The sequence below is a fragment of the Brienomyrus brachyistius genome, chromosome 20 (assembly GCF_023856365.1).
Source record: "Brienomyrus brachyistius isolate T26 chromosome 20, BBRACH_0.4, whole genome shotgun sequence".
Lineage (NCBI taxonomy): Eukaryota > Metazoa > Chordata > Actinopteri > Osteoglossiformes > Mormyridae > Brienomyrus > Brienomyrus brachyistius.
Genome location: NC_064552.1, coordinates 15,863,807 through 16,090,018, shown reverse-complemented (window position 1 = coordinate 16,090,018; position 226,212 = coordinate 15,863,807). Strand labels below are relative to the sequence as shown.

The following is a 226,212-nucleotide window of genomic DNA, read 5'->3' as shown; positions in this document are numbered from 1 at the left end:
ATCACCCCCCCCTCCCCTCCAGATTTTCTGTACTTACATATTTTGACACTGGGTGTCTTAAGCCAAGTGCTATGTAAGGAAAGCTGAGTGATACCAAATAGCTCTGCTAAAAATAATGACATGCCCCCCCTTACGTTTAATAACCGGCTGACTTTAGCAGCAATGACTGTGACCAAATGCTTCTTGTAGCTATTGAGTATAGTCTCCCATAAGGAATTTTTGCTTTTTTCCATGCAGAACTATTTCAGGTCAATGACATTTATGGGTTTATAAGGTTGAGTTGCTCAGGTCAGTAGAATTCAGGTTACGATTCACTGGAGCATTGTAAAGCTGTTCTTGTTCAAGTATTCTGAAATAGGTTTGGCATGTCTGATTACTGATTTGCTGCGGAACATAGCTGTACAGAGTAGAATTCATAGTTCCCAAATCCTAACACTATTGCCACAGCCCTTCTCCATTGATTTGAGTTTTCCATTGTGCAATGCAGGCCTTGATTTTCATGGAACATAATGAAGTCCATGTCAGAAAAAAAGTACTTCTTACTCACTCATTTTGATTTTAGGAAGCACTAATAGTAGAATCTTGAAACCCTCTCAGCTGTGGCAAGAAAGACCTGCAGATCCCTGGACATCGTTGCAGGATTCCTGTTGGTGATTTTACACTTTGTTTCAGGAATGGTCATGCACCTTCTTTGGGGACTGAAGGTTGGCCATCCATCCCTCCATCCGTCCATCCATCCATCCATCCATCCATCCATCCATCCATCCACCCATCCATCCACTTTTTGGATTTTCTTAGTATACAAAAGCAAGCAGAGTTATGAAAATATTCTAATTTGTTTAGATATTTCTAAATGAGACCAATACAAGGGATTACAATAGTCAAGGCCAATACAGATGGAAACATGTATTAGTGTTTCAGCTTCAGTAACATTGAGGAAGGGTGAGAAGGTGAGCAATGCTAAGGAGAAGGAAAATACAGAACCAGAGAGCTATTATGGAGCTGAAAGGTAGGAAACTGATCAAAGATAACACCTAAATTATGGACCACTGTTGAGGGCACTGGACCCTATTCACATGAACTTCAAGTCCGGCAGAAATGAATAAATTTGAACCAACTAGAAGAATTCTCTCATCTCCAAATACTGAATGACTTTGAAAACCAAAAAAATGAAAGTGTGCAACTGATAAAATGAGACTGAAACATCATCATTATCATCATCCAAGTCAATTCAAACAGGAGGAAATGCAAAGTTTTTACAGCAAGGAAAGGAATAGTCATACAGTATGACCTGAAGGCTTTTTATGCCTAACTGACAGGTACATCCTCAGCTCCTCTCTGTGCAATGGCTCTGTCATCAACCCCAGCAAATTTCCAAGCATGCTCTGCAGCTGCTAGCTATGTCTGCTCTAGGGGCTGAGAGTCATACAAGATGCAAACCTAACAGATACAAACCTGATTACTTAAGGGGCTCAAGGATTCACTCTGTTCTACTTCCAGCCATTAAGGACCCTGTTTATATTGGAAAGGTGATGCAAAGGTGATGCAAAGGAGATATAGCTTCTCGGGGGAATGACACTAGATTACAGTACTGTGCAAAAGTCTTAGGCAGGCAAAGAAAATGATGTTTAGATTATCCTCGTGTTGGTGTAAAACTATGATATTATGCCTGTCAAAGTGTGTCAGCTTAGCCATTTCAGAACCTCTTCTAAAATCATCCTAATATTTGCAGCAACCGTCCAGTGCAACCATGTATTTTTTTGACTTGGCCACTAGCACACCTCATTCAGCTAGTTAGTCTGTCACTGACTTTTTAAACCAATATATTTCATTATTTAATTGAGCTGTTGGTGAAATTTAACAAAATCGTGGAATGGCTGAGGTGCCCCTGAGGAGAAGTTTGGGAACTGAAGCGGTGTTCATCTAGTCATCCAACTATTATATCAGTAACTTTTCAGAAAACAGAAGAAATTATTGCTAGATTTTATTGTGTTTCTCTTAATTTGCACACGTTCTAATGTTAAATTGTGTTTTTTGTTCTAAGCCAAAGTACACTTGCTACCCAGATAAATAGCGTTAAACATTTCTTTGGACTGCATAAGACTTTTGCACAGTACTGTATATTTAGTCTTATTTACATTATTTAGCAGATGCTTTTGGCCAAAGCGATGTGCATACACACATAGAGGGGGCAGAACTGACACCCTAGCCTTCCCACTGCAGTACCATACACACACAACGGGGGCACGACTGACACCCCAGCCTTCCCACTGCAGTACCATACACACACAACGGGGGCAGGACTGACACCCCAGCCTTCCCACTGCAGTACCATACACACACAGCGGGGGCAGGACTGACACCCCAGCCTTCCCACTGCAGTACCATACACACACAACGGGGGCACGACTGACACCCCAGCCTTCCCACTGCAGTACCATACACACAGAGGGGGCACGACTGACACCCCAGCTTTCTCACTGCAGTACTATACACACACAGTGGGGGCAGGACTGACACCCCAGCCTTCCCACTGCAGTACCACACACACACAGCGGGGGCAGAACTGACTCCCCAGCCTTCCCACAGTGGGTCCTGAAGCTAAAGCAGCCGAGAACCACTGCTGTAAGAGGTGATTCTGGTAGCTACAGTGAGATGTGAAAAAGGAGCACATTGAAAGTGACTTTATGAGGCAGCTGAATGTCATATACGGTAATATTGTTTACAGATGTGAAATAATATATGATAATACTCATTAGTTTTACTATTGGGGTCTTATACTTTACATATATCTGTACAGCTGTCAGAGATCTTCAGTCCATGGTGTTCAGCCGCTGTGCCTCTGTCAGGGCTGTAGGAAACACGATATGTAAATCTGCGTGTGAACCCTAAGAAATCAGGAACAGATCCAGGCCCCTGCAAATAAACACAAAGAAACTCCAGATGTGGCTACGGTTAATTTCCTGTGGGTTTTTCCAGGAGAAATGTTGATTATTTCAATTGTAACATAAGTTCTTCCTTGTCTAAATTACATGTCCTTTAATTTGTTACCAGGGAAAATTCGTCCAAAATTGAGATGTCAGTGTCATGACAGGTTTCATTGTTTTTTTGCTCAAGTGATCAGAGCTGTATAAACAAAGGCCATGAACAAAAACATTCATAATATTGCTAGATCAGCTTTGTTTCACCTGAAGAATATGGAATATCTGAGCCAAGGGTATGAGATGCCATCCTCCCATGGTGTGGAATGACGGGCTCTGCCTTTGTAAGATTACTGTAAGGCTCTGTTTTCTGGGTGTAATTCTGGGTCCTTAAAGAGACTTCCGTTGGTACAGAGTAGTTCAGTCAGAGTAGCTACAAGGACCAAGAAATTTGATGATATTAGACCATCTCTGTCTTCGTTACATTTGCTTTCTGTTATATTTCATATTGATTTTAGGATACTATTACTAACCCTATACAGCCCTGAATAGCTTTTCCCCAGATTACAGTCATTTGCTTCCCCAACAAGGGGCCGGTTATCTCTTAGTAATCTGTTAGAGTGGGAAAAGCTGCACTGGCCGGCAGATGATTCTGCTACAGAGCTCCTCAGCTGTGGAACGTCTCCAGATAGTGTGCAGTTTAATCATTATTGTTTAAGTCCAGGATAAAGATATACTTGTTCAGGTCAGTGTACAGGGACACTGGTTCTAGGCAATCACTGCCCCCAGCTAGGATTACCGGCTGAGGCACAGCACTGGCTATTTAAATGTTAAAATGTTATTTTTACTGGTATAAATCAAGTTATTGCAACTTAGCCTTATACTATTAAAAGACAATTTGGCTTGCCATAGGCAATTGTAATACTGTATATGACTAATAAAACTGTTACACATATCTGCAACACTATTTTAGTAGACAAAATTCTACTGGAGATTATCATTATTACGAGTAGAAATTTAATTGTAGGTGTCTAGAATTCATACACTTACTGTTAAAAACTTTTTGCTAGCAAAAACTTTCTAATACTATTAGTACTAGTATAAAGTAGGATATCCATTAAGTCTCAAAGAAAGAGTAATGTTGTTTCAGTCTAAATATTTCTTGGAAGAAAATAAAGCATAAGTAGTTGAGAATATTCAGAAAAATATCACGCGGTATTCCCTTAGGATAAGAGGTTACAGGAAATAGAAGGAAGTTGGGGTACGTGTTGCTATAGATATAGTTAGGTCACGTGGAAGATTGTTGCATAGCAACAGTGTAGCCCAGGAACTGGACGCTGTTTGTAAGTCTTAGTGACAACTAATATAAAAAAATATTTTCCCAAAAATAACAGATTACGACATGCATTACGGAGCTGACATGTGCCTGCCTCGAAAGAAAAAAGTGATTCAGTCTTTTCGGTGAGCATTTCACGGGTTTTTTTTTTTTAAATAAAAATACTTTGTTGTAGAGAAGAAAGTAAAAACTTAGGAAAGTAATATGTCACTAGCCGTGTAGCCACGAGAAGTGATTAAGCTGCAAAGAGGGCATTTCCTCTCATTTCGTCAAATATAACTTAGTTTTGTCAGACAAAGAAAAACACCTGTCGAATCGCTGATTTTTTCATAATTTTTGTCCTGAAATTCACCATCTCTCTCCATCTATTTCAGTTCCAACACACACAGAATATTTGATGAAAAGGTACCAGATAGGCTGGACGCGAATAAGATTTATAACCATCATACGTACCAAAGAAGAACCTCGGAAGAAATAAATCAGCTGAAGACACACAATATCCCTCATCCGCGGAACGCGAAATACATACGAAGCAACGTGAGGTTCCTTAACGAGCCAATGGCGTACATAGACGTTCAGGTAACGTTCGCATTAAATTAACAGTAAATTGTAAATGCATATTAATATAAAATGTATAATTTTATTATATTATGAATACCATCCTTTAAATCTGAAATATATAGAATGCATTGCATTATTTCCTGGACATTTGTGACCCTCCAGCACAAAACCGTACGGAAGTCGCATGGCCGTATTTTTAGATATTTTTTGAGGATTTCTTGTGTTCTTTCATTTGATACCATAATCCTAATTTCTAATTTTAACCCAAGTGTACAGTTTTGTGCTGGAGGGTCACATTTTATTATGCGATGCCTATATGGGTATATTTTATAATGTGAATGCATCATTCATATTAAAAATGCTGGATTTTTTTTTATTATTGAAAGACTTTTTTAAACGACTGTAAACTGCAGTCAGCCCTGCAAGCAGTCTTCCAAATCTGAAGGTGGGTACACCTATTATTGGTCTGGTCGCTCTGATGGTTACTGTGGTGGGTCAGCTCCTCCTGATGGTGCTCGATGTCACTTTCAACAAGTGTATTATGAGACTCGGGCTTAGTGTATTCTCCAACTGTGGTGAGTGATGAGAGAGACTGGTGTCATGCCTCTGGACATGAGTGACTTCAGTGTGACCAATGGCATTGACAGGGCTGGCTATGAGGATCGTGTCGGTCCCCACGGGTCTGGCAACTATGGTGAAAGTGGCTCCATCTGCCTTCACTTTAAAAAAGGTCAGGGGTTATGGGTCAGTGGACCCTGTTCCCAGCGTCCTGAGCTGAATTGTTGGACTTGATACCCCAGTACTGGTGGTGCAGTGAAGGAGATCGATCACATCCATGTGGGCTGATGCTAGATGCTCCTATACACTGCATGGACTACAGAAGTGCCAAATTTGTGAATTCTTCAATTCGCTCACCCACCCGACGCCACACGCGCTGTCTGCCGTCTGCCCTGAACAGTGAAAACCGGGACTCATCCGTGTTGCAGCAGCTGTCTGGGTGGCTGGTCTCAGACGATCATGAACATGCTGGATGTGGAGGTCCTGGGCTGGTGTGGTTACACGTGGTCAGTGGTTGTGCGGCCGGTTGGATATACTGCCAAATTCTCTGAAATGCCTTTGAAGACGGCTTATGGTAGAGAAATAAACATTCATTTCACAGGCAACAGCTCTGGTAGACATTCCTGCAGTCAGCATGCCAATTGCACGCTCCCTGAATTGTTGCGACATTGTGCTGTGTGATCAAGCTGCACATTTCAGAGTGGCCTTTTATTGTGGGCAGTCTATGGCACACCTGTGCAATATTCATGCTGTCTAATCAGCACCTTGATACAGTATGCCACACCTGTGAAGTGGGATGGATTATCTCGGCAAAGGAGAAATGCTCACTAACACAGATTTAGACAGATTTGTGAAGAATATTTGAGAGTAATGGGTCTTTGTTTCAGATCTTTGAGTTCAGCTCATGCAAAATGGGAGCAAAACCGAAAATGTTGCGTTTATATTTTTGTTCAGTGTATATGTAAATGCATGTGCATGTGTCTGCAGACTTGTTTCGAATTGAAAATCTCACTCCAGCCAGCGGACTAAAATTGGCAACCCTGACTTCTAGAACCTACCTGACATGTTACCTTGTTCCCTTTTCTGTTTATAGTATTAAATATGTGAATCATGATTAGGGGTCCAAACAGCGTAGTTGCTGGTTCTCTATTGTTTTGTCCTGACTATTATGTTTAAATCTATACAGCAGTAGAATTATATATCATTTACACCTTTGAGCTTAGCAGTTTAATGGGTGGGCCAAGGAAGCCGAGCTGAATGTGAAATCCACGGCACCGTACAGCAGAAACAGCACTCAGAGAAGTGACTTCCAAGCCTGCCCTGGAACCCTTGCAGCCTGCACCAGATATGGAATGAATCCCAATAAGTATCCGGCGTCTGGCATTGGTAAGGAATAATCTACTATTGCCAAATATGAGATGCTGAATAGATTTTCTAACAAACCTTGGCGTTCATATCCGGCTATAGAGTTCTTACCTTTTCTTCCATTATTGGTAAATCCTAATCTGGAAATGTCAGATTTAAAATATTCCATACATAATCAGTTCATTTAGGTTTTGAAACAATCCATAAGATCTCTGGTACAATTTTCAGAAGTATTTTAATACATAAATATGATGTTTGCCCATATTCAGTGTCATGGATCCGGGTGAGTTTTGAGCAGGGACGAGGCATCATGCAGGCGGAACAGAAAATGTGGATGATCCACTTGCAGCTCGTTGGGCAAACAGGGTTTATTAACTGAACTAGAAAAAAAACCACACGGGGTCAAAAGTAAATGGGAAAAACAAAGACTAATTAGCAAGGGGCAGGTAAGCAGGCAGGTAACAAAGTACACAGCATAAGATATAAAACAAACATCAATGACACCAGCCAGAACAGAACAGGTTCAGGAACTTAAACACAAAACTAAACCGGGTAACGACACATCAGGAGTGAGAGACAATTAACCAATCCGGAAAGGGGCAGAGGAACGAGCAATCAGGTAAACACAGAAGGCCAGGTACAAGAACAGGCAACAGCTGAAACTAATAATTAAACTCAGGGAACTCAAAATTCAGTACCTTCAAACTCGTCTGAAGTTTGCAACTGCTCACACAGACAAGCCGAATGCCTTCTGGAGAAAAGTTTTATATTCAAATGAAACAAGGATTGAGCTATTTGGCCACAATGACAAGAGGTATGTGTGGAGGAGTGAAGGTGAGGCTTTCAAACCGAATAACACTTTACAAACACCAAACATGGTGGCGGCAGCATCATGTTCTGGGGCTGTTTTGCTGCCAATGGTACTGGTGCATTACACAAAGTGGATGGAATAATGAAGAAGGAGGACTACCTCCAACTTCTTCAACTTCACCTCAAATCAAAAACTAGGCGGTTGAAACTTTTAGGTGTTCCAACAGGACAATGATCCCAAACACACATCATCCATGGATGGATAAAACAGACCAACATTAAGTTTCTGGTCTTTCCAAAGCCCCGACCTCAACCCTACTGAAAATTTGTGGACTATGCTTAAAAGCCGGGTAGCAGCAAACCCAAGAAAGATTGCTGCAGTGAAAGACTGACTGTCACTGCAAAGTGTCGCAGAGCTCCTCAGTTTTGTGGATCTCGCTTCATACTACCAGAGGTTTGTCGAATTCACCATCACTAACCAAGCCACTACACAGATTAGTTGAAAAGGGGTGACTCTTCGAGTGGTCCGGAGCCTACGCCACCACCTTCAACTTACTACAGTCACCATTCTTGGAGGCCCTTGTGCTGGCATATCCTGATCAGGCGCTCCCCTTCATCCTCAGCACCGACACCAGCAACAAAGGGTTTGGCGCAGTGCTGTTGCACCTGGGGCCTCTAGGAAGAAAGGGTTGTGGTGTATGTCAGCTGGACACTCTGCCGCTCTGAACAGAATTACTGATTGCGTGACCTGCCGTGAGCTACTCGCAGTTGTACAAGCTTTTTTGTTGCTTCTGCTTGTATCGCTGTGGACATCTCATCCGGCTGTGCACTGACCGACCCTGTGTCCCTCATTTAGTTGCTAAGCTTCTGCACCCCTAAGGAACAGCTGGCATGCTGGCTGTTGGAGCTCCAGATGTACTAATTCAAGATCCAGCACCAGCGGGGCAAGTTACCTGGCAATGCTGATGTCCACTCTTTTCACCTTTGTGAGACCAATAACTACCGTTATTCCTGCCACACTGAGGAGTGTAACCACAGCATAACAGGAGATGGACACTATGGAGGAGTAAAGATGCAGGGGTAGCTTTGGAGCCGCTTGTTTTGGTCCAGCTGCTGTCAGGACACCCTGCTGTTTGTCCAGTGCTGCGCCATGTGCACCAGCCAGAAGAGACCAAGCTGCCTGCCCAGAGTGCCGCAGCAGATGTATCAGGTGGGGGTGCCCATGAAGAGGGTCAGGGTGGACATGATGGTCCCTCTTCCCTGTGGCAGTGCTGGGAAATGGTACGGCCTTGTGGCCATGGATTACTTTATTAAATGGCCGGATTCATATGTAGTTCTCAACCAGAACGTCGGGACCACAATTGAAAAGCTTGTCAAAGAGTTCTTCTGCTGTTTCAGTGTGCCAGAGGAACTACATAACGACCTTTTTGGCAAGGTCTTCAAGTGGCTGGGCATTGTGAAGGCCAGCACCACCTCACTTTACCTGCAATATAATAGGCTGGGGGAGCAGTTTAATCGCACACTCATCATGCAGCTCACCATCCTGGTCGCCCACCACCAGCACATCTGGGACTGCCACCTGCCCCTGGTCCTGAAGGCATAGTGGACAGCAGTGCAGCAGAGCACATGGTGCATGCTGGCTGTGCTGATGTCCAGGCAGGAGCTGCACATGCTGGTGGACTTGGTGTTTGGGCCACCCCCAAGAACCATTGGTGATGCAGGAGCCAGGTATGGAGCACCTGTAGTGCCTCCGGGAATATGTGAGAGGTGTGCACTATGTACCCCGACACCACCAAGGTGCAGCGACTACCCAGCAGAAGCATGCCTACAATGCATGCAGCCATTGGCAGGACTTTAACATCAGCAACCTGCTTTGAGTGTACTGTTCCATTCATAAGATGGGGTGGTCACCCTAAGAGGACAGTCATTAGAGGTGGAGTGGTGGAGATCCTCAAGTGCTTTTCCGATGTTATTTATTGTCTGCGGCTGCCCGAGCAACGAAAGACTGTGGTTCTGCCCAGGAATCGCCTGGCGCTGGGAAAAGAATGCTCCAGGAATGTTCCCGGTAGGCCGGGAACATTGGAGACTGTGGTAACACCGTCCTCTGCAGCACTTGTGATGGACTTGGAGGTGACTGGGGATGGCTGATACCTCAGGTGGGGGAAATGTGAAGTTTCAAGAGACTGATTATTGCACCGATCACGGATATTATTGTGTTAATTAGTGTGTGCAGTCGTATATTTTGTGTTGTAAACAATATTATTTTACCATTTTACCATTTTAAAGCATTTGACCATGCCCCTGTCAAATCCAGAGCAGTCACCTTCTCTCGCTCAACACATTTACATTTACAGTACTTGGCAGACGCCCTTAGCCAGGGCGACTTACATAAGTGCTTTGAGACTCTGCAATGAATTTTTCCGATACTAGCTCAATAAGGCTATAAATACCATCTGTCTGAATACTCTGTTGAGAAAGTGCAGATTTTTATTTTTTTAATACACACACACACACACACACACACACACACACAAGGAAAAGAGCTGAGTAAGAATACAGAAATCAGAAATACTACTTCAGGTATTTCTGAAAAAGGAATGTTTTCAGTTGTCGCTTGAAGAGGAATCAGCTTTTCGGACATCAAGGGGGAGTACATTCCACCAACTCACCCTGCATGGTTTACGAATGAGCTACAAAAAATTAAGGCTGGTGGGCGTGCCCTTGAGCGACGTTACAATGCTACTGGTCTCACTGTTCACAAGCTAGCCTATAGGGAACATCGTAAGGCAAATCAAATCAAATCAAATAAGGCATACTCAAAGTCCCTCAGAGAGGCACAGTCTCAGTTTTATTCAAATGTCATTAAAAACAGCCAGGGAAATTCTAAGCAGCTATTCTCCACTATAAATCAACTTCTCCAACCAGAAACTTCTATACCTATTGAAAATGCAGAAGAGCACTGTAATGATTGTATAACCTTCTTCAAAGCAAAAATCAACTCAATTTGCTCTGCCTTCCCAGGACCCCCAGATCTATCTGGTCTGTCCATCTATCCACGGTGTAAGATTGCCCAGCCTCTTGACTGCTTCCTAGAAGTCTCTCAACAACAGGTTGAAGAAATTATTAGGACGATGAAACCCTCCACCTGTGCTCTGGATCCCTTTCCTACTGCCTTAGTGAAAGCGAATATATCTGCCATCACTCCTTTGATCACCACAGTCATTAACCAGTCCTTCCAGGCTGGCTATATTCCATCTGCTGTAAAAACCAATATAATCCGACCACTTCTCAAAAAACCCACTCTTGATCCAGAAGTTTTTGCCAATTATAGGCCTATCTCCAACCTTCCATTCCTCTCTAAAGTACCGGAGAATGTAGCTGCTATCTATATTCAGGATCACCTCAAAAACAACAACCTATTTGAAAATTTCTGTCTGCTTTTCACTCTGCCCATAGCACAGAAACAGAGTTGATTAGAGTCACAAATGACTTGCTGATGGCAGCTGATTCTGGCTCACCTTCTCTGCTCGTCTGTCTTGATTTGTTTGCTGCGTTCAACACTATTGACCATGATATACTCCTCAATCGGTTACATCACACCATTGACCTAACTGGCACTGCCTGGTCTTGGTTTCAGTCTTATCTTACAAACAGAACAGAGTACATTTCCCTTGGAAAAGCAAGGTCCCGGACACACACTGTGACCTGTGGAGTCCCCCAGGGGTCAGTTCTCGGCCCCATCCTTTTCACTTTATACAGGTACATGCTCCCTCTTGGCCAAATCATTAGTCGCTATGGAATTTCATTTCACGGTTATACTGATGACACACAGCCTTACATAACAACTGATAAATACTCCTGCATCATCATAATCACCTTCACCATCAATACCATCAATACTCAGCATCTGTCTTGAGGAGATCAGATTGTGGGTGAAACAAATTTTTCTCCAGTTAAACTGCTCTAAAACTGAAACGATCATGATGGTTACTCTTTATCAGTTAAAGTCGGCCTCCAAACCCAGCATTACAGTCTCCGGTCACGACATTACCCTCGCCTCATCAGCCATCAACCTTGGTGTAAGATTTGATCTTCAGCTCACGCTTGAAGCATGTCTGCAAGACTTCATTTTTCCACCTCAGAAATATTGCAAAACTCCGTCTTACTCTCACCTTGCCAGATGCTGAAAAACTGGTTTACGCCTTTATCTCCTCCAGACTCGACTACTGCAATGCACTTTTCATTGGAATGCCCAACAAAAAGACTCCAATATATACAAAACAATGCAGCAAGGATTTTGATGAGAGTTCGAAAATATGAACATATTACACGCATTCTTCAGTCACTTCACTGGCTTCCCATTTTTGCAAGGATCGAATACAAGGTTTCCCTTATCACTCATCAATGCATCTATGGAAATGTCTCCCTTTATCTAAAAGAACTACTTACTCCTCTAACCTTAACACGGTCTCTACGATCTACAAATACAAATCATCTCCTACTTCCCAGGACCAAACTCAGCACCATGGGTGGTCGGGCCTTCTGTGCTGCCAACCCTCACCTATGGAACACCCTCCCAGACCATTCGAGGGCACCACCGACTATTGAAAATTTCAAAAAAGGACATTTCTTTCAACAGAACTTATGGATTTTAATTAATTTTGCAGCCTGCAGGTTTCTTATTTATTAATCTACTTGCTTGTTTTCATAGGTGTTTATTCGCTTTTTTAGGATGACTTACTTTTGTGGCACTTTGAGATTTATTTGAAACGTAAAGTGCGTTACAAATAAAATCTGTTATTATTATTATTATTATTATTACCATTGTTAGTGCCCACCCCGAGTGTGAGTGTCATGTGATAGCTCTATTCCCTGTGTGCTCTGCTGCTAGTTATCTCTGGCACTGTGGTGGTAATAAACATGGGACTTGTGTTCCGTTTCATAAAGAACTGCACTGATCTGGTTATATCTTATATTATATATATCTGGTTATATATCTGGCTGAATGCAGTCCCTCCATAAACCGGCAGACCTAACTGTTAGCAGCAAATTATGCTAACGGCTAGCACCAACAGATCACTATTGTAGCTACAAATGCAGGGCTCTCAAGTCTCACGCATTGATTGTGAGACACGTGCATTTCAACCAGTTCACATGTTCACATGCCACACCTTGTGTTCCTCATGCTGAGAAGTAAGGGATAACGCCCACCAAGATGTTATATAGAATTATTGGACGATGTGCAGGCATGTGAACGGAGTTTTCCGTGCACTTCATAACTGTCCCAAGTTATGCAGCATTAATAGCCACCTACCAGCCTATCATGAAATAGCATTTGTTGTTTCTGGGTAAAATAATTAAAATAAGTTACATGTGATCCCACTGCGAGCACGTTATTACATGGATACGCAGACAAGGCGGAGAAGATAAGAGCGATATCCAATGACAGCTGTAGGCAGGGCTCTCAGGTCTCACGCACTGACGCCCCTCGTGTAATCTCACTCCAAAGTTTTGATGAAACTTGAGATATTGCCATATTTGAGAAATATTGCCATATTTTTTATATATTTTGACAATGTACATTTTAGATTGCTGTGTGAAATAGAAATGTGCAAAAAAACTGTTCTGAGTAATTTTATCTGCACATTTTAATACAGCATTTTAAGAAATGGCTTTAGCTGACCTTATTTTAACCTGACCACAACCAATTTTCTATATTCAAAGAGACTAAATAAATGTTATAAAATGATAGCATTATGAATGTTCATCATGTGTCATCTATGTGTCCACTTTTACATTTTAAACTTTTCAGTAAATGGTAATGCAATGAACTGGAGTGGATTACATTTTAGAAATCTTTTGTTTTGATTGAATTTGTGCAATAAAATTTTGGTTTTCTTAACATGAAAAGCACCATTGGTTTACTCAAAGACCAAGTTGGCAGATGTTCCTTATGTCCAGCTGACAAACGTCGGGGTCACCAGTGTGGAAACTGGAATAAAAAATCGGGCAATTTCTCACTAGCAGTGACGCACGTCACTCTCATTTATTAACTCGTGACAATTGCACACATATAGCAAAGAACGGAATAATCTTACAGTACCAGAACAATCCCATCACGTGAAGATGAGCACTAATTCCAAATAGGTCAATCACAACCTGTGTTAAGGTATACTGTAGATAGCCAATTACAGATTAGATATCAAGCATTCATGAACAGCATAGACTTGGTAGTATGGTGAATTATGCTCAGTAAACCGAACCTTAAACTGTCATGCAAAGTCGCTACACTGTGTTTTATGCTTCATAAGTACAGCATATCTGTTTATGTTCTTATTATGAATTTAAACCAAAAATACCTTGGCACTGTGTTAGTGTTTTCATCTGTTTTATTGGTTTTACACAGTTCCAACAGTTAGTCCTACAAGTACCCAGAAACCACTGCTGGAGAAGATATGTTTCATTCATCAGTTTGATTCAAGGAAACCACAGGACCAAGCATATGAAGGAAAGGTAAAGATCTTCATTAGTAAGGCCCATGACCTCTAACATTTATGGCTAAACTGTGTCTGACTCGGCTGCTAGCATTGTGCCAGTAGCATGTCATGAGATTCATATACTGTAAAGCCTTTTTTTCATTTCCTATCATTAATGTGGGGAAAGGCTACTCTGATTGCATCATACATCTTCCTGATGGGTTTGGCTCAGCTTTACAAAGGAATATGAAGTGTTATGGCACTGTTTCTGAGATCTGTGTACATCTGTGAATGCAATGCATCTTCATTATTTTATTCAAACGCAGTGTAACATTGCCAAATAATGACAAGTTAAAATTACAGCTCTGTTTATAAAAGGAGATTTGAGTATAGCTCTTTCAGATTTAGATTTCTTTAATAAGACATTGCAGACTTCAGTTAATCATGCACTGACTTGGACACACCATCAGTGTTGCTTCCCGGACTTATTGGGTATTTCGGATCGTACAACAGACCCCCTCTCCCAGGCGACCCCACTGAGGTTGATCAAGCCTCGGGCTGTGTCAAAGTGGCTTTTTGTGGTCCCCACACTTCATGCCTTTTCAGCCAGATCCATCTTGGTGCTCTCTCTGCAACCTCCACGCTGTTTTTGAGAGTGTTCTCTTGCACTATTGATGCCCAGTATTCTGTAGGCCTTGCTGGGGGAATGGCCTGCAAAGTCCTTCCCCCTTCCACTGGCGTACACTTGGTGCTCCACCCATTCCTCAGGAGGCCTCCAGCGGTTCCAGGGACTTTCCCCTCTGCCTCTCCTGCACCTCTTCCATCTGCTCCTCCGAAGGCACAGTTAGCTCCATGAGGATGAGCTATTTTGTAGCCTCAGAGACCATGATGATTTCAAGTCTCAGAGTGCACTGGATGATGTGTGCTGGAATTTTCAGCTGCCTATCCGGGTCAACTGTCATTACCCAGTCTCGTGCTGTGTAGAGCAAGCCAACAGAATGGTTCTTGGTTCTTTTCATGGGCTGCTCTCCCTCCTTGACAAATGCAATCATCCTGGCTGTAGCACTGATATCTCTATTGTTGCTGATCCCCTTGCTGATTGCATGGTCTTGAGGTCTTGGTCATCTCTCCAGAGATAATGTCCCTCTTCCAGTGTTCTGGAGCAACTGAAAAAAATATAAAAGTCATGAAATCATTTTGGGTATTTACTATAATTACAGTGAGGGGTATTCTGGCTGACAGCAATTATTTCCATCCATCCATTTTCCAAACCGCTTATCCTACTGGGTTGTGGGGGGTCCGGAGCCTATCCCGGAAGCAATGGGCACGAGGCAGGGAACAACCCAGGATGGGGGGCCAGCCCATCGCAGGGCACACTCACACACCAGTCACTCACACATGCACTCCTACGGGCAATTTAACATGTCCAGTTAGCCTCAGCATGTTTTTGGACTGTGGGGGGAAACCAGAGTACCTGGAGGAAACCCCACAACGACATGGGGAGAACATGCAAACTCCACACATATGTGACCCAGGCGGAGACTCGAACCAGAGGTCCCAGAGGTGTGAAGTAACAATGCTAACCACTGCACCACCATGCCACCCGCAGCAATTATTTATTTGCTTATTTTTATTTAGACCATTCAGTGAACAGAAAATAAACTTGCATGTTGCTGGTGTGTGCCCATTGCTTCCGGGATAGGCTCCGGACCCCCCACGACCCAGTAGGATAAGCGGTTTGGAAAATGGATGGATGGATGGATGTTGCTGCTGTCTGTCATAGAAATCTGCTGTTAGCAGAAATGATGGCAAAGGCCATACTTTATGAAATTCAGTAGATGGGAAATTAGAGTGATTTTGTTAGATGGCTGATTATACTGCCATTAAGTATTATAGTAACAGCCTTATTAATGTTTTTTTCTTTACTTAACCTTCCATTTTGAGGTTAGCCAACTATCTAAGACCAAATTAATTAAGTTTATTTGGTAAGTGATACCTAATCTGGTCATATCACCTCAATTTGTCATGCAAACTTGTAATCCACTTTTAACCTGTAACTATCTATGTTAAAGTCAAGGTCTAAAAACCGAACTGCTTAATTGTACGGAAAACATAATTGTATACATATCTTCCATCTTACTAATGTCATCTATATAATCTAAGTCATATCATCTCTGTAATATGTAGGCTTTTAATATGGATGGGTGATTTGTTGCATACTTTGGTGTTTTTGAATGGATACTGTTTAAAAAGTGTTCATTTTGATTGTTTTCTCCTGTCTGAGCCTTCATTGCATGGATCACTATGGGCCTGGCCTCCAACTAATAAAATACGTCAGCTGCAGTTGTAACTCCCAGTCATTCTGTGCATTTCGATGAATTATTTTATGTTTGTTTCCCTTTCTAGCATCATGGGACTTTTGTATGGAGTGAGTTTACAGCTCTTGGCAGAAACAACACATTCCTGGACTCAAGCTCACAACCAGGGCAGCATAAAACACGAAGAGGAAATGGAATGACCTCACTCCAGCTGGAGTCACACCCAGCCCAAAATATGTCACTAGCAGCGGGATCAAAAACAGGCATGAAGGCAGCTGGGGCAAGCGCCTATCCCCAGAACAATCTACTGGCAGCTGGGAGAGACAGCCCTCCCCACAAAGGGGAGGGGCTCCATCTACATTTGTCGTTCGGTTCTGAGCCGCAAAAATTCCAGGATAGTAACTGCATGGTGCAGCCCTCTGCGAGCAGGATGACCTAGTGCTGCTTTGGCAGCAAACCTGACCCAGTACAGATAATAATCCCTATGTGCAGCCACCAGCACAAGAACCAGCTAGAGCTGGAATCTGACAGTCGCGCATGTCAGACAATTATTAAATAATTGAATTATTTATCATGCATACAGATTATATTATTATATTTTAAGAAATTAGTTTTATTGTTCTTAAATAATCATGGATAGTGTGGTAACATTTCTGCAAAGCTGGCTTTAGCTGACCCTTTTGATGTCTCTGTCTTTCTGATTGTGATTGTGACTTTAATTAGACCACACTGTTTCACTCATAGTTGCAACAACCCTGTTTCCTCAGTTGTTTTGCTTTTAAGCACTACACCAGATGAGCCCAGGAACATAAGGAACCATGTAACAATCCAGTGCTAACATTGCATGCCACGGAATTAAATTGATCTCTTCCTTTGTATGTGTCATGCCCGGCTCGTCCGATCCTCGTGTGTGCCACGCCCCCTGATTATCCACGTGTGCTTCCCTTATCTTGCCCAGCTGTGTCCTATTATTTTCGCCCAGTCTTGTCTATTTGAGTCCACGTCTTGCCCTGGTTTTTGTCCATCATTGATGTTAGGTATTGTTAGTGATGTCCTGTTCCACCCTTAGCCTTCCTCCCCCTAATAACCCCCCAGTTTTCCCCGCTTTTTGCCTCCCTGCTTCATCCTTCCCTGCCTCCTTCCTGCCCGCCTGCTCGTCCGCTACCCGCGACCTTGACAGTATACATTGTATACTTGTCTAATTGTGGTAAATTTAATAATCAATAAGCTTTACTTACTCTGACAGACAATGGTACCATTTGCAGAAAGTGGTTTATTCTCAGAAAACAAATTATTGACATTAAAATTTATATAGCTTTGAGGGATTCTGTTATAAAATTCTTCTAAAACAGCAGTGATGGCCAGAGGTGAGAGAAATGAGTTTGTTCATTCAAAATCTTGGTTTTAAGATCCTTCCACTATAAATGTAGATTGAACTTTACACAACTGCAATGAAAAATGCTATAATATGCATACCACAATATGTCTTAAGTGTTTAATTCATATTTTGTCATTTGATAACAATCACATATTTTGTCACTTTTTTTGTTACAAAAAGAATGCACATTAATAATCATTGTAATAATCATTGTACAAATGTGTACATCATATATGCAGGGCAGTGTGGCTCAGTGGGTTTGGAAAGTCAGGAGTTCAAATCCAGTCCTTGGCAAAATAGTCACAACTCTGCTGGGCCATTGAAGAAGGTCCTCGACCCCAAACAAAACTCCAGAGGTACTGTTTGGACATCTGACCCTGTACTCAGATCCCAGATCTCACTTTTGTATGTATTTAAAAAGCAGAGCAAGATGGGATTTCCAAATAAAAACACACTGCAATGTAGAGGTACAAATGACAAATAAAGCTTCGTTAAATTAAACAAAACAGTCTTATTCTTGGGGTGGTGCTGTGCATGGCACAGGCTTGCTGCTGTGCCCCAGACTGGCACCATACTGAAGAAATTACTTGTTACGTTATCTTTCATCTTCCTATCACTGATATTGTTCTGGTTATGCAATTCGCCTTGGAGGCAGTGTGTGCCTCAGCAGGCTACATCTCTGTCTGTGATTGGAAGGTTGCTGGTTTAAGCCTGGTCGCAGTGGAATCATCATGGCTATGGGCCTTTAAGCAAGACCCTAAACGTCGAGCTCCATGGTGACTGCTTTTCACTGCCAAACTTGTCCTCACCTGCATGTTTGTCAGGAAGAGCAAGATAGGCAACAAAGAAATTTTCACATGAGGGATCAATAAAGAGAGGTATTTATATTGTGTTGCTGATGCTATACCAAATTTTAAAGGGAAAGATCATCGGAAATACATTATTATTATTCATCCTAAACTATGTGATCCGATATGCATGCATTTTGTAATTGAACATCCTAAATATTGTTCATCCTAAAGTATGTGGTGCGATACGCATCCGCTTTCTAATTGATGGTGCTGCTTAGAGTTACAGAAAGGCTGCAGTCTTGCCAGACACTGTAGAGCACAAGGCTGATGTTCACTCTGGATGGGATGCCAGGTCACTGCAGGGCAAACCAGCACTGTTCATTTTCAAACACCAGTGCATCTGACTGCATATTTTTGGACCTTGCATAGAAAGCCAGCTGCCTGCAAATTTCCCACACATACATGTAGGGCAGGATCGAATCAGCCTCATGGGCTGGAAGTAGAGGCAATGCCATGATATTACTGAAAATTGCTTACATTTATATAAATATACAAAAATATACTAAACAGATCTGCACGTCTTTCAACTTCCCTGATTGTGGTGATCTTGTCAGCAGCTGAGACCATCAATAAGACATATCATTAAATGCCTTCTCAGTGACAACCAAAAACAAAACGTATTCTTAAAATCATTTTGAAAAACAGCAGATCCATTTGCTAAGGTCAAATATTCCATGTTCCTGTTCAAGGTCACTTGAGCAATATACTGTACGTATAATATTCAGCTACATAAATAATTGCTTTGGACAACAATTAGATCTTTTGAGGAGGGTTTAGCTTGTGTAACACCTGTGCTGTTATTGGGGTTTAAATCTTCCTACCTCCATCCAAAGGTGTGCTTTTAAGGCATGGAAAATGTACAGCCCCCCCAATATCCAACCTTCTCCTACACCGTTGTCTGAGTCACATGATCCTTAAGGGTCCACCTTAATAAAGTTTGCACAGATAATGTATAGAATGTGTATGAAACGTATGCGGGACAATTTGCTGAATGGTTTTAGAATAATTATTTTTAGGGGGATTGAAGCCTCTGAGCAGAGTCTCGAACCGCTTAAGCTTATTTAAAGGTTATTACTGTTATATGTTAGGCTGCATTTTGAATGTGGTGGGGGGGGGGGGGGGGGACACCAGCATAAAAGTAATATATTGTGTTAAATGTGGGGTGTTCAAATGAATAATTATGAAATGTGAGGGGGACACGTCTGCCTCAGATTTAATGGAATTGACACCTATATGGTTAGGAGGGTCGAAGGTCTCTAGGGCAGGCGTTATGGCAAAAGGGTTTTCACTGAACTAAAAGAGCAGAGATTGGAAACAAGATTACAAGGGATCAAAAAGGGAAGGCTAATGCAGGGAAGGACACAGACAAGAGGAATGACATTAATGACTGGACTGGGGATGACGAGACGTAAAGGCACTTAAATAGAGTCCAACAAGATGCCACAAGCATCATATGCGGCCAATCAGGCTTAATTTTAACTTAAACAACACTGTACAGCAATGCACGGCACCGTTGAGAAACCTATGCCCCTCCACAGCAGCGAACACTCCCAATTTCGCCATACATGCGCCCCCCCTTCTTATTATTTTCGTGCAGAGCTACGCTGAGTCTCCGCCTCCCTCCCTCCGGTTCTCCCCTCCAGATCAGTGCAGCAGTCGGCAGTACCAGCCCAGCCAGAGGTAGTGCGCAGCCCCTGCTCGCTCCTTGCGTCCCTTACTCCTCCGCTTGCCCTTCCCGCTGCGGGCTAGGCTGCGCTACCTTCAGGTTTCACGGCAGATACGTGAGTCGGTGAGTACTGGGGCTCACCCTGAAAACCCTCAAACCAAATTACACAGTTTTTGCATCAGGTTAAGCTTGATGCGCAGTGAAGGTCGATGCGGAGTTTAGGCGTGTTTGCGTATTGCGTTAAAAATCAGATTATTTGGGAACATGTGGCAATCGGTACATTTCTTGTGGTTGCCCATAATGGATTATTCCACATAAGGTAGTGATACTTTCGTAGTAAATATACAATTATATTGGTAGTTTTTTTTTTTTTTTTTTTTTAATGGCTGGAGTTCATTGTATTGTGAATTTTATGTATTATACTGCATCTACCGCAATACAACGGTGTATTTTTACGTGGGCTACAGGTTAGAGGTAACAGCATTATGTAGCAGAGGATGCAAATAGGCGTGGTCGTGCGGGTTTGGATTTTGAAAGCTAAACCGCTGTGTTTTTAAAAGGATTTATTTAAGATGTATTCATAATACATATATAACAAAAAGATGGGGCAGTTCATGTAACAAACATCAGAATATTATGCAGTTACATATATCGGGGGGTTGGAGATATTAAGTAAGTGCAGGTATATGCAGCACGATGGCTGTAACCTGCAGCTCGCTGGAAAAGCGCTTTATTTTAGCAGTAAGTTATTTATGCAAAATTCACGTGCCGAACTGTCCTCGTGTCACCGAGAACTGTCACTTTACTAAGGTTAGATCAAATTAACAGTTCGATATTGTTGCTTTTTTTCCTATAGCTTTCCACAGGTTGATGCTTAACAAACAGCCCCCTATGTTACGGGTCAGTGTACTATTTTGATTATTGGCTTATTTTTGAGACCTTTTCTGTGATTTTCCGGCATTTTTGGCCGTTTGCTGTGATTTACTTCCCATTTCAGCAGTGTATGTGGATCTGGCTTTTGGCCGGCGATGCAGCAGTGATGCGGGCGCGGAAGAGCCGCCTGCGGCTCCGCATTGAACGGAGCACCATTTTGGAGAGCTCCCCCTCGTATCATATCGGACTTAAATGCAGTCATGGCATGCTACAAAGCAAATAAAGAAATAGCGATGGACATGTGGAAATACGTGGCTCGTCGTGGGTAATAGCTTTTCATTGATGGCGATGATTTGTCGGGTACAAAATTCTGATTATAGAGCAAGGTGGACTGCAGACAGCGAAAGCTTATAAAATGCCTTTATGTATTGCTTGTTATAGATGGACCAGTGCTTTCTTATTTCGTCTCTTTTCTTATTGACTGTTTAATCAGGATGTTACACAAACTAAACCCTCCTGAAAGTATTGCATTGGGATCAAGGCTGAAGTATGGATGTTTATTTTGAAATTAGTATCCAGTTTTGTATGTGTAAGGTTTGTGAGGGATGTAAACACTGCATCGTTAGAAGGACGTATATAAAACATAATGTACTCATAGATGTCATTCAGCCTTCATCGTGAAAGTGATGACATTTCCCCAGTCTGCAGTTCCTAGATGAGTATATTCAGAGTTAATTAATGTGCATTTTTAAATTTGTAAGTGGTGTACATCATTTACCTTTGTAGTTTGGCGTTCCATATGTTAATTAGTCCAGTAAATTTGTGTTCTCTGCTGTTGAAAAACATAAAAAAAGATTTTAAAATGCAACACACAGATATTAGTAATGCTTGTGTGCTGGGGCTGCACTATAGATGTTGGGTCCCATGAAAGCGTATCATATTGGGCCCCCAGTCCAGATCAACCCAATTCAATTTTAAATAATTTAGTGGCAGGGGCGGCGTGGTGGTGCAGTGGTTAGCACTGTTTCCTCACACCTCTGGGACCCGGGTTCGAGTCTCCGCCTGGGTCACGTGTGTGGAGTTTGCATGTTTTCCCCATGTCATCGTGGGGTTTCCTCTGGGTACTCCGGTTTTCCCCCCACAGTCCACAAACATGCTGAGGCTAATTGGAGTTGCTAAATTGCCCATAGGAGCACATGTGTGTGTGAATGGTGTGTGAGTGTGCCCTGCGATGGGCTGGCCCCCCGTCCTGGGTTGTTCCCTGCCTCATGCCCATTGCTTCCGGGATAGGCTCCAGACCCCCCGCGACCCAGTAGGATAAGCGGTTTGGAAAATGGATGGATGGATATTTTAGTGCCCCTGTATTACCCCCCCATGTTGCCCCTGTTTGTGTGTATTATATAATTTGAGAAATCTCCAATTATATAATACACATTCTTTTTTCAAAAGAGGCTTCTGCAAAAACCTGCAGACTCCTTACATCTTAGATAGTTTGGGAACTTGGCTGCTGAGTGAACCCTCCGCAGGCCTTTGGGAGCAGTGAGGTGAACGGCCATCACTTAGAGAGTAAGGGAGCTGTGCTTTAAAACTCCGTAAATAAAGGTAATATTTACTACTGAGATTTCCAGTCAGAACCCAGGTTGTAAAGGATGTTTGATTTGAGATGTTTTATGAACTTATCCTGCGGTTTTGGGCTTTTCTGACAAGTTACATGCAGTTATTGCAACAATAGCATGGTGTTTGGATGACACGGTGCTGCTTGAGTTACCTGTCTACATTTGAAGAGAAGAAAACTGGTCTGGAAATGCACTGGTTAGATTTTACTCCTGTGTGGAAGCTGATCTGGGACTGCGTACGCTGTAGATTGATGATGTCATAGCCAGCTGTCTATGCACACTGCATGCACACTGATTGTGGCTCTTGGGAATAGATGAAAGGCTTTGGTTTCCAGGCTATGGAAGACGTTTACATCTGTAATTTGTAAAGCTGTGCATTGTGTTAATATAATGTAACAGAAGAAACATCACAGATTTGGGTAGTCAGAATGCCGGACAAGCAAACCAGAGATCCAGTACAGTAAGTTTCACGTGAGCAGACACTGGGTTCTGTCTGTGTAGGTAGTGCTTAATGGTTCACTGGTAAATGGAAGGCTGTTAGGTGTGTTTCTGAACTTGCTGCTCTAATGTTCTTACATCAAAGGAGCGTCCCTGAATGGTAAACAAAGGCGTGTCCTCAGAAGAATGGACACACCAGAGTGTCACAGACAGAAGCTGGGGATAAGCAGCCTAAAGAGATCACCGGGATGGCGCCTGGTGACGAGGGCTGCGGGGCGATGGAGCAGTGACGAGTGCAGTGACATGTGGCCAGCTGGGGACATGCAGAGCGCTTTGTTCTCCTGGCTGTGTCGGCCAGGCTGCAGTGTAATTGCTCTTACCCAGTTAAATGCAGTGTACCCACACCTAGCTGAGAGACTAACATCAAAATGCCTGTGTGATAAAGGCCATTTCTTTTGGGGGGAGGACGACGAGGGGCTTGAGTGGTCTCTGTGTGTATGAAATGATTGGTGAATCCTGTCATTATCCAAAGCCCCTGATGCGGGATGCCTGACTGCAGGTCTGTCGAATCAGTGTTTCTATGTAAAAGCTACCCGCTCCTGATCAATCCACAGTACAGTGCATATAAAACATGGATGGCTAGGTTACACTTTCAGGTGGCTGCTGAGCTGGGCTTTGCTTTTTTCAGTTTAACGTGCTGTAGGTGTGGCTATTTGGAGTGCTCTTTAGGTTTACAGATAAATATCCATACAGTTCTCAGCTGGCCGTTCGGCACAGCCAGTAAACAGCTGGCAATAATTAATAATCTGAATAAACAGTACTCTGTGTCTCTCTGCCTTTGTTCTCTTGCCCATAATGATGGGGTGAGAGTTGGGGGGGCAGAGTGATCCCAGGTCCCTGCGGTGTGACGCACCCTGCTTCATCAGTGTGTCCCGTTGGAGGGACTGGAGACCAGCTCTGCGTATGAAGGCGTCGTGAGCTTGGACACACTCAAGGCAATTTTCAATTGCTATTGACTTCACTCTAAAAAAACAAGATATCATAGTATCACAGTACATGTATTACAAGCTGCAGCGAGCACGCAAAACAGCCCGAGATAACAACTCCCAACTCATTCATTGCTTTTTTCGTATGACTCGCGTTGTCTCGCATAATTACGTGCGCTTTGTTTAGTGGGATTTTCCACTGAACGTTACTCCCACCTCTCAAAAGTTTGTTTTTTACAAAGATTGCAAATCGCTGTGCTAGACAGTGCTGCTAGTTGCTGTTAAAAGTATAAAATACTCCTAGATCGTCGCCCTCTTATCTGATGTTCTTACGCTCCCCCTACTGCGAAGGATATGCACATGACATCACAGCAGGCGGAAGTCAGTCCGCTTTCACCCCCTGAGAAGCAGAAAGTCGGAGTGGGAGCGTTAATGTTCAGCCTGAATGCCGCCAAAAACACGTCTGAAATGAGAAAGAGCTGTCGTGCGATTGGTTGTACAAATACGTTTAACACAAAATAGGAATATTTTTAGTGAGTGCGGAAATCTAAATAAGTAAGTACGTAGATCGATTACATATGGCCCGTGTTCCGAGTTGAGCTATATATCGAGACGTGCTATCGAGCCTTTCTGCTCATGTGTGTCCATTTCAGCATTAAGCTGTCGGATTCTGTCAACAGCATTCCCCACAACAGGCTAGATAGTCTTGCAGAATCTGTCTGACTGATGTTAGAGAAAAAAATGGCTGACTAGGTTAATCTGTGGTGTACTTGTACTGTAGCAAGATTCACATTCTTTTAATTTAGTTTTTCTCCATCCTTTGTTGTGGTTAAGAATTGCTCAGAGTTGTATAAATGAAAGGCGTGGGTGGGACTTGGAGATGGGGGGTGGGGAGCATTCGCAGGTCTCATCATCGCTGTGACGATGTGGGCAGGTCTGTGTCGAGTGTAGAGGAATCTGAATAATATTTAGCTGGGTCTGTGTGATAGTAAGGAGAGGCAGTCATTTTGCATGGGGATGTTCTGCAGAATGACTGAAAGGTGACGTGATCCCACAGGTCTGGTCGCAGCTGGATCCCGGTGACTTTGCGGGGTCCTGACAGCTCTGGAGTCATAGCCAATGCTATCGATGTGACTGCTTGTCGTTTTTATCGAAAGCAGAATGGGTGATGTAGTTACAATAGATATTAGGATTTTTATTTGTTCTTAAATGCTAGGTCACCCTGACTTCCCTGCTGTCATAATAGTTGTTTGATTGTTGTTGTTTGGTCCTTAACGTTTTTGTAAAAATACAGTTTTGCAGACTTTTCCCAAATTGCCTGGCTGTTCTCTTGACCTGAGGTCTTGCATGGAACTGGTTTCTGCTGTGAGTCTGGCAAAGTCATACTTTTGTTGTTTTACATTATGGTTCCCCAATTCAGACACACCTTAATCAGCTAATTACCAGGTTCAGTATGTGTGTCCCTGCAAACTGTGTGTTGCATTCTGGCCTTCCAGGACTGGAATTTGGGAACCCTGTTACACAGGATTCACAAGCTGTCCAAGTGCAGTGACAGCACCCTGCTGATGTTAGAAGCTGGGGTTCTGCTTTGGAATGGACTCTGTCTCTGCTGAAGACACTAAGGGCATTTTTTCGTCCATTTCGGATCATTACATGTCGCTCCAGAGAAATTGTTTCTGCTCTTTTCAGTTTTGTAGTCACTTGCTCTGTTATTCGACACTGTGTTCTCACAAATGGCTCATTCTGTTGTATCACCAAGACATTGAATAATAATGAAATGCATTGTGTTCCTGTAGTTGTACCTCTCATCGTGATTAACAGTAAGTGGTTCTCTTTGGGTTTCCTTAGTAACTTAAGGTTACTAAGTTATTCAGTAATTGTAGTCAAGTCATACTTAAAATGTGGTACGACCATCATGTAGTCATTAAGACTTTATGAAATTATGACAGTCATTTAAATGTTATGTATGCCTTTGTAATGCATTCTTCTAAGTATACAGATAATTTATGGTTAAATATGGTAATATCTTGAGACTTAATCCTGATAGTGTGTAATGTTAGGAAAAATGAAGTTCTGTATTGCAAACTGTCTTTCTGGCAAACACACAGTTTAAAATGACTCAGGGAAGAGAGACTGAAGATAGACCTGGCTAGGCCGAAGTAAGGTTTTATATATACACCCACACATGCACAGTAAAATCATTAAAATGATTTACTCACAACATGATTATCTATTATGAAATTATGAATATTGATGAAATGAGTAACATGTACTTTCTGATGTCATTTTTACATAAAATATGAAAATTTGACATGTAATGAGGGATTCTGACCTGAGGTTGGTTAAAAGCCCCCCAACCCAAACTGCTTTCTGGGTCTTGAATTTGGCTGATGTAAACTGGGAGGTTAGTTTATTCACTGGATAAGGTTAGGCTTAGGGTTTGGCTGATCCACAGTCATAAGTTCTGTTCTCAGTACAGATTTAACAGCTCTACACATTTGGAGTTGTGCCATTCTCCTAGACATCCTGTCATGGCAGATTTGTTTGGAGGAAATTGACTTGTCATTGCAGTGAAATGCGGTTGAGTTTACAGGGGGCCTAATGGAGCCATTTACTGCTAACTTCCCTGGCTGGAGCTAGGCAGTTTTAATGCTGGCTTGCTGCTAATTCCTAACCAGGAGTGAGGTAGCATTAATGAAAGCTTTCTGCTAATGTCTTAGGCAGAAGAGAGGAAGTTTTAATGGTAATTTACTGTTAACTTCCCAGGCAGGAGCAAGTTAGCTTTAAAGCTAACACGCCACTAACTTTCCAGGTGGGAGTGAGGCAGCTTTATTGCTAGCTCTCTGCTAATACCTTAGGCGGGTGCCAAGCAACTTTATCGCTAGCTTGTCACTAACTTACCATGCTGGAGTGAGGCAGCTTTAACACTAGCTCATTGCAAACTTCCCAGGTTGGCGTAAGGCATCTTTATTGCTAGCTCCTACTAACGTCCTAGGTGGGAGTGAGGCAGCTTTAACGCTAGCTTTCACTAACTTCCCATGCTGGAATGAGGCAGCTTTAATGGTATCTTGTATTTGAAGCCAGAAGTGGATAAGTAACATTTTTTCTAAACATTTTTTGCTAAATCTTACCTTCCTAGTGACCCAAATGATGAGCTGTTTAGGGTAGGGGTGCCCAAATCTAGTCCTGGGGGGCCAGAGCCCTGCACATTTTTGGGTTTCCCCTCATTTAACACACCTGATTCAATTCCTTGTGCTAATTACCACACAGCTCTTGAGCTGAATCATTTATGTTGGAACAGGGAAAGAACTAAGCTACACAGGGCTCCGCCCCCCCCCCCCCCCCCCAGGACTGGAGTTGGGCACCCCTGGATTAGGGTTTATTCCAATTTCCCTACTGGGGAGAGAGAAAAAAACACCTGACATGTCTGGTTCGGATTACTACATCTCATCTAATAAGCAAGTCAGTTATGTTTTTCCGGATGGTGCAGAAACTTTTTAAAGGGCAGGTGCTCCAGGTTTTGACACAAACATCACCTTTAAAGGGAGATACTTAAATAGTTTGGGTAAAAGGAGCAGGTGCTCAGGCACCTAAAGTTGCATCTGGGATTTGTCACAGGCTTCATAGTGATTTTGCTCAGCCACTGCATGTCCATATTTTGGTATTGTTAAAGATCAGCTGGTTGTTTGTCGGATGCAGTATGCTTAGGATCTGGGATTTTCCATTCATTCAGTTTAAGTTTGTGGTGCCTTGAAGGATGGGACCTGAAAAAATGAGAAGCCTGACTTAATCAGTTTTGTAGACTTCCTGCATTTGTATCTGCACATTTAAACTGCAGCTGTGCTCATCCACTGTCCCCATAATGCATTGGGGGATTTAGCTCTGTGCTGAAGGATGCTATCGGTGGGCTATCTTTGGTTTAACATTTGAATGTCCCTACAATATAGCCACTATCAGACATGATGCTCTGTGCAGGCAGCTACTTCGTACACCTGGCCTGACTTTTGTAATCAGTTCCTACAGTGTTGACCTGGCTCTTAATCAGAATACCAGAGCCGGTGAGTATTCTAATCCAAGCGGGTGAGTATTCTAATCCAAGCGGGTGAGTGTTCTAATCCAAGCGGGTGAGTATTCTAATCCAAGCGGGTGAGTGTTCTAATCCAAGCGGGTGAGTATTCTAATCCAAGCGGGTGAGTATTCTAATCCAAGTGGGTGAGTACTCCAATTGGTTACTGGGGCTTGGTTCTCATTTTTGCCTCTCAGTGCCATTATTCATTTTATTTGGCATAAAATTATCAACACCCTCCACATCCTGCAAGGAAAGTCTTCTAGATGTAACTGAAGTGAGATGCTGATGACTGGCATAGAGACCCTGAGCTTGAATGCAGTGGTGAAATGGAGTTATTTCCCATGGCATTTGCCATATGTTTGTAGCTACTGGGGCTGGACATTTATTTTGAATGATGGCTTAAGATTCTTTTGAACTGGACAAATTATTCTAATCTGTATGGATTTGCCCATTATTCTGGGCATTAGTACTAAAACCATTATTTCAGAGCCAGTATGTACCTCAGCGACTTACTGTACAGTACAGAGGCTACTCTCTTTATGCGCCATTCAGCTTTGAATTGGGAATGGCCTTGAAATTCCAGTTCAATTTGTGAATTGCACCTGACAATGATCCATGTTCTGTAATCGCATGTCTTCTTCAGGGTTGTAGGGGGTCCAGAGCCTATCCCAGAGGCTTTGAGCACAAGGCAGGGAACAACCCAGGATGGGGCCCCAAACCATCTCAGGGCACACTCACACACCATGCACTCAGACCTACAGGCAATTTGGTAACTGCAGTTAGCCGCAGCATGTTTTTGAATTGTGGGGGGGGAACCAGAACACCGGAGGAAACCTCACGATGACACGGGGAGAACATGGAAACTCCACACACATGGAACCCTGGTGGAGATCTCAACCTGGGTCCCAAAGCTGTGAGGCAACAGTGCTAACCACTGCGCCACCATGCTGCTGTTAAAAGTTATATGCAGAATTTGAATGTAAGGATTATAATGGAATTTAATTCATACAAATTCATATACATAGAGTAGGTGGAGCTTTTAACAATGAAGTGTCACTTACAGGATAAATTAATTGTCATTATGTGTACAAAGTTGCATCTTCTTATAGCAAAAGTTGAGTGTTCCCCCTGAAAAATGCTGGATATAATGACTGCAGAGCCAAGCAAAATAACTGGAAACACCTCTTTGCCTTAATAAATCGAAGGTGTCCGTAGTCTCTCAGGATGGGTCTCTTCAACATGCCAGGTTGAGAGTAGTTGTTCTGAATAATAACATACATTAAGCAGTACTACTCTGCTTTTTCCATGTCACCATTTGTACTGGTGAGCTTGATTCCGCATGTGGGTAGGTGATGATATAACTGCTGTATACACACATGTGAACCTCAGAATCAAAGGGGGCCTTAACACTAGCAGAATACTTCCACACATTCATCCTCAACACCAGTAACCATAACGTCTGATTTCATGAGTATTTGTGAGTGATTGCTTACACTCTGTTGCTATGAATCGGCATGATTTTAGGATCTTTTCGCAAGCACACCTTTTGCTTTCTCCCATGGCCGAGACAAACATCTGTGTCACTTCTTCACCATTTCATTCTGGGTGGGGGGGATGTGATGTCACTTGGGATTGGTGGGGCTGTCCATTTACTTAGTGGGGTGGGATAGTTGGAATTTAGGTTCCCCCAGCCCGGAACACTTCAGTTTAGCACCTGGCTGCATAGTGGCAGATCAAAAGGAACATCGATCCGATCCCAGAGGACATGGATTGACTGGAAAGTGAGGTTTCTGGAAGAAATCGACAAGCTTCCGCTGTCTGTGGGGGAAAGTCTGACGTCACCTGTCAGCATCTGCCTCTGACTGACCATTAGGATTTAGCACAGTTACTTACCTCCATGCAGATTAATTATTTTTTTGTTCTAAAGTCCCATGTACTTGTTATACACTTTAATACTCTTGTGAATTATTTAGAATTATAGTGTCATTACAGAGATCACGCCTCGCACTGATGTGTCATCGGAAGCCAGCATATTAAAGCTGTTGGTCAGTGTCAGGGTGTTTCTTACACTTTTAGAATTTATAATTTTATAATTTAAACAAGTCACTATGAAAGGAAATATGGAGGAGGTGTGGTGTGGAGAGGTGTGGAGCAGACCAGATGTCTAGAATGTGGGAAAGAAGCCTTATGAGACTGGCATCTGAGGAGAAAGCCTCTGAATTTGCCTTCTTTGAAGAATACCTGCATGCACTCAGTGTCACAGGCAGCAGAAATGTGCTTAACCCCCATGCACAAACTGGGGCAGAGCTGCCTGGGAAAGTGATCCCTCTCAGCGAGGACCCTCTCTCTGAGGGCTTCTGCTGCTATAGATTACAGCTCACTCCTGCTTTCCGGAAACTGCAGTACTTACATTACAATTTATTCGCACTGCACACCTGAATTGTGTTACGTACGGCCTAAGTTGGCGGGAAGGCAGGGAATCGCAAACTTCGATATAAAAGTCATAAGGCTTATGGGAAACGCATGTACTTATCTTGCTCGCATGCTGTGGTTATGGGGCTCCCTCCCTTTGGCAGAAGCTCAGGGTACTGCTCCTCGATGGACACCATGTTCTGCTCGCATTGTATGTAAGGAATGCGATCTCATCTTCAGAGCACAAAGTAACTGGAGCGGCCAGACTCGGAGCAAATGTACCACTGCAGTGTTATTTACACCGCTTCTGCAAATACCACACAACCAACTTCCTGCCCATTACAGTGTCCCTTCCTTCCATGGATGAATTTTCTCAGAATGCAAGGCGTATGGTAGATGTCTTTCATTCCAGGAGAATTTGAGTATTGCATATATTTAAGGTACTGGCATAATGTCCAGGGTGTACCATGGCTGTATGCAAGCTGGTTCTTAATAAGTGGCGGATGGATGGATGGATGGATGGATGGATGGATGGATGGATGGATATGTTTAAGGTCACTGTAACAAGTTTGAATAAAATGTAATCATTATGACCTGTTGAAAAAAAAAACTAAGTTGGTCATCTGCTTCTATCGATAATGAAAATGGATAATAAAAAAAAAAAATTTGTTATGCATGAATTATTTAAATGCATTATCAATCAGTGCTTTTAAAGATCTAAAAGTTATTACAGGAAATGTGATTATATGCCATCACTAAAGCTGCAGGGCTCACCTCTGATGTCATGAAAGGTGAGCAGGTCTTTTCCTTTCTGCTTTCTGCTTACATAATTGTTTGTAAATGTGTCCTTGGCTCTGGGATTTGGCAGGAGTGGCTGTTTGCGGTGGAACACTGATATAACCCATGCGACTCATTAGCAATCAAATAGATTACACAGATGAACGGTTCCCAAAAGAAATAAGAAACATTTCATATTATAAATCTGGAGATTTTCTCTTAAATATACTATGGGGGAATTTGTGGTTGGTTGTATCTCTAATGTATGGTTTTCATTTATTGAGCATTCTGTGTAATATCCGATATATATGTGGTGTCCTGCACTCCTGGTTCTGCACGTCTGGAACAGGCTGAACCCTCTCCATTCTGACAGGCTAGAGTGACCATCATGAGAGGTTAGAGTCCCGAATCAGAGCAATGCTGTTGTGGTCATGGAATCCCCCCACCCAGGCAGAATTTATGCTTCATTGAAGAGTGATGCCTATTCGGGCTGTGGTGAAGCAGCTCTCTTTAAATCGTACCTACAGTGTAAATGCAAGATATTGCAGTATGTAGAGAAAAGATACCTGTGGGCGTGAGCTTTTTGTTGTTGTGGGAAGAGTCGGGCTAAATGACTGTGAAATCACTGCCTGCCATCACGCTCTCCATTCGTACTGCACCCTTTGGTGCTCAGAAGCCTGCTTCACTCCGCAAGAGGCTTCCTGCTCTTTTATGCCACAAATAAATCTGCGTCTTTATCTGGAAGCCATCGTAGAACTGTGGTCACTTTTGCAGCTTACAACTGACGTTGCTTTTTTTAACGTTTTGAGAAATGCTCGCTTATTATATCCTTGCTAGTTGTTCAAAGACACCAATGAAAAATGACTCTTTATACTTGTCATCTGAATAGATTAGGAATTCTGCAATTCAGCGACGAAATCAAAGTAGATGATGATAGACTTTTATTTATATTATAGATATTTACCGTTACAGGCAATTAAGCACTCCAAGGGAAACTATTGATAGGCATTGTTTTCTAAACCCTCCTGTCACACGTTTTGCCACAGAGATGAGTATTCCTGTTGGGTAGCTGGCACAGTGCTTGTTCTTCAGAGGAATCTCTTTGCTGTTGACTCTAACATGACTGTGATCTAGTTGCCTCTATATGCCTCTATATTTTTGCAACTTTGCTCTTTTCGCAAGGCTCTGCACTTTAGTTCTGTATGGATTTTGTAGTTCCTGGCAGGCTGGACATCATCTCCTACTTCCTTTCTGGCTTATCTGGTCACCGGTGTCAGATTGGTGTGCGCCAATGACCAGCAGGAGGAGGGAATGTGGCGCCATTGGGCACTGTCCATTCTGTGGGCCCTATGCCCACAGATAAACCAGCGAAGGAAAGGCAAGCAAGCTGGGGTTAAGACCGTTTTTAGTGGGACCCCATCAATGATTTTTATTTCTGTTTTACATTTTTACATTTTTCTTCCTTTGCTCATCTGAGTTTTTTTCCTTCAGTTAAGGGGCCCTGTTCCATTTTACTTTATGTTCAGTAGTAACATCTTTTTTCGCTTTGTATTAAACACCCAAATTCTAATAATACTTCTAATCAGAAAATTGTGTTTTATTCCTTTGCCTGTGAGATGTTATGCTCAGGAGCAGTGATGCCTGTTTTGACCTTTTCATCAATGTACTAATGAGAGGTTTGTTGGAACAGTACAGTGTGTGCAATTATTTTCAAACCTGATTGGATAATAACCCCTGTAATGCAGCGTGAGGGGGATTCATACCATTGGCTGCTCATCAAAAAAAGAAATGCTTGCATGAATGTTACATTGTGAAAGTGATTCTTGATGTAGTGTAAGACCTAGTCCTCTCTTCTGGACTGATCTGTTATGCTGTGCAGTTTTGCAGTGCTGTAGCATGATCACACTGGCCTGTGCTGCCGAGGTGCCACTAAACTGCGGTCAGGCCTCATCTGCAAGCTGCTTAATCTCTCATAGTGATTCCTGTAACTCATCCCCTTGGCCAGATTGAGCCCTATGTCACAGGTTAGCGATGTGAGCTGGCAGCCCACACACCCCTCTTCGACAGTTGCGCTTGAGATTGATGGCTGAGCCTCTAACAATTTCCAGAGGGTCTCAGGAAATGAAGTCATTGTGCAGCTGTCTCATGCGTTGCCGGGAGACAATGAAGACCAGATCGCTGTCAAAGACCAGGGTGCCTCTGTCTTCACAAAGGATGCTGCAGACGATTTGGCGGCACCCATGATGCTCAGCCCCTGGGCAGAGCTCTCTTCTTATGACAATAGGAGATGAATGGAAAGTCTGTGTAATTTCACAGAGTGGAGGATATCACCTGCTTTTAACGTCCGACATGAAGTAATTTAGATGAGAATAGTCTAACATCGTTTCTGTCCGCTGTGCATTTTGGTTGCTATTGGCGCCGTGCAGCTGGCTGTACAGTCTGTCGCCATGCCTTTACACTTTCAACTCCCCTACACATGGACGGCCATGCTAGTTGAGCACATCTGTCCTGCATTTTGATGTGCTTCCCCAGTGTGAGAGTACATGCAATGGCTGTTTAGTCTGACTGTCTTTGAACTTGAGTGTGTACCTCTTAATTCAGACATCATCTCTCCCAGGGCACAGCCTGAGAACGCAGCTGGGATGTTCCCATGGCCATGTGCTCTGGCCCGGCCTGAGTGTCCTCCCAGCTTTCCCTTGCCAAACATCCCTGGGGCGAGGCTCAGACTCCCTAATAATGGGGGTGCTGAGGGCTTGGAAATGCTAACACAGCTGCTTCCAGATGTTGCTCCCCTTACCTTCTATGCTTGGTGACGCCAGGGGCATTAAAGGACCCAAGGCCTGTGAATGAGGTATCTTTGGGTGTCCGTGTATGAGAATGCTGCCTGTTTCTGTATACATGGTGAGTTCTTCTTAATTAAAGGGATTACACAATTTTTTGGCTGCTTGTGTGGACATGAGGCAACAAAGGATTTTATTTCTGTTTGTAATTTTGAAAATCCGCCATTTAATGGTCATAATTTCGCTTTTGCTGACTTTTCATTCCAGGTAATTCATGGGAGGTTTACAGTGCCCAGCACTTTAGAGTCTCTTATCTTGGAGGCCTTTCATATGCGGACCTGCCCGTTTTATTCAATTAGGCGGGGGGTAGCTCGCCTGAGAATGTGTGGCTCCGCTTACTAATGGAAGCGGAGATTTGCTTTGCGTCCTGCAGCCGAAATGAAGAGGTTCTCCAAGTCTGTGGGCCGGAAAGCTGTCCTCTGTGATTCATGCCATCTAGTAATATTACTGCAGCTTGGCCCCTTTTCCATCCCTGATCAGAAATATAGATGATAAAGAGGCATTCATGCAGCTTTTGTGTCCTTGCACAGTACGTTATCTTCACCAAGACAGTAGCCTAAGTTCTCACTATCAGTCCATGTAGGAATTAGTTAACAAGTATTACAAGCGAATTTGTAATGAAGCATTAGTCCCTTAGTCATCAACATTACAGCAGAAACCCTCCCATCCAAAGTGATATGGCTGCAGTTCCTTAGCCTGGATTTACTCCCTATAGGATGCTGGTAGTTGGATTTGAACCTCTGGCCATCTTTCCCTTGATCACAGCTGATGGTGACAATAATTTAATATCATGGGAGCCAGGAGCAGCACGATGGTTCATTGGAGGGCTGGTCCGCCCAGCGTGGACTCCTAAGCCGCAGTGTCACTTACGTCAGTGTGGAGATGCCAAAGAGTTGAGTCATTTTTGTTTTTCCCTGGATGTTCTGCTTGATCAATTGTTTTGTACAGAACGAGTGTAAGGAAAAGTATTCTCTTTATATTACGCTTGGACTGGGCCTGCCAGTTACTCTCTTCTCTGCTGTGAGATTGAGGGAGTGGAGCTGGGGGTGATGGTTGCCAGGACAGGAGTGTGCAGTGTGGGTGGGTTGGGGCTTGGGAGTAAGCTGGGGGTGATGGTTGCTAGGACAGAAGTGTGCTGTGTGGTTGGGTTGGGGTTTGGGGGTGAGCTGGGGGGTGATGGTTGCCAGGACAGAAGTGTGCTGTGTGGTTGGGTTGGGGTTTGGGGGTGAGCTGGGGGGTGATGGTTGCCAGGACAGAAGTGTGCTGTGTGGTTTGGTTGGGGTTTTGGGTGAGCTGGGGGTGATGGTTGTTAGGACAGGAGTGTGCAGTGTGGGTGGGTTGGGATTTGGGGGTGAGCTGGGGGTGATGGTTGTTAGGACAGGAGTGTGCAGTGTGGGTGGGTTGGGATTTGGGGGTGAGCTGGGGGTGATGGTTGCTAGGATAAACATGCAGTGTTTTATCCCATTGGGATGCAGTGAGGAATTAGGGAGGGGATGATGGGTGAAGGAGTGACTAGCCCAGTCTAAGCACAATATATAATGATGAAAACAGATAGTTTTCCAGCTTGGCCATCACACCCTAATAAAGAGGATAAATAAGAGCCACCCACGGCCATTTCCTTGCCTCAGGAAGGCTGTTATACTCACAGAGGGAGGGTGGGATTGGCAACTCACTGCAGCGGGTACTGTTTGAGGGGTGCAGGATGGTGTTGGTATCTTTTACACATGTAAGTCACAGACTGTTCTCTGCAAGGAATCGCAGATTGTGCCATTCGGGTTCAGGCTGACATCTTTGTAAGTGCGTCGTCCCACCCTCTTCATGCACACGGAAGACCATGCCGTTTGCTGCTTCCATTCGCTGGCACCAGAGCTTCCTGGCTGCCTGGTATCCATGGCGATTCCTCACATGCTGACGTATAAAACAAGCACCAGCTGCAAAAATGTCTTCGCTTCCTATTTTTAAATTCTAAATTCAGCATTTTAAAATTTAACCATGTATTTCAAAATTAAGGACTTACTTTAATACGACTGCTATTAATAATGTTTTAAATTACCCTGTAATATATTATTAATATCAGTATATTAATAGGTGAGTATTTTGGCCATTTTGATGCATACGGAGTCGGATTTAAAGACTTTTTCCCTGCAGTTTTTTTATGTGCTAGACTTATGTCAGGGTAGGTCTGTAACTCTGATACACAGATCATCAGTCCCTCAGAAATTAATACAAATTCAAACTGCAATATTTGCATGATCTTGCAAGTTTTCAAATGTATCGCAGCATTTCCTTGATAAATTGCTAAATCAAGAGTCTAGGGGTGTACCTGTAAACAAAATTCAGGGTTTGGTGCAGTAGGGAAAAAAGAAAGAATTTATTTTGACCGTATTTTATGCGAACTGCAAACACAAATAGGAATAGCTGTAATTATATTTTTTAGCCCGGTCTGAATTTCCTGGCAGGAATGCCATGGGGAGGGGCTGTTTCTGCCCTGCTCCGGTCGCACACACACACGGATGATGTCATCTCACACAAGTTATCCTGTCAGATGCGTTTCCAGCAACATATCAGAGTTTGGTATAACATAGCAGACAGAGTCTTGCTCTTATTGACTACTGTCTCTGCAGTGTTGGTGTAATTTATTGAGAAATAAAAATGTTCCCAAACTGACGATTATGACAGACTATACCAGCATTATCTAGATCAAACTAATTGCGGCAATTAGCACAATATTTTCTGTGTTGAACATCTACTGGTCAATCAAGGTTACACTCATATCAATAAATGTTTTCATTTGTTTCACTGAGCGTACTGAACTAAAAATGATGCACTGACCGGTACGTGGCGGATGCCATACAGCCCCACAAGTGCTTACATTTGCTCATTCGTGTGGGTTTTCTGCTAGGCTGTGCTGCTGGGAAGACGAGCACAGGAAGCACTGAGCACGTCCCATGCATAGCTTGCATTCTATAAAATGGATACATTGTCTGCTTTGTAAGGTGATGCATTGGTTGCATCCTGTTAAGAGTCCAGATGAACATAATCTACATCAAGCAAACAATGGACAATTTTTAACTGTTAATGTATCTGACTGATTTTATTAGCTGCTAATGTATAATGTATTATATTTTACTAAGACTTAAATAACTGGAACCAAAAGAGTATTTAGACACACATGCACAGGCATGTACACTATTATTCAGTTATTCACTTATAATTATTCACACACACAGGTTTGTAATTATATCTTTGTGGGGACTCTCCATTCATTTATATCGGGAAAACTCTAATCCCAACATGACGACCTTAACCCCTACCCAGCCCTAACCTTAACTTTAAGTAACCAAACAAAAAGTAAAATTTTTATTTTTTGATTGTGTTCACAGTTTTTTGTGGGGACCTGAGAAATTGTCAATCCCACCTCAATCTCACAGTAGAGAACAGAGAAACCAGCTAGCCCAGTCCAAGTGTAATATAGATCTACAATATAGAGAATACTTTTCCTATATATATGATATCTGTATGTGACAGCTTACGGTTCTTCAATTCTTCAAAAAATCATCCATAAAAAATTGTACATAGAAAAAAAATCACATATGACTATGCAGGTTGTATCACAACAAAAATCACAGGTTTTTGTTGCACCGATCCCAAAGAACTCCAGTAGGGACCAAATCATAGAGTTATATAGTGTGCAACACCTGCTTTTCTTTTAACGGTCTGTCCCTTCATGCCTGTGCAGGAAGGTCAGAGGTTTGAGATTGTTTTGAGCCATGTTCTTTCCTCTCTGTTTGGGGTCTGAGCCCTGGAAACTTGCCATCTCCAGTAAAGCAGGGTCACTGAGTCGAAAGCAAAGTCTCTGTGCTCTGTCAGACTGCATCGTTTGGTGCTGTCTCTCTTTTCGGTCAGACTGCATCGTTTGGGGCTGTCTCTCTTTTCTGTGAGACTGCATCGTTTGGGGCTGTCTCTCTTTTCTGTGAGACTGCATCGTTTGAGGCTGTCTCTCATTTCTGTGAGACTCCATCGTTTGGGGCTGTCTCTCTGCTCTGTGAGACTGCATCGTTTGGGGCTGTCTCTGCTCTGTGAGACTGCATCGTTTGGGGCTGTCTCTCATTTCTGTGAGTCTCCATCGTTTGGTGCTGTCTCTGCTCTGTGAGACTGCATCGTTTGGGGCTGTCTCTGCTCTGTGAGACTGCATCGTTTGGGGCTGTCTCTCTGCTCTGTGAGACTGCATCGTTTGGGGCTGTCTCTCTTTTCTGTGAGACTGCATCGTTTGGTGCTGTCTCTCATTTCTGTGAGACTGCATCGTTTGGGGCTGTCTCTCTTTTCTGTGAGACTGCATCGTTTGGGGCTGTCTCTCTTTTCTGTGAGACTGCATCATTTGAGGCTGTCTCTCTGCTCTGTGAGACTGCATCTCTTGGGGCTGTCTCTCTTCTCTGTGAGACTGCATCACTTGGGGCTGTCTCTCTTCTCTGTGAGACTCCATCATTTAGGGCTGTCTCTCTGCTCTGTGAGACTGCATCGTTTGGGGCTGTCTCTCTTTTCTGTGAGACTGCATCGTTTGGTGCTGTCTCTCATTTCTGTGAGACTGCATCATTTGAGGCTGTCTCTCATTTCTGTGAGTCTCCATCGTTTGGTGCTGTCTCTCTTCTCTGTGAGACTCCATCATTTGGGGCTGTCTCTCTTTTCTGTGAGACTGCATCGTTTGGTGCTGTCTCTCTTTTCTGTGAGACTGTATCGTTTGGGGCTGTCTGTCTTTTCTGTGAGACTGCATCGTTTGGGGCTGTCTCTCTTCTCTGTGAAACTGCATCGATTGGAGCTGTCTCTGTTCTGTCAGACTGCATCGACTGGGGCTGTGTCTCTGCTCTGTGAGACTCCATCGACTGGGGCTGTGTCTCGGGCTGTGTCTCTGCTCTGTGAGACTGCATCAATTGGGGCTGTCTCTCCGTTCTGTGAGACTGCATCGTTTGGGGCTGGGTCTCTGCTCTGCTCATCAGTGCATGGTTGTGAACAGCCAGAGACCCGCCATCTCCACTTCGGATATCCTCCCTTTGCAGTACCCCCTCCTCCCCCCCCACAGCTACTGCGGATATAAATAGCCCGGATGATGGAGGCACTGCACTCTTTGCATCCTCCCACTCGCTCTGACGGAGCAGCGGGTGCGTAAGGCAGGTTTCACCACCCCCCGGCTCCCCATTGGCTCGGCGAGTGACACACCATGCGTGGGGGGGGGGGGGGGGGGGGGGGGGGTCATACGTGTGCAGCATCCACATGTGTGTGAGTGAGATGGGACATGGGAGGCAGGCCTGGGCTTAAATCTGACAGTGAAGCAGATCTTTAGAGCAGAGCCTTAAGTGGTCTGGGGCTGCCTTTGTGGATGCATTACCGATCTACTTAGATCGATAGGAAAAAGTGTATACGTAATGGGATTCATGTTGGATGCATATTACCCTGCGGGAATGCCTCAGCATGACATTAATGCTGAAAGCTGATCACTTCCTGTCTGGAACCAGATGGGCCTCTTATGCCCCTGAGTGTGGCGCGTCTCTCTCCTAATGCATTTCTGCTGTCTCGCATTGATTAGCATTAGCGGGTTGTGTGTTTTGGCCGTGCTGCATGATTCTCATGGCCCCTTGCATTTGAAATGATGCTCTGTCATCTACATCTCTGCGGGATTTCTCAGCTCGAAGCAGGTTAATGCATAATGCCCCTCTGAAGCTTGGATGCGGGGCAAAGGCAATGTGGAACATGCTTCATGTGCCGACCTTCTGCAAGCAATTAGAAAATACCCCCCTCTGCTTAAAGCACACGTGACGAAAACAGCCCAGAGGGAGGTCCACTGTACAGACACTCCAGCAGTTCACTAAGTGTGCTGACGCAGTTTATTTGGTTATAGAACCCGCCTCAAGCATTAGCAAAATGCACTGATCGAACTCAGCGTATGCGGCTGGATTCCAGGCAGTAATATGCGTGATGCAGCGAGCCAAGGCTAGGAGCCTGGGAGACGGGGGATTTACTGCGAACATGGTACGGTCACCCAGGCAAAGGCAGTACTGCGCTCAGAGATCTCGCTGTGATGCTCAAGACGGCTGCTTTGTGTTTAGCTAGGCAGCGCCCAACAATGTCGCGTGAACCTCAGTGTCCAACTCCAGAGCTCTTTTCAGGGCTGTGGAGCATTTCCTTCTGCAATGTTTTCTGAGTTTTTTTTTTAATGTTTGTGCTTATTTGCCTACTTTATATTTGTGAGACAAATAGGGAGAAGCTGCTCTAATGGGTACATATTTCGAGATGATCACTGAGGTCGACAGCCCTGGTGCAGGAGGCGCTACTCCAGGCCCCATGTGTCATTGTCTGAAGCTCAGATCACGCAGCATGAGGACAGTGTTGTCTTTACAAACAAGACAACATTAAATCATCCCCAGGGACTTGTGCAAAAAAGTGTTTCCTTTTAGCACGGGTTCACCAAAGTTGTCATACTGCTAAAAATGTGAAGGTTTGAATATACAGAGTGTAAAACTCATTAATTTTTGTTTAACACTGTTCTCTTTCAAACAATAGGTGGCACTGCAGTCTAGGTTTTTCGATGAATTTTCTTTGAACTGATACCAGAGGGTGGAGTCTTGTGTCTTGAAGGAGTTATTACTGTATTATTTTTACATAGTAGTATGTGTGTGTGTGTGTGTGTGTGTCCTCCATGGATAGGGTGGGCAGTAATGACTGTTTACCATAATGGCTGTCGGGCACAACAATTATAAATCTATATCATTTATTTTGTTCAAGTAATGATGGGTAATAATGCACATAGACCTCCTCTGCTTGGGAATTTTCTGTACTGTAATAGAAATAAACGAGAACAGCAGCAATGGTTTTTTCAGTTTTTTTTTTCTCAGCCACTGAATGTAAATTAGGTTAGCAGTGACATATATATGCATTAAATATGGTAATATAGACTGACATCTGCTGTGTGTACAGAGGACGCTCTGGGCTCTTGTTGGTTCTTGTTGAAGTTGTGTTTCAGCATTGAACTATGATTTTAATTGTAATCTATAATTTTTTGCATAATGTATCTGTCGTAATATACATCTTGTGCTAGATACCTCTCTTGACTGGACCTAATAACTCTACCCTGCAAATTTCTAACAGTAAATCCTGCTTATTTGTATTTGGTTATTTCAGTTATAGAAGGTTAGACGATGACGTGTGCAGGACATTCCATAGGCGAAGGCAGCCTATAGCAGTAAAGTGCGTGTATTCTATTCCTTGTGTCCATAGGGTGGCATAAGAGGAATCTGATGACAGAGTGGCGACCATGATGACAACAGTAGCTGCAGAGTATGAACACATGGAGATCCAGCAGCAGTACAGCGATGTCAACAATCGCTGGGATGATGACTGGGACAACGAGAACAGCTCAGCCCGGTTGTTTGAGCGTTCCCGAATTAAGGCCCTGGCAGGTAAGCAGGAAGATGAACCTTTTTTTTTTGGGTGAGGGTTGGGAGTAAGCTGGGGGGTTAGCCTTGGTGAGTCACGTGCTCCTAACTTTCGCAGTGCTACTAATGATGCGAAGGCTGTTTGTGTTTAGGCCACTGCGAAGCTGCTGATCATGTTGTCATTTCATTTGATGCTTGCTAGTGCTGGAATGACGCGGCAACGCAATATACTTAATGCAATTCATTACAGGACGGGTGCGTTGTACGCTGATGTACTGCGCGATCACAGACTTTGAAAAGGGCACCATGGCCCTGTAATGTCCTGTAATGCAGAACCTCTGTTTAAAAGGCTGTGGTCATCAAAAGTCTGAGAATGTTTCAAGAAACAAACAAACGGTACCTTGGTGGTGCACCGATGCGGAAATTTTGACCAGTGCTGATATTCATTACATTTCTGTGATTTTGCCGATATCTATACCGCTGTCTGGCTTAACCTCTAGGCTACTTGTGGAGCTAACATCTGTTTTTATTAGGGAAAATGGCTGGTTGTCCAGTGCAATCATCCACATTATTTTAATAGTTGCGTCTTTTGGTCTGGGGCTGCTCACTTTGATTAATGATAAAGTTTAAATATCTGTTGGCGATTTCGGCCAAGACTGACACATTGGACCGAATCCAGTATCTTTATTTTTTCTCAAGTGTTACTTAAACTGATTTTTGTACTCATGAGGGACTGCTAAACAGATCACATCTATGTGATACTAAAATCAAATTTGAACTGCAGTAGTTTCTTACATCTCTGGTATTAGTTAAAGATGAAATATGACCTGATTGTTTGTAGTAATATCGAGTTGCAACAGCACAATTTTACCAAGTGTTGCATGATTACTTATGTTAAATTACACGACTTTTCTACCACCCTTTCTTCTGAAACTGATTAAGTTTGCATACCAGGTTGCACTTTATCAAATAATTAGCTGTTGACATTCTGATGGTAAATGTTCAGTATTTACTTTTTACTATTTGATTACTCATTTTTTAGGCTGTACAAAGTAATCATTTAATCGTTCATTAGATGACTAATCAAAAAAAATAATTGCCAAATGAACTGATATAAAAATAATCATTAGGTGCAGCCCTACTGTGTGCTTACCGTGTGTAATTCACAAGCATATTAAAAACTGGGTATTGCAAGTCGTAGTGAACAGTTTTTCATTGTTTCAGAAAATGCCCCATTGCTATTTACAAGCCTGGCTGCCAGTGATGTGCTGCAATATGGGATTGTTTAAGTCTATACAAACCTGGTACATCCTGTGGTGTCATAATCGTTTCACAAACTGAAACAGGTCATGATACGTGGTCTAAGCCTGTGGTGACCTGTCTGTCTGTTGGTCTTTCGCCTGTGGTTTTTAATGGGCAGCACTGCTCCTGACGGACCAAGAAAGATAAGCCTACAAAGCCTCGCTCATCGATCTGTTTACATTTCAGTATCTGACACCGTAACATATTTTAAAGAATAATAGTTAATAATGGTTAAATCACCTTATTATGCAAAACTTAATGCATAAACTTTGTTAAATTAAAATCCATTGAATAGAATCCAAGTTTTGAAAAGAATAATTATGGAAAGGCTGGACTTGGCTCTCCAGATGTTGCAAAATAGTCAGAGAACAAAATAAATCCACAGCGACATATAAATAATCTACTTAGGATAAGATGAGGTAAGACAAGATAAGCATAAATAAGACAAAAAGAAGTAAACAGTCCAAATAAATCTGGTACACAAACAGAATGTATTAATATATTACTATGTAGGACATTAATACTTATATATTAATATGTTCGTAAATGAGTCTGAAATTTGGCTCGGTTGCTAAATACTAGTGTAGAGTTTCGTATTTTGGGGTCTATTTTGAATGGATCCTGGACGGTTATAAATACAAGTCAGAAGAGACCGCTTTTAAACAGAGTATTCACAGCCTTCCTGCCATGCTGACATCATTTCCATTTACTGGCCCACTCACGTTTAGCGGAATATACAGGGTGTGTGCAGTGATTTTATCATAATGACAATGCCTGAAATGCGGTGATGAAATATACATGTAAGAGGCTGCCTGTTTGTGGAGCCAAACTGCAGCAGTGCTGCCAAATCTGTTTTAAATAAGGAAATGAAGACAATAGCTATTGAAGACCCCCCTCCCCCCATTAATGTAACAAAGGAATTGCAAGGGAGCCACACATTCTTTCTGTTGGGAACACTGTATTCTTATGGGTATTTCTTAGGCCTGGGTGATACTTATTACAGTGATGTCAGGGAATCGTGTACTTTGCTGCCAGGCCTGGGGTGGTGCTGTATACTGTAGCAAAGCTGCTCTTTATGTCATGGTTATGAAATGTGGTGTGGATGTTATATAAAGAATTAGAATTTTACTAGCTGCGTTATCTACGTACATTATGCAAGGCAGGGTGGTTATTGTTCACGAAAACATTTCCATAAACTGAAATAAGATAAAACAATACAATAAAAAACTAAACGAGAGCTATGAATATAGCTTGTGAAACTAACTAAAATAAAATAATAACAAGCATCAAATCCTTTCTGTTGCTGGCAGTAATTAGCAGTAATTATTTAGCTTTGGACCAATGCATTTGAACCACAGAAATAGCCAGTGGCATTACATCATGACATTCTGTAGCAGCTGCAACTTTCGTCTGTTCCTGGAAATAAAATTACTAAAGCTTAAACTGAAACTAAATTACATAAAAACTAAAGACATATACAGTGTATCTTTAAAATAAAAACTGATGAAACCACACCAAAACTAACCAAAACTAAACTTGATTTCAAATGAAAAGTGAAAATACGAAAAAAACTCAGTTAATAAATAAAAACTATAATAACATTGATGCAGTGACATACACAGGTATATGACGTTGCAGTTGCAAATATTTTATTTGAGTATGTAGCCATCTGGGAGTCTTTGTATTCCCGTAGCGAGGAATCATATAAATGATGGAATTTCTAGACTTTCTCAGCCAATCTTTCCTCCAGTTGACTAACTATATCTGTTTTCAGTCTGATCAGGGCTCTGTATCATGAAGCGATATATGCTGCTCAGCTAGGTAACTTATCAGATTTAAGGTCCCCATTTAAATGGACTTCATCTTTATTCACTCAGTACATTTAGCCCCAGCTACATTAAATCTAGGTGACGGAACATCCAGGTTTGTAATACAGGTCACACAGAGGGTAGAGAAGGTGTTTATAAACAGTCTTTGGTGCGATTTTCTTTCTGGCTTTCTGCTACTTTTCCCATGGCCAATGAACAATGCAGGTTTGTTTGTATAACTGAAGGGACTGCCCTCATTGTTTCAGTTTTCCAAAGGTACGCACCCTCGCGCATGGCCCCCCAAGGTGGATTCCAAGGCTGGCCCCTATGACAAAAATTATGCCACCATTGCTGTGTGCGCCACGGTGTGGCCACGCCTGCATGAAGCATGAATCAGCTTTTACGGAGACATTTCTCGCTTCCTGTATAAGCTATTCTCCAGAAATTTCAGCTGCCCGCTTGGCTGCTTTTACTGTGTTGTGTCTGTAAGCCACTGCTCCTCTAGCGTGGCAAGTTTTTTTGTCCTGCTGCCCTGGCAAAGCTGTGTCAGATACATGCAGCACATATCTGCATATGGCTCCAGCTCCACATGTCTGCGTGTCATGTGGTCTGAGGGACCATTCACTTATTTCACCCTAAAGCATGATGGACCTCCTCTGATTCTTAGCACGAGGTGAACAGTACTTGGTATTGATATGAATGCATTCTAATTCATAGCTTGTAAAGAGAACTGCACTGAGTCACATAGCTTGATTTATGGCTGCGTTCCCAGCCCAAGGACCCAGGACCTGAGGCCTTGGGCAGTTGCAGTCCCTCCATGAGGCCTGTTCATGTTTACAGTGCAGATGTGTCACTTTAAACCGACATCACGGCTGTTTCCTAGTCAAATACCCTTGGCTGATTTTGCAGAAACCCGCAATTTCCTGTCCTAATAATGGTCACTCAGTGTCTTTCCCTCAACATGTCTGGGTATCAGCTTTGATGTCACCTTAACACTAATAATGCGGCAGTTTCTCCTGCATCTGTTTAGACCATGAGTGCTGGATGCTAATACCCCACCGGCGTCTGCAGGTCTCCTTCTTCCTCTCCCTCGGCATCTGTGGGGCCTGTCATGCTTTGTGCCCTGTGGTCCCCATCAGCCTGCAGAAACACAGACTGCTCAGTCCCACTGTGGTGTATGAGCCTGGCCACTGGTTAGGAGGGCTGCTTCTCACATCCCCTAATCACTGCTCTGCAGGCTGCTGTTTTAAAACCTTTCTATGCTTTAGTGATGGATTTTTTCATGGAGTATATGTAGCTAGTGTATGAGTGATCGATGCTTTTGTTGTTTAATGTAGTGTTATACCCTGTATACATATCTACATACGACTTACATAGGCAGGAGTTACACATTTACATTTGCTCTCTAAGCCTTTAATATAATTCCAGTATAAAAGCCAAAACAGCGTGACTCTCCACAGATGATGCGAATAATGGTGATTATCTCAGAACAACCACACTAAACAAGATCTGGGATAAATGGAATGTCACAAGTAAACAAACAGGCAGTCCCCAGGTTAAGTGTTTCTAACTTACGGACAACTAATACTTACGGACAGACTGCCACAAAGCTTATTCAAATAGTAGTTACATTTATTATTACTGTATAATGATAATTATTATAATGTATTTCATTCTTATTTTTCCTACTTACCTACAAATTTGACTTAAACACAGACTTGGGGGACACATTTCGTTTGTAAATGCGGTAAGTGGTGTTGAGTTGATAAAGGTCCTTTTTTTTGGTTTATAGCACTCTTGACTCTCCACTTTATGCGTGATCATCTCAGCCCAGCATCATGTGAAGTTCCTCTGAATAGACCATTTCATAAACTTTCGAAAGAGGCTGTTGTTAAGTGCCCCAGTGAGATAAATCTGGTGGAACAGCCTCAGTCGTCAATTAGTTCAGCATAATTGTGTAATGACACAACTTTGGGACGGATTACAGACATCAATCTCTATACCTCATGATTTCTTGTGTTTTATAGTCTTCTCTCATCTGGCTGAAACGCCTTGTTGGAATTCCAGCCCTTACTTCCAATACATGGTGAGGTCACCTTGTAACACAATTCTTATTGGCCGCCTGCCTGCAAGGATCTGTCTTTGGTGGAACGTGTAGGGAAAGCTAACCAATCAGGGCACACTGGGCTCATTGGGGGTGGGGCTTAAATCTCTAACTGTTTCAGGCAGTTTTTTGGAACATTCAAGCATGTAAATCTATTCTAGTAATCCCCAACAATAAAATTAGGAACTGTGAAAATGAGTTTCTCTTGCTGGAAGAGGTTAGAATAATGAAACGAAAATGATTTTGTTTTGCAGAATAGATAAAAGCGTTAAAATATGTGTCACCCAACAAACGGTTATTTCTGACTCATTAAATACTACATTAAAAGTGAGGCCTGCGGGTGGGTGTGGCAACTCAAACAGGACAGACAGTTTTGCTACGGCATCATGCTGCAAATGCTGAAATTAATAATCGTTTTCAACAGCTCCGTAAACGAATGACATCACTGTAACAAAACAATCTGTCGATTAGCTATGTTAATTATTTGTTTCTGTCAAAGGAAAACGGAAACGTTTGAGGAGTATTGATCAAAACGGAAATGCTACATGGCAGGTTTTGCAAACTGATACTTTTTGTGTTTCCATTCGTTAGTCCGAGTTGTATACGGTTCACCTAGTGGCTGATATTTCGTATCGGTCATATTCTGAGGCATGGCACCTCTTCCACTACAGCTGACAATGGATGCTAACTGTAGGGCTCAGCTGTCTTACTCAGGAGTATTAACTTTCACAGCAGCAAAGTCATCCAAGAACTCAGCTCAGCCACACATGACACACGCACACACACACACAGGTTTGCAGTTGCATCTTTGTGGGGACTCTCCATTAATTTATATGCGGAAAACTCTAACCCTAACTTGACAACCTTAACTCCTAACCATAAGTAACAAAACAAAATATGAGGCACTGTTAGTTTTTTGATTGTATTGACAGATCTTTGTGGGCTTTGTGAAGTCCTGAAAGATGGTCCCCACAATGTCAAAGTGAAAGGTTTGTATTACATTGTGAGGAACATTAGGTCCCCACAATGTAATATAAATATAATCCACAAACACACACACACTCACACGCACACACACATTTATATATTCTGCTTCTCTCTGATGTGCAGCAAGAAGAGTGGGTTAAATGATGGTGAAGGTAAGCACAGCGTAAAGACCAGTGACAGGGAAGAGGGGAGTTTGTTCTTTGCCTGTTACTAAATGTTCTGCCAGGCCACTGTGGCAAATCTATCATCCTGTCCATGTGAGCTGCATTAAAGCCTATTGTCTCCCATTGCCTGAAAGCATTCATGGGCTGTGTCTTACCAAATGATGTGAAATACAAGCAGTGATATCCGGACTAATCTGACACTGCCCAGAAGAGCACAGCTAAGAGGACCTCGAGCCCTGACAGGTAAAGGATATATATTCTTGTGGCAGGGTAGCCTAGGCTGCCAGTGCTGTGCAGTGACTCTACACCGCTGTCTCAGAAGAAGGAGGACCTCTGCTGGGGGGGACCACCATCTCCCCAGCTGAACACAAACGTTTACTGTAACATCACAACCAAGGTATGGAAATGTTCAAAGTGTCCAGTTTATCCTTCTACTACAATTACTACTACAAGTAAGAGCAGTAACATAAACAAAGGAAGGGCATGGTAGACCAGCAAGTACCACTGTCATGTTACGCCTCTAAGGTCATGGGGTCAAGGCTGAGCAGTGCATTTGTAGTATACACATTTTATTTATTTATTTATTTATTTATTTATTTATCTATCTATCTATCTATCTATCTATCTATCTATCTATCTATCTATCTATCTATTTATTTATTTATTTATTTATTTATTATTATTATTATTATTATTATTATTATTGTTGTTGTTGTTATTATTATTACATGTTTTCAATCAGGATTTCCAAGTAATAATAATATCATGTTAACATTGACAGATTCTTTCTGAAAATATAAAACATGGAAATAACGTTCCAATAACATCATAGTAACATTCTCTGCCAGCTTAGAGAAGACCTTCAAATGATTACTGGGTCATTCTCTGAGAGACGAGTCTTCTACAATGCTTTGTTTGGGAATGGACACCCTTCAGCACTGAATATTTTCATAGCCCACATACTTTGTTATAGTGGTGGGGGGGCAAAGGGATCAAATAACCAGCAGGCTGCAGGGAGAATGCTGAGCAGTAAATAAGTGTACATTCCCCATTAGCTACACGTCTCAGCTAAGTGTCTGTTCTCCTTGCTTTTGTTTGAAAGCAGAATGTTGCTGGGAGTAGCAAACATTCTAACCAGCCTCCCCCGAGTCTTGTGCAGGCACTTGGTATGGCCCATACCCTCCCTGTTCTGCTTCTCTGTCCTCCATTGCATTAAGTCAGTGACATCATCACTGCTTCCTTGGCTCTCATTGGTTACTGGTTAAATTACAAGCCCCTTGTCCCCTCCCATTCCCTGTCCCTGCTGCAGAAGGTTTGTGAAAGGTGTGTTGTGTGTAAAACATCCTTCATTCAGTGTGGGCTCGTGGGGTGTGCTGGTCGTTCCCCTTTCAGGACTGGGGAAAAAGACCCCCTGGATGCGGAATGCACTGAAGTTCTGCACCAGTGGATTTGTGGTTGGCACTAGTGGCTGGGAACCGGGGGGGGAGGGACCTAGTTCATATTTGGAGAGAAGGTATAACAGCAAGAATCATGCTTTGCATCTGAGAACCACTGAACCCGGGGACTGGACCTTGCTGAACTCTGTTTAAGTGGGCGGCATTTTTCTGGGGCCTGAAACCTGCGCTGGCGTTGGCCTGGGATTGCTGGGCGCTCTGGCCAGCATGATGGAGTTTGAGCAGGCGTCTGGCTCAGCAGGCCAGCTCTCCGTTGACCCTGATGGCTGTCCTGCTCAGGTGCCCGCTAACTACAACCAAATGGAGGGGCGCTTCAAACAGCTTCAAGGTAGGGGGCCCGAGAGCGCCTGCTAGCTGCGGGCATCTCCTCGTATTTGGGGGGGGGGGGGGGGTCAGAATCACAGCGTACTCCCCCTCACAGTAAGAGAGTGTTATATCACAGCAGGTTCTGCCTTTTTATAGAAGATAATGCTTGTGTTTTATCAGTGGACATTTTAAGACAATAGATATAGGAATATTTAAACAAAGACATTTCATCCATTCAACGACTATTCATAAAAACTGAAAATAATATGTAATTGTGTAATAAGAATTTCTAATTCTTAAAAGTAAATGCGCATGTTATGCTGTTTCACCTGATCCAGGTGTTTGTGTGTGTTACAGTTTTTCTCTCTATTTGTACATTAAATTCTTAGAAGGGTCCAGGGAACGAATATTATCATTTTTGTGTTTCTTTGACATTTTCGTTTCGCTTTTGTGAAACCTTCAAGACATTTCAGCCTTTAACACTCGCCATTCTCCTTAAAGTGTGCTTGTTGTACGCATGGTGGCTTGGTGGACAGCACCATTACTTCACGCCTGTGGGGTCATGGGTTTGAATCACGCCTCTGCTCTCTGTGTGAAGTTTGCATGTTCTCTCACTGAAAAAATCCAGTTTGACCAGTAGGTGTTTCCACGCTGCTGGTGGCGTGTGTACCCTGCACTGTGCTGGCATCCTGTCCAGGGTGTGTTCCGTGCTCCCTGGGACGGGCTCCAGGTGCCCCCACAGCCCTGATAATGATAAGCAACTGGAAGGTGTTTTACTGTCACATGTACACAATACAATGAAATTCTTACTCATACACTTCCTGCCAAACAGTGCCAGAATAATGCAAAAACAATAAGTGCTATAATTAGCAATAAATAATACAAAATAAATTAAAATGGAAAATATAGCACCATAGATTTGTAAGGATGGGTGTCACTAAATGCATGTGTGTATGTAGCAGTGATTTTGTATGATAATACTGTGTGCAGACAGGGTGTGAATGTGCATTTAAAAAGAGGTCAGCCTCAGACGGGAACCCCGCCCCCCACTCCCCACCCCCCCAGCCCTGCTCTGCTCGAGGTGCTGACAGACCCTCATTTCATATTCCTCCAAAACAATAGCAGATGCTGCAGCTGCCGGCTGCGTGTGTGAGCTCCCCATTCTCACATGCCCGTTTGTGTTACATGCTGCCCTGTTCGGGACCCTCTGCTTTGAGGTCTGAAAATGTGCTTCTCATGGAGGGTGGGCAGTTCCCACAAAAGTGAAATGCATGTTTACTCATTGATTTCTGTATTATTATTAATTATATTAATATTAATCATAAGAACAGGGATCTAGCACCATTAATAATACCAATGGACCCCTAATAATAACAATGATAATAATAATAACAATGGACCATCATGTAGTCCTTGTGTCACAATGGACCATTGCTTATATCTGATACCATGCAATGACATATTAGCAATATCGTTAATGAGCAAAGTAAATGGGACTACAAAATGTCTGTAGTGCGGAAAGTAATGGCAAAATGAAAGCATCACGGACTGCAAACTGTGCTCTGCTGAAAAATCAAGAAGAAGCACAAGAACAAACTCAAACAACAAACATCAGGGGCTTTTGATCAGGGGGTGCTAACCTCTGAGGGGGTGCCGATTTGCCGGCCAGTTTCACTTTGTCTCAGATGGGGGGCGTTGGCGGTGACGTTTGCCCAGGGTCCTGTATCGGCTTCGACCGGTACTGCATGTAACCTACGTATTTAAACATCTAAAAAGCTAAATGCAAGACTGTGGTGAAACTGGCACCAGCAGCACTCTGTAACAACCCACCGTAGTATATTGTTTGTGATCAAGCACAATGCTGTGATGGTGGTATGCGGAGAGCGTAGTGTTTTCTGTCAATGTAAAAAGTTTATGAACCACTGATTTACATGCATTAGATGGCCTACAAAATGTTTTAAATCACAATAACATTCGGTATAATTTTATAATTTTAATAATATCGTTTTCCCCCATTTTTTTTTTATTAAAATATTGCATGTTGTTCTTTAGACATCATGCTAGTTTGTATGGGTATCAATGAATGCTTTAACAATAATATTTCGTTTTTTTACCAGCTAAACATCGTACTTAGTATCTCTCCCAAGTCTCCTCTCCCATTATCCATTTAGAAAGCATTATTACCAGATTCTCTGGGAATTTCTGGAATTTCTGTTGGCCTTTATATGTGCTTTGCTGTAGCCAGAAACGTTCCCATGTTTGAGCCTCATTCTCAGTACTAGTTTTACTTTCTGTGAAACATGATTATGGTGATGATGAACAGCACGAGGTACGTTTGTCAAATACGGAGAATTTCTCTCTTCTTAATAAGCGGCCCGCGGGTCGTGCTGACACTGCAGCATTAATTACCCTCTTTCATCCCCAGGCTGATTATTACCGTATCCATGTTTTAAGATGATCTTTATATTACAGTGCAGCCTCTCCGTTGTCATTTTGAAACTGCTCTTCTGTGCTATTACAATATCAGTATTTTTAACGTGTCGGCATTGGTCTTTTATTAGATTGGCTTGTACTTTTCTTTGCTTGTGTGTGTTTATATATGAAATTTTAAATATAAAACAGAAGAGTCAGAATATCTTTCTTATGTTAGACTTGGCAGAGATGAGTTGCACTCCACATAAGAACATTTTTTTTGAATATGCTAAACATTGGTGATGTCTGTAATGTCAGCAATAAAATTTGCATAGATTCTTCGTCTTGATAGTGTGAGACATTTGCACGTGGACTCTGGAGTAGCACCGTTACCGTGGTAGATGTGGGGATTTACTGTGTTTTGGGCTTGGGTCGGCACTGGGCTTGGGAGTTTGGATAGCATGCTCGCTGCTGTCACCGGCCCAGCTGGACTGAAGCACTGCTTTTGTCCCGGGGGGGGGGGGGGAGGGGGGGGTCTGCACTCCGCCAGCGTGCCGAGGTCCATCTGAATGACCTTCTGTTCCACGGCTGGCAGAAATGCCACCCGAAAAAATGAGAAGCGGCAGGACTGAAAGAGCCTTTGACAGTATTGTGGAGTGGGGCTGTCAGTGCGGCCCAGATCAGGCCCGGGGTTCTGCCGCTGTTCACCTGGTACTGTGAAACTGGGAGGGGAGGTGACACTGGAGGAGCTGAGCAAGGAAAGGGGAGGTGAGATAAAGGTAGAGCAGGCAGTGCAAGGCTAGCTGGGATGGTGCTGCTGTGGCATTATGCCACCTGCAGAGCCGCATCACTCTGCTACGTTTATTACTTTTTATTATGGGGGAAAATACTGCTGAATGGGTTGTTGTTTTGCAGTATTACATGTAAATAAATATCCTGTGCATTTATCTCTCTAGAATAAACGTGAATTTTGAACTGTGACTGATGTTTGTCAGCTGGATGAGGGAATATGAGTATAAATAAATGGTACAGACAAGCTGCATTTATACCAAGCTGCATTTGGACCATGATTTCCTGAGACATTGCCTACGTGTTGCCATTTTTAAACTTTACTAATTATTGAGGTATCATGTATTTCCTGTGGTGAACCTACATGCAGTTTTATTCATCATCATCATCATCATCATTATCATCATCATCATCAGGACCATCATCATTATTCTCTGTCCATATCTCCTGCTGTTGGTCGTGGTGGCAGCAGACTGAGCAAGTCAGAGCAGACGTTCCCGTCTAAGGCCGCTGACCTCAGTTTTCTTTGGAGGGGGCAGTTCCCAGTGCAGCTGGGAGTTATAATCCCTCAGGCATGTCCTGGGTCTGCACTGGGGCCTCCTCCAGAGGGAGATGCTCGGAATGGCTCACCTGGAAGCAGATCAGGTGGCTTCCTTATAAGATGCCAGAAGCACCTTAGCTGGCTCCCCAAGTGACCGTCTTCAGAAACCTCAGTTCGGCGGCTTGTAAACATGGCCGCATTCCTTTGGTCATTAATTCATGGCTCATGACCGTAGGTGAGGATCAGGATGCAGGCTGACCTGTAAATCAGCTTAACTGCCATGTTCATCATCATGGACCTCTGCAGTGCCCACAAAACTGCTGTCATCAAATGGATACACCTGCCTTTCTTACTGTCACTCAAAGTACTTAATCTCCTTCACTAAGAACCCCCCCCTGACCTGCCCCGACCAGAAAATTCTATGGACTCAGATTTTGAAGTTTAGGTTCTCATTCCTGCCACTTCACACTTGGCACCAAACCACACGTGAGTGCTAGAGGTCCTGGCCGGTTGAGAACAAAAGGATGAATTCACCTGCCAGACCCATTTTGGATGCCCCTCTGCCATAATCATAAACAGAAAGGGACATAAGACTCACCCTTGCTGGAGGCCAACAACAACTGATTGAGCAAAACCAAGACACAACTCTTACTGCATTCATACAGGGACCACATACCATGCAGTAGCAGCCCTGGTTCCTCACAGTCCTGCAGCACCCCTTCCAGTGTAGCCTAGGGCATGCAGGGTCATGCACCTTCTCTAACCCCACAAAGCACATGCACACTGTATTACCATATTCCCATGCACCCTCACACAGCTATGCAGGGGGGAAGAGCTGGCCCACTGTTCCACAGACTGTCTGGAATCCGCATTGTTCCTCCTGTATCCTCAGTTCAGCCGCTGGGTGGAATGTCCATGCACATTAAGATGGCATTGGAGAGGCTGAAGAGTCTGATGCCCTAGAGTATGATCACAGTCTCTGCTCCCCCATTTAAAAACAGGGAGCCACTACCCTGCTTTCTGCTCCAGAAGTGCAATTATACATTTTATTCAGTGTTATATGTCATGCATGTAAATTTAAACAGAAGGTGGGATAACAAAAGTGATTAAGTGGAACTACTGATGCTGAATGTCATTACTAATGCTGACACTGGATATCACCGCTAACCTGATGTCACCACATGATGCTGGATGTCTCCGCTAATTCCATCTGATGCTGGATGTCACGGCCGATGGTGTCTGACACCTGATGTCACCGCTGATTGTGTCTGACGCTGGATGTCACGGCTGATGCTGGATGTTGATAATTGACTTCCAGGCCTGTTCAGTAGGGAGCATTGTTGCCCCACACCTGCAGGTTGGAGGTTCAAATCCTATTTTTTCTGTGTATGAGAGGGTGTCTGCAGATTTCCTCCTGCAGTCCAAAGACATGCATGTAGGCTCACTGGAATCTCTAAATTGCCCGTAGGGTGTATGTGTACCTTGTGGTGAACTGGCCTTCCCAGTAGGGCCTTCTACTGCCTGGGATAGATACTATCAACATACCCCAACATACATATCGATGAATGAATGTTTCCCATCTACACTTTACCTTTGCTGCAATGACCTTGTAGCTGTGTCACTTTAGGTTTTTCTCTAATAGTGTAAGTGTACGGTATGTCAGTGATTTCAAACCCCTTAATGCTGCCAAGGCCTCCCCAGCCCCCCAGACGTTCCTGCACCCCCAGACGAGCCCTGAGCCCTGGACTGCACCGGCTGATAGCAGATGCTGTTTCCCTGCCGGGGTTCCTCTCTCCTGCTTCTCTTTACTCTCACGACCTCCTGTCGTGACTGTTTCAGTATCACGACGAAATTTACTCTGCTATTTACTCCCTTTTCTCTTCAGTAACCCAAACCTAGAGTTAGGACGTCTGTATATTTGCTTATGGTGGGTTTTTCTGTTTTCTGTAAGTAGGTTAAATGTTGCTCTTATTTCTGAAGATACATGATGAAGGATTATGCTATAAATGTATAACCCTGAGGTAATATCGAACAGGTCTTGTAAAATACAGTAGATCTTCTGCATGGTGGCAGAGACATTTCGGAAAAGGGAACTTACCCTTGGGTTACAGTTATTTCTGGGTAATAGGTGGTGTTTGGCAGATTATTCAATGTTTTTTTGTTGTACTGTAAGCAAAGTATCAGTGTGCATTGAGTCATATCGACCTACTGTATTCACACTATATCTATTTAGTTGAGTATTATTATGACTGGCAGATTGGTTGATTGATTTAACATGCCCTCGGACTGGATGCAATTTTGACTTTTTATGGTATATTGATATATTTTCAAACTAGATATAGGATGAGACAAAATAGTTTATGTCAAAAAACTTTAGCATCAAAATTAGGGCTGTCAAAGTTAACGTGTTAGCATTAACTTTATAGTCATAATGCATTATTATTTCTTTGATTGCATTGTTGCATTGTGATACCAAAACATAGTGGAGTGAAACACTTATGTTGTCCATGCTTTATTTGACCCATGCAGCAAAGATGGCATGATTTATTTTTGTCTTTATTTTGAGAATTTTTATACTGAATAGATATACAGGGAGTGCAGAATTATTAGGCAAATGAGTATTTTGTCCACATTATCCTTTTTATGCATGTTGTCTTACTCCAAGCTGTATAGGCTCGAAAGCCTACTACCAATTAAGCATATTAGGTGATGTGCATCTCTGTAATGAGAAGGGGTGTGGTCTAATGACATCAGCACCCTATATCAGGTGTGCATAATTATTAGGCAACTTAACAAAAAACAAATATATACCCATTTCAATTATTTATTTTTACCAGTGAAACCAATATAACATCTCCACATTCACAAATATACATTTCTGACATTCAAAAATAAAACAAAACAAATAAGTGACCAATATAGCCACCTTTCTTTGCAAGGACACTCAAAAGCCTGCCATCCATGGATTCTGTCAGTGTTTTGATCTGTTCACCATCAACATTGCGTGCAGCAGCAACCACAGCCTCCCAGACACTGTTCAGAGAGGTGTACTGTTTTCCCTCCTTGTAAATCTCACATTTGATGATGGACCACAGGTTCTCAATGGGGTTCAGATCAGGTGAACAAGGAGGCCATGTCATTAGTTTTCCTTCTTTTATACCCTTTCTTGCCAGCCACGCTGTGGAGTACTTGGACGCATGTGATGGAGCATTGTCCTGCATGAAAATCATGTTTTTCTTGAAGGATGCAGACTTCTTCCTGTACCACTGCTTGAAGAAGGTGTCTTCCAGAAACTGGCAGTAGGACTGGGAGTTGAGCTTGACTCCATCCTCAACCCGAAAAGGCCCCACAAGCTCATCTTTGATGATACCAGCCCAAACCAGTACTCCACCTCCACCTTGCTGGTGTCTGAGTCGGATTGGAGCTCTCTGCCCTTTACCAATCCAGCCACGGGCCCATCCATCTGGCCCATCAAGACTCACTCTCATTTCATCAGTCCATAAAACCTTAGAAAAATCAGTCTTGAGATATTTCTTGGCCCAATCTTGACGTTTCAGCTTGTGTGTCTTGTTCAGTGGTGGTCGTCTTTCAGCCTTTCTTACCTTGGCCATGTCTCTGAGTATTGCACACCTTGTGCTTTTGGGCACTTCAGTGATGTTGCAGCTCTGAAATATGGCGAAACTGGTGGCAAGTGGCATCTTGGCAGCTGCACGCTTGACTTTTCTCAGTTCATGGGCAGTTATTTTGCGCCTTGGTTTTTCCACACGCTTCTTGCGACCCTGTTGACTATTTTGAATGAACCGCTTGATTGTTCGATGATCACGCGTCAGAAGCTTTGCAATTTTAAGAGTGCTGCATCCCTCTGCAAGATATCGCAGTATTTTTGACTTTTCTGAGCCTGTCAAGTCCTTCTTTTGACCCATTTTGCCAAAGGAAAGGAAGTTGCCTAATAATTATGCACACCTGATATAGGGTGCTGATGTCATTAGACCACACCCCTTCTCATTACAGAGATGCACATCACCTAATATGCTTAATTGGTAGTAGGCTTTCGAGCCTATACAGCTTGGAGTAAGACAACATGCATAAAGAGGATGATGTGGACAAAATACTCATTTGCCTAATAATTCTGCACTCCCTGTAGTTAAAAGTAAACCCCATATTTCCTATTCATTTTGACCACCTTCTGTTTTATATGGAAGAGGATTAGGGCCACCATGACTTTAGAAAAAAAAAGAATTCTGAGATTAAAGTCAGAAATCAGATAATATTTTCATGGTGGCCCTAATCCTCTTCTGTGTTTTTAACTGTAATTTTAATTTGAATGTGTTTTTGCCACAGCACCTAGATGTATGGAAATGAAGCATCACTATTGTGCTGCATGACCCCATGTTAACTGCCGTTAGCATGATGGTTTATGTTAGCTTGAAAACAGGCTGTCCAGCGTATTTGCCTGTTATATAATGTGATTTTGTTATTCTGTCCGTGATAGGAAGCCATTGCTTGTTTGGCCAGAGCAGTAACCCCTCAGATAACTCCTGTGAGCTTTTGAATTCTCAATTGTCCTTCAGCCGGCCCCGGGAATGCAGGAAGTCCGGCAATGAATAATTGATTTGAAAAATGCTCCGCACTCATTGTTCGGGCCCAAACATTGGCGAGGAAGCCACAGGTCGTGGTGGAAGCCGGCCGTGCCGGAAGACCTTCCCTGGATTGCCATTGTCCCCCCTCCCCCGCTCATGGGAGCTTAAGGAACGACATCCTAGGAATGATCTGTGCTGCGCTCAGTGTGGAGCCAGTTGAGGGACAAATCAGTGGTTAATGTGCCTTTTGTGAGTGAGGGAGTGAGCTCACTTTAAGTCCACTTTAAGGTTAACATCCCACAAGCAACGGCCCCTTTGTCTGTCTGTATGAACAATGAGCTCTGAGCTGAGCAATGAGCTCTGTGTCATGCAACACCTTATATACATATATGAAGAGGGGAAAAGAGAATTCTGGAACGGTTTTCCCTAGACGCTGGCATGTGGTTCACATGGAAAAGGTTGAAATAGAGTTTAGTAAATTATGTATGTAACATGTAGAAAAAACTAATAGTAATTCTTTTGATATCTATTATTCTAAGTTTTAAAATCTGAGTCTTTTAAGTTGCTTAGCAGTCAGTATAAAAAATTCTTTGATGGTACAGATAAGTTCCTCGCAACAGTTAAGCACAGTTCAGAGTGTGTCAGACAGTCCTGCAGAGAAGGGACTGGAAGTGCTGAGCCGTATGATTCCTGTTTGGGCAAAACCAAGGTCAGACTTGCCTCTTCTGACATAGATGTAAGAAACGGGCCCTTAACTCTGTACTTCGGTCCACATTGTGGGGAATTTCCACACTGCCCCTACCTGAGGAAATCATGGACTGCGATCTGCAAAGATTTCCTCACTGTGAAGGGAACTGCACATTTTCTGGCCCTGGCTCCAGGGTGTATGCGTTGCTTAATGCCTCTGGGAACTTTGAGGGAGACTGGGGGCAGGTTTGTATTTCCTAACATAAACAGCTACAAAGAAAACACTGTTAGCTTTGAACATAGGCAAGAACACATAAGACGTACTGTGCAAGTCTGAAAAAATGTCCATAGGTAAGCAGTCTAGGAACAGGATGGAATTTGGCTGTTATTCCATCAGAGAAACACTTTCCTCGTCTGTTCCATCGTACTCATGAGAGGACCGATTCCATTCATCTTTGAAATACGCTGCCATGATTTGGAGCACTGTTGAATTTTTTGTTTCTGTGACCATTTTGGTTTATTAATACAATATTGCTGGGGGTGTTCTAGTGATCTTTAAAAATGTCCTGTTACTGAAATACAATAATTTACTAAATGCTGGGGAAGTAACCAGCTGTTGGTACATGGACCTGAGCTTGGATGATTAAGGTAGCAAGTAAAACAACTAACAAAGAGTTGCTTATGTAGGTTGACTAGATCCAAACCCCCGCTCAACCTTTGACTATAAAGGTGCGATTTAAGTAAGAAATACGCTTTGGCAAAAAAAAAATGACACCATGATCAGAATTTCATCGAGAGCACAGTCATACATAATAAAATCAACTGGAATAATATTCAGTATCCAATAAAGCAGGAATTTATATTAAAGGAACTCCGGAAAATGAGAAGCACCCTGAGGCACAGAGCGCCGTCACTGTTGAGGTTTGGGGTGGGATGCAGGTTCCTGGTTTTGTTTCTGTTGTTCATCATATCTGCTGCATCAGATGTGAGACTTTGCGATATTCAGAATCTGACTTGTTTGCATTTCCACGGAAACCACCCAGGACTGTCAAAGGGAAGATAACAGCTGGGCATTATCAATACACCCCCCCCCGCGTGGCTTCTTCCCCTTTCCTGTTCGCCGGCCAGTCAGAGGAAGATTTTCTATGCAAGTGTCCTATGGAAGCAACTGTGTTTACACAATGACAGGATAGATCCCCACCCATCCTCTGCCTCAATTGATTTATTTTACTCTTCAATCTTCAGACTTCTGGGTGTGGTACTTTATGCTATCTGGACATTTTGTGCAGGAACCAGAGTTACGGACAGTCAAGATTGGACTTTATTAATAACCCTGGCAGTTCAGTTGGCTGTGAATGAATGGACAGACAAACAAACAAATAACCAAATAAATCAAGCAAGCAAGCTGTGCTCCATAGCTAGCTGTTATTGCCAGATTACGCTGTGCCTTTTGCCCTTTGATCTGACAAAGCAAGCAAACGGGCATTAATTAGAGGTACCTAATGACGTGGCCTTCCTGCCAGGCTGCTTTTCCCTGACCTACCTGAAGGGCTCCTAATTGGCCAGCAGGCCTGTCAGCTGATATAATCACTGGGCTAAAGATCAATAGGATGGAACATGTTTTTTTTTGTTTCGTTTTGTCTCAACGGCATATTTGGGTGAAGCTGCTGCTTATGGAAACTGCAATGCCATGTGTGAACTTTGATACTCTGCACTGAAATATGCTGTTATAGTTTAAACTGAGCACAACAGAAATCTAGTATTTATTGGTAGGCTTAAGGGCTTTCTTTTGTAAGGTAATTAACATTTTTATATTATATTAAAAATGTACTTTGTGACAATGAGACTGTGTGATCAGAGTGATCTGGCAGGTATGCGCAGTACGACATGCCCCGCCCTCCCTGGCGGGGGTGTTCCTGGGCCCCGCCACACACACATCCTGTGTGCCCATAAACCTGCCTGTGGGTGACAATCACAATGGTGCCCTGACATAATGATAAAGCCCCTTGTGTATAGTCCTGCGGCAGTAGCTGTATTAGTTGTGTTGTATTATCAGCCTCCCTTTGAAATTTCTTCATTGAAATTTATTTATGCTAAATAAATAAATATGAATATAGTGTTTAGTCAGTTTGCCGTGCGAAAAAGGAGAGCTGTGATCGCTGTATTTGTATCACAGTGTGTTTTTCATAAACGGAAATATTTCTTTTAAATTCTGAACCTTTTCAGTCACGCTTAATGTGAAGACAGCTACCGTGAGGGGATATGAACACGCGCCATCGAGGTTGCATTAGTGAATGGCTTTGACTTGTTCTTCAGTTGTGGTTTGCAGTGGGAATGGCCGCCACCCACGCCTGGGACATGAACGTGACGCCGTCTGTGTCTCCTTCGCAGATGAGCGCGAGGCCGTGCAGAAGAAGACCTTCACCAAATGGGTGAACTCGCACCTCGGTCGCGTGTCCTGCCGCATCACCGACCTCTACATGGACCTGCGCGACGGACGCATGCTTATCAAGCTCCTGGAGGTGCTGTCTGGGGAGAGGCTGGTAGGTACCTCCTGTCTACCTCTGTGCTTGGCATCTCCCAAGAGCCTTTGCTGTGCTGGATTTTATCAGGGCAGTCAAATTAAGTTATCCTGTCCAGGACTTTGCCATGTCAAGCCAGAGCAAGGCTGAACAAGGACACGGCAAGCGAAGTTAATTTGGTTAATCTGGTTCTGCTTTTCAGTCAGGAGAACACAGGGTAACGTGGTTAAAATATGTGATGTAGTTGTAACTGATGGCACAGATACTAAATGAATAGGAATTGTAACGGATAGTGTCAATGCTAGGAAGGTTACATACATCAGCTACATCTGATATTATTAGACGAAAAGCACTGCAATAGTCTGTATACTGGATTAAACAGAAGAGTTTTTAATTAAACTAAAAGTTAAATTCGTAATTAAATTAAAAAAACATACAGGACAGATATGAAGAAGGTGTGAAGCAAAGACCATAACAAGAAATGCATGAAATGTTACAAATTTGACATCTAATTTGCTTCTATCACGGTAACTGGAGATTGTTGTCCTTATTAGGATGTAAGCTGTGCGATGCATAGCCATTGACAGAATGCAGTGAAATGTTCCTGGCGGAGGCAGTATGTGTTTGAAAAGTGGAATAGTGTCTGGAATATAACTGCTCTACCTAAAAGTTCTGACTGAGTTGAACAGTCTGGTTGTGATTAGAAGAGCACGTACTGAAGTTTCCCCTCGTTTGTTTTTATTGGCTCTTGTACAGCATTGTTTTTCCCGGAGGTTTGTTCTCAGGTTTGTGTTGTCTAAGAGTGTACGTCAGACTGTCTGCCAGGTTCACTCACATTACTCAGATGTGTAGGATTTACTGTCAACGCATCCTAAAAGAACCCAGTCTCTGAACCCAGCGCCTGGCTAAATGGGAAACTGGAAAGGCAGATGGCATCCTCGACAGAGGGACAGCGGTCACTGGCCGTATGGGAGAGAATGCACATCTGTCTATAGAACATTGCATTCGACCTCTATCAAAGTGTGACGAGAGTCTGCAAGAAAGGTCCTCAGTGACATGACAAGAAATGGCCAGGGGCACAAAGGTGAAAGTGAATATTTCAAACTGCATGTGAGCATTAGTTTTGGTGCAGTCCCCATTAGCACATCATTTAGTTAATGCCCCCCCCCCTGCAGTACATCAAAATGATGGCAGCAATGTGCTGTGGGCTTACTCTTTATTAGCAGGGACTGTCAAGTTTGTAAAAAATGAAGGAGGAATAGACAAGGACAGGCAAAATATGGCCAAATGCTGTAGGAAAACCTGATTCAGTCTGGTGAGGACTGGGAGGAAACTTCACTTTTCAGCAGGGTAGCGAACTCTAACCAAGGCTAAAGCTTCCCTGGAGCGGCTTCAGAAATGTGTCCTAGAATAACCCAGTCAAAGTCCTGATCTGATCCAACTGAGAATCTGAATCAAACTGAGGGTCTGTGGTGAGGCATGAAAACTGCAGCCCACCAGTGATCTCCAGGTGACTTGGAGAGAAGCTTAAAGAGATTTGCCAACTAGAACTGGACCCAGAAACACTTAAAGCTGCAGCTGCAATTCGCATTTTACATGGAAAATAATATTAAAACATCATTTTGCTATCTACTGCAGTAAAATGTCTGAATAGTGGGCAGCATATTTACAGTTTGCTAATATCGTTGGGGATCGTTGCCCCTTGTGATGGTGAGGCAGCACGCAGCTGTGTGGTCATGCTAATGCATCTGGGGAGGGTGTGGGGACATTCTGCAGTGACAGGGGGGTCGGCCTTTCTGTAGCATATAACTCCACACTTAGAACCAACCGATAAGGGATACGACACACCTTAACATCCACACCTCATCGTACTGATAAAGCGATGTAATATCAGAATTGCATGACTTGAACTCTGACTCTGGAACAAAAGCCACCAATTAAAATTCCTGTAGTAAGCCTAGTTAGGCATTGCTACCTGTTCTGCCCAGAGTGTGTCAGACTAAGGCTGCTGCTTGGTGGATTTCAGTGTGGGACTTTATGGCGTGTTAATAAACGGGTGGTGTGCAGCTCAGCCAGTTATAGATCCGTGCCAGTGTCCGAAAGGTCGTGGGTTCAGATCCCACCGCTGGTAGTGTTGTTGTATTATTATGTTTCTCATGCCACCAGTATGCAGGGGGATTTTCTTCCTCACCTCTGTCATAGTGGAGTGAAAACCATAGAAAGCTGCAGCCACCGTCGTTCATCTCCACGTTTTGCTGCCTGTAAAGTTTTTATGGAGTATTCCTTGTCGTTGTCGCCGTGTGCTTTGCCGCATGGTTGCTACAGTGTCCTGGCATTGCATGTGTTCGGCGTGTGCTTCCTGCCAGCTGCGCCAGTGCGTCACCGTGTACAGGAAGGGCCCGGCTGCCCCCACCACACCTGCGCCGCCACCTGCTTCTCCATTTGCACTGCAGTTACGTCGCCCTCTAGTGGCCATGAGGGGACATTTCTGATCCCTTAATCTTCCTTCTTCCATTTTGTGCTTTTCCTACTCCAACCAGCAGCCACACACATCTCCTGTGAGAGCATGGCCATATCTGTGTTCATCTGATCTCTTTGCATACAAGGACATCTGGTATTTTACAGTAGACTTTGATGAATGACAGTTTTTTTATGAAGATAGTTTGTCAGGAAATTTTTCAGTTGTTCCTCAGTTATACAGAATTATGCAAAAAGCTCACAGAAATGTAGCTTGGAAAGAGCCAGCAAAAGCACAGTATATTTACAATTGAATAGATTCTGAGGCATGAAATAGAATAGGAGAGTAAAGTAGGTACAGACAATACATATTTTGTACTTATATATTGTCTGTTCATACTTTACTCTCCTATTCTATTTTATGCCTCAGAATCTATTTATTTGTAAATATACTGTGCTTTTGGTGGCGTTTTCCAAACTAAATCTCATTGTAGAATAACAATAAAGCATCTATCTATCTATCTATCTATCTATCTATCTATCTATCTATCTATCTATCTATCTATCTATCTATCTATCTATCTATCTGTGTTTAAAAGGCGATCAAAAGAAATGTTTGTAGAAAGGTTTTAATCTGGGTAGTAAGTGCACTTTTGCTCAGAGTAAAAACCACAATTTAGCATTAGAACTTGTGAAAATTCATAGTATCACTCAAAAACTACAGTGGAACCTCAGTTCTCAAACTTAATCCATTACAGAAGTACAAGAACTGATCACCTTGAAATTTTTACTCTAAGAAATGAATATGTTCTAGTCCCCCAAATGATTGCCCATTTAATCCTGTATAAATACATACCTAATGCTAAAACCATAATTATATAAATAAACTTTAAATCCTATAAATACATGAAATTTTTTAATGTATTGTGGAGAGCTAATGTCATACAGTAGGTGGAGAGGAGGTATGGAGGGCTGTTATTGTTTGGAAGGGAAGTTACTTTCCATAAACACCTCAGGTAACTCTCCTTCTGAACACCTCTATGATACTTTGTAATTATTTCCTTTTTACAGTTTTTCTCAGTCGCTTTGGTGCGTTTCTCACATGACTATTAACATTTGCACAGCAGTTAGTTTATTTCTCAAAACAATTGGTGCAAACTGCAAACCCTAGTGGATAACCTGCAGAAGCAGGTCACTTGCTCAGAATCGATAATCCATTCCTCAAAAGCAAGTATTCATGTCAATGAAACTGCCAGTGTCACCAAAATGAGAAGCCTTGACACCATGTTTATGAACAAGATAGTCAAATGGCTTTGTCATGTTTTCATTATGACAGTTTACAGGATTCTCTCAGTGTTTTCCAATGCAAAAAATGGTCAGAACTCGGTGACACTACCTGAAAATGCTCAAGACAGCACTATACACTTTTTGTACAGCCATTTACAGTAAAATCTACGGTAAAGTTAGACATTCCTGTAGTTAGAGAAGTAAGTGAGCACAAGACACTGAATACGTATATTTCACATTTGTACTGTGTAGGATGTTAGTAAGTCTACAACATTGTGTAAAAGAAAAATGCTCTACAGTCACTTATGTAGAATAAACATAAGAAACAGCCTTTTGGTAGAGCTGTGCACAAATGTGAACAATATAACAGCACATATTGTAACTGAACATACGCGAATCATTCTGGCACATCCAGACCTTCCTGTTTGTCTGGCCACATATTTTCATCTACATCACAACGGATATCATCCCTTGCAATGCAGCGAAGAAGGTACCTCCTGGAGTGGCGAATCCACCCTCTGCATGACTCTGCTGGTCATAAAGGTGTAAAATTTGCTTCTCAGAATTTGATAACTAACTCAACAATTCTGTATGTAATGACTGAAGCAATGAAATGAAGACTGTTAGTTTTTTTGGAAACGATTATTCAGCATCCAAAAGTATAGTTCATTTTGACTGACATGACATAAGCAATGATAATGTTATAAAACGGCAGAGAATTGTATGAAAGCAGCTGATACATGTCCAAGGGCATTTGCAGTTTGTTCAGAGGAAGGAGAAGTTGCTACTATGATGTGCACAAATGACTAAATGTTGTGGAAGTTGCACTAATGGTTTTGACACTTTTCATTCTGATCTGAGAAAAGCACCAAAGCAACTGAGAAACACTGTAAGAACTATCGTGTTTCTGACAACTTTCCTTTTTGGTTTGTTGCTATCACGTACCTTTTAGGACCCATGGTGGCTTATTTTATAACAGAATAAGAGCAACAAAAGCAAAAAAAATATTCATGCTGAAGAATATTCAGCATAATTTGGCAGAAATGTTCACTATGCAAGTGTAGCAGTGCACTGACGCATTCTCTTTTTGCTGTATCTACTTTTTTTTCAGTAGTATTTCTATGTAGTATTTTCTATAGTCACTGTCTAAATGATTGAATGTTTGTTCTTCATTCCCTCTGAAGGCGTAGCTGCTCTGCAATTTCGATTTACACGGTATAATAACAATAAATGGCTTCTAATTTTTTAAATTTTTTATTTATATGTGAAAAGATGTGTAAAAAACATTTTTTTTTACCAAACAATATGGCCGAGAACTGATTTGTACAAGATGTGAGATGTTCAAAAACCAAGCTTCTACTGTTGTAAGAATCTCTTCTGCTCTCATAAAAGTTACCGATATCTAGTTAGATGGGCAGATAGAAAACGCTTAAGTTCCCAAACCTCTCGTCAGGGGCACCCCAGCCATTCCATGTATTTGTTAAACTTCCCCTTTAGCTCAATTAATTAATTTAATTAGTTAAAATAGTCGATGGAGTCAAAAAATACATGGGTATATTGGAGGGCTGCCACAAATACCGGGTTGACTTTTAGAACGGTGTCGAAATGGCTAAGCTATCACACCTTGACAGGCATAGCTTTCCACCAACATGAAGGTCATGTAAACATCGTTTTCTTTGCCGGTCAAAGACTTTCACATTATTGTATATAAGCTATTTTTGGTCATTCTGTCCTGCCCTATCTGGCCCTGATCCGTCCCATTAATGAGTATTATAGAGCTTCAGTTGCCAGATGCTCTGTGCTTCCTTTGCTGTTCCCCAGCCCAAGCCAACGAAGGGCCGCATGCGCATCCACTGCCTGGAGAATGTGGACAAAGCGTTGCAGTTCCTCAAGGAGCAGAGGGTGCACCTGGAGAACATGGGCTCCCACGACATCGTCGACGGCAACCACCGGCTCACCCTGGGCCTCATCTGGACCATCATCCTCCGGTTCCAGGTGGGCAGGACAGTGTGTCGTCTGGGGTTGTGATGCAGTGATTTTATTGTATTTCACTTGAGCGAAGTCTTGTTAATGCAGCTGATCAGCACTTGCTAATATAACAGTAAGGGGAAACAGTGGTTCAAATTTGAGAGAAAATTACCTGTAAAAAATGGTCTGACTTCTGTAATTACAAATTATGGGTAAAGGTAATTCACAGGGGGGCGGCATGGTGGTGCAGTGGTTAGCACTGTCGCCTCACACCTCTGGGACCCGGGTTCGAGTCTCCGCCTGGGTCACATGTGTGCGGAGTTTGCATGTTCTCCCCGTGTCGTCGTGGGGTTTCCTCCGGGTACTCCGGTTTCCCCCCACAGTCCAAAAACATGCTGAGGCTAATTGGAGTTGCTGAATTGCCCGTAGGTGTGCATGTGTGAGTGAATGGTGTGTGAGTGTGCCCTGCGATGGGCTGGCCCCCCATCCTGGGTTGTTCCCTGCCTCGTGCCCATTGATTCCGGATATAGGCTCCGGACCCCCCGCGACCCAATAGGATAAGCGGTTTGGAAAATGGATGGATGGATGGGTAATTCACAGGTTATATAAACAGCCTTCTGTAATGCATTTTCGTACATGGAGGGGCATTTTAAAAATGTATGCGAAATGACAGCATGTATTGAGGTTTATTTCATTAACTGCACAGATCCAGGATATCAGTGTTGAAACAGAGGACAACAAGGAGAAGCGGTCTGCCAAGGATGCTCTGCTGCTCTGGTGCCAAATGAAGACCGCGGGGTGAGATGCTTTCAGCTGTGCAATCAGCCACTGGGGGGCGATAGAGCAGCGGCTCTGCCTCTGCAGAGACATGGCAGGCAGATATGTACAGTGTATAATATCATCACACAACACAATTTACCCACATAATCAGTTCAGGATCATAACATACCATAACTGAGCCAAGTATCAAGGGTGATCATTCACAGTGCATTTACATTGCATTTATTTATTCAGCAGATGCTTTTGTCCAAAGTGACATACAATTGATAAGACAGGGTCAGCCAGCCCCAGGAGCAATTGAGGGTTAAGAACTTTGGTCAAATCCCCCTGTAGACCTTGGCACATGAACCAGCAACCTCCCGGTTGTAGGCACACATCAGTGCATTTTTACTTAAACAGACACCTTTTGTCCAAAGCGATTGTATGATTGAGGATCAGTGAGCCAGCGGGCCAGAGGGTCAGCCAGTGTCAAGGGCTCAGTGGTGATACAACTATTCTGCCAGCCATGGGATTTGAACCCGTGACCTTCTGAACATGAGCACAGATACCTATTCCTATCCTCCCTTTTTCTGGGGCAATACGAATCACATGCATCCAAAGCAACCATTTAATCAAACAAAAATACAATTTGAAGTTGAGACCTGTAACGGATCACGTGTCCAGTGTGACTATTTACTGTACAGTTCAGGGCCATTACGGATCATGTGTGTCCAGTGTGACCAATTACAATTCAGGACTGTGGTGGATCACATGTGTCCAGTGTGACCATTTACAGTTCAAGACCACATAGAAGCATAACCCCTGAATTAAGTATTGTCAGATTTTCTTACTCCAAGGAAAAAAATCAAGCATATCCAGGAGACAAACTTTGTTCATTCTTTTTTTTATTGATAGTCATATTTGATGTAGACAGCTGTGATATGTTGTAATACACCCATGAAAAGTAATTGAGATCAACATTCATCACATTAATAAAAAAATGCCAATCATTGATTTAAAACAGGAGTCTCCTATGGTGAGAGCTGTGGTCTTGACAAAATACAAGAAAACAACTATTTCCTTTATGTTTAAAACTGAGCTGCTCTAAAAAAGATGACAGCTAAACCTAAACTAGTTAATGTTATTTCCCCAGTTCTCTGCTAACTAATTAGCATGATGTCCTGCGGGGTGGACTCAGGTGGAAGCTGCTGTCAACCTCTCTAACTAAAAAAATGTAAAAACAAAAAAGTTTATTAAAATATTAAGGCAATGTTGTCAGTAGTTATGTATCACTCCTTGTGGAGTGTATATTACACTCCTATGCAAAAAAATGGGCCAAAGTGTAATGATGTGCAAATTCTTTACCCAGGAGTGCGCGCAAGACAACGTAATAAAACGGCCAACAAAAAAGAAATTAACATAATTTATCCTATTTCTAAAAAATGTTATGGGAGAATCTCACTGTAAGCTAGTAACAGGTTGTGGGCAATGCATTGGTGACCACTGATTTTAAATGTACCATAATGTAACTGTATTGCCATACAATTTGTGTTAATGATGTAATTATTATGCTGTTTTTTCTCTTTTGCAGGTATCCTAATGTCAACATTCACAACTTCACTACCAGCTGGCGGGATGGCATGGCCTTTAATGCACTGATCCACAAACACAGGTTCGACATTCCTCTAGCATGCTAGAATACCTTCCTACTGTCCGCCTGCCTGCTCTTACGCTGCACACCTCTCACCCTGCACTGTAATGTAAACCCGGCCCTCGGTATCCGAACAGGCCGGACTTGATCGACTTTGAGAAGCTGAAGAAGTCCAATGTCCACTACAACCTGCAGAATGCCTTCAACTTGGCCGAGCAGCATCTGGGCCTCACCAAACTCCTGGATCCTGAGGGTGAGATGTTACCTTTGCTAAGCTAAGCTTGTTTGCACTGGTGCTTTTAGTGATTTTGGCTGAATAACTGGCTAGAGGAAATTTGTGCTTAGTGATTTAATTGTCAATACCACAAAATATATGCAAAAATCACCGCTAATTAGCTAATTCACTAACCAAATGTAGCATGCAGAATTTTCTCAAATTTCTATGAAATTAACTGGAAGGTGTTTAACCACTGTTTAGTTGCTTAGCTGTAATTACAGGTACCGCATGTAAAATGATGAGCTTCGGATTAGAAGCTCGTTGCTCGCTAGTATTATTGTTAGAGGATTAACCTTATAGAGTATTTCTGCCGCACTGCGTAGTTCTCATTACACCATGTACGATGGAAGCTTCATCAGCAGGTGACTGTGGCCAATACTGACAAATACCTTGTGTCTTTCAAGGTGTAAGTGTGTAATTATATCTGAAAAACAATAAGTGATTTAAATAAACAGTATAGGTCATATCATTTGGAAGAGGTTTTGGTAAAACTTCACCTGAGCCCCGGGGCACAAGTAAAACGTTAAACTCAATTACTACTCAAGTACAAATCAGAAACAAATACAGTAAAATCCCGTTACAGTGGACTCGCTTATAATGGAATATCGTCTATAACGGACGAGGTCCGCTGGTCCCGGCCGCGCACCTTTAAGAACATGTAGAAAAAGCATCGGATATAGCGGACTCGCATATAACGGAATTTTGCTTATAATGGACAAACAATTTGGTCCCCTGGGCAGCTTTTAGCTGTAGTTTTGTTTGGCTGTAACAGACATGCAGGCTCCACCCACAAGGGGCGTGGCATGCCAGTGATATCTGGCGCAGATACGTAGTCGGGATTATCAATGCGTCTGGTCAGGTAAAGTTGGGTTACTACATGTACAATATAATAATCTATACTACAAGTATGTCTGCTGGGGTGTGGCATGAGTAAATGGTGTCCTGTAGTTGTGTTCTGGGCATACAGCAACTCTGGACATTGTACATAACGGACTGTTTTGCCAGTTCCCTTGAAGTCCGTTATAACGGGGTTTTACTCTATAGTAACTGCATGACATACATGAACTGTGATGACTGATTAATGATGAACGAACATGGGGTCAGTAAGTAACTAACACTTATTTTCTGGTTAATTAATACATTAATAAAGAACATACTGTTACATTATTTGAGCCCCTTCAAGTAAAGTGTTACCAAGGCAAATCTGAGAATTCCACACCCATCAAGCAGGTAGATTTAAATTATCATCAAATTTAGGAGAACATGAATAAACCCCATATTATAGTCTGAAGGCTCAGGCTGTGTTTCTCCAAAATCTCCATGGATTGAATTACGTAAACCTTAAGGTTTAAGTAATAGCCCCCCAACTGATAGCTCTCCCACAATGCATCTGGACAGGAAATTATAGTGCCTCCAGTGACAGCTCTAAAACAGACCTCTGTGGAGCTGTGGTATTATCTAATGGCGGCTTTCAGGATGAAATCTCAGTGGCTTTTTTTCTCTTCAGCTTAAGGTGTACAGAGTAGTACTAGTAAGTGTGGTTTTCTTTGCAAAGCCACCTTACTTCTACAGTACCACACTCACACGGTTTGTCAGACAGCGCTGTAACTAGCTCCAGCTGTGCTGAATTACCCTGAACAGTAATAACCCCCCCTAGCATATCTGTGTGTGTATGGTCATGTATTTATTACATTATGGGTACCAAATGTCCCCACAATGTGATAAAAATGCCACAATTCTTGTATTTTGTTTGGATACTTTGGTCAAGGTTAAGGCTACATTTGGGATTAGGGTTTTCCCCATAGAAATGAAAGGAGATAATTACAAACTTATGTGTGTATGTGGGTATGTGATGGGGGGTCAGCTGGGGGTGGGCAAGGAAAGACAGCAGCTCCCGAGGAACATTAAGGTAACAGCACGGCCTGCATTGCAGATATCAGTGTGGACCACCCTGATGAGAAGTCCGTCATCACCTACGTGGTGACATATTATCACTACTTCTCCAAGATGAAGGCGCTGAAGGTGGAGGGCAAGCGTATCGGGAAGGTGAGTGTCACCTGAGCGGGACCAGCACACCGGCCAGTCATCTGCTGACATGAGGCTGAGAGACTGCCAACTGTATGCCAACTGTATGCCAACTGTATGCCAACTGTATGCCAGTTTCCCAAGAACATTACTGCCACAGAAGGTGTAGAAGTTCTTGAGCAAAATGTTGAGCCGCACATAGAATTTCAACTCAGCATTAATTTCAGTTAATTTTGAGAAGTAGAGGTATATGGATCTAAGAGGAGTATGTCGGTGCCTGAATGTGAGCAGACAGGCTTGAGCAGCTCTTGTGCTGGGAGCCGTTCAAGGGCTTCCCAACGTGCTCAGCTCAAGAGTGATAGGATGGTACAATTCAGCATTTACCTGTTGAAGTGCTGATATTATTAGGCTGACTTTTTCCTTTTACTAGAAGCCCCTATGTAGTAACAAGAACAATATGTGGCACTTCAAGATACCTCAGTATGTTCAAGCAAGAACCCATGAAAGTGGTCATGTAGCAAACAGGCTCTTGACAAACCATTTGCTTTTGCTTAATATCGTCTTTATGGAATCTTGAATATTTCCATACTGCGGAAGACAAATGTCCTTTGGTGACCAGCTCCAGTTCGCTTTTCTGCTCCTCACACATTTATCACAATTGCGCCATACGGTCTATGAGTCCAACAGCAAGGACAAGAATGAAACTATACGAGTATAATGTTTTTTATTAATGTATATTAAAATAAAGGTGCACTTAATGTAAATCATTACCAAACTTAGATACCACCCAAGCCTATTATACACTCAGCTGTCGTGGTCCTTGCTATGTAATTAATTAATCCATTCATTCATTTTCCCAGAACCTTCTGCCCAGTGCTGAGCTACAGCATTCTCAGTCTTTCTTAAGAAGTACAGGGTACATCCTGAACACACATACATTTGCTCTCAGGACATCAGCGCATATACCACATGTCTGTGTGTACTGCTGATTCCTGTTACGGTTCAGAACACATGAGAACCCAAGAAGAGCACTCAGACCTTTAACATGGAGCCTAGGCAGGTATCGGGCCCGTAGGCATGAAGGCAAGATGCCAGGAAACTAGCCGCTGAATTTCTCTGCCTCTCACAACAGAAATTAGGAAATATAATTGATAAAGCTCAATTTCATACTTGATTTTCAGCTCCCCCCCTCCCCTGTACAGGCTAAAAAATGGGAAACCTACCCAAATAAACCATAAATATTAGGACCTTATATCCACTATCCACTATTCCAGACTCATCTATATAAGTGTTTTTTGATTTGGCCATTAATTCAGCACAATCTATAATGTATTTCATTTTGGTGATGCTAGCATCACTTGGCACATGCGTCTGAAGCACATTAATCACCTGCAGAAGTGAAGCCTTGAAGCCTCCTCAATGGTCTTCGTTCATGACTGCAGGTTCTCGACAATGCAATTGAGACCGAGAAGATGATTGAAAAGTACGAGTCTCTGGCTTCCGACCTTTTGGAGTGGATCGAGCAGACCATCATCATCCTCAATAACCGCCGCTTTGCCAACTCCCTGGTGGGCGTTCAGCAGCAGCTGCAGGCCTTCAACACCTACCGCACGGTGGAGAAGCCCCCCAAGTGAGTGCTGCTCTACTGCCACTAGGGTGCCACTGCTGCTAATCAAAAACCCACCGGCCAGCTCTCATCCTGCAGTCACTATAAAGATGTAACATGTAATTACTACTGTAATGTTAATAAAAACCCAATATCACAGACCAGACACAAATTGAGGAGTAGTATCAGGATTTTCTAAAGTATCCTGTTTGCTATTTCAGTACCAGATACAAGGAAAGTATTTCTTTTTGAAATTCTTGTTCATCCTTTTTAATTTAAAATAGCAGGACTTTAGTATGCGTTATGTGAACTGAAAGGTTCTGATTTTTGTGGCGTCCAAGGTTCACAGAGAAGGGGAACCTGGAGGTGCTGCTCTTCACCATCCAGAGTAAGATGAGGGCTAACAATCAGAAAGTGTACATGCCACGTGAGGGCAAGCTCATTTCTGACATTAACAAGGTAAAAGAATGTTCTAGAAAATAAAATCTTCTTCTGCTTAGTTCGGTTGATGAAATGCAGGCATAAGATGACAAGGTATGAATGCTGCAGGCTTGGGAGCGGCTGGAGAAGGCCGAGCACGAGCGGGAGCTGGCGCTGCGCACCGAGCTCATCCGGCAGGAGAAGCTGGAGCAGCTGGCCCGCCGCTTCGACCGCAAGGCCGCCATGAGGGAGACCTGGCTCAGCGAGAACCAGCGGCTCGTCTCGCAGGTATCAGCTCACCAGAAAGAACGCTCGGCAGTGGCTGCTATATGTGTGTACAGTCTTCCCAGGTTTACATTCATACATTAAATTTGTTTAGTCAAATATACATAACAGGGAATAGTTTGTATATTGATAGATGTATAGATATACTTATGTATACATTCATCTATACACACACACACATATTGTTATACATATTTATATACAGTACTATGCAAAAGTCTTAGGCAGTCAAAGGAAATGGAAATGTTAAAAATTATTTATATGGGTAGTAAGTGTATACTTCCTCAGAACAAAAAAACAATTTGATGTTAGAACATGTGTTATTGTTAATTTGCATAATAAAAAAAGAAACATGGATTTATCCCTATCTCCTAGAAGTTACTGGTGTCTTGTTGGATGACTAGACAAACACCACTTCAGTTCCCAAACCTCTCCTCAGGGGCACCTCGGCCATTTCATGCGTTCTTAAAATTTCACCACCAGCTCAATTAAGTAATTAATTAATCAATGTCACTGAGGTATTGATTTGCCATAGGAGGTGTGTTAGTGGTAGAGTCAAAGAATACGTGGGTGTATTGGGCAGTTGCCTCAAATCCTGGGGTGACTATAGGAGAGGTATTGAAAAGGCTAAACTGATAGATTTTTATAGACATCATGGTTTTACATCAACAAGAAGATCATGTAAACGTCATTTCCTTTGACTCCCTAAGACTTTTGAACAGTACTGTGTATACATATTTGAAGTGGTATGATGACATGTCATAATTAATAGTAGTACAGTAATAGTAATAGCCATATTGTAGCTATGTTAATGTTTCCCCTTAACTGCTGACTCTTGTTGAAATAACATCCTGCATTCTCTCTCCACAGGACAACTTTGGATTCGACCTGCAGGCAGTGGAAGCTGCTACCAAGAAGCATGAGGCCATCGAGACAGACATCGCGGCGTATGAGGAGCGCGTGCAGGCCGTGGTAGCTGTCGCTCGTGAGCTCGAAGTGGAGAACTACCACGACATCAAGCGCATCAAGGCACGCAAGGACAACGTGATCAGGCTGTGGGAGTACCTTCTAGAGCTGCTACGAGCTCGCCGGGGCCGGCTGGAGATGAACCTAGGGCTGCAGAAGGTCTTCCAGGAGATGCTCTACATCATGGACTGGATGGACGAGATGAAGGTGAGGAGAAGTGGAGACACTTGGCAAGAATGAAATGGTCTGTTAAATTTGATTTTCCTGGAACACACACGGCTGTGTTGAGTGCTCTTGGTTTGCTCACTGTGTAATTCTTCTGTTCAGGTGCTGCTGCTCTCCCAGGACTATGGGAAGCACTTGCTGGGGGTGGAGGATCTACTGCAGAAGCACGCCCTGGTGGAGGCTGACATTGGCATTCAAGCTGAGCGCGTCAAGACAGTCAATGCTACTGCTCAGAAGTTTGCCATCGACAGCAATGGTGAGCTAGAGGAGAAGCTCGGTGCCGTCTGTGTTGCATTGTGGCTCTTGATTTCCAGCTTAGTTGCATTTAATATAGCAGGTGCTTAAACCTTTCTGAAACCAGAGACTTTCAGCCGAAAACAGAGATGGGGAATCCCTACAAATAATGCGTGATCACATAAGTAAGATGGGGTTCACATTTTTCTACAGCATGATTATTCAGACATTTCATCAGTTTACAACAGAGTTCCCTGATTCCGGACCTGCAGTGCCAATTTTGCAACACATTTTACGGATTTGCTTGCTCAGACACACCTACTAAACCTGGAAATTAGCTGATGTAGATGTGTTTGAGCACAGAAATCTGCAAACTGTGTTGAATTCTGGCCCTCCAGGACCAGAACTGGAGAACCCTGGTTTATGGTATGTTTCTGTGGACCTCTTGCAAATCCTCTGTGGACCCTTAGGGGGCTGCAGACTCCATACCCTTGTATCATAGTATGAGTGTGTAATGAACCATTAGTGCTTGGCTCGTATGCTAATGACTTCCTGTCATCTTGTGTGCAGGTTACAAGCCCTGCGACCCGCAGGTGATCCGGGACCGCGTGGCCCACATGGAGTTCTGCTACGAGGAACTGACCCAGCTGGCCGCTGAGCGCCGCGCTCGTCTCGAGGAGTCCCGACGCCTTTGGAAGTTCTTCTGGGAGATGGCGGAAGAGGAAGGCTGGATCCGGGAGAAAGAACAGATCCTGTCCTCGGAGGACTACGGCCGTGACTTGACTAGTGTTCTGCGCCTTCTCAGCAAGCACAAGGCCTTCGAGGACGAGATGATCGGCCGTAATGGGCACCTGCAGCACACTGTGCGGGAGGGCGAGGTCATGGTGACCACCGGCCATTTCGGGTCAGACAAAATCCGCGAGCGCATCTCCGACGTCCAGGAGCAGTGGGCTAGTTTGGCTCAGCTGTCAGCTGTCAGGAAGGCACGGCTTCAGGAGGCCTGCAACCTGCACCAATTCCAGGCTGATGCAGACGACATCGACACTTGGATGCTGGATGTGCTGCGCATTGTCTCCAGTGTCGACATTGGTCACGATGAGTTCTCTACCAAAGCATTAGTCAAGAAGCATAAGGACGTTGCTGAAGAGATTGACAGCTACCGGCCAGTCATTGACGCCCTGCACGAGCAATCGCGTACACTGCCAGGCAAGCATGCTGAGTCGCCCGAGGTACAGAACCGGCTGGATGGCATCGAGGAGCGCTACAAGGAGGTGGCCGAGCTGACACGCTTGCGGAAACAGGCCCTGCAGGATGCCCTGGGCCTGTACAAGATGCTGAGTGAGGCAGATGCCTGTGAGGTCTGGATCGACGAGAAGGAACAGTGGCTGAACCACTTGGAGATCCCAGAAAAATTAGAGGACTTGGAGGTCATCCAGCACAGGTGAGAGAATGAAGGCTTCACGAGAGCCACATCGATCAAGGTGTTCTCGTGAGTGCCAGGTGTTGGCAAAAACGTGATTTTGATGTCATTTTTCGTTCCTGCTGATTGAGCTGAAGGTGAATTCAACATTCTGTGTGCCGTCTGGGAACTGTCACGCGTCATTTGTTTCTGTTTATATTTGAACTGTCACCCCTTTCTGTCACTTTATCTATTAGTTGCAATCCTCTCACTGTGTGTGGGAAACACTTTTTATAGGACCTAATCTAATTATAGTTGTGGATCATCTCAGGGGTGATTTCAAGAGTATTCTTAAACATTACTGCTGTTGTCCTAAACACTTGCAAGTACTTTCCCATTGCTGAGTAGTGTTACTGAAGTTATTAAATAATGTAATTGTAACTGAATAGCACAATAGCTTTAATCTTAAATTGTATAAAATTATGTGTAAGAAATGACAGTTTTCCAGATATCCAATTATACAACATTATTTAGCATGCCACTGAATTGTGTAGTGGTTTTGTATTCACTCATATGGGAACCCTTTATTGCTGTTGCAATACACCATGTCACTAGTCACAAGTACCAGTGAAAAAACTGGCCATCAACCTGACCATACAACCCGACCATGTACTTTTGTCATGAAATTTCTGGGTCCACTATGTTCATATGATACAATCTTAATCGTCTGAATTGTATGCAGTGGCTCTGTTTTCAGAGGGCAGTGGAAGTGACACATTTGCTAACCCTAATGGGATCCTTGTCATGGCTTCTACAGATTCGAGAGCCTGGAGCCTGAGATGAACAACCAGGCATCTCGTGTTGCCGTGGTGAATCAGATTGCCAGGCAGCTGGTGCACAATGGGCACCCCAGCGAAAAAGACATAAAAGCCCAACAAGACAAGCTCAACACAAGGTAAGGTCCAAACTAGGGCTTAATCGATATCTATAATCAAACAAGTCTTCCAATTAATCTGATGATTCATTGAGTAATCATTTAAATGTGATATAATGTAATATAATATAATACAATATCGGGGGCGGCATGGTGGTGCAGTGGTTAGCGCTGTTGCCTCACACCTCTGGGACCCGGGTTCGAGTCTCCTCCTGGGTCACATGTGTGTGGAGTTTGCATGTTCTCCCCATGTCGTCGTGGGGTTTCCTCCGGGTACTACAGTTTCCCCCCACAGTCCAAAGACATGCTGAGGCTAATTGGAGTTACTAAATTGCCCGTAGGTGTGCATGTGTGAGTGAATGGTGTGTGAGTGTGCCCTGCGATGGGCTGGCCCCCCATCCTGGGTCGTTCCCTGCCTCGTGCCCATAGTTTCCGGGATCAGCTCCAGACTCCCTGCAACTCATAAGCAGTTTCGAAAATGTATGGATAATATGATATAATACTGACAGGGCCGTGCGATGTTAATGTCAACATGGCATTTCATGCACATGCGACTGTCACATATCGTGGAACGCGATAGTCTGCTGGCTTCAATAAGCAGCACTAACACTTTTTTTTTAAATTAGTAACTGGAAACCAAACTTAGTAAGCTTTATTCTATTATAATGATGGTTCCTTTTCAAAATGATCTAGTACAGTACTGTGCAAAAGTCTTAGGCAGTCCAAAGAAATGTTTAAAGCTGTTTATCTGGGTAGCAAGTGTACTTTGGCTTAGAACAAAAAACACAGTTTAACATTAGAACATGTGCAGATTAAGAGTAACACAATAAAAACTAGTCATAATTCCTTCTGTTTTCTAAAAAGTTACTGATATCTAGTTGGATGGCTAGATGAACACCGCTTCAGTTCCCAAACTTCTCCTCAGGGGCACCTCAGCCATTCCATGATTTTGTTCAATTTCACCAACAGCTCAATTAAATAATTAAATATATAAGTTTAAAAAGTCAGTGACAGATTGACCAGCTGTATGAGGTGCGCTAGTGGCCAAGTCGAAAAATGAGGCTGCACTGGACGGTCGCTGCAAATACTAGGATGATTTTAGCAGAGGTTCTGAAATGGCTAAGCTGACACACTTTGACAGGCATAATATCATAGTTTTACACCAACACGAGGATAATCTAAACATCATTTTCTTTGCCTGCCTAAGACTTTTGCACAATACTGTATATGTAAAAATAAATAAATAAATACGATTTCATTTGATGTGCGAGATCAGGACACATGAGGCGGCTCTCTGTGTTTTCGAGTATTCGTATACAGCAAACAATTATTTGTCTGTTGGCTTGGTTTGTCATCCCTTTTGTATGCACAAGTTGCCGTTAAAATCAACCATTCCGTCCCCCTGTGTCTCATGGATCTGTTTATCTTCCTGAAAACTTGAAGTGCATTCCTTTGTTTTGGAAATTCTCGCACGGGAGGAGGCTGACCTCTCTTTCTTTCAGATGGAGCCAGTTCCGTGACCTTGTTGACTTGAAGAAGGAGTCCCTGAACTCTGCCCTGGGTGTGCAGAACTACCATTTGGAGTGCAATGAGACCAAGTCATGGATCCGTGAGAAGACCAAGGTGATCGAGTCCACCCAGGAGCTGGGCAATGACCTGGCTGGTGTCATGGCCCTGCAGCGAAAACTGACAGGCATGGAGCGCGATCTGGCCGTCATCGAGGACAAGCTGGGCGACCTGCAGAAGGAGGCAGAGAGGCTGGCGGCTGAGCACCCAGACCAGGCCCAGGCCATCATGGGTCGGCTAGCTGAGATCACCGATGTGTGGGAGGAGATGAAGTCCACCATGAGGAACCGGGAAGAGTCACTTGGTGAGGCCAGCAAGCTGCAGCAGTTCCTGCGTGATCTGGATGACTTCCAGTCCTGGCTGTCGCGCACGCAGACCGCCATCGCCTCAGAGGACATGCCCAACACGCTGGCGGAGGCCGAGAAGCTGCTCACGCAACATGAGAACATCAAGAACGAGATCAACAACTACGAAGAGGACTACCAGAAGATGCGTGACATGGGCGAGATGGTGACCCAGGGCCAGACAGATGCCCAGTACATGTTCCTCCGGCAGAGGCTGCAGGCCCTGGACACCGGCTGGAATGAGCTTCACAAGATGTGGGTGAACCGGCAGAGCCTGCTGTCCCAGTCCCACGCCTACCAGCTGTTCCTGAGGGACACCAAGCAGGCAGAGGCCTTCCTCAACAACCAGGTTCATTTACGTGATTCTCTCCAAGCCCAGTATAGGCAGATCACTGCTTCCTTTCTCCTTGTGCAAATCCACAGTATGATAGAGTCCTGATATTTATGTAGGGGCACATGAGATAACGTCATCAGAATTCCACCCTGAATTGTTCAACAATGTAACTGTTCTTATATTTTTATAAATAATATCATAATTTAACCAGATCAAATCTCCTCTGCCCTCAAATCCTGCCAGGAGTATGTGTTGGCCCACACAGAGATGCTAACAACACTGGAAGCCGCTGAAGACGCCATCAAGAAACAGGAAGATTTTATGACCACTATGGATGTCAATGAGGAGAAGATCAACACTGTGGTGGAGACTGGCCAGAGGCTTGTGAGCGATGGGAACATCAACAGTGACCGCATCCAGGAGAGGGTGGGCTCCATCAGCGAGAGGTACTTTAGACGCTCAGTGAAGCCGTGCCTTACAGCTCTTATGTATTTAGAAGCAGAGACAATCCTGTCAAAATGTTCATTAGAAAATATGTAATGGGACTGAATGGAATTCTTTCCATGATGATTTAATGGGTAAAAAAAATACATTTGAAAAATTCAGTGGCAATGCCAGAAAACATGACTTGGTTACTCGAGATAACCCACAGACCTAGTAGTGAGCAGGTTCATGTAGGAACTACTTACTTTCTACTGACCTCAGCACAGCAACCGTCAATTTGGGGGTGGCACCTAAAACTTCAGAGAGAGGTGCGTTGTCTGTATTTGATATTGTTGGATGCTGATGCTAACTGGTACTGCTAGCTCACCTTGCACCATAGAGCTAGCAGGAATGTTTACACCTGATCACGTTGTCAGGAGCACAAGCGACCCAGTGATATTTTCTGCGTCGTCATACGGTTAGTGTGCAGGAGTTTAGTAGAAAGAAAATAGTTCCTGCATGAATCTGCTCACTACAAGGTCTCAGCACAACAATTGATTGATAAATATCACTACAGAATATTTGAAAAATGTTTTTTAGATATATTTTGGAGTGAACTGCCCCTTTAATATAACTGGACAAGAGCATGGAGTATAAGATATCAGCCATGTGCATGAGCTCAGAGCAGTGTGTGCTGAAGGTGCTTTCACAGAGGAGCCCAGTGACCACTGACCTCTCTGCCTTGTCTGTGTGTGCAGGCATAGGAAGAATCGGCAGGCGGCCAGCGAGCTTCTCACAAGGCTGAAGGACAACCGGGATCTGCAGAAGTTCCTGCAGGACTGCCAGGAAGTGAGTGCTAACAATCCATAAAATGACGTGCGCTTTGTCCAGGGGGGGAGGCCTAACTGAAAAAAAACATGTAATAGAATTTTTGTTATTATACAATTATTATCATCATAGTCTTTGTTTTAGCATGACAGTTATGAGTATACATTTTGAAAAGGTTTATTAATTTCTGTAAATGATTAATGAATAAGGGGGCGGCATGGTGGTGCAGTGGTTAGCACTGTTGCCTCACACCTCTGGGACCCGGGTTCGAGTCTCCACCTGGGTTACATGTGTGCGGAGTTTGCATGTTCTCCCCATGTCGTCGTGGGGTTTCCTCCGGGTACTCCAGTTTCCCCCCACAGTCCAAAAACATGCTGAGGCTAATTGGAGTTGCTAAATTGCCCATAGATGTGCATGTGAGAGTGAATGGTGTGTGAGTGTGCCCTGCGATGGGCTGGCCCCCCATCCTGGGTTGTTCCCTGCCTTGTGCCCATTGCTTCCAGGATAGGCTCCGGACCCCCCGCGACCCAGTAGGATAAGTGGTTTGGAAAATGGATGGATGGATGGATTAATCAGTAAACTAATGTAACCCCTTTGTTCAGTAATGTCAGTGTGTGTAGCTGGAATATGCATATGCAGTATATCTGGTCAACACATAAGTTGCATTTCTCAGCTGTGTAACTTCTCCCTGCACCTGCAGCTCTCCCTTTGGATCAATGAGAAGATGCTCACCGCTCAGGACATGTCTTATGATGAGGCCAGAAACCTGCACAGCAAATGGCTCAAGCACCAGGCCTTCATGGCGGAGCTGCAGTCCAACAAGGAATGGCTGGAGAAGATCGAGAAGGTGATTGTGAACCTGCCGGGAGGAACTGGGGTGCGGCGTGGCCTTGAGAGCAAGGGCTGCAGTCCTCTGAGCGTTTTTCTGACATGAATGTCCAGCACTCAGCTCACAGGAGGAAATGTTCAGCAGTTCACATTTGGATAGAGCAGTATTGTTCTGTTTTCATATCACGTGTGGTGTTCCACAGGTTCTTTGTGTTTTGTGTAATTCAGGCAGTAGTTGTTTTCACATTTCATAATACCTGCTTATGTGTTTAATGAGATTTTGTTATAGTACAAGCTACAGTAATGATGTTATGGTATAGAGACTGTATGGCTAACTCCTATGAAGTGAGTCCTATAATCTGATCTGAACTGTTGTTAGCAGAGTTACACAAAAACATTTAGAAGCTAAACTATGACCCTGTTTATAATTCTAAAATGTGTTTTAGGTGATTGGATCTCAAGGGTCAGCGCTAAATACAAATGTAAATGACCACCAAGACTCATTATGGTCCAGTCGCGCAAATCACTTGCCAAGGTGGTCTGCGATTTATTTGACCACATATATTTTGTAGTGTAAACGCTAATGTGTCCTGAGACATCCCTGACAGGGACACCACAATAACTGTGCGGGGGGCCATTTGACTTTCTAGTGGAAGTAACGTAGGCAATGAGGACATCTAAGCAAACGTGGTCAGCTTGGAGATGCATGATAGACACAGGTGTGAACAATGATGTGTCTCGACTCTCTACTTGTGATTGGATTGGCCAAGACACATTTTAAAACCAAGTGTAAACAGAGCCTAAGCCAGTGGTAATTTGCTGGAAGTTAATAAGTTGCAGTGACTATTATATTAATTATGGACAGTGATCCTGCAGCACCTGTGTTTTGCATCTTACAGGCCAGTTGTGCTTGAAGCATGTTGAGCAACATATGTGTTATGATAAAAATATTAACTTAAAATAGACGATAGAAGAGAAATGGCATTCCAAGAAGGGTGGAATTATCATTGAATGGAAAAAATCAACATGAACAACTATTTGAAAAAAATAGTAGTCCTTGCAGTTGCATGATAGCTGTTATGAGGCCGATAATGAATCTCTTGTGGGACACTGATAAATCCTGTAGGTATGTTTACACCCTTAGCATGTGCTGAATCTGCTGAAGTCCAGCTGCACATTTTCAATTATAGCATGTAAAACAACCTTTTTATCAAACCTGTCCTGAATTCACTTTTAAATGCTACCAAATAAAATGCCATTGACTGAAATGATTGCCTTTATGGTCCAAGGAGCTATGTTGTCGGGAGCAATTGCCTTGGTCTCCCAAGGTAAATTGGTCCTAGGTGAGTGCCAGATTAAGTACGATTCAGAAAACCCGCATGATGAACAATATAATGGAATATGTAACCCCACCTGGACTAGGGAAACTGGGGCATTGCCCTGGTGCCAGACCTGGGACAAAAGCTCGAAGGCAAGCACCTGGTGGCCAGGCCTCCACCCATGGGGCTCGGCTGGGTATAGAAGGAAGGAGTAAATTGGGTCCACCCCCTCTTCCAGTGGGCCCACCATTTGTAAGGGGAGCCATGGGAATCAGTTACAATGTAGATCAGATGGCAATCGAAAGCACAGTCGGCTACTGAAACTGGCTCGTGGCACATGGAATCTAACCCCTCTGGTGGGAAAGGAGCCTTAGCTGGTGTGGGAGTTAAAGAGATACTGACTTGATATAGTCGGGCTCACCTCATCGCACGGCTCAGGCTCTGGAACCAAACTCATGCAGAGGGGCTACACTCTACTCCACTATAGAGTTGCCCATGGTGAGAGGCACCAGACAGAGGTCTACTCATAGCTCCCTATTTCAGTGCCAGTTCATTGGAGTTCATCCCAATGAATGAGAGGGTCGCTTTCCTTTGACTTCGAGTTGGGGGATAGACTGATGGTTGTCTGTGCATATGCGCCAAACACAAGTTCAGAGTATCTGACTTTCTTGGAGACCTTGGAACGGGTGCTGAGAAGGTTTCCCTTCTGGGGACGCCATTGTTCTGCTGGGGGACTTGGGTAATGACACTGGGGTAAAGCTCTGTTTCTCCATAACAAACACTAGGTTTGAACTTACGGTTATTCATAAGTGTGCTTGGCACCAGAGCACCCTAGGCTGTAGTTAAATTTTTAATTTTGTATTCGTACTGTGCGGCTTTGCCGGTTGCTGAAGCAAAAACCCGGGTGTTGGAGGATTTCGGTGACGCTATGGAGAAGGATTTCGGTTGGCCTAAAAAAGGTTCTGGCAAACCGTCAGGTGGTGGAGGAGGGGAAAGCAAGGCTTTACCTATGCTGCTTACAGCAGGGATGGAGAACTGTTGACCTCAAATGGTGATATATTCAGGTGATGGAAAGAATAATTTAAGGACCTCCTGAATCCCACTGACACATCTTTCTTGGAGGAAGTAGAGCTGGAAGGTCTGGGGGACTTGTCCATTTCAAGGGCTGAGGGCACTAAAGTAGTCAAAAAAAAATACGGTGGTAAGTCTTTGGGGTGGATGAGATTCACCCTGGATTTTTGAAAGCTCTTGATGTTGTTAGGCTGTCTTGGTTGAGACTCCTCTTTAACATTGTGTGGAGGTTGGTGACAGAGTCCTTGGATTGGCAAACAGTGGTGGTGGTCCCAGTCATTAAGAAAGGGAATCGGAGGATGTGTTCCAACTTAAGGGGGATCACACTCCTCAGCCTCTCTGGGAAGGTCTATACTAGGCTGTTGGAGAGGTAGGTGTGCTTGTTGGTTGAACCTCGGATTCTGGAGAAACAATGTGGATTCCATCCTAGCCGTGGAAGGGTGGAAGAGCTCTCCACCCTCACAAGGATATCAGAGGGTTTATGTGGGTTTGCCCAACCAGTCATGATGTGTTTTTTGGACCTGGAAAAGGCGTATGATTGTGTCCCTCAGGAGGTCTTATGGGGGGTGCTTCAGGAGTGTGGGGTACGGGGTCTGTTGCTATAGTCCATCTGTGTAAGCCAAGTGAGAGTTTGGCTTGCATTGCCTGCTGTAAGTCACGCTCATTTGCAGTGGGTGTTGGACTCCACCACAGCTGCCATTTGTCACCGATTTTGTTCATAACTTTTATGGACAGAATTTCTAGGTGTAGTCATGGGAAGGAAAGGGTTCAGTTTAGGGGCCTTAGGATCATGTCTTTGCTTTTTTGCAGATGATGTGGTCCTGTTAGCGTCATCAGGCTGTGACCTGCAGCAGGCACTGGGGTGGTTGACGTTTGAGTGTGAGGTGGCGGGGTGAGGATCAGCACCTCCAAGTCTGATGCCATGTCTCTCGACCAAATAGGGGTGGATTGCCCTCTCCCAGGGGGGGATGAGTTGCTGCCTCAGGCAGAGGAATTTAAGTATCTCGTGGTCCTGTTCATGAGCGAGGGAAAAAGGGAGCAGCGAGAGGAGATCAACAGATGGATCAGTGAAGAGTCAGCAGTAATGTTGTTCTGTTGTGGTAATGAGGGAGCTGAGCCGGAAGACAAAGCTTTCGATTAACCAGTCAATCCATGTTGTTACCCTCACCTATGGTCATGAGATTTGGATAGTGACTGAAAGAATGAGATAGTGGATACAAGTGGCAGAAATGAGTTTCCTCTACAGGGTGTCTGTCTGGGTTCAGCCTAAGAGAGTCGCCTGGACATTCAGAAGGGGCTCAAAGTAGAGCCACTGCTCCTCTGCATAGAAAAGAGCTACTTGAGTGTTTCGAGCATCTATTTAGGATGCCTCCAGGACCACTACCTGGGAAGGTGTTTCGGGTACATGTATGTCCAACTGGGAGGAGGCACCGGGGCAGACCCAGGACACACTGGAGAGATTATAACTCTCAGCTGGCCTGGGAATGCCTTGGCATTCCTTCAGTGACGCTGGTGGATGGTGAGAGGGAGGTCTGGGAATCTGCTTACACTGCTGCCCGCGTGACCTAATCCGGATAAGTGGCCGAAAATGGATGGATGGATGGATGGATGACATGATTGAGTTGATTAGATTTGTGTACACTGTGTAGCATTTTCTGAGTAGACACACCGAGTCGTTATGAATGACTGTCTTTACATTCTGTAATGACAAAGGTTTAAATGAATATATTTCAGTAGAAGGCACACCGATATAAGCTATTGAAATGGGTATCGTCACTATGTCTTTGATGGTCTGCGCTTGATCCTGAAGGATGGGAAGCAGCTGGTGGAGGAAAAGCCGGAGACTGGCAAAGTGGTGAAGGAGAAGCTGCTGGCCCTTCACCATATGTGGAATGACCTGGAGTCCACAACGCAGAAGAAGGCCCAGTGCCTGTTCGAGGCCAACAAGGCGGAGCTCTTCACCCAGAGCTGCGCTGATCTGGATAAGTGGCTGAATGGCTTAGAGGGGCAGATCCAGTCCGATGACTACGGCAAGGACCTGACCAGTGTCAGCATCCTACTGAAGAAGCAGCAGGTACACTGATGTTCCTGAGATCTGGTCAATGCCCCCTTCTGAATGACATCCTGAACTGATGAAAGAAATGATACATTACATCTTCTAAATGTAATGTATGCATATGACATATTCCACATTCACAGAAAGATTTTGAAATTCATTCATTTAGCAGAAGTATTCTAGTATTCCCAGAGGACGAAGATGCCAACACTCACTCTCCTACGAGTTCAGTTGTTACGTTGACTGCTGTCATTAAAAGAAACACATGAACACCATGAATCCTGTAGGTGTCCATCTGCCCCCCTCCCCCCAAAAGCTGTAAACCTAGAGGAAACACTGCAATTATGCTTAATCTATATGGGAAAAATATTTGAGTTTTCCCAGACCGAAAAAAATAACCTACCTTATCATACCAACTCACACATAAGACCTAAAATAACATGAGTACATAGTAAAAGCAGAAATGATATGACAATTACACAGCCTATAAGAAGCGGAAATAGTGTCTGTACAGTGTAGATTTACTTACCAGAATCAATGCAGTCACGTCTCACTTGATGACAGCGATTCTGAGAAATGTACCATTAGGTGATTTCGCTGTTGTTAGAACATCATACACAAACCTGGATGGTATAGCCTGCTACACACCTAGGTTATATGGTTAGCCTAAATAATGATAAACAACAGAGTATAGTAAATACATGTTAATAATAATACCTTAACCCCTACCCAGCTCTTATCTTAACCATAAGAAACTACACAAAAAAGATTTTGACATGTTTTGATTTTTGATTGCAGTCACACACCCACTGAAAAAGGGTCCCCACGATGTCAAAATAACATGTTTTTATCACATTATGTATATACATAACACATTAATACAAACACACATGCCGGTTTTAAGCATTTTGATGGCTGTGCGCATGTCTGGGTTTTGTGTTAATTTCTGGGGGCGTGTGGATTTCTGAGAAGCAGTGTGTGCGGCTTGCGGTCGGTACCTATCTCACCGCCAGCCTCCCATTCCTCCCCACCGCATCACACCTCAGATGCTGGAGAAGCAGGTGGAGGTGCGTAAGCGGGAGATCGAGGAGCTGCAGAGCCAGGCGCAGGCGCTGCGGCAGGAGGGCAAGCACACGGACGAGGTGGATGGGCAGCGGGAAGTCGTGGAGAAGAAGCTGCAGGAGCTCCTGGAACCTCTGCACAAGAGGAAGAACTTCCTCATGGCCTCCCGGGAGATCCACCAGTTCAAACGGGATGTTGAAGATGAGATCGTAAGTTAGAGGAGATGCCCCCCGACCCACTCCCAGGTGGGATTGAGTGTTCCATTCCCGACCCATGAAGAGCTGCTGTGTGCTGTTGTGAAAACAAGCCTATGGCAAGAGCTGGCAAACTAAATAAAGGCTGAATGATTCCTCCTTAACTTTTATAAACCTTATACATCCCATGTAATTAACTGCCATGCCTGTCCCACAAACGGCCTATGTTAGACTGGGGCTGTGAAGTTCTGTGATACAGCTTAATACAGTGAATATTCTCTGTTGTGTATTATGTATTATGTTGATATTTGAAACACTTCCAGCTCTGGGTTGAGGAGCGAATGCCACTTGCAACTTCCAGAGACCATGGTAACAACTTACAGACGGTTCAGTTACTCATCAAAAAGAATCAGGTAAGAGGACCTTTTTGAACTGGATATTTCGTTGCCTGGAGAATAGATGTGATGGTCGGGATGTCTGACCATAGGTGCATGTGCTGTCTTCAGACTCTCCAGAAAGAGATCCAAGGTCACCAGCCACGCTGTGGTGACATTTTTGAAAGGAGCCAGAGCGTCTTACAGGGGGCAAGCCCCAACGTGGAGGTGATCCAACAGCGGCTGGTCGACCTGCGGAAGCTGTGGGAGCAGATGATTGAGGAGACGGAGAAGAGACACAGCCGCTTGGAAGAGGCCCACATGGCCCAGCAGTACTATTTTGATGCTGCCGAGGCCGAGGCCTGGATGAGCGAACAGGAGCTCTACATGATGTCTGAGGAGAAGGCCAAGGTAAAGGGTGGGCAGGGACCTGGATGGGCAGGGTACAGTATGTAGTCAGGATGAACCAGGGATGCCGGGAGCAAAAGAAGCACTGTGAGACATTTATAATCTAAAAGAATCACAGTGAGAACCACAGGCAGACACCTATATTCTAAAAGAACCACAGTGAGAACCACAGGCAGACACCTATATTCTAAAAGAACAACAGTGAGAACCACAAGCAGACACCTATATTTTAAAAGAACCACAGTGAGAACCACAGGCAGACACATATATTCTAAAAGAACCAAAGTGAGAACCACAGGCAGACACCTATATTCTAAAAGAATCACAGTGAGAACCACAGGCAGACACCTATATTCTAAAAGAACCAAAGTGAGAACCACAGGCAGACACCTATATTCTAAAAGAACCACAGTGAGAACCACAGGCAGACACCTATATTCTAAAAGAACCACAGTGAGAACCACAGGCAGACACCTATATTCTAAAAGAACCACAGTGAGAATCACAGGCAGACACCTATATTCTAAAAGAACCACAGTGAGAATCACAGGCAGACACCTATATTCTAAAAGAACCACAGTGAGAATCACAGGCAGATACCTATATTCTAAAAGAACCACAGTGAGAACCACAGGCAGACACCTATATTCTAAAAGAACCACAGTGAGAACCACAGGCAGACACCTATATTCTAAAAGAACCACAGTGAGAACCACAGGCAGACACCTATATTCTAAAAGAACCACAGTGAGAATCACAGGCAGACACCTATATTCTAAAAGAACCACAGTGAGAATCACAGGCAGACACCTATATTCTAAAAGAACCACAGTGAGAACCACAGGCAGACACCTATATTCTAAAAGAACCACAGTGAGAACCACAGGCAGACACCTATATTCTAAAAGAACCACAGTGAGAACCACAGGCAGACACCTATATTCTAAAAGAACCACAGTGAGAATCACAGGCAGACACCTATATTCTAAAAGAACCAAAGTGAGAGCCACAGGAAGACACCTATATTTTAAAAGAACCAAAGTGAGAACCACAGGCAGACACCTATATTCTAAAAGAACCACAGTGAGAACCACAGGCAGACACCTATATTCTAAAAGAACCAAAGTGAGAATCACAGGCAGACACCTATATTCTAAAAGAACCACAGTGAGAATCACAGGCAGACACCTATATTCTAAAAGAACCACAGTGAGAATCACAGGCAGATACCTATATTCTAAAAGAACCACAGTGAGAACCACAGGCAGACACCTATATTCTAAAAGAACCACAGTGAGAACCACAGGCAGACACCTATATTCTAAAAGAACCAAAGTGAGAATCACAGGCAGACACCTATATTCTAAAAGAACCACAGGCAGACCCTTGTACTCTAACTGATGACTATTTTTTTCTTTGACCCCAAAGGATGAACAGAGTTCTGTGACCATGCTAAAGAAGCACCAGATCTTAGAGCAGGCAGTAGAGGATTATGCAGAAACGGTCCATCAGCTGTCTAAAACCAGCCGGACTCTCGTGGCTGCCGGACACCCGGAAAGGTCAGCGGGGTTGCGGACAGGGTGGAGGGGGGTGCCCATGCATAGTAGGCAGTATGAAAATCTGGGATTTGGATGCAAAGCTGATAATCTTCACAATCTGTGCTAGTTACTCATCGTTCAGTGGGGATTCAGCCTTTCATGATTGACAGGTTCAGGATGAGGGTTAGTGTAATCTCTGCTGTCAGGTTTCAGATGTGGGCGGTAAGCAATAGTGTGATTGAAGGGGAAAATTAGAACGATGGGTTACATTATCACAATGTTACAATATTGCCATAGGAGTATAAATGCATATTTTTTTCTGTTACTGCTGTATTCCCTGCCATGAGAAGGTCTCCTGCACCATCTGCAGCTGAGCTCTTGGTTCCCCACAGTGAGCGGATCAGCATGCGCCAGTCCCAGGTGGACAAGCTGTACGCCGGCCTGAAGGACCTTTCCGAGGAGCGGCGGGGCAAGCTGGATGAGAGGTTCCGCCTCTTCCAGCTCAACCGTGAGGTGGACGACCTTGAGCAGTGGATCGCGGAGAGGGAGGTGGTGGCGGGTTCCCATGAGCTGGGCCAGGACTACGAGCACGTCACTGTGAGGCCCCGCCCCCCCATATCATCCTGTATCACTAAGTGGCTTTCGCTTGATGTTTAATACATCTGACTTCTGTAAATGAAGATACTAGGGGTGGGAACTTGGCAGTCCCAAATCCATACTATACTGAGATTTGTTTGCCAATTCAATATGCATCATGATTTTTATATAGTTTTTGCTGAGGAGGAGTTCATGTCTGCATTTAAAGACAAGGGCTGTAATAGTGAAAGAACCATTTTCTGTTCAGTATACATAATGAAATGAACGAATACTTTTATCGACATGGGCAGAACCTAAACCTGTTCAACACAGAAAACTCAAAAGAACAAAGACCCTCCCACGTCACTTACATTAATCATTTGGAAACAGTTTGGTGATCCTATAAATTATAACAATTACATGAGAAAGTAGTGGATATGACAAAGATTGTCAGCTGTGCTATACGGAACTGACACCTGTTGCTGGAAACACCTCAACTAAGATGATCAGTCAAGCGTTTGCATGACCAGAGCAGAAACAGTCTATGCAGGTTCAGCTCATAGTGACATTTAAGGTGCTTTTGAGGAAATTCAGACTGGGCTAAAAAAATAACGTAATAAGGTCATTGTGATGTTTATCACTGCAGAGATGCAACATACTCAGTAGTAGAGAACACAGTATTTCGCTCATTATTATTTATGGTGCAGTGTTATTTTGAATTTTTGTTTATTTTACAGTTATTTTTACTGTGCAAATGAGTATCTCTTAGGTTTTGTAGACATGTCAACAGGCACATTGTGTTTGTTTTGTAACTGCTCATATATTGTGTCTGCAGTTTTGATAACAAACAATTTCATGAATGAATTCTGTTTCCCTGCTGTACCAAAACCAAACTGCAGACCCTACTAGACAGACATACTCATGTCTAGGTCTCCATTTACTAGAATTTTTATAGAGCTTTGGATTTAAATTGAGATGTTTCAGGAAAAGTCTCTGCTCATGATTGTTCATTCATAATCGCACCAGACTCGTGCATCTCAGTCCCTTAACAAAACTGAGCCGTGTGTAGCTCATATGTAAAAGAAACATAGATGTAAATAAAAGTATAAAAGTAGTATGTGTGACTCACATAACTACTGTAACTCAAGTTTACTCCTAACATTTATACCCCTAGCCCTAGTAGATTCTGCTATCAAGGTTTATTTGTGGCTTGTTACAGGCTTTTCTGTTCTGCTTCATGCTTCTTCACAGATGCTCCAGGAGCGCTTCAGGGAATTTGCCCGCGACACAGGTAACATCGGCCAGGAGCGCGTTGATGCCGTCAACCAGCTGGCAGACGAGCTGATTAACGCCGGCCACTCGGACGCGGCCACCATCGCTGAGTGGAAGGACGGCCTCAACGAGGCCTGGGCCGACCTCCTGGAGCTGATCGACACGCGCACCCAGATCCTTGCTGCCTCCTACGAGCTGCACAAGTTCTACCACGACGCCAAAGAGATCCTGGGCCGCATCCTGGACAAACACAAGAAGCTGCCAGAGGAGCTGGGCCGTGACCAGAACACGGTGGAGACCCTGCAGAGGATGCACACCACCTTCGAGCATGACATCCAGGCCCTGGGAACGCAGGTGGGAAACTAAGGACGCACAACCGGAATGCTGGCATTTACCGAGCGAGATTCTGTAGTCACTGCAGTTTAGCTCCAGCAGATTTATTCAGTTCTTGCTCTCTTTTGTTTAAAGCTGTACCAGACTAACAGGACTGAAAGCTGTGTATGCCAGTATTGTTTCATAGTCTATATCAGTTGTGTCCAAACGTTTTTGTTTTTACTAGGGTCAGATGAAAACAAAAATAAGGAAGGAATGGGCGAGGTGCAATCATAACATTTTTCTAAAGCAAATAACTTCATAGGTTATTTTGATCACACTGTTATTCTTTAATGAACAGAACAGTATTATTGGATATTATGACAGCAGCGTTCACTGTTCTAAGTCGAACTGCAATTTTAATATTTTAATACTAATGGATTTTATTTTATTTATTATATTTTCAATCATTCGTGGACCATTTAAAAGTAGCTGTGGGCCGTGGGCTGTAGTTTGGACAGCCTAGGTTTATATCATTCTGTATATTTAAAGTCTTACTTCTAACCTCAGGTGAGGCAGCTGCAGGAAGATGCGATCCGTCTCCAGTCGGCCTACGCCGGAGACAAGGCGGACGACATCCAGAAGAGGGAGAGCGAGGTCCTGGAGGCCTGGAAGAGCCTCCTGGAGGCATGTGAGGAGCGCAGGGTCCGGCTGACGGACACTGGAGACAAGTTCCGATTCTTCAGCATGGTGCGCGACCTCATGCTCTGGATGGAGGACGTCATCCGTCTGATCGAGGCGCAGGAGAAACCCAGGTGCAGGCAGACTGTGAGAAGCAGGGGTCTTCATGCACATGGAGGCCCAGCATTGCTGCTCATGCTGACAGCTCATGGTCGTCATCGCTACTGCAGCCAGATATGTTACTTGCTGTCGTAGAAAGCATCTCCGCACTCAGATCACTACCAGCTTTACCACCTCTGGAATAGATAGAAGCGTTCCAGTTATTTTCTGATGCTTCTAAAAATACAGGGGTGTCAACCGTACAGTAATGCAAGTTACTGATCTGAAACCACTGATTACCAGCCTACTGAGGTACTGGGGCTAAAATTTGGTTTATTTGCTAAGGAAACATTAGCAATCCACAGCTCTCAGGTGGCAGGAATTCTGTCTTTTGTGTCCCTCTGCTGTCATTCTTGCCCAGCCCTCCTTATGGTCACATGACTCACGTTATCAGCGCTGACCTGGTGACCTTTCGCCCCCAGGGATGTATCCTCAGTGGAGCTGCTAATGAACAACCACCAGGGCATCAAGGCTGAGATCGATGCCCGTAATGACAGCTTCACCGCCTGCATCGAGCTGGGAAAATCTCTCCTGGCACGGAAACACTATGCTTCAGAGGAGGTGAGTGTGAGCCCCTACAGACCGGTGAGCCCCGGCAGACCGGTGAGCCCCGGCAGTCCAGTGAGCCCCGATAGACCGGTGAGCTCTGGCAGACCGGTGAGCTCTGGCAGACCGGTGAGCCCCGATAGACCGGTGAGACCCTACAGACCGGTGAGCCCCTACAGACCGGTGAGCTCCAGCAGACCAGTGAGCCTCGATAGGCCGGTGAGCCTCGACAGGCCGGTGAGCCCCAACAGACTAGTATCACTGCAGAGACGCTTGACTAGACGCTTGATTTTATCTGTTCAAAAAGGGAGTGCCAGTGGGTGGTTTAGCGTATTCAAAAAACATTCTCATAGCCCCTCCCAGTTACTATTAGTTTGAGAGCCAGTGCATTAAACCTGCACTCTGTCCTTCTCACCTGATCTGCCTAGATGTGTTTCATTATCTCTTATGTTTGTTCATTCATTCTGAGTATTGTCCACAATACTCCCTGGATCTTTCATTTGGCTCTGGCACCAGTTATTTTGTTAACACCTGTGGGGATGAGAGTTAGATTCCCGGTCACATGACCCCACATGACTCCTCTAGCTGACTGTTAATGTTTGATCCAAACTCTCACACTTCATCTGTGAGTCATCTGCTTTCCTTTTACACACAATATATATTTCCAGAAATATCCTCTGTATTTTGAAAAATAGATTTTTTGCAGTACTTAGAATTTATTATAGTTTATTAAATACATAAGCTGGCTGTCCTTGTTTCCTCCACAAGGAATCGGCTGTTATTAAAACAGATACCTTGCATTTAGATTGTTTGTCTGCCTCTGGTCCCATTTCAGATCAAGGAGAAGTTGCTGCAGCTGACTGACAAGCGGAAAGATATGATTGACAAGTGGGAGGACAGATGGGAGTGGCTGAGATTGAGTATGGTCACATAAGCCTTCATTGTTTCACACAATTCTGTCTTCTCCGCCTGTTCTGGGTGAATCCTCTAGCCTGTCTGGTATGGCATAGCCTGTGACCTCCAAACTCTGTTCTCCAGTTCTGGAGGTGCACCAGTTCTCACGGGACGCCGGCGTGGCCGAGGCCTGGCTGCTGGGCCAGGAGCCGTACCTGTCGAGCCGGGAGATGGGACAGAGTGTGGACGAGGTGGAGAAGCTCATCAAGAGGCACGAGGCCTTTGAGAAGTCGGCCGCCACGTGGGAGGAGCGCTTCTCAGCGCTGGAGCGGCTGACAACGGTGCGTCAGGGTGCTTTAGGGCGGGCGGCCGTAACCTGCAGCTACAAAAAATCCCCACAGCCAAAATGCCCAGATAAATTCACCAAGAGATATTTTTAGTATGTGTCTGTGGTTTGGCTGGTTTGTAACCCAGATTGCCAGTTGACACCCCAGTAAGAAACCCTGCAATTAGAGGCCAAAGTAGCAGTCAAAAATATCACAATGTACATCATGTGTAAAACGGTACATCTTTATAATGTGTATTTTATACATGGCCAAACCTGGGCCAGTGTGTTTACCCATCATGACATCCTCACTCCCAGTGCTGTCACCTAAACACTCCTGTGAAAGTGTTCGCTTTGCTGTAGCTGGAGTTACTGGAAGTGAGAAGACAGCAAGAGGAGGAAGAGAGGAGGAGACAGCCGCCGGAACCAGAACCGCTGCCTGGAACGGAGACTGACTCGGCAAAACAGCGGTAAGAGTCAGATTGTCATGGTGAGGCACAGCGCAGATGGGAAATAGGGTGACAATCCACTTGTGGCTCTGAGGCAGAAGGGGTTCAGCAAAATTGAACACAGTGGGGAAGGCATAAAATATAAAGACCGCAAGGGGTCAAAACGAAATGGGAGAAATAAGAATGTAACAAAGAAATCATAAAGCAAAAACACTAGGGAAATGAGCAACACAGGGAACGGGACTGAGGACCAGAGCAGAGCAACAAATACACAGGAACTAACTGCATTCAAGTACAGTGAACCATGACAGAACAGACCCAGAACAGACACTTAAATACACAGCTAATAGGTCTATGCAGGACAGGTGATAATCATAACCAGTTAACCAATCAAGGACTCCGGGCAAACAAGGAATAGTGTCATATTACAATCATACATAACTAAAACAAGGAAAACTGAGCCAACAGGGGACAAGGAGCAAAATACAAGGAACCAACTGAAACACAAAAACACCAAAAACAGAAAAGCACTGATAACCAATAGCAGTGCGGAAAACCAAAAACAAACAAAATGGCCGAGGCTTGTTCTTAGCCAGCTTTGAACCTAATATGAGCCGCACACTCAGCCCACTGAGCTTTGCAGTGGTCTGGGGAGTGGGAAAGCATCGGGATGACCAGCAACACCTGCTGGCCGAACCGGGAGGAGACACGAAGGGCAGAGAGACAGACAGACATAGTGAGACAGAGCGACAGACATTGAGAGAGAGACAGAGAGAGATTCTGCTTTTAAATGGTCCGCAAATGATTGAAAATATAATAAAATAAATAATAAATAAATATATAATAAATAAATAAATGAAATGAAAGCCATTAGTATTAAAACATTAAAAGCAATAAGATGATGAAACACAGAAGTGAATGTGAGCCATGCAGCGCGGTCATCCACAGGCAGTACATCTATGCATGGGACTGAGCGGGAAAGGGCGTGACCTGTGCTGGCAGGCCAGTAATACATGCAACTTTTCTGCCATGAGGACTGTCCCATAGTAAATTAGCCATAATGTAAATTGGTGCCTCTAAAATATGTGTATCCATTAACTGGCACCTAAAGCTGGGTATTTCCTACCAAGTACTTTCTAGGATAAGTTGCAGGCTCACTGTGACCCTTATGTGGATGGATGGATGGATGGATGGATGGATGGATGGAAAATTGAAAAGTATCAGGCTCAGGGCCATTTACTGTATAGTATTTATTTAATGCTTTAATGCATTACTTGCATACTCATTAATAGACAGGAACTAAAATCCAGATAGCCATTTATCGCACTGGTTAGCCATTGCACTTTGTAGGACAGGTATGTTTTCTCAAAAGATACTAAAGATGTTGCCCACTTAGTATCTAAGCCTTTGCAGTCCTTCCTCCTGAATATCTAAGCCTCTGCTCTCCTTCCTCTTGAGTATCTAAGCCTCTGCTCTCCTTCCTCCTGAGTATCTAAGCCTCTGCTCTCCTTCCTCCTGAGTTTCTAAGCATCTGCTCTCTTTCCTCCTGAGTATCTAAGCCTCTGCTCTCCTTCCTCCTGAGTATCTAATCCTCTGCTCTCCTTCCTCCTGAGTATCTAAGCCTCTGCTCTCCTTCCTCCTGAGTATCTAAGCCTCTGCTCTCCTTCCTCCTGAGTTTCTAAGCATCTGCTCTCTTTCCTCCTGAGTATCTAAGCCTCTGCTCTCCTTCCTCCTGAGTATCTAATCCTCTGCTCTCCTTCCTCCTGAGTTTCTAAGCCTCTGCTCTCCTTCCTCCTGAGTATCCAAACCTCTGCTCTCCTTCCTCCTGAGTATCTAATCCTCTGCTCTCCTTCCTCCTGAGTTTCTAAGCCTCTGCTCTCCTTCCTTCTGAGTATCTAAGCCTCTGCTCTCCTTCCTCCTGAGTATCTAAACCTCTGCTCTCCTTCCTCCTGAGTATCTAAACCTCTGCTCTCCTTCCTCCTGAGTATCTAATTCTCTGTTCTCCTGCCTCACAAGTATCTAAGCCTCTGCTCTTCTTTCTCTGCAGGGATGATGAAAAGATCTCTCAAAACGGGCTGCCAGCAGATCAGGATTCTGCACGGGTTAGTTACCGCTCCAAAGCCTACTCAGACTATACAAGCTTTCAGAGCCGGCGGGCAGCCAGTGGGCGTGGCCAGGGCCATGGACTGTGCTCCTGAGTTTGTGCCTGTGAGATTGTCAGCAACTGTAAGATCTGATTTTGTGTTACACTGTCAGCTTTAATCTGGTAATTAAGATAATTATAAAAAGAACACAGAAGAAAACTTAATCACATCATCTCTAGCCCATGGCATATGTAAGGTCTGTCTAGACTGCTGGGAGGAATCCTGGGCTTATGATATTATAGGTGTTAAAGTTCCACTAAATATGATTCTACTTTTTATAATTTTGTTCTGCTTAATTCCAGTTTTATGCACTATGAACTTTTATTTAATAATTTGTTGTGACGTATTCAGGATTATTACGTCCATAATCAACATAATATTAATTATTAGTATTTAATATTAAGTTGCACTCATGTGAAGAACATATCTGTACTAGTTCAGAGATTGATGATTATATTCAAAAACTTCCATTTAATGTCAGTTTCTACTCTCTGAAGTGCCTTATGTAACAGTTTAATCATATTCACAGAAATAACGACAGAACAAAACAGCATTTTGATGTATTTTAAAATTAAATTTCATTTTGTGAAGAGCAAAGTTCACAGCAGGTGAAACCAATGAGCATGAGACTGCTAAGTGACTCCGGCAAAGGTTCACGAAATCCTGGAGGTCAAGAGGTCATGCTGTACGCAGAGCTCCCTCTGGCTGTCTGACAGTTAAATGTTAATGAAAATTATAATTAAATTCTAAAGTAATCGAATTGTAACTCCTGAGAATGGCCCATTGTGTCACCCTTGGCACATCGCAGTGATGAGAATGAGAAAAAGTTATGTCACTCCTCTCAAGTAACTCGGAAGACTTTGGAAACACTGTGTCAAAAATGTCTGTATTATTCCTGAAATCTGTTATTGAAAAGTAAAAGTAGATGCAAAGTAAATGGAAATGAATACAGTTCTTGCTTAAAATCATACGGCAAAGCTTTACATTAACTGCATCTTCATAATATATTCATTATGCAGTCATAGATCATTCATAAGCAGCATGCATGTAAGTATCCCTTAACATCACAACATACTGTAAAAGCTGTAGTACACATTAATAACAAGCACTGTATGATAATAACAAACATCATATAATGTTTGTAATTAATGTATATTAAAGCTGTTAAGGAATGTTAGGATGTTAAGGTATACTTACTGCTTGTAATGTTCTGTGAATGCATAATGAATGCTTTATGAAGCTGCAGTTAATGTAAAGCGTTTCCAAACCTGCAGAAATGCGAATCAGAAGAGCCCACTGACTTATGTGGCCTTGGTCAGTTATTAGCCATACATGTTGTAGTTAGGGCTTCAAGGGAGCATCGTGTCCCTGCACTACAGTCCCTCCCTTTTAACCCAGAATGTTCATCACACACACAGTATGTCACGCTCACTCGCATGTTTTCTAACTGCTGTTTAGTTTCCTCGCTGCTGCCTGAATGTCTGTTCTCACCAGTGTTGTTTTGCATGGTCTCCTGAATTTTAATAATCTGAGCAGTTTTGTACATTGAGAATAAAACCCTTTTAAACACCATTTGATCATTTTCTGTTTCCTGTTTTTGTGCAGAAACACCCAGCTGTTTAACCCCCTGCTCCTCGCTGTCATATTGTGTTGTGGGTGCGATGTTTTTCACATCACGTTACTTTCTTTTTGTCATTTTGAGTTTGTATTTATACATTATCAATATCATTATCTTTGTTATGTGTAACTGCCATGTCTCCAGTTGTGTATTCACTACCTCTTAATGCTTAGTGACCCAGAGAATCATCTCTTGTATTTTAATTTTATTTCTACCGTTTAAGTTTTATCAAATTGTTTTAGCAATAATAATAATAATAATAACAATGCACCTGTCAGTCTTGAGACCCTGGTATGTATAGGAAGAGCCAATGGGATTGCAGCTTTGTTTGATCTAGTGTGGGCTACGGAAGACCACCTCTCCAGTTCACTCTTGATTACTGAAGGGTGAAAGGTCACATGGCTGACCTGGGCTCCGGTCTGGCCTATCAGAGGGCAAAACCTGACTACAGCGTGTTCAGCAAAGCTCAGGATTGGCCATGTCCCATAGTGCACTGCGGTAATTCGACCCGATGGGTGTGAAGTGGCTGTCCATCTTTCAGCAGATGAAAAGTACTCTTCTGCACTTCCAGTGCCGCTGATAGTGATGATTAGCAATGAGTCTCAATATTGCTGTGATTCCTCAATCGGATTTCAGGATCGGACTGCATATGTTCTTTTTCTTTGCATGCCTTCGGAAATCATGTGACACATTTTGGCCCACTTCTTTCCTTGATCTGGGGTTGGCAAATTAAATCCAAGAGTGCTGGACCATTGTGGCATCTTTAAAAGACAGACCTTTCAATATGGCCTAAGCAACTGGGTGATTTATTTATTTATTTTTTTGAAAAACCAATGCTGTTGGTACAGCTTCCATGGTGACTGCCGTCTTGGGGTACTGCCAGATTTCCCAAGGCCAGTGATCATATGCAGGCTGCATAAGGCTATGGAGATGAGTCTGCTTTACTCAATATTTATCTAAACGTTAAACCTGTCACAGATTTGCCTATTTGTTCCTGGTGCAATGGCATTGGTTTTTGAAAAAAATGTTTAAAAAAATTCATGGTGCACAGCTTTCCAAAATGTGTGATTGGTTAAGCTAAACATAATGGGAATGTACTTAAGGTTGATTTTGTGTTATATGGTATATCACTCCTTTCAGTGTTTGCTGTTGCACACAAGTCATTTGCATTAGCGGTTGACTTTTCCCTTATGCTTTGGGACTGTCCCCCACTTTAATCGTCTCCCCCCCCCCCATGCTTTGTCTAGCCGGACGGCGTTGATGGCGGCGAGACCGTGAATGGTGTGGTGGAGAAGAGCTCCAAAGATGGAAGCCCGCTGCCCTCGCCCACCTCCAACCGACGTGAGAAGACCAGCCAGGCGGCCACGCTGCCGGCCAAGCACAGGGGGGGGGCCTCCACGCAGATGGAGGGCATACTGCACCGCAAGCACGAGTGGGAGGGCCACAACAAGAAGGCGTCCAGCAGGTACACGCATGCCGGCACTCTGCCGCCAGCTGCTGTAAGGCCAAGCTGCTGTAAAGCCAAGCTGCTTTTTGCTTGCTTCTGTTGCTAAGAAGCTTATCATCTAGATTAATTTTCTCCTGCACGTCCATGCGCTCTAACAGAAATGATTTCTGATTTATTATTAATCTTGGCTTTAAATACTCTCTGTTTGAATGTGTCAGCACATAGTACTCGGAGAAAGACGCGTCTGTCAATCCAGCAACATTTGAAAGCGTTTGCGAGACACCTTTGCAAAAGGGGGGTGAGGTGGTGGTGGGGTGACTAAAAATGTTAATAATGAGGCTGTTTTGTATCCCACGACCCACTGACACCACATGGTTTCTATGTGTGGCTACAGGTCCTGGCATAATGTGTACTGCGTGATAAACAAACAGGAGATGGGATTCTACAAAGACAGTAAGAATGCAAACCAGGGCATCCCGTACCACAATGAGATCCCTGTCAGCCTGAAGGATGCAACATGTGAGGTTGCCGTTGACTACAAGAAGAAGAAGCATGTCTTCAAGCTCAGGTATGGCCGAACGCTGGCACGCCTCTAGTGGCTGATTTTCTTGGGTGTTACCTGTTACAGTAAAGAATTTCGTTTTGTGCAGATTAACAGATGGAAATGAGTATCTCTTCCAAGCCAAAGATGACGTAAGTAGAATTTTTGCATTGCAGCATTCTTAAATGCTTCTTCTTTCCTTCATAGCATTATCTGTCATTTTAAAAGCCATTGTTTGGTGCATGTACTTTGCACACCTAAGCAATATCGTGGTAATGTGATCACAGCAATAATTATTTAGCATGGAAAATTATGGAAAATATTTAAAGGAAGGGCTCTGGCGGGCGGGGGCAGGGATGGGGATTGATGAGGGGTTGGGTGGGGATCCACCCCTCGGAACGGGCCCATGCCTCTCATGCCCAAGTTGTGCCCCTGTTCCCTACACAGGGAGGCGGTGCAGGACTAGGCTATACCACATGGGTTGCCCTACAGGCCCTACTATTAGCCATTGCACAATAATCATCCTACAACATTAGGGCCTGCAGGGATCTACCATCTGCCAGCAGAGGGGTGCTCATGCCTTGCCTGCTCACCCAATTTTAATGCACCTTAGTTATTCATACAGTCCATCTAGTCCTGATAGACCATAGCCCGTGCCCTGATCGCTCCCCCACTTTCAATGCACCACAGATCTTAGTTGCACACACTTCAGTTCACACAGTCATTCACACACACCCACATGTACACACCTTATGCACACACATTGAGCTGGGGGGCAAAGGGGGGCTGAGTCTTGAATGTAAGGTAATTAGAAATATCACAGCTGGAAAAAGGTCTGGCTTCATACTGGTGATCCACTGTGACAAGATCGCGGGTGGCGCAATGCTGACGGTCTGTGCTGGAATCCCACCCGCAGGAGGAGATGAACACGTGGATCCAGGCCATCCTGAACGCAGTGGCCTCCGACAGCTCTGCTCTGACCTCCAGCAAGCAGGCGAGCCCGGCCTCCAGCCGCGCGCAGACCCTGCCCGCCAGCGTGAGCCTCACCACAGAGTCCAGCCCTGGCAAGAGGGAGAAGGAGAAGGAGAAGGAGAAGGAGAAGCGCTTCAGCCTGTTCAGCAAGAAGAAATAGAGCCATGTCTCCTGCCAGCTCCAGTGATTTTCCAAGCATGCAAGCTGAGAACCAACACTAAACACTCTGTGCCTAACATTCCTGGGATCGGGTGTAGAACTTACAGACAGTTTTTAAAAGAATACGGTGGACACAAAAAAAGGTCTTAAGTGAGGGTGTGAGATCTGTTGGGCAGCTTCCATCTCTAAACGTTAACTGTCTTGACAGGACCAGACAGATTTTTGGTTTTGCTCTTTCTTAATTTGTGGGTTTTTTGCCATTTGATTTTTGGTAATTCTCTTTTTTGTAAGTATAAGTAGTTTATAGGCTCTATATATTTAAACATTTCCTCAATTTTGTGAGGCTGTCTGGTAAAGACGACTTGCATCCTTATCATCGGCGGTATGGCGACGCGCTGCTGGTCCGTGTCCTTTGGCGTCTCTGAACACAGCCCATGGTGGCTGGCCGTGCCACAGCCAGCCAGTTCCTGGTAGAAAGGTAGCTCTGCGCTCTCCTAACTAATAAACAATCCATCCATTATAAGCTTCCAGGCGGTATATTGCCTTTGCCGACACTCTGTAGAAAACCACATTTACAGTATATAGACACAAAACCATAGAAGTCGAATGTCACCACAGTAATGCCAGGATTTACATGTGCGGATCAGAACCGGTGCCAATGTTGGGGACACAAGAAAGCCTGAGATTATAAATGGATTTTAGTTACTTAATTTTGCATTTGTTTCTTTTTTTGCTGTTTTCTTTTTATTTGTTGTTCCTCAGTTCCATTATACATTTTATGTCATTCTAGTACAGAATATTAAAAATATAGATGTATTATAAACATGTTAAAGCATTGCTGTTAAGTGGAAAAGTGGAATCAAAGCATTTAATGGGAAAAAATGTTATTCCAAAACAGATGCTTGCTTGTTGGCTATAGCACTGTGTGTTTAAATTTTTTGCTATATTAACTTGCTCTTTGATACATAGTGTGCATTTCTCTGTCATTGTAACTATAGCATTGAAAATTACCATCCAGATGCACAATCAAAAAATTAACTATGGGAATGTTTTCTCTTTTTTCGCCTTTGCTGAGCCCATGGATGTGGGCGGAGCAGGCCTGGCTCTCTCATGTATTGGGCTGCCCTTGTAGACTCACCATACCTGTTCAATATGTGCGATGTCATTAAAATGCTTTTAAAAATCAGTCTCTACCATCTGTTTCCATACTGTGTATCAGCACTGATCATTTCACATATCATCAAATGAAGTCTAATATGCTATATAGAAGTCATTTTAATTGTGAAAAACAGATAGCTGAAGATAAACATTAGCATTTTATTTAAAAAAAACAAATGCAATTTAAATGTTGATGTTATTTACTCTATCCTTAATTATATATAATTCCGCGGCGCATAGAAAACAGTGAATCACTTGATGATGTATTTATTTATTTATTTAATTGCATTTCAATTTTCCAGTTTTTGCCATTAGACTGAAGAAATACTTATTTTCTGTTCAAAAAGTCATGTTTCGCCATAATATTACTTTTCGTATATTCTAAAATACATATTGATTAAATGAGCACACTTTGATATTAAGTCTGATTAAATCTACATTGAATTCCCTATTGCGTTCATCCAGAAACAATGCCTGATTTTAATAGAGTAAGAAGCTGTGGTACTTTGAGAAAGGAGCAGGCAGGGAAAGTGTTGAAGCCCGTTCTTCACTTAGAGTGGCCTGGGGCCGCAGGTGAAACAGCCACTCTGTACCTCTGAGACTGGGAAGCTTGAGTCTGGCTAGATTCTACAATATTTCTTCTGTTTAGTTCAGCTACATCAGTGTTTTGCACGATTCTCAAAATTTTCTACCAAACCCATAAAGCAGGCATCAGGAAATATTAATAATTAGACACCTAGTAGATAAAAAAAACTGTACTTCTAATAAAAATGTCCAGGGAAATGTCTTCCTCCCGAGAGTTTCCTGGAGTTCTTTACTTTCCTGTAGCAGAGAGAGAAGGTCTATTCATTTGTTACTTGGCAGCCACTTACAAATCAATTTGTCATTACCAGGTAATGTATACTGTACAGCTGAATACACGCCTCATGCTTTCAGGTTTGGGGTACAAATTCTGCCCCCCCTCGTGTTTTTCCTGTATCGTGAGGGTTTCTCTGAGTCTAAAGCCCTGCAGTTGGTTTAATTGGGTCTCATCATAAGTATTTCTCAAACCAGTCCCGGGGACCCACAAAAGGTCTAGTTTTTGCTCCCTTCCAGTTCTCTGTAACTCCATTGTCACGACTTGGACTTAGGATACAAGTTAAAACATTTTATTAGCTTCACAAAACCAGATCTGTGACAGACGCTCCATCTGGGCCACCCATCCATCATGCCAGAAACAGGGAATCAGGGGGACTTGGGTCGCTGACTGGATGGACAGCCCGGATGAGATGAAAAAGAATTTGCAGAGGCCCGGAAAAGCCCAAACTTGGAACCTGAAAGAGGCAAAAACACAAAACCTGGGACAAAAATTAACTCCCAGAATCAGGACACCAAGGGCATAACAGGTGTGGCCACCTGGGATCATGAAGCCCCTGACAGAGAAACCAGCCAACCAAGTCCAAAGACAAACTTTGGTCAATAGGGACCATGAACCCCAGACTACCCACATAATCAACCACTGACAAACACAGAAAACAGAACTACACTGGCAAGACCCGGGAAAACATACCAACCCCCTGACAAGGTTAATGCTGAGCCCAGTGCTCAAAGAAAGATGCCGATGACCAAGCACTGCTCACTACTCTCCATAATAAAGTTGGGCTCTAAGCTCACCCAACCCAGAGCAGCTTTTGTTACCCAGTCAGTAACCAGGGGCAGGTATGACACCCATAATTGTGTCCCATAACCCATAACCAGCATTGTGTCTAGGGTGCCCTCGGCTCTGTACAGTAAGATAGGTATGATGATTACGGTAAACCTGTACCAGGTAAATGATCGGAGGTTGAATGGATGGATAATTTTATACCTTTTGTAAAAAAAGAGGTAAATGGGTGCGTTCCAGTAACGGGGGACTGTGTCTATCACGATCACTGCAAAAGGGTGCAGGGGAGGGAATCTATGTTCACAGATGATATATACATATATCATGCTAAAATGACAAGCAGGCTATGGTAAAGTCCAGCAATAATTCTTAGATAATATTTATATCTCATGGATTAAAAGATACCTTCGCTGCCACGAACATCGGAATTTCGAAGTAATGTCTGTCGTTTCCAAAATGCAGGACCTCGGACAGCGCGCTCTGTTTGAATGCCGGGAGTTGTAGTTCTTTTCGTATGTTACCTGCGCTTGGACGGTAAAGGTAAGTAGGGTACTTAAACATCAATCCCCATGAGCCATTGCGATCGACCGGCCTCATTCGGGCGTCACTGGCTGGAGGAGGTCTCTAAATGCCTCAGTCTCTTAAAGATGCGGTCAGGTAGAAAGCAGAGCGCCTCGTCTCGGGATTTCGCTGGAGCAACGGCAGGCTTTTCCAGATCACGTCTTCCTTAAACCACTGCCTTTTTAAAGTTTGTATTACAGAAATCAGTTGCTGTGTTTTTTGTATGCAATATTGTTTCTTTATCCGTTTATTTATTGCACATTGTATTTGATGCCAGGCGTTAATTTACAGTTTGAAATGCAAATTAGAGAAAGGAGTGTGATGAGGGAGATTGTTCGACTGGCTGTTAATTTGCCATTGCAGGGAAGTTAATAATAAATTGAATTTCAGACGTCCTTGCTTAGACAGCACCGTTTCAGGGTAAACTGTATAGGAAAAGGTTTCAGTCTGTGGACTCTTCGAGGGTATGCAACTTAATACGAATAATTGGTCTAAGCGGTGCTTTTGATTGCGGGTTGATTTTTTTTTATACAAACAAATCTGATTGCGATGTACTTTATTTTTATTTTATTTCGTGTTTCATAACGAGGAGGCACGTGGAAAGGTTTTCACTGTCATGTCTGAGGACAGGGCAGGGGATTAGTATGCGGATTATGTTTTGGTGGTTGTACTAATTTGATTTAATGACAGTTTTCCCCGTAATATTTTTCGGCAAATCTAAATCTAATTTTAGTTGTTTTCTACGCGTTTGAAAGAAAAGTTTTAGAAAAGTTTTTATTTTCTTCGTAACCGAGTTTAATTAGGAAATCGATAAGGAAAAGGAAATTTCTTAGTACATTTTTTTAATCATTTCTTTATCACAATCTATAAGCAATATATACAGAGAATTAACCAGTTAAGAAATAAGTATGCCGTTGTACAAAAGAGAGATTTTCAGTTGCACGAATGAAGCACATACTTTGTAATTTGTACCAAGAATTAATGCCAAGTTAAGGTAAGACCATATAGTGCTGAAGATATCGTTTAGGCTGTGGTTGGGCTGGAGCTTTGAAAGTCAGATAGGTTGAGGGCTGTGAAATGGCAGACAGGACAGCCCCGCGCTCTCAGCTCAGACTGCAGTGGATATATGGCTACAGAGGACACCAGTGCCGCAACAACCTGTACTACACGGCCAGCAAGGAGGTTGTGTACTTCGTGGCTGGGGTTGGCGTGGTTTACAGCACCAGGGACCACAGCCAGAAGTTTTTCCTGGGTCACAATGATGACATTATCAGGTAGGTCACTGGTAACACTTCATCAGTGCTGTGCATGCAGTTACTGCTCACTACTCTTTTCATTTCCAAGCCTGTCTCTCATTTCTTACAGTATGACAGTTTGTCCATGATTATAATCCCCTGTAGTGTAAACCCGTACTATTTTTTCCCAAATGCCTGGGTTTTTTTTTCCTGCAATTTCTGGTACTTCATTGTCTCTTTAAAGTATCACATATACCATACTTTTTGAGTTCATTTACAACAGCATTGTAAGTCAGAAGTGACAAACCCCACTGAAGAATGTATTGGGATAGCAGGAAACATTTCTGTGTTTAAGTAGCGTTATGGAGATGGCTGGCGTATGGAATTCTGCCAGGATTAATGCAGAGTAATTCACTCAGGGTAAAGTAATGAATCTACTACCGGCATCTCATGCTCTGGAATAACTTTTAAAGCACGATATCGGCTTTGATTTGGATGCATCATGGCACTGTAGTGAGTAGGCAGAAAAGCAACCAAGCGTCTTACGTTTATTTGTAAGACGCCTCATTCTGAGCTCTGTGTACGTCTGCAGTCCCCATAAAGTTGTCTTTCCTGCATAACAGTCAAGTCACTCTGCCCCTAAATTACACATTAGCAAGACTAAACTTTAATCACTTCTGTGTACATAGGGTTAGAGTCCAAATATCCAAAATCCTAAGGAGTTAGATAAGACCAAGGGCAGGAATTTCAAACTGGAGGAGTCTTAAGCAGGATTGAAAGGACACTTTCTTTAGGGAGCGGCCTGGGCTTGATTAAACTGCATGCTATTTTAAGAATGATTTGAAGCTGCTCTTATTACAGCACTTAGATGCCGGCTGAAAATCCCCCTCTCATTTGAAAAGCTTGTTATGCTCCTACATACTGCATCACATTATGCTAGAAATCTGAAATGTACCCCAGTTACTGGAAAATGACTTTAGTAACAACATTCAGAATAAGTCTTTGTGAAAAGGCCAAGCTGTACTGTACCTTCACAGATGATTGGCACCATTGGTTGATCGACCATGCAACCCGGTGGTATAAACAGCAATTGGGTCCGGACTCGGATGGCTTACGTTCCTCATTATTAGTGCTCCACTGTGGGTGTAACACAGAAAACAAAGATGGCACTGATAAGAAGAATAAAAGACATCTGTAATAATATTCAGATTCTGCTAATTGGGATTTATGCATTAGCTTACTTATTTTGGTTAATTTATTGAGTGGATGAAAAAGATCCAAACAGGAACAAGGAAGTTTTGTAATTATTTCACAGATAACCCATCCACCTTTAGGCCAACCCGCGACTTACATCATTATCCAGGAGTGGTTCAAGGGTAACAGGATACACTGGGCTTGGCAAAGAATTTGTCAGGCATCAAAACGCAGTGATGAAGATTGGTTAAAAAAAAAAATCAGTCAAAGCTTAAGCCTGCAAGCCCACCCTGGTACTGCCCAAGTGGTTGAATATTGGTAATTTATGGAAGAGGAAATCTGACCCACTGCGGTAATGCAGCATCTCTGCTTTAAATTTTTCTCTGTCACAGTTTCAAGTCAGTTTTATATAATTTTGGAGTATAAACAAAAAGAAAGTGGTGAATCTTTTGTAATTTTTTTGGGAACAAAGTGTGGCTAGAGAGGGCTACGCTGTGCTGAGAAGCCCCCTCTGGGGGTGTGTAAGGTACATTTTGGAGAGGGCTACGCTGTGCTGAGAAGCCCCCTCTGGGGGTGTGTAGGGTACATTTTGGAGAGGGTTATGCTGTGCTGAGAAGCCCCCTCTGGGGGTGTGTAGGGTACATTTTGGAGAGGGCTACGCTGTGCTGAGAAGCCCCCTCTGGGGGTGTGTAGGGTACATTTTGGAGAGGGTTACGCTGTGCTGAGAAGCCCCCTCTGGGGGTGTGTAGGGTACATTTTGCAGAGGGTCACGCTGTGCTGAGAAGCCCCCTCTGGGGGTGTGTAGGGTACATTTTGGAGAGGGTCACGCTGTGCTGAGAAGCCCCCTCTGGGGGTGTGTAGGGTACATTTTGGAGAGGGCTACGCTGTGCTGAGAAGCCCCCTCTGGGGGTGTGTAGGGTACATTTTGGAGAGGGTCACGCTGTGCTGAGAAGCCCCCTCTGGGGGTGTGTAAGGTACATTTTGGAGAGGGTCACGCTGTGTTGAGAAGCCCCCTCTGGGGGTGTGTAGGGTACATTTTGGAGAGGGTCACGCTGTGCTGAGAAGCCCCCTCTGGGGGTGTGTAGGGTACATTTTGGAGAGGGTCACGCTGTGCTGAGAAGCCCCCTCTGGGGGTGTGTAGGGTACATTTTGGAGAGGGTCACGCTGTGCTGAGAAGCCCCCTCTGGGGGTGTGTAAGGTACATTTTGGAGAGGGTCACGCTGTGCTGAGAAGCCCCCTCTGGGGGTGTGTAGGGTACATTTTGGAGAGGGTCACGCTGTGCTGAGAAGCCCCCTCTGGGGGTGTGTAGGGTACATTTTGGAGAGGGTCACGCTGTGCTGAGAAGCCCCCTCTGGGGGTGTGTAGGGTACATTTTGGAGAGGGTCACGCTGTGTTGAGAAGCCCCCTCTGGGGGTGTGTAGGGTACATTTTGGAGAGGGTCACGCTGTGCTGAGAAGCCCCCTCTGGGGGTGTGTAGGGTACATTTTGGAGAGGGTCACGCTGTGCTGAGAAGCCCCCTCTGGGGGTGTGTAGGGTACATTTTGGAGAGGGTCACGCTGTGCTGAGAAGCCCCCTCTGGGGGTGTGTAGGGTACATTTTGGAGAGGGTTACGCTGTGTTGAGAAGCTCCCTCTGGGGGTGTGTAAGGTACATTTTGGAGAGGGCTACGCTGTGCTGAGAAGCCCCCTCTGGGGGTGTGTAGGGTACATTTTGGAGAGGGTCACGCTGTGCTGAGAAGCCCCCTCTGGGGGTGTGTAAGGTACATTTTGGAGAGGGTCACGCTGTGTTGAGAAGCCCCCTCTGGGGGTGTGTAGGGTACATTTTGGAGAGGGTCACGCTGTGCTGAGAAGCCCCCTCTGGGGGTGTGTAGGGTACATTTTGGAGAGGGTCACGCTGTGCTGAGAAGCCCCCTCTGGGGGTGTGTAGGGTACATTTTGGAGAGGGTCACGCTGTGCTGAGAAGCCCCCTCTGGGGGTGTGTAAGGTACATTTTGGAGAGGGTCACGCTGTGTTGAGAAGCCCCCTCTGGGGGTGTGTAGGGTACATTTTGGAGAGGGTCACGCTGTGCTGAGAAGCCCCCTCTGGGGGTGTGTAGGGTACATTTTGGAGAGGGTCACGCTGTGCTGAGAAGCCCCCTCTGGGGGTGTGTAGGGTACATTTTGGAGAGGGTCACGCTGTGTTGAGAAGCCCCCTCTGGGGGTGTGTAGGGTACATTTTGGAGAGGGTCACGCTGTGCTGAGAAGCCCCCTCTGGGGGTGTGTAGGGTACATTTTGGAGAGGGTCACGCTGTGCTGAGAAGCCCCCTCTGGGGGTGTGTAGGGTACATTTTGGAGAGGGTCACGCTGTGCTGAGAAGCCCCCTCTGGGGGTGTGTAGGGTACATTTTGGAGAGGGTTACGCTGTGTTGAGAAGCTCCCTCTGGGGGTGTGTAAGGTACATTTTGGAGAGGGCTACGCTGTGCTGAGAAGCCCCCTCTGGGGGTGTGTAGGGTACATTTTGGAGAGGGTTACGCTGTGCTGAGAAGCCCCCTCTGGGGGTGTGTAAGGTATATTTTGGAGAGGGTCACGCTGTGCTGAGAAGCCCCCTCTGGGGGTGTGTAGGGTACATTTTGGAGAGGGTCACGCTGTGCTGAGAAGCCCCCTCTGGGGGTGTGTAGGGTACATTTTGGAGAGGGTCACGCTGTGCTGAGAAGCCCCCTCTGGGGGTGTGTAGGGTACATTTTGGAGAGGGTCACGCTGTGCTGAGAAGCCCCCTCTGGGGGTGTGTAGGGTACATGTTGGAGAGGGTCAGGCTAAACACTCAGTGCTAAAATAATCACTGGAATATATCGTGACTTTTGTGGCCATTATAGTTGCATTTGAAATGTGTAAAATACTTCTGATAGCATACAGTATGGGGACAGTTTTTTTTATTACTTCATCCTCTTTTTCCTTCTTATTATTAGAATTATAATTTTTAATTAAACTCAGCATGCTAATAAAATATAGCACCGACCTGGTGACTTGTGTAATTCATATCTCTTCAATATCATATTCATGTGCTCACTGGGTACTGTCCCCACACTGGATTAGACCTTGATCTTAACAGCACTCAGCTGGTTAAACTGGGATTTCGGAGAAAATGTAAGATGGTGAAGGAAACTGGGCACAGCAAATACCAAAGCAAATGCGACTTAAGTATTAATCCAGCTGTTGTTTGTTGCAATAATGATATTCGGAAAAGACACTTTAATCAAGTAAGAAACAGCATTCAAAAGGAAATAGGATTGTTCTTTAAGATATAAAGGATTTGGACCTGGGTTTGTTCCTGTAACTGGCTTGTCACTTAGATAAATTCAACTTGTATAAAAGCTAAGAACAGAGGGATGTTTGTTTGCAAAGGATGCCTTATGGCAATTCTCAGTGGGTAGACATACTAAAATGCTGTTTTTTTCCAGTGTAAAATGTACTTTTTACAGTGTAAAAGTTTTGATTCATATAACCCAGTATTTATATTAAGTGGGGGCTGAGTGGAGCCCTGTTCTTAGCATAAGCTTGTCACGGCACTCAGATGTAACCGCCATGTTCCAGCAAGCTGAGAGATATTCAAAGAAAGTCTTTTACAGAAGAACATCAATTCATGGACTTAAATGGCCTTTATGCTAAAGGGACGTGGCATGCTCTGTGACTGACTCTGTGAGCCTGTTACATGAACGTTTTCTTACCGAGTGCTTTATGCATTCCGTTACCTTGGAGAGCGAGAGTAGCAACGACCTTTTAAACATGTTTATATTTCCTTGTCACCAGTGAAAGATTATCTGCCTTGTTGCATATTAAATGGAATTAAAGCAACACTCCTCTGTTCACTTGAAAACCTTTTTTCCAAATACTGGACAAAAATTTCAAGGGGAAATAATCCAAAATAACTACAGACGCAAACTTTATATTTGGGATGTATATTTTGTCGATGGACCTTATGTCATACGACAAACCTGTTGAAGTTTATTTGTTCAAGCTAACCCTAATAATTACTATAGTAGGGAATTAGTGAAACATCATGTTTAACTGAAAACTATGAGATGTAAAAAAAAAAATACGATTCCAGCTTCTCAGCTGGACTCTATGGAAATTATGCCCCAAAGGTGTGAAGTGGTAGGGATACTTCCCAAATACTTTGTTGCCCCCCACTTTACAGATGCAGCCACCTCAATTTTCCTCTCCCAGCCATCTGCCTGCTGGTTGCCTGCTGGTTGCCTGCCAAAGGGAGTAACCCCCCTCCTCCTGTATGAAAAGGCATTGGATGCATACACAGGGGTGCTGGCCTGTGCTGAAAGCTGTGTTGAATTGACTGGGTTTGTTTTGGGTGCTTGAACATTCCAGAGGAGGAACTGCTTTTTTCGGAAGAAATACCAAAGCACTGCACTTGTCTGCTGGGGATCTTGAGTTCCAGAGACAGTACAGTCAATGCTTGGAGCAGCTGCTGGTCATCCTCTTGATATTCAGCTCCAGGTGGCAGTACTCCACTTGATATTCAGCTCCAGGTGGCAGTACTCCCCTTCTTATTCAGTACAAGGTGCCAGTACTCCCCTTGTTATCCAGCACCAGGTGCCGGTACTCCTCTTCTTATTCAGTACCAGGTGCCGGTACTCCTCTTCTTATTCAGTACCAGGTGCCAGTACTCCCCTTCTTATTCAGTACCAGGTGCCGGTACTCCCCTTCTTATTCAGTACCAGGTGCCGGTACACCCCTTGTAATCCAGCACCAGGTGATGGTACTCCCTTCATCATTTAGCATCAGGTGCCATTACTTTCCTTGTTATTCAGCACCAGGCACCAGTACTCCGCTTGTTATTCAGTTCCACGCACTGGTATTCCCATTGTTATTCAGCTCCAAGTGCTGGTATTCCCCTTGATATTCAGTTCCAGGCGTCGGTGCTCCCGTTGTTATTCAGTACCAGGTGCTGGTAGTCCCCTTGTTATTGAGTACCAGGTGCCAGTACTCCACTTCTGATTCAGCACCAGGTGCCAGTACTCCCCTTGTAATTTAGTACCAGGTGCCAGTACTCCCCTTGTAATTTAGTACCAGGTGCCAGTACTCCCCTTGTAATTTAGTACCAGGTGCCGGTACTCCCTTTGTTATTCACTACCAGCTGATATTGAGAAGAACCTGTACTCTGAGAAAGAGAAAAGGAAACAGGTGCTGAGTACAGGCCCACTTCAGGCACTGAGTACAGCATATTTACAAAAGAAAGGGTTTTGTGATAACACAGAAGAAATTTAACAACAATGTTAAAACGTTTATTTCAAACAAATGCTAGGAAAGCGTATTGGTTTCCTGTGATTTACATGCGATGCTTACGCAACAAGAGGTAACTTATTCTGTCACGCTGAATAGGTGCTTTCGAGAAATCCAGACCACATCCCTCTTGGGTTTATTTGGTTCAATTATCACTCATTGTGGGGTGATTGAGGCGCACAGTACCTCATTAATTATGACTGTGTTTTGTCTTTGCCTCATTGAACATGCCTGTACGGTTAAAGCATGTGCCACGGAGGAGTGATACTGGGTTTTGCACACGTCACTCTCAATTACTCAGTGAACTTTTGGCCTTTGTCATGCTAGGTCAGTGTTTCCCTACTCGAGAGCTGGGAGGAAGCAAAATCACGTACCGACTGGGTCCCCGAGGACCGGGTTGAGGAACACTGGAGTAGGTCCTTCCTCTGGAGGGTAGTAGGGCTGCTTTTAACTGGGCTGTGTCCAATCTGCACCCACCCAGAGCTACAAAGTGATGAACTGCTTGAAATGTTCTTTTTTATTATGAATAAAGTGTCTGTGCCAAGTGTCGAATGTCCAGTCTGCATTTATCAAGTGCCTGAGCCAAGGAAACAACAAGACAATAAAACAAGTGTAACATTTTTGGCAGAAGTGCAAAGCTTGACAGATCTGATTCTGAATGCTCTACAGCAGTGTTTTTCAACTCGGTCCTCCGGGACCCCAGACAGTCCACACGTTTGCTCCCTCCCAACTGGAATGCCGTTATCATTACATAAATGAGACTGTCGTATCAACTTTGCTGGAGAAAAAGAGCAAACTCCAGGCTTTAACAATCAACTCATTTCAACTGCGTTACCCTCGGGAGCTGTAACTCTTGCAAAACACCGTTTACCCTTTTTCTGGTTTGAGAACAACATTACTGTTCAAACTGAGGTTGGAAAATGTCTTTCCTCTTCCTCGCCATCACCAGGGGAGTCTTCTCAAGTCTGAATTATTTTGTTCATGTTTTTATAGCTTTTTCTTTCACGTTGTCAGACACGTCTCATGGTGTAACGCGGTTCATACAGCTTATGGAGAAAAAGGGAGAACTTGATTTGACGTAACGGATGTGCCTATGCAGACATTTCAGAATTGTCATATAAGAATGAGATCTTATAGGGTCATGGATTGAGAATGTAAAATCAAGGCTGGCCCATGCCATAAGTGAATTGATGCAGCTGCTGAGGGCACAGCGGCCACCAGGGGGCCCCCCAACCAATCTGCCGGTCAGAATAGGGAGTAAGATGGCAACTAAGTTAAACAAATTTCGCATGGGCACCGGAAAGCGTTGGGCCAGCCCTGGGTGAAACCTTTTGTTTATCTTCTCTTTTTGACAGTTGAATGATTTAAGGCAAAAGGTGAAAGTTCCTTTCAGTAAAAACAGCCTGTCATGCCGCATAATGTAAATCGCTCAACCAGCACAGATGCGCTTCATTCTTACATGATGTTCCTGCTGTTGGAAAAACAGAGAACTGAAAACAGACCTCAAAGAAATGACTGTCAGGAGCTTTATGTTTGACCGGCTGTGCATCAGGCTGGCGGTTCTGCTTCCCTGCGTGCCGTCATATGGTGCAGTGGTAGATATGTTACAGAGCTAAGACCTTCAAAAGCTCCCCAGTGAGTACACTGCATATGAAAGCTCCCTCGGTGGAAAATACAGGATTTGGGTTCTGCATGATTCCTCAGTAAATCTTCTAGGTATTTATAAATGAGTCGTGTCTTTCAGGAAATGGTGCTATAGTACGGTTGTTTTTAAGAGTAATTTTTCTGCATTTTTACGTTTATTAGTGAGATATATAATACATGACAAGCAGACAGCTGTCTAAGGCCACCATTGGTACTGCTAAGCTGAGCTTCCAGTGAGTGACCAGTAAGAGATATGTGACCCTCCAGCACAAAACCGTACGGAAGTCGCATGGAGATGTACAGATTTTCCCGAGCGATTCTAACGTGCCCGCGTCCACAGGATTACATTGAATAGTTATCGAAAGAAATATAATGACGTTCGTTATATAGAGAATGACTAAACACGATGGAAAAGAGCATCTGCGTTAGTTTGGAGTTCCCCTGGCCCCTACATCCGTACGGATTTCGTGCTGGAGGGTCACATATAGGAACACTGCTAAGACCATCCGATCTGTAGAGTGCAGCTCTGCCGGGTGGGACTGTGCCTGCAATCGTAAGGTTGTGAGTTCAAATCACAGCTGGGCCCTTGAGAAAGACCCTTAATCACGTTTGCTCCAGGGATGCTGCATGGTCCTGTTCTCTGACTTTCATTGCTTCGGACAGAGCATTTGCTAAATCAAAAAAAATGCAATGTGCCCTCAAGAGAGAATCTAGTAAGACCAAAGAAATACAGGTAACCACCTAAATGGTGGGGAAAGATTGTGCAAATCGGGAATGTGGGTGGAATGCTTAATAAATGAATAGGTGCAGTTTCAGAGTTACATGTCACAACTAGGACTAAGAGCATTCAGGTAAAGCAGATTTATTAACTCGCATTTGCAGGTGATCCATCCAGTACGTCTAGAGATTGTAAAGGTTGGGGGTGTGGGAGGAGTAAGGAAAAATGGCTGGGGAGCGGGTACAGGGGCTGTGTGGGGAATACAGTGCTGTCAGTTTCCACAGCCCCTTTCCAGTTTTAAAAATATTTATGTTCATTATTTGTTCAACGATATCAATACACCCATCCATCTTTCCATCCACACATTGTCTAACTGCTTATTCTAGTTAGGGTCACAGAGGGTCCTGGGGCCTGTCCTACACAGCCCTGGGTATGTGTGTTTTACTGGCAATGTTTTTATAGCATATATATATATATAGCTCAATTTCAATGTCGTGAAGAAGTCTTATTCCCATGTATGTATAAATTAAGATTTGAATTTCACATTTGTAATTGTGTAATTGCATGAATGAATAGCTACTTACATGTAACACACCGCACATAATCATGCTGCTTCTCTATCCCCGCAGTCTGGCTTTGCACCCCGACAGAGTGCAGGTGGCCACCGGGCAGGTTGGGAAGGACCCATTTATATGTGTTTGGGACAGTCACACGGTGCAGACACTGTCCATCCTCAAAGACGTTCACACCCACGGGGTGGCCTGCCTGGCTTTCGACTCTGACGGGCAGGTGAGCAGTGCCTCTAGGTGTTTCTTTTGGTTCGTCACATTATTTCATTCCATGTAGGGTTACCATACGTCTGGTTTCCCCCGGACTCATCCTGTTTTTGGGCACCCGTCTGGGCGTCCCGGCAGTTTCTTAGATGTAGTGCTGCAACTCGTATGACCCAGTGTTGCAAGTTAGATTGGAGTTCCAAGTGAAGGAAATGGCACCATCTTTGAATATACGGCAGCCACTCAGTATCATCACACAGCATTTACAAGGCTTGTGCACGCATTTACTTTAAAAAGGAACATTCCAACGTGACATGCTGCTAACAAGTGACGTCAGCTTCCGGAAACCACTGCCACTTTGACACTTTATTTTTGTTTTCATGTGAACAATGAAACGTGTCGCTTGCTTGAAGTTTAACAAACTTTAGCTTAGTTTGTTCTAGCTTTTGTTGAAAAAAACTTGCATAGACAAATTGTATACACATATACAAGTGTCTAATTGTGTGTAGATTGTAAAACGAGAGTTAACTGTAAGGCTACCATATATCCAGATTTTCTTGGATGCAAATTTTAGTTAACAGGGTGATTAAGGAAAGCTCATTAATATTTATAATAGAATCGCTACCTGATTGGTTCATGAATGTGAAAACTCATTAATATTCTGATCCATGGAGACAGGTCCTCTTTTTCCTCATACCAAATATGGTAACTCATTTAGATCATTGCTTAGACCTTACAATATTTGTACTGATTTCTCATGTAGGCCTATATGATTAAACAACGCATCAAGCTTGACTGCAGTGTAAAACAAGGTGAGGAGAGAAGGCAAACACTCGCCACATTGTGGCCATGAATAGGAATGATACTGCATTCAGAAATACACACTCAAAAACCTCAGTTTACTTCAAGGCTCTTTCATTAATTAGTAGAATAATTTCTAAAGACGTAAATGAAAATGGGTCATACAGATTAGGAGTGGGCTATCTGACAATTTTATATTGTGATCGATCTTGAAGACGTCCCTGATCTACTTTTCATATGACCTTTTATGTCCTGAGGGTGGGGATGCAGCCCCTCATCGTCTTTTATGTCTTCCATCTTATATTTCCAAACTTCACATAGAACTTTAGTAGCCCTTATGTCTTGTTTGTTTCATTAAATTAGTGATATACACAGTACTGTCCAACCGCGATCTGTGGTTTTTGTACGCTCATAATGCATTGTTATCAATTGGTATTACTAACAATGGCTAACAGTTAGCTCTAGAACTGGTGTTTCTAAATGGCTTTCCGACTTCTTGTACTGGAACATGGTTAACTTGAGTCTGATGTCGTTCCCGGCTGTGACTTCCAACCTCTGAGGTAAATGGAATGCAGCATTGTTTGTCAAACATGAATGAGACCCTGTGATAGAGACACGTTGTAACTTGGCCAATCAGCACCGTACTATGCTAAAAAATTATAAGCCAATCTTAAGTTAAACTCTTTTACCAGTGGCCTGTATTACGAAGCGGGGTTACTGGCTTTTTGGGGTAACTTGTCAGATTTAAGGTACTCTGGGCAAGATGAACGGATATGAAGTCCATTTAAACTGTGGTACGTTAAATCGGACAAGTTACCCCGACAAGCCAGTAACCCCGCATCGTAATACAGGCCACTGGTCTCAGCATTTCATTGATGTAACTTATTCTACAGGTAACCATGCAGAGGTTGTCTGTGCCCCTGTGTTAAATTTCACTGGATCTTCTTCCCCATACAGAGGTTGGCCTCTGTGGGCCTTGATGCCAAGAACACGGTGTGTGTGTGGGATTGGAGGAGAGGCAGGGTGCTGGCCTCAGCCACCGGTCATGTGGACAGGGTAAGAGAACAGAGCAACACCATTTCTCCTTCAGGTAACCTACAGGAGCTATGTGGCCAGGTTCGCAATGTTTAAGGTGGACTAAGGATTGACAGGGGTGTGAGATGGAGAGATTATTGGTTGGGGTGTGAGGCTGATGCTTAAGCCTGCCCATCTTTATGGGTGCCAAGACAAGCATGATTCATCCCACATACTCAGGAGATACTTCATTCCGAATGAATTCAGCTGGTGTGCTGACATCAGTACTCCTGGATGTAGTTACTGGTGTAATGTCATTAATACTACTGGAAGTGACTGTATTAGTGTGGTGGTTTCAAAACATATCCATGATTACTACTGTAATGATGGAGACTGGGCCACAGAAGGATCTATAGCCATTAATTAACAAATCTAAAGTTGCAATCCCAAACCACAATTGTGAAGACCGACAGGGGGTCAAGAGATGTTCTGGACAGCAGAAATAGTCCAAAATGAAATTTAAGACCCGGGTTGTAAAAACAGAGACATGGTCGGCAATATATTGAAGCAGTATGAAATCCCAAACAAGATCCATATCTGGAGCTGAGCTGATGTGCGGGGGGGGGGGGGGGGGGGGGACTGTCACACCCCCCTACACATGGCTCCTGCCACCTAGGATCAACTATTCTACTACTGTTCCACCATTTGAGATGGTAACTTATTCCAAAACTACAGTGGGCAATCCACCCTTTTTCCAGTTGAGAACCATGGCTATGCTGATCCCCATCCCAGCTGCCTCACATTCAGCTACAAACTGCCCCAGTGCATACTGCAGGTCATAGCCCGGCGACACCAACAGAACCACATTATCTGCAAAAAGCAAAGATACAATCCTGAGGTCCCTGAACCATACCCCCTTCGCTCCTTGGCTATGCCTAGAAATTCTGTCGATAAAGGTTATGAACAGAACCCGTAACAAAGGGCAACAACCAGGGACTCTCCACTCATAGATCTGGGCAGATTTGGCACTGGAGCGAGGCATGGTGCAGGCTGGGAAGGAGGTGGACGACCCACTTGCGGCTCACAGGACAAAATGGGGTTTATTAACAACAACAGAAAACACTGTCCCCCAACCCTGTCCCCTGTAATTTACTGGCATCCCATCCATGATGTCCCCTAGCCCAGTGCCCTTTAATTCACTGGAATCCCATCCATGATGTCCCCCAGCTCTGTGCACGGTAATTCACTGGAATCCCATCCATGATGTCCCCCAGCCCTGTGCCCTGTAATTCACTGGAATCCCATCCATGATGTCCCCCAGCCCTGTGCGCTGTAATTCACTGGAATCCCATCCATGATGTCCCCCAGCCCTGTGTGCTGTAATTCACTGGAATCCCATCCATGATGTCCCCCAGCCCTGTGCACTGTAATTCACTGGAATCCCATCCATGATGTCCCCCAGCCCAGTGCCCTGTAATTCACTGGCATCCCATCCATGATGTCCCCCAGCCCTGTGCCCTGTAATTCACTGGAATCCCATCCATGATGTCCCCCAGCCCAGTACCCTGTAATTCACTGGAATCCCATCCATGATGTACCCCTACCTTGTGTCTTGTGCTACCTGGAATAAGCTCCACACCCTCTTGTGAATGCTGCTAAGGGTAAACAGTCAGGAAACGTACAGTATGGCCTAATATAAAAATTGTTTTCTTTTACTCAGGGTGCATGTAGCGCATTTTTCTCCTGAATTCTGGGAAATTATGTGGGGGTACAGTTCTTCTTCAGTTATCTGTGGTTCCTATGCCTCTCCTTCAGATCTTTGACATCAGCTGGAGCCCAGACCAACAGAGCAGACTGGCAAGCTGTGGGGTGAAGCACATCAAGGTGGGTCTGTCCTGTGGGTACTTGGCCCTCGCTGTGAGGTCCTCTGTCTGCTGGCATTTAGATCAGAACAGCAAACATGGTACTAAGCACACAGCTGGTTTACCATTTCATCTATCTATCTATCTATCTATCTATCTATCTATCTATCTATCTATCTATCTATCTATCTATCTATCTATCTATCTATCTATCTATCTCTGCCTCTCATTGTCTGCCTATCTATCTATCTATCTATCTATCTATCTATCTATCTATCTATCTATCTCTGCCTGTCATTGTCTGTCTATCTATCTATCTATCTATCTATCTATCTATCTATCTATCTATCTATCTATCTATCTATCTATCTATCTATCTCTGCCTGTCATTGTCTGCCTATCTATCTCTGTCTATCTCAATATGGATGGTTACACGTAGTTCCGTAGAGACCGGATAGGAAAGAAGGGAGGTGGTGTTGCAGTTCAGTATACGTAAAAGAAAATTTGCAGGCAAGGGAGCTCACTGAAAAAATAAAAATACAGAAGCTGTTTGAGTAAAACTAGATGGTAAAAACTCAAATGGCCTAATTCTCAGTGTTTGTTATAGAGCACCTAATGTTGCTGAAGAGGAAAGCAGAATGTTATATGACGACATCAAGATTATGAGTAATAAAAATGATGTGGTGGTTATGGGTGATTTTAATACACCTGGGATACAGTGGGACACAGTCTCTGGCTCTTCTGTAAATGAACTTGAGATGGTGAAATTAGTACAGGATTGGTTTTTTACTCAGTTTTTAAAATACCCCTACCAGGGGAGAAGCCCTTCTTGATCTTGTTTTCTCTAATAAACAGGATACGATTGGAAAATTAGAAATTTTTGATCCACTGGATGGTAGTGATCATAACATGGTTAAATTTGAGGTTAATTTTAGTGTCCGAAGAACAAAGTCCAAAACAAAAATATACAATGTTAGGAAGGCTAACTTTAATGGTATGAGACTGAAACTAGAAACTGTACACTGGATGGAGCTAAATAGCAAAACGGTTGAACAGGCATGGAAATTTTTTAAAAGCACATTGTTGCAAGTGCAAGAGGACTTCATACCTGTTTCCAGCAAAACTAAATGTAGAAAACTGCAACCAAGGTGGTTTACTACGGAAATTAAGAATAAAATCAGGAGGAAAAGGGCTCTGTTCTGCAAATGGAAAATAATTAATGATTTCAAAATAAAGCAGGAGTATCTAAGTCTGCAGGTTGAGTTAAAAAATAACATTAGACTTGCTAAGAGGAATGTAGAAAGGAAGATTGCATTAGAGGCGTAGGATGACATTGAAAGTTTCTTCCAATATTTTAACTTCAAAAGAGCTCTAAAAGCTGAAATCAGTAATTTGCAGGATAGTGAAGGCCTTATAATTGAAAATGAAATTGATATGGTAAATGAGTTTAATGATTATTTACACAGGTGTTCACAGCAGAGAACATGAGTAACTTAAAACCATTTAGTACGAATACAGTGTTGCCTATGACTAACATATGTATAAATGAGGCTGACGTGGTACAAAGCCTAGCTTAGCTCAAAATAAATAAATTGCAGGGTTTTGATGGCATCTTCCCTATAGTTCTGAAAGAGATATAGGATATTATTAGCCAACCTTTAACTTTACTATTCCAGAAATTATCTGCTGGTGTGGTACCCTCAGATTGGAAGCATGCTAAAATAACATCCATATTTAAAAAAGGGGATAGAAGTAATCCAGCATAATGTAGGCCAATCAGTTTAACTAGCATTACTAGAGAAATAATGGAAGCTATAATCCAAGTGAAAATGGTAGATTACCTGGATTCAAAGAACATTCTGAGGGATAGCCAACATGGATTTAGGAGAGGTAGATCCTATTTAACAAATTTACTTGAGTTCTTTGAGGAAGCTACAAGAGAAATGGATCACAAAAAGGCCTACGATGTGATCTACTTAGATTTACAGAAGGCCTTTGATGTTGTCCCCCACAAACAGCTCTTGCTTAACCTTGCTATCGTGTCAGAGTTTACACTGACCCATTTGTAAGTTTACAATGCATAAAAGCACCACAAAAATGTGTGTACTGCATCAAGGCTTTTTGACTTTGTCAGGAATCTCTATTTAAACAAAATATATATATATATTTTTTTTTCACTAGGCAAGGCATGCCCATACATATAAGGCAAGATAAGACCAATTCATTTTATATATATATATATATATATATATATATATATATATATATATATATATATATATATATATATATATATATATAATTCACCTGAGTTGTATGGTGGTGCAGTGGTTAGCACTGTTATCTCACACCTCTGGGACCCAGGTTTGAGTCTCCGCCTGGGTCACATGTGTGTGGAGTTTGCATGTTCTCCCCATGTCGTCGTGGGGTTTCCTCTGGGTACTCCGGTTTCCCCCCACAGTCCAAAAACATGCTGAGGCTAATTGGAGTTGCACCCCATAGGTGTGCATGTGAGAGTGAATGGTGTGTGAGTGTGCCCTGCGATGGGCTGGCCCCCCATCCTGGGTTGTTCCCTGCCTCGTGCCCATTGCTTCCGGGATAGGTTCCGGACCCCCCGTGACCCAGTAGGATAAGCGGTTTGGAAAATGGATGGATGGAATTTGCCTGAATATTATTTTACCATTATTTTATTTTTTATACGAGAGGTATGCTGTCAATAGGTCTAGAAAGCCACACCAAAAATATTAAAACCAGTATTTTCATGGATAAGGAAGCCTAAGAAGGTATCCCAGAGGTAAGAAACAAATTGGATGATAAATAATTGTTTTGAGGGTATTTTATGGCTGATTTAAGACACGGGTCGGCGCCGACCTATTTAACATAAGAGATAGAAACAGAAAGCTAAAGGACTAAGCTCAAAGCTGCAGGGATTTTAGGAACTGTAGCAGCTTGGATGGAAAACTGGTTAACTGACAGGAAGCAGCGAGTAGTTATTAGATGTCACAGTGGGCTTGCGTTCATAGTGGGGTAATGCAGGGTTCAATTTTAGGACCACTGTTGTTCATAATTTACATGAATGATATTGACGCCAATACATACAGTAAACTGGTTAAATTTGCAGACGACACTAAGGTGGTGGTGTAGCAGATGCTGATCTAGCAGCACAGAGGCTACAACGGGATCTGGATTTAATTAGCAACTGGGCTGATACCTGGCAGATGAAATTTCACATTGATAAATATAAGGCAATCCAACCAGGGAGCAGAAATGTAAAGTACAGATATTTTATGGGTTCCACTAAAATAAAGGTAGCTGATTATGAGAAAGACCTCGGTGTGTATGTTGATGCTTCCATGTCCCACTCTCACCAGTGTGGGGAAGCAATAAAAAAGGCCAGTAGGATGTTGGGTTACATCTCTAGGTGTGTGGAATTTCAGTCATGGGAGGTGATGCTACAGTATGATTATATAATTCCTTGGTAAGACCCCACCTAGAATACTGTGTAGGTTTGGTCACTATACCTTAAAAAGGACATTGCTGCCTTGGAAAGGGTGCAACGTAGGGCTACGAGAATGATTCCTGGTCTTAGAGGAATGTCTTATGAGGAGAGGTTAGCTGTGCTGAATCTGTTTAGCCTCGAGCAAAGTAGACTTAGGGGGGACATGATCCAGGTATATAAAATTCTAACTGATCTGGATGCTGTTCAGCCAAATGGCTACTTTAATATTAGTTTAAACACTTGAACTTGTGGCCATAAGTGGAAATTAGTAGGAGAACGTTTTAAACTGAATTTGAGAAAACAGTTCTTTACACAGCATGTAGGTAGAGTATGGAACAGCCTTCCTGTTAGTGTAGCGCAAGCTAAACCCTGGGTTCCTTTAAATCAGAGCCAGATTAGATTTTAAAACTCTGAGCTATTAGTTGATGAGCCGGATTTCTTATGTTTCTTATGTCTGCCTGTCTCTCTCTGTCTGTCTTTGTCTATCTCTGTCTCCCTGTCTCTCTCTGTCTCCCTGTCTATCTCTGTCTGTTTGTCTCTGTCTGTCTGCCTGTCTATCTCTGACTGTCTGTCTGTATATATTACTTGAGCATTGCATGTAAGGTTTTCCTTGCCGTGTTGTTTCACTGACAGTTCTGGTCTCTCTGTGGAAATGCACTGACCCCCAAAAGGGGTGTCTTTGGGAAGATGGGGGACCTGCAGACCATCCTGTGCCTGGCCTGTGCCAAGGACGAAGTGACATTCTCAGGGGCACTGAACGGGGACATCTATGTGTGGAAGGGGCTCAATCTGGTGCGCAGCTTGCAGGCTGCGCACGGGGTGAGTGAACAGGAACCTCGTTTATGTTTCCTTGCTCGCAGTCAAGCCTTTTAGTGTTTTAGCAGTTAAATTGCTAGTGCTGCATAAAACATTAGCAGAAGCTTATCCCATTTTACCTGCCAGATGTTAGGATCATTTACTACGGAATAAATATCATATATAAAAATGAAATGCTGTATCATAACACAGAATCACAGTCCACTTTGTAGTTTGTTAGTAGCCAGTGAGTAATCCTCTTACTCTGGAAAGGAGTGCGTGGAATTGGGTTTGAGGCTTTCCATGTCTGTTTTTCCTCAGTAAAAGTGAGAGTCCTGCAGCCTGTCACAGTCACTCAGAGTTTTCATGTCTGTAAAAATATTCTCACTGGAGGCTTCGCAGAATTTAATTGCTCTGTCGCTGCAAGATGTTAGAGTCTCTCATTATACTTTATTTACAATGGCAATCTCACAACAACTCTTGATGACTCATGGGATTATAGTTTTGCCTGCCCTGTGATCTGTCCTGTGATTGGATGGGGATGGGGGGGGGTCCCCTCTGTAATATTTGTCAGTTGGGGGAGAGGGGGGAGTCCCCCTTGGTAAATTATCTTGACCAGATGAGGGTGAGGGTGTCAGAATATTATGTCTGATGGTCAGTTATTAAAAAGGGACATTGAACCCACAGACATCTAACCCCCCTCCCCCCACACACATGCCTGTTCTGGCTTCTTCTGATGACCTTCGTCTTGTTCCTCAGCCTACAGTTTTTTGACGCCGTGCAGATTATGTGTACCTTCTGCTATTCATTCCTTCATAGCAAAAACCATGTGTATCAAGGTGTAAGATTTATTATATGGTAAAGCTGACATTTGATATTCAAAGCTGACTTGCTGAATGCAGAAGAAATTGGTAGAGACCTGAGTGACTTTGACATGGACCAGATCATTTTGGCCAGACGAACGGGTCAGAGCATGTCTGAGTGTTCTGAGGAGAGAGAAACTGCGATCTACTGACAGGATGTTGTACAGGCAGGACTTATTGATGCGGGATGTGAATGAAGACTATCCTGTGTGGTACAAACCAATAGAAGGGCTACTGTGACACAAATGACAAATCATTTTAATGATGATCATGGTAGTAATGTGTCACAACAAACAGCGCCTTGCACCCTACTGTGTTTGGGACTATGTAACCACAGGCCAGTCAGAGTGCCCATGGTCATCCCTGTCCACTGTCTAAAGCACCTGTAATGAGCATGTAAGTGTCAGAACTTGACCACTGGAACAATGGCAGAAGGTCACCAGGTCTGATGAAAGCTGATTCCTGTTGCATCATATGGATGGCTGGGCAGGTGCCGAACATCTGTGCGATGAGTTGGATAAGTCTGATTCATGGTTACGTAGCCTAATATGCAGCTCCATGCACTGCGGGTATACTGACTGTTCCCGACTTTCGAATGGCTTCCACCTGTTGTACATGGACATTATTCAGAATAGGATAATTGCAGGTGTGAGAATGAGACTGGGAGATGCGTGTGAAGCTGGTATGATCGCAATACCATACAATGCAGTACTCTTGCACGGCACCTATTGTACTGCACGCAGTGTGCATCACGTGCATGCATGTACTAAAAAATTTGTAAACTTGTGGAAAACAATGAGATGATGTTCTGTTGTGCAAAAGTGACATTGAAGTGTGTGGATTACACTCATTGTTTTGCGAATGTTAATCTTTATTTGTTATTTGAGAAATGTGCCAAAGCGATCAAAACAACTAAGAAAGCTAGGAGTATTGCACATATCTGATCTTTAACCCTTTCTCTGTAAATTATATTCTATATTAACTGGTGCATTGTATCAGTACTGTTGAAATGTGCTAAAGCAATTGATAAAAACTAATAACTGAGTTTTCAACAATTACCATTTCGTTAAGTCTTATAGGTAACTGTCCATCCAGTTCTGGAGGCTCTCACAGGATGGCCGCTAGTCTGTCACAGCTCTCACGTGCACAACACATACATTCCGCGCAACTTAAAGACACTGATTCACTACGAGAACAAGCCCACACAAACGGCAGACTCCCAGAATGCTGGGGTGGAAATCAAACCCTTAGTCGTGCAGGCAGGAGGCCAGGGTGCCATCCACCTGGTCGCTGCTCCTACACGTGCAAAAATGGGGATGAGAGTCAGGCATGTGTGAAGCAAGGGTCACATGTGAGCACACAGCACAGGAGGAGTGAGCTGCAAACCCTAGATAAGGTGGTTTGGACGGTTTTAGCGGGAACTGTGGAATGCTGGTGGGGATGCATGTCTGTGAGGAAAATATGGATGCAGAATATGATGTCTTCCCTTTGCTGTGATCTCATGCCGTTTCGGTTCCCAGGCGGGGGTTTTCAGCATGTATGCTTGTGAGGAGGGCTTTGCGACCGGCGGACGTGATGGCTGCATACGTCTATGGGACGTGGACTTCAAGCCCATCACCAAAGTAGACCTGAGGGAGACAGAGCACGGGTACAAAGGTAAGGGCAGCATACCATCAAGACCCCAGCTTTTTCAACTAAGATGAGTTAAACCTCTGGGGTCTATGGGTAGGGAACACACTTTCACTGACTGTGGCATGGTCACACATTTCATAAACGTAATTCATGGCAAATAAATTATTTCATATATATATTTGTTTTGGCATTAAACTCATCTTAATCTTAGTGTACTTTGTAAATATGTCAGATTTATGTGAAGTTTGTAATCTGACATCAAAGTATAGACATTGTAAAATGCAGTTTGGAACCCTTGCAGAAACATTATAAAAGTACATAGTAAGCAATGGTGGCAGTTTGTTTTGATCCCAGATATCTGATCACCAAAGTCTTGGCTACATGAACATGACTAAATCGTGTAGTTGGAACATTCAGTTGGATAAATAAATAAGAAAAACCGAACTCATGTCACTATTTCTGGCTCCTTTTATTGAATATGTAGAAACTTTCATGTGTATGAATGAGCCATTCACACCTGGCCACATCCCCCCCCCCCTATTATGGTGCTGATGGGGGTGTTTCACTGTTGCGTTGTTCATCAAATTACCATGCGAATACGATTTGAATACACGCTAATATACCTATTTATAATGTGAATAGCGATCTTCAGGTTAAAGCGGTACTACACGCCCCGATGCAGGTAAAACATCCCCCCCCAGTTTTTACTGTATGGCACTGATGGGGATGTATCTGGATCGCGTTTCACCGTTGCGTTGTTCATGAAATTACCATGCAAATGCACTTTGAATACACGGAAATGCGGCTATTTATAATGTGAATAGCGATCTTCAGGTGAGGGCGGCATTACACGCCCCTGATGCAGGTAAAACAAAGAAGTTTTTTAAAGAAAAAACTTTAATACTTCCCACAATTGACATTTTTAAAAGAAGACAGATTACGGACTCAGTCAGCGTTTTTTTCATGTTTCTACAATACGATTTCAAGAGTTATGAATTGAAATACACAAGAAAGATACGCGGCATTGCCGACGATGCCATCAACTCCAGAGGGTTAATGAATGAGTCTGCTGGGATGTAGATGTGGGTGTGACTGGGCTGAGCTTATTAGCAAGCCTGTTCATTGACTTGTGCCTAATTACTGATAGTATGATGTGTCAGGACCCTTCTAACCCCCCTGCTGGCCTCTTCATCCGCAGGCTCTCAGAGTCTCTGGCTCCTTGTCACATGCCTCTCTACACTTTGCTGCCCCCTGCAGGCCTCTCCATTCGCAGTGTGTGCTGGAAGGCGGATCGCATCCTGGCAGGAACCCAAGACAGCGAGATCTTTGAGGTGATGGTGCAGCATCGCGACAAGCCACTGCTTATCATGCAGGGCCACTGCGAGGGCGAGCTCTGGGCACTGGACGTGCACCCCAAACAGCCACTGGTGGCCACTGGCAGCGACGACCGCTCTGTGCGGTTAGTGACCCACGTCTGTTGTCACATGATGCAGCACTAGGACTCATATGATGTCCACCCACATAATACAATTAGTGGACTGATTGACCGAAGAGTCCTCACACCTGGGTTTGAACAGCTGACCTAAAGTTTATACCAAAAACCTGCATACACACTGGCCCTTTGCGGGTAGATATTCCATATCAAACGGAAGGTCTGTCCATCTGTTTTATATTTTTACATTTTGCCTGCCATATTTTAAGTTAATTTATATTTAAGCATGCATATGCGTGTTTGGTTGTGTGTGTGTGTGTGTGTGTATTACAATACACAAAGTCTGAAATTGCATGGAGAACCAAATACAGTTGGCCCTCGAATATCGCGGTTAATGAATTCCAGACTGTACCACGACAAGTGAATTTCCACAAAGTAGGATTCTTTATTTATAAATCAAATATTTTCATAGTTAGAGCATAGAAAACCTGTTTGCAACCTTCTAAATACGGTTTTTAACATTATTAGACATGAAATAACACCCTTTAGTCACCATTACCGTTATGATTGCTGGACACAGAAGCAGGAACGGAGAGACGAGGAATCAGGATCGAAGGGTTTATTTGGAATCGCTCCAAATGCAGGACACAGGAACATGTAACATCAAAACATCAATGACAGACCTGGGGTTACAGACTCTGACGTGGACTTAAATACACCGGACGGATCAAACTGACAGGAAACAGCTGGTCACAATCAGGGCTGCACACGTGGTTGATAAGGGGGCGTGGCACACAAGAGGATCGCACAGGCAGGTCATGACAATTACACTCATATTATCCAATATATTAGACAAAATAATAGAAAATAAGACATATATTAGACGTTACAAATGTATTATTATTATTGTACATTCATTCATCCATCCATTCTCCATCCCTCTCATTGCTTATCCTGTTCAGATTGGTGAGGACAGCATTGTGTGGCAGGAATAGTTTGGCTGTTGAAGCACAGGGATGTGCGTGTTACGCTGCAACACTGTAACATGCCGCAGGCGGTGCGCAGTGTGGAGACATAATGCCCAGGGATGTGAGTGTACTGTAACAGCGACCCTCCCCACACTGCAGCCTGTGGAGCCTGACGAGCCGGGCCCTGGTCGCACGCTGTAACATGCCGCAGGCAGTGCGCAGTGTGGCCTTCAGCGGTGACGGCGTGCAGCTGGCTCTGGGCATGAAGGACGGCTCCTTCACGGTGCTCCGTGTCAGGTGGGACTCGCCGCCGGCTGCTGCTCACTTCCCTAAGGGGCTTGGTGTCAAGCCGGAAGTGTGCTGTCAGCATATCTGTTCGCCTTCAGCCATCCCTGACTACATTAAGACATAATTGTAATGCTCTAGTATTTGTTTGAGCAGAAACTATCAACCGTATTGATTTCTTTTTTGTTTTTTTGGACGTCTTTGGCTCTTAAGATCTTTTTATGACTTCATTTGAGAATTCTTGTTCTCACACATAATAATACAGATACAGAATGTTCATATAATACTCTTTAATTGATCGTTAAGCTCAGGCTGGTGTTTCCACTTCATTCGTGCTCCTCTCAGGGACATGACAGAAGTGGTGCACATCAAAGACAGGAAGGAGGTGATCCACGAGATAAAGTATTCTCCTGATGGCTCGTATCTGGCCGTGGGCTCCAACGACGGCGTGGTCGACATCTACTCTGTGTCGCAGCGCTTCAAGAAGGTGGGCGAGTGCAGCAGGTCATGCAGCTTCATCACGCACCTGGACTGGTCTGTGGACAGCAGGTTCCTGCAGACCAACAACGGTGCGGGGGAGCGGTTCTGCTACAAGATGCCGGGTGGGTCCCCCAGGATACCCTATGAGACAGGCTAACATGCCCCATCAAAGCCACCTGTCAGGATGATCCTGCTCCTAAGTTATGGAGACGGAGTTGTCATGTATACTTTCAAACAACAGGGCAAAACTACAAGGATCAGAATTTAAACCATAAACAGTAAATATTCACTGTAAACTGAGAGATGCAGAAAATGCTGAATTTCACTGTCCTTCTCCATGACAAAATACATTAAAATCTTGCAGCTCGGCTTTCTTTTCACTGAGTATAATGCAACTGTTGGTAGAATCCCCTGTTTATACATCTTTAGCTCTTCAGTTGTTGACAGTTGGTCTCCATAAACCAGATACTATCAAAATACATGCCCTCCCCGACACAGAGTAGGGATGCTATTTTTTTACTTATCGTGTACAGAATAAAAAGCAGTAAAGCATTAAACAGCTGGTCTTCTCCCCCTGTCCTCAGCTGGGAAGCATCTGCTCTCCAAAGAGGAGATGAAGTCGGTTCACTGGGGGACCTGGTCCTCAGTACTTGGAGCCGAGGTGAACGGGATTTGGCCCAAGTACACCAATGTCAACGACATCAACTCTGTGGATGCCAACTATGAGAGCGCCGTGCTGGTGACCGGGGATGATTTTGGTCTAGTCAAGCTTTTCCGGTTCCCCTGTGTGAAAAAAGGTACATCTATGAGTTATGATCAAAGTTTTATCCACAATGCACAGCATAGCAAATAAAACCATAGAGGAGACCACTGTCTTCGGTAATTATTCAGACTTTCCCCTATTCTCAGCCTAAGATAGCACTGTCATCTTGTCACTTGAGGGGTGGGGGAGTAAATTCCACACCTGTTTGATGTGCGGGTGTAGAGTTGGCGTCCTGTAGCATAACACAGTTGCTATGCTGTGTAATATTGATGACTGTATGAAAAATATGATGGATAAATAGTGATTTAATCCATTTTCACATCAGTATGAGTTTTGACATCAAACTGAATTGATGGTGGGTTTCTGAATCTCTCAATCTTGCATACAGGTGCAAAATTCAAGAAGTATATTGGCCACTCTGCCCATGTGACCAATGTGCGCTGGTCACATGACCTGCAGTGGGTGCTGAGTACCGGCGGGGCAGACCACTCGCTCTTCCAGTGGAGGTTCCTGCCTGAGGGGATCATGAACGGTGTCTTAGAACCACTTCTCCAAGGTGACTCACTTCTTCCCTTCATCATGCTCAAGGGGCGAACAGAGAGTTGGGAGACATTTGCTGCTGCTTTATCATTTAAGACATACAGGCAAAACTGGCCGCTGTCGCTTGTTTTCTTCTTGAACTCGCATTAAGTCAGTTTTTCATCACGGCTTTTTCCTGCCTCTGCTTCTCAAGACGAGATTCGCTTCGTAATACCAGGAGAAAAAAAAGTGAAATAAAATGAAAATAAAACCCAAGAGTTACAATAGAAGGAGATTAGAATAAGTTAAATTACACACAGGCCTGTTATCAATGAGCACGACGTTCTGTGTTGATGCTCACTCAGATTATCTTCTCTGGACCAAACATATAGCTCTGCTTGATTGCTGAGTAGAAAAAAAACTCTGAATTATACAATATCAATTTATTACTAATATTGCCATTTATATTCTGGACTTTTAACTGGTTAATTTACAACAGGAGGTTTTAGCATAGATCACGCTGCACACATATAACACACGGTAGAGTCCTGAGAGGAAGCAAAAACGTGGACCGTCTGGGGGTCCCTGAGGACCGGGTTGGGAAACACTGACATACACATATAACAATGCCAGACTGATGAATGTGTAAAAGGGTGAAATGGTGGGGTGAGAAGCAGCTGGTGCTTGGGTACAGATTAGCAGCAGTGGGGGTTAGCCATGCGACACTGACACAGCCCATCTCTCACTCTCAGAGGGCTACGCCAACTCCAACAGCGAGGAGTCTGACTCCGAACAGTCTGACGTTCCCGAGCTGGACTCGGATATTGAGCAGGAGGCGCAGATGAGTTATGAGCGGCAGGTAGGTATGGGGTCAGGATTGACTTTTAGTGAGTTGAGCGAGTTGGAGTTTGGCCAGACATCTCAGTGCTGCCTGGATTTCGGGCAACTTCTTGACCTGAATCTTAGAGATTTTATCACCAGCAGCAAAGTGTCAGAGTTGGTTTGGCTGTTTTTATCATATTTCGCAAGAATGAAATGTTTCTTGCACCAGGCAGGGACGGATTATGGGTTGTGTGGGCCCTGCGCAAAACGTTCGCGACGCCCCCCCCCCCCCACCACCACCACCACCACCACAATTCAAGGGCCCTTGGCAGCCAAACGCCCTCCCTATAGGGTCAGGGGCCCTTGTAGGCAGAGGATCAAAGAATGTAGGCTCTCTAAAATAGACAAACGAAAATACATTGTTGATAAGCGTTGCAAATTGTTTTGGGCTAGGGGCCCCACGGGCCCCCTGCACCCCAAGGGCCCCTGGGCAGCGGCCCCGCTGGCCCGGTCCGTAATCCCTCCCTGGCACCAGGCAATTTCTTGAATCCCTCCTCTGTTTTGTGACTGTAAGCATTATGGTTCAAGTGCTTTAAATGCCACCCTTTTTAATCAATAAGCGAAGCTGTGATGGTGAGCTCTGAAGCCTGCGGTGGGCGGCATTAATCTACAGCCTGAATCACCGCTTGCTTTAAACTCCATCACAACTATCAGGGTCTTGTCGAGTGGGCTGTTAATACTGGATCCCACCTTCCAGTAACAGAATACAGGATATACTGCCAAATATAAGTTACTAGTAAAATGTGCATGTCATTTGATGATATTATTAAACTGTTTTCTTTTAATATCTCGTTACATGATGGTGGATAGTGTGTTTGGATTTTTACTTTTTTTTTTATCAAAATATTCAAAAAATTGCGAGGAGGCCCTTGAGTGTCTGATGGCAGAGTTGCGACCTGAGAGATAGACACTTTATTAGTCCCGATGTAAACCGCATGCCCCAAGTGAGGCTCGAACTCACAGCCTCCCCATGGCCCCACTGGACACGGCTGTGTAAAGACTGATTTATACTTCTGTGTGAAGTTTGTGCTGTACAGTACCACGTAACCGTGTACCTCATGCCGTAGCCTGAAGCCTGTAATTACACTTCTGGGGAGGTGTGCATCATGCTTTGCCATCAGGCTACAGTTTAAGGTACAGTGTCAGGCTACGGTGTAGGCTACTTTGTCAGGGTATGGTTTATGGTACAGTGTCAGGCTGCGGTGTAGGTTACTGTGTCAGGGTATGGTTTATGGTACAGTGTCAGGCTGTGGTGTAGGCTACTGTGTCAGGGTATGGTTTATGGTACAGTGTCAGGCTACGGTGTAGGTTACTGTGTCAGGGTATGGTTTATGGTACAGTGTCAGGCTACGGTGTTGGTTTCTGTGTCAGGGTATGGTTTATGGTACAGTGTCAGGCTGCGGTGTAGGTTACTGTGTCAGGGTAGGGTTTATGGTACAGTGTCAGGCTACGGTGTAGGTTACTGTGTCAGGGTATGGTTTATGGTACAGTGTCAGGCTGCGGTGTAGGTTACTGTATCAGGGTATGGTTTATGGTACAGTGTCAGGCTACGGTGTAGGTTACTGTGTCAGGGTATGGGTTATTGTACAGTGTCAGGCTGTGGTGTAGGTTACTGTGTCAGGGTATGGTTTATGGTACAGTGTCAGGCTGCGGTGTAGGTTACTGTGTCAGGGTATGGTTTATGGTACAGTGTCAGGCTGCGGTGTAGGTTACTGTGTCAGGGTATGGTTTATGGTACAGTGTCAGGCTGCGGTGTAGGTTACTGTGTCAGGGTATGGTTTATGGTACAGTGTCAGGCTGCGGTGTAGGTTAGTGTTTCAGGGTATGGTTTATGGTACAGTGTCAGGCTACGGTGTAGGTTACTGTGTCAGGGTATGGTTTATGGTACAGTGTCAGGCTGCGGTGTAGGTTACTGTGTCAGGCTACAGTATAGGGTATGGTGTAACGATACAATGTAGACTATGGTGTGTATAGTGAAGGGTATCCACTGTCTGCATTGACTTTTTTAGTTCTTGAAAAGAATGTCTGTATGAATGTTTTTAGTTCTGATTTGATGACCAGATTATACCAGATTTTAATTTTCTTGTGTGTGCTAATTATCAGTTAATTAACAATCAAGTTATATTGGTGAGGTTGTACTGAAAAAAATCATATTAGATGCTTGCATTGTAACCTTTTTAAAGGTTTTACATAAAACCAAAATCAGACATACAAAAAAACAAGTAACAAAGCATCATTTTATTTGGTAACTCCCCAGTATCCATACATTATGGTGGTATGGATGAATTATTCCTTCTTGGATTCCCCTTGTCCCTCTGGGTGTTACTCCAGGTCTACAAGGATGACCTTCCTCAGCTGAAACAGCAGAGCCAGGAGAAGAAGGAGCTGGCTGGTTTGCTGAGACGCCAGAAGGCACCAGAAGAGGGCCTACGTCTGAAGTTTGTTCATGGGTAATGGCTGCTCTGCGGGTTACTCTGAACGCTACGGAAGGCCCTGTTCCGTCTGGGCCGTGCCCACAGTGTGCTCATGGGTAATGGCTGCTCTTCTGTTTACTCTGAACGCTACGGAAGGCCCTGTTCCGCCTGGGCCGTGCCCACAGTGTGCTCATGGGTAATGGCTGCTCTGCGGGTTACTCTGAACGCTACGGAAGGCCCTGTTCTGCCTGGGCCGTGCCCGCAGTGTGCTCATGGGTAATGGCTGCTCTGCGGGTTACTCTGAAAGCTACGGAAGGCCCTGTTCCGCCTGGGCTGTGCCCGCAGTGTGTTCATGGGTAATGGCTGCTCTGCGGGTTACTCTGAAAGCTACGGAAGGCCCTGTTCTGCCTGGGCTGTGCCCGCAGTGTGTTCATGGGTAATGGCTGCTCTGCGGGTTACTCTGAAAGCTACGGAAGGCCCTGTTCCGCCTGGGCTGTGCCCGCAGTGTGTTCATGGGTAATGGCTGCTCTGCGGGTTACTCTGAAAGCTACGGAAGGCCCTGTTCTGCCTGGGCTGTGCCCGCAGTGTGTTCATGGGTAATGGCTGCTCTGCGGGTTACTCTGAAAGCTACGGAAGGCCCTGTTCTGCCTGGGCTGTGCCCGCAGTGTGTTCATGGGTAATGGCTGCTCTGCGGGTTACTCTGAAAGCTACGGAAGGCCCTGTTCCGCCTGGGCCGTGCCCACAGTGTGCTCATGGGTAATGGCTGCTCTGCGGGTTACTCTGAAAGCTACGGAAGGCCCTGTTCTGCCTGGGCTGTGCCCGCAGTGTGTTCATGGGTAATGGCTGCTCTGCGGGTTACTCTGAAAGCTACGGAAGGCCCTGTTCCGCCTGGGCCGTGCCCACAGTGTGCTCATGGGTAATGGCTGCTCTGCGGGTTACTCTGAAAGCTACGGAAGGCCCTGTTCTGCCTGGGCCATGCCCGCAGTGTGCTCATGGGTAATGGCTGCTCTGCGGGTTACTCTGAATACTACAGATGGCCCTGTTCAGCTTGTGTAGCTCTGCAGATTAGAAATCCATGCCCGTGTCTAGAAGGTTATGGGTTTGAATCTCATTTCTGCCAGATTAGCTATATATTTGTTGGCCAGTTTCAAGGCCCTAAACCCTGACTGGTGCTGGCTGAGTGTACTCTCTGAGCCTCTCTTGTATGTTCCTTTATATAGATACATTTGCTAAAATAAAGGTACAACTGTGTCTACTGTACTAGCAGCATATGCTAATGCTATAGCATAAAACAATGTCATTTTAATCAAATACTAAGACAAGAAAGCCAATAGATTGAGGTGGATTCCCCAAAAGCATGATCTTCCCCTCATCCTGAAATGTACGACATGGCTTTCAGGGACCCGGTATCTGAAGCAGGAGGTGGTGCTGTTGGACCGTTAGGTGCGGCTCTGGGGCAATAGCCTGCTTTCTCCCTGTACTTCCACAGGTACAGGGGCTCTGACTGCAGGAACAACCTGTCCTACACGCAGGGTGGCGAGGTGGTGTACCATGTGGCGGCAGTGGCCGTCGTCTATAACAGGGAGCAACACACACAGCGTTTCTACCTGGGCCACAACGAAGACATTTTGAGCCTGGTCATACACCCCCTCAAAGACTACGTGGCTTCTGGACAGGTGCGGCCCTAGGAGGACTCCGGGTTTCAGCATAGATGTATAGGTTATCACAGCAATCGCATGTGACGTCACTCCACGACTTGAGGGGTCTCCTTTATAACATATAATTCAGGATTTATCAAAGAAACCTGACGGGGAAAAAAATTTATATTTACAGAAACACAGAAGCATGCGTACGCAACAGACTGCATATACTGGGAAAAGACACCCACTGTAAAACAGTGTCCTTAACCTGTTAAGTGACCCCACTCATGCTGCCAATTCATCCGCCAAGGCTCACTTCGAACATGATCGTCTTTGCAGGTTGGCCGGGACACCACTATCCATATCTGGGATGTTCAGACCCTGAAATGCCTGTCGCTCCTCAAAGGTCAGCACCAAAGGGGGGTGTGTGCACTGGACTTCACAGGTAAGCTGGCTTTCTTAGCTATGGGCATTGACTCCTATACAGTGTCCCTCCAATCACCACACTGCACAGTGTGTGTGATGGGCAGGATATGCATCTTTGTGGATATGAACCATTGGTGACAGAGGGATACTGATTAAAATACCTGTGCAACTGAGACAGGCCCACTGAACACTATGTTTACGAAAACAATGATTAAGGCGTCATTCATCCATTCATTCATTCATACATTCATACATTCATTCATTTTGTGCTATTAATCGGATAGCTCTGTATGACAATCAATGTTTTGCATTGTTTTACATTTCAGTGGTAAAAATAGCTCTTTTCTTGTTCTGCAGCAGATGGGAAGAACTTGGTGTCTGTAGGCATTGATGACAATCACACCATTGTTATTTGGGACTGGAAGAAGGGAGAGAAACTGGCATCCACTAGGTACAACTGAGTTTCAGGGGACAAAGTTTTAGAGCACGTGCATGAGTGCCAGCAATGAGTCATGATGCAGAAATGGCTGTGGGGTCCTGCTGTATGCAGTGAAGCAGGCAGACACATTTCCGTAATAGTAAAGAGTAAAGCCTTCCTGGGGTGTCCTGTAAATCAGCTGATGATTCCTGCCAATCGTGTTCCCAGAGGGCACAAGGAGAAGCTCTTTGTAGTGAAGTGTAACCCCTTCCGCATGGACAAGCTGGTGACCGTGGGCATGAAGCACATCAAGTTCTGGAGCCACGCAGGTACGTCGTGCTCGTCTGTTCCTGCCGTGATTCTGAGAGCTTTATTCTTTACTTAGTAGAGATATCTGTGCTAAAATCAGTGGCAAAAATCTAAAATCACTTGCTGTTGGGATATTTTGCCCAAACACGCCGCAATACTTCCATTCCCCTGTTGGTGGTGTTTGGCTGTGTAGGTGGGGGCTTGACCTGCAAACGGGGGCTTTTCGGAAACCTGGGCAAGCTGGAGACCATGATGTCAGTGTGCTATGCGCGCTCAGAGGAGCTGGTCTTCTCCGGGGCAGCCACAGGAGACGTGTACGTGTGGAAGGAGACCTCACTCGTGAAGACCCTGAAGGCGCACGACGGGCCCGTCTTCGCCATGTACTCCCTGGACAAGGTGGGGGGCGGGGGAGTGGGAGGTGGGCTGGTGGAGGACAGGAGAGCAGGGTAGCAGGGGCACTTCCTTTATGATGCAAGTGATTATGTCAAACCCCACTGCTAGTCATTGACTGTTAAAGCCACAAAGACGTAACAGGTGACTCACATTTATATTATCGTTGTATACAAAATATTTTATTTTTCAATAAATTAAATATCAAGGCATTGTGAAGTCTATAAAAAGTCTCAAATGACATTTTTTTCTACAGTTTGTTGTTAATAATTATGTATGACTTTTGGCCAACATAGAGTTGCTTCTGAACTGTAGAAGAAAATCGACATGATGTTCATGTCTGAGTGTTAGCCTTTAGATGGACTGATTTCTTGACCAGAGTGTATGCTGTAATGTAACATGTACTTCCTGTTGTTTCAAGTTAGATTCAAATTACAGAGGTTTTAAGTAGGGCTGCATGATTAATCATTTTCTAATCACTATCATCTAATCTTGATTCATACCCCTATGCAATCTCATTCTTACATGATATTAATTATGCCATTTCAGTATTAGCGGGGAGATCCATTACGTCAAACCAGACACTCCCTTTTTCTCCATAAGTTGTATGAACTGTAATAACATCACGGGGTGTGACAGGCTGCTTTTACTGAAAGAAACTTTCACCTTTTGCCTTAAATCACAGAGCTGTCAAAAAAGGGAAGATAAACAAAAGGTTTCAACCAGGGCTGGTCCAACACTTTCCGGAGCCCATGCGAAATTTAATTAACCTAGTTGTCATCTTACTCCCCATTCTGACAGTCTCATTTACGTGATGATAATTTTGATTTTTGCTGGTTAGCTAGATGGTGCATTTAAGGCTCCCCAGTTTCAATATGGGAAGTTGCAGCTTTGTGATACAAGCCCAATTGTAATAATAATAATATTAACAGTATTATTATATGATTATACACACATATATATATATATATATATATATATATATATATATATATATATATATATATATATATAGATAATTATTATTATTATTATTATTATTATTATTAGAGAAATTTAAGTGAGAGTTGTGACCTAAATTCTGAGTGAAAAATTCTGTTTCATATTTTCAGAATGGTGCAGCCCTACATTTAGACCTTTGGTCCTGACATTTAGTCACTTAGTGTTCACACCCAAGATATTTAAGAAGCCCAAATGAATGGATGAACGATAGATCGATCAAATGAGTCGGAAAGCGTGTAAGAGGAGAGTGCAGAACAAACGCTACTGATGGAGATGTATGAAGAATACAAAGATATAATCACTAAAAAAGACAATATTGTGGCCAAGGAGTTGGCTTGGCAAAGAATTGCAGACTAAATGTGTAAGTTATGTAAATGTTACAGGTGGCTAAAACAGTGGCATGGTGATACAGTGATTTATGCTGTAACCTTACACTACGAAAGTTCCTGGTTCGATCCCCATAGCCAACGGGGAACCTTCTGGGTTAAGTTAACATGCCATTCTTACTGCATAATGTTATTGTATATTATTTGATCTCTAAAATACTTTCAATTGCATCCGTGTGAAATCTTCTGCGCAAATTGTTTTTTACTAATAAACTTTCAAAGTAGACAGTGACTAAACAAAATATAAAAATAAATTCCTGTTCATATTATGTTAACTGATTTTTTTTTTCGAATTTCACATTTCATGTTTGACGTTTGTAATATGGGTATGCTATCATTTTAATTACTTTGGAAATAACTGGAATGCTGAGATGTGATTTTTTTAATAGGCTTTATTATATTTATTACATGACATGAGTAGTGAGTGCGTGGAATTTTGTCAGACGGAACGATCTTTTGGGAATCTGTTCCTGCACGTCAGACATTCATCGAGACAGCAGTTACAGTAACTAATCGAGACAGTTAACCTGGTCCGGAGCAGACTTGTTCACTCGCCTAAGTTACCATGGTAACTCAGCGGGGATTCATTTAAGACACATTGATGGAACGGAACTCCTACTTAAATGAGCCCGACTTGTCGAAATAAGTCAGACTTTCCCTTAATCCTGCTTCGTGGAACACCCCCTAGGTGATGCCCCAAGCACCGGTAAGCAAATTCAGTTTGAGAGGTGTGTCAGTTTACTGAGGTAGAGGAACTGAGGTGCTCCTCTTTGTCTTTCAGGGATTTGTAACCGGGGGCAAAGATGGGGTGGTGGAACTTTGGGATGACATGTTCGAAAGGTGTCTGAAGACCTACCCCATAAAGAGAGTGGCACTGTCCCCCGCGTCCAAAGGTAATGGGAGTTAGCTCACAGCCACTGTGAAGACAGACAGCCACTGTGCAGGCAGACAGCCACTGTGCAGGCACACAGCCACTGTGCAGGCAGACAGCCACTGTGCAGGCAGACAGCCACTGTGCAGGCACACAGCCACTGTGCAGGCAGACAGCCACTGTGCAGGCAGACAGCTACTGTGCAGGCAGACAGCCACTGTGCAGGCACACAGCCACTGTGCAGGCAGACAGCCACTGTGCAGGCCGACAGCTACTGTGCAGGCAGACAGCTACTGTGCAGGCAGACAGCCACTGTGCAGGCACACAGCCACTGTGCAGGCAGACAGCTACTATGCAGGCACACAGCCACTGTGCAGGCAGACAGCTACTGTGCAGGCAGACAGCCACTGTGCAGGCACACAGCTACTATGCAGGCACACAGCCACTGTGCAAGCAGACAGCCACTGTGCAGGCAGACAGCCACTGTGCAGGCCGACAGCTACTGTGCAGGCAGACAGCTACTGTGCAGGCAGACAGCCACTGTGCAGGCACACAGCCACTGTGCAGGCAGACAGCTACTGTGCAGGCAGACAGCCACTGTGCAGGCAGACACATGCAAAAGATGCAGCAGGTGCAGCAATAAGCAATTCCCAATAAGCACACTATGCTTATGCCTCCATGTTTACACAGCCTGTATTTCTGTCTGTGGAGGAATGCTACTTATATGGCTTCATTACATGCAGACATAATATGTGTATTAATTAGACAGTGGTAACAGAAGGTCAGAGTTGGATAGCAGAAAAAACCAACAGAATCAATTAAAATCCGTACAGTCCGTAAACTCAGTAAAAAATTGGTAAAATCCATATAATCTATAAAATCAGTACTACCCAGTTTGACAGAAGAAAAAAACTCCTTTCAAAATATCCGGAAATATTCGGAAAACTAGTGATGCTGATATAATCGCATACCAAACTAGAGTAATCTATTGAGCTCAGACGGAGAAGAGGCAAACAGACCTCGCCAACATCCTCTCCAGAAGAGTGGATACAATGTCATTACCAGCTCAACGATTTAATATGTAAATCGGAGAAAATATAATAATTTTTATGAAGACATATACCACAGAAAGTATATGAAATAATTAGGAATCCCAATAAACTCTGAAGCTTACATCCAATCTCAGGTACTAAAGAAAACGGAAAGCTTACCATTTGACCTGAGACAGAATCTTATCGTAAAGAATGACTTTGAGAAAGATGTAAATAATGCAGTTAAGACATCACAGAAGCGTGCTAAGTACTCTCTTATTCACATATAGCTAAAGAAATATGTAAATGAAAGATAATAATATTAACCCATAAATAAATTGTTTATATTTATGAAAGTATTGTCATAATATGTTAAAACATGAAAATGTGAATGACTCTATCGCTCTAAGAAGAGCTGCACGTGGCTCGCGAGCCGCAGGTTGCCGATCCCTGGCCTAGGAGGAAGAAAAGTTGGGACAAATCACACTCAAAGGGGGAGCCCATCCTCCAGGGGATGGCAGAGGAAGTTAAAGTTTTGGAAATAATCATTTATTGAATTTGAGCTGCTGTGCCTTCTGCCAATTATGGCTAAAGTATTGAATTTTCACAAGCGTTTTGGCAACACTCCATCAGACAATCATGTACTGAATTCTCTGCGGGGTCCATGCTGCCCTCTGTTGGCCAGCGAGATCCCTTTCAACTCTTTAATGGGCATCTCATAATGCCAAGTCAATAATGACCCTGTGCTTTAGTACCATTTGCCCAGTGTCGATTTCATGGTTTGTTAAAATAAACCCCTTGAGTATATTAAAAGTAATTGACATTGTACCCATTTATAGAAATCAGGATTTAACTTCGGATGAGCTCAGTGACGGCAGTGCAATACAGTCATATTTCCTTCGCAGGGCGTATTTTTTTCTGCATACATCAGCAACACATACTTATACTTTTCCCTGTTTAATTTTTTTTCACTAGGGCATTAAAACACCCATCCAATTTAACTGTATGACCATTTTATACTGTAAGAATTTTTACTACGATATCTAAACACCTGTCAAACACCTGTTTAAAGTGTCTTCACAATTTACAGTAACTCTTCTTCAAAAACAGACGTACATAATACAGTAAAATTGCTGAAATGACAAAAAGGGACCTTAGTGTGTTATTCAGGAATAAGCAGTGAGCTTATGTCTTTCCTGGTGTTTATTAAATAGCCTCGGTTTAGTTTCAGGAAGATACTTCTCCCTACAATGACCCTTGCACGTGTGTGTGTGTGTGTGTGTGTGTGTGTGAGAGAGAGAGAGAGAGAGAGAGAGAGAGAGAAAGAGTGTGTGTATCCCTGAACACTAAGAACTAGAAGATTTGCTAGTGCTGAGTGCAATTTGCCTCAATCTTGTTTTGTCAGCAATAAAAAAAAAACAGGAAATCTGGTCTAAAATCGCTAGTTTTAGACATGTACCAAGTGGGAAAACCAAATCATCCAAAGATAAAGATGTATGGAGACCGTGGGAACTGGTATGTGCACTTGCAGATTTATGTGTATATAAATGGCTGGTTGAAAAGGATAACAACCAATATTTAGAGATTTCTAGGTTGTCTGCCCAAATAAGCCAGTAATTTCATCTCATCTTTATTCGTCAGAGCATAACAGACAGAAATTTTACCGTAATTTTCGTTGTCAACCATTTTTTCATTTACATTGTTGTTACAATTTAGTCATGGAAGAAAAGGTTGTCAACGAATACTTATCAAAATTTTCGTTGACACAATGAACACTGAGTGACTTCTGAGTTTTGAACTAAGCCGTTACATTTTCTGCTGCCATATATATATAGTATATATAGCAACATATAGTGTACTGTCACCAGAGGGGTAATTAGCTCTGAAATGACTGGTTGGCTTCTTTCTGTGTCCTCAGGGCTGCTGCTGGAGGATAACCCCTCTATCCGTGCCATTACTGCAGGGCGGGGCCATATCCTGGTGGGAACCAAGAATGGAGAGATACTGGAAATCGACAAAAGTGGCCCCATGACTCTACTTGTTCAAGTGTGTGTTCGTGATTGTAGATTGATAGCCAAGACGGTCCCTCTGCCTCATTCGATTATTGTCTGATTAACTATGGACACAACAATTTAATTCACGGAGAACCAACTATTAATGTTAAAAGTTAAACAAAATAGTAATGTCAGCTTGCATGTTCATGCCCCTCACTCCAGCTTTATGTGTGGAGTTGCCACTTGTCCCATATTTTCTTATCCAGACCAATGTACAATTTAATTCAGATTGGGGAATCGATCCCCATGAAGGTCCCCTAGGGAGGGGTGTGGGGGATCGTCTCTAATTGCTTCTGATTCAACGCGGAAGCCTTACCTGCAACCATCCTTCAGGTCCAGCTTCCAGAATCAACACCTCTTGCTGCATACACAGCACTTCCGTATTCACAGTTCACTTGATAACCATAACAAGTGGATATTTTTGATATCAATATTTGATATTCGATACAGTCCACTGATGCAGGTTATACAAATGACCTCACACTATTCACTTATGTCCTGCCTCATCTGTAAGATGTGTGCCCAACACACCTTTAATTTACTCAATCTTTAATTTTCTGATCATGTGACTGTCTGTCCAGGGTCACATGGAAGGGGAGGTGTGGGGCCTGGCCGCCCACCCTCTCCTCCCCCTGTGTGCCACCGTGAGTGACGACAGGACGCTGCGCATCTGGGAGCTGTCTAACCACCGCATGGTGGCAGTGCGTAAGCTGAAAAAAGGTAAGCATGATCTGGCCTGTAACTGGCAACCGGGGAAAGTCAGCTTGTAAGGAAATGTGGGCCGAGGTATAGCTGGGAGGCTATATGTGAGAAGCTGTCATTTTCACCCGGGGTCAGCCAGCTCTGTACTTTTTACTTAGTGTGGCGTTTTTCATGACGTTCCAGTTTGGTTTTATTACCTTATTGACTATAAAATGCAAAGATACCTTTTTAAGATACCTTTAAACATTATATATTATTATACCATATACATTAAACATAAGAACATAAGAAATTTTAAAATGAGAGGAGGCCATTCAGCCCGTCAGAGCACACAGTGAGACAAAATAACATCATCCAAGGACCAAAGGTGCAACATACAACACAACAGGACAACAGCACAGTCAGAGAGATCGATGGATTATGGGCGTTTACATATTCATATACCTAAAACATAAGATGCAATTATCTAAAAAGACTTTTAAGAGGGGAGAACAGGGAGGCTATAACAATACAATATACAACATTATACAACAGTGGATGGAAGTAGGGCTGGGCGATATATCGAGTTTTTACGATATATCGATATATTTTCATACAAGATATATGATGAGACAATATCATTTATATCTATATAGTTTTTGCTTTAAAATTATATTCATAGCGCCGCCACTTCGCTTATTTCTCCTCACTGTCTGTCTCCTACAAAACTGCGCCCTGCCCCGCCCCTCTCTGAACACATCCCACCCCTGTATTTACCCGCCTGGTTGGTAAAGTAATATATCACGGTGTTCTAACATTTCATCCTACCCTATGGAAACGTCCTACCTTTGGGTACTGAGCATGTGCACAATGAAATCAAGCCCATTTTCTCATGCTTGAAGAACCGCCCATGGATCTATAGGTAGTCCTTGCATTGGAGTTATGGCTTATTTCTGTGTTTTCAATATTCATACATTTTAAATATTTTATTAAATACATTGATCACACATTACTGTCAGCATCACGCTGATTTACTATTCTGTATGTCAAAATATGTGACATATTTTAACACTTAATCTTATAAGGTATTTCAGACTTGCAATGCCTGCTTGTGCTTTTTAGACAAGATACGTATTTATTTTTTGGATTATCTGCTTTCGATTTCAGCCCATAAAAACGACAATAACATTTTCGGTAATGTAGCACTGATCGATAGCTATATCTGTCGAAAGATATATCTGTGGAACCTGCTATTTGTTATTACTTTATGGGAAAACAATATTGAGATATATATCATATATCACGGTTCAGCTAAAAATATCGAGATATGATTTTTGGTCCATATCGCCCCACCCTAACTTGCAGTATATATCAAGGTACTATATTTATGTTGACGTATGGTTGTGTGTGTATAGTGTGTGTGTTGATTTACAGTATGACGTGTGTATGTATGTGTGTGTATGTTTTCCAGGAGGAAGGTGCTGTGCCTATTCCCCAGAAGGCAAAGTTTTAGCAGTGGGCCTTAACGATGGCAGTTTCCTAGTGGTGAACGCCGACACCCTGGAGGACATGGTCTCGTTCCACCACAGACGGGAGATGATCTCCGATATCAGGTTCTCAGAAGGTACCCGTCATCCTGCTTTCATGACAAAAACATATCTCAATCTGACTGAGATTCTGTAGTTAAGCATTTCATGATAGAAAATGGCCTGAAAACAGGTGAGAGGGGTGTTTTAAAGGTAAAGAATGCTGTAAGCTCTAGATAAAATGTGTGTCATCATCATTCCCATTAAGCTGTTGTTACTACTGGAGGTGTAACACTGCATCGACTTATATTGACGTATCAATTCAATGGCAAACGATCAAATGCATCGACGTGACCGCACAAATGTCAATGCAAGCGTTTTTTTGTCTCACCGGTTCCAGTATTGTTTTCATGATCCACTCCGACGTATACATGGTCCACACCAGCGGTGCCCAATGCGTCGATCGCGATCTACTGGTCAATCGCAAAGGTAGAGTGGGTAGATCGCATGGAATAAAAAATAGAGGATGGATGACGCATTCAATCACGCCAGCTGCTGCAAATCTCTTGCAAGCTACTAAGTCCCCTATTTAGCCTCCAATTTATTTCTACTAAACTTAAGAAAGGGTATAAAAATGAATGGGGTAGCTGGACCAAGTAAGAAGCCAAAAACCTACCATTTCCATACCGAATGGGTTTTTTTTCACCATGTCATATTCGAAGTGCGTTTGCTTCATCTGTCAGCTTACCATTGCTATTCCGAAGACGGGAAATGTGGAGCGGCATTTTCGGACTGTTCATAAAAACTATGACATTAACTTCCCTCCGAAAACCGAGCTGAGAAACAGGAAGGTGAAGGAACTAAAATCCCAGTTCAATTCAAAAATACTTCATTTATCCCAAAGGGAAATTAATAATATCCATCCATCCATCCATTTTCCAAACCGCTTATCCTACGGGGTCGTGGGGGGTCCGGAGCCTATCCCGGAATCAATGGGCACGAGGCAGGAAACAACCCAGGATGGGGGGCCAGCCCATCGCAGGGCACACTCACACACCATGCACTCACACATGCACACCTACGGGCAATTTAGTAACTCCAATTAGCCTCAGCATGTTTATGGACTGTGGGGGGAAACCGGAGTACCCGGAGGAAATCCCACGACGACCTGAAGAGAACATGCAAACTCCACACACATGTGACCCAGGCGGAGACTCGAACCCGGGTCCCGGAGGTGTGAGGCAACAGTGCTAACCACTGTACCACCATGCCGCCCCATTAATAATATTAATAGTAATAATAATAAATAATATTAATAAAATTAAAGAATACTCAATATTTTTATACATAAATATATGTTTTGCATTTTTATTGTAGGTAGATCATTCTGACTTGGTCATTTATAAGTAGCTGGCAAGCTAGCGTACATTCAGAAGGTGTGTTTAGTACGGCAGGTGACATAGGACACTACGCTCAGAGCACACGATCTCCTGAACACGTTGACCAATTCATTTTTCTTGAAAAAAAAACCTCTCAAAGAAGATTACTCACATACTTATTTCACCGCAGAAGTCAGTCATGTTACTCTTCCTCGTTCTACATGTCTGTCCATATCAGTGTTTTTTATTTTTACCTTATTGCACTTTATTTTGCTTGTTTTATGGGACATACTTGACAACACTAGATTTTGTGTACAGTTCCCAATTAAATATTATAAAATGCTAATTATATTTGCATATATATATATATATATATATATATATATATATATATATATATATATTTTTTTTTTTTTTTAATTCATTGAAATGTAAAGGATTGTGTGAAATTTTATCATTTTGACTACTAACTGCAGTATTGAACCGAATTGAATCGTATCGTATCGTGGGAATTTCTGAGGTATAAAAAAATCGAACCGTTGGCTTAAGGAATCGATATTGTATTGTATCGCGAGGAAAGCTGTGATTTACACCCCTAATTACTACAGTACATGTAACATCAGCGATGATCACATGTTTGTGATCTTTCACTGTCTCTGTGTTGCCTCAGGTTCTGGAAAATACCTTGCGGTGGCTTCCCATGACTCCTTTGTGGATATCTACAATGTTCTGACCAGCAAGAGAGTGGGCATCTGCAAAGGGGCCTCCAGCTACATTCGCCATATTGACTGGGACGTCCGCGGTAGGACTTCCCCTCCACTTGTGACTGTTCTTGATGGTTAAGTAGCAGCTTGAGGTGAATCTGTGCTTTGTGGTTTAGGGATTTATGCAGACCTTTGCTGGCACAACCAGACATACATGCTACATGTCACTTGTAGCCTAGCAACAAAGCTTGTTCACTATGGGTATAAATCATAAGCTTTGTCGGTTTCAATTTAGCAAGGCAGCAATTCGATAATATGGCAGTATGTGAAACGTTACGCCGATACAGTTCAATTCAATAATACATGACCAACAGTGAAACAAGCTGTCATTTATTTGAATTCAAAGAAACTTTTTTAACAAAGAAATTGTTGCCCTTTCCACATTGCAGAGGTTAGGGGAGCAAGCTGCCTGTGGTCTGGAAAAAATATGTAAATATTTCTAGTCCCTTTTGGCAAGTGGCAAAAAAAGATACAAGAAACGTGAGATAAAGATCACTGAGGACACGGCAAAATTATCACGAGAGGCTGCCCTAAGATGAGCAAAACAGAAGAAAATAGACTGAAGACCTTTATAGAAACAAGTGCATACGACTCCTAGCTTTATCCCCATATTCAAGATAGGAGTCAACCCAAAAGTTGAAAGAAACATTGTCTTGTACTCATATCATATTTTAACTGCAAAACATTTCTGGATGTATAGCTTACTCTTTGAAAATAAAGGCGTCATGCACCGGCAGAATAAAGGGAGTGAGAGCAAGGGTGACCAAGGGGTAACGGTGTAGGAATTATTTAGCTCAAGTAAATTTTTATATCTCCACCAATATGTACTGAAATTAATTAATTAATATTTAATGATGGTTATTAACTAATTGTTCTGCTTTGGTTCTTCCAAACTCAATGGCGGAATCCCCGTGAGTCTGTTAATGTGAGACTTAAATGGGATTCACTAATAACCAGTATCGCTTAGTAACCTGGGTTAGTAGGCTCGTCTAGCGAGCTGCATCACCAGGTAATGTAAACAACCGGTAGCGAAGCTCCCCTCACGGCCGATGAGAGAGAGTCTCGCGATATTTCAGGCGAGTTTGAGGTTTCAGAGCTTAGTAGGCAGGGACCATTGTGAGCACTCAATGAATGGAGGCTGAAATTGTGTAAAAGACATGCATTTATTCCTAACTAACACTACAACTAACATAAGACAGACATTACACTTAACATAAACAACAAATACGAAATAACAGAATAGAAACAAATGTAATTATGGAAATACAATGACCAGATTTAAATGGGTAACCTTAAAAGGAAAATGCTGTTCTGCAGAGCAAGCACAGTTTGTAGAAACACAACCCCAAAGTCATACAGCAGGTTAACAGAACAACTTAGGTTGTTAGAATGAAAGGAAGTTGGTTTACTTGGTTGCAGAGTGGGGGGAGAGTCTTGGCAGTTGGATGCAGAAGTTAATGAGCTAAGGAAATGATGGCACTCAAGAAGGTGCAATGTTTGGGTTGTTGGAGTGGAGCCCCTTTGATTCTTCCTCCTTGTGAAGCCTTAAGGTTAAGGCTTTATCTTGGGGGTCACCGTTCTCTGTTGGGTGGCAGGCTTTCACCTACAGGCTTCGGGATGGCCTCCTTTACTGGACTTCGCGATGGTCTATCGATTTCTTGAGGGCTTCTCGTGGGCCTCTCTCCGCGCTGCTCCTCTCTGCTCTTCTCCTGGGCTGATGTTTTCCCCTTTGTTTTGAGGTGCCAGGTTTTATGGTGCAAAGTTCATGAATGGGGATGACCAGGAATTCGACACCTGAACCAATGGCTGACCATCCAGTTGGCAGGCTTTCGGGGGAGTGTCTGTGGCAGTCCTTTTGGTATTTATGACCGGACTGATTCCCCTTTACTGATGATTTTTATTAAGCTGGTGTAACTTTTGGTTCATACAGTTTCATGATAACCACTGACCAGATTTGGAATGAGGAGTGATTTTCCATCAGCTGGACACCAAACATGCCATACCAGCCTGGAGGTTCACACCTCGTACCATTTGTATTAATTAATTAACAATTTCTTACATGATGTATGTTACTGACTCACATCAGTATATAAAGTATGGTATAGGGTGTTTTGGGTTGCACCTCAACAGATGTTACACTTTGGGTAAATTGTACAGACATTACATTACATATTCACATTCAAACAGCATATCTTACCCTTAAATAGGCATGGCTGTTAGTTTGTGGCAATTCCAATTTAAATTGCACATCTGGGAACAACATATTTTGGTTGGTGTTGCATCTTCTTCCACTCATTTTTGGACCCAAAATATGGTCAACGAAAGCGATTGTAGTAGACTTGGGGAGCTTCTTGTCTGCCCTGTTTGACATCAAGTGCAATGGCGATACCTTGTTCCGACGCAGGATCAGCGAACTCTCGAATCAGTGCTTCGTGCAGCAGCGTTCAATCGGCCTTGAATTGACTGGGCTGTTTCCAGGAAGCTGCGGACCTCCAGGCTAGATGTGATCCTAATGAGATAGACACATTTTCCAGTCTTTGGAGGTGGAAATCAATGTCTTGGAGATAGGCATGAATGTCGTGCCCCCCCTCCCCCCAAGGGTTAGGAATAAATGTGTTGATATTCCAAGGTACTCTATCAACCTCCTTTATGATAACCCAGTGTAGCTGTTGTTTCGGTAGGCCTGCTACACCTCGGGTGTTTTCTATGAGAGAGACCTTAAAGGGGCTTGGTTCCTCAAGGTTTGGTGACAGGCAAGGAGGTACCTCATCCCAATGAGAGGTCCCTTAGGCGTGGTCTGAGTGCCTTGGGTGAGACAGCATTGATGGAGAGGAAGTTGGTGCCATCGATGAATCGTGGGAGGCTCTGAATTCCGACTTCACCTCATATGCTTGTATTAGTTCTTGTCTCATCTGGTCGATCTCTTCTGCATCAGCCTGATGTTTCATTCTGGCATTGCTGAGCTGTTCTTGGGAACTGATCAGTTGGTGATTCAGCTTGGAGATGTATCTCTCTGCCTCAGCCAGATGGTTTTCCAGGGCTTGGATCATTAATCTCTTTGAGCTCTGTGTGGGCTCTGTCCAACAGTGCTTCGGCCCGGTCGAGTCTGGCATGGTGGTTTTCTCTGGTGACTCTAGCTTGCTGTTCCCACTGGTCAGCCTCAGCTCTGAGCTCTTCCAGGGCACATTGAAGCTTTCCACTTGTTTTAGGCGTCTCGCTTTCTTCTGTCTCCTATTCCTCATGGGACGGAGACCTTCTTTGTTGGAGTTCTTGCTCCAAGTTCTCAATGCGATGTTGAGCTTGGGCTGTGTGTCGTGTCTCAGCCAGAAGTTGTTGGGTGTCTCTCTCCTGCTGTTTGAGGGCTTGCACCTTTTGCTGGAGACAGGATGTTTCCTCTTCATTAATCTTCAGCCTGGCTAGGAGTTTGTGTGCAAGGGAGCTGAATACTTTTGTTAGCCTTTTACTCCCGCATTTCTGAGTGGGTGGCATGGCCAAAAGTTCGGCAGTGTCATCCTCAAGTTGGTCAGCTGCTTTGGACCGTGTGAGATCAGCATGACTAGGCAGGAAGTCAGAAGTCACATCAGGCCAGGCACCCAAATCTTTCCACTGGTCGAGGGGGCTTTCCCTGTGGGTCATTGTAACTCTGTAACTGGAGGTTGGCTGTAGAAATCTGTTACACTTAGGCTGGGTGTTGCCTAGGTGGGTGGCCTGACACCAAACGCAAGGCAAACAGAATGGCAAGGGATTCAAAACAGGGTAAACCAAGAGGGCAGGACATGAATGACACCAGGGAGCAACCTTAATGGCAGACCGGGGGTAACAGCACTGGAAGACACTTAAATACTTAAACAACTGGTAGTTAACAAGACACAGCTGGAAGTAATTAACACGGGAAGAAACGAGAGGCACAGCAAAGGGGCATCATGCGTGGCTAGTCAGGCTATACTCAGTGCAGCAATGATGAAGATGTGAAATATTGATATGGTAATATATTGTGATTGACATAGTTTGAACTCACTTCCAGTTGATATCCAGTTACATGGTTGGGTTCTTTAACCAAAGCAAGGCCCTTTCTGTGGTTTGAGATGGAAATCTTTGGTTAATGATTATCACTAGTTCAGGGTTGTTGTATTTCCATAAATTCAGGAAAATTGCTGCAAGTTAATTCAGGTGCCAAAGAACTGCTATTCTTCGAAGGCCCCAGAGGAAAAAGACAGACACTCCCATCTCCTGAGGTAAGACCCCCAAGGACTCAAAGATATAGAGTCTGTAATGAAACCTGGATAACTTATGATTAAGGAATATTCAGTAACATTTTACACTTTAAAGCTCTCATCTATAATGCACTATAGATACCTTCATAATACATTACAATGGTCAGTACTAGAACTACGGATGCTTTAAACAGCATACAGAGGGCACCTATAGTGCGTTACTGCTTCATAAAGCATTCATAATGCATAAGAAGCATGACTATACTGTAATTCCTTTTTATATGCTTCATTATAAATATATATAGCCATGTTTATAATGCTCTATCAATGCATTGTATGCTGTGTATGACATTTGCCTCAGATAGAGAAAATCGAATGGGCGACCTGGACCTCCGTGCTGGGGCCCTCATGTGAGGGCATCTGGTCCATTCACTGTGACATCAACGCCACATCCCTCACCAAAGATAAAAAGCTGCTTGCTACCGGCGACGACTTTGGCTTTGTGAAGCTGTTTGCATACCCAGCCAAGGTGTCAGCATTTCTGCGTGCTTCTGGGTCATGGGTGAGGGGGCTGTGATGCTGGCTAATCTGCTGTAACCTCATGGGTGGCAATGAAGTGGCTTTGCTCTCACAGCTGCTTATCGCCTAAAAACTCTCTCTTGCCACAAGGAGGCGCACATAATGAAAAAAAGCACAAATGTGTAACCTGTTCTTTTACTACAAGGAGGCTACCGTGGAAACAGTGGAACTTTTATTAACGTTAAGTGATCTTGGGAGGAACCTAAGCCTAATGCGATATATATCTTTTTGTAAACAAATGAATAAAGTAATAATTTTTGTTATAAAACCAATAAATTTGAAATAATTTTACTGAATTAAGCAATTGCACCAAAAATTTCTTTGAACATCTATGTAATTGTGACTCATTGTAAGAGCACTATTGAGCCCTTCCTTCCTGCTTTTTATTAAAGCAGCGTTTCTCCGACTTCTTCTGTCATGCCCCCATTTGGAAGCAGGTGACCTTTCATCACCTCCCCCATGTTCCCACCCTACCTGTAGAATTTTTTAGATCAGTCATATATATGTCCATGTTTTACTTCATGTTTGTTTCATTGTCTGAAAGAAAACAAAACCCAACGGCACTGTTTGCTATTGCTCCTAATTGGAAAACATATATTCAGCTCTGGTTCCGCTCAGAGCATGTGAGCAGAGCGGAACAGGAGGGGTGCACCACACACTTTGAGAATCACTGTTTTATGGGTCTGTTTTCACTGGTCTGCTGTGACCTTGCTTCCAGGGTCAGTCTGCCAAGTTTAAGAAGTACATAGCTCACAGCGCCCATGTGACCAACGTGCGCTGGTCACATGACAATACCTCACTGCTGACTGTGGGCGGGTCCGACACAGCCCTCATGATCTGGGCCCGGGAGGCTTCTGGGAACTGGGAGAACAAGCCAGTGGACAGCGAGGAGTCGGACGCAGACGCAGAAGAGGATGGGGGTGAGTGTGCCGGCGTGCTGGGGTGCTGCCACTCTGCCGATCTTGGCCTTGGGTCTGACCGCTGTTTCCACAGGGTATGACAGTGATGTGGCCCGCGAGAGAAGCTCCACCTATACCCCCAAGATGTTTGCGGCCAGCGTCCGGGAGATGTGTGGTGCGAAGCCACCCCAGCAGCAACGGGATGTGATACTGGAGGAGAGGTACCTGACTGACACTCAGTGCTCATTGTTATAAAGTGCTTACCGATGATGCGTATGTGGAAACATTCAGTATGAGAACACAATTAGCACAAGCATGTAGTGTCACCTCAGGCACGCACGTGTGTGCCATGCAAGGCCAGTTTAAACATATTATCTTTAATCGATACTTTGTAATACTCCCTAGATTAGTTAGTAATCACAGTATATGTTTATTCATTAAAAATAGTGAATAATAATGTAAGCGGTGCTACCCATTGCGTCTGTGAAACACTTTGGGTGTCTTACTATATAAATGCAACATTCATCCAGGAGCTGAGCCAATTGTTCGGTCATAGCAGCAGTTGCCCCCTATGATTCCTCTTCACTGTTCAGGGTATCACCTGATTCAGCTGTCCAATGGTGAGATTGTTCTGAAACGGGTAGAACAGAGAGGACTACATGCTGGAGATGCAGGGTACACCAAGTCGCAATGAATCTGCGCAAGAACAATGGTGCAGAAACGTGCCAAGGGCCGAGAGTCGTTCTGATTCCAGCTGGGGTCGAATATCCAAGGTCCACGAGGCAAGGTACCATACGGGGCAAGACAAAAAAACCTGAGTCAGAAGCTGATTAATATTTCAGAACAAAACCAGGTGTGGCAAACAATCTAAATTGTCAGGCAAAGTCAAAATCCAAAAACCTGAAAAATAGTCAAACAAAGAAACTAGAATAAACTAGGAACTAGTAACTTAAATGAACAATTTAGCAGCCAGACCCAGGACCAGGCAGGTGTGTGTGTGCATACAGTGTGTGTGTGCGTGTGTGTGTGTGTGTGTGTGTGTGTGTATGTATATATATATATATATATATATATATATATATATATATATATATATAGAGAGAGAGAGAGAGAGAGAGAGAGAGAGAGACTAACCTTATTGAGGCATGAACTTTCCTAATAACTGAATCAAATGAAAAGAACAGCTGTTTAACCAAAGACAGCCAGGCACATAGCCTGCTGCTGGGAAATATAATTCCAAAATCCTAGTTCTTAGCAAAATTTTTATACAGTGTATCTATAGCAGAAGTGATTTCTTTCTTCTTCATTTTATGAAATACTCTGCCCCTCCCCCCACCCCCAGTATAAATTTCTGTTTCTTTTACTGTTGTGTGTTTCATCCCAGTGAAAGTTTAATAAGGCCCTATAACATTAATGAGGGCATAGGTTATATATTACATCTAATTTCTCCTTCCTTCTGTGTTCATCCTTATTTCATTTTCAGTTTACCTAAATTAAATTCTTCAGCAAATACTGCCAAATTTCTGGTGAAGATGAATGTTAGCAGGGCAGAGTTCTCGAGGGTAATGAGTATTTTATCTCATGCACATCTTCAGCGTCCAAAAACCCAGTCCTAGTAAGCTGATACATTCTTTCTGTTACATTAGCTTTGGTTATTTTTCCAGGAAGCACAAATACAAGTGGATGCTGTGTTGAATGGCATCAGTGCCTATTTGTTAAACACTCTCCTATTGCATCATTCGATCTGTACCATGTACAGTATTCCAATATGACGTCATACCTGAACCCCAAGGGGAACAGAGCACACTGGCAGTGGAACATTATAAGGCACCAGTGCAGGGGAGACACCCGATGCTAATTATAATGTATTTTATTGCTGCAGACTTCCTGTCAGCAGAGCCACACCGCTGCCTGATAAACTCCAGAAGAACAATGTTACCAAGAAGAAAAGGCTGGTGGAGGTTTGTGCTGCTGGCATCATCAGCCAGCGTGGTTCTTGGATATTTACAGATGGTTTGGCTATGATTCCCCTGTGCATTATGGGAGCAATCAAACCACCCCATCTAAGGTCCAACACCCTTTTCTTACAGGATCTGGAGCTGGAGCACGTGTTCGGATACAGGGGATTCGACTGCCGAAATAACCTTCACTACCTGAACGACGGCAGTGACATCATCTTCCACATGGCCGCGGTGGCTGTGATACAGAACCTCAGCACAGGTGCTGCCCGCCTGGCCCGCTGGCATCTCCACACCCGAGCATGATGTCCGGCAGGCGGAGATGCTGAGGCTGCTTCTCCCTGGCATCTAACTGCTGTGTTTCCTCTCTCAGCGGCTCAGAGTTTCTACCTGGAGCATACAGACGACATTCTCTGCCTGACTGTGAACCAGCATCCCAAGTTTCAGAACATTATAGCCACGGGACAGATAGGTGAGAACACGCTTAGCGTTGTTTGTTATTAGACCGGGAAACAAAATGTTAACACCAGGGGCATTGGAAGCCATTCTTAAAACCACCGGCAATGCTTATGCATGTGTGTGTCTGATCTTAATTAGACTGTTATGAATATGAACACATTTATTAACAAGATCCTCGTGTTGTAATGGCTTGACTGAATCTATCAGGAAGGATTTCTCTCATCATGCCTTTTTATGTCGCTCACATCATAGACTAAGATAGTCTGATGAGGTCATGTACAAAATTTTTACTTAGTAGAATTTATAAAATGGACTTTTGTGGAGAAGGTTGCAAGTTCACGGATCTGCAAATGCTTTGTCATTGATATTAATATAAAAATAATATTTGGGGAAAATCTTGCTTCAGAACATTATCATGATTTATTGTTTTCTGTAATCATAATACAAAGCCGATTTGAATAGTCTTTTGTTTTCTGTAACTTTCACTCAAACAACCATGACCATAACTATCCTGTGTTGCAGTTTCATGGCAGCTGCATGGCAAAATTAGCACCTAATTTCACTCAGTAATAACTGTGAATCTAAATGTAGCTTCACACGATGAAAGGACTTTCCTTTAGCGTGACTGAACCAAAAGACTCAGGCCGTTGAATCGAGTGTTTATAACATTATAATGTTGTGCTTTTGCAGTCTGCATTGTTACACCAGTACTAGCTTCTGTTAGTTTTATTTGATTTACTTTGCTTGTGCGTTTTGGCATCTTTTTAGTGCTGACGTCACATACCTCAGCATTAAAAACCAAATAACTCATGCCGGCTGTTTTTGTCTTGACGCTCCTTCATACCATCGCTCTCACATCACAGGTGATGTCCCAGAGCCACCAGGTAAGGCACAGCTACGGTCGTCCCATGTCTTTGTTGTCCCCAGATGCCATGTCATATTCATACACAGTCAGTCCCAAAGATACACCCAAGCTTGAGTGAGTGACATTCTGACACCGGAGCAGTAAACCATATAGATTTACATCAAAAATGTGAGTCTGTCAGCTACCTAATGTTCCTTTCCGTGCACCAGCTCTGCCCCAAAATGTTAAAGTATGTCCAAATAAACACTGGTCTAAAGGGTTCCCGTTTCAAATTAGATTTCTTTAGTTGCCAGAGGAGTTAGTGTCACAGCTAACTTCTTAATGTCAAAACTACAGACAGAATCTTTTTTCTAACATTGCTGTTAGCTTTAAGCCCTTCTGTGGTCCACGGGTGATGGTGGTGCTCTGTGATGTACCTGAGTGTGCATTCAAGCAGCATGGTAAGGCTGGACAGGCAGATCAGACGGGCCCCACGCTGTGAGACGCGTGATTTCAGCTGTGCCCTTCTCTGCAGGCACCACCCCATCCATCCACGTGTGGGACGCCACCACCAAGGAGACCCTCTCAATTCTACGCTGTCCCCATGCCAAGGCGGTCGGCTATGTCAGCTTCAGTGCCACGGGGAAGCTGCTGCTGTCCGTGGGGGTGGATCCTGAACACACCATCACGGTGTGGCGGTGGCAGGAAGGTGAGGGTGGGGTTGGGGGGGGGCTGTATCTGGAGTGCATCTTGGTAGGCTGATAATGGCTCTTCGAATGTGGATGTAAAATAACTAGGAATGTGAATGCTATTTACGCTGCTTACACAGGGCCGGCCCAAAGTATAAGCGAACTAAAAGGCTGCTTAGGGCCCAGCAGCCACCAGGGGGCGCCCTCCGCCTGTCAGAATGAGAATGGAGATGACAAATGACAACTCAATCAGATTTTGCTCAGGGCCCTGAAAAGGGTTCAGGCCACCTTGCATAAAACAACAATTAGATTAAACTGGGTTGTTTAATGATAACCATCACATGTACCACATGGTGAGCTGAAATGTGTGTCCTTTGCAAACATTAGGGGCCAGTGTCACCAGCAAAGCTGGCCACGTCGACAGAATCTTTGTGGTGGAGTTCAGGCCTGATTCCGACACGCAGTTTGTGTCCGTGGGGATCCGGCACATCAAGTTCTGGACCTTGGCGGGAGGGTCTCTGATCTACAAGAAGGGCGTCTTCGGCTGCCTGGAGAATGGCAAGATGCAGACCATGCTGTCAGTGGCTTTTGGTGCTGTGAGTATGCGGCCATAGCTGCTTCTCATTCCCCTCTCCTGCGAAGGCCTGTGTTTAGTTTAATCACCCCAATCAACCCAACTCGTCCTTATACAGGCTCCACGCCCCACATACAGTAGGTGTTTGTTCTATTCTTAAGCCTGATGCCAAAGGGGTCTTTCTTTTGTTATCATTCCGCCCCCCCCCCCAAATTTGTGATGTCAGTGTTAACCCCCCGGGATTAAAAAGGTTTGTCTCACTTTATTTGTACCATGTCGTCGTGGGGTTTCCTCTGGGTACCCTGGTTTCCCCCCCACAGTCCAAAGACATGTTGAGGCTAATTGGAGTTACTAAATTGCCCGTAGGAGTGATTGTGCCCTGTGGTGGGCTGGCCCCCCATCCTGGGTTGTGCCCATTGCTTCTGGGTTAGGCTCTGGACCCCCTGCGACCCAGAAGGAGAGGCGGTTTGGAAAATGGATGGAGGGATGTATCAATATGTATTTCCTTTGTTCCATTAATGGCCATTGTTTCCCTCCGTTCACAGAATAACCTCACATTCACGGGTGCCATTAACGGCGACGTGTACGTGTGGCGTGATCACCTGCTGGCGCGGGTTGTGGCCAAGGCCCACACTGGGCCGGTGGTCAGCATGTACACCACACTGAGGGACGGGCTCATCGTCACCGGGGGCAAGGAGAGGCCGTGAGTACCCTCAGTGCTTTGGTAGGAGTCAGGCACAGGCCACGCTCCTTATTCTCAAGCCGAAATATAATAACAATCACGTAAGAAGACGAATCGCCTGTTTTTGGGCAGTGTTCTGTTATATTGGGTGGAGCTCTGGCTACCTTCAGGCCTGTGAGATTGTTTTCTACCCCACCCACTCTCTTTGGGATTTGTGTTTTTCTTCCTATTTGGGTTTGGGTTTTCTCTATATTTCTTCTTACATTCCAGTTTAGTAATATTTGTGTTTCTAAATTACTCATAGTGTTATTGTGTGCCCAGGGTTAGACTGGAATCCCATCCAGAGTACCCCTGGTTTTCATTTCTTCATTGAACATCGATGAGCCAAGAGTTTGTTGTGATGAAATTGATACTGGTTAAGGTTAAGGATTGTGTCTCGTCTCAGGTGACCAGGTTCCCCAGTAATCACTCTGAGTGTCTGTGTGTGTGTGGCGGACATTGTAGTACTAAAGAGGGTGGAGCGGTGAAGCTGTGGGACCAAGAGCTGAAGCGCTGCAGAGCCTTCCAGCTGGAGACGGGCCAGCCGGTGGAGAACGTGAGGTCTGTGTGCCGGGGGAAGGTGAGGAGCCGCAGTGACGAGCTGTGATTCCTGTTCACTGCCAAGGTGTTCCTGGGCCACCCGAGTAAGAGAATCTCTCTGGTCTCCAGTTGGACATGCCTGAAGCACCTCCCTGGGGAGGCATCCTAGATAGATGCCTGAACCATCTCAGCTGGCTCCTTTTAATGAGAAGGAGCAGCGGTTTTAATTTGAGCTCCTCCAGGATCAGAAAGAAAGGAAACAACCATGCTTATGCGGTTTTATCATCAATACAGTAATAGTATAGGTGACATGGACGACACATTTGAATCTCAGGATGATCAGTCCACACAAGATCAGAATCAATCCACACCTCAATCACCTCATGTGTTTGTCTGCGGGGGGGAGTTGGAGGGACGCCACCAAACTGTGGATAGTGGTGCTGAGCAATTGCGACTTCCCAATTCATTACAGTGACAGGGGGACACTCAATACATCACTTTAATTCTATCCTGCAGGTACGTGGACGACGCGGCCAGTTACGGGGCCACCGGGGGGGTCATCTTATTACACCAGTGGTCCACAGCCCAACAGCAGGCCGCAAGCGGCTTCTAGTGGGGTGTGGGACTGTGGCAGGGAAATGCAGTTTGGTCCATTTGCCACCTGGAATATTCCCTAGTTAGCAAAATTTACCACTGGGATAGGGCTGGGTGGTTATAGATGATGTGTGCAGACTTCTTGTTATATAAAATTGACTGCAAATGAGCGGTGAGGTAGTCAGAGAAAAAACACAGCAGCAGACATTAATGCTGGTGTGAAACCAGTGTCATGCCCTACGGCAAACTTTTTTTTTAGTTTGCAGTCCATACAGTTTGTTGCCTTTTTCTTGTTCCAAATCTGTGTTTAGGGCATTTTAAAGAAAACGGAGGTGTGAAATAAAGGAATAATGACCCCAGATGGTGAAATCTACTGGCTGGTCAGACTGTGTATGTAAATCACAGGCATAGTCTAGCCTTTTAAGGAGTTGGGTGATATGATGTGGCAGTGTGCATCTAACCGATGTGGCAATGTTCATCAGAAAGTTGTTTTTTTCTTACATCTGACAATAAGGACAGAGGGTCTTGTGATTTGTTTTTATTCTGATTGTTTTTGTTGTGTAATTCTGTGCGGTGTCCTTGTGTACTTTGCAAGGCGCCTTTAAATACAATGCATTATTATTATTATTATTGGCTCAATTTATCTCTGCACCTAAACGCCTATAATATAATTATTATGTGGAGTCTTGAAAAGTCCTGCTCCTGTTTAAATTGAAGTCATCAATACCACCATGACCCTGGACTGGGTGAATAGGAGTTGGACACATCTTGCCTAAGCATTTTGGTACGTTTTGTCTACATTTTGTTTTTTTTTTATCTTTTCGCCTGAACAAGGGGAAGATACTGGTAGGAACAAAGGATGGAGAGATCATGGAAATTGGAGAGAAGAACGCAGCCTGTAACCTCATGACCAATGGACACACGGAGGGAAGGATATGGGGTCTCGCCGCCCACCCCTCCAAAGACCTGTTCATCTCAGCGAGCGATGACGGGACCATCCGCATCTGGGACCTGGCTGACAAGGTGAGCACTTCTCAAATGTGTACGCTTAACCCTCTGGGGACTAGGGGTAGGGAACACACTTTCACTGACTGGGGCATGGTCACATATTTCATTCAGTATCATAAACTTAATTCATGGCTAATAAATTATTTCTTATATATTTGTTTTGCCGTTAAACTCTTATTAATCTTATTGTACTTTGTAAATATGTCAGATTTATGTGATGTTCGTAATTTGAAATCAAAGTGTAGACATTGCAAAATGCAGCTGGAACATTTGCAGAAACATACAAGTACATAGTAAGCAATGGTGGCAGTTTGTTTTGATCCCAGATATCTGATCACCAAAGCTTTGGCTACTTGAAGATGACTAAATGGTGTAGTTGCTACATTCAGTTGGGTAAATATATAAGAAAAATCGAACTCATGTCACTATTTCTGGCCTCCTTTCATTGAATATGTAGCAACTTTCATATGTATGCATGAGCTATTCACACCTGGCCACATCCCCCCCCCCCTTTTATGGTGCTGATGGGGATGTATCTGGATCGTCGTGTTTCACTGTTGCAGTGTTCATCTAATTACCATGCAAATACGATTTGAATACACGCTAATATACCTATTTATAATGTGAATAGCGATCTTCAGGTGAAAGCGGTACTACACGCCCACGATGCAGGTAAAACAAAGAAAGGTGACATGGTACCTGATATGGGCCCTCCCACTAAGCCCCAAGTGGTTTTTTTTGGGGTTTCTTGATCAGTACCCACTTACAAGGAACCAAAGTGTGACCTCCATCGACCGGCTCTTCCCAGGTGTCGGAGACCTATTGAAAGACAGACTGAAGGGCATTGGTGAGCTTAATGCAATAATCAACCCGGCAATCACTAGCAAGGAGAATGTCTGCCTTTCTCAGATCTGTGCTGTCGGGAAGATGCAATGGACGGCCTGTGATAATCCCAAAAGGGCTCAAAACAGTCTTTTTGTTGGTTGTTGGTCTGATGCTGCAGAAACAATTGGCAGTGCCTGAGGCCATAGAATGGACTGGACAGGATTTATATAGAGCTTTTCTACTCCTACAAGTACTTTACATTTTATGCCTCACATTCACCAATTCATACAGAATTATCAGAAGCTGTCAGAAGCTGCCATGCAAGGTGCCAACCTGCTCACCGGGAGCAATTTGGGGTTCAGTGTCTTGCTCAAGGACACTTTGATGGGGTCAGGAGGAACCAAGGCACGAACCTGCAACCCTCTAGCTGCCGAACGATAGCACTACCTCCTGATGATATTTTGACAGTATGTTTTTGATGACTCTGTCCATCCTCTCCACTTGTTCCAATGACTTTGGATGATGAGGGCAGTGGAATGACCACTCAATGGTCATTCCACTTTTCGGTGACCTTTCGGTAGAGTGATGTAGTCCACTTGGAGATGGAGAAAGGGGCCAGGCAGAGTTGGGCGCCACTGAAGCTGGCATTCCTGGACCTGCATTGTTCTTCTGATAGGTCATACATTGTCTTACCACCTGCTGTGCTTATGGCCGGAACTGTGGGTTCCACCAGTGTTCACAGAATCGATGTATCATTTTCTCCAGACCAAGGTGACCTACTGAATGAATTTGGTACGAATGAATGACGGGGCCACTGTTCTGTGTCTGTCTCCATATCTCCATATATCTCCTTTGTGAAGTTTCACACCTTTTTCCCTCCATGATCATTTTTTGTCAGCAGGACTGTTGCTCTGCATATCCTTGATGTCATCCAGATGTTTGGTCACTGTTTTTATCTGTTCACATTTCACATCAAAGTCTACGTCTGTGTCACCACCTCTCGCGGCCCTTTTAGCAGCTTCATCTGTGAGTGCATTTCCCTGACTTTCCATTGTGTCTGCTTTAGTGTGACCTTTGCACTTCATGACTGTTAGCTCAGCAGGGAGTTGGATCGCGTCAAGTTCACCAATTGTCCATTTTTCACTGGTGTCCCATCTGCGGTTAGGACACATTTTCTCCACCGAGGTCCAAAAGCATGCTAACTGGAGGCGTATCTGGAATCTGTATACACAATGGCTGACTGATTTTCTGCAATTTTGTATGCTTCAATGTGTACTTTTAACTCGGCTTGTTGCGCTCCTGTGCCTTTAGGCGTGCTGCTGCTCGCAGTAATCTGCTTGTCTGTCGTTACTGTCCGTCCAGCACATCTCACACCCTCCTCTATCACTGCTGAACCGTCGGTGTACAACACCAAGTCGGGACTATGCCCCGACTTAACGAGGGAAATCCCTCATCGCACAGGGTGATGTACATTTCATCATCATGGGTTTCCAGTGGACTGTGCATGTGCAGCCCAGATTTTTATGTCTGACAGACATTATGCATGTTGGTGAATGTTGACTGCACACGTGCAAGGAAATTGACTGGGTGTTTCCAATAGGCGGCAGCAGTGACTGTCATATAAAGTGGTCAAGTGCAGGGGGAGAGTCCAGGCTAATTTTGTTGCAAGGTTTTCAAAATGCCATGATATGCCATATTACCGTAATGGTACCCAATCCAGGTAACTACTATGTAAAAGTTGGCCCGTTTCACACACTGCTTGTATTTATGTTGTGTTGTAATACATCTGCCCTTTGCTGATCTGGTGGAGTATCACTGCTGTTAGGCACGTGCTGACCATCTGCGTCCAAGGGCAAACGTAGACAAGAGCCCTTGCGCATGACCATGTGTGGATTGTGAGCACAGATGGAAAAGTAAAGCATGAACTAGGCTTCAGAACAGTTACCCTTGCTCTATAGACCCCTGCCCAGGACCTGTTAAAAGGAGCAAAGATGGGAACTTAGCAGGTGAGGGATTAAACAGGATGATCAGTCCACTGCAGATTAAACAGCACATAGGACTGTTTCACTTCTGTTTTTGTCGTTCTCACAGAAACTGCTGAATAAAGTGAGCCTTGGCCACCCAGCCAAGTGTGTGAGCTACAGCCCAGACGGCGAGATGGTGTCTGTCGGCATGAGCAACGGCGAGTTCATTGTCCTCACGGTCAGCTCGCTCACTGTGTGGGGCAAGAAGCGTGACCGCAGCGCCTGTATCCAGGACGTCCAGTGAGCAGGCAGACCGCCAGTCTCCCCGGGGAGGGCACCAGGTGGGTTGCTAAGCTCTCGTGTCGCTCGCAGGTTCAGTCCGGACAGCAAGCTGCTGGCAGTGGGCTCGCTGGAGAACACGGTGGATTTTTACGACTTGACGCTTGGCCCCTCGCTCAGCCGCATCGGCTACTGCAGAGACATCCCCAGCTTTGTCATCCAGATGGACTTCTCTGCTGACGGCAGATACCTCCAGGTTTGTTGTGAGAGTGACACTTTATAAGCACAATCCACCAAGATGGCAGCCGCATATATCCAGACGTGTGTGTTTGTCCCAAAATATAGATTGACAAACGCATATATGTAGTAATGTGTTGGCAGGAATATGACAGATACCTGCAGGGTCACTTAGCATCATGCAGGTACACAGTAATAACAGGTACACTTGTAAACCACTTGTAATGAATAAGAAAAAAATATCCCGATATAATACAAACACAGCACACGACGGATTATGAGGTAGGCTAGAGCATGACCACAGCTGGACCTCCATGAAACAGTATGACAGAGTTTTACTGTCAGGGTTCTTTGATAGTCACCTTTAACTGATTGTACTGTTTGTGACTGCAGCCATTGTGCCTGTCTCTGTAGGTGTCCACAGGGTGCTACAAGCGTCAGGTACATGAGGTTCCCACAGGGAAAGTGGTATCAGAGCAGTCTGTTACAGACAAAATCACGTGGGCCACCTGGACCAGGTAAATGAGCCGGATCCCTTGTGCAGCTAACAGTCTGGAGCGAGCAAAGCTCTCCCTGTCCAGTTTGGCTGTGTTTGGGAAAGTGGGCTCTGTGTGACCGTTCCTCATGAAACATCCCATTTAGTTTGTTCTCTTAACATGTTTTATGCAGTTTTAATGCTCCGCTCAGTCTTAGGTAAAAAAAAACTCCTGTTGTGCCCGAAAGCCCTTTTGTCTTGACTTGACTTGACTGGACTCTGCAGTACCCTAGGAGATGATGTGCTGGGAATCTGGCCACACAATGCGGAAAAGGCCGATGTGATCTGCGCCTCCGTCTCCTGCTCCGGCCTCAACGTGGTCACGGGAGACGACTTCGGCCTCGTCAAGCTGTTTGACTTTCCATGCACTGAGAAGTTTGTAGGTGCCTTCAGCTGGTTTACCCTATGCCATATTTATGCCCAAGTTTGCCACGTGCTGGATTTATATCGGTGTCTGTATTTCCTATTATTTGCAGGCCAAACACAAGCGGTATGTTGGCCACTCAGCCCATGTGACCAATGTTCGTTTCTCCTACGATGACAAATATGTGATAAGCGCTGGGGGTGATGACTGCAGGTATGGGGACTTTTATTATGAAGTTACTGGGGTCTTAAGATGGGCTTCCTATTGAATGATCATGTCTCCTGTCCCTCCCACAGTGTTTTTGTGTGGAAATGCCTGTAGTGACACCCGGCCTTGTGCTACAGCGTCTGTCCCTGGCAGCACAGCGACATCACAGGTGGACACGCTGATGAATACCTCGATTTTACGCAGATGTGCCATGTCGGGCCCCTGATGGGACAGAGGGCTCCCAGTGTCTGCTGCCAGTATAAATCACAAAGTATTTCCCTAGCCAGTAAAAACCTCAAGTTTACGTTTCACTTCACAGAAGGCTGACAGGACCTGTTAAGGGGCAGTGTCTTGGGCAGATAAATTCACCAACCTGCTGTACCAAAACTACTGTTTTCATCAGTAGATAAGTGCCTTTCAAAGTAAAAGTAATTTTTATATGTTTAAAACTCAGTATAAGAAATCATTGTGAGGTGTTTTTTTGGTGCTATCAAATATTAAACTGAGGGCTATAATGAGTTTCATCATAGAGGCATAAAACCTCAGAAGCCTTTTCAGGCGTGTGTACTGTTGTTTTGGGGGTGAAAAGCAATGAATAGCAACCTACAGTCTATGTTAGATGTGTTTCAGTATACGTCAACGGATGTGTAGAAGTACATTTGATTATAAAATTAGATTAAGTAATAATGTGATGCCCAAGTTCCTATCCCTGTATCATATACTTGTGACTAGACAAAAACCAAAAGGATACCGAATTCTGTACCCAAGATAACTATGCATCATAAACTGTCCCTATATCCAGTATTACTAATAATCTGGTGCCCCCTTATGTATGCAGGATGACACCTTCAGTTAGTTATGAATTCTGTCCTTCAGTAACTGTGTAACAAGCATGAAATGAATGGTGAAAGTATTATTTTTTTGTAAAACTGTCCTTTAAATATTTCTTTAAAACGTGTATATATTGATTTATATGGTTCAGACCTTAAATGTTGTTTACATTTTGTGACATTTCAGTGAGGTTCCCTTTATGTGTGTAGGTACGGTGTAGTTATGTTTGATAATGAATGTGTTAATGTGCAGATGTTCAGTGTATCTGGAAGAAATATAAAGATCAAAACACAAATCATGTCATTTTGTCTTACTTTCCATCTAGAAATACATAAGATATTTAAGTAATTTAATTTGAAGAAAAAATAAATGCACCTCCTCAGGTCACAGTGCACCTCCATGGGTCAAAGAATGTCTGCGCTGGTCACTGCGCCTTCCTGGGACACAGTGCACCTCTCTGGGACACAGTGCACCTTCCTGGGACACAGTGCACCTTCCTGGGACACAGTGCACCTCTCTGGGACACAGTGCACCTTCCTGGGACACAGTGCACCTCTCTGGGACACAGTGCACCTTCCTGGGACACAGTGCACCTCTCTGGGACTCAGAATGCCTCCTGGGCTCAGAGTGCATTCTCGTGTTACAAACCACCTCCCTGGAACACAATGCAATCCCAGGTCAAAGAGCGCCTTCCCAGGTTACAGAGCATCTCCCTGGGTCACAGAGCACCTTCCTAGAGCCTAAAGAGCCTCCCCAAGTCACAGAGCGCTTCCGCCAGTGGAAGCGCATTCCCGGATCACAGAGCGCCTTCCTGGGACACTCCACATTCCCAGATCACAGAGCGCCTTCCTGGGACACTCCACATTCCCAGATCACAGAGCGCCTTCCTGGGACACTCCACATTCCCAGATCACAGAGCGCCTTCCTGGGACACTTCACATTCCCAGATCACAGAGCGCCTTCCTCAAACACTCCACATTCCCAGATCACAGAGCGCCTTCCTGGGTCACTGCACATTCCCAGATCACAGAGCGCCTTCCTGGGACACTCCACATTCCCAGATCACAGAACGCCTTCCTGGGACACTGCACATTCCCAGATCACAGAGCGCCTTCCTGGGACACTTCACATTCCCAGATCACAGAGCGCCTTCCTCGAACACTCCACATTCCCAGATCACAGAGAGCCTTCCTGGGTCACTGCACATTCCCAGATCACAGAGCGCCTTCCTGGGACACTCCACATTCCCAGATCACAGAGCGCCTTCCTGGGACACTTCACATTCCCAGATCACAGAGCGCCTTCCTCAAACACTCCACATTCCCAGATCACAGAGCGCCTTCCTGGGTCACTGCACATTCCCAGATCACAGAGCGCCTTCCTGGGACACTCCACATTCCCAGATCACAGAACGCCTTCCTGGGACACTGCACATTCCCAGATCACAGAGCGCCTTCCTGGGACACTTCACATTCCCAGATCACAGAGCGCCTTCCTCGAACACTCCACATTCCCAGATCACAGAGCGCCTTCCTGGGTCACTGCACATTCCCAGATCACAGAGCGCCTTCCTGGGACACTCCACATTCCCAGATCACGGAACGCCTTCCTGGGACACTCCACATTCCCAGATCACAGAGCGCCTTCCTGGGACACTCCACATTCCCAGATCACAGAGCGCCTTCCTGGGACACTCCACATTCCCAGATCACAGAACGCCTTCCTGGGACACTCCACATTCCCAGATCACAGAGTGCCTTCCTGGGACACTCCACATTCCCAGATCACAGAGCGCCTTCCTGGGACACTCCACATTCCCAGATCACAGAGCGCCTTCCTGGGACACTGCACATTCCCAGATCACAGAACGCCTTCCTGGGACACTCCACATTCCCAGATCACAGAGCGCCTTCCTGGGACACTGCACATTCCCAGATCACAGAGCGCCTTCCTGGGACACTTCACATTCCCAGATCACAGAGCGCCTTCCTCGAACACTCCACATTCCCAGATCACAGAGCGCCTTCCTGGGACACTCCACATTCCCAGATCACAGAGCGCCTTCCTGGGACACTCCACATTCCCAGATCACAGAACGCCTTCCTGGGACACTCCACATTCCCAGATCACAGAGCGCCTTCCTGGGACACTGCACATTCCCAGATCACAGGGCGCCTTCCTGGGACACTTCACATTCCCAGATCACAGAACGCCTTCCTCGAACACTCCACATTCCCAGATCACAGAGCGCCTTCCTGGGACACTTCACATTCCCAGATCACAGAGCGCCTTCCTCAAACACTCCACATTCCCAGATCACAGAGCGCCTTCCTGGGACACTGCACATTCCCAGATCACAGAACGCCTTCCTGGGACACTTCACATTCCCAGATCACAGAGCGCCTTCCTCAAACACTCCACATTCCCAGATCACAGAGCGCCTTCCTGGGTCACTGCACATTCCCAGATCACAGAGCGCCTTCCTGGGACACTCCACATTCCCAGATCACAGAACGCCTTCCTGGGACACTGCACATTCCCAGATCACAGAGCGCCTTCCTGGGACACTTCACATTCCCAGATCACAGAGCGCCTTCCTCGAACACTCCACATTCCCAGATCACAGAGCGCCTTCCTGGGTCACTGCACATTCCCAGATCACAGAGCGCCTTCCTGGGACACTCCACATTCCCAGATCACAGAGCGCCTTCCTGGGACACTCCACATTCCCAGATCACAGAGCGCCTTCCTGGGACACTCCACATTCCCAGATCACAGAGCGCCTTCCTGGGACACTCCACATTCCCAGATCACAGAGCGCCTTCCTGGGACACTCCACATTCCCAGATCACAGAGCGCCTTCCTGGGACACTGCACATTCCCAGATCACAGAGCGCCTTCCTGGGACACTCCACATTCCCAGATCACAGAACGCCTTCCTGGGACACTCCACATTCCCAGATCACAGAACGCCTTCCTGGGACACTCCACATTCCCAGTTCACAGAACGCCTTCCTGGGACACTCCACATTCCCAGATCACAGAGCGCCTTGCTGGATCACAGAGTGTTTCCCCATGGGTCCCCTCCCTGGGACACAGTGCATTCCTGGGTCACAAAGCTCCTCCCCAGATTCCATAATTGTGTTTTTGCTGCTCTGTTCAAGTTCTATGTGACGTCAGGTGTCTTTATTGCACGATGCTTCGCCCCCTGGCTGCAACAAAGTGCCCTTTGGTCTGGTTCAGTGTACTGGATAAAGCACTTCATACTGTAGCTGTGTCCAAATTTAGGGGTTGCATCATTTTTAGGATGCAGTCTATGTAGTCATTGTAAGTTGTGTTCTTTGAATTTGCATCTTAGAAGCTGAGCCTTCAGTCGGCATGTGATTGACACTCGCTGTTAGGTTTACTATGTAGAACAAGGAAGGGCGCACATATCCGCAAAGGGCCGGTGTGTATGCAGGTTATTGGTGTAACTTCTAGGTCAACTGCTCAAACCCAGGTGTGAGGATTCTTCAGCAAATCACTCCACTAATTAGTAATCTATTTAGGGAGTTGCAGTGAAAATCGACACAAACAACAGCCCATTCTGGATCAGACTGCCTACACCTGGTGTAGAGTCACTCTTGCTACCACATCCAAGCTGAAGGGGGATGGTACTCAGTACTTACATTACAAACTCATTCTGTCTTCAAGGACCTTTTGTTTTGAAAGCCAGGTTTTCTTATGCTGTGGATTCTCTCATTATGTCTTGAATAATTGTCTAATTCACCTGGAAACTTCTGTCTGGTTGCAGATTTTACTTCTCAAAGTAGAGTTTCATCGACGTCACGAGAAAATAACCCTACAAATCTCGTCATATTTTATCCATTCATAAAAATTCACATGACCCTGCTTGTGTGGTTAAGGGCGGTATAGTTAAATCTGATTAGTTTGTAATGAGTAAACCATTTTAATGAATTTTAAGTTGTTAATTTTTAAAATTCCAAATACTGTTGAACACATAAATGATGCCAAGATTGACTTGGCATCAAAAAAAACTTTTTTTAAAATACTACTTTTTCCCTCTGGCTGTTGTTGGCGAAGCACTGAAAGCACTAAACCGAGTACGGAAATTAGACGGCTCCTGTCATTTTAAAATCATACACAAATGATACGGTGTTAAAAATTGCAATAATTTTAACCAGCACTAGGTGCCGCTAAATACGCACTCAGCAAAGGGCACCATCTCCATCGCTACTCTCTAAAATCAGAACAGAAACGGCAAGTGCTTAAGCACTCAATGCTATTGATATTGTTTTAACCCCAGGTCTATTATGGCAACAAATGGTCACAGTCCTTAAATTATCTTTATTGTGGTAACTTTAGTGCAGGGATGTCAAACTCCAGTCCTGGGGGGCCGGAGCCCTGCAAATTTTTTTGGGGTTCCCTCATTTCATACATCTGATTTACCTCCTTGCAACTCCTTGTGCTAATTACCACACAGCTCTTGAACTGAATCATTTGTGGGGCATCAGGGAAAGAAGTAAGCTACACAAGGCTCTGGCCCCCCAGGACTGGAGTTTGATAGCCCTGCTTTAGTGGAACTGGAAACCTCTTGAAGTTACTGAATTTTCAGTCTGTGAATGTCATAGAAAAGGAAACCCGCTCTTTCTGGAAGTACAGCAGTTGCTCACCCAGGGTTATCCCCTCTTTATATGTGAAGACTTTCTTGTTAATTATTTATCTCCATTTAAAAGTGACAATGCCCTGATTATTGATATTGGCAAATAAAAGTGCTTGGATTTGGTTCCAAGCAAACAGGTTCCTAAGCTTTCAGGTAAATCACACTACTGATCACAGCATGATGTCCAGCATGAGCTTTCTCAGCCTGTCGAGCGAGCAGAGGTGAGGAAGGAAAGCAGCGCGGCGAGCGGCGAGCCCCGAGCCGTACCTCACAGTCTGGGTCAGGAGCTTCTGAGACCAGCACTCCATTAGTCTTTGGCCTCTGAGCTCTGTTTCTTCAGAGATTAATGCCGATTAAGCGTCCTGATGAATGTCTTCAGTGTCCCTCAGCATGAAGGTGCATCCTGGTCACGACGGCCAGCCAGCTCATCTGCAACGTGCAGCATCAGCTATTGCTTCTGTTTCTGTGTTAGAGACAATGTTCCTCGTCTAAGTATTACCATACTCGCATTGTGCTTAAAGGTACTCACAATGTTTATTTAAGGTGACTGAATGTGATGCAAATTCAGTCTGCAAATGCTGAAGAATTTTAATGGGAAAAAATGACTGCATGATTACAGGTAGATGGTGTGGAGGTTTTGCATATTTACGGCTGTGGGTTCGATTCCTGCCCAGGCTATTAGTGCGTGATGTTTGAATGTCCATGTGTTCATGTGTGTATCCTTATACAGTTGAAAGACGTGTAGTAGCTGGATTAATTTATCTAAATTGCCAAATGTATGCAAATGTTTGTGCCATGACCAGGGTATTCCGGCACCCAAGTCAGCATTAGGAAAGAGGGTTTACTAGAATTTAACTGCTTGTGATAAACACTCACTGGCCACTTAATTTGTTCAACTGCTTGCTGAAGCAAATATCTAATCAGTCAATCATATGTCAGCAGCACCATGTATGAAATCATGCAGATATAGGTCAGGAGCTTCAGTAAATGTTTACATTAAACACCAAAATGGGGAAGAAAGATTGTTTAAGTGTCTTTAATGGTTCTTGATCCCAGAGGGACTACTGTGAGTATTTCAGAAACTGCCGATCTACTGAGATTTCCATGCACAACTATCTCTAGGGTTTTTAGAGAAGGCCAAAAAAGACACATCCAGCAGGTGGAGGTTCTCTGGGTGAAACTGCGTTATTGATGGCCGAGGTCAGAGTAGAACGGCCAGACTACTTCAGGCTGATAGAAAGGCAACAGTAAGTCAAATAACCACTCATTACAACCAAGGCATGCAGGAGAGCATCTCTGAAAACACACCTCGCCGAACCATGAAGCAGATGGGCTACAGCAGCAGAAGACCACACCAGGTGCCACTCCTGTCAGCTAAGAACAGGAAGCTGAGGCTACAGTGAGCATGGGCTGACCAAAACTGGACAAGGAAAGAGAAAAAACGTCGCCTCATCAGATGAGTCTCTGATAGAGTCAGACTTTGTCATAAACAACATGAAATCCTGGACCCATCCTGCTCTCATGCTGTAGTTTGCAGTATGATATTGTGGGGGATATTTTCTTAGCACACTCTGGGCCCCAGAATATCAGCTGAGCATTGTTCGAATGCCACAGCCTACCTGAGTATTGTTGCTGACCATGTCCATCCCTTTGCCACCACAGAGTCCCCAACTTTTCACTGCTATTTCCAGCAGGATAACACACAATGTCACAAAGCTCATATCATATCAGGCTGCTTTTTTGAACATGAGAATGAGTTCATTCTACCCAAATGGCCTCCACAGTCACCAGATCTCAATCCAATAGACCTGGATGTGGTGGAAGAAAATATTTGGATCATGAAGGAGCAGCTGAGAAATCTGCAGCAACTGCGTAATCAAAGTCTCGGAGGAATACTTTAAGCACCTTGTTGAATCGGTGTCATGAAGAATTAAAGCAGTTCTGAAGGCAGAAGGAGGTCCATCCTGGAACTAGTAAGGTGTACCAGTGTGTGTATGTATAAAGTCACAATGAATGAGTCGTCATATCCCTTTTCATGACTTGTGGTCAAATTTTATTTTGTTGTTCTACCGACACTTTGAGTTCTGCTTTCCTGTGCTCTCACAGTTTCTTTTTTTCTTACACACTTTGCCGACTGTGTAATGTATATAGCTACGGCGCTGTACTAACACTATTGCTTTTGCATGCTTTTGAATGTAGCTGCTCTTTGTTAGGTGCTCCGTGGTTCGCACGCTGGAACGGGCCCGGGACGCTTGTGGGTGTGCTCCTTATTAAAATACCCCCTCTGCGATCAGGCAGAAAAATAAAAGGCATCTCCATTTCCCGGGGTGTTTGAGTGAATGCCAGCGACACTCAGGGATACTTAGCGGGACTAAGGCCAAGCCTGTCAGGACACAACGGCTGACATGTGGCTGGGCGGGTCCTAATGTGGACTGTAGCTCAGAGAAAACCCCTATGCCATAACGTCACGACTCTGTGTGAGCCTGGCCCGACACCAGAGGTCCTGTGGAGGGGGTGCGCCTTCTGTTATTAAACACCATGCTTGGGGAAGCTCATGGTTTTATTGTCAGAAAATCCATCACACCCCCTCCAGGTTGAGACATTAGATGTTTTTTTTTTATCCAGAAGGGTGGGAAAAAAAATTAAAATCATTCAATATTATCCACCGAGCATTTTTTCCAATAAGCACTTAGTAATTAAAAAAAATCAAAAATGCAAATGTGGCCCCCATTTAGAAGTTAAAGGTTGCATGCTGATCGCAGAGCTATTTTTGGGGCAAAACCAATGGCCTATAAACAGACAATGGAGAAAAACAAGTGATTGTCGCTATAAAACAGGGATGGCTAACTCGATGCAGGAGACTGAAGGGGAAAGAAAGCCCCCCCCCCTCCCCTCCCCTCCCCCCGACAGTGGCGTGATGCTAAGCTCAGGGACCTCGCCCCACCCTCGCACCCCCCAGTCCCCCTTTGTGGCTGTGGGCTTTGTGCCCCCCCCCCCTCCCCAACGGTGATGTGACGTTAAGCTCGGGCGTGCCCCCCGCCCACATGGGCCTTATCACAATATTAAAACAATGTTGAAACCAAACCCATGTCCTTGTTACCATTAAAAAATTGTCACTGTTGTTTGAGTACTGATAACCTCTTTAATATTTCTGTTATACCTAAATCACATTCAGAATCATTTCGATCACTCATATTGCTCATTCTCAAACTTTGTGGCACAATAACTGAACCTGCTTGCTGTATGTATTGAGTTGGGCCGCAGAGCTGCTTGTATGGATGAGTACCTAAGAAAATGGCCGCTGTGTGTGTTGTGACTGCCCTGGCCTGTGTGGAGCCAGCAAAGGGCTGCTTTGTCGTATTGCTGTACGAAGAACCTCTCAGGCTTCCATCCCCATGGATGCTCATAGCAGCTCTGCTCCAGACTGACATTGCTGCCCCTCTAGGTGCCCTATGCTCGTCCGCATAGCGGGGATGGTGATACGATTATCCATCCTGCAGCCGGCCGCCCGCCCATGCCAGAGCTCCTGATGGACCACCAGCCAAGGCGCCAATGAGGACCAGATGTGCAGCGCCGTGCTGGGGAGGAGCCCCGTCAGTGGCGGCCCTCACCTCGGCAGGTCCATCTGCTGCCGGGCCGCGGGAGCAGGGGCGAGCTGCTCCAAAGTGAGACTCTTGTTAGATTAAAAGTGAGCCCACATTGTCGGTCAGACTGTGCCTACATCTGGCTTCACAAGGCGTCCATGACACATCAGGGTATGAGGAGGCGGCCGTGACGCAAATGCAGCCAGGCACTCGCGAAGCAGGGCTGCTTTGGACAGGCGAGCTGTGCAGTACCAGTGGAGCCAGATACTGTTATAGTGATCGATATGGTGACAGTGTTTTGTGACCCAGCCTTTGTCCTCGGTGGTTTCTCATACAAAGCTCAAAAAAAATTTAAGGAACACTTTGAAAACACATCAGATCTCAATGGGAGAAAAATCATGCTGGATATCTATACTGTAATGTGTTAGGAATGAAAGGATGCCACATCGTTTGATGGAAATGAAATTATTAACCTACAGAGGGCTGAATTCAAAGACACCCCAAAAATCATAGTGAAAAAATGATGCGGCAGGCTAGTCGCACTCAGTAGTTTGTATGGCTTCCACGTGCTTGTATGCATGTCTGACAACGTCGGGTCATGCTCCTAATGAGACGACGGATGCTGTCCTGGGGGATCTCCTCCCAGATCTGGAGCAGGGCATCACCCAAACATAACGTCTCAGAGGTTTTCTATTGGATTTAGGTCAGGCGAGTGTGGGGGCCAGTCAATGGTATCAATTCCTTCATCCTCGAGGAACTGCCTGCATACTCTCACCACCAGGAGGATCCCAGGACCCACTGCACCACAGCGTAGAGTCTGACAATGGGTCCAAGGATTTCATCCAGACACTTAATGGCAGTCAAGGTGCCGTTGTGTAGCCTGTAGAGGTCTGTGTGTCCCTCCATGGATATGCCTCCCCAGACCATCACTGACCCACCACCAAACCAGTCATGCTGAACAATGTTACAGGCAGCATAATGTTCTCCATGGCTTCTCCAGACCCGTTCACGTCAGTCACATGTGCTCAGGGTGAACCTGATCTCATTTGTGAAAAGCACAGGGCACCAGTGGCGGACCTGCCAATTCTGATATTCTATGGCAAATGCCAATTGAGCTTCACAGTGCCAGGCAGTGAGCACAGGGCCCACTAGAGGACATTTGGCCCTGAAGCCCCCTTCATGAAGTTTGTTTCTGATTGTTTGATCAGAGACATTCATACCAGGTCATTTTGCAGGGTCTGAGGTCTGCCAGAGCCTCAGAAAGGCTCTGGCAGTGCTCACCCTGTTCCTCCTTGCACAAATGAGCAGATACCAGTCCTGCTGATGGGTTAAGGACCTTCTACAATCCTGCCCAACTCCTGAAAGAATTTGACTACCTCTGCAACCTCAGTAGGGTCCAAGTACCGCCTCATGCTACCAGTAGTGACACTGACCGTCACCAAATGCAAAACTACTGAAAAAAAAACGCTCAAAACGATGAGGAGGGAAAAATGTCAGTGATCACCACCTGATAAACCATTCCTGTTTAGGGGTCGTCTCATTATTGCCCTTCTGCTGCACCTGTTGTTAATTTCATTAACATCAAAGCAGCTGAAACAACTCTCTCTGTTACTTAACTGAGCAGATCAATATCCCAGAAGTTTAATTAACTTGATACAATAGACTGATTTAAAAGTGTTCCTTTAATTTTTTTTTTTTGAGCAGAGTATATTGGAATTGATTGCAAAAGCATAATAAAATCCACATTTTTAGTGTTTCTCCTTTCGGGTACCACTTTACACTAAGGCTCTCTTTTGCCACTTGTAAATGGTGTAATAAAAAATAAAACAGTATTATAACTTGTTTTAAATGGTCTGTTAATAATTTACAAAGTGTTACAACCTAATTAATAACTAGATTATAAACTATGAACACACTTTTACTGCTTAATAGGCAGGAAGCAGTGGGTAGTTATTAGAGGCACAATTTCACAGTGGGTCTACGTTCATAGTGGGGTACCGCAGGGTTCAGTTTTAGGACCACTATTGTTCCTAATTTACATTAATGATATTAACACCAATACATACTGTCATGCCCGGCTCGTCCGCTCCTCGTGTGTGCCACGCCCCCTGATTACCCACGTGTGCTTCCCTGATCGTCTCCTGCTGTGTCCGATTACTTTGATTAGTCCTGTCCTGTTTTAAGTCCTGGTCTTACCTGTTTGCCCTGTCCGTCATTGATGTTACCTGATGTTCGTCAATGCCTGTGTCTCGTCCCGCTCTACCCGCTCTGTTTTCCCCGATTAAAGACCCGTTTTCCCCGTATCCTGCTTGTCTGCCTGCTCCTTGCTCGCTCGCCTGCCCGATGATCGCCCGCTTCCAGCATGATCGTGACAGAATGACGGACCCCAGACAGAAAGGGAGGAACCAGAAGAGAACAAGGATCCCAGAGAAGCCGACCCGTATGGGCGCTTGCGCGCTCTCCAGGATCTGGCTCCCTTTGGAAGTCGAGGAAGAGGAACCCATCCCCTTCCCGTATCCAGAGCCGGAGTTCATTTTTCCGCCGTGGGTGTATGCGGAAGGAGCTCCGCCTCCCGCCACTGCCAGAGACCGGAGGAGGAAGAGCAAGGGTTCGAAGATCGCCCCAACGATCACATTGGGGACGTGCACCCTCGCCCCAACTTCTTCCCCGGTGGAGGATCGGGAGGTCCTCCCAATTGCTCCGAAGATCCCCAGTTCAGCTAAGCTGTTTCCCAGAGCAGTGTCTCCAGACCAGAGACCCCACGAGGCCAGGAAGCAGCCTGTGCAGCCGCCTCCGCGACACGCGGTGACCGCCGGACTTGAGGCGATTTCAGCACCTCTACCGGCCGCCACCATTGCATTCGCCTCCAGGCTCTTCACCCTCCAGGGGTTGTACTGGAGGGTGATGGGGGAACCGGCGGAAAGGGAGGACCCCGAGGCGGAACAGCTCTCCGCTCAGCTACGGAGGGACTTTGCCGCGATCACTCCTACCTCTCCGGAGAGTGAGCTGGAGGAACTAGCGGATAGTATCCGGAGGCTAATCACGCTCCGGAGAGCCCCAGCTGCGACTCCAGCGCCGGTGCGGCCACCCGCGTTCGAGCAGCTGCCCCTGCCAGTGGATCCGCCGTCCCTGGCAGCAGATCTGCCGCCCGAGCAGCCGCCCCTGCCAGCGGATCCGCCGCCCGAGCAGGCACTCCCCTGGCCTCCGCTGCCCCCTGCGGTCTCAGAGCCCGTGCAGCCGCCGCCCCAGCCTGCGCATTCCGTGCAGCTGCCGCCCCTACCTGCACATCCCATGCAGCCGCCGCCCCTGCTGCCAGCGCCGCCTGCGCAGCCGCCGCCTCTGCCTACAGCTCCAGCTCCAGTGCAGCCGCCCCTGTCTGCGGCTCCAGAGCCCGAGCTGCCGCCTCTGCTGCCCGATGTTCCTGCGCAGCAGGTGGTGGTCCCTTTGCCTGCTGCAGCTCCCGAGCCCACGCCCGAGGTGCTCCCCCTGCCTGCAGCTCCCGCGCCCACGCCCGAGGCGCTACCCCTGTCTACAGTGACTCGAGCCCAAGAGACACTAGTCCTTGCCCCGTCTCCAATCCCTTCGGCCCCAATTCCCGAGGTGGTCCCAGAGGACTCCATCGAAGCTCCTCCCTCTTTGGAGGTGGAGGAGCTTGATTGGGACCACTCGGGGACCTTGTTTGTGACTCCTCTGCCCTCGCCCCAGCGAGCCCGACCCCGGCTGCGGGTCGTTATGTCTGTGTCCTGTAAGGGGAGAGGGCACAGACGCAGGGCTGGGGTCCCTCCCGCCCTGCCCCCTGGCTCGCCCTCGCTCGCCTGCGGTGGGGCTCGGAGAGCGCTTGCGGGTCCTGGCCCTCCGGGTCGGCTGTTGTCTGCGGGTCCCCCTCCGCAGCCTCGTCGCCCTGCCTCGCTCCCCCCTCTGGTGCCTGGTCGGTCGCCTGCGAGCTCCCCGATGGCGGCTTCTCTGTCGCCTGCGGGTACGCCCGCTCCTGCGCATCGGAGGATGTCGCCGCCTGCTGCGGCTCCCCCCCTCTCCTTGCCCTCACCAGGGTCCCCTCCAGCTCCCTCGTCCCCTTCCCTGGTGCTCCCTCCTCGGCCCCTCCATCAGTCCCTCGCCCTGCCTCCTCTGCCCCTCCGAGGTCCCCTCCGGCCTCCCGGCTGCCTGCAGCCCCTCCGGCTGCCTCCCGTCGCCCGCTGGGGCTCCTTCGGGCTCCCCTTAGTTCCCCCTCCTTCTCTCCCTTCTTTCCTGCCCCGGTCCCTCCAGTGTTTGTTCCTCCTCCCGCCTATGTCCCGATATCCTCTGTTCCTGGTCCCTTTGTTCTGCCCCGCTCCGCTCCTGGTTTCCCGATGTTCCCTCCTTGCACTCCCGCTCCTAGTGTCCCGCATGTCCCTCCTGTCTCTCCCTTCCTGATCTGTCTCTCCGCTTTCCCGACCCTCTGTCAGGTTTTGTCCTTTGTCTTGTCCCTCACTCTGTTCTGTGCCTCAGTCTTGTTTCCCGTCTTGCGTTGACCATTCTGTTCTTGTTTTTCAGGTCCAGTTTTACCTCGTCTCGTCCGTTGCCCCTTCCTAGGCGCGCCCGGAGAAGCAGGGGGTTCTGTCATGCCCGGCTCGTCCGCTCCTCGTGTGTGCCACGCCCCCATATTACCCACGTGTGCTTCCCTGATCGTCTCCTGCTGTGTCCGATTACTTTGATTAGTCCTGTCCTGTTTTAAGTCCTGGTCTTACCTGTTTGCCCTGTCCGTCATTGATGTTACCTGATGTTCGTCAATGCCTGTGTCTCGTCCCGCTCTACCCGCTCCGTTTTCCCGGATTAAAGACCCGTTTTCCCCGTATCCCGCTTGTCTGCCTGCTCCTTGCTCGCTTGCCTGCCCGACGATTGCCCGCTTCCAGCGTGATCGTGACACATACAGTAAACTGGTTAAATTTGCAGACCACACCAAGCTGGGTGGTATATCAGATACTAAATTAGCAGCAAAGAGGCTACAACGGGATCTTAATTAGCGAATGAGCTGATACCTGGCATATGAAATTTAACATTGATTAATGTAAGGTAATCCATGCAGGGAGCAGGAATTCCAAAGTACAGATATTTTATGGGTTCCACTGAAGTAAAGGTAGCTGATTATGAGAAAGACCTCAGTGTGTATGTTGATGCTTCCATGTCTCACTCTCGCCAGTGCGGGGAAGCAAAAGAAATAGGCAACAGGATGTTGGGTTACATCTCTAGGTGTGTGGAGTTTAAGTCAAGGGAGGTGATGCTACGATTATACAATTCCTTGGTAAGACCCCACCTAGAATATTGTGTGCAGGTTTGGCCACCATACCTTAAAAAGGACATTGGGCTACAAGAATTATTGTCTTATGAAGGAGAGGTTAGCTGAGCTGAATCTGTTCATGCTGTTAAGCCAAATGGCTACTTCAATATTAGTTTAAATACTAGAACTCGTGGCCATAGGTGGAAATTATGGAGAGAATATTTTAAACTGAATTTGAGGAAGCACTTGTTTACACAGCGTGTAGTTAGAGTATGGAATAATCTTCCTGTTCATGTAGCGCAAGCTAAAACCCTGGGTTCAATCAGAGCTAGATAAGATTTTAACAACTCTGAGCTATTAGTTAAGTTCTCCCCAAATGAGCTTGACAGGCCTCCTCTCGTTTGTAAATTTCTTATGTTCTTATGTTCATTCATAAGCCCTTTATATGGGTAGCCTTACTGTAAAGTGGCACCCTCTTGTGATATGGTTACCCTGCCACTCCAGGATGCTGTATTGCACACTTACACTTAGTTCCTGTTACACTCCTGGGCAAAGAAATGGGCCAAATGTTGAAAAACATTTATTGCTTAGTTTGTGTTTAATGTGAGACCAGAAATTCTGCAATAACTGGGCTACTCTAGTCACAGTCCTCGAGGTCCGAGCCCTGCTGATTTTCCCGCCTTCCTTTACCTGCGAGCCAGGTGTGAGGCCTCTGACCAATCAGAATCAGTAATTATTAAACTTACTACCTGGGAGAACTGAAAACAAGGCTTGGATTTGGAATCAAGGTCCAGGTTTGAAGAGCCCTGACCTATAGCATTTAGATCTAGACTCTGACCTGGCAGTTTCTGGTTCCGCAGGTGTTTTTTTTGCCCATAGTGTATTGTCTCTTTTGTTAATTTATTACATTTTCAGGCGTTAGGTTGTAAGAGTGTTTTGTATCACTGTTGTTCCAATACGATCTTGGTCACTCATTACCGGCTCAGCCTATCAGAACCCAAGCAAACTCCTTTCTTGTGACGTATTTTCAACCTGTATTCATTTTAGAGGAAGGCATCTGTTAAAAAGATGAATGTAATGGTAAGAATGCAATTTCATCCACTGATCTTCATGAATCGCGCTTGGTCTCCATAGGACTGCAATGAGCTCATCGCGCCAAACATAAGGAGTGAAGCGGTTAGGATGCAGCACAGACGGGGCAGCAGGCTGCGAGGAGATATCAGAGGCACAGTCACACACAGGGTGCTCTGTGGGGGGGAGGGGTTGGATATGGCCAGTGATGAGCAGTGAAACGTTTCCACCTTTCAAGAGAGAAGTCCAGGTGCCATGACTCAACCACCAGACAGTTTCACCTGGATGACTGAAAATCTTCACAGACAATTGATCCATAGTATACAGAAATTAGAGCAAGGAATGGGGAAATTTTGGTGCCGTCCTTAGGAGTGTTTAATGTTTAAGCAAGTTGGCCGAGCAGCCATTTTTCTCTAACAAAAAAATCAAGGAAAGTTGGAAACCACTGAGAGCTGGACAGCTGGTCCTGGTCTCTCTCTCCCACACAATTTCCAGCTGATTACAGGTCACTCTGTCACTCTCCTGAAACATTCATGCTCTCCCAGCACTTTACCTGTCCTCCACCTGTAGATGATGGTTCCTGTCCCACCAAAAGTAGGGTAAGGGTACTAATGACCAAATTCCAGTTAGAGGTTCAACACGTGCAGCAGCTTTATTTGTCTGCCACAGTGCCACAATCAGAGTATTTACAAGGACAGAGGGGAACATGTACAAAACAGACAAGCATGACACAAACTAATACTCCCAGGCAAAAGCACCGTAAGGCCCCGGTGCTATATGACTCCTCATGTTTTTCCTCTCTAAATGCCGTGGAAGCTTCCTTTCCTTCTAATTCCACCACAGCACAACCACGAATTTTAATTCAGCAAGTTGGGTGCGTACACTTGGACAGAATTACCCACCTCCAAAAGGTCCCTGCCCCCAGAAGGCTCCCATGCCCCCCTGAAGGCCCCCATGCCCCCTGAAGGCCCTTATACCCCCTGAAGGCCCTTATGCCCCCTGAAGGCCCCCATACTCCCAGAAGGCCCTTATGTCCCCTGAAGGCCCCCAAGCCCCCAGAAGGTCCCCAAGCCCCCAGAAGGCCCTCATGCCCCCAGAAGACCCCCATGCCCCCTGAAGGCCCTTATGCCCCTTGAAGGCCCCCATACTCCCAGAAGGCCCCCATGTCCCCTGAAGGCCCTCATGCCCCCAGAAGGCCCCCATGCCCCCAGAAGGCCCCCATACCCCGCGAAGGCCCTTATGTCCCCTGAAGGCCCCCAAGCCCCCAGAAGGTCCCCAAGCCTCCAGAAGGCCCCGCCCCCTCAAAAGGCTCCAGGCTTCTTGGAGCTTGGTAGTGTCGTGCATCTTGGGGAAAGTGGTGCCTTGGGGAGAGCGGAGATCAGGCTACCGGGTGGACAGCCTGCTGCCATCAGGAGCTGTTTGCAACTTTGAAAGGCTTGGGGTCGGGGGATCTGGCAGGTGAATGCAGCCCAGGGGTAACATTAAACTGCACATAACCTCTTGCTTTGTCAGAACGTAATTATGTGTCCCACTAAGACGGGACTCTTTTGTCAAGAAAATATCAAGTGAGAAGGAAATTTGATTTTTTTGCTTTCATAAAGCCCCTATGTTTCATATCTTTAGACACAGGGGGGTGTGAATATTTCGGGGAGGAGTGAGGTAGGGGTCAAGCCACTCTACATACCTGTATAAGTTCATCTTAAGTGTATAAAGTAAGTTCCCTGTGTATATATGTTACTAGATGGAACAATGGCTTCTCATGGCTTAGGGTTAGTGTTTGGCTTGGTTACGGTTAGGGTTTGGTTAGGAGAAATGTGTTTTCTACAAATATCATCCTCCAAACAAAATGGTGAAGTCCCCTGTAGATGTCAACATGCTCAGGTCACTAGCCCCTAAAAGTACTACTCCTAAAAGTTTTTTTTTGAGCTTATATTAGGATTTGGTGGGCAATGTTGTTTGTTTTTGTGTGTTTGGAAGCACGCATTCCTGTCTATCAGATAACTTTCAATCAAAATCAAAGATATTCATTTCTGCGTTAACCATGTATTCCTTCACAATACTAAGCCATAGAAAGGTCCCCAATGAAAACCTATCAGTATCCCAGAGAACAAACCCATAAAGCACGTGTGGTTCCATGATGTACGTAGCATGTAATAAGCCTAAAATCCAATGGACAGAAAAAATGCTCAAAACTGGATAGAGTTCAAAGGGTTAAAGGTATTTAGTAGTTTGGTTTATCTTTGGTTTAATTAACTGGTCCTAGCATATACCCGTCCCACACCATGAAGAGGTGAATACCACTGACAGACACCTTCCACTACAGCTAGCTTACCGTCAATCTGCAGGTGTCCCTCCTCAGCCTAATTATTTTCTTAGTCTGGGACATGCTACGTTACTTAGGATCCATTCCTTTTGCCTGTGCTAGCACTTTAAGTCCCAGATCTGAATTAAGCTGGTTACCCTACACTAAATACTTCTGAATCGTGCTGCCATGGCAAGTTTTCCAGTAGCAGAAAAACCATTAGACCCTCTCCATCCAGAATGCTGCCACCAGATTCCTCACTAACATCAAGAAAGCAGAGCATATCACACTGGTCCTAAAATCACTGCACTGGCTTCCAGTGCATCACAAGATTGAATGTAAAATATTATTACTTGTGTACAAAGCAATAAATGGTCTTGGGCCTAAATACATCTCTGGCTTACTTCAGCATTATGAAGCATTCAGACCCCTGAGGTGATAAAGCAATGTTCAGTTTCTATGCTCCCCGTCTGTGGAACAAGCTTCCTAAAGACCTGAAATCTGCTAAAACTGTCAGCTCATTTAAATCAGAGCTTTTTGCTGCAGTTTTTCAATAAATGAAATCAGATTAGTCATACAGTGTCACTACAATAAAACCTTTTCAGTTAACTGTTTGGCTTTTCGATTTATTCCTAATTAATTTATGATTATTGTTATTATTATTATTATTTTGTCTATTAAATGTGATTTTAATGTCTTTTATTTAAATGTGCTCTTCTGCCTTTGTAAAGCACCTTGAATTGTGCTGCATAAATAAACACGTCTTGCCTCCATGGTGGCTCAGAAAGTTCATCCCCCAGTGGTCTTGCCACCAATAGGTTAAACAATGAGTGTGTATCAGTCTCTACACCACGTCTGTAGTATATGATCTACATTGTGCTTTATACTTTACATAACCTATCCATCAATCTTCTAACTGTTCATATTTGTTACAACTGTGCACTGGATGAGATATCAGTCCATCACAGGGCACATACAAGCATAGTACGAGTAATTTAGAGACACAATTAGCAACACAGAGAGAAGATGCAAACTCCACACACACACATACACACACACACATACACGTTGTGTACCTATTTAAATGCGGACCTTCCATTAATTTCTATGAGAAAAATAATCCAAATCACGACACCCATGTAGATAATTTTCAGTGATATAATTCAAGTCATTGTCATGTCCCGATCGTGCCGCTCCTCCTGTGTGCCACACCCCCTCGTTAACCACGTGTGGAATCCCTGTGGAATCCCAGCTGCGTCTATCTTGTTTAATTGAGTCTGTGTATTTAAGTGCTTCCCAGTTAGTATTTCCCCAGTCTTGTCATTGACATCGTTATGTTCTTAGTGTTCTTTGTGTTCCTGATCATGTTTATCCCTAACGAATTCCTCATTCCCTGATTCCTCGATTCCCTTCCATGATGTGCACTTATCAAGCAGTGTTCTATATCAAGAGTTCGTTGAAAATTTGATGTGTTGATAAGTCAATACGCCCTATTCTTATTCATGGATGTAAGCGCTTTCTTGAATTTTAGTTTATTAGAGATAATTTCCAAAGATTTCAAGAAGAAAACATCCAGTAGTCATTAAAGATGTCAATAAATGATCCTTAAATGACTGCAGTCATCTGCAGGGTAATGTGGTTCAGTCAGCCAGAGCAGCCAGGGACCCAAGAAGATCTGCATCGCATCTGTAGCTGTGAGCCAACATGTTTGAGGTTCAGCGAGGAGACTACAAGGACAAGAAGGGCGCCCAGCTGCGTCGAGCTCTTCCGGACTCTATAATGAAGCAGCGAAGATCTCGCCTTTCTGCAGGTCAGAGAGGTTACTGGCTACTGTCGTGGGCGTGGATGTATGTGGTGGGACCCCCACAGCGAGCGAGTTAGGAGAGCGGCCGCCAGGCACAGACGTCCCTGCTGTAGGCGCTGCTTGGAGTGAGCTTGGAGCACTTCAAACCCGTGACCTTTTGTGAAGCATGTGAAGGGGAATTCAAGAGGCTGAGCCTCACACAGAATGACGGTGTAGTGATGACGTACCTTAAGTCGCGACACAAGCCACAACTCATTTTGGAGGGGTTTCCCCCGGGTACTCCGGATTCCCCCCACAGTCCAAAAACATGCTGAGGCTAATTGGACTTGCTAAATTGCCCGTAGGAGTGCATGTGTGAGTGACTGGTGTGTGAGTGTGCCCTGCGATGGGCTGGCCCCCCATCCTGGGTTGTTCCCTGCCTCGTGCCCATTGCTTCCGGGATAGGCTCCGGACCCCCCGCGACCCAGTAGGATAAGCGGTTTGGAAAATGGATGGATGGATGAAACTCATTTTGGAGAGCTTGTTGCCTTCCCCAGTTCCTGTAAAAACTCCATAATCTCTTCTTACTGGAGGTATTTTAAATATACGTTTTATTGAAAAATCTGCTTTTCAAACCCTAAAAATGCACGTAGCTAAGTATAATATGGCATATAGAGCAATATTTTCCAAAATTTTATTATTATGCCTTATGATAAAAATGACTATAAAAATTGTGTAAAAAATTCCTATTTAAAAACACCACATTATTAAACCACAGGTGTTCTCTCTTAGTCCAGAGCCAACCTTACACAGACACAAATAAAGGCACATCACGAATGTATTATACAGTGCTAACACAAAGTGCAGTGACTTTCCATAATGTTTACATCATTCAAATCGTGCATTTCTTTTTAGCTTTAAAACATTTGCAATTTTTAAGACTCACCATTTCCTTATGTAACGTTTTATACAGTCATTCAATCAGACCTAAAAATGTAGTTTTATTAACATATTTCATAATGTGATATCATCATGAAAGCTACCTAATTTCGCCTACAAAGTGTAAAATATCAAAAGACTTGTTTTCCTTCACATAAAACCCTGCATTGAGCAGAGATGCTGTCCTGAACTCTGCAGAACGAGGTTTGATTTTCTGCTAGAAAGATGGACAGACTGCAATTAGGAAGAGAACTTTCCTGAGTTCTACTGAAGGGTCAGAAATGTAGTCCAGAATGTACCGAGTTTTTAGGACTCGTCCTTAAATGACAAAAAAATACTTTGAATGAGTCAATACATCATTTCTACCGGGCCAGCCTATTCTTTTTCATGGATGTACACACTTTATGGAATTTTAGTTTATTAGAGATAAACTCCTAAGATGTCAAGAAGAAAACATCCAGTAGTTATTTAAGAAGTCAGGAAAGGATCCTTAAAAATGACATTGCTGCCTTGGAAAGGGTGCAACGTAGGGCTGTGAGAACGATTCCTGGTCTTAGAGGAATGTCTTATGAGGAGAGATTAGCTGAGTTGAATCTGTTCAGCTTTGTGCAAAAGAGATTAAGGGGGGACATGATCCAGGTATATAAGATTCTAACAGATCTGGATGCTGTTAAGCCAAATGGCTACTTCAATATTAGTTAAAATACTTGAACTCATGGCCATAAGTGGAAATTAGCGGAAGAACATTTTAAAACAAATTTGAGGGAGCACTTCTTTACACAGCGTGTAGTTAGAGTATGGAATAGTCTTCCTGTTAGTGTAGCACAAGCTAAAACCCTGGGTTCCTTTAAATCAGAGCTAGATAAGATTTTAATAACTCTGAGCTATTAGTTAAGTTCTTTTCAAACAAGCTTCATGAGCCAAATGGCCTCCTCTCGTTTGTAAATTATTTACATTCTTATGTTCTGTTTTTAGTCAAATGTCATGTATTAATATTATGAAAATCTAGAAGAATTACAATTTAAAAGAAGGAAATATATAAAGATAGTTATATTCATTCTAGGTGCCTATTTGAATGACATGATTGAGAAATATGGCTTATGACTTGAATGACTGAAACATGAAAACAGAGTGATTCTCAAGCACAGCTGAGGTAACATCACATCTACTGGGACGCAGCTGAAGCCCAGCTTCTTATGAAGCCTGCATAGAAACGATGCGGAAACAGGGAACATGAACCAGGAAACGTGGATAATTAAAAGCTCAGGCCAAAAGGTTTATTCACAGTGAGGGTTTTAGGGACTCCAGTGGGCACTCACTCGCTCCAGTGCTCCCACCCGAACTGCAAGGGTAACCAGTGAACAGATGCAGGAATATGCCAGAGGGAGATTAATGTCGAAAGCAAGGTCTGGGCACAACAAATTGCTTCAAAGCATAACAGCGGGAGGCCGGTGTACAATCAGACCTCAGATAAAAGAGGAATCACAAACATCCGTGCTCCTGTCAAAGCAATAGTAATGAAAGAGCGGCCAGCACCACTGGAGAGCACCTGTGTTAGCGCTCTGGAGTTAGCGCACGCGCCGTGCCCCAGGTAGGAGGGCTGGGCGGGCTGCTGGGCGGCAGCCATCTTGTTGGGAGCAGATGGCATGCCAAGCTGGCAGGGGAGGGTCTGCTTAGCAGAACTAATCAGACAGTAACGGATAGGGCAGCTGGGAAGGCTGATGGCCAAGCGGGAATGTGCCGAAAACTGCTGAGTGCCATGATGTTGACAGTGGTGTGCCCACTGGCCTGGGATAAGACCTTGCGATGCATTCCCTCCTCAACGACAACCCACATACAATAATTTCAATTATTTACCTCGATTTAACTCAATCCAAATGTCGGTCTCCCGATGCTGTTTCAGAGATGTCCGGACCATGTTCTCGTACTACCTGAAAGGTTCATTTTGTAAAGTCATCAAGCCGTTTGCTTACCTGGTGAGCCCTGATTTATTTCAGTGGAAACGCACATTTATCCTGCAATGAACTTGCTGACAGGGAATGTAGGCCTAAGTGCTCGGGATTAATATGTAAAATATAGAAATTGGTAGCATCACTCGTAACATAGTCACATTGTCAGACTTCACATTAGCGGTTTCGGTTATTCGTGTGTTGCCCGTGGCTAAATGGGAATTCTTTTAGAGCTTGCCAAAAGATCACAGGAACTCAGATGACGCATGAGCCAAAAACAATACTGAAAATGATGAGGATCACATAAAATCCTATAATATATAAATATTAGTGATATATAATATTTGTTAGTGTAAGTGCGTACTATATCTTTAATATTAAAAGTCTTGGCTTGGGTAGGCCACACATCTTTGTCTCGGCAACCTGGCTCACCTGTCTTTATTGCCATGGAATCTCATTTGTCTTGAAAGAACTTTTAAAGTTGTGTCAGTAATTTTGCAATTTTTATAAGGGGTACAAAGCACAGTGTTCCCATCGTGCAGAGTAGTGACTTTGTAAATATAGGGCCACAACTTAGATGGTTTGTATATCATATATAAAGGTCTAGATAAGAAATGACAAGGCAATTTGACATGCGAAGTGTACAGTATAGTACAGCTTGTAAATTTGTAATACTGTCATGATGTGGACACAAGGCATGACCCAATAGCAGGCTGTAATGCCTTCCGTGTAAAGTCCCTTCGCAGTGGACTTTATTAAGGGACCCAAACCGGGCTTACGAATGAGGACAGTAGACAATGGCTGAACAGGTAGGACAATGTACATGACTAACAAAGGAGCAGACACAAGCCAGCTGTGAGTGATTAACAGGTGGGCAGGAACAAAAGGTAAGACTAACAAATCCCAGGTGCGACTCGTTGAGAACCACCCCTGAGAGGAAATGCAGGGATCAGACAGGCGGAATGGGCTGGACATGGGAATTGATATTTTACATTCGTTCAGGCTAGCAAACCGTTACAGGTTGAAGTTAGGGGAACCCAAATATTACAATTTGATTTTTCTGAACTGAATTTAGTGATCAATTGTCATTGTTGACACACCACAGCACACAGTGCACAACAACGAAATGTGTCCTCTGCATTTAACCCATATGTGACAATGTGACATAGCAGGGAGCAGCTAATTCATTCATTTTTCCACGGATTTTCACATTTGTGGGGATCTTTGGAACCCAAGCGAATATGAAGGGTTTACTGTAATGAATACTGTCCACTTCAAAGAGTTTCTGCACTTCATTGCCTTGACTCCTAAAAAGATTGATGACTGAACCAAATTGCTGATCCATGCAGTTCACCAGGTCTAGGGCATGAAAGTGGAATATGTGCTTCAGAAGAAAAGTTTTGCAGTGTTTATGCTTTACCTCTCGTGCCAGTTTAAAATGAGTCAGTCAGAGACTGTCAGGGCTGATTGGTCCATAAGCGTGGTGCAGAAATACGGAGCCCGCTTCTCGATTTGGGGGGGACCCAAAATGACACATGGCAATCTCAAGGATAGCGGGCAGCAGGCAGCGGACAGCTAATCTAGGGCTGTGATGGTGGCCTAGTCCCAGCCCATCTGTGCCGGCTGAAGGGAGAGTGAGGGAAGGTGCGGAGGAAGATGTATAAGTTGAGATATGACTAATGGTGATGCTGACATCACAGAAAATAAAGTAATAAGCATTGAGCCTGTAAGTATGGAATGTGGGCTACATGTGGAAAGAATATTCAGCAATTAGCTACAGGTAAGGTTACTGGATAAGGAATATGGATGATTAGTGGGTGGATGGATGGATGGATGGATGGACACAAGGTGAGTGCTCCAAATGCCTTGCATAACACCAAAATCCTGTAGGCCAAGGGTTCTTAACATTCGTTATACAGGTTTCCCCTGCTATCTGAAAGCAGAGCGTTCCTTACAAAAGTTTCGTACTGTAAGCTAAAATGGCATAAAGCGGAGAAGCAATTATGATTAATTTATATGGGAAAAAAATGTTTGAGCTTTCCAAGACGAAAAAATAACCAACCAAATCATAGCAAATACTGTAAAACCTACAATAACTATAAAATACAGTAAAAACATAAATAATATGATAAATACACAGCCAACTGTACATAAATATGTGCCCTTGAGAGGTAAAGTGGGCTATCCCACATTTTTGACCCCTACCCCCTTTTTATTGAATATTTTCATTTGGATAAGTTGTTATTATCTAAGTCTTATCTCTGTGCTACCTATGATATATATCAATTGTAGGGTATAGGCACACTGATTATTTTTTAAAAATTGAACTTTGGAGCTCATTTTCTCAAAACTTTGTTTTTGTGGGATAGCCCACTTTACCTCTCAAGGGCACAATTAGCCTAGACCTATGGCCTTATCTTATATGCAATAGCCTAAATAACGATAAATAGCAAAGTAAATAGATAAGTCAGTAATATCATCGTTTAGTATCATGTTCAAGTATTATGTACTGTACATAATTGTATGTGCTATACTCTTACATGATTGTGTCACTAACCCTAACAGTATATTTATAATTGGCTGTATAAAGAAGTGCTATATGCTATTTTGGCTTTTCTCCTATTACATAAAAGTGCAAATCCTCTTCAGATTTCTTTCGGTTAGCGAAAACAGGTGCTAATGTAGGATTCTCAGAAAAGCAAAGTAAAACTCGCTTTCTCAGAATCATAGTAGAGAAATACTTGGTCACAGGGACGTCATAAGTACTAATACTCTGGCATTCCTTACTTAATTGTAGGAAATACTAAATTCCCCCCTTAAATGTACAGCCCAGGTTATGAACTCCAGCACAGTATTACTAAATTCATATATAAAATTGCAGGTGAGCAGCCAGATATTCAGAATCAAAGCCACGGCACAAAGGTTTATCGGGTTTTACATTGTTACGCTGAGTCTATCACTTGTGACAGAATTATCGTTTGATAGCAATTTTCTACTCACTATTGAGTTTTCTCCACTATCGGCTTCCACTTTCGAGAATATTATTCTTACTGCTACATGTTCTATTTTCTGTTCAGCGAGTCTCTGTGAGTTACTTTATCGGCAGTGTGTGAAGCAGCACATCGTGCGAAGCGCGTCTGTGTTGTTCATCCCAGCGGCTGTTGTTGGGGGAGGATCTCACAGCTTGAGATTTTTGTTCCCACCACCACGGAACATGTTCATAAGTGACATTTTTGTCACTGAGTAATGGGAGTAGCTGTTTTTATTTCCACCAAATTCTGTCCAAAGAGAGCCTGTCTCTCTCTAACATGGCTAGGAATTCAATTAATGTTAAGTATTTCATATATGATTTATATAACTAATTCCCTGTTTTTTTTTCTACTTGTGTGACATAACTTCACAGTTTTTAAATTTTGGCTGTGTTAATATATATATTTTTTTCAGCTAAGATCAGGCGATTGAGTGTCTTAGCAAGAGAACAGAATGACCGCTTTTTAAATCTCTAAGTCACTGGCCAGTCTTCGTCAAATTGGCTTTCAATAGCTGTGGAAATTACTTTCATGGCAGCTCCAGCACACGTGGAATTGACTAAACCTTGATTCAAGGGAAAGTAACCACAGAACTTGAAAACGACATTAAATTATAACGCGATAAAAGTTATTCAAAAATATTCTATAAAGTACACAAACAAGCAGAAAGGAATGTTATGTATATCAATAAATAAGCATGTAGCGAGGGCTTTGCTACATCTGTCCATTTGTAGACTCACTCTGCTAGCTATGGGATTTGAACCCATCACGCAAACATAGTGCCCCCAAAAAGAGAACTGCTGTGAACCCAGATCTCCTGTTTCTAGACAGGTGCTTCAACAACTAGTGACAGTGGCACTTCCCAGGATTCCCTGTGCACCAAGCCTGGCCATTTCTAACAAAATGCATAGAAGCCCACAGGCTTCCCAATCAAATCTGATGCCTTGAGGCTTTCAGCGTAAACGAGAAGCACTCGACCCAATCAGAGACAGGCATCAGGTGTTACAGTGCACCATATTAATTATAGGGTACATTGGGGGAGATTTTAAAGGACATGATACACAAAAAATCTACAAAAATAACCAGACCCAAAGAAAAATTAACCAGTGGTTTATATTATGCTGTCATACAGAGAGTTTAAGCTATTGTAAAAATTATGAAAAGTTCAAAGGGAGGACAGTGTCTCTTAGGTTTAATACTCTTTACACTATTTATACTATTGTTTTGTGTCATGCCTGGCTCTTACGCTCCTCGTGTGTGCCACGCCCCCTGATTACCCACGTGTGCTTCCCTGATTGTTTCCAGCTTTGTCTGATTACTTTGCTTAGTCTTGCCCTATTTAAGTCCTGGTCTTACCTATTTACCCTGTCCGTCATTGATGTTGTCAATGCCTGTATCCCGTCCCGCTCTACCCACTCCGTTTCCCCGCATTAAAGACCCGTATCCCGCTTGCCTGCCTGCTCCTTGTTCGCTCGCCAGCCCGACGATCGCCCGCTTTGTTCGCGAGCGTGACATTTTGCTAAACTTTGCAGAAGTTTATCTTTGTCAAATATTACAGTGCAAGAATTGTAGAGAATTAATAAGTTGGTAACTATTTAAAACGGTGATACTCGTGAATTAATAGATTCTTCTATGAAAATATTCTTCATGAAAGAGTAGATAACCCATTTTTTGCAAAACAAACTACATTATTAAAATCAATTTCGACTGCATTCAAAATTTTCAAAACAGTAATTGCCAGTAATAAATTATTCATACAAGACAGTTATTATGTAAATAGTATAATTACCATCATAATCATCAATTCATTATCTTTGTAAAATAAGAAGCATGCTATCTTCTTCATTCATGGATTTGTTTGAGCATTGTGGCTGTATATTGGTGCTATAACAATTTAAAGAATTCTTCTCCAGTGATGCACTGGTATAACATTATACTTGTTTTATAAACATTTCACATTTTAACAAGAAACAAAATTATCGACAGGAGACATAACAATGCTTGTAGAGTGAATATCCATGGAATACTGAATTTCAAGTTAACGGCGCACTTGTATCCTGCACAAGGGCAGCCTTTTCTGCTGAAGATATTAATACTTGTGAAGATGCACGCAACTGTGCTTGGCCTGAATTATTTTCTTAATTGCAGCAAGCCATCTGGTTATTGGCAATTAAGTTGTACCAGAGCTGACGCTTGACTAAATACTCAACGACAAGCGTAGATATCCTATAGAGAGCTTTGTGAGTGATACAGAGAAAAAGTGTGTGATTATAATACCATTTTGTGAAATTCCTCTGACCTTCCGCCTGGCTGTTTCACCAGGTTAACATGCAATAAAAATTATGTAAATTGTCTACTTTTGTAAGACGACATAAAGTGCACAGAAAAATATATTATCCATGTTTGAGTTAATAGCATTTTACAAGGTATGAGTGTTATACTGGTGATTATTTCATTATTTAATATAACTACTATGAAACATGACAAATTAATAATACACAATGATTCCTTCATTATGAAAATTGTGTCATTTATTAATAGCATAGTGCCCTTGTCCGGTTGATATAAAAATGCCACTTACTGTACATGCAGTAAACCTTTCTGCGACCCAGCCCCTACATAATTGATTGAATCTAGCTTTGATTTTATTATTATGTTTTAATTGTGAATGTTAATAATCAATGATCCTTGAATACTCATATATTCCATATTTCTTTATGTTTGTATAGTACAGTTAATCCCTTAATTCACTAAAATCGGTTTTGGACTTAGATTTGTGAAAATTAAAGACGTTCATTTTGAATTATAGAATTTATGTGAAAGCAAAAATCTAGTAAATTCTTAAAATTACTATAATCTAGGCAACCTTGTTTGAATATATATACAGAACATGTCCAACTGCCTTCCAGATAATATAAGGAGCTAATTAGCTTTCACTGGTTGAATGTAAGCAGTGTTATATTCTAAAATAAAGACGCCTTAACAATGCATCACAGGATTTTCCCAAAGTATGTGAGGAAAGGTACAGGAGATGGGTATAAAGATATTTCAGATCTTATCTTATCTTATCTTATCTTATCTTATCTTATCTTATCTTATCTTATCTTATCTTATCTTATCATGTTTTGTCTTCCCTTGCCTTAACTTCTACAGTTTTCAATTGTGTGTTCAACAAATAGGCTGAACAATCACATTTCATACTTTAATTCTGGCTGTCTTTACAATGTAGACTTCCAATTAGACCTTCAATTCTTAACGGTTTAGTTTATATTAAAAATGTTTTTATATTTTAAAATCATGCTGCTGTTAACGGGAAGTCAGACAATCCTTTACTTGTTACACTGTTGCAGGTGTTCAGATACCGCTTCTCTGTGGAAACCCCGCGGGAGAGTATGTCTGATACAGCATCGGCACCGATGACAACCTTCCAAAACATAATGTTTGGGCAGGAAAGCTCAGCTCCAGAACAGAATCTGGGAAGCTAGGAGAGAAGGAGCCAGACTTTATCACAGACCTTTCCGGTTTTCAGCAGGGGGGAGGCACAGAAAAACAAAAGGGGGCAGACAAAAAGAAGTATTCATGGGAAAGAGAAAACGGAAGGGAACAGCTTGGAGCACAGGCTTATGGAGCTGATTGCCTGGGGGGGGGGGGGGGGCATGTAATTGTATACAAACCAGGTGGGAAAACACAGCAGGTGGGAGGAGATTCCCAAGAAACATTCTGAGCAGCGTCATTCCCTTTGTATTCTGCATCCGGAATTCGGAGTCCAGTACCCAGTGACATTAGAATAACACTCTGGAGTAATATAGACCAATGTGAAGAACACCAGCATATACACCAACTCCCAGAGACACGATGGTCAGGACAGGCAACAGGCAAGAGTCCCTTCACTGTAGAGGGACAGTCTTTTATTATGACATTCTGCTGGGTATAATGTAGTTTAAGTTGTAAGGTTTTCCTCTTAGTCTTATGGTTCACTGCTATTATTTAGTAAAAGTATATGCCTGCCAGGTGCTTGTGTAATGCTCAGTAACAACCCAATGTGCAGAAAACAGATTTTAGTGTCACAGGTTTTACCTGAAATATGGTTTCTGCAACTATTTAAAATTTACTTTTTAACTAGACTGTAACTGATTTCATTGTCTTTCTACATTTTCAGATCGTGAACCTGGCTCCTGTTTGGCAAATACGCAGTGTTCTTTCCGAACAGGCTTTCTCTTTGCCTGGAAAATACTTAAAAATGCATCGATGCAATCACAATAATCTTGTAAAAAGTGATCATCAAAATAGAGTACCAATGATAAAAATATTTCAAATTAAAATATTTCCCATATCTTTTCCTTGATTCGAGTGGAAATTGTAGTAGACATATTCACTGAAAATCAGTCAGTTTTATGAAGGAAAAAAATAGAAAAAATTAACAACATCCATGTTTCACTATATTGGCATTACATCCAGACTGTTCCCCTCTCTTGTGCTACAGGCACAAAAATCAAAAAATGAACTTCAAAGAGGGCAACCTAATATAAAACACAGAACTGATTAAATAAAACACAATAGTGAGAAATTCTTGTGAACAGTTTGAAATTCACTTCACTGACATAATAAACTGAATTGGAATGTAACTAACAGAAGCAAATTTCCCAGAACTGTACAGTGTGAGAGGATATTCTATGACCTGGAGCAGCACTACGATCTGCCCTGGCAAGGCAGGACCCAGGGGCCAGTATCCCTACTGTATAACCAGCCTCACTCTAATTACCTTTATCTAGCACACGCGTTTATCCAAAGGCTGGATGCTGTTCAGCCAAATGGCTATTTTAGTATTAGTTTAAATCCTAGAACTCGTGGCCATAAGTGTAATGTAGCGGGAGAACATTTTAAAATGAATCTGAGGAAGCACTTCTTTACACAGCGTGTAGTTAGAGTATGGAATAGTCTTCCTGTTAGTGCAGCACAAGCTAAAACTCTGGGTTCCTTCAAAACAGAGCTAGATAAGATTTTAACAGCTCTGAGCTATTAGTTAAGTTCTCCCCAAATGAGCTTGATGGGCCAAATGGCTACCTCTCGTTTGTAAATTTCTTATGTTCTTATGACTGTTGAATGAAACGTGGACTTTTTGGGAGAGAGTAGTGAAATTAAAGTGTTGGGCTGATGGGAGATGAGAGTAGCCTGTGTGTAACTCATTAACCATTTTTTGTTTGGGTGCTTGTATGAAAGAAAAAAAAAGCCTAAATAAAATGGTTTTGTTTGACTCTGGATACTTTGCATCATTATATAATTGGGCTGAAATTGCTTGTACTATAATTAATTGAATTAGATTAGTTTTTGTTATTATGTATTAACTAACCAGACACTAAGTGTTAGTTACGTATTGATCCCATGTTCGTTCATCATTAATCAGTCATAACGGTTCATGTACAGTATGTCATGCAGTTACTATACTTGATTCTGATCCGTACTTGAGTAGTAAGTACTGTAGTAGTAGTAGTAGTAGGGTTACCAAATTTTCAAGTGAGACCATTAAGTATGGAGGGATGTAGGTGGCCGTTACTGTATTTCTCCGGATGTTGCTCAGTTCACAGTACAAACGTATACATATGACATCCGCAAAGACCCTGTACCCCCCGACAAAGGCAGCACTTACTGACGATTACTGCTGTCCTGGGGCACAAGCAATAAGAACAATAATAGTGTACTCCAGTGTAATATAATTCAAACCTAAGGCTAAAGTTATTGTATCATGTATCATACTGAAGATTACTGCAGTTTGTTGTGGTGTAATTAATAGTATCCAGGCCGGCTTTCCTATTAGCTCTCCAGAAAAATACTATTATTCACTTTGATGTACTCACCAGGAGAATCCACTGGTTACTAGAAAATGTATTTTCTGATCCTGACCCAAAAGGTTCCCAGAGGATCCAAAATGCTTCCGAAGATGCAAATGATAAAAGTATTATCTGCTCATCACCCTTTGATCTAAAAGTATAATAAAATAAGAAGAAAAGATCAGTGGTGAGGAGAATGAGGGAATAATACAGTAAACAAAGGATTTTAAAATGGAGTGACTCTGTTTCAGTGGTCTGAGAGTATGAAATGGCGGAGCTGGTCGCAGCTAGCTGATGTCACACAATAACCCCAAGAGACAAGTGCAGGAATTATTTAGCAAATGTAGCAAACCGATCGAGAACCGGAGGTAATATTTGATGTTACACCACATAGTACAGTGAAAAAGTCTTAGGCAGTCAAAGGAACTGATGTTTAAGTGATCTGATTGTCGGTGTAAAACTATGATATTGTGTGTCAAAATGCGTCAGCTTAGCCACTTCAAAAAATTTCTCAGATACCCAAGAGTCTCCAGCTGAGCACCTGCTGTAATTTGTGATATAAAATGACACCCGGTGCTTCTTTCTGCTTTTGTTTGTATGCTTTGGATTTATAAACACGCAGGTATATCAGCTCCGGGCCCAGATGGTGTGACAGATGTGAGCACAGCCAACTCATACCAACAGACACGAGGCAAACCCACATGTTCTCCCAGCTAAACACTGACTAATGTACGGCAGAATCTCAGGAGGGCCGTGTGTCTGCCTCTCTGGCTGGCCGCAGGTTACAGGTGTCAGCAATCCGTTGTGACCATGCTGTAATAGCTGTCAGAATCTGTATTTCGTACTAACACCATCTGCGCTAACAGGCTGCAGGCTAGGGCATGGCGAAATGGCTCAGTGTGCAAAGACTGGCTCGTAGATATGCAAGGCAGAAACGTTAATCAGAACATACCTGCCGCAGCGGCCCGGAGGTCAGGAAAAGGTGCACTTAGACATCAAACCCTGTCTTCAATGTCAGTAATGACAGCACAAATAGCGATAACATTTCATGTATTTTAATTTAGTCAGTCGGTTATGTCATTCCTTTCATGTAAACAGCTTGTGTAATAGTTATTTTAAAAGAGTTTTTTTTTACGTGAAATCTATGTTTTATGGTGATGATTTCAGCCATAGATTTTATTGGTAAATCACATCAGATTGAAATAATCTGGATATCAAAGTACTCCACACTGGCAAAAAGTAGATGTGCCGACCATCCCAGCATATGCTATGTGTGATGTTAAAATGTGCTGCACACATTACTATGACGGTAGAGGATGCATAGGACTTTCTACATCTCTGGCCTTGAGGGACCTGGAGTCCTGCCTGTGACAGTGGGAAGGTTCCCTTCCTTAAGCTCTGGGCACAGTGTCATTGCCAGGGCTTAGCAGCAGAACAAAGAGCTGCATCCAGATTCTATATTTATATTATATAATATGCAACACCACCCAACCATAAATAGATCTTCGATTTCCGCTCCGGCAGTACAGGGACGTGGAGATACTTTAAGGCTCATATTAATACTGACACAGACATTTAAGACCGGAGCAATCAAAGATATAATTGAGTTTGTTGATATTGATAAATAAAGTTGACACTGATGTTTGTGTAGACCAGCAGGTAACTCACCGGTGCTTCAGTGACAGCTGTGGGTTATTCTGGGGTGGCATTTAGAGTGACCATTAAGGGGATCATTATGGCTACAGTTCAGTTAGTTCACTGGTTTATGCATTTGTGTTTGGTTATGTGTGAATTGTGCTGTGAATTAAATTATGGAAATGCTTCCCAACTGATGCAGCATAGAGGAGTACTGTTACCTCACACCTCCAGGGCTGTGGGTTTGAACCCCCTCACTCTCTGTATGTGTGGAGGGTGTGTTCTCCTCATGCTGTGGAGGTCACATCTGGGTTCTCCACCTGCAGTCCAAAGCTATGAAGTTAGGTGTCTCTAAATTGCCCATGAAGTGTGAGTGTGATAATCTGGCATCTTGTCCAAAGTCTTCCCCTGACCTGCACCCTGTGCTGTCTGGGACAGGCTCCAACTCCCCCCATGACCTTGTGCTGGGTAAGTGGTTGAGAGACAGATGGACATCCATGCTGTATTTGTTCCAAATCTTCATCCAAACCAGGTTCACTGCCTTCATACTGAGTGATATGGAATTCTACAACAGCACAGCAACCCTTCACAACAGACTTGGTATGACCTCCACAGAGAATCTCCCAGCCACACACCACATTTGTGGCCAGCAGTAACAGTACTAAGGAATTTTACATATAGTATACTGTATGTTACCTATTTCAGACTGTCTAAATCACAAATTAAATGCATTTTGAATGTTTCACTCAAATAAAGTTTATATAAAGCCATTGTAATGCCAACACAACACTAAAAGTCCGATACAACTACAATTTTACAGCCAAAATGGAAGAATCAAAACAATAAATCCAGTTAAATTGAAAATACTGTTCTTCTTTCTTAAACTAGTTCCACACAGCATTTAGTAAAGCAAAAACAGAAATACAAATGGTCACCATGGATATCACTACAGATAATTAAAAGGTGATAGAGTCACAACCTCACCCCTTCAGCGTTGCAGGTTCTGGTCTGGCCCATTTTCTTTTGTCTTTCCTTCAGCTTGCAGCCACAATGAGTTTTCCTGCTGAGTGCATGTGCGCTGCCTGGGGGGCACCTGCATGAACATGGCGCTGCAGAGAGCTGGTTTGATTGGTGGAGATCATCCATGGGCCTGGTGGCTGACGCCTGGAGCTGTGACAGAAACCAGCATAAGTGGACTGCATTCAGGCTGCTGCCTGTTTCATTTGGACACCCAGAATGTGTGACACCCCACCATGCACAGCGATCTGACGCCAAGAATCACCAAATGCCACGTTTCCCAAAATGAGCTGAAAACGGAGCCTAGCAGACAGATTGTAAGCAGAGGCAGCTCCCATTAAGCAAGGGCAGCTGAGCTCAGTGCTCTCCACGATCAGGGATGTGGTCTCGCACTCATCCTCACATAAAACACATCTGTATAAAGGCGCTTTTCCGGTGAGAGGAAATACCCAGGACATGGAGACCACCGGTAAACTACGACATGTGTCTGTCAGAAAACACTCATCATGAGGAGACCGCTGATAAACTACAGCATGTGTCTGTCAGAAGACACACAGAACGTGGAGACCGCCGATAAGCTGCAGCATGTGTCTGTCGGAAAACACCCAGGACATGGAGACCACCGAGAAACTACAGCATGTGTCTGTCAGAAAACACCCATCGTGAAGAGACCACTGATAAACCACAGCATGTGTCTGTCAGAAAACACTCATCATGAGGACACCGCTGATAAACCACAGCATGTGTCTGTCAGAAAACACCCAAGATGCAGCAACTGCTGATAAACTACAGCATGTGTCTGTCGGAAAACACCCATCATTAGGAGACAGCTGATAAACTACAGCATGTGTCTGTCAGAAAACACCCAGGACATGGAGACCACCAAGAAACTACAGCATGTGTCTGTCAGAAAACACCCAGGACATGGAGACCACCGAGAAACTACAGCATGTGTCTGTCAGAAAACACCCATCATGAGGAGACCGCTGATAAACCACAGCATGTGTCTGTCAGAAAACACCCAAGATGCAGCAACTGCTGATAAACCACAGCATGTGTCTGTCAGAAAACACCCAAGATGCAGCAACTGCTGATAAACTACAGCATGTGTCTGTCGGAAAACACCCAAGATGCAGCGACCACTGATAAACCACAGCATGTGTCTGTCGGAAAACACCCAAGATGCGGAGAACGCTGATGAACTACAGCATGTGTCTGTCGGAAAACACCCAAGATACAGCGACCGCTGATAAACTACAGCATGTGCCTGTCAGAAAACACCCATCATTAGGAGACTGCTGATAAACTACAGCATGTGTCTGTCACGATACACGCTGAACATGGAGACCGCTGACAAACTGTCAGATTTTATTGAATTCTCAATTTGGCAGACAAAACCAGCAATATGGTGTATACCTTTGTATATTTCATGTATTTGTGAACAATATATAAGTAGTTGTTTTGTATCTTTTATGAATGAAGCAAAGAAGATTCCAGAAACTGTTACCTGCTACACTCAGGTTCTCATCCCTGAGGTGGATCGTCATGTGGTGGGGGCAGCAATGCACTGTATCCAGGGACGGATTATGGGTTGTGTGGGCCCCTGCGCAAAACGTTCGCGAGGGCCCCCCCCCACCACCACCACAATTCAAGGGCCCTTGGCAGCCAAACGCCCTCCCTATAGGGTCAGGGGGCCTTGTAGGCAGAGGATCAAAGAATGTAGGCCCTCTAAAATAGACAAACGAAAATACATTGTTGATAAGCGTTGCAAATTGTTTTGGGCTAGGGGCCCCACGGGCCCCCTGCACCCCAAGGGCCCCTGGGCAGCGGCTCCGCTGGCCAGGTCCGTAATCCGTCCCTGACTGTATCAGTGTGTGCTCCTTAACCTCTAATTGTTATAAATGGTAGTAACTCATTAATAAAATCAAACCTGTGTTATTACATGTCTATAACTGTCTATTACTCATTTACCAACTGTTACGGCCTATTTAATAACCATTCATAAACCCTTTATAAGACTTGTCTTTTGTAAGGTGGTACAAAATTATATTTACAAATGGACAAATTGCCCAAAAGGAAAAATATATACCAGAAATACCCACTGTTAGACTAATGCATAAAAGTTGAGATATAACCTTCTGATATAAACCTTTCCCTGTTATGCTGTCCCTGTCACAGAAGGAGCTTGATGCCATGTGCCTACCCTTAGGAGCCCAGAGACAGGGAACCCGACACTATCGCCGTCTGCCTGAAGGGGGCGCTGTCCCAGCTGCAGGCTACAGAGGCGACCTATCAAATTCCAATAGCTGCAGACAGCAGGATGACCTGCCATGGCTGCCCCGGCTTGCTTCCTGTAATATACTGTGGCCCTGACATTGTCTTCCTGCAGCTCCTGCCAATGACCACCATCCCTTATGTGACCGCACCCCTGCTGTTCCCAGGCACTGTCTTCGATCTGCTTCGCTGGCCACCTGTTTTCTTTGGACTGGGCCAATTAGATGTTCCCCAGCCATTCCAGCAGGCCACAGCAGCAGGCGCTCTGCAGGAGGTGCTCTCTGTTTAACCCGGAAAGCTTCGCCTCTTTCTGGCTCATTCCTCTGAAATGCGGACAGAAGACAGACTCCTGAAGTATCCCTGTGAACCGGCTCAAAGCCACCGCTGAGCAAAGCCCAGTCAGCACCCCCAGAGTTACTGCAGGGGGTATCAGGTTAAAGTTCTTATCTTTTAATATTTCTTTCAGTTATTCATGTGAACAAAAGGGGGATCTACATTCTGCTTCTCACCAATAATGTTTCTCCATTAAATAATTTCCGTATGAAATTTGTCATTTAGGATACATTTCTGCATTAATTTACCGTTATGCATATATTGTTATTGCTTAATATTTCATATTTAGTTTTTTTGAGTCTACTAGGTATAAAAAATGTAGGTGAAAAATAATTTAAAATCTCTATTAAAATGTCAGTTTGTGTAATTAGTAGTAGTATATTGTAAGTTAACAGGATTCGCCTTTATCGGCAATCAGTATAAGTGAATACAGTCATGACCAAAAGTTTTGAGAATGACAAAATATTGGTTTTCACAAAGTTTGCTGCGTCAGCTTTTATGATGGCAATTTGCATATACGCCGGAATGTTAGGAAGTGTGATCAGATGAATTGCAATTTCCACCTAAATCGACGATTTATCAGATCATCAATAACTTCACGAAGAGAGGTTCAGTAGTTATGAAGACGGCTTCTGAATGCCCAAGAAAGTCCAACGAGCGCCAGGAGTGTCGATTCAGATGCAGGATCAGGCACCTCCAGTGCAGAACTTGCTCAGGAGTGGCAGCAGGCGGGTGTGACTGCATCTGCATGCAAAGTTATGCGAAGACTTATGGAGGATGACCTGGTGTCAAGAAGGGCAGCAAAGAAGCCACTTCTCTCCAAGAAAAACATCAGGGACAGACTTGTATTCTGCAAAAGGTACAGGGATTGGACTGCTGAGGACTGGGGTAGAGTCATTTTCTCTGCAGCCCCTTTCTGATATTTTGGAGCATCAAGAAAATTTTACCTAAGAACACAGCCATGAATAAAGAGTGGTACCAAGACATCCTCCAAGTTTGGGGAAGAACAATGCCTTTTCCAGCATGATGGAGCACCGTGCCCTAAGGCAAAAGTGATAAGTAAGTGGCTCAGGGAACAAAAAATCGAAATTTAAAGTAACTTAATCCCATTGAGAACTTGTGGGCACACAGATCCCCACCAATTCTGACAATAGATTATGCAAAAATGGGCCTTCAGTCAGGATTTGGCCCAGACGTTATTTGACAGCAGCCAGGGTGAATTACAGAGGTCATACTTCATCATGCCATAGAATCATCTGACAAAAAGATCAAAAAACACTCACTTTGTGAAAACCAACATTTGTGTCATTCTCAAAACTTTTGGCCACAACTGCAGTATTGTAAGGTAGCAGGGTTTGTCTTTATTGGTAATTAGTAGAAGTGAGTAGTAGTGTAAGGTAGCAGGGTTTGCCTTTATCAGAATGTGTTATGTACCATTAGTGATAAACATGGAGCCTGAAGCATGTCCTTTCACTCAAAGGAGCAACCCTGATTTCTATGAGGAGTTCAGCACCTCCTAGTGGCTAGAGTAGGAGTCTTTTTTCTGGGCTGGTGGTCTGCATTGCACACGGCTGCTGCCATCAGCTTAACATGACAGTGTGAGATGGGCCAGCTGGCCTTGCACACTCTGTGAGAGCAAATGTCCCTGCGGCTGCTGTTGGAGCTGCCCCCACTGCCCCCACTGCCCCCGCCTGGCCTGGGAAGCCCAGCAGCTGCACCAGCGGGGTCTGGCCACGCAGCAGCCTACTTCACCTCTGACCTCTCCCCCTGTGGGGGGCTGGGGAGGCAGCAGCTGGAGAGGGGGGGGCTGTGTGGCGGTGGCTGTTGCTCTGACAGAACAGGCTCGAGGCTGGGGGGGGGGGGGGGATATTTCATTGTGGCTGGTGCACAGAGGAGCACAGTAGAAACTAGTAGTCTAGACCCACTCTCAAAAGTTCCTGTTTGTCACTTTAGTTTATACATTGCAAGACATTTCTGACAACAGACTACAACCAAAGTGAAAAGTGGAAAACCAACCCACCACTCTGCATGCTCTCTGCCGCAGCCCAGCACTCTGCATGCTCTCTGCCACAGCCCACCATTCTGCATGCTCTCTGCCGCAGCCCAGCACTCTGCATGCTCTCTGCCACAGTCCACCACTCTGCATGCTCTCTGCCGCAGCCCACCATTCTGCATGCTCACTGCCGCAGCCCAGCACTCTGCATGCTCTCTGCCACAGCCCAGCACTCTGCATACTCTCTGCCACAGCCCACCATTCTGCATGCTCTCTGCCGCAGCCCAGCACTCTGCATGCTCTCTGCCACAGCCCAGCACTCTGCATGCTCTCTGCCACAGCCCACCATTCTGCATGCTCTCTGCCGCAGCCCAGCACTCTGCATGCTCTCTGCCACAGCCCACCATTCTGCATGCTCTCTGCCGCAGCCCAGCACTCTGCATGCTCTCTGCCACAGCCCAGAACTCTGCATGCTCTCTGCCACAGCCCACCATTCTGCATGCTCTCTGCCGCAGCCCAGCACTCTGCATGCTCTCTGCCGCAGCCCAGCACTCTGCATGCTCTCTGCCACAGCCCATCATTCTGCATGCTCTCTGCCGCAGCCCACCACTCTGCATGCTCTCTGCCACAGTCCACCACTCTGCATGCTCTCTGCCGCAGCCCACCACTCTGCATGCTCTCTGCCGCAGCCCACCACTCTGCATGCTCTCTGCCGCAGCCCACCACTCTGCATGCTCTCTGCCACAGTCCACCACTCTGCATGCTCTCTGCCGCAGCCCACCACTCTGCATGCTCTCTGCCGCAGCCCACCACTCTGCATGCTCTCTGCCACAGTCCACCACTCTGCATGCTCTCTGCAGCTTCTCACCACTCTGCATGCTCTCTGCCGCAGCCCACCACTCTGCATGCTCTCTGCCGCAGCCCACCACTCTGCATGCTCTCTGCCGCAGCCCACCACTCTACATGCTCTCTGCAGCTTCTCACCACTCTGCATGCTCTCTGCAGCTTCTCACCACTCTGCATGCTCTCTGCAGCTTCTCACCACTCTGCATGCTCTCCGCCGCAGCCCACCACTTTGCATGTTCTCTGCAGCTCTCAACCCTAGGGCTGCGCTGGCGAGATGGAAGCCACTTCACACAAATAAGAACATCAAGGCCCACATGGAAAAAGCCAAATTAGTTAAGGAAGCCCATATTTTGGTGTTACAGTGAGCCAAACCACACAGCCAAGGTACTGACCCCACCCAAACCCAAACCCAAACCCAAACCGCAGCCCAACGCACAATCGATCAAGCAGCCATCAGAATCTCAGTGAGCTTTAACTCCAATTTAAACCTCTAATTTTTTACAAACAACAGTTTCTTTTTCACCATTGGTGGCTGCAACGTACAAATGAAGTTGAAAGGGACTTTATTTTCGCCTTTAACACAAAAATTTATATATATCATTAGCAAAGATAGCATTAGTAGAGCTATATTGTCATCTCAGCCATGTACATTAAAGCACACAGTGAGACCAAATAACGGGTGCAATGTACAACACAACAGGAGAACAGCACACAGATTGACAATGAGGATAAATGAGGGAGGGGGGCAGAATAAATAATACCTGTACATATATCTCTAGATATGTATATACCTAAAAATAAAATACATGTATCTAAAAAAAAGGAGGGGGGCACATCAGGGACGCTGTGACAATACAATATACAACATTACACAACAATAGACTATGGACTGTGAGAAACAGTGCAATACGCTGCCAGTACAGTCAGTGTAGACATGCATACTGCTGTGCAATTTTCTTGTGCAAATACATGTGCAAATTTAAGCAATTGTGCAAGAATGCAATGAGAATAAAAAGGTATGTAAACGTGTAGGCATGTATACATAAGCATAAAACATTTGTCAGTATGAGTTAAGTGGGACAGAGCAGGGTGTGAAGGAGCCAGACTGCTTGGGGGAAGAAGTTATTGCACAGTCTAGCAGACCTGCTCCTGATGCTACAGAATCTTCTTCCAGATGGAAGGGGCGTGAACAGTCCGTGGGAGGGATGGTAGGGGTCGGCCACGATGCTGGTGGCCTTACGGATGCAAAGGGAGGTGGAAATATCCTGCAGGCTGCGTAGGAAACTGCCGATGATGCACTCAACTGTCCGCACAATTCTCTCAACGGCTCTGCAGGCCGAGGCGTGGCAGTGTCCATACCACACTGTAATACAGCTGGTCAGAACGCTCTCGATGGTGCCTCTGTAGAAGGTGCTGAGGATGGGTTTGGGAAGGTGCACGTTCTTCAGTTGACGCGAAAAGAGAGGCGCTGCTGGGATCTTTTTGCCAGGGAACCAGTTTTGCAGGTCCAGGAGAGGCGCTCCGTGATGTGAACACCAACGAACTCGGTGCTTCTCGCTCCCTCCACTCCCTCCGTCTGTGCATAGTGGGGAGTGGCCAGAGTTGGTCCTTCTGAAGTCAACATTCAGCTGTTTTGTCTCGCCAACATTAAGAGACCAATTGGAGAGTTCAAGCGCAAAAGCCGACAAGCGCCTTTCTGACGAAAATTGAACTATGCATACCGACAGATCGCAGTGCCATCTATCCACTCTGTGCATTAGTTTTTTTTTGCAAACGCCGACAACTCCCATGCATTTATAATCCAAAATAGTTCTATTGCAAAAACCGACAACCACCAATGCCATTTTAATGCAGACAGCTCCAACTCCATTTCAGCCAATCACGAGCCAGCTAGCGATGACGTCATCGCAACATGGCTGCGGCCACGGTTTCTCACTTCGAGTGAAAAATTCTGGCAAAACTGATCCCGTTTCGTATTAAACTGATAAAAATGATGGAAACTTTTGATGAATTAGACAAACAGGTAGTTGTATCACCTAGAGACTGTAAGGAAAAGGCAGATAGAGCTAACACCGCGAGGGAAAAGGCAAAGAAAGCCCGCCATGACAGCTGCGAAAAAAGGCCTACTGTAGCTCGTACACACAATGCTCGTGACCAGTGCCTTGCCAGATCTTTGACGGATGAAGACCTTAGATACGCTCACATGTTGTTATTCTGTGTTCATAATGCATAATACTTGACATTTCAGTGCAATTTTGAAGTCATATAAAAAGTTTGGAGTTGTCTGCTTTTGTTAAAAAATCCTTTTCTGGACTTGTCTGGTTTTGCGGTAAAACACAATAAAAAACCTCATAATATTTGATTTCAATAAAAGTATGATTTTATTCAAATTAACATCCATCCATCCATCCATTTTCCAAACCGCTTATCCTACTGGGTCGCGGGGGGTCCGGAGCCTATCCCGGAAGCAATGGGCATGAGGCAGGGAACAACCCAGGACGGGGGGCCAGCCCATCGCAGGGCACACTCACACACCATTCACTCACACATGCACACCTACGGGCAATTTAGCAAGTCCAATCAGCCTCAGCATGTTTTTGGACTGTGGGGGGGGGAACCGGAGTACCCGGAGGAAACCCCACGACGACATGGGGAGAACATGCAAACTCCACACACATGTGACCCAGGCGGAGACTCAAACCCGGGTCTCAGAGGTGTGAGGCAACAGTGCTAACCACTGCACCACCATGACGCCCCCTCAAATTAACATGTCATTTATTATTAATACATTAATTCAGAATACCTTAGTTAACAAAACGTTGGTTTGACCAGGAATCCACCACACAAAAAATGGACTTGTCTGCTTTTGCGTTTGAACTCTTCAGTTATTGGGCTTGCACCATACTTCCAGCGGTCGCACCTCCTCTCTACAACAGGTCATAATTACCTCTGATGAGACCCACTACTGTGGTGTCGTCTGCAACTTGATAATATGTTCATGCTGGAAGTGGAGGTGCAGTTGTGGGTTAGCAGCGTGAAGAGAAATGGGCTCAGCACACATTCCTGGGGGGTGCCTGTGCTCAGCGTGACGGTGATGGAGCTGGTGTTGCCGATCTGGACCAACCGAGGCATCTCAGTGAGGAAGTCCAGGATCCAGTTGCAGGTGGAGGTGTTCAATCCAAGCAGGTCTAACTTGCCGATCAGTTGCTGAGGGATGATGGTGTTGAATTTTGAAATGAAGTCGATAAACAGCATTCTCACGTGGGTATTACAGTGTTCTGGGTGGGACTGGGCCAGAAGAAGTGTAAGTGATAGATCTATTTGATCTGTATAGATTCTGATATCACCATGTACACACAGAAATACAATATATAATGTATTGACCTCTCACATATTTCAGATATATGACAAAAGTATACATATGACACTCATTTTGAGAGATGAGTCTAGAAAAAAAATGGTTACACATCTTAGCCAATTCAGAAATACTGGTATAAAACATTTGATTTGATTTGTTTAATTTGATGTGATCTGACCTGATTACAGTTTCATTTCATTGCTGGTGTACCGTGATATTCATGCATGTGACTAATGAAATCTCCTGAATCTATGAGCTATCATCTACATCATACTCTCGTATCATTTACAAAATCCCACAACTCGCCTCCCAACATAACAGCATAATAATAGTGGATCACTTCATAATCCTAATTGACAATTCATCTATCTTTGTCAAATTTAGTGATTTACCAACACCATCTATTCAGACTGAATAGATGATGATGATGATTGGAAATGTCTGACAGTTCCCATCTCTAGAGCTGGGCTATGAACTCACAGGCTAGCAGGAATCAGCTGAAGTGGGACTCTGTCCTAGAGGCACAATATATACCATTATATTTCTTCCAATGATCTTGTAACAGACATTAGAGCCTGTTTGCAATACATAGTCATATATTTTTTGCCTGAAATCACAACTGCAAAATTGTAACAGAACATTTTACATTTGTCTGGAAAGGCATATGCCTGTAATGTCTGTAATCCATCTGTGCTTCCACAGGGACTGGTTCCAGACAATTCCAACAGCTGTCCCCTGTCACACCATCTCTGGCATATGTAGCTGCACCTCAAACCTGTTGTTTTCATATGAAATACTTACAAAAGAAAAAAGAACTTAATATGTAAAAAGAAGTCAAATATAGATGAGACTACTGGGGATTCCAGGAGTTACATTGACCTACTGGCCCTGTGAAAACACATCAGTTTGGTGACAGTCTGCTCTAAACCAGGACCTGTAAGTAATTCCCTGTGTCTTCAGGTGAAAGGCTTGAATACAGAGATGATTCAAAATTCAAGAATTTTATTGTCATTCTGTAAGCACAATGAATTTGCTATTCTGTTAACATTAAATGGTGCATTTATAAGTTCTCCTACTAACATATAAGGCACTTAAGGGTCTAGCTTCTGCGTACCTGACAGAATTACTTCAAGTTTACAAGCCGTATCTGCCACTCCAATCACAGTATGTAGATAATCATGTTGTTCCACATATAAATAAAGTGAGAGTGGGCATTTTGCTATAGGGCCCCTATACTGTGGAAAGGTTTACCACCCTATGTTCGGGACCCTATGTCTCGGTCTTTAAATCTCGACTGAAGACCCATTACTTTAGTTTAGCTTACCTGCCACCTAACACAACATAACTATGGCTGTTGGTGCTGTTGTACATGTCTTTTTTATCTACTATGCTTGTCCATTTATGTTTCAACGCCTGTTCTGACCATCCATGCTCTTTGCCTTCCCAAACGTCTGGGTGGTGCCCGGGGTGGGCACCATTTGAGCTGGAGTCTTGGTTCAGTCCCATGGAGGGGTGACATCATGAATGGGACCTACAAACTGTATCATCTTGGTTGCAGTTTTCATGGCCACCCAACACAGCTCAGCATGGAGAAAAGACTTATTGATGGATTTTTGCCAACCTTCATAGGCCAACATGGATAACAAACTCATTGACGGACTTTGTCTTCATTCTTAATCACAGCTTATACCTACCTTTTGCAAGCATGTCCACTCTTTCCTGTTTTCTGTAATGTTAGTATGTCCAGGGGGGGTTGTATTTGCAGAAACCATGTATTTTTCGACTTGACCACTAGCACACCTCATATGGCTAGTCAATGTCTTAGTGACTTGTTAAAACTAGTTTCATTAATGAATTTAAGTGAGCTGGTGGTGAAATTTAACAAATACATGGAATGGCTGAGGTGCCCCTGAGGAGAAGTTTAGGAACCACAGTGATGTTCTTAACATCAGGATGAAAAAAATTAGCAGCAGTGGTACAGTAAGGGTGAGTTAGACAGATGTAGAATAACTCCATTAAATAAAGTCGTGAATACAGTCACTGCCCAAATCTATGTTATTACAGTTGAGCATATGAGTGCAGAACTGGCTTTTTGTATTATTTTGTTTGTTTATGTACATATATTTGTGCTTTGTTATATATAGTACAAAGTGTAGACAGTTCTTTTGGGCTACTGCTATATTCAGCATTGTCGTTTGGAGTCTGAGGGTAACTGTGCAGCAATATAATGTTACTGATTCAGTGATCACTCTGATGTGGCCAATAGCCTTTTCATCTCAGGAATTAAACAGGTTCTTATGAAGCAGGGACATTTCCATTCCATCTACCTGATGTCTTCCCCTCCTCTGTTCCTTCACTTTGGATACGAATCCGTTTCGACACTGGTGTCTCCACTAGTGGCTTTTGGTATCTCACTAAGCCGACTATCATGCTCACAGTGAACATTTCATTCATCCATGCATATGCATGTATATCAGCCAATACCTAGGAAAACACACAATTTTGTGAATTTTGTTTGTCTGCACACATGCATTACTGTGATAATTATATTAGTAACTGGAGTTATTAATACAGCTGTGATTAAAGCATATGCATTTTTGCATTTCCCGTCCCACAACCATGAGCAAAATGCAAGAGTTTTGCATTTTTAGTTTTTTCATTGCAGTCACAGATTTTTATTACATTGAGTTTTCCCTTATGGGGACCAGGAAACTGAAAGGTATTCATCAAGTTGTGGGGACATTGTGTCCCCATAAGGTAAGGTATGCCCGCTCACACACATACAAACACACACACACACGTCTTATCTTTGTAGAAACTCATCTATTAAATTCTATGGGAAAAACCCTAATCCCAACAATGACGACCTTAACCCCTACACAGCCCTAACCTTAAGCGTAAGTAAACAAACAAAATAGAAGACTTTCTGCAGTTTTCTGATTGCAGTCACAGATTTTTATATATATAAATAAAATTCAGTTTGCCAAAACCAAAAAAAAAATGGCATCCAAAACGTAACAGGCTTATATTACATTGTGGGGACATTAAGTAAAACCTTTTTATTAAAGACCACTGCCAAAGGGATGACCTATTTGTGGTACATGAGTACATTGACAACCAAAATTATACTTATAATTATGTCATTTATATCTTGTCATTATAAAAATATGGGGATAGTAATTAATGGTTTAACATTTAATATTATGCTGAAACACAGTTGAATGATGGCTGACCAATGGAAATTAAGGTTAAAAATGGATAACAGAAACGTTTTTATTGTTCTACATTTCTGTGTATATTAATGGCCTAATGTGATGTATAAAAAGAGAAAATGGAAAACAAGCATTAGGATAAGTGCAACATTTATTACATTCATGAAATGTATAAATATATTCTTTCTCATTATGTCACTCATCATAATCTTGCATTAATTTTAAAATGTGATATGATATTAATACTCAAAATCACTTACAGTTCACCCATTGACAAGAACAGAGGACTTGTACAAACCAGGTTAGGCACCTGTCTCATTGATACTACAGCAGGTTCCTTTCTGGAATTTGAAACAACAACCTTACATGTTCATTATCAACACAGTATCAGCTGTACATTAACCTTTATAACATTAATTATTTGATACATAAGTGGAAAACCTTTGTTGTTGCTAAATCAAGAATTAAATATGAAGGAAACTTGTCAACAAGATGCTCTTTACAAAAAAGTACGACCATTTTACTACTTTGCTACATGACTCATTGAACTTCCAACCCAGAATGCACCACTGATTATACTGTACTATCCACAATGATATCCAAATGATCTTTTGTTTTATTCATGCTTGTTATAAACAATACAAAATATTGTAGATAGTACCTTCTTTCCTTTCAAGGAGACAAATTATATTGTAAAAATAACTGGAAGATTTTCATACACTCTTTCATACACCATATTTCATACACCATATTTATGACTAAATGCACAAAACATATATTCTGTTCACTACTAGGATGTAAATAGAATTTAAAATAGTAATACTACAGAAAACATTGTGATAATCAAATCCAACAGCAAAACAAAACAACATCAAATAAATTAAAATAAAAATGTCATGTCCTTGTTGCCTGCTGAAAGTACCTCAAAATATCACAAGAAAATATTTGGATTCATCAAGCTTCAGTGGCTGAAAGTACGTTCTGTACAGCATATTTCATCTTATTTCTAGCATTATATGTGTACACGCACACGCACACACACCCGCACACACACGATGTTCTCATATCTTTGTGGGGATGGTCCATTCATTTCTATGGGAAAAACCCTAATCTCAACAATGACAACCTTAACGCCTACCCAGCCATAACCTTAACCGTAAGTAAACAAACAAAATACAAGACTTTTAGAATTTTTAGTTTTTTGACTGCAGCCACAGATTTTTATACAATTGAGCTTCCCTTTGTCGTCCCCACAATGTCAAAATGAAAGCTTTTTATCACATTGTGGGGACATTTGATCCTCTTTTTCGTCAGGTTGGTGTGTCCTGTGACCGTACCTGGAGTGACGGCCCTCACTCGCCTTTAACCATCTCGGCTTTCCCTCCCTCCCGTGTGAACATCAGGCAACCCCTCAGTGCTTCTCCTCACCAGTTTCTTCTTCTCCGCTTTCAGAGATAGATAATCTGCTGATGGGTCATCAAACCATGGCCACCGGCAGCCAGGCTCAGGCTGTCTGTGTCTCCTGGGTCCCCCTCAGACAGAAGACAGGTGACCTAAATCAGCACGGGATGGCACGGCCCTGACTGACAGTCAGTGACAGCGACAACACTGTGACACTGACAATGTAATCACAGTGGCTGTTATCCCGAACCATTAGAAAGAGAATGTACCTTTAAATGGGTACCGGCGAGTAACACAAACTCCAGTGATCAGCCTGTAAAACCATATTTGTGGAACGATAATGAAGCATTTCTTGATACATCTAGGAGAAAGTGTTCTCTCAAGCCACTGGTACCTCAGTCCCTGTTGGTAAGATTTTAAAAAAACTTGTTCTTAAAACTATTGCTTTTCCAGTGTAGCCTTGCTAAACCAATCATTTTCCTCATCCACTGCTATATGACTTGGCAAAGGATCAGTGGAGATTGGTAACACTACCAAATCCGAGGAACCTTCACACCATGGACTGCAAAGTTCTCCGCACTTGGACTGTGAATGTCGTCCACTTTGGCTGCCTGCGTGACTGCCATCCCGATCATCACACCCCTGGCTGCTGCCATCATCCAATGCGCTCCAGAGATACTCCACAAAAACTCCATTTCACCCTTGCAGTGTGTACTTCTTCGTCTATCATAATCATAATAATGATTATTATCATAATTAGAAGGCTTCAGCTGAAAATAATAATGACTGCAATTAAATACGTAAACACTACATGGAGTGTTAAGGATTGAGAATATATTCATTCAGTTTTATAGTTTGCTGTCACGGGGTCGAAGGAACGGAGCGGGGAAAGAGGAGCAGGAGTCCAGGGAGTCGGGGAAACGAGGGATTTATTCGAGGAGAACACAAGCAGGAATACGGAGTGCAACACAGAACTGATGTCAATGACCGAACTTGGGAAACATACTCTTACGTGGACTTAAATAGACAAAAGCAATCAACATGACTCGAAACAGCTGGTAACATATGGATTCCAAACAGGGTAGATGAGGGGGCGTGGCACACAAGAGGATCGGCACGATGGGTGCATAACAGTTTTTAAATTTTGCATTGATACAAGTTCCTCACAACACTCAGAAATGTTTTACCAACGTACGCTAGAAGCTGTCATTGTGTAATACAACTAAATCATTAGGCTCCTTGTGTTAACACACAACTGGAAAGAAAAACATGTCAAAGGGAGGAAAAAAATTAACAAATATAAATGATTGTCATTTATATTAGCTAAAATTTCTAAATTCACAGGACAATGAACAATGTCCAACTCAATAAAAATCAATATAATCCTGGTTTCTTAAGGGATGTTTAATGATACATTATTCTTCATTTCTATTCTGGTTTATTTTCTGCTTTTATTGAAATACCTTTTGTGGGAATGCAAATTTTCATGTCAAAGACACAGAAATACTGCTTTGTTTACATTTAAAATGACCGTGACCATCATTATCAACTGCAATGCACTGTAAAACAGTAAAGCAATTAAGAAAGAAAACTTACAATTCAAACCAATTTTCTCATTATACCGTGTAATTGTACACAAATTAAAAGAGCATCCTAGTGTAAACAAGAGGACTTACTGCGCACAACAGATCTGTAACAGATGTAGTTCCATCGTGGAAAAGCCACGTTCTGGTCTTTTTAAAGTTCCTTTATCCTTTATCGGGACAGATGAAAACCCCAAACTGTGATGTGCGCCAGCAGCAGGAGCAGGGCAGCCCTGCATCGCTTTGTGCCAAACGGGAGCCCAGCCGCGGTATTTACCCCATTATTACACATCATCCATGAAGTGTTTCCCAAGTCTCACTTATTTGAACTACAATGAATACGATATTTTCAGACAACATTCCTTTCATATTTTTAGAATATATTATGCATCCACAAATGTATTTGAGACAACAGGTCACTAGCCATTAAATAGCATTTCCAGTCAATAAGGGACAAGAATTTCAGAGAGCTCAATTTTACAGAAATGTAGCAAGGGCCAAATATATTTTTGGGAATAATTTAATTCTTCCATGAATTTTGTAACAGGATGAGGGTTAAATAAAATAAATAAAACTCACAATAAAATCATTCTTTTAATATGTCCTGCTGTAAACCTCAAACAGACAAACACTCAAACTGAAACAGTCAACACTAGTGTATGAATGAATAAAATATACTGTCACAATTAGAAAAAAAAGAAAAGAAAAGAAAAAACTGCTAAATTTCTGACTTATTGGTCAGTGACTAGTAGCTTCTGATCATCTGATGCCTTTTAAAGTCTAACACAATGGTACAAATATAAGATACAGGAAGAAATTTGTGACAAAAAAACTGATCAAAAACTAAAAGTATCCCTGAAATATTTATCAAAGACTTCAAAGAAATTATTTCACCCTTATAAGAATATCTCGCTGCTGTTAAATGTTCATTAGAATAGTGAAAGAAAAATAAATTAATAAAAAGCATTATTACTCTGTTAAGGACAAAGAGAATACTATAAATTGCATAAGTCTGACATTCATGAGTAAAAGCTCAATTTCAAAAATAAAAAAAACAAAAAACAAGAGAATAAATAATACTTTTAATAAATAATACTTTTGCAGCACACATCATACACACAGCTACATACCCTATATGGGCGTATGTATGTTCACAGCTCTCACTTAGTGTTTCAAATTAAGTTTTTTTTTTTTGTTAAACTTTATATCTGCAGCTGAATCCAGTGTCATTAGATAACCTGCGCACAGTATTGGGAATAGCGGGATTGTAAAAAAAATTAGTCACATTTCGCTTTCACTGACACACCATTTGTGTCTTACTCAAGAAGGGGGTTACATCACACCTGTTATTAATAGAGTGTAAAGGAATAAGTTAGCAGTAGTATGCATTTCCTTCTAAAGTGCAGTTTAGCAAGCCTGTTGTAGGAGTACAAGAAAAATGATAATCTTATAGCACAGGTACCTGGTGTTCCCTCCCTCAGCTCTACACTGCTTTACTGAATTAATTCTTTGAATGGTAAGTAGCCTCACTCGGTGCCTGAGGTATGAATTGCAGCAATTATTTAAAAGGTTCGGACAACCCTGATGCTTCTCGTCACACGTTGAAATAAATGTCACTCCTGAATCAAACCCGAAGTGTCTGAGGGGTCATTTCCGCAGCTCCGGGGAGGCGTCCTCCAGTGGCCACTCTCTGACACCTGGCGAGCGTGGCACCTCATTCCTAAGCGACACTGAGCTCACCAGCTCGCAGTGGAACTTGCGGATGTGTCGGTAGAGGTCGCCGGACTGCGTGAAGCGGCGCTCGCACCACTTGCAGGCGTGCGGCTTCTCGCGCGTGTGCACCACGGCATGCCGGCTCAGGTTGTGCGAGTACTGGAAGCTCTTGCCGCACGCGCCGCATGTGTAGGGCTTCTCTCCGGAGTGCGTGCGCTCGTGCCGCTTCAGCGTGTACATGCAGGAGAAGGTCTTGCCACAGACGGCGCAGGTCGGCACGTTGACGTGACCGTCAGGCTTGGCCCGGGGGCTCCCTTGCTCACGGAAATGGGTGCTGAGATGGACTTGCAGGAGCGAGGGGTTGGGGAACACCTTGTTGCACAAGGGGCATATGAAGATCTGGCTCTGGGGATCGCAGAGCATGCTGGCGACATAGGGCAACAGCGACCTGCCGAAGCTTGCGAGCTCCGTCTGCGTTGGCTCACTGCTGAGACTGAGGATGGCACCATCTATGCCAGCCTTGTCCCCATGCTGCAGGGATTCCTGCCTGGCTGGCAGCCTTACCCCGTAACTTACTAGCTGCTCATCTCCTCGGCTAACACTGGTTGCGGCCGCATCCCTCAAGCCACCGTCCATCACACAGTCCCTGTTGGCCAGACTGCTGTCGTCAGTGCCTGAGTCGTTCTCCACCTTAACCTGCACCTGGTCCAACTCAGAGTGTGTTGTCATCACACCACAGATGTCGGAATTATGGCCCAAGGCCTCACCAGCCCCAATGCGCATGCAGGACTTTACAGACAAGTCGAGCACACATGCTGCATCCGTAGAAGCTTTTGAAGTGACAGACATCTTGCATGTGATGTCGGTGCCGTCCAACCCTGCCTTCTCAGTCCTGACCTCATAGCTCGGGTCTGTTACAACGCTGCCGTTAACAGGAGGGGATCCCCTCCCATCCAAGGTGAGATGCATCCACGCATTGCAAGCCCCAGGCATGGACTGCAATTTCATGTCCATCTCCTCGTCGCTGGGCAGGTCTCCGGTGGCAGGGTAGCCCACACTGCCGTCCGAGAGGCTCTCTCTATCTGAGCAGCTGGAAGCGTCGCCTGTCAGGACAGTTGTCCCTTTCCACTTCAGCCGCTTCTTGCAGACCTTGACGATGTCGTACATATGGAGGTAGCTGGCGGCGGCCAGCACGTCCTCCACTGGTAGCGCTCGCAGGCGCAGCTTCCCCTCGTACATGAACTCGAGCAGCAGTGCGAACGCCGGCGCAGTGACGATGTCACTGTTCAAGTGAACGGTGCCCCTTTTGTCCAGATGGTCTTTGTAGAAGAGATGGAAGTACATGCTGCAGGAGGCCAGCACGGCACGGTGCGCCCTGAACTCGGCGTTACCCACCAGCACGGTAGAGTCACAGAGGAAACCCTGATGCCTCTGCTGGCTCAGACAGTGAAGTAAATGTCTGCTGTGGTCTGGAAACTCCATGCTGTCTTCATACCCTGCAAAAGACAGGCGATGAAGCCGCTAAAAGGGTCCATTCACGACCGGTTAACGAGTCACCCGGGGGCTGGGAACCAGCACAGCTGATCAATCCCCACTTTCAATGGAAGCATAGAGAGCATTTTTTTTATCATTATTATTCAAAACAATAAAACTTATTTGGATAGTTCATTGAGTTCATTGCTGTCAAGCAATTCTTGTTTAATATGATACATTTTAAACATAGACATACATTTTATTTCAAAATAACCTAAATAAATGATCAGAAAGTTTGCAGTGGTGTAGTAATTCGAGGTGGCAGCATCACTTTAAGAAACGCTGCACACTTGATAAATGACGTGTAAATAAAAGCTGGAGAAGCTACTGTGTAAAGCAAAGAAATGTGAGCAATGCATGGTTTCCAGGTGTTACAGCCACTTCACTGTCTGTCATTATTCAGTGGCTGTACTCAGAAACCGTATACGCTTAACAGATCTGCTGCTCGTGGCTAAGAAACCCCCGGCGAGCTGGCAGCTCGGCCCCCCCAGAGCACACCTCTCACCGGAGCGCCCCCCCCCCCCCCCAAAGGCCCGACACAGCAGAGTGATGATACGCCGCGATCACTGTAAACGCTTGTCGGCCCATGTCCATCCTGATCCCAAAGACAGCTAAAAATAAAGACGAGTGACTCCCAAAAGCAGGAGGCTGCGAGGACTGAGTGCCGAAGACGAAGGGGGGGGGGAGGGGGGGGGCTTCTGAACATCTGATCCAGCTGACTGGGGCCATATGGCAGCTGCAGCCCAGATAAAGAGATTAGGACTAAGAAGGGTGCGATTACAGCTGTCTGTCCAATTCAAGGAGCTCAAACGCTCAAGTCCTAAATTAGCCACCACTGTCTGGTGGGAGAAGGTCCCTCCAAAAAAACACCTCTATTCACTCCTATGCTCAGTTACATGTTCATAGCTGAAAATCGCTTTGAGCAGTTATTTATTCTATCCATTATTACATAAAGTTCTACCTTTTCTGAATGTCCTTAATCTAGACAATTCAGCTACTGACCCACTCTGACAAATTTGAGTGACTGGCACACAGCAGACATCTGGTCCTTCTGCGGGACCCTCTCCCAAAGCTGGGGGCCTGTACCTGCAGCGTGTATAAAACCACACGCCTCCTTCAGTGCAGACTCCTCCCCTCATCGGCACAGGAAAACATGTGTAGACAGAGGTGCAGGGCACAGGCCTGACACATGCTGAGTGCAGGGTGGGAATATGACAGGCTGCCCGTGCCGGAGTCCGGGCACCTGGGGGGCAGCAGGCTGTCAGCCACTCTGACATGATGTTGGGCTGGAGACGCCGCGCCCAGCTGTGCCCCTTTTACTGCCATATGCCGCCCCTCTACGTATCGGCCTTTAACAAAGACGGGAGAGACGCTCTCTAACGCCATTATGTCACTGCCACAGACGGGTTCTCTGGCAGACGGGGAGTCGTACGAACTTTCTGTGACTACAGAGAATGTTTTAACTTACAGGGGAAAATGATAACGGCAAAATGCTTTGTGGCTTTCGGATTCAAGCAATTTCTAGTTTGCGTTCATTATTTATTTACTTCAACTATTACTTCAAACAAACAAATAAACAATTACGTTTATTTTAATTAAATAGTTCCATGATCTGTAATTTAAAGTTTAGTAGTCTAAATTTTAACAATATTAAGTTATTAAACAATTAAAACAAATCAAGATCTCGGAAAAACTGCAGAAATAAAATTGCAGCAGAATACATGAATACGAAACAACAGAAAAAGGCATGTCAATGTGTCATATTCTTTGGAAAAACATATTGCGAATATTGTTTTGTTTTAACTTCTGTCACTTGAATTGCATGAACATGAAACATGAACAGCTACAAAAGATGAACTGACACCAATAGCCACACTATCATACAGCTTCTCATTTAAACTTCAGGAAAACACCCTCAAATGGTATTTAAATGGATAAAACTTCAAAGGACAATATCGCCTATTTTATGACAACATCCACCAGGAGGCTTCTTCCTTACCAATAGTCACCTGGTGGTCATGGAGCTGCAAAGAGTCAAAACAGCCTAATGTGAAAAGTGATGTATTGCATAAGATATGGATTCTTTATGTGAAATGTAATTTATTTTTATATTTCTAGAAAATGTTTTTCTGAACTACCAGCAAACTGTGAGAATACACCATGTAACTCTAATATTAATTCTTTGAGGCAATACCCGAATGAATATTTTCTTGTTTGTTGCCAGTAATTCCTTGATGAGACTATTTCTCCGCAACTGTGACTCCCACCAATGGTTTCCGCTACAGCAGCTGAGAAATGCTGCTATGTAAATCAAAAGCGAAGAACATTTTTCTGCTCTGAAGCCTATCAATCATTATCATTTAATTTCATACTGGAAAATCCCATTGCATCTCAGTACAACATGGTTAATTTTAGGCTAAACAAATAAATGAAAAGGCAAGAATCGACTGAGATGAATAACAAATGTCCATTTGGCAAATAGTCAATCATACCAGACAGAACATTTCACTGAAGCACAACACTTCTTTCATAAGTATTAACTTTAAAACTTTCCTTAAAGTTTAAATTTAAAAAAATCAGCTCAGTAATTCCAGTTAGCCAAATAACAAACCACTAGTTTAACAACTGACTTGAACAGAGGTCCTTGGAAGACCCCCTTCCACACACAGATGATCCATAACACAGTAATGCTGCCTTCTAGATGATAAAAGAATGACTGTGAAACATGATGATCATCCACTGCTCCGGTCTTACATGCCACTGGTGAAAAACCATAAGATTAGTGAAGCTGAACATCAGTCAGCTAAGTCTTAGGCAGTCAAAGAAAATGTTTAAAGCTGTTTATCTGGGTAGTAAGTGTGTATTTGCTCAAAACACATTATGTGCAAATTAAGCATTAACATAAATTTTTTCTGTTCTCCAAAAACTTATGGATATCTTGTTGGATGGCTGGATGAACACCTCTTCGATTTCCAAAACTCTCCTCATGGGCATCTCAGCCATTCCATGCATTAGATACATTTTACTACCACCAATTAGTTGTTAATTTCATTATTTTTAAAGTCAGTGAGGTACTGAAATGCCATATTAGGCTGAGCGAAAAATACACTGCTGTACTGGATGATTGCTGCAAATACTGGGGTTATTTTAAGTCAGGTTATGAAATGGTTAACATTACACATTTTAGCATACATAGTTTTACACCAACATGTTCATACATTTTTCGACTGCCCAAGACGTTTTGCACACTACGATATGAAGTAACGGTTTCTCTTTCAGAAAATGTCATTTATTTTTCAATCCGAGTTTATTTTATAGTGTCATTAATTCGAGACAAGCGTCAGCTTGCACATAAATATTTAAGCTTTTGTTTTTTTATTTAAGCACTTGTATCGTATTTGTATTTGTATTTAAGCATTTTTTAAAGTGACAAAGATCAGTGCACTTGAAGCGAATCTAATTTACTGCGAAATAATAGTATTATTATAAGTATTCAAACTACATGTTGCAGCACGAAGATTTTACACGATCCTGTAAAATTCGTTTTTATATTTCCCCACAATTAACTTCAAACCTTAGCAGCCCTTTGCGCCAATATAAACAACATGTCTCGCATCCTGAATCATCATTCTTAAATCCGGTGCATAACTGTTCTATTCTCATGCATGGCCACTTAGGTTTACAATAATGAACAAGTTCGTTTTTATTTCACTTGTTCTCCTCGGAAAATACCGTGCTCGGCTGCCAGGACTTAGGGGCCCCGGTCACATCACCGTTCCCCCCGCTTGCGCCTCAGCACCTCCATCCTGCGGCCGTATCACGCCCCTACAGCGCACCTCGCTCTACCAGAAAAAAACACTGTTCCCCATAAAACTTACTGTAATCGCAGGACCAGAGAGTACGCGCTTACACACACACACACACACACACACACACACACACACACACACAGTCGGATATACCTGTCCTTATGGGGACCGCTCATTCACTTCTATGGGAAAAATGCTAACCTTAACCCCCACCCAGCCCTAACCATAAGTAACCAAACAAAATATAAGAGTTTTTGCATTTTTAGTTTTTCAAAGGAGTCACCGACTTTTATAAAATATAGTTTTCAATTTTGGGAACCAGGAAACGGGTCCCCATAAGGGGAAAAACGGATATGTATCAGGTTATGGGGACATATATATATATAGTGTTCCCATAAGGATAGGTATGCCCGCTCACACACACACACACACACACACACACACACACACACACACACACACTCCCTCTCCCGATAGTGTGAGAGTGAAAGGGGGAACCCCAATAAAAGCCGCAGTCAGATAGTAAAACAATCTCCCCACAGTGGTACCTCCTACTTTTTACAGTATATTATAAAGCAAACAGGAACAAGATAGTTTTTTAGCAGCACTATTCAAATGTCAGCTGCCACCTCTTCCCCCCAAAGTCCAACCTTTGCTCTTTGTGAAGAAACCCCCGTAACGTTAACTTACACGCAACAAAGTCGGCTCTTGCTTCTCCCTGCTACCGCCACCAGAGACGCAGCTACGATGAAGTGGATCGCACTTCGCTACGTTTTACAAAACCGAGTTTAGCCGATATCTGGATGCAAATGTGGTGGCTGTGATGCCAGATGTTCCAGACCTGCTCCTTCTTAACTCCTCTAGTTAAATGAAACCCCTGAATGGCAGCGTCAAAGCCAATGGAGGCGATGACAAGGCGAGCGACGGCAAATTAGGGAGGAAGGGGGAGGGATGTCTATTGTCAGCGTCGGTTCACACTGGGCAACATTGACAAGAAAGAGGCCAAGAGAGAGAGAGAGAGAGAGAGAGAGAGAGAGACGGGTCCTCAAGCCGAAAGACTGGGTAAATGAAGGGAACCCACGTAGGGCTGCATGGGTACTGTAGTCGGTGCTAGATGAAACGCGACCAGGAGCGTGTTCACTGATCAAACGGAAATCGATTATTCGTTTTATTTTTTGCCTATTGCCTGTAATCCATGTCAGCGAGGACAATTTGAGCTACTTCAGGTTTTACAAACTACTTTAAAACTGAGCTTCGGTAAATATTTCAGTTAGTCTTGTGCTTTTATTGGTTTGTTTCCATTATTCATTACTCAGCTAGCTGTGTGAAATTGACGTTATTGACACATGTATGATTACAGGAGGACCGATCAGCACACAGGAGCAACTCAGTGATTAAATGCAGGTCCTTTTAACTGAAATGACTGAAATGAAGTTTGCAAATCTTGTCCTAGCTGACATGGATTATCTGGTCGCCATATTGATATGACTGAAGAGATCAAAAGTACACTATTAGATCAAAAACACGCGATGCTGTCAGGCAGTAGGTTAGGAGAACGGAGTTTATTTTTATTAATTATTATATTAATTTGTAAGAAATTGAGACCAATGATTAGTTTTGTACTGTACTGTAGCCACTGTTAGATCAAACATAGGCTACAAATAAGTTAATGCTAAGGGGGTTTTAGATGTTCATTTTTTACATATCAAATGAAAACTATCATTATCAGCTTTATGTAATAGTGTTAAATTAACAAAGTGCAGATGAAGTCATAGGCCGCTCTAATTTTTATTCCAGGGGGTGCAAAGTGAGTGAGGCCAACCAGTCATTCATCCCGACAATTTGTAACACAAACACACACACGTGTCGAGTAAACATATCTTTATTCTCATTCATTTCTACGGGAAAAATGCAAACATTAACTATGACAACCTCAACTCCCACACAGCCCTAATCATAACCATAAGTAACCAAGCAAAATACAGGAGTTTTTGCATTTTTATTTTCTTCATTGCAGTCACAGATTTTTATTAAATGTGACCCATCACCACGAAATGAGTCTTATGGGTGCAGTTCTACCAGTGCGACTTAAGACTCATTTCGTGGCGACGGGTGACAAATTGAGTTTTCCCTTGTGGGTCCCCATAAGGAAAAAAACGGGTATTCGTTTGATATGACCAACACAAGCTAGATACAGCTTTACAATATAATTACATTTTATTTTATTGAACTTAATATGTTCAAATAGTATTTCCTCTGAGGAATAGGGGGTGCAACCCTCCCGGTCATATCCTCCATGACTGAAATATAAAATCTAACGAAAAGAAGTTAACATGTTGAGGTTATTGGGTTTACTGGTATGAATTTGGTTCAGCATTGGTTCCGCTCGTACTGTACGTTTTATCGCCACGAGGCTGCAATCAACTTCTTATTCGCAGCTTCCTATAAAGGGAAGCGTTCGCGGCGGCTCGTGCTGCGCAGGTTATAATTAAAAGATTTTGAAAATACAAAATAACTAATGAATAAAACGTTTAAACTGTAACACAAGCATTCATTTCATATATGTATTTCACAAATGTCCCTGTAATGTAAATGGTGAAATTATACAGACAGGATGTGAGTTTTCTTTCGTGACATCATGGGATGGTGAGCAATTGTGCACATTCATTTGAATAAGAAGCCATATTTCCAAATGGAAATTGGAGGAAATCTTGGGCCAGGTACATATCAAATGCATATAATGCTCACACATAAATTCAGAATGAGATCTCTACAGTACTGTGCGAAATTCTTAGGCGGCCAAAAAAAAAAAAAAAGATCTTTAAGTGGTCTACATGTTAGTGTAAAATAATGATAAAGTCTATCAGCTTAGCCATTTCAAAACCTCTCCTAAAGTAACCCCAGTATTTTTGGAGCAACCGTCCAACAGAATATTGTGGTTTTTGACCTGAACACTAGCGCACCTTGTATGGTCATTCACTTTTTTAATCTATTTCAGTTAATTAATTAACAGAGCTGGTGGTGAAACTTAAGAAATACATGGAATGGCTGGGGCTGCCCCTGTGGAGAGGTTTAGGAGCCAAAGCGGTGTTCATCAAGCTATCCAAAATAACTCATGAATGAAATGTTTAAGCTGTACTTACTACACTTACACATATTACCCAGATAAATAGACTTTGGCTGCTTAAGATCTTTGCACAGCACAGTTTGTTCAGTGACTGGGGATCAAAGTTAGCATTTGTTTTGTTGTGCCAGACAACCTCTGACAAACCACAGGGAAGGCGAACAGGCACAGGGGCACTAAGCAAGGAGACACAGGGTGAACACCAACAGGAGGAATGAAGGGACCAGGTGTGAACACAGGAGAAACAGAGGGACAAGAAGCAGACATAGGAGGCCAGAAGGTAAAGGACGGGCTAAAACGGGGAGCCTGAGGGAACCGCAGCGGGTGAGAGGCGGAAACCGCAGGGGCAGCAGGCGACCGCGAGGTCGGAGCCGGAGGGACCCTCGGCAAGTGTGAGGAGGGAGCAGGAGGGAATGTCAGAGGGCGCGAGGAGGAAGGCGGAGGGACTGGTGAAGGAGACAAGGAGGGCGATGAAAGGGAGATAGGCAAAGGGTAGGAGGGAGCAGAAGCCGCTAAAGGCACTGCCACAGCTGGCGAAGGCGTACGCAACCGACGAGTCGGAGAGGAGAAACATGGGGATTCCACACGAAGTTAACGAGGGGGCGTCGCACACAGGAGGATTGGACTAGCAGGGCATGACAGTTGGCTTCTTTACTATTATTTTATATTATATATACTTATATACTATTATTATATACTATTATACTTTACTATTTACTATAATTTTTCTATCCAGTATTTTCCCATTTTTATTCCGTATTGTGTATCAGGGGGTCCCATAAGGCATAACTTCTTGTTACTTTCAGTGCATCCTGAAGTGGCATTAAGTTAAATAGCCAGAATCAAATTGGAAAGTGTGAATCCATTCCCAGCACTTTCACACCTAAGGAACTCTTTTCAAGAACCAAAAACTTTCCCAGAACCAGAAACTTTTTTTGTGCTCACAAAGCAGGAATTTGGCCCAATCGCAGTTCCTCAGAGAAAGTTTGCAAACCCTTTTTTAGTACATATTCCAGAGTGGGGGCCTTTTCCAAACTAGCCTTTACAGTCTCTCCCTCTCCACTTCTACCCCATTTGCGTCCACCACATCAAGTGCCATTCCTACCCAATTAGGGTAGAGTGAAAGATGCCTATAGAACCCTCCAACACCAAGTCAGCATCGATGCTTCACTTACTGACAAAGTGCAATGCATTTCTTGTTCATCAAGGAAGACATGCCGTACAAATAAGTTCCATGAAACTACATACACAAACATTTACTTTGAAACAGTTCAAACTAAGACTAGACATTTAATACAGATATATACAGACATTAACAATGTACATTGAATTTCAGATCAAATATACCTTTTTCTAGCTTAGAAAACAATAATAGCTATTATCGGTGAAACGACTGTAGCAAAAATGGGCTCAAATGTAGCACAAATTTTTTATTTGTGCCAATTGTAGGGGGGCCAGCTTCACGGAGCTTATAAAACAGCCATATAAAAACATCTATGCCATCAGCAAGATCTTCTCCTCTCATTTTCCAATAGCTCATGGATCATGGGAACAGGTGCCGTTCCTGAAATTTGTTGATAGGAAACCGTGGTAATTACAGTTCTGACGCTTCCTATTTCCACTGGAGAAAGAGAAGCAGCAGCCTCTTCTGGATGCTAGCAGAGCAGCAACTTTTTCTGGTCCGGACGCTAGTGCAGCCATAGCCTCCTCTGGGCCGGACACTAGCAGAGCAGTGACGATCTCTTCTGAGTTGGGCGCTTGCTGAGCGATGGCAACCACTTTCAGGTTGGGCACTTGCATAGCAGCGGCGGTCTCTTCCGAGTTGGGTGCCTGCGGAGCAGCATCTTCTCTCAGGCAGGGTGCAGCAATGGTGGAGGCTTCACTAGGGCTGGACACTTTTAGAGCTCTTCCAGACTGGGTGCTATGGCATCTGGGTCCATCAGCTTTTTAGTTATCCATTTTCTCTGATGGGAGCTAACTGAAATTTTTGCTGGTAGCACAGCGGTGGGCTCACTGGGGAATTTGGGAAAAGTGAATTTGGCAGGTGGGAGGACAGCAATGGACAAGGGCAGCTCAACAGTTGTCAGCTGGTGGAGTCATCCTTTTCACC

General features: G+C 44.0%; 4 protein-coding genes and 1 long non-coding RNA gene across 18 annotated transcripts; 4 read left to right on the top strand and 1 right to left on the bottom strand.

The window, feature by feature from the left end:
- The first annotated feature begins 4,099 nt into the window (after positions 1 to 4,099).
- Positions 4,100 to 18,211, top strand: LOC125715441 (uncharacterized protein C2orf73 homolog). 6 transcript variants are annotated; one of them, XM_048986953.1, is made up of 5 exons: positions 4,102 to 4,382; positions 4,632 to 4,836; positions 6,600 to 6,762; positions 13,958 to 14,064; positions 14,720 to 15,674. In XM_048986953.1, exons 1-5 carry the CDS (start codon positions 4,324 to 4,326, stop codon positions 14,873 to 14,875), a joined length of 690 nt encoding a protein of 229 aa, XP_048842910.1. In that variant the 5' UTR covers positions 4,102 to 4,323; the 3' UTR covers positions 14,876 to 15,674. The 6 variants fall into 6 exon arrangements, 4 of the variants coding, with proteins under 4 accessions (XP_048842911.1, XP_048842910.1, XP_048842909.1 ...); XM_048986952.1 differs by having other exon boundaries at positions 14,710 to 15,674; XM_048986951.1 differs by lacking the exon at positions 14,720 to 15,674 and adding an exon at positions 16,434 to 18,211 and having other exon boundaries at positions 4,131 to 4,382.
- A 1,996-nt stretch (positions 18,212 to 20,207) lies between these two features.
- Positions 20,208 to 103,453, top strand: LOC125715396 (spectrin beta chain, non-erythrocytic 1-like). Of its 4 annotated transcripts, none has more exons than XM_048986818.1 (36): positions 20,208 to 20,363; positions 41,521 to 41,702; positions 61,204 to 61,355; positions 66,900 to 67,073; positions 67,753 to 67,844; positions 69,397 to 69,477; positions 69,594 to 69,709; positions 71,667 to 71,779; positions 73,201 to 73,388; positions 73,706 to 73,823; positions 73,914 to 74,072; positions 74,940 to 75,242; positions 75,363 to 75,516; positions 76,065 to 76,935; positions 77,711 to 77,848; positions 79,330 to 80,086; positions 80,315 to 80,517; positions 81,253 to 81,343; positions 82,023 to 82,169; positions 86,351 to 86,614; positions 87,643 to 87,867; positions 88,176 to 88,265; positions 88,359 to 88,637; positions 90,063 to 90,193; positions 90,565 to 90,769; positions 92,000 to 92,374; positions 92,903 to 93,147; positions 93,595 to 93,733; positions 94,554 to 94,638; positions 94,757 to 94,953; positions 95,301 to 95,407; positions 97,434 to 97,488; positions 100,396 to 100,613; positions 100,990 to 101,163; positions 101,246 to 101,288; positions 102,053 to 103,453. In XM_048986818.1, exons 2-36 carry the CDS (start codon positions 41,558 to 41,560, stop codon positions 102,266 to 102,268), a joined length of 7,050 nt encoding a protein of 2,349 aa, XP_048842775.1. In that variant the 5' UTR covers positions 20,208 to 20,363; positions 41,521 to 41,557; the 3' UTR covers positions 102,269 to 103,453. The 4 variants fall into 4 exon arrangements, with proteins under 4 accessions (XP_048842775.1, XP_048842773.1, XP_048842774.1 ...); XM_048986816.1 differs by having other exon boundaries at positions 90,523 to 90,769; XM_048986817.1 differs by lacking the exons at positions 20,208 to 20,363; positions 41,521 to 41,702 and adding an exon at positions 49,383 to 49,825 and having other exon boundaries at positions 90,523 to 90,769.
- A 2,260-nt stretch (positions 103,454 to 105,713) lies between these two features.
- LOC125715397 (echinoderm microtubule-associated protein-like 6) lies at positions 105,714 to 166,164 on the top strand. Of its 6 annotated transcripts, none has more exons than XM_048986823.1 (42): positions 105,714 to 106,902; positions 116,319 to 116,478; positions 118,221 to 118,319; positions 120,093 to 120,161; positions 124,272 to 124,457; positions 126,817 to 126,952; positions 128,186 to 128,387; positions 129,488 to 129,625; positions 129,959 to 130,215; positions 130,678 to 130,890; positions 131,245 to 131,412; positions 132,128 to 132,234; positions 134,589 to 134,707; positions 136,161 to 136,347; positions 136,651 to 136,756; positions 137,095 to 137,188; positions 137,384 to 137,484; positions 137,658 to 137,860; positions 140,024 to 140,135; positions 143,063 to 143,124; positions 143,780 to 143,918; positions 145,351 to 145,503; positions 147,455 to 147,586; positions 151,695 to 151,783; positions 152,124 to 152,291; positions 153,060 to 153,261; positions 153,335 to 153,461; positions 155,123 to 155,201; positions 155,331 to 155,460; positions 155,572 to 155,670; positions 156,521 to 156,541; positions 157,037 to 157,210; positions 157,578 to 157,786; positions 158,310 to 158,467; positions 158,951 to 159,065; positions 160,454 to 160,642; positions 163,544 to 163,716; positions 163,789 to 163,951; positions 164,347 to 164,450; positions 164,693 to 164,846; positions 164,944 to 165,044; positions 165,128 to 166,164. In XM_048986823.1, the coding sequence occupies exons 1-42, from the start codon at positions 106,706 to 106,708 to the stop codon at positions 165,150 to 165,152; spliced, it is 5,820 nt and encodes a 1,939-aa protein (XP_048842780.1). In that variant the 5' UTR covers positions 105,714 to 106,705; the 3' UTR covers positions 165,153 to 166,164. The 6 variants fall into 6 exon arrangements, with proteins under 6 accessions (XP_048842780.1, XP_048842778.1, XP_048842779.1 ...); XM_048986821.1 differs by having other exon boundaries at positions 143,063 to 143,190; XM_048986822.1 differs by lacking the exon at positions 156,521 to 156,541 and having other exon boundaries at positions 143,063 to 143,190.
- Positions 133,430 to 133,726, top strand: LOC125715461 (uncharacterized). The gene is made up of 3 exons (XR_007384074.1): positions 133,430 to 133,465; positions 133,566 to 133,615; positions 133,666 to 133,726. It is a non-coding gene; the product is annotated as an uncharacterized LOC125715461 (long non-coding RNA).
- Positions 166,165 to 215,035: 48,871 nt separating the features above from the next.
- Positions 215,036 to 221,912, bottom strand: LOC125715422 (zinc finger and BTB domain-containing protein 18-like). Its single transcript, XM_048986915.1, has 2 exons — positions 221,669 to 221,912; positions 215,036 to 217,132 (listed from the first exon to the last, which is right to left on the bottom strand). The coding sequence occupies exon 2, from the start codon at positions 217,116 to 217,118 to the stop codon at positions 215,571 to 215,573; it is 1,548 nt and encodes a 515-aa protein (XP_048842872.1). The 5' UTR covers positions 217,119 to 217,132; positions 221,669 to 221,912; the 3' UTR covers positions 215,036 to 215,570.
- Between the last annotated feature and the right edge of the window lie 4,300 nt (positions 221,913 to 226,212).

Coding starts and splice junctions, on each gene's coding strand:
- LOC125715441 (XM_048986951.1), top strand. CDS start 4,324: ATGCATTACGGAGCTGACATGTGCCTGCCTCGAAAGAAAAAAGTGATT. Junction 4,383..4,631: donor AAAGTGATTCAGTCTTTTCG/GTGAGCATTTCA, acceptor CATCTATTTCAG/TTCCAACACACACAGAATAT. Junction 4,837..6,599: donor TGGCGTACATAGACGTTCAG/GTAACGTTCGCA, acceptor CTTTGAGCTTAG/CAGTTTAATGGGTGGGCCAA.
- LOC125715396 (XM_048986816.1), top strand. CDS start 41,558: ATGATGACAACAGTAGCTGCAGAGTATGAACACATGGAGATCCAGCAG. Junction 82,170..86,350: donor GGCTGGAGAAGATCGAGAAG/GTGATTGTGAAC, acceptor TTGATCCTGAAG/GATGGGAAGCAGCTGGTGGA. Junction 93,734..94,553: donor AACACTATGCTTCAGAGGAG/GTGAGTGTGAGC, acceptor GTCCCATTTCAG/ATCAAGGAGAAGTTGCTGCA.
- LOC125715397 (XM_048986821.1), top strand. CDS start 106,706: ATGGCAGACAGGACAGCCCCGCGCTCTCAGCTCAGACTGCAGTGGATA. Junction 126,953..128,185: donor GACAGAGCACGGGTACAAAG/GTAAGGGCAGCA, acceptor TGCCCCCTGCAG/GCCTCTCCATTCGCAGTGTG. Junction 164,451..164,692: donor ACGTGGGCCACCTGGACCAG/GTAAATGAGCCG, acceptor TGGACTCTGCAG/TACCCTAGGAGATGATGTGC.
- LOC125715422 (XM_048986915.1), bottom strand. CDS start 217,118: ATGGAGTTTCCAGACCACAGCAGACATTTACTTCACTGTCTGAGCCAG.